A 240,803-nucleotide genomic window follows, 5' to 3' on the forward strand; every position below is an offset into this window, starting at 1 on the left:
TCTTCTGTGCTCCAGCCCGACTGGATGGATGGCTGCTGGGTGACAAGGGCTTTCCCTAGAAAAGGTGACTCATGAAGCCACCCAAGAACAGAAGCTGAGCAGCGGTACAATAGGAGCCACGCCTCCACAAGGGTGGTGGTAGAGAGAACCATCGGTCTTCTCAAGATGCACTTCCGATGCCTGGACCGTTCAGGGGATGCACTGCAATACCTCCCAGACCATGTGTCACTGATAGTGGTTGCCTGCTGCACTCTCCACAATCTGGCACTGGAGAGGAGGGGGGGCCTAGTGGAGGAAGAGGTTGTTGACACAACTGCACAGGCCACAGAGGATTAATCCAATACTGAGTCCGAAGATGAGCATGGTGAGGAGAAGGCTGAGGGCATGGAGCCAGACCTCGGTAACCTCCAGGGAGGCAGGGACACTGGGGATGCCTTGATCCCAATGCTTCTTCAGCTAGGCTACCAAATAAGAGCTACCATTTCATGCCAGGGCTTCCGCCTCCATCCTGGATCGCAGAAATGACCCATTCCTCGGCCCCCAAGATACACTCAGTGCCTGTGTAATAAATGTTCGAGCCACCCACGCCCAGCATTACACACCGGCACACCCTGCACCTGCAAAATAAATGGAGAATACTCAGACCAATAACACAAAAGCAAATTTAATTGTATGTTTGAACTCACATGGTCTTGAACAGAAAGAAACCAGTGTTGGTAGTCACACTATTGAAAAAGAAAAAAGATCACCCATGAGCAGCCTCTCTTGTGCTTAAGAGGCTTTAAATTTACGTTTGTGGGTGCTGGGTCTAGCTGCTCCCCCTTCACTGGCACTGGCATTGGAGGCAGCCTGCTGACCCTGCTGTCCTGTTGGCCTTGATGACCTTGGCGGTTGTCCTCTGGCCAGTGGAGCCTGTGCTGGCCCCACCTGGGAGCGAGCGGCCAGTTCCACGGCCGGCATCTCCCCAGTCACCGCAGCCTCATCATGTGACAGTCACTGGCAGAGGGGCAGAGGAGCTGCTGCCATCATCCGGAATGCCCTGTGAAGTGCCCGCAGAGATGGCAAGCAATTTGTGCGCCAACGTGAGGTCACTCTGGACCTTCCTGCTCACCATTGATAGATGGGCACCTAGCTGGGATACTGGGTGCCCCATCCGTCTCCCACATGGACACTGACCAGCTGAGGCCAGTGCCTGTGTGAGGGTTTGCAGGTCTGAGTGCAACCCCAGGAACCCCTGATTCTGTTCCTGGAGCAGCCTCTCCATGGCAATCGCCACTCTCTCCATGGAGGAGGCCGTGCGCTTGGCCATGAGGGTCAACACAGTGCTCACGCTCTGCAGGGACTCCTCCACAATGGAGAACACGGCACACATACCCTCTTGGATCTCTGCCAGATCCTCCCACACACCCTGCAGGAGGCCCAGCATCTGCTGGCTCATGGACAACTCCAGAGGCTCATCACCAGCCTTTGACTGAGCACCGTCTTGGTCCCCAGCAGTCCTCCGACTGCCGGCGCCCTGGGCACTCTCTGCCTCCGCTTGCACCTCAAGAGAGTGTGAAGTGCCCTCACCAAATTGCACGGAGATACTATCTGCTGAACTAATGCCCACTGAATCTGTATCTGCACTGGTGCCTGGTTCAGAGAGTGGGTGTGACGCTGGTGCTTGGGGAGCATGGTGGTTCTCCAGTGTCAGGGGTGGCCTTTCGGGGTCCAGAGAGCGAACGCCTGCTGGTGAACCTAAAAGGGAGAAGAAGGACATGCCATTGGTTAAAGTCAGCACACAGTCATTGTGCATGCCAGGCACCCTGGTGAGACAATGGAGATCTGCATCATGTCTTCGTCTTTCAATGATCAGTGGGGACTTCATCATATCAATGTAGAGAGTACAGTAGAGTAGTTGCACAAGCCGAAATTCTCGCCTCAGTGCCCTGCACTCTAACCTTTGTCTGACACCCCTGCCTCACCGTGGCTGCTTGACCTAGATGCATGGCACCTCCCTAACGCCAATGCCTCCTGCTCATAGTGGATGAGGATGAGGAGGTGAGGGGGTCCTCGGCCAGCCCACGACATCTCAATATTGTTATGGGATGTCTTCTCCTGAAAGGACAGAGGAGCATTGATTAGTCCACTCTGTGCCTGCAGCGCCTTTGCAGCCTGGCCAACCCCAGCTCAGGAGGGCACATCCAAGTCGTGACCCTCGATGCACAAGGCACTTAGTAAAAGCAGCCAGGGCTCACCCCCTTGGCCAGCTCCGGCGTGATTGACAGTTGGCACTCAGACTCTAACACCCCTGAGCTCCACAGGGGGACGGCCAGCCCAAAACACTTCAACACACTGATCCATGCCAACACGGTGCTCACCCTTCCTGAGCTCAGCAGGTCATTGAAGCACTTGCGGCACTGCGGCCAGGAGCGCCGCACCATGCCGTGGCTACTGACCAGCGCTACCACCTCCTCCCATGCTCTCTTGGTGAGGTGCGGTGGCCTCCTCCTCCCATCTCTGGGGACAAGGGCGTCCATCCTGGCAGCCACCTCCCCCAGGATGGCAGCGAGGCGCTCGTCGGAAAACACGGGGTGTCGAGTGCCCATCCGATCTGCCCTCCCACCTGGTGCTCGCTGGCGCACCGGGCTCCACGCTTTTGGCGGCAGACGGACTGACGTCCTTCCCTGGCAGCCTTTCTTGGGCAGCCTCGGCCGTTTTTAAACAGGCCTCCGGGTCGCCATTGGACCCGGCGGCCGACAGGGCCCCCCTCCCCCGCTCAACCCTTCCCGGCCAGTGACGAGCCGCATTTCCCGCTGGGCGGGCCTTAATTGGCCCCAGTCGTGGGCGGCGGTCAGCTTCCCAACCATCCCTGCGGAGCCCACCCCACGAGGGCAAAATTCTGCCCTATATTGTCATCATTGTAGATGCTATAACTTAGAGCAGGGACAACAGTGAAATCAAGAGTGTAGAGAGAGTAGGGGCAGCACGGAGAGTGGGTGAAGGTATGACAAGGTGTGTGAGAATTGAGAGTCATGCCAGCTCAGCCCTGTTTTCTATCTGACTCAATCTGCTAAATGCAAACTAAGCTAAAGTTAGTTCCACCCACCTGTTTGCTCTTCAAGATCGATGAGAAGATTTGAACCTAGGTTGGAATGAAAAGCAGCCAATTGTTTAATAAATAAAACCAGAAAATACTGGAAAAACTTAGCAGGTCTAACAACACCCGTGGAGAGAGGAACAGAGTTAACGTTTCGAGTTCTTATGACTCTAGATTGGCGTCCAGGAGAGGTTAAATGACAAGGAGTCGTTTAATAAAACTGGTCCTTCCTCTGAGTGTGAAGAGCTTAGGCTATCGCAGAGCCTATCCCATCTATTTAATCATTGCATTAAGAGGTAGTTACGCTGAACTCCTGAGTCTTTATGATGGCTCCAAAAAACCCTGGGTCAGTGGGAGCAAGTGTCATGGACTTCCCGCTCTTAGACCAAGCAGGTTGTCTGAGGGTCAAGGAAGGGTTAATGAGTTCCTGTAATGCCTTCGGGTTCCCATGCATCCAGGACATCAATTAGGAGAGGGCAGGGGTTGTAGTGCTGGCCTTCGATATGGGCACTCGCTTCTTCCAAAGGTTTGGCACTGCAGATCATCTACCTGTTTTGTCTTGACCATGAATCCTGCAGGAGATCCCAGTGGATCTCACTTCCATTGTTGCAACCACCAGGGCATCAGGGCTCTTTCCAGCTTCTGAATTGTGAGGCCGGTAGGAGGTGGGAGCCATTGGAATTCTGCTGGGAATGTCATCCCACCCGACCCATTTTCGCAGACGCTGTAGGCCCCTCCTGTTTCAGACAGGAATTCCGCCCATCCCAGTGCTCACCTGTACTGGGCAGTGACTTTCCTAAATATTGACCCCCCACCGCTACACCGGTAGGCCTGAGGATAATCATCTGTCCGACTCCCACATCTCCAACCCAGCTAAGCTAACTCTCAGCACGAGAACCAGTATGGCAGATCAGGACTTTGTGCAGTTGGGTAAATGAGTTGGCAACGCATTTCAGATCTCACCTAGTTTTTATTTCCGTTGACTTTCAGTGCCAAAAATCATATCCTGAGCTTGTGAAAGACACTATATAAATGAAAGCTCTTTCCTTACGTTCAGCTTTCCTACCAAAGATTAAATGGATGGGGTATAATTCACCCTATGCTAGGTCACAGTCTGTAACAAGAATTGGTTACCAGTCAACACAGTCCCATTCCTGACTTGATCTAATTGTAGATATTTGCCTGTTCAGGTGATGTCACACTGGCTCATTGTGTTTGCAAACGGAGGGGCTATTTTCCATACAATACAATAATCCATCTCATGACAACTAGGATGTAACTGGATCAATGTGCTTACGTCCATGCATATTTCATTTGTTCTATATCTAGTGCAAGGAAACTCGTGATATTCTGAAGCTGAGCAGCTACTACACTTTCATAATCTCATGATGTGCTGATAGGTCATTTTCACTGATTGTCACCCTGATGTCAGAATAAATCATTTCCTGCTGTTGGCAATCTGAGAGTTATTCCAGCTTTGGTTATATTGAAGTGCTTACTTTTTAAAAATACTTTCTAGCGATGTGGGCATCTAGGGAAGTGGGCATGGGGGGAAGTGTGCATCTAGAGATATGGATGGCCAGGGATGTGGGCATCTAGGGATGTGGCCATGCCAAGCAAGGCTGCCACTCATTGATCTCATCATTTTTCAGAAGGCAGTGAGCCTTCTTGAACCGCTGCAGTCCATGTGGTGTGGGTACACCCACAGTGCTGTTAGGGAGGGAGTTCCAGGATTTTGACCCAGCGACAGTGAAGGAACGGCGATATATTTCCAAGTCAGGATGGTGAGTGGCTTGGAGAGGAACTTGCAGATGGTGGTGTTCCCATGCACCTGCTACCCTTGTCCATCTAGGTGATAGAGGTTAAAAGTTTAGAAGGTGCTGTCAAAGAAGGCTTGGTGAGTTGCTGCAGTGAATCTTGTAGATGCTACACACTGCTGCCACTGTGCATCGGTGATGGAGTGAGTGGATGCTTAGGCTCATGGCATCATATGAGCTGGTCTTGTAGGCTTATACTAAAAGTGTCATATCACCATTGGGACCACAAAGTTGAGCTCTATAGTGCCACTAGCAATGGCGCCACCAGAGCCCAGATGGGCAGAAATTGCAGCTACTGGTCATTATAAGTGTGGACAGCATAAGACACCATGCTTGGAAGGGCGCTGGCATGGTTATGTCATGCTGGAAGGGCACTAGTGCAGGCTTTTACCGTGCATGGACCAGAAGCATGCAGAGTGGGCAGATCATGGTGTCACTCAGCATCCAACATTGGTTTGGTACCTGACCTGCCATATTAGCTCTCCATGTTAATGGCTTCTCATACACACTCTCAGCTGAGTTCAACTGCACAAGGGGTTCCACCCGACCCCCTCCCCCACCACCACAATATGGCTAGTTAAAGGCATCGGCACAAAACTTTCAGCTGAGGGCATGCTTTTGACTTTCTTTTGCTGCTGCAGCTTTATTAGAAGAACTGTGTACGACGTTGTTGGAGGAGCTTTCAAAAGTGGTTGGAGTCGGAAAGGGGTTGCTGCTGGACTTTTCCAAGGTGTTCAGTGGAGTTTGAAGGCCTTTCAGCAGAGAGCTGCGACCACTCACTGGGCCTATAGGTGCCATACCTCTTGGGTTGAAACTCAACAGGAAGATGGAGCAGAGGCAGCAGAGAGGGGAGGCAGCGCGCGGAGGGAGGAGGAGGGGGGCTCTCAGTAGAAGACTATATCCAGCCTGGCACCTTGTTGCGGGAAGGCATCGGTCTCCCCTCCCACCGCCTCCTGCCACCATTTTATCAGCCCTCCTGCTTCGCAGCCCATCTCCAGGGGGCAGGTAAAATTCAGACAATAGTCTTCCCTCTAACCACATATGGAAGAGAAGTGGGCCCATGGCTTTTCCAGTGGAGCAGGATTCCCAGTGGTGCAGTGAAGATGCCCCTTTGAGCACTGGTATGCACAGCTGCATGGCGCCAGTGTGGGCTGGTATGATAACAAGCATGGACCTCAAGACCTCAGCGTTCAGGTGCTGGGTGGCTTCTGCCTGTGCTGCAATGGAAGCTGAGACATCGACCACAAGACGTTGCATCAAGTCTCTACAAGTGTTTCCATGAAGTTGGCTGCCACTTCCACACTGGAAAGGATGGGCTCCAGGCTCTGCGCAAAACCCAGTTTGGAGCCAGAGTCCTTCATGCTTCTTGTCATTGACAACAGGCTCTCTGAGAGGCCTGTCAGTGGACCAAGCATTAGCCTTTTCCTGTTAAAACACCTGTCAATGTCCTCATCTGAGTCCTCTGCAGCAGAACAGGTCAGCAACATTGCCCTCTGGTGAGCTGGTACCCACAGTATCCTTTACCCCTGGCCTGGCTGCAGCCCACTCATATCCAGTGACTCATGTTGCACCTCTATGCTACCCTCCAAGGTGGCTGCAAGTGTTAAATCAAGGGATGATGCCTCTTCATCGAGCGTCTGCTGTTTGTTTTCATTCTTTCATGGGATGTTGCAGGCATCGCTGGCAAGGCCAGCAATTTTTGCCCATCCCTAATTGCCCTTGAGTTGCTTGCTGGGCCATTTCAGAGGGCAGTTAAGAGTCAACCACATTGTTGTGGGTTTGGAGTCACATGTAGGCCAGATCGGGTAAGGATGGCAGATTTCCTTCCCTAAAGGGCATTAAACCAGAAGAGTTTTTATAACAATCAATGATAGTTTCATGGTCACCATTATTGAGACTAACTTTATATTCCAGATTTTATTAATTGAATTGAAATTCCACCAGTTGCCATGGTGGGATTTGAACCCACGCCTGTAACACATTAGGCTGGACCTCTGGGTGACTAACCCAGTGACATTACCACTACGCCACCATCTCCCCCAGTTTTCAATATAAGGCCACACTGGCTAACCAGGCCGCAGGTCTTCCCAGGTAGTAGCATGAAGGTGAAATGGGATTTGAGAAGATGCATAAGGTAGGATCATAGCATCATCCTGGATGTTCTCAGTGACACCAGATGCAATGGCCTCAGCCACTGCTGGCCCAATAATTCAGAACACGGTGTCCTCTAAGGGGGTCTGGAGATGCAAGTGTGCCTGTCCCTTGTTGCTGCCTCCTGCTCTGTTCCACCTTATTCTTCAAGAGAGAGGGAAGTGCATCAGTGAGTGTGTTGCAACATGTTTGGGTGGTGCGCCTTTCACGGATGAATAGCTGCAAGTATGTGGAAGCTGTGAGATTTGGGTGTGAGGTTGGCAGCAGTGGTAAGTGTGTGAGGGTGAGCTGGGCTGTATGAATGTTCGGCATGAGTTCTGATTGCTAATGGGTGAGTGATGGGATGTGTACTTTGAGCAGTGTTTGAGGTCAGTGGTGTGGTGAGTATGAGATGGCATTTGAAGATGCATTCACTTACCTTGACTACTCTTGTGAGATCATTGAAATTTTTGTAGCACGTCAGACAGGGCCACAGGGCCAGACTCCTTAAATTGACCTCCGTGGCCAGTGACTCCCATTCTCTTTACTGTGTGTGCCTTCAGGGTCTCCTAGCCCCTTATGGAAACATGGCTGCTTTCCTTCTTTTCACCTCTTGGTGTAAGATCTCCAGAGCTGCCTTGGAGAACTTGGAACCCCCCCTCTCTGGCCTGCTGTTCCATTGGTACTCTAAAGCCTTCCGAGAAACGCTTTCAGAGACAGCTCCTGTTACGTCCTGAATGCACCTCGCCCTTAAGCAGTACAAGTTGCGTTTAGGAAGTAAAGGCTAACTGAGACTCCTGCTAACTACTCACGCTCTTGGACCCCCCTACTAAGCGTGCAGCCAGTCAACAGTGCATTTCACACTGGGCTGCGCACCACAATCATGGTAATGAGCAGGCAGTATGAGGTTAGCGCACTGCCTGTGTAACCATTCTATGATTCTATGACCTCAACTGGGCATGGGGTAATCATGCATTATGAGCCCCATGCACCTAAAAAGGCACTATCCCATCTTAGCCCCCTGTCTGCCTGCTCAAGTGCATGTAAAGGTCCCATGGCACTGTTTGAAGACGAGCAGGGTGTTCGCTTGGTGTTCTGGACAACTTTGGTCCTTCAAATAATACCATGAAAAATATATTACCATAAATTGATTCACTAGCTGTTGGGACCTTGTGTGATCAAATTAGCAGCCAAATTAGTTATGCCATGGTGACATAGAGGTATTGTCACCTGACTGGTAATCTAGAGACCCAGGGTAATGCTCTGGGGATTCAGGTTCAAATCCCCCCATGGCAAATAGTGGGATTTGAATTCCAAATCTGGAATCAAAAGATGGTGACTAGGAAACCATTGCCAATTGTTGTAAAAACCCATCTGGTTCACTAATGTCCCTTTAGGGTAGGAAATCTGCTGTACTTAGCTGGTCTGTAGGCTCCTGACTTGACCCTTAAACGAGGGCAATTAGGATGGGTAATAAATGCTGGCCTACATTTGCCCCCATCCCATGAGTTTAAAAAAAAATGTGCTCAATTGCTCATAAAGCACTTTGGAAATGCCAGGAGCCACAACGATGTAAATTGTTAAGAGTGAAGCACAACAATTAAACTTTGGTGCTCCCATTAAGCAGCAATTGGGATGGCAAGTTCTAACTCCCATAGGAGGAAGGGAAGATTTCCTCTGCTTAAAATTGCAGTGAACTTATAAATAGAGGCATTCTCAGGGGGCTGCTCCTCAAGTTATGGCTGCACTTCAGCCTCCTGATCTCCGGCCACCCGGTGCGGAGGGGCTACAGACAGATCAGATCAGAGGGTCTCCTTGTTGGCCATAAACAGGTCCAGGCAGCGGGCGGTTGAGGGGGTCGTTCGTCCTCTCATCAGGCTCGAGTGTCACAGGAGAGGGGGCATGCAGTGCCCAGCAGTGCACTTGAGCTCCTCTGTGACCAGTGGGCAACAGGGTGGGTGCAAGTGGGGTGCACCATCAGCCCCCCCCCCCCCACCCCCCTGCCCCGCCCCCAGAAATGACATTTTAATTTGATAAGTTTTCTTTGGTTTTATTTAAATTGTAATAATGTTAACAGGAGGGATGATCACTGGTTAATTCTTTAATTTATTTCCCATTAGTTTCAAAAGAGCATAAATGGGAGCAGAAAGAACATGGTTATGACTTTCTACCAACGGCAAACAAAGGGAATCTTACCGTGTGTCAAGGTTACCTCTGTCAACAGGGAAGGTGCACGTTAGGTGTTCCATCTATCAGTTATTAATAAATAACTAGTGTGACTCACTCCAGTCAGTTATGTCAATCTCAGGTCTCAATTATTCATGGGGCCCAATAATGGGATGCATGGCACCTGTAACACTGCTGCACATCAGGCATTCCTTCAGGCACTGAGTCATTCTGGGCACTATATAAATGCAAGTTGTTGTCATTGAACCTGGGGCAGCTGAAGTCCAGGCATGCCTATGTGATTTTTCCACATGCCACATGTTACGCTGAATTTTTTTCCAATCAGTCTCTTCCCTGAGCATCGGAAAATCCTGCCTTGTGAATTCAGCTGCAGCATTTGCCTGAGGATTTTGCAATGCAATGCAATTCTCTGAATTGCAGACATCCTGTCTCAAGCCCCATGTTGCACCATGTTAACCCATCTAACAATCTCAGCAATATGTTCAATTTCAGAGATTGTGGTATTTTGCAATCAAAAGTATAACGTGGCAGGGAAGGAGCAGGGGAACTGGAGTCTTGAGCAACAAGAGGCCTTCAGAAATTCTTTGCGAGTTCCTAGCCCATAATTTGCCCTGAACATGAAACGGGTGCTGGATGGGGTGGCATCCCCAACTCAACCAACCTCGGCCTCACGGAATAGGGCAACGCTGCGATTGGTACTACCAGCCCCAGTGTTTCCAGCTTCAATGGATTAAAATTAAGAAAATAATTACATTAAAATTAAATGCAATTTTAATTTTAAAGAACTAGCATTTATGTAGTGCCTTTCACAACCTCAGAAAACCTCAAAATGCTTTTCACCCAATTATGGACTATTTAAAGATAGTCCCTTTGTAATATAGGAAACCAAATTGCTCACAGCAAACTCCCACAAAAGGCAATGTCATATTGACCAGATAATCTGATTTTTTAAACTGATGTTGGCTAAGGGATAACTATCGGCCAGGGCATTGGGTGGGGAAGAACTCACCTGCTCTTCTTTAAAATAGATCCGTGAGATTTTTTACATCTACCTGAGAGAGCAGGCAGGGCATTGGTTTGATGAAAGACGGCACCAATGTGGCATGCAAAAGCTGGCATCTCTGACTGTGCAGCATTCCTTCGGCATTACACTGAGTGTCAGTCTAGATAAAGTCACAGTATGACTTGTCTCATGAAAACCATCCAGTGACTCCTGGTGGAAAGTGGACATGGGTAGAATCTCGGGTGTGGACGGAACTGGACTTGTCTGTTCCGACGATAGACCCCAACAGTCACCATCTAAACTCGGATGTAGGGAATAACCATTCAGCCAAGGTATACAATGACTGCTTGAATTCCCAGGCACTTTGCTGCAGAATGAGTCAGAATCTCCAGGGGAGGTACAGGATGAAAGTGGAGGTGGCGTAATAGGCGGGGGGGGAAAACCCATAAAAGTACCCAAATATCTACGGTGGGGAGATGTTTTGAAAAAAAATGTTTACTGAAACAATCTATCTTTAAGGTTGCAAATAAAGCTAATCCCAACCACAGCATAAATGTCAAACTCTACATGAGTCAGGGTGGAGAACTGAGATTGCATCATTAATCTAACTGATGAAATGTGTGTGACTCATTGAGAAACTTGTTGAATCAATGGGTAACACAAAAACACTACACAGTTTCTGTATTACTGCACACCCTGATTGGTCAGTGCCCTGACAGATGGCTGTGAATCAGGAATGAGTGTGCGGCAGGAATTATTTTTAAGGTTTTTCAATACCCGTTGATGGAAGGCATGAGGTGTTCATTCTAAATCCGTGTGCCTTGCACATGTGGTGAATCGTTAAAGAAAAAGCTGAATGAAGGAATGGAAGAAAGGGGGTGAGGTGAAAGGGAAGGTCAGGGAAGGTCAAAGTTCTACAATTCAGAAAGATGTTTTAAATCGCCGTTCACGCTGATGTGCTTTCCTTTTTATCACTTGTCGCTCCGAGAATCTGTGGCCAAATGTTTTTGCCTTGGCAGAAAAGATTCTGCTGCTTCACATAAGATCATAAGTGATAGGAGCAGTTGTAGGTCATTTGGGGGCCTTCTCCGCCTTTCCTGTCTGGCCCAACCCACCACCACCCCACCCCCACCCCCACCATAACCCCTGACCCCGCTGTCTATCAAAAATCTGTCTAATTTATGGAAAGTTATGCAGGCATTCAAAATAAGAGGGCAAACATGTTAATAAAATATCGCTCTTTTAAGTTTCACATAGCGCTTCTAATGTATTTGAATATATGGCGCATGTTGATGCAAATGTTAAGTGGGATGGTGGAATAGCGTTTATGTCACTGAGCTAGTAATCCAGAGGCCTCAATCTGGAGATGTTGGGCTGGATTCTCCTGGCCCTGTGGAGATGGGGTTGGAGACAGGGGAGTGTGCGGGAGAATAGTGGGGCGCTATGTCAAGACAGCTCCCCAACACACCCCCACCTACTGAACCTTCACCAGGGATAAGGTGGGAAGAAGATCTGCTGCCCGCTCTACAAAGACCAGTTGATCTCATTAAGACCCCACTTGGGGACCATTTTGCGCCGGTGCCAATATTTTCCCGGTGTCAGAGCTGCTACCACCCCCCCCCACCGTGTACGGAGGCCCTCCAGTTCGATCAAGGCAGCTTCCTGGTGGCAAGCCACGGGGTCAGGGGAGCCTGAGGCTCCATGTCCAAATGACAGGGCCACAGGAATGAAAGGTCACAGCCACGTCCTGCACTAGTCTCGTGGAGGGGTTTTCCCTCATTCCTGATGTTTCCATCGGCTTTGGGGCTCTTCATTTTATTAACTCCATGCTCCCTTGTTGAGATTCCCTCATGCTGTCCTGCCTCGGCAGCTCCCACCTCTCTGATATCTCTGCAGGCCTGCTGAATGGGCCTGTAGCCTTGCGAGGGCATCCACCACCCTTAATAAGACAGTGACCGCTGAGGCGACCGAACAGGAGGACGACTCCTAGACGGGTGGCACTGTCCACATGGGCGTGACCCCCAAATGGATCCAACGTTGGGGTCTCAATGCCCGCCAGAAAATCTAGCCCATGAATCCACATCCCGCCATGGCAGCTGGGTACTTAAATTCGGTTCATCAAATAAACCTGGAATGAAAGTCTGGTTATCAGTAACGGTGACCATGAAACCGCTGGGTTGTCATTAAAAACTCACCTAACTCATTAATGTCCTTCAGGGAAGGAAAGCTAACACCGTGGCCCAATGCGACTCCAGACCCACACCAACATTGCTGATTTTTTTTACTGTCTTCTGAAATGGGAGGGCAAGCCACTCCGATCCTGAGGGGTCTTGACAGGGCGGATGTGGAGAGGATGTTTCCTCTAGTGGGAGAATCTGGAACTAGGGGGGTCTCTGTTTAAAAATAAGGGGTCGCCCATTTAAAACGGAGGTGAGGAGAAATTTTTTTCTCTCAGAGTATCCGAGGTCTTTGGGACTCTCTCCCTGGGGAGGCGATGGAAGTGGAGTCTTTGAATATTTTTAAGGCAGAGGTAGGATAGGTTCTTGGCAAGCAAGGGGGTGATAGGTTATCAGGGATAGGCGGGATGCACATTTAAGGTTACTAACAGAACAGCCATGAACTTATTGAATAGCAGTGCAAGCTTGAGGGGCTGAATGGCCTACTCCTGCTCCTTGTTCGTACGCTCGTATGATTCACAACCACCTTCTCAGGGGCAATAAGGGAAGGGCATAAATGCTGGCTTTGCCATTGATGCCCACATCCTATGAATGAATTTTTTTTAAAAATGATAACCTGGTATTAAAAGGACTAGCTCCAGACAAATTAGTTAACAATTACATAGGGTTTTAAAAAAATGCACAATCTTCCTAAAGTCAGAAAGGCAAGTCTACAGAATGAGAGGTCTTAATTAAGAGGGAAATCATGCTGAGGTGTGTAAAACAGTGCAGATGTGGTAAACTGGACAACAGTAACAAATTAAGCCAGGAAGTAAGACCAGGGAACATGATCTAGACATTAGGGCACACCTATTTTTGGAGGGGGAGGTGGAGGTACAGAGGGAGATTGGGAGTTCAGCGGGACTGGCGGAATTGGGGTTTAAACTGGGGAGGCAGAGGGAGATTGAGGGCTGAAGGATTGGGATTTGACTGGGGTGGAGGCAGAGGGAGATTGAGTGTCGGGGAGATCGGGGCTTGAGTGGGAGATTGAGGAATGAGCTAGACTTGGAGATGATTATTTTCTGTGGAGCCGGGAGCAGTAACAAGTTGGTGGGTGGGAGTGCGAGCGAGGAGCTGCCAGTAATGGGGTGAGTGAAGGCTGAGGACCTCAGTGAGTAAATGAAATGGTGACCAAGGATTCCCACAGGAAGAACCAAAGGGGAAAAGAAGAGGGCGGTGATGAAGTGACCCCTGAGGCAAACCAGACCCTCATTTAAAAGGGAGTGAGATGAATGTTTAAAAAGGAGGAATATAAAAGGAATATAGAATGGATGAGGTCACAGGAGAGTGCCAACATAGGGACTAGGGGCAGAACGGCCTCCACCCACGCTGTAATTCTAAGGAAGCTCTCCCATGTCTGAACCCAGGGAGTGGGCTTGAGGAGCAGAGGGATTGGGGTTTGAGTAGGAGGAAAGAACCCTCAGAGAAGTGCCGAAACATCGAGCCCACTACCGTTTGTGCTATCTCCTGGTCCTGTGCAATGTCCAATTACAGATGCACTCTGACCTGGGGTCCCAGATCAGCATTGTCATCTTCACAGGGAAGCTGAGTCCAAACCAGAGGCCAAGGAGATAGGGGAAGAGCTGGGGACCTATTAAAAATGGCATCAACTGGAAACCTGACCACACCTTGGGGTGCAAAGGGATTCCGGCTGTAGATTCGGAATATCTTTGGATTATGGTATTATTATTACAGATGGGACATTGGGATGTTACTTGGGTGTAACACTACTGAACTAGTAATCCAAAGGCTCAGACTAACACTCCAGCATCTTAAGTTCAAATCCCACTTTGGCAGCAGGGATATTTGGATTTAATTAATTAATTAATCTGAAACTAACATGCAAAAACGGGAGCAGAAGGAGGCCATTCGGCCGCTCGAGCCTGCTCCACTATTCAATAAGATTATGGCTGAGCTACTTGTGTTTCAAATTCCACATTCCCCCCATCTAGCCCCGATAACCTTTGATTCCCTTGCCTAACAAGAATCTATCTACCTCTGCCTTAAAAATATTCAATGACCCCGCCTCCATCGTCTTCGGAGGCTAGTCTCATTAATGATCGTGAAACTACCTGTTTGTTGTAAAAACCCACCTGGCTCACTAATGCCCTTCAGGGAAGGAAATCTGCCATCCTTACCTGGTCTGGCCTACATGTGACCCCAGGCCCACAGCAATGTGGCTTAATTTCCTTCTCAAATGACCTAGCGAGGTACTGAGTTGTATAAACGCCCTACAGACAAAATCACTGTGGGTGCACCTACACCACATGGACAGCAACGGTTCAAGAAGGCAGCTCACCACCACCTTCTTAAGGGAAATTAGGGATGGGCAGTAAATGCTGGCCTAGCCAGCAAGGCTCACATCCCATGAATGAATAAAAAAGAAACTACCAGTTAAATACGAACCAATGTTATGCTACTGTATTAAGGCAATGTGAGTTTTATCGGTATTGCTGTTAGATAATTAGTGATGACGATCAAGAGGTCAGGAGTTAATGGTGAGCTTTTGGTAAAACTAGGATCACGTGTGGGTTGCCAGCCCTCCAGGATTGGCCTGGAGTCCCCTGGAATTGAAGGTCAATCTCCAGCTGGACACAGCTGTGTGCAACCCTAGAGAAAAATCATACAGGCATTAAAACATTTTTTTTTTTTACATTTTCTTTGAACATTCCTTTTTACCGGATATAGGAATATTGACAATGGGGAGAGAAAAAGGCTGTTTGGCTGACAGTCAAGCACCGTCCAATTGGGTAATGAATCCTTTAGCTTTCCAGTTGGCATGGGAAAGCAGTGCGTCACAAGGATGGATGTGTTGGCTGATGATGGCCGGAGCATGGGGGCAAGTCACGTGATGAAACCTCCAGGAATACACTTAATCACAGTTGGCAAACCTAATCACACATGGAATCACGTCTACTCACAGTTGGTGTGGGAGTGGAGTCGCATATAGGGTGAGGATAGCATGTTACCTGCTCTCAAAGTCATTCTTGAACCAGTTGGGTTTTTACAACACTCTGACAGCTTCATAGTCACTTTTACTGGTGCCTGCTTTCTGCTTACAGAGTTTTTAAGCTGAACTGGAGTTCTCAAATCGCCACATTGGGCTTTGGACTTGGGCTTTTGGTCCGGTAACATAACCACTACAACTCTGTATTCAAAGAGGGAATTGGGTCTGGGGGAAGGATGCAGAAGTAATATTGAATCATGGCAATCAACACAGAAGGAGGCCATTCAGCTCATTGTGCCTTTGCCAGCTCTCTGGTGGAGTTATCCAATTGATCCCACCCCCCTGCTCCTTCCCGTAACCTTAGGCTTTCTCAGAACCTCCCGCTGGTGGGATCTTACAGCCCCGCCGAAGTCAGCGGAGTTTTGAACGGCTCGCCACATTTTCTGGGCCTGGCCCCCACCAAAACAGGGCCGTAAAGTTCTGCTCATTGTATTTTTTTTCCTTCAAGTAATTCTCTTTCGAAAGGTCTGCTTCCACCATCTTTTCAGGCAGTGAATTTCTGATCACAGCAAATCATTGTGTAAAGAAACTGCAGCAAGTAACTTACCCCCTGACTCCCCAGAGCCTGTCCACCATCTACAAGGCACAAGCCAGGAGTGTGATGGAATACCCCCCACTTGCCTGGATGAGTGCAGCTCCAACAACATTTGAGAAGCTTGACACCGTCCAGGACAAAGCGGCCCACTTAATTGGCACCACATCCACCACCTTCAACATCCACTCTCTCCACCACTGGCACACAGTAGCAGCAGTGTGTACCATCCACATGATGCACTGCAGCAACTCACCAAGGCTCCTTCAACAGCACCTTCCAAACCTGCAACTTCTTGCACCAAGAAGGACAAGGGCAGCAGACACATGGGAACACTATCACTTGTAAGTTCCCCTCCAAGTCACACACCATCCTGACTTGGAAATATATCGCCGTTCCTTCACTGTCGCTGGATCAAAATCCTGGAACTCCCTCCCTAACAGCACTGTGGGTGTACCTACACCACATGGACTGCAGCGGTTCAAGAAGGCAGCTCACCCACCACCTTCTGAGGGGCATGTGAGATGGGCAATAAATACTCACCTCGCCAGAGAAGCCCACATCCCATGAAAGAATAATTTTTTTAAAAAGTGATGGAAGAGAATTTTCCCTGCCTAGCGCCCATTGCCTGTCGGGATAGGCTGCGACTTCCCGTGGCCCTGACTTGAATGAAACAGTTCTGGAAAAGTGAGTGAGAGAGTGAAGTGAGGGAAGTTTAAATTTGACCTGTCGGCAGATGGGTAAGCAAGGCTAGTTAAGAAACATTTAAGTTATGAAGAGAGGTTGGATAGACTTGGGTTGTTTTCGTTAGAGCAGAGAAGACGGGGGTGCGACCTGATCGAGGTGTACAAGATTATGAGGGGCATGGACAGGGTGGATAGGGAGCAGCTGTTCCCCTTAGTTGAAGGGTCAGTCACGAGGGGACATAGGTTCAAGGTGAGGGGCAGGAGGTTTAGGGAGGATGAGGAAAAATATTTTTACCCAGAGGGTGGTGACAGTCTGGAATGCACTGCCAGGGAGGGTGGTGGAGGGATGGTTGCCTCACATCCTTTAAAAAATACCTGGATGAGCGCTTGGCACGTCATGACATTCAAGGCTATGGGCCAAGTGTTGGTAAATGGGATTAGGTAGGTAGGTCAGGTGTTTCTCACGTGTCGGTGCAGACTCGATGGGCCGAAGGGCCTCTTCTGCACTGTGAGATTCTGTGATTCTGTGAAGTGAGGACATGGTTGATGGGTGAAATTTCTTCAGGGCCTCATGCAGGTGTCAAGAGTTTAGACAATTCGGAGTTGATTTGGAGTCGAGATCACAAAGTCCACAAGGAGACAACATGTGAAGGAGGTTCACTGGGTGAGGTTCAGGGAAGCTGCTGGTGCTGATGAAACCACACCCCAGGAGAACAGAATGCGCTGGGGAGAGCTTGCAAGGTAAGTGGAAATGATGAATGGGGAACCAAATTGTGATCAAACTTATCTTTAAGAAACACTCAACACAAAATGCTGTAGAAACAGCATAAATAAATACATATAAAGCACAAATGCTACACAAATATTCTTCTGCGATGTACCCAAAAATGATAACACACTCTTCAAAATTAAAGCTCACTGGCATAACCATGAAAATGTGTAGTGAGGGAGCCTAAGACGTCAGGGCTCCCCTCCAAGCATCTCCTCACCCCTAACCTCCAGAACAACTCACCTCCTCCTCCCCTTGGTAGGCAGTGACCATGGTAATCACATCAGAGTCTCATAAAGGCCCCCTTAGCTCTCGCTCTTCATGCCGAATTATAATTGGTTGCTTCCACAACGTCCTCTGTGACTGAGTTGCCCTCTTGAGAGGGCTTCCACTAAATTGGGCAATGCACACATGAAAGAATCAAAACGTTGAGAAGGAACTTACCATGGGTTTCAGGACTCCAATGTGAGGGCCAACTGGGAGCCCTGAGCCAGCACTTGCCAAGAGCCAGACCGACACAGTGATATTCAGACTCCCAATTGGCCACCTTCATGCTTGTTGTCCAACTAATGGCAGCTGGTGGGTTGGAAATGCTGCTGGCTCAATCATAGGGCTGGAAGCGCTGAAGCCTTAACAGCTCCACCAGGAGAGATGGGCGCTCCTGAGGCAGATTGGAGAACACAAGGGCACCTCGAGATTCAGATGTCCTCGGAAGGGGTCAGCACAATCTTAAAATACCGGATGGCCAAGGGTGGAAGGGCCCCCAGAATGGAGGGGAATGCCCTCCGGAGGGAGTGTTTAGGCCACAGGGTGGCCTCTCCTTCATGCAGCCTCTTCAATGGGCTGTGGAACTGATTTAAGGTGATTGGCGAAAGGACCAACAGTGACATTTTGATACTGCGAGTGGTTAGGGCATGGAACGTACTGCCTGTGAACCTGGTAGAGGTAGATACAGTCCAGGCTTTCAAAAGGGAATTGGATACTTAACTGAAGAGAAAGAATTTTCAGGGCTACAGGGAAAAGGCGGGAGTGTGGGACTAGATGCGATGCTCTTTCAGACAGTAGGCACAGGTGTGATGGGTTGAAAGACCTCCCGTGTTATAACCATTCTGTGATTCTATGAGTGACGGTCCAAATGATCCCAGCACTGACCCTCATCGATGAACATATTGAGTGTATACGTAGTGAAAATGAGACAACCTGCGATCACTCAATTTCACATTGCCTCACGGGTGAGCACATTCTGAAACCAGGCCTTTCAGGTTTCCAGTTCATCTTTTCAGAGATTTGGTAGAGACCATGCGAAAGAAAACTAGAATACATGGCTGTCCCAGACTAGCTCTATCAAAGAGCCAGCACAGGCATGATGGGTTGAATGGCCTCTTTCTGTGCTGCGTCATTCTTTGATTCTTGGAAGACCTAAATCTGAGATGGCTCCTAGGTTGGCATTTCCTTAGCGAGCCCACTTTGCTTGGCAATTCTGCCCTACAGCAGCCAGTAGCTGCTCAGTCTGCTGTCCCTATATATCCTGAGCCTCCCGCTGTCCATTCACATGTTTACTTTGGCTGGGAACCCCAGCCCATTACTTACATCTCGCCAGCTGTCCTAATATCTCCTCATGTCGCCCGATGTCAAAATGCTGTTTTGTAACGCTGCAGTGTAGCATCTTGGGTCATTTTTGCTACATCAACGGCACTATATAAATGCAAATTCTTGCTGTTGCTGAAACCAGGGGAGCAAATGCTCGGGTGTGCCTGAGCGCATTGTCCGCATATTGTACATTACATCGAATCTTTCAATCAGTTTCTTCCCGTAGCATCAGAAACATCCTTGTGAGTTCAGCAACAATCTTTGGCTGAAAAATTGACAGGGAAATATATTTTGCAATGCAATGTGACTCTTGGGAACGGCAAACAAGCAGGCATCGGGACCCATGTTGGAGCCATGTCAGCCTGTCTCACAACCTCTGCAATGTGTCTAATTTCAGAGATTTTGTTGTTTTGCAATCAGATGCGTTATAGGGACTGAATTTATCAATGCCTCATGGAATCACCAAGGATTACCCAATGATTTCGAAGGATGCAAACTGCTTTGGGGGCACCCTGAGGTCATGAAAGGCGCTATATAAATGCAAGGTCTTTATATTCTTTCTACGTGAAAGGCCAGTATTCAAAAGGAACAAAGATTTGTATTTATGTAGCATTAACTCCCCTGCTCTTCTTCGTATAGTGCCACGAGATCTTTCATGCCCAACTGTGAGGGAACTTGGCTTAATGTTTGACCTGAATATCAGCATAGATTTTTGTGCTTAGGTTGGATTTAAATGCACAGCCGTCTGACTCAGACTGCTACCCACTGAGCCACAACTAACTTTGTTTGCTCACTCTTAGTGCACGGGATTACTCAACGCATATTGGGGAATTGCAGGCACACTCCAAATTTTCCTTGGTCCCTTAATTGGCAACGTGCATTCATTAACCCAAGACTTTTTTTTTAAAACCTTTTAAACCATACTGCCAGGTTTTGCACTGCAGGAGGTGTAGAATTCCATTCCAAAACAAACTTGCTCAAGGGCAGGGTTTTGCATTCGGCATGCGGGCGCGCGCCCGACACGCTGGAACGTAATATGACGCGCGATATTTCGGTGGGCGCGCACCAGGGTCAGCTGCGCGCCCGCCGATAATTGAGAGGCCTATTAAGGCCATTAACAAACTAATTAACTTCAAACTTATGCTGCCCATCCAACCAAACGGTTGGCAGGCAGGCGAAAAGGCCAAGCGGCCTCTTATATTTTTTAGGAAACCTCATCCACCAGCGGGATGAGATTTCCTAAAGCTGTTACAAATTAAATAAAAACGTTATTTTCAAAGGAAAAACATGTTCCCATCTCGTGTGACACAGCCACACGAGGGGACGTGTTTCATTAAGTTTTTCATGTCTTTATTTATCTTGATAAAAAGCGCTTTTGCAGCTCCGCGCCTCAGGGAGATTGAAGCGCTCTTTCTCGCGCAGTGCAAACTGTGCGCTGGGCCCAGCTCTCCCCTCCTCCCCCTCCCCCACCCCCACCCCCCACCCCCCAAACCCCCGCCGCCCGCACAGGTGCGCTACCGTTTGCGATCCATGCAGGGTGTGCGCCTCAATCGGCCCGCCCACGGTGAAATCACGTTGCGGAGCTGACCGCCGGCGGTGGTCTGCTCCACAACCAACCCACGCCCGCTCCCGCCGACCCCACCCAACCAGTGTAAAATCCTGGCCCGAGTCTGGATGGGAGTTTGGAGGGGGAGGGGGTGGGAATGAGGATATGAATTGCCCCTCCAACCCTCCTGATACTACCACCCCACTCCCAGCACAATGATGCAACGGTTTTTGGAGCAACCTTCTCTGGCTGACCTGGGAGTTAAGAACTCCTCACTGAGGTGAATGGGGAGAAAATGGGAGAATATATCATCCGATTGCGTGCTGTCTCACTTTTCAAGTTATTGTTGCATCCTGGACATGTCCATTTTGTTTAATTTGGTATCGGTTTAAAAAAATAACTTGGAAAAAAGGCAAACTTTCTAAAGCATACCCACCCAGAGAAGCAATTTTTGCTATTCTCTCAAAAGTTCCCTTTGTTATTGCGTCTCCCTAACAGAAGCAGCTGAAGATTGCACAACATTGAAAGTCGGATGAATAATCCTGAGAAGGTTTAAAGAGAGTCACAACATGCAGACAGGGTGAATAATGTTTAGCTATAAGGAAGGGTAGCTATTGCAAAACATGTTAAATACTTGCATAGTGTGCATAGACATAAGGCAGTATTTCTGCCTGTATTACACATATTCATCCATCTGCAATTAGAATCCTGTGGAGGGTTTTTGTGGTGTCTGGAAACCTTTACAATAAGGCAATTGTTCTATAAAAAGAAGAGGAATCATTTATCGCTTAATTCCTGTTCTGCTACTTCAGAAGTCTGGAGCCAACAGCATAGAATTTCACTGGTGTAAATGCATGTCTACCTCCAGGCACCGAGGTGGATCAGTATCTCCAACTTTTCAGGAGGACCCGCCTGCCTTTCCCAATAGGAGGCCCGAGGCCTTCCCTAGGCCTCATGTGATGAGCACAGCAGAGAGCCGTGTGTGGAAAGCACCTGGGATGCTAACAGCCTCTACACCCACTGTGTGCAAAGTTCACCATTAAAAAAGAACCCTCCTCCACCAAATTATGGAAAGTAGGGGGCTTTCCCGAGAATTGTTAAGAGGATTTCCCCACGGATGCTTGAGGCCTCATGAAAGCCTGTTTCATTTCAATCTGGTCTGAAATCCTCCTTGCTTTAGAGCTGCATGACTTTAGCTGCTCAGCTTTGAGAACTTAAAGATTCCACAAAACTATCCTCAAGGCCAAAGGGATATCTTTTATATATCATTTATTCTGAGGTTGTTGGCAAAGCCAGCATTTATTGCCCATCTCTGTTGTTGCCTCACTCAGTGATTTTCGATGCCACTTCAGAGGGCAGTTAAGAGTCAACTATATTGGCTTGGGACTGGAGTCACTTGTAGGCCTCGACTGGGTAAGAATGGCACGTTTCCTTCCCTAATGAATTTAATAAATAGACAACTCATAATTTTTGATTACAAACTGAAAGCTTCATGGGACAGAGTTTTTCATCCCGTGGGTGGGCCATGCGTCCGAACCAAACGGGAGTGAAATAGTGCGCGATGACATCGGGCGAGCGTTTAATTAAATTGATTAATTAATTAATTAAATTTAATTTAATTTAATTAAATTGGATTTTTCGCTGCCTGTCCAACCAGGGGCGGGATGAGGTTTTGGACAGTAAATAAAAAACCAATAATAATAATTTAAAATTTTAAAAATGTTAACATGACAGGGCCACATGAGGGGACATGTTTCCTTCATTTTTAACTCTTCGTTTTTAACATTAAAAATCTTCAGCTCCCTGAGGCAGCTCTGTGCCTTCAGGGAGATTTCAGCGCTCGCGCCCACGCGCAGGCCCACACTTCGCTCCATTTTGAGTGAGCATCAATAATAAGGAGAAACACTGTTTCCATAAAAAGTGCCACATAGCCAGTGTACAATCACACCCATGGCCTTCCTGGCCACTCCCACGGGTGTAACAGAGCTGTTGGAGGTAACCTTTGCACTCGCTGACACTGCTTACAGATTCTCACTAAGCTCCCTATTTCTCCATCCACCCCATAGGTTGCTGCATGTTGTGGTCTTCATTCGAGAAATACCTGGATGTGCACTAACGTGATTCAGTTAACAATGGGTTTCATCCTTTTGGAGTAACAATCACTCGAGCCCCCCCACAATAAGATACCCTCCTGGCTGGTTATCTCATATCTTCTGTGAAAATACGGTTTCATTTCATCAGGTTCCTGTTCTTGTGACCAACCGTGAAGAGCTTGTTCTCGTACTTTGGATAAGACTGGGTCTCGACTTGTCCACTCTCTAATCTGTCTCGCACATGCTGGTGATGAATCTAAGAAGTTCAATAATAAAACGATTTCTTGAGGAACTGGAACATCCTCTTTGTTTTCTTTCAAAGGCAAATGACTAAGTGCATCAGCATTTACAACCTGATTTCCAGGCCTGTGGGTGAAATTATACTCATACGCTGCCAGAATCAACACCCATCTCTGTGTTCTTGCTGAGACTATGGGTGGTATAGCCTTATCCTCACTGAACAATCCCAGCAAAGGCTTGTGGTCTGGAACGATAGTAAAATGATGGCCGTGTACGTACTGGTGAAATTTCTTGACACCAAAGATGATTGACGAGCCATCATTTTCTACCTGTGAGTATCCCTTCTCTGCTGTGTTGAGCGTTCTTGATACATATCCAATAGATCATTCCGATCCATCATCTATTCGATGGGAGAGCACTGTTCCCACTCTATAGAGAGATGCATCACATGCCAAAAATAACACTTTTCTCTGGTCAAAATGCACTAATAGGGTGATTGAATGTAACAGCTGTTTCACCTTTGTGAAAGCTTCTTTCTGTGGTGTTTGCCAAGACCAACACTGGTTTTCCTTGAGTAGGTAATACGAGGGTTGCCAGTTCTACCGGCAAATTAGGCAAGAAGCGTCCATAGTAATTGATCATCCCCAAGATTGGTTTGAGCTCGGAGGTGTTCCTTGGCGCTGGTGCCTCTCTAATGGCTCTCACTTTTTCATCAACCGGGTGGAGTCCCTGTGAATCTACCCTGTGACCTAGATAAATTACCTCTTTCATTTGAAACGTGCACTTTTCTTTTTTTAAACACAATCCCACCTGTGAAAAGTGTTTCAAAACTTCTTCCAAGTTTTCCAAATGCTCCTTTTCAGTGAGTCCTGTCACCAGAACGTCATCTAAATAAACTACAACGTGAGGCAATCCCTGCGGTAAACTTTCCATTGTTCTCTGGAATATGGAGCATGCTGAGGATAAACCAAAAGGCAAACGGGTAAATTGGTACAACCCTTTGTGTGTATTAATCGTGACAAATTTCTGGGAGGCCTTCTCTAACTCCAATTGTTGATAAGCATGGCTCATATCAAACATCGTGTAGGCAGTTCCACCTGTCAGCTTAGCATACAGGTCTTCAATTTTTGGTATAGGGTGTCCAATTTAGTCACATTATTGACAGTCAATTTGTAGTCTCTGCAAATTCGAACACTTTGGTCGGGTTTCAGTACGGGGACTATTGGTGCCGCCCATTCTGAGACTTGCACAGGTTGTATAACTCCCAGCTTCTCTAATCTATCCAATTCAGCATCTACCTTTTCCTGCATTGCATATGGTACTGGTCTTGCCTTCATAAATTGGGGCTAGTGTCTGGATCAACGTGAATTTTAGCTTGTAGCCCTTGGATCTTCCTGAGTTCATCTTGGAAAACTGAGGCGTATTTTTGTAGTAGCTCAGGTAGCCACTGGCTCTCAGCTGGAAGATCTCAGTCCAATCCAATTTAATGTTGTCCAAGGAGATTTGGCCCCTCACCTGCTCCATCATCAAGGATAATTTCACTGATTGACTTCCGTACTGTACAGTAAACCTTTGATTTTGATGTCTTCTCCCCTGTAAGTTTCAATTTGGCATCTGTACATTCTCCATGATTCAGGTATTTGGAGGTCTGCTCACCTATCACCGTAGTGGATGCTCCTGCGTCCACCTCCATTCTGATAGGCCTGCCATTCACCCTTACCTTTACTTAGATAAGTCCTGTTCTTTCCACCTTAGATCATACAACGAATAAATATCAAAATCTGTTACTTCAGGCTCTTCTACGTTATGTATCTCAAGGGTTTTTTTCTTTTGATTGAAACTCTGCCTGATTCTATCCTTGCACTGTCTCATGAGGTGTCTGTTTCGATGACAATGAAAACATTCAATTTTTTTAAAACTTGGATTCGTTACAAGGGTGTCCGCTTCTGCCTCTGATCCATTGTTCCATGTTTTCGCTGCTAAGCCATTTCTTTTCATTTGCCTGTAAGCTGTGGCTGTTTCCTGCTTCTCATCAGAGCTGTGCATTTTCGTGTCCTCTTTGGCTGAAGCTCTCCGCCCCATGTGGAAGGTGGCGCCATTTTACGTTCAAATTCCCCGCTTGCCCGCATGGCTTTCAAATTCCCCGCTTGCTTTCCGTGGCCAGTGCTAATCCTAGTGCCTTCTGAAAATCCAAATTTGTTTCAGACAGTAACCTCTTCTGAATCGTATCTTCATTTCTACAGCACACCAAACGGTCTCTAAGCATATCATTTATGGATGTACCAAACTCGCAATATTCTGTTAACTGTTTCAGACTTGCCACCTAACAAGCAACTGTCTCCCCTGGGGCTCTACTTCTTGAATTAAATTTGAACCGTTGCATAGTTACCAAAGGCTTGGGCTGGTAATGACTCTTCCCAAGGTTCACTAAGTCATCAAAACTTTTCAAATCTGGGGCACCGGGTGCCGTCAAACTTTGAATCAATCCATAGGTCTTACTCCCACACGTGGGTAAGAGGATCGCTCGCCTCTACTCCTCCCCCGCAATGTCGTTAACTTGGAAAAAGAACGTGAGGCGTTCAGCATAATGAGACCAATCGTCCGCGGTTGGGTCAAAAGAATCAACTCTTCCAAACTGCAGCATGATTTGAGGGGACTGCTTCGATGCTTAGGACAGACGTTATACTTACAACTACCTTGCGAGGTATGGCCCGATTTCGGTTCACTTGATTTCCTTCTTTGCTCTTTCTTGCTTTTTCTCTCATTGTCAGTTTGTTGGATCCTGGTCCTTAGTTTAATCGGAGTAATGGATCCGGGTTGCAAGCTTGTTTCAGGATGACCATAGACAGAGCAGATCAGCAGACGGTTCTTATGGAGAACACATTCTATTTATTTACGAAGGAACTCAGCAGCTACACTTGTGTGCTTACAACTCAAACCCTGTCTCTACATTTCAGACTCTAACTCTAGACTTCTACTGACTACTGAGGTAGCCCACGCGACTCGGCTATTGGACAATAAGATCATGTGATCTTCCATTACACATGCTTCTTAAAGATATATCACACGTCAGGTTGCTACGGACAAGAGAGCTGCCTCCGGGAGCTGAAGATCTGAAAAGCATTAAATAAAATTAAAAAAACGTGCAATCATCACAATCAGTCACCTGAACATATACACGATAAAAATGCTGTCCATAGATTTTTATTTTTCTTTCATTTAATGACAGAAACCTCAGCCTGCCCTCGGATAAGGTTTCATGAAAAATGCAAAGTCCGCCCGGCTGATTCACTCGTCTGCCAGCCGTAAGGAAATTCGGAGACAATTGCACTTTTAATTATCTTAACTGGCCTCTTAATTGTCGGGGGGCACGCTTCCAACTTTTGTGTGCGCCCGCTGACCAAACTAGCATGCGAGCACGAGATGATATCAGGGTGCTTGCTGATCTTGCGTGACTTTGCGTCCAATCAGGTCGGGCGCGCGACCACATACCGAGCTCAAATTCCTGCCCAAGGTTTCTAGCTCAGGCCTCTCATCCAGCAATCTAATCACTAAGAGGCAGCAGGTTTCTAAAACGATGAGGTCTTAGGGTATCTTCACTGGCTGAAACTTTCTGCTCAGTTCAGTTCTGGTTTTAATTTCTTCACCGGCAATTTGAAGCCTTCAGAAAATAATCTGTCAGCGTTTGATCTTTCTTTCATGATAATCCCTACCCAAGCTCTGGGTATTGAACTCATTGTCTGAGAAACCACAAGTTTGCGGTTGACCGTGACACATCTTACATTTTGACAAGTGTTTCAATAAGCCTTTCCTCACTGTTCAATTGTCACATAATGCTTCCTGACAGTTTCCTATCCCTTTGCTTGGTTACCAATACACTTTGGCAAATGTTGCGACTTTGGGGGGGGAGGGGCCAGGTGGGGTTAATGCAGTTATGGGCTATGATGAAGACACATTGCATTGACTGATCTCGTGCTCCCTCGAGTACAAAGGATTAAGGGATCATCTAACCAAGGTGTTTAAGATGCTTAAAGTGATCGGATAGGGTAGGCAGAACAAAACTATTTCCTATGGTGGGTGGGGTTATTCTAGGGTAAGCGGGGTTATACTCTTATAATTAGAGTTAGGTTGCTCAGGGGTGATGTCAGGGAGCACTTCTCTCACACAAAATGTCGTGGAAATTATGAATGACTCCCACTGTTGAGGCTGGAGGTCAACTGAAAATTTCAAAACGGAGATAGATTTTTTTTTTTAAGCGAGAATATTAAGGGACAAGGAGCCAGAGTGGGTGAATGGAGTTAAGATATGGGTCAACCATGATCTAACAGCATGGTGGAACAGCCTTGAGGGGCTGAATGGCCTCCTCCTCTTTCCATGTGCCCATCCATGTGTTCCACAGAAGGTGAAGGGTCCAGCTCATCATGCTTGTGTTGGCTCTTTGGAAAACCAACACAGTTAGTCTCACTCTCTTGCTTTTTCCCCACACAGCCCTAATTCTCATTTTCAAGTATATATCCAATTCTTTTTCGAAAATTACTATTGAATCTGCTTCCACCGCCCTTTCAGGCAGCGAGGGGGAGGCGGGGTCATAGTGGTGTTGTCACTGGACTAGTACTCCAGAGATAAAAGCTAAATACTGCGGACGCTGGAAATCTGAAATAAAAATAGAAAATGCTGGAAAAACTCAGCAGGTCCGACAGCATCTGCGGAGCGAGAAACAGAGTTAATGTTTCGAGTCTGTATGGCCCTTCTTCTTCTGCTCTGAAGAAGGCTCATACGGACCGAAATGTTAACTTTGTTCCTCTTTCCACAGATGCTTTCAGACCTGCTGAGTTTTTCCAGCATCTTCTGTTTTTATTTTATATTAGTATTCCAGAGACCCAGGGTAATGCTCTGGGGATCGGTGTTCGAATCTCACCAGCGCAGAGGGTGAAATTTGAGTTCAATAAAAATCCGGAATTAAAAGTCTGATGATGACCGTGAAACCATTGTCGATTGTTGTAAAAACCCATCTGGTTCACTAATGTCCTTTAGGGAAGAAAATCTGCTGTCCTTACCTGGTCTGGCCTACATGTGACTCCAGATCCACAGCAATGTGGTGGACTCTTAAATGCCCTCTGAACAAGGGCAATTAGGGGTGGGGAAAGAAATGCTGGCCTAGGCAGCGATGCCCACATCCCATGAATGAATAAAACACTTTCCAGGTTGTAAGAACTCATTGAGTAAAATACATTCTTTGCGCTGGTCCCTGGATTTTTTTCCTAATTATCTTAAATTTGTGTCTTCTGGTTACTGTGAAGATGCCCTGAGACTTTATAGACCCTATTGCTTCTAGTGGTTAGATTAATGTTTGAGAGGCCTGGATGAGAGGCCTGAACTAGAAATCTAGAATCTAGAAAACATGAGTTCAAATCCCTCTGCGGCAATGGAAACAGTTTCTCCTTATCCACTCTCGTCAAAAGTGCACCAAACTTTTCATCAGGGCACTGCTGCACTGAAATATTAAGGGACGATGGGGGTGACTTTCCTCTTAGGGACCCCTATTGTTCTAATTATAACTTAGATTTGTTTATGCCAAAAAAACAACAACAACTTGTATTTATATAGTGCCTTGAAATGTCCCAAGGTACTTCACATGAGTGTTATCAAATAAGTGTTTGACACTGGCGACACATAAGGAGATACTAGGGGTGGGCTTTAAGGGGCATCTTAAAGAGGACGGAGAGGTAGAGAGGTTCAGGGAAGGAATTTCAGAGCTTAGGTCCCAGGTAGCTGAAGGCATGTCTGCCCAATGGTGGAGCGCTGAAAATCGAATGAGGCAAGAGGCCAGAATCGGAGGAGCACAGTGATCTCAAGCAGCGGTAGGGCTTGGGACAGGAAAGGATTCCAAAGCAACAGTAGGAATTTCAACAGCGCAACTTTGCTAGTTCAGGAGCCAATGTACTGCAGGAGTGATGCATGACTGGGACTTGTTGCAAGTGAGTGTATGGGCAGCAGAGTTGTGAAGTTTAGGGAGGTGGAAAATGAGTCAGAAATGTGGCTAACATCTACCAAAGCTATGGTAACCTGTTAAACTCCATTGGTACAGTCCATTGGAACTAGGGCAACAAACGTTGTCAACCTGGCACACAGAATGGGAAATTACACACAACTTACAGACAGCCAACAGGCAAGAATCCCAGCCAGTACTGCACACTCCTAAAATATAGCCTAATGTGGGTTGACGCCCTGATTCTCTGCTCATTAAGGTCTTGCCATGACATTGAGCGATGCCCAAATCCTAGCCCACAACGGGAGAGAGTGAGAATCTTCCCTGGCCAGATTTTGTGACAGTTTTGTTTGTCTTTTGTTTTGTTGGACTCTTCCCTCGCTTGCTATCGAGCCAGCCCATACCCTGGTCACTCGCCCTCTCCTGACTGAGCTAACCCGGTGCTGGCCCTCTTGATGCATCGTCCTGCTCACCACGAGGGATCCGTCTTCTTACCAGCTCTTTATTTGAGCACTGTGCTGGCACTGTGCCTTCAATGCTTTTTTGCGCAGTCACCATCTGCGATTTCAACACTCTCCAACACTGCGATTCTGTTCCAAAACATCGAGGGTCATGTAGCACAATCTAAGACTGTTCCCCATGTTCTCCCCGTGCTGACTCTTGCTGCCAGGCTGAGCACTATATCGTTTAGAAGGAACCACCCACTGCCACCATGTTGTGTGTGTCATGATGAGGCCACATCTGGAGTACTGTGTACAGTATTGGTCTCCTTATTTAAGGAGGGATGTAAATGCATTAGAAGCAGTTCAGAGAAGGTTTACTAGACTCATACCTGGAATGGGAGGGTTGTTTTATGAGGAAAGGTTGGACAGGCTAGGCTTGTATCTGCTGGAGTTTAGAAGAGTAACAGGCGACTTGACTGAGACATATGAGATCCTGAGGGGTCTTGACAGGGTGGATGTGGAAAGGGTGTTTCCTCTTGTGGAAAAATCTAGAATTCGGGGTCGCTCTTTCAAAATAAGGGGTCGCCCATATAGACCAGAGTTGAGGAAATTTTTTTTCCTCTCAGAGGGTTGTGAGACTTTGGGATTTTCTTCCTCAAAAGGTGGTTGAAGCAGAGTCTTTGAATATCTTTAAGGCAGAGGTAGATAGATTCTTGATAAGCAAGGGGGTGAAAGGTTATCAGGAGTAGGCAAGAATATGAGGCTAAAACCAAATCAGCCATGACCTTATCGAATGGCGGAGCAGGCTCGAGGGGCCAAGTGGCCTAATCCTGCTCCTAATTCATACGTTCGTCTGTTATAATGATATAAACAACACCAGTCACTCATACGGCATTGTGCAAACATGTTGTGGGTTCATTTATTAAGAACAGGCACATGTGAACAGGTATCCATGGGTAGAAAGCTTGAGGACATTAGAGCTGTGTATCTGTGTCCTACTCCAGTCTGAAGTGAAACTGAGGTTGGATCACACGACACACTTCCTTAAAGTGACGGCACGCTGTTATCCCCTAAAGGCATATTACAACATCTTTCAAATGCACCAACAGGACTCCAACGGCATCACTTTCTGGCCCCCCAAAAAAAATCTCCCATGGATATTGGCCATCATACTCAGGTGTCAACCTAAATTCTGGCTCTTCCACCAGTTTAACTGAAGGCAGTTCAAGAACGAGGGGAGCAGCCCTTTGTCCCACCACCACCCGCCCCCACCTCCACTCAGGCTAATTGAAAAGCCTCCATTCGAGCAAAGATGAGATGACCCAACACTGGCTGGGGAACTAGAAACTAGAGAGTCCCTTTGTTTAGTCCTGGCTTCACACCAAAATACAGCTGAGTGCGCAGCATCTTGCGAAAGCTCATTGCCTTGCACAAGAGCTTCCGTGACCCTGGTCCTGGGCTGTTGCATGATGTGTCATCTCCCTTGTAGCTTTCTCCAGAAACTGGTGAAATCCTTTGAGGTGGGAACGGGAGGATATTGAGAAATCAAATGCAAGTCTGTATTTAGTAACTCAGCCTTTTTTTTTCCGTGATTTGTGTAAAGTAGCCAATTGCCCATGCAATGCTAAATCAGACTGTGGTTTACTGTAAATTAACTTGACTTTCTTTCAAATGCTAATATGTCTATTACTGATCCTTTTATAGTTCTATGCATTTTTGTCCACTTGTCCGTTCTCCCTCAGCTAACATAGCAGCCATATCATTCCCTTTCGCAGCCACAATGCCAGCTCCCAGTCCCATGCCAACTGCAATAAGGTGTGAACTTGGCTCTTAAATCAGAAAATTTGTGGGTTTAATGTCCACTCCAGGGATTTGAGCACGTAATCTAGGCTGGCACACCAGTGCAGTACTGAGGGAGTGCTGCAGTGTCAGAGGTGCTGTCCTTCAGATGCAGTGTTAAGCCAACACCCAGCCTGCTGCATATAAAAGATCACACGGCTGTATTTCAAAGATGAGCAGGTGTCCTGACCAATATTTATGCTCTATTAAGCTTCACTAAAACAAATTATCTGGTCATATCACATTGCTGCTTGTGGGAGCTTGCTGTCAGCAAATTGGTTGTTGCATTCCTACATTTAATAGTGACTGCACTTCAAAATGTGCCTTACTGAAGGTCTATTGGCAACATTTATCCCTCAACCAACACCCCTCCCTCCTGATTACTCCACCCTTCACTCCTGATCACCCCAACCCTCCCCCCTGAGCACCCCACCCCTCACTCCTGACCACCCCACCCTCTCACTCCTGACCATCCCACCTCCTCACTCCTGACCACCCCACCCCTCCCTCTTAAGCATCCCAACCCTCCCTCCTGAGCACCCTAAAACCCCACTCCTGATCATCCACCCCTCACGCCTGAGCACCTAACTGTTACGAGCTCAAAGACTGTAGCCTTTATTGAACTGAATGTAAGATGGCTGTCTGCAGGGAGTCCATCATCGCAGAGGTCACGTGACTACAGCAAGCCAGATAGGACATGTGGTAATGATTGCATTTCAAAAGCCACACACTAACTGCCTTCAGATCATACCCTCCCTCCCTCTCAATTGCCTCTCGTTCCCAATTGTACCCTCCCTCCGTCTTGTTTGCCCCTCCTTCCCTCCATCCCAAATGTACCCTTCCTTTCTCTCAATTACCCCCCTCCTTTTTGTTAACTCACCCATCCCTTTCAATCATGCACTCCCTTTCAGATCACGTCATCACTCCCTCCTGAGTGCCCTCTCACCCCCTCCCAATCGGACGCTCCTTTCTTCTCAATCATTGCCTCATCGTCTCACAGGGCCTCATTGAACATCACTGTCAACTTCATCCTCATGGAATTTTTTTTTTCACGGAATTGGTGAGCTGCCTCTGAACGCCTCAACAGCGCCTGCAGCTGGCCGACAATATGCCAATGGGGCCCAATTCTGGGTGAGCCTCGAGCCTCCGGCCTTGAAAGATTACCATGGGATACATCCACTTAAACAGCCTGCTTCGGTTTACCTTTGCACCAGAAAGACAGTATCCACAACAACCCAGCATTCCCTCAGTACTGCAGTGAAATGTCAACCTACACTATATGTTCAAATCCAAACAGTAACAGCATGAACCCACATCCTTCCGACCCAGAGGCAATAGTGATGCACCATTGACCAAGCAGCGCAAAATTATACTGGGGATGGAAGGGTTAAACTCCTGATCATCCCAACCCTTAACTTTTGACCAACCCATCTTTCCTTCCTGACTACCCTAACCCTCCCTCCTGACCACCCCGACCCTCCCTCCTGACCACCCCGACCCTCCCTCCTGACCCCCCTAACCCTCCCTCCTGATTACCCTAACCCTCCCTCCTGACCACCCCAACCCTCCCTCCTGACCACCCCAACCCTCCCTCCTGACCACCCCAACCCTCCCTCCTGACCACCTCAACCCTCCCTCCTGACCATCCTAACCCTCCCTCCTGACCACCTCAACCCTCCCTCCTGACCACCCTAACCCTCCCTCCTGATCACCCACCCCTACTCCTGATCACCCCACCCATCCCTCCTGATCACCCCACCCCTCACTCCTGACCACCCCACCCCCACTCCTGATCACCCCACCCCTCACTCCTGTCCACCCCACCCATCCCTCCTGAGCACCCCAACCCTCAATCAAGCATAAGTATGCTTGTATTCCCTCACGTTTTGAAGGAGCGATTTAACTTAAGTGTTAAAGATTTGATTGGATAGATGGAAAGAAACGATTTCCTCTGGTGAGGGAGTTCAAAACAAGCGGACGTGCCCATGTTAAAGCCAGGCCATTCAGGGGGGTGGGGGGGTGGGGGGTGGGGGGGGGGTGTAAGGAAACACTTCTTCACACAAGGGGTACTGGAAATCTGGAACTCTCTCTTCCCAAAAGCTCTTGAGGCTGGGGGTCAACCAAAACTTTCAAAACTGAGATTGGTAGACTTTGGTGGGGCAAGGGTATTAAGGATTATGGAACCAAGGTGGGTAAGTGGAGTTAAGATAAGCTCAGTTATGATGTAAATGACTGGTCGAACGGGCTGAAGGGGTTGAATGGCCTCCTCCTAGCCCTATGTGACTCAGCACTGACATGTGAACAAAACGGCCAGTTCCTGGAAAACCAGTGATACCAGAGAACTGTAGCAGTTCAACGGAATTTCCTTTTCATTCCTGCAATTGTTCAAGTGGGTTTATTACACTTTTTCTAACATCACCTGCTCTCCTTAGTGAGTGCAAATGACTGGCTGGCTCAGTGTACACTTGCTTCATCCAGTTATTATCACCGCACAGGAATGTATGAACATGAGCGTAATGTTGCTCATGTGCTTTGTGCAATAGGAACTGCATCTGCAGGAGCATGTTTAATTAATGCCGGATGTGCCTGCTAAACAAAGTTTACAGAGCTGTAATCCTTTCCCATCGACAGCAGCCTCTGCCTTTAATCCCCTTTCCTTTTCTGTGCTCGTTTTGCTGATGGCCAATTAAGTATTCGGCTGCCGAGACTGGGGCTGTAACCTGTCGACATTTTGAGCCAAGGTGGGGGTCACAGGTGGGGGTCAGAGGGCTAGCGGGGTTTGGGAGGGGGTGGGGGTGGGGGGGGGGGGTGGAATGTGCAAATTTACGCAATCAAGGCCGCTCAGAGACACAAATTGAAATACATTTCGATTTGCACTGGTTTCCCTCCAGTCACAGAGATAGGAACGGGTGGAGGCCATTCAGCCCCTTGAGCCTGCTCCAATTAGATCATGACTGATCTGTATCTTAACTCCATTTACCCGCCATGTCCCACATCTCTTACTACACTTTCCTAGCAAAAATCATTCTGTCAATTAACCCATAGCCACAACAGTTTATTGGGTGAAGAGAGTTCCAGATTTCCACGACCCTTTGTGTGAAGACACGACCTCTGAACAGTCTAATATTAAAGCTATGCCCCCTTGTCTGGACACTCACTGGACGGAATAGTCTCTCTCTCCCTCTCTCCCTCTCTGCCCTTTCAACCTTTCATCATCTTTAACACCTCAATTAGATCAACCCATAAACTTTTGTACTCAAAGAAACAGAAAGCTAGATTGTTAATCGTTTGAACAGCAGAACGATGCATCAGCAGTTTGGGCTTAAACTCTGTTACTTGCAGGCTGCAGTTTGTAATTTCTGTGGCAAAGTTGGAAACATGAACAAAAGACGTGCAGAATGACATTGAAAAGACAGCACAGATACAGGCCATTTGGCCCAACTGGTCTGTGCTGGCCACCTATGAGGCAAATGCACATCCCATTTCGGCGAAATTTCAAAGGAAGCCTCAGAAATGAAAGGGAAATTCTGAAAGGCACTGCCCTGACTGTTGTAGGACAAAAGCCTTCATCACAAACCGGCTGTATGATCATCACCTATTGCTTTATTAAAGCACAGACCACAAAACAACTAAGGTAATAAAACAGTGTACCAGGCTCAGTTACACGTTCCCATGTCACTTTGACCTGAATCCATGTGAGACCTGTTGGAACTCAGTCTCAATCCTGGATCACTGAAGTCACAGGTCAGAATTTCACTGCAGGACTCGGGATCCTGACATTGGGACCAAATGGGGATCCCTTGGCGGGATCCAGACTAAGGGGAGTTATTTTCCTGAAGGCAACCTCTTAACTGGCTATCTCCGAGCTTACCATCCTCAGGAGCTCCCAATGCTGCTGGCCAAATCACAAAGCTGGGGGGGTCTAGAGCCTTGTCAGCTCCATCAGGAGAGGAGGGCACTGCTGAGGCAGGTACCCTCGGAAGAGTGATAGTAATTAAATTTGTTCGAGGGACCAGGCCACTCCAATTGAAAGGGATACCCCTCTGGCGCCAACATTAGGGCTTTAGGTGAGGCCTTTACTGCTGGTGGCCCCCTCTTTGGCCCTTGATGGCCCACGAGCCTGGCACAGGAAGGCCATCTCCTCTGAGGTAGCAGCTTCTCCACTTGTCACTGCCCTGCTACTGGCAAAATGCCGCGAGTTCCCATTCAGTGGGCCGATGATCCGATTGCCAGCCCATACCCAGGAATCTTCCCCAAGGAAAATCCTGCCAACAAGGTCAATATGATTACAATTATAAAGTCACAAAAACAGAAAAGGCCAGAGGTACAAAGTGGTTCAGGCAGCGTCCAAGGAGAAATTGGACGAGCTAATACTTCAAGCTGAGCTGATGTGAACTGTGCTTACTGGTATCACTGTTACCCCTGAGTCAGAAGATTGTGGGTTCAGAGTGTTAAGTGGCTAATTCAAGTCTGACACTCTGGTGCAGTTCTGAGGGAGTGCTCCACTGTCAGTGAAGCTGTCTTTCAATGAGAGATTAAACTGAGGGCACATCTGCCCCCTCAGTGGATGGTGCTATTTAGAAGAGCAGGAAAGTTTTTCCTGGTGACGTGACTGATATTTATTCCTCAGTCAACATCACTGAAAACAGATTACCTGGTCATTTTGTTTTTATTTGTTCGTCTGATGTGGGCATCGCTGGCAAGGCCAGCATTTATTGCTCATCCCTAACTTTCCTTGAGAAGGTGAATGGTGAGCCGCCTTCTTGAACTGCTGTAGTCCATGTGGTGTATAGAGAGTGATTTCCAGAGCTTAGAGCCTTTGGCAGCTGAAGACACAGCTGCTAATGCTAGAGAGATAAAATCTGGGGATGCACGAGAGACTAGGATTGGAGGATCAAGAGATCTTGGGAGTTTATAAAGATGGAGGTAGAGATAGGGAGGGATAAGATAATGGAGCAGCCTGAAAACAAGGATGAGAATCTTAAAGCTGAGATGTTGCTGGATCTGGAGCCAATGTAGGTTAGCAAGCAGAGGAGTGCTGGGTGACAGGAGGTAAGAAGACAAGGATGAAAATGCTGACTGTCCCATTCTAGGTGATCTATCTTGGAAAATCCTCATCATGGCATCCTCCTGGTCCTGGTCTTAAATGGTTTAGGGTTTTTGCTTCCATTTCCTTACCTCTCTTCCATAGGCTACCCTATTCCACATATCCACCAACTTCTGTGTAATGATTGATGAAGAGCATGTTTGCCTCATTTCCCTTCTCTAAGCTGAGCCCCTGCCTCCTTGTTGTAGTTTGCGAGCTGTGTCCAACAAACCCAATAGACTGGTGAACACAGTAGTAGCCTTGGAAAGGGAATTGAATAAATGCTTAAATATTGCAGGAGTATGGGGGAGGAACAAGGGAGTGGGACCAGCTAGTTTACTCTTCAACTGGGCCAGCACAGACTCAATGGGCCAAATGCCCTCCTTCTGTATTGCACTAGCCTTTGATTCTATACTATTCTACAGACTAAGTGGCAGACTAATCAGCTTAAATTCAGCCGATGAGAAGGCGATCGCTTGGCTGCGGGGATTTGCATTTGCTAAATAAATAAATTCTATACCATATCTCTTAGAATCTAATTAGCATAGTGTGATACCTTATGTCAAAGGTGCCCTATGAGGCTTGTTCATCGTGAGAATGAACCCTCTCAGCTCACTGTTTGAGGTTAAACGCATGGAGAATTGAACAGTGTTGTTCTGTAAAAGTAACGTTCAGGCGTTACTGGTTCACAAATAATTCCTGAATTAATCCCCGATCTTACAGTGAATCCAACTGGATCCTCTTTGCAGATGTTGAAATCGGACATGCTCAGCTGCATTGAATATCAAACTTGGTGGAATGTGTGGACCTTGAGATATCCATAACTCTTCAGTCAGCAACAGCAGGTTTGGAGGAAAGTGAGGGGGTTTTTTTTATACATTCACTGGATGTGGACGTCGCTGGCTGGGCCAGCAATTATTGCCCATCCCTAATTGCCCGTGAGAAGGTGGTGGTGAGCTGCCTTCTTGAACCGCTGCAGCCCATGTGGTGTAGGTACACCCACAGCGCTGGTAGGAAAGGAGCTCCAGGATTTTGACCCAGCGACAGTGAATGAACGGCGATATATTTCCAAGTCAGGATGGTGAGTGGCTTGGGAGGGGAACTTCCAGGTGGTGGCGTTCCCATGTGTCTGCTGCCCTTGTCCTTCTGGATGGTAGTGGTCGTGGGTTTGGAAGGTGCTGTCGAAGGAGCCTTGGTGAGTTCCTGCAGTGCATCTTGTGGATGGTACACACTGCTGCCACTGTGCGTCAGTGGCGGGGGGTGTGACTGTTCGTGGATGGGGTGACAATCAAGCGGCTGCTTTGTCCTCTTGATTGGCGGTGCAGTGATGCAAAGAGCTATTTCAGTGGGGGGAGGGAATGAAGGGCACTATCTCCCTGTATCCCAATAGTGGCTGATTCTTCCACCCACCATCACTCTGGCGCTGGGCCGGCCATGTTTCACCTGACATCGGGGGAGTGTCAGTGCCAGACATGATGGTCACAATTTGCAATTTTCAAGGAAGGTGCAACCAGACCTTTGCAATCAGAAGCCATCAGGAACACTCTTGCTTCTGTCTGAAGCACTTTAATTCGATACATACTTGACAAGACAGATCACTGCCTGAAGATTTCAGCCAACTTCACACATACGGAGCCCACAGACCAGACATTACATCATCCGAAAATACTCAGAATACAATCAAACACTCATTAACCATCAGGGGTCGGGTTGGGGGCAGGGGTGGGGGGTTGGGGGACGCTGGAGAAGGGTTCTTGTCTCATGGAATTTGGTGCATTAAACACTAAAGCCCTCTGCAATCTCTGCACTTCTCCAATTCTTGCACAATTCTGGTTTTCAGCAATCCACCTTCGGCAGCCATGCCCCGGGTGACCAGGCGTTCCAGTTTTTCCAGAACAGTCCCGGTTTTTCACCAAATGTCCCTACGTCCTGACAATTTTCTCCAATTGTTAACAAATGGCCCGGTTTTCAACCACCCCCCCCCCCCACCCCCCACCCCCCCCCCCGAGTCCCCTCCCCTTCAACACCAGCACTGCACCACCGCCCCCTTCCCCACCCGCATTCCATTGGCAAACCCAAAACAAAGCCTCTTGTGCAGCACCGCATCCTAAGAACCAGAATGTCGCCCACTCGCCAACCGTCAAGCGGTTGCCAGGACATTCCCGCCTGCGCGGAAACCCTCCTCACCGGCACCCATGACCGGGAGGGAATCAGCCTCTGTCTGACGACAGAAGATCGATAGTGGTGTCCGCCAACCGCAAGGCACACTTGAAGAGGTAGCCGAATCGGTAAACCACCAATCAGCACCGAGGAAGGTGGCCGGCAAGTTCGGTTGAGCCGTGGCACGTTCAACCCAAATTTCTCACTGAAAAGGTTGGGCGCTTTCCTGCTTGTGGCTCTGGGTGTAAACAGAATCTCCCACACTTGAGGAATGTTCGTTAATTTAAAATCTAGCATCTGGCTGAAAATGGCTATTGTTAGAAGCCAGTGTGCAAGTGAAAATAAACGAGGCGTTTAAATGGGGATTGGCCTTCCCATTGTGCATTGCAGCGTAAAGTTAGAGCAGAAAGGAGGATTCTGGGATCTTGTGACAAAAGAAGCCTTGGTTTAGTTTCTTTTTTAAGAAAATGAGGCGGAAGTGTCATTGAAACATAAGTCTGTGGTTCATAACTGCTGCCTTCAAATGATTTGGTGTCTTAATGAGGTTGCCAACCCTGGCTGGACATACTCCAGGAGATGCCATCACATGACCACCTACCTTCAACAGCCCATCCCCCAGACACCTGCCAATGGTCACTCAACATGTGCCTCACCATCACAGAGCCCTACCTTCCCAAGGCTTTTCAAGAAGTCGTGGTTTTGACCTTCGAAAATCTGGCCCCCCTAGTTATGCCTAGGCTCTGGAATTCCTTCCCTAAACCTCTCGGCCTCTCCCTCCCTCTCCAAGGCGCTCTTTGAAACCTCCCTCTTTGACCGAGCTTTTGGTCACTTGCCCTAATGTCTCCTTATGTTGCTCAATGTCAAATTTTGTTAAATATTACCCCTGAGAAACAGCTGGGGATGTTTTACGACGTTAAAGGTGCTGTATAATGCAAGTTGTTCTTGTTGTGAAAGCTATTCCTTTCCCACACCCATGCACTGTGATTCTCATTTTAAGTAACAAGATTGATTCAATAGAACTACTCGAAACAATTGTACTAGGATAACTGTCATCCAACATGCCGAAGACAGGAGACAAGTGGGGTGAAGGAAAGAAATACATCGATCATTTTATTGGTCATTGTTCATTTAATTTTACTTTCCTCTCCTCTTATCTCAGAGTCGATGACTCCTTTCTGGTGAACCCTCTGGTAACTTGCCCAAGTAGAGAAATGTAAGAGAGACTGCTTAAGTTCTAGGAGGTCTTTGTATTGCTATTGTATGTTTTTAAGAGCATCCTCTGCATTGTCAGTCCCCAGCCATGCCTCTATTGGTGAAGAGGTAAGTTGGGATTCTATGGGGGATTTTTTTCCTGTATCCACCAAACAGTCAGGCTTAGCTGTAACATCTCGTCCAAAAGGCAGCACCACTGACAGTGCAGCATTCCCTCAGGACTGCACTGGGAGTATCAGCCTGCATTGTGTGCTCAAGTCCCTAGATTAGGTGGGGCCTGAACCTATAACCTCCTGACTCAGGGCAAGAATGCTACCCACTGAGCCACAAAGGTCAATGACATCTAGCCAGCTGAGAATAGTCAACTCACCACAGACCAGGAATTAACATAGAACCGTCAGCTATTATCTTACTTAACTAGCAGAATCATCAGGGAATACCCCATTTGTTACTTTATTTAATGTAAGAAAAACTGTCAGGAACTTAAAATGAGGAACTAAGTTCCAGTAGGAAAAAAACATTCCTTTCAGTATCACTCACTCTCTCTTCTTGCTGTTCAATGAACCCCCAAAGTTTGCACTCACCCTCAGCAATGATACAGTTGAGTTTCTTTATAATTCTTCCATGAGATGTGGGTGTCACTGGCTGGGCCTGCAATTATTGCCCATCCCTAATTGCCCTTGAGAAGGTGGTGGTGAGCTGCCTTCTTGAACCGCTGCAGTCCATGTGGTGTAGGTACACCCACAGTGCTGTTAGGGAGGGAGTTCCAGGATTTTTGACCCAGCGACAGTGAAGGAACGGCGATATATTTCCAAGTCAGGATGGTGTGTGGCTTGGAAGGGAACTTCCAGGTGGTGGTGTTCCCATGCATCTGCTGCCCTTGTCCTTTTAGGTGGTAGAGGTCACGGGTTTGGTATGTACTACAGGAGGAGGCTTGCTGGAATGAATGCTTAAGGTGGTGGATAGGGTGCCAATCAAGCAGGCTGCTTTTTCCCAGATGGTGTCAAGCTTCTTGAGTGTTGTGGGAACTGCACTCATCCAGGCAAATGGAGAATATTCCATCACACTCCTGAATTGTGCCTTGAGATGGTAGACAGGTTGTGGGCTGTTAGGGAGGCTAATTACTCAGCTTCTGAATGGCTTGAGATTGAGGCTCAGGAGTATAGAGAGCTCCAGAGATTGACCCGGATCATTCTGCTGCCTCCGTGTTGAGTGTGGCCCTTTTTATATTGTGGGAATGTATTTTTTACACACTCTATAAGTCAGGAACATAAGGCCAATCAGTTTTGCCTTGGCTGTGGGTAAGATTCTTCAGCCCATAATAGGAGCCGAAATGAGTGAACAGTGAGACTGGCACGGGGATAGTCAGTATGGGGTGGTGAAGGGCAGGTCATGTTTGAACCATTTAGTTGAGCTCACAGCATGCATTGAGGGTGGCGATACAGCAGATCTTGTACATGGGGGTGTTTAGAAGGAATCTGATAAGATGCCATTTAAGCAATTCATCGGGGTGTAGAATATAAAAGCACAAATATAATATACATCGCCCTGCTTGTCTACAGTCCCAAGGGACATGGAAAATGGGTGTAAAAATAATGGAAATGGTCAGAAGAGAAGACAGGCATTTTCTTGAGGGAATGATGGTGAAGTTGAAATGTGGGAGGGGGGTCATCTGAAACTTGGTCAAACAGTGAGTCTTGAGGAGGTTTTTGAAGTTGGAGAGAAATAGGGAGGAGAAAATCTTTACTGAGGGAGTTTAAAAGCATCGGAAAGAAGTTAAACCGAGGCACTGTTTGCCCTTTCATGATGGATGTAAGAGATCCAGCTGCACTATTTTGAAGAGAAGCAGGGGAGTTATCCCTGGTTCCCTGGACATTATTTATCCAACATCACAAAAACAGATTCCTGTAAGGACTCCATCCCATTCTCTCAGTTCCTTCGCCTCCGTCGCATCTGTTCTGATGACGCTACCTTCAAAAACAGCTCCTCTGACATGTCCTCCTTCTTCCTTAACCGAGGTTTTCCACCCACGGTCGTTGACAGGGCCCTCAACCGTGTCCGGCCCATATCCCGCGCATCCACCCTCACGCCTTCTCCTCCTTCCCAGAAACATGATAGGGTCCCCCTTGTCCTCACTTATCACCCCACCAGCCTCCACATTCAAAGGATCATCCTCCGCCATTTCCGCCAACTCCAGCATGATGCCACCACCAAACACATCTTCCCTTCACTCCCCCGGCGGCATTCCGTAGGGATCGTTCCCTCCGGGACACCCTGGTCCACTCCTCCATCACCCCCTACTCCTCAACCCCCACCTATGGCACCTCCCCATGCCCACGGAGAAGATGCAACACCTGCCCCTTCACTTCCTCTCTCCTCACTGTCCAAGGGCCCAAACACTCCTTTCAAGTGAAGCAGCATTTCACTTGCATTTCCCCTAACTTAGTCTACTGCATTCGTTGCTCCCAATGCGGTCTCCTCTACATTGGAGAGACCAAACGCAAACTGGGCGACCGCTTTGCAGAACACCTGCGGTCTGTCCGCAAGAAAGACCCAAACCTCCCTGTCGCTTGCCATTTTAACACTCCACCCTGTTCTCTTGCCCACATGTCTGTCCTTGGCTTGCTGCATTGTTCCAGTGAAGCCCAACGCAAACTGGAGGAACAGCGCCTCATCTTCCGACTAGGCACTTTACAGCCTTCCGGGCTGAATATTGAATTCAACAACTTTAGATCTTAAACTCCCCCTCCCCCCATCCCCACCCCGTTTCTCCCCCCCTCCCTTTTCTTTCAATAATTTATATAGATTCTTCTTTTCCCACCTATTTCCATTATTTTTAAATCTAAAACTAAAACTTTGTTAGTCTTTCCACCCCACCCCCACTAGAGCTGTACCTTGAGTATCCTGCCTTCCATTCTTAATTAGCACTTTTCTTAGATAATATCACCACCTTCAACACCTCTTTGATCCTTTTGTCTGTGACATCTTTTGATTATCTGCTCCTATCACTGCTTGCTTGTCCCTACAACCACCCCACCCTCAACTTCTCTCTCCCCCCGCCCCCCCACCTTAAACCAGCTTATATTTCACCTTTCTCCTAACTATACTCAGTTCTGCCGAAGGGTCATGAGGACTCGAAACCTTAACTGATTTCTTCTCCACCGATGCTGCCAGACCTGCTGAGTTTTTCCAGGTAATTCTGTTTTTGTTTTACCTGATCATTATCCCATTGCTGTTTGTGAGAACTTGCTTTGCGCAAATTGGCTGCCGCATTTTCAACATTAAAACATCTCCAGATTACTACATTTCAAAAGCACTTCATTGGCTGTAAAGAGCTTTGGGATGTCTGGTGGTCTAGAAAGATGCAGTATGAAAGCAAATCTTTTTCTCCCCTTCTGTTATTTGAAACAGCTGCTCCCCATCTTCTGGCTGCAATTCAGTCCCAGACTCCCGACCACTCGGAGTGGAGGAGGGGCAGTGGCAGGTTAGAGGACTCTCCTTGTGGGTCTGCTCCCGGACCAGGGCAAAAGGGGCCATCCCTGCATCCAGGCAGCACCCGATTCATGACGTACGTCATCCCGACTGCCTCCCTTTCTCTCACAGCTCCATCCAGGCCTGGTTATCCCTGGGGACAAGGGCAGGTGCTATCCAGCAGCATGGTGCCAGGCGAGGTGGGCACTGTAGTGACTGGAGTGCACAATGGTCACAGCCCAACAGCATATTGATTTAATTTGTGAAGCTTTTCCTTTTGTTTTAAGTATAAATTTGGGTCTATTGTTTAAAAAGGGAGCACCTTATGTTAAATCAATGGTCAACAGAGAACATTAGTTGGAAGGAGAGTCGAGTCAGACACAAACCTAAAGAGAATAGACCAAAAAGTGACACAGCTGGTTTGAAACAGTTAAAGTTCAAACCACATGGTTGGGACAGAGAGAGAGAGAGAGAGAGAATTAGCTGGCGAGGTTGACTGAGACTGACAGATTAATGCATTATTTATATTGCACAAGTGTTTCCAGTGGTTCCACATTGTCAGTTACAAATCCCGATGTTGCTGGAACCGCCCTGTTTATATTGTGGGTTTTTTTATTCTACACATCAGGGACATGAGGCCAATTAGTTTTGCCTTGGCTGTGGGTAAGGTTCTTGAGCCCATAATAGGAGCTGAAATTAGCGACTGGCACGGGGATAGTCAGTATGGGGTGGTGAAGAGCAGGTCATGTTTGAACCATTTAGTTAAACTCACAGCATGCATAGAGGGTGGCGATACAGCAGATATTGCACATGGGGGTGTTCAGAAGGAATCTGATAAGGTGCCATGTAGGGGGTTCATCAGGGTATCGGCTATAAAAGAAAGCAAGTGATGGAGAATTTGTATAGGATCTTTGTTTCATCCACAGCTGGAGTATTGTGGCACTTACTGGACTTCCTTCATAGGATAAAAAGGAATGCTTGCATTTATATAGTGGCTTTCATAGCCTCAGGATGTCCCAAAGCCACTGAAGTCCTTTTGAAATGTAGTCACTGCTACAATGTAGGAAACATAGCAGCCAATTGGTGCTCCCACAAACAGCAATGTGATAATGAGCAGAATGTTTCTCAGTGATACTGGTTGAGGTATAAATACTGACTTAGGGACCAGGGAGAAGTCTACTACTCTTCTTCACAATACTGACTTGGGATCTTTTACGTCCACCTGAGAGAGTTTCAGTTCAATACTGAACACACCCAAAAGACAGCACCTGCAACTGTGCAGCACTCTCTCAGTATTGCACTGGAATGCCACTTTATGCTCAAGTCCTGGAGCAGCACTTGAGACCCAGTGGCAGTGAAGGAAAGGCAATATAATTCCAAGTCAGGATGGTGATTGGCTTGGAGGGGAACTTGCAGGTGGCGGTGTTCCCATGCATCTGCTGCCCTTGTCCTTCTCGGTGGTAGAGATTGCGGGCATGAATGCTATCAGCTGTGCCACAGCTGACGCCAAGCCAATGAGAACTATGGAAAGAGTAATTATAATTAATAATTAATTTCCCTTATTCAAAAATGGAAGGAGACAAAAAATAGGAAACTTATGGGCCAGTTAGCTTAACGTCTGTCATTGGGAAAATGTTAGGGTCTGTTATAAAGGATGTAATAGCAGAGCATTTAGAAATACATAATCTAATCAAGCACAGTCAGCATGGCTTCATGGAGGGGAAATCATGTTTAACAAATTTATTAGGATTCTTTGAGGAGGTAACAAGCAGGATAGATATAGAGAAACCAGTAGACGTAATATATGTTGATTTCCAAAAGGCGTTCGATAAGGTACCGCACATAAGGTTACCTAATAAGATAAAAGCCCATGGTGTTGGGGGTAGTATATTAGCAGGGATAGAGGATTGGCTAACTAATAGAAGACAAAGAGTTGGCATAAGGGGAGCATTTTTGGGATGGCAACCTGTAACTAGTGGAGTGTCACAGAGATCAGTGCTCGGGCCTCAATTATTTACAATATATATTAATGACTTGGATAAGGGAAGTGAAGTTTGCGGATGACACAAAAGTAGGTGGGAAGGCAAGTGGTGAGGATGACACAAGGAGTCTACTGAGGGATATAGACAGGTTAAGTGAGTGGGCAAAAACTTGGCAGATGGAACATAATGTGGGAAAGTGTGAGGTTATGCACTTTGGCAGGAAGAATAGAGGAGCTGAATATTATTTAAATGGAGAAAGGCTGCAGAAGGGGGATTTGGGAGTCTTTGTGCATGAATCCCAAAAAGCTAACATACAAGTTGAACAGGTAATAGGGAAGGAAAATGGAATGTTGGCCTTCATTTCAAAGGGAATGGAGTATAAAAATAGGGAAGTCTTGCTAAATCTATACAAGGCACTAGTTAGACCACGCCTAGAATACCATGAACAGTTTTGGTCCCCTTATCTAAGGAAAGATATTCTGGCATTGGAGGCAGTCCACTAGGTTGATCCCGGGTATGGAGGGATTTTCTTATGAGGAGAGGTTGAGTAGGTTGGGCCTGTACTCATTGGAGTTTAGAAGAATGAGAGGTGACCTTATTTAACATATAAGATTCTTAGGGGGCTTGACAGGGTAGATGCTGAGAGGTTGTTTCCCCTTGTGGGAGAATCTAGGACCAGAGGGCATAATCTCAGAGTAAGGGGGCACCCATTTAAAACAGAGAAGAGGAGGAATTTCTTCTCTCAGAGGGTAGCCAATCTGTAGAATTCTTTACCGCAGAGGGCTGTAGAGGCTGGGTCGTTAAGTATATTCAAGGCTGAGATAAACAGATTTTAAATCAGTAAGGGAATCAAGGGTTATGGGGAAAAAGCAGGAAAGTGGAGTTGAGGACTATCAGATCAGCCATGATCTCATTGAATGGCGGAGCAGACTCGATGGGCCGAATGACCTACTTCCGCTCCTACGTCTTATGATCTAATAATACCAACATTGAGTTATGAAAAGGTTTAAAAGCTGGGGCTTTCTACGCTGGTACCGAGAAGGTTAAAGAAGAGGGGAACTAATAGACATTTTCAAAATTATGAAAGGTTTTGAGAAATCAGACAGTGAAGGATTGCTGGCGAATCCGTAGTAATAGAATAAACACTGAGAATAAAGGGGGTTTTCTTTCACACAGTGGGTTATTGGAAGATGGAATGCTTTAACATGTGGTCACTGAAGTGAGTACTGCAACAACATTTACAAAGGTATCAGGAAAGGAAGAATATGAAAGGATGGACAGAGAAACGAGCAAGGAAGAGCTGGCACCAGCTCAAACACAACGGGCCGACTGGCTTCCTTTGGTCCTATAAATTCTATCGATTTATGCAGACACAAGATGAGCTTGTGCGATTGTTTTTTTGATTTTCTTTCCCTACCATGTTGCCACTACTGTCCCCAGTGATAGGGGATAATCAATCGAGGCCAGAAGGAGTGGGAAGAGAAGTGCGGTCATGAACTTTCTGCATCCCTTTCCTCATACTGAGGGCTCGAGAGGGTAGGTGTTGAGAGATTGTCTTCCCTGGCTGGAGAGCCTAGAACGAGGGATCGTGGTCTTAAGATAGGGAGTCAGCCACTTGGGACCGAGATGAGGAAAAATTTCTTCACTAAGAGGATTGTGAATCTTTGGCATTCTCTACCCCCAGCGGGCTGTGAGGCTGCTCAGTCATTGAGTATATTCAAGACTGAGATTAATAGATTTTTGAATGCTAGAAATCAAGGGACATGGGGGTGAAAGTGAAGTTGACATAGAATTTCAACCATGACCTTATGGGATGGCAGAACAGGCTTGAGGAGCCATATGGCCTACTCCTGCTCCTAATTCTAATGTTCTTAAGTTGTTATGTTCACCTAATGCCTTGTCTCCCTGTTGAAATGGACATTAAAGGTTACATAGAAAAAGGGCAGAGATCTCCCCCAGTATCACAGTGTCAGCATTTCTCCCCCAGCAGACAACACCAAGAGCTGGTTTACTGGTCATTCATCTCATTGATGTTGACGGGAGGTTGTTAGTGTAAAACTGTAGCAAGCGCTGCACTTCACTGTGTCAATCGCTTTGTGGTAATGTGATGACAAGGCAAGGAGCTATACAAATTTCCTTTTCCTTTCAGATATTGAGAAAGAAAGGTTTGCATTTCTATAGAACCTTTACTGATCTCAGGATATCCCAAAGCTTACAGTCAACGAAGTACTTTTGAAGTGTCATTAGTGAGTGTAGTATAGGAAGCTCGGCAGCCAACTGAGGCACAGCAAGCTCTCACAAACAACAACATGATAATGACCAAATTATCTGTATTAGTGATGCTGACTGAGAGATAAATGCTAATCATGCCCTTCTTCAAAATAGTGCAATGCTATCATCCATCATCCACTCCAGCCTGAGAGGGCAAACAGGGCCTTAACATCTCACCCAAAAGATTGACGGCACTGACAAAGGAGCGTTCCCTAAGTGTCCGTGTGGAGCTTGTGCTCAAGTCTTGGGCGTGGGACTTGAATCTACGAGATCGCATCACTCTTAGAGGCTGTTATCAGAGGTGTCTCTTCTTTCAATGGTGTGCTCTGGATCTGCCCTGTTTCCTTTGCTACTGCCCCACCAGCCCACCAGAAAAATAAATAGATTGCTGAGAGAAGTACAGCAGGGCAGGCTTCAGTTATATCACAGAACCCGTCAAGGGAAAGTCCCAAGCTAGCACCTTCGAAAACAGTGCAGTGGTACTTCTGCTTCTTTTCAGTGTTAGTGGAACATGTCTTCTGGAGGTCCCTGAGGACACATAAGACCACAACACTGACAAATTATGTCACGTTAAGGGGTCCTGGGGAATGTGACTAGACGAATTATTGCTAAACAAGATCCTGATTAATGGAGTTCAGCTGGAACTGTTTGATACCTTCCGCTATCTTGGGTCACTCATCACAGAAGATGCAGAGCCTACCAAAGAAATTTGGGCTAGACTTAACAAGGGTCATGACGTTGTGAACTCACTGAAAAGAGAATGGAGTCGCCACGGAGTCTCGGTTAGAGTGAAGATTCATCTTCTGAAAGCCCTTGTGTGACAATGTATGGCTGTGAAAGCCGAGCCATCAAGAAGAAGAGTGACGAGGCTCGAGTAAGAGCATTTGAGATGAAAGGACTCAGACAGACATTACGTGTGTCACAGATGGCCAAGCGGAAAAGCGAGTGGGTGCTCGAGAAAGCTGGTGTTAAGAGGAACTTGTTTGAGGCAGTGACATCAAGGAAGCCCACGTATTTTGGACACATGATGCGATCAGGACGGGAGTGTTTGAAAAAAAATATAATGTAAGGCTGCACACCTGGAAACCGTGCACAAGGAAGACTTGAGATGGAATGGATGGATAATATCAGAACATGGACTGGCCGCTCTATGGGACAGGCAGTAATGCTATAGAGACCCAATACAAGCACACAAAAATGGCCTTCGAGATAGAGAAAGTCAGACAGTTCAAAGAGGGATAAACTATAATTTATGTGATCAAACCACTTGTCACATTAATGGTTCCGCAGTTTACAAGGCCCTAGGGATCTGTCCATTTATATTCCACACTAGATTCCTGAGCACTGGTAATCATGTGAAACCATCTGCAGTGCAAGAGTGTAAATCGCATTTGCCACTATCAGTGCTTCCCCTTGGGGCGCATGTGGTGATGCCAGCTACAGTGGTGGCATCACCACACTACCAGGGGCAGCCTAGCTGCATCACTGGCACTGCGGCCAGACCAGGGGCTACCGTCGATGGGAGTTTTAAGCAAGAAAAGAAAGAACTTGCATTTATGTAGTTCCTCTCCTGGCCTTCTAGAGCACCTCCAAGCCCTTAACAGCCAATGAAGCACACTTTGAAGTGCAGTCACTGTTGTAGCATGGGGAAGCATGGGAGCCATTTGTGTGCACAGCAAGGTCCCACAAAAAAAAGAAATAACTTGCATTTATATAACACCTTTCACAACATCTGGACATCCCAAAGTACTTCACAGCCAATTAATGACTTTTCAAATGTTGTCATTGTTGCAATGTAGAAAATGCAGTTGCCAATTTGAGCACAGCAGGCTCCCACCTCCCCTAGCCTTACAGCTCCTCAAATTCTGACCATTGCGCACACTCCAATTTTCATAGCTCTACCATTGGCAGTCATGCCCTCAGTTGTCTCGGCACTAAGTTCTCGAACTTCCTAAACCTTCCTGGCTCTCAACCTCTCTCGCCTCCCTTTAGGGCACTCCTTTAAAACCTACCATTTTAGACAAACCTTTTGGTTGACTGTCTTAATAACTGGCCATGTGGTTCGGTGTCAAAATTTTATTTCATAGTGCTCCTGTGAAGTGGTTTGGGTTGCTTCACCACATAAAAGGTGGCGGGACCATTAAAGCAAGGCCACACGTCTGCCCTCTGAGATAGTCATTAAAAACATCCCGTGGCACTATTTCAACGAAGATCAGGGGAGTCCTCCTTGGTGATCTGGCCAGTAACCCTCAACCAAAATCACTGAAACCGATTATCTGGTCATTATTTTATTTAATTGTTTTTTATTTTTGTGGGACTTTGCTGTGCACTAATTCGTTGGATTACAACACTGACGAAACTACCAGGGTACTTCACTGGACGTAAAGCACTTTGAGATGTTCTGAGGTTGTGAACGGTGCTTTGGGAATGCAAGCCTTTATTTTTTTTGTGTGTGTGTGCGCGAATGTAAGTTTTTGCCGCTGTTTTCTAAATAAACGGCCTGATTATCTGAGAGGATTGCTGTATGAAGGCACTGGAATAAAGACACAGATGGAGATACAGAGACAGGCACAATGAAGGAGAGGCCACATGTGTGAGCATGTGTGTGTGTGTAGGGGGTCGGGGGGGAATAGCGAGTGCGCTGTGCAGTCTTCCTGTTGAGTCTATAGTTGATGTTACACAGGAAGGGAGTCCGGCACACACACACCTAACCAAACAATAGGCACTCAGCGATTCTCTGGAAAAACACACTCTGACAAACGATGGCTGGAGGCTTCAAAGAGAATGTTCCGGCTGAGCAGTAACCACAGAAACCCACAAGGGCAGACATAACACTCCTGCGTTAATCCAGTAAGGCTAAATGCCGCTGCATGTCAAGAGATGGAATCAATATGAGAAAACGGCCTTGAAATTCTGACCAAACAAAAACCAAAGTGGCCTGCTCTCCTCCATAATTAACAATGCCCCACGAAAAACCGCAGGAAACAATTGACTTTCAAACAATGCCAGAATGAGAGTTTGTTGGACATTAGTCAGAGAAGAGTACACACATCTTCTAATTAAAAAAGCTCTGCTTTAAAAGTTTTCCACTTTAGCAGCTTTGATGTCTATCTACAGGGCGATGGGATGCGCCCCTGACCCCTGGCCGGCCCTCTATGCCTTGGGTGATTTGCTACATTAAACACGCTATATAAATGTAAGTTGCTCTTGTTACATATTTTGCGGTGGGAACCCTGGCATTGACTGAGGAGTGCACTGTGAGTGGGGCTGGCGGTGGGGGGGGGTGGAAGTTGGGGAGGTGGGGAGAGGCCCCAGAGGCTTAGGGTGTTGCAGTATTGCTAGCAGCTTCTGAGTAAAAGTTGACATTCTTTCAAATGCTAAAACATTTGAATTCAGGGCCGCTGTCTGCATATTTGACCACTCCTAATCAGAAAAATTAAAAACAAACCAGCCCCTCCTCACCCTTCCCCTCCACAAACAATCCTCTCTGGCATCTAGTGTTTCTATATGACACAGGTGACGAGAAATGGTGGATGGTTACAGTGCAAGATGAGACCATATTCAGGCCAATTGATCTATGCCAGTGTTTACTCTCCACGCAAATCAAATGATGCGCGTTACTTGTACTCCCATTACTTGTATATGATGTTCTAATTTGCATATTGAAGCATACCAGCAGGATAATAAATGCATGGAAGAATTGGTGGGGCACAACAGTGAACATTTTCATCCAATTTCCTGCCCGCATCCATCTTATTTCAGTCTAGATGTCAGCGGGAAGAGGATGGAGGATCCCCAGCTGATGTTCAGTGCAGGGGGTATACAAAACACACACCCACATGTATACTGATGGCTGCCATCCTTTCTTTTCCACAGATTTATTTATTTTGCAAAAATATGTTATTCATAAGATATCTGAAAGAACTTTACAAAACATTTCAAAACGGCCATCACAAAAGGTGCAATCCTATTCAAGTTTTCCACATTGATCGTGTTGCACCCCGAGGTGCTTCAATACGATTAAGGAACGCTACAGACTTTTGATAATGGTCACTACAGGCAGTCAGAGAGTGCAATGGGATTTAAGTTGTTTACATAGATCACGTTGCACTCTGACGTGCCCCAATACAATTGTAATACCTGTAGTATTCACTGCATACAATTCAATGTGAGTCATACAGTCCGAGGGGTCTATACAATTCCCAGTACCTCGGTGCACTATGGCTGAAAGGTCTGATTCATTAATTACCAAGTCACCAATAAGAACTAAGGAAGGAACTTGCTTTTATAGGGTAAAAGCAAAATACTGCGGATGCTGGAAATCTGAAACAAAAACAAAAATAGCTGGAAAAACTCAGCAGGCCTGACGGCATCTGCCGGGAGGGACACAGTTAACGTTTCGAGTCCGTATGACTCTTCATCAGAACTAAGGAAAAATAGAAATGAGGTGAAATATGTGCCTTGCACAATCTAAGGATGTCCCAATGCACTTTACAGCCAATGATGTGCTTTTGATGTGCTGCCATTGCTGTAAAGTCGGGAACACAGCAGTCAATTTGCGCCTGGAAAGTCCCCACAAGCAGCAATGTGATGTTTGTCGGGTGATAAATGTTGGTTGGGACACCAGGGAGAACTCCACTGTCTTCTTCAGAATATTCCCATGGGATTGATTGTGTCCACCTGAGAGAGCAGGCAGGGTTTTGGTTTAATGCCTCATCCAAAAGACAGCGCAATGGGTAGCATCATGGTTGAACCCCATTGTTAGGGATACCAGGGGGGCCACACACAGTGCCTGGCGCCAGGAGTGATTGTTTGACCCTTTCCATTTTAATGGCCAACAGCTTTAGTTGATAAAAAAAAATCTGCCTGTGGGGCTCCTCAAGCACAGGAAGAAATTGCTGCACTTTAAATGAGGATGGGGGGAAACAAATTGGACAGGAAGGAAAAGCCAGAGAGAGCTGGCTGGCTGAATGCGAAGGAAGGTGAGGAGGTTTTTCTTGAAGCAAGGAGGAAGTTCAAAGGGCCCAGGGAGGGCAAGAGCTAACACCAGAATGGACAACTGTCACTGGTGGAGTGAAGATACTGCTGAATGAAGAGTCAAGGTACGTGTGGTCATCAGAGATTGCTAAAGAAAAGTGAGCAAGGCCATAGGGTTACAAATGCGAGGTGAGGAAAAACTTTTTCACACTGGAAGTGTGGTGGAGGCAGGTTCGATTGAGGCATTCAAGAGGGCATTGGGTGATTATCTAAGCTGAAACAACATGCAGGGTTACTGGGAAAAAACAGGAGATTGGCTCTAAGTTAAAGTGCTCAGAGAGATGGTGCAGATGCGATGGGCCGAATGGCCTCCTTCTACACCGTAAGAATTCTGTGATTCTGTGATCCTGGGTTCATTGAAAGTGAAATAGAAGTGCCTTAAATTCAGTCGACTGGACTGTGGAGACCAGCTGAGCAAGGACAGGATGAGATGCTAAGAGAGTGCGGATTAGCACTGGTGAGGAAACAGATAGCCTTAATCAAATTGAGTGAATACCACCTTGAAGAAGTCAAGTCTAATATGGGAAAGACATGGACTAGAAGCAGTGCCAGGATGAGGCAGAGATAATAACAATAACTAGCACTTATATAGTGCTGGTAAAGTGCACAAGGCAATTCACAGGAACATAATCAGACAAACATTGGGGGCAATTTTACTGCAGCTCCCCCCCAGCGGGATTTTCCAGTCCTGCCGAAGTCAGTGGGCTTTTGAATGGCTCGCCGCATTTTCCGGCCCTCCCCCCCACCACGACAGGGCCATAAAATTCCGCCCATTGACACTGAGTTAAAGAAGGAGGCATTGGGATATTTGACCAAAGCTTGTCCAAAGAAATAGTTTTTAAGGACCCTCTTAAAGGAGAAGAGGTGGAGAGGTTTAGGGGGAGATTTCCAGAACTCAGGTGCTAGACAACCGAAGGCATGGTCACCACGGGTGGGGCAAAGGAAGCCAGGGTTGCACAAGAAATAGTGACAGAGGTGGACAATGTGGCAGTGATAGGTGAGAGCAGTCCTGGTAACAGGCAGAGAGGGAAGATCAGCTCAAAGCTGCGCAATATGCAAAGGAACCACAGGGGCAAATGTAAAGAGCTGCGCAACTTTGCATAAAATGGTAGAAAGAAGACGCACGCACTCAGTGATTCAATGAAACCAAAAGAATTCTAGGGCCCTCAACCTTTCTCAGGCAATGTAGGAAAATCTCAAACACTCCTGTCACTGCGCAGGTGATGCAATGTTGGATATATCAGTAGATCAAGTCATAATATATCTTTGGCCATTGAACTTTTAGTGTATGTGCGAAATATGGTCTTATATTCAAAGCTGTTTATGGCTGGTCGGCCTTTTTCCCTACTTTCTCACTTCTGTCTGCCTTGTTAACTGCACAGCCTCAAATCCTCCCTCGGCTGTAGAAAATCTGGTAAAGACCCCTCCAAGGCTCCTACAACAATGTGATCCTCAATTAATTCATCTTTCAGGACTCCATAACTGCAATTCTCAGCTAGTCGACCTAAATCGGTAATGAAGAAATCTATGCTTTCCCTTGGTCTTTGGGTACTCCTATTGAACTTCACCATTTCTATGATTGTGTTCCTCCTAAAGCTGAAATATGTATTGAACCTTTTTATAAAATCTTTGTACGTCACCATTACTTGAGTTACGCCCCGACTGACCAAAAAGGTCATCTGCACTACCGCCTGTAGCATAGAGAAGGGTACTGACCTGGCCCTTGCTAGGCTTCTCTGTTAGTCCCGGTTCTGTACCCGGTAATCCTACAATGCCAGTTCAATCACTTCTTGGCTTAATCTCGGCCTTCCACGTATTCAAAGCACCCCAGTAAGGGTAAGATTTTCTCCATGGCTTTTCTTCGCTCTAGCATTTCTTCAAGGTCTGTTGGCATTTTTCCTGTGCTGTCCTTTCCTCACAATCATTTTGCTTGCTGCTTTTTCAGTCTCTGGGCTTTTCTCCCCCTCTGTCTTTAGTTTTAGGATTTTTACTTGGTGCTTTTTCCATTGTCTTTACAGCTGACACCATCTGTTATCATCGTTGTGGGTCTTAGCTTCGGTTGTCCTTGGTCAGAATCCATGGAGACTGCAGGAGGCAAGGCTGTTGGTAAACCTTACATTTTATTAAACATTCTTCTAACTACAAACAGGACCAGGCTTAGCATGAGGCTTCACACAGAACCATCCCTCAGCATGCTCTGTTGTCATGTTCCCTTACATCACTGATGATGTAAAGTGTCTATTTGCATATTTAACATTAACCCTTTACACTACATCCAGAGACTTGGTGCCAGTTAGGATACGGACAATTTTATGGTTTGGGATTCCCCCATGGGATTGTCCACAGAAAGTCAGCACAAAGTGAACTTCCCTTAAGGTGTTTCAGTGACGTGGATACCAGTTGGAGGATCTGCAGCTTCTGGGGCTCAAGAGGACCCATTAAGGGATGAGAGTTTTAAATTTGAGGCACTTGGGAGTCCAGAAGCCAATGTAGCTCAGTGAGCTCAGGGGTGATGGGTGAGTGGGACTTGTGCAAGTTGAGATATAAGCTGCTGAGTTTCGGATGAGCTGAAGTTTACGGACGCTGGCCAGGAAAGCGTTGGAATAGTCGAGTTTGGTGGTGGCAAAGAGACAGATGAGGCTTTCAGTGGCTGAGTGCTGAGGACTCTATGAGGCAGTGTTAGAGACCAAAGCGGGCAATCTTTGTGATGGAGAGGATATGGGGTCGAAAACATCAGCTAGAGGTCGAATAGCAAACTGTGATTGTGAGCCAATAAGATCTAGCCTGAGACAGTGTCCAGAGTCAAGTTGCTTGAAGATGCATTCATCAGTAATATTTATTGGGCGTCCAGAATCAATCACTATAATCAATGGTACACCATCAATAGGCAGCACAGTCCTGGCAATCTTTTATAGGTGTTCAGAGAAGCACAAATAATGTTCTGATGTGAAGGATATGGAGGAGCTGCAGTGTGTGTGCTAACTACAAAGGGAATCGTGTTTACTGCAGGCAGATTATAAAAGGAAAGTTGCAGAGGCGTACGTCTTTTGGGTACAACAAAAGCTTGCATTTTTATAATTCACTGACAAGGTAGAAAAACATCCCAAGCCACTTCATAGTCAAAAATAGATGCTGAGCACAGACGAAAAGGTAGGTTTCGGATGAGAGAGAGCCAGAGAGAGGCAGAGGGCTTTGGCGGGAATCCCAGACCTAAATGGCTGAAGGCACCTGCAGACTGGAAGGTAGCAAACGTAACCCCACTATTTAAGAAAGGAGGGGGAGAGAAAACAAGGAACTACAGACCTGTTATAAAAGCAAAATACTGCGAATGCTGGAAATCTGGAACAAAAACAAAAACAAAAACACCTGGAAAAACTCAACAGGTCTGACAGCATCTGCGGAGAGGGATACAGTTAACGTTTCGAGTCCATATGACTCCTCATCAGAACGACTCTGATGAAGAGTCATTCAGACTCGAAACGTTAACCATATCCCTCACTACAGACCTGTTACTCTGATATCAGTAAGAGGGAAAAAGCTAGAATCTATTCTAAAAGATGTGATAACTGGGCACTTAGAAAATAATGCTAAGGTTGGGCAGAGTCAACTTGGATTTATGAAAGGGAAATCATGTTTGACATGTTGGAGTTTTTTGAGAATGTCACCCCCAAGTAGATGAGAGAGAACCAGTGGATGTGGTGTATTTGGATTTTTAAAAGGTTTTCGATAAGGTTCCACACAAGAGGTTAGTAAACAAATTTAGAGCACATGGGATTGGGGGTAATTTACTGGCATGGATTGAGGATTGGTTAATGGACAGAAAACAGAGTAGGAATAAACGGATCATTCTCAGGATGGCAGGCTGTGACTAATGAGGTACCACAGGGATTAGTGTTTGGGCCCCAGCTATTCACAAACTGTAACAATGATTTGGATGTGGGGACCAAATGTAATATTTCCAAATTTGCTGATGACATAAAACTAGATGAGAATGTGAGCTGTGAGGGGGATGCAAAGAGGCTTCAAGGGGATTTAGACAGGCTAAGTGAGTGGGCAAGAATGTGGCAGAAGGAATATAATGTGGAAAAATGTGAAGTTATCCACTTTGGTAAGGAAAACAGGAATACTTATTTTTACATGGGGAGAGATTGGGAAGTGTTGATGTCCAAGGGACCTGGGCGTTCCTGTTCATAAGTCATTGGAAGCTAACAGGCAGGTGTATCAAGCAATTAGGAAGGCAAATGGTTTGTTAGCTTTTATTGCAAGGGGAATTGAGTAGAGGGGTAAGGCAGTTTCGCTGCAGTTGTATAGAGCATTGGTGTATGTGCAGTTTTGGTCTCCTTACCTAAGAAAAGATATACTAGCCATAGAGGGAGTGCAACGAAGGGTCATCAGACTAACCCCTGGGATAGCGGGATTGTCCTATGAGGAGAGATTGAGGAGACTGGGTCTGTATTCTCTAGAGTTTAGAAAAATGAGGGGTGATCACATTGAAGTGTACAAAATTCTTACAGGGCTCGACAGGCAGGAAGGCTGTTTCCCCTGGTTGGGGGTGTCTAGAACCTGGGGACGCAGCCTCAGAAGAAGAGGAAGGCCTTCACTCAGAATTCTCTACCCCAGAGGGCTGTGGAGGCTCAGTCATTGAGTATGTTCAAGACAGAGATCAATAGATTTCTAGATTCCAATGACATCGAGGGATATGGGGATAGTATGGGAAGATGGCGATGAGGTAGGAGTTCAGCCATGATCTTGTTAAATGGCGGAGCAGGCTCGAGGGGCCGAATGGCCTATCCTGCTCCTATGTTCCTATGGCACAATAAAATAAACAGGGAAGCAGGGCGTATGGAGGTTGTGGGGGTCTTTGGACATTGATCTCCCCTGCACCCCTCAGTAAATATAGTTACTTACAAATGGAAGCCCACAGACACAGGTATAGTTCCAGACACAGGCAAGTATAAGACACTTTTGCAGCTTACGTAAATGCATGTGTGAACACGACCGAGTGTCCCTCTGATAGCCACACGGCACACTGTGTCTCTCCGATAGCCACACGGCACACTGTAAACAAGTCCATTCTGATTGTCAGCCTGGTAAAGCTTCTAAAATGGGTTGCCCTCCGAGCGCTCATTGGGATCAAAGCTGGGAGCTGGTCCTGCCTCTGGGGCTCCTACTGCATCGGTAGAGACCACCTCCCAGACCTTGGGCAGGACTTAACCCAGGGTTTAGTTCAGGACCCTGACGTCGGGACAAGATGGGGGGTTCCTGAGCCCGCAGGGCACCAGCTCTGCAGTTTGTTCTGGAGGTGGCCCCCCGCAACCCCATTTGGCCACCTCCAAACTCACCGTCCACTGAAGGACAGCCAGCAGGATGTAGATGCTGCCAGGTCAGTCTGAGGGAGCCGTAGATCTTGAGCCTCAGACGCCCCATCAGGAGTGGGGGGCACTGCTGAGGCAGGTGGGAAAACCCCATGGACGGAGGACGGTACGTCAAAGCTGAGAGGCCAACCAGGCCGGCCCTCCTGGATGCTCCATTGGAGACACGTTGGTGGCCGCCCCTGCTCACGGACCCCCTCTTTGCACCATGGAGCCTCAGGCTCGGATGGCAGCCCCCCGCTGATGCCCCACCCACCCGGGCTGCAACAGGAAGGCAGCCTCCATGAAGCTGGCAGCCTCCCCACATGGGGGGTGGGGGTGAGGGCAGGGCAGAGGGGGCTGCTCTGCTGTCGGCAAGATACCGGCTGCTGCGAAGAGTTGGCCCTGGGTGGGCCCTCAGTCACTGAAATTTGCTGCCCCCCCCACCCTCCATTCCGTGGGCAGCCACTACACCCCCCACACCCCACCCCCCCAGTCCCGCTGCTGGGAAATCTCCCCACTGACAGGACTACGTCGGGGGGGTGGGAAGGCCTGTCTCGATGAGGCTCCCCCTTTATTTTCCAGAGCCCCCCTCCCTGACTCTGCCCGCCTCTGCCCGCCTGCCACCTGGGGATGGGGGCCATTCCTAACGACGCCACAATAACACTACGGCCACTGTGGGATGAGGGTCACTGTGGGATGAGCATGAATGTCAGCACAGGCCAGTCGGGCTGAATGGCCTGTTTCTGTGCTCGTCGGCGCAATGTGTGAATGCAAAAGCGAAAGCTTGGAGGATGGGCACTGTTGCACCAAAACAAGGCTCCGCTCATAGACGCCCTTGAAATGTTTACAGAGACGCAGAAAGCCAAGGAGAGAGGCACAGGGATGGATCACAGAGCTTCCTCAAACTGTTTAAGCATATCTAATTATCTTGATATTATTTAGCAAGGCCTCTTCCAGCAAATTGACTTCAGCTGCAAATATTATATTGGTTAAAGAACACATTCAGTCAGGGTTTTTGCATTTAAATGTTCCATCATTTTGGCCAGTGGTTTTTTTTTCCATTGGAAACCTGATGTTGAGAGCACTGAAGGAGATGTGTTATTTTCAGGCTTGAGTGTAGCAAGTATTCTTGGCTCTGTTTAGTTGTGTGGGCTGGCTCTGAATATATAGGTGTGATTAGACCTTTAGTCATGGGTGACTTGCCGCTATTTATAATCTTGATGCAAATTGCACAGCCTCTGAGCCAGCTGGTTCTGAGCTTATAAGGAGACCACTCTGAAAACAGTCCTGTTCTGCCACTGACCACCTCCCCCTCACTACTGACAAGCCCCACTCCAGAGATGTGAGCACGTGCCTTAGGCTGACGCTCCTGTCCAACACCGGGAGAGCGCTGCACTCTCGAAGGTTGGGTAAGAGGTCAAACCGAGGTCCTGTCTGCCCTCTCAGGTGGGCGTGGGAGATTCCGCTGACAGAACCCAAAGAAGAGTCGGAGAATTCTCTCTGGTCTATTTATACCTCAACGATAATCACTGAGGCGGATGATCTGGTGACTATCAACCTGCCGTTTGTGGGAAGGTTGCTACGTAAGAACATAAGGGGTAGAATTTTTCGCTCGGCGTGCGGACACGTGCCAGACACGCTCGAGCGCGGGATGATGTCGGGCGAGCGTCCCCACGCCATCACGCGCTCGGGAGATATTTCAGTCGGCAGGCGCAGGTGAGAGTCAGCAGTGTGCTCGCCAAAAAATTGAGGCCTATTAAGGCCATTAAAGTGGGAATTGATGGCGATTCTCCGTTGCCCGTCCAACATTACGGTGGGCGGGCGGGCGAATCGGCCGGGCGGCCTTTGCCTTTTTGAGGAAACCTCTTCCAAGGGCGGGATGAGGTTTCTGAGATTAATTTAAAAAAAAAACAGATTGAAATGTTTGGACAGAATTTTCAGCATCTGTATTTTGAAGTGACTCATCCTGATATCCTGATACGTCGACATTTTTTTCCAGATTTTAAATTCTGTTTTTGCTGATTTTAAATTTGTCAGCTCTCTGCCTTCAGGGTGCTTTCCTTCCACACTCCCCTGCACCCGCGCTGACTTCCTCCCACCACCCACCCTGGTAGCTGAGGCTGAGTCTTTGTTAATTGGCCAGCCAGCATGAAATGGCGGCCGGGGGCCAATCGCGGTTGGCGGTCCATTCCCCAACTGCTCCCAGGCCCACCAATCACAGCCGACCCGAAAATTTTACCCAAGAAATAGGAGCAGGAGTCGGCTTTATGGCCACTCAAGCCTGGTCCATATTCAAAATGATCATGGCTGATCTTCTGCCTCAGCTCCATGTATCTGCCCACTCCAGATATCCCCCTGATACCCTGAGAGACCAAAATTCTCTGTCAGCCCTTGAATATACTCAACGATGGAGCATCCACAATCCTCAGGGGTGGAGAATTCTAAAGATTCGAAACCCTTTGAGTGAAGTAATTTCTCCTCATCTCAGTCCTGACTAATCTCGAGACTGTGCCCCCATGTTTGTTCATGTCCCTGCAATATTCTCTCCTTCAAGTTCATCCGATTCCCTTTTGAGGGCCATAATTAAAACCAGTATCCACCACACTATCGGGCAATACTTTCCAAATCCTAAACCCTCATTGAGTACGGAAGCTTTTCCTCATGTCACCTTGGATTCTTTTACCAATCACCCTCAATCTGTTCCCTCAGTCTACGGATCCTTCATCCATTGGAAACAGTTTCTCTTTATTTACTCTATCCAATGCTTTCACGATTGTAAACGCCTCTATCAAATCTCTTCTTAGCCTACTGTGCTCTCAGGAAGACAACCCCAGCTTCTTCAGTCTGTATACATGAGTAATCCCTCATCCCTGGAACCATTCTTGTAAGTTGACCTCTTCACTACCCTCTCCAAAGCCCTCACAGCCTCACTAAAGTGTGGAGACGGCACTAGAGCTGGGACTAAAAGAGTGTTTTTTAAAAGGTTGGGTGTAACCTCCTGGCTTTAGGACACTATGCCTCTATTTATAAAGTCTTTTTGTTGCTTTGAGGTCACATCTGAATTTGGGCATGATTTTCTTTTCCAGTGTAGTGCTGCAGTGTAGACACTAGATGCTACCAGTCTCGGATGTGGTTAAGTATAGTAACAGATGTTGAGATAGTGTTGTTAAGGAATTTGAATCCAGTAGTTTGGAATTCAAATGCACTGCCCTGCTAAACCGACTTCCACTGGTTGGTGGGAAGGGCCTAACTGCCCTGCCAGCCATACAGGGCAGTCAAAGGTGTCCCAGGTTCAACGCCTCATCTGCGATGGATGGGCTGACCTCAGCTAGGGCGTGATTCCCTTTGGCCTTGGCACCTCTGGGTTGGATAGAGGATCAGTCAGCCATGACTCACAAGCCTGGTTACTCACCAGTGAGCTGCTGGCTTGCAGAGTACCAGTGCCTGGATGCTTGGCAACAAAGGGGCAGCACTGGGGGATAATAGGTGATCCATTCCAGAGTTGAATATCCTGCCTGAATGTTGCGGGGGGTGGGGGGCGGTGGCTACATAAGAAAAATGGGATGAGGTAGCGGAGACACTTCCAGCACTTGTAGAACGGCTACTTTTCAGGAAGAGGATCCCAAAATAAACTTGGGAGGGATATAAAAGCAAAGGCTATGCATTTTCACAGTGCTTTTCGCAACCTCAGGACATCCCAGGAGCACTTTGTAGCCGGTGAAGTGCTTTAGAAGTGCAGTCGCCGTCGGAATGTGTGCTGTGCGATTGACCCCCGCGCTAGAAGATTCATGTAGGCCTCTTGGCTCAGCTGCCCAAATCGAGGGTCCGTGAATGGGATTCGAGAACGGGGCCAAGCCCCAACTCTCCTGTTTATAATTGACGGCTGACGCAGCTTCTAAATAAAGATTTCAAACGCAGGCCCAAAGCCAGCTTTTGCCCTTTTTTTTTGAAAAATGCTAATAAATTAGTCACCGCATCATTCAAACATTGCCTTTTAAGTTCAGTCCCTTCATGTTCGCCATGGCAACAAGTGTTATTTATGATGAGAGCTTCCCAGGCTCCGCCTGTTTCACCCTGGACATGTAGAGTATGTGCAATCTTTGTGCAATGTTGCAATGTTATCACTCAGCAGCTTTCAGTAAAGTTAGAGATGGTGCAATCACCCATTGCCTTCGCAAAGCTAGCCTGAAAACATTAATTTCTTGTTGGTCGGGCCCTCCCTCCTCCCAACCCCAACACACTTTTTCTCTCCTGTGTTTTTTCCTTCTCTCTCTCTTATTTTTATTTTTTCGCAACTGTTTTAAAAGGAGAGACTTCTTCTTCAGTGTTTTCGGCACAAGACGTCGCTGGGACCGGAGCGCATCGGGGAAAATCGGTAGGCTGGGTAAAATTTTTTTTAAAAACCCAGAAAGTGTTGCATTTGTGTAACGCCTTTCGCATCCTCAAGACGTTTCAAAGCGCTTTGCAGCCAAGGAAGTGCTTTACGAAGTGTCGTCACTGTTGTAATGTAGGAAACACAGCAGCCAACTTGCACACAGCAAGATCCCACAAACTGCAATTTAATAATGACCAGATAATCCGTTTTGGTTGTGGGTTAAGGGATACTTAACTGAATAGAAAACATGTGGGACTGGCTGAGTTGCTCTCACAGAGAGCTTGCACAGACACAACGGGCCCAATGGCCTCCTTCTGTGCTGTAACCATTCTATGATTCTACGATTCTAAATATTGGCCCCAGGGTTAACTTGTTGTTCTTCAAAAAAAGTGCTTTTATGTCCACCTGAGACAGCAGATGGGTTCTCAGTTTAATGTCGCATCCAGAAGATGGCACCTCTGACAGCCCTGCACTCCCTCAGTACTGCACTGAAGCGTCAGCCTGGGTTTTGTGCTCAAGACTTGGGTAGTGGGGACCCAAAGTGGGTGAGGCTACCTACTGAACCACAGCCGACAATGGAAGGGCCCATGCCTGGAATGCATGTAGCCAAACCTGAGAAGGGGGCTGTTGGTGTGCATGTACAGTAATTGTTTTGCGTGTGTTCCCATGCGTATGAGCCAGTAACATGCACATACGCCCCCAGATCTTTCTACGTGCACTTCAAACATGGGATGCCGCCGCTTAAAGAGGGAAATCCACTCTGATGGTCCGCTAATACAGTGACCCTTTTGGGGAAGAGTTTGAGTATGGGGGTGCTAATTCCTCGGCCCCCTGGTCTGCTTTCCTGATGGTGCCAACCATCAAGCGGAACCCAGCCAATGTCAGCCAGGAAACACTAGGGGTGGTGCCGCAAAGGAAGCAACATGACACCCTACAAGGGTCTTAAATTGGCAGAAGTGCCCTGCAAATCAGCGTGAAGGCCTCCCACTCAGCCAAAGCCAAGGCCTTCAGTAGGCAAGTCTCTGGTCCAGTCTGGACTGGACTGAAATGCAAGGTGGCAACCACAAGGTAACAACTAGAGGAACTACCATCACTGTAGTGTTCAGTTGTTCTGTGTTTGATTATGTGAGTCTTGTAACTGATCTAAGCGCATGGTGCTTGATTGGTTAATCCTGGCTGTTGACTCAGAGCAAAGTAAACAGACACCAGAGAAGCTACTAGAAGCTGAGCTGTAAGCATGGTGCAGACACTTTGTGACTGCAGAAATACTTTAAAACTCTTTTAAATAAGCCAGTTGCACACTTAGAAACTAGTGTCATCTCTGCATTGCTCTGAGGAAAAATCAAATATATCAAATATACAACAGTCACCTCCACATGGAGGCCCCACCCCAGAACGTGGGGAGGGGACAGTGAAATTCATCACCCCAATTATCCATCATGAACAGTGAGATGGGTTTGCAGATGAGAAATCCCTCTTCCCAAATCCATCAGTTCTAGATGTCAATATTACTTGTTCAATTTTCATAGAATCACAGAACTGTTACAGTGCAGAAGGAGGCTATTCAGCCCATCATGTCTCCACTGGCTCTCCAAATGAGCAATCCACTTAGTGCGATTCTCTTTGCCTTCTCCTCGTAACCCTGCACATTCTTCCTTTTCAGATAACAGTCTAACTCCCTTTTGAATGCTTCAGTTGAACCTGCCCCCACCACACCCACAGGCAGCGCATTCCAGGTCCTAAACACTCGCTGTGTGAAAATGTTTTTCTCCTGTCGCTTTTGCTCCTTTTGCCGATTCCTTTAAATCTGTGCCCTCTCATCCTTGACCCTTTCACAAGTGGGGAACAGTTTCTCCCTATTTACTCTGTCCAGGCCCCTCGTGATTTTGAATATCTCTATCGGATCTCCTCTCAGCCTTTTCTCCTCCAAGGAAAATAGTCCTAACTTCTCCGATCTATCTTCATAACCGAAGTTCCTCGTCCCTGGAACCATTCTCATGAATCTTTTCTGCACCCTCTCCTAGGCCTTCCCATCCTTCCCAAAGGATTTCATTATTAATGAAAACCTGACAAGCAGATTAATGAGTGGTTAATGCCGCTGGTCATTGCCTTAACCGGAGAAGTTTTTATTTGTGTGGTAAAGGTATCAAGGGATATGGAGCAAGACGGGCAAAATGAAGTTGAAGTGCAGTTTGGCCATGATACAATAAAAGGGCAGTACAGGCTTCAGGGGCTGAATGGCCTGCTCCTGACTACTGGATGTCTACTGGTTTCAGGTTTGTGATTAAAGGCAGTTTTTAATTTGAAGGGCCGCACTACCAGAGGAGATGTGAATGAGTGCACAATATGTTCTTATGTGGCTTGGTGACAAATTTTGTTTGATAACCCTCCTGTTAAGCACCGTGAGACATTTTGCTACGTTTTTAAAATTCATTCACGGGATGTGGGCTTCACTGGCTGGGCCAGCGTTTATTGCCCATCTCTAGTTGCCCTTGAGAAGGTGGTGGTGAGCTGCCTTCTTGAACCGCTGCAGTCCATGTGGTGTAGGTACACCCACAGTGCTGTTATGGAGGGAGTTCCAGGATTTTGACCCAGCTACAGTGAAGGAACGGTGATATATTTCCAAGTCAGGATAGTGAGTGGTTTGGAGGGGAACTTCCAAGTGGTGATATTCCCATCCATCTGCTGCTCTTGTCCTTCAAGATGGTAGTGGTCGTGGGTTTGGAAGGCACTATTGAAGGAGCCTTGGTGAATTCCTGCAGTGCATCTTGTAGATGGTACACACTGCTGCTACTGTGAATGTTTGTGGATGGGGTGCCAATCAAGCAGGCTGCTTTGTCCTGGATAGTGTCAAGCTTCTTGAGTATTGTGGGAGCTGCACTCATCCAGGCAAGTGGGGAGTCAGGAGGTGAGTTACTCACTGCAGGAGTCCCAGCCTCAGACCTGCTCTTGTAGCCACAGTATCTATATGGTTAGTCCAGTTCAGTTTCTGGTCAATGGTAACCCCCAGGATGTCGAGGGGTGATAGTTGGAGATGGTCATTGCCTGGCACTTGTGTGGCGTGAATGTTACTTACCACTTGTCAGCCTAAGCCTGGATATTGTCCAGGTCTTGCTGCATTTGGACATGGATTGTTTTACTATGTTAAAGGGGCTGTATAAATTCAAGTTATTGTTGCATTGATTTCATCACCACAGAACTGGAGAATTTTGTGCAATCGAGCTGATTGCGCAATCGTCCTCTGAAAAGACGCAAATCACAGGCTCAAATTCCAAACTACTCCGTTCCTGTACCCGAGCTGTTCGTTTTTGTTTTTGAACTGCCCTCTCCCCATTTTTTCTTTTCTGTACTCATGCAGCTCCGTACCCCTCGATACTCCCAATTTCTTTGGGATATCCCATTGTTGAAGCATTTGGGATTCTTAAGCCACTGGTAAAATTACCTTGCTCACTGGATCTACAGTAAACGACACTCCTAACTCAAGTGTTGGTTCGAACTCCACCCTGTAGTCACGTTGCAGGTCACTGAGTATGATGGGGGATTCCTCACAATAACTAATCAGTGACAAATGGATGGGTGTTTTGAGCCAGAGTGAAAACTAACAAGTTAATAAGGGGGATTGAAGCCAAAAACTTCACTCATCAAACCTCTGCTGCTTGTATCCTAGCTCACACCAAATCCCACTCGCCCATCACATTTGTGGTCACTAACTGACATTGGCTCACAGTCTGGCAACCCTTCCACTTTAAAATATTCATCATTATGTTTACATTCCTCCATGACCTCATGCCCAATTCAAACTGGGGATTTTCTCTACAATTTTGACAATAACCCTTCGACCTTCCTTCTCCTATAGTACCTGGGATGAGTGTCACTGTAGCCGCTCTTGCGCACCATTGCGAAGTTCCGCTCGCTATAATCGCAACCTTCTCTGGCCCGATTTTTATGATGGTTTTATTGTTGTGTTTTTGTTCAGTTTGACTCTTCCTCGCTCACTATCAATCCTCCGCCCCCCAACACCCCAGTCGCTCGCCTTTCCCAGCTGAGCTAACCTTCTCGACGCACTGTCCTGCTCACTGAACTGACAGGCTATGTGCTGAAATCTCACCACGAGGGATCTGTCTGCTTACCAGGCTCTTCATTTGAGCACTATCTTGGCACTGTGTCTTCAAAGCTCTTCTGTGCAGTCACCACACTGCGATTTCAACACTCACCAATGCTGCAATTCCATTGCGGTCTAACCAGAACTTTGAGGGTAATCTCTTGTCATGTAGCATGATCTAAGGCTGCCCACCATGTACTTAACTTGCTACCGGGCCATTGGACCACCGCTTAATACCATGTCAATGATATAAAGGCACCAGTCACTTGTAAGCGATTGTGTAAACATGTTGTGGGTTCATTTATTGAGGCTAAGCACATAAGAACATACATACATGGATAGAAAGCTTGAAGACATCAGCAGCAGAGCTGTGTGTGCTGCTTTCTGCCACAGGCCAAAATGAAACTAAGATTGGATCAGATGACACACCTCCCTTCTAGTGATGGTATGCTGCCATCCCTTAAAGACTAACTACAACGCTCCCCATCTCTGAAAGTTTCTCCAGACCAACAATCCTTCAGGATACCTGCACACCTCCAATTCTGGCATCTTGCACATCCCCAATTTTAATTGCTCCACCATTGCTGGTCGTGCCTTCTGATGCCTAGGCCCAAAGGTCTGAAACCCCCTCCCTAAAGCACACTGCCTCTCTCTCCTCATTTAAGGCACTCTTTAAAACTATCTCCTTATGTGGTTGATCCAAAAGATGGCACCTCCGACAGTGCAACACTCCCTCAGCACAGTGCTGGATTGTCAGATTAGATGTGGTGTTCAAGCCTCTAGAACGGGAGCTCACGACAGGTCTTACAACCTTCTGACCTTTCTGACCTACAGCTGACACATTGCTACATCATGCTGGGTAACACTCCTGCGTTGTGTCTTGGGACTTATTTTATTTCTTTATCCTTTCATGTCATATGGGCATCACTGGCAAGGCCAGCATTTGTCGCCCATCCCTAATTGCCCTTGAACCGAGTGGCTTGCTAGGCCATTTCAGAGGGCAGTTTTGAGTCAACCACATTGTTGTGGGTCTGGAGTCACATGTAGACCAGACCAGGTAAGGATGGCAGATTTCCTTCATTAAAGGACATTAGTGAACCAGGTGGGTTTTTATAACAATCGGTGATAGTTTCATGGTCACTATTACTAAGGCTAGCTTTATATTCCAGATCTTATTAATTGAATTTAAATTCCACCAGCTGCTGTGGTGGGGTTTGAACCCACGCCCCCAGGGACTTTACCACTACACCACTATCTCCCCCATTAACTACATTAAATGGCTTCTCTTCCTGCTCCCAAACCGTTACCTCTGGTCTCCCCCAGGAATCAATCCTTGGGCCCCCTCCTATTTCTCATCTACTTGCTGCTCCGTGGTAACATCATCCAAAGGCACAACGTTAATTTTCACATGTACGCTGACAACACCCATCTCCCCCCCTCCCCCTCTCCCCTCCCCCACTCCCCCCTCCCCCACTCCCCCCTCCTCTGCTGCTCTCAACTCCTCCACCGCTGCTAAATCACCAGACTGCTTATCTAACATCCAGGACTTGACGAGCAGAAATTTCCTCCATCTAAATATTGGGAAGACTGAAGCCATTGTTTTCAGTCCCCACTGCAAACTCCGTTCCCATTCCTCTCTCTGGCAACAGTCTGAGGTTAAGCCAGTCTGTTTGTGCCACCTCCAAGACTGCCTACTTCCACCACCGTCACATTGCTCGACTCTGCCCCTGTATGAGCTCAGCTGTTGCTGAAAGCATCACTCACGCCCTCATTACCATTGGAATCGACTATTTAAACACAGTCCTGGTCACCCGCATTTTACTTACATACACTTGAGGTCATCCAAAACTCTGCTATCCATGTTTCAAATCGCAGAAAGTCCCATTCCCCTATCAACCCTGTGCTCGCTGACCTACGCTGGCTCCCGGTCAAGCAACGTTTTGATTTGAAAATTCTCATCCTTGTTTTCAAATCCCTCTATGGCCCCGTCCCTATCTCTGTAATCTTCTCCAGCCCCACGACCCTCCAAGATATCTGCGCTCCTCTAATTTTGGCCTGTTGTTCATTCCCGATCACAATGGCTACACCATTAGTGCCTCCCTACACCTCTCAGCCTCTTTACCTCACTTTCCTCCTTTAAAACCTCCCTCTTTGACCAAGCTTTTGGTCATCTGACCTAGTATCTCCCTATGTGGCTCAGTGTTTTTGTTTTGTAACGCTCTTGTGAAGCACCTTGGGATGTTTCATTGTGTTAAAGGCACTATTTAAATGTAATTTAAGGGGAGGCAATGGTGTAGTGTTATTGTTGCTCGATTAATAATCCAGAGACCCAGGTTAATGCTCTGGGGATGTGGGTTCGAATCCTGCCATAGCAAATGGTGGAATTTGAATTCAATAAAAATCTGGAATTAAAAGTCTAATAATAACTATGAAATGATTGTTGTAAAAACTCACCTGGTTCACTTATGTCCTTTAGGGAAGGAAATCTACTGTCCTTACCTGGTCTGGCCTACATGTGACTTCAGACCTAAGCAATGTGGTTGGCTCTTAAATGCCCTCTGTACCAGGGCAATTGGGGATGGACAATAAATGCTGGTGCTCACATCACATGAATGAACTTTTTAAAAGTTGCTGTTGTTCTTCTTCAGATACCTTCAAAGTCTTTATTTTACAACCGTCCAAAACAGCCGGAGAGGATAGACGGGTGCTCGGTTTAACGGTTGGTCTGAAAGATGGCACCTCCGACAGTGCAACACTCCCTCAGCACAGCGCTGGATTGTCAGATTAGACGTAGTGCTCAAGCCTCTAGAACGGGAGCTCAAGACGGGTCTCCCAGCCTTCTGACCTTTCCGAGCTACGGCTGACACGTTGCTATGTCACATCGGTGCCGCACCGTGATGTCAGCCTAGGCCTCGTGCTCAAGTCCTGAGGCTTGATCTCATGACTGAATCAGAGGTGAAAACTATGAACAGCCTTTAGCAATGGGGGCCGGATGTGGGCCAAGCTGGTCTTGATGTTGTTGGAGTTTGTGTAAGGCGGAGCTGGGGACATTGTTTAATAAATGACCAGTTGATATTCAGGCACACATTTCAATGACATTCACCTGCTAAAAGCATTTGATGTTATTTGTGCTGTATTACTGTAGGGTGCAATTCTTATAGTGAATCATTAATTTATCATGCAACCTGATTAGATTGCAAACTGTAATGATTTCTCAATAAATTGCAGATGTAATCATTAATCTATTGTACATGTAAATACATCAATAACATGGGGCACATGAGGCTGTCAGTATTTACACTGTTCTCTCTACCTAGGAATGTGAGACTCAAACAGAATAAATATTCCAATGATGCTGTGGTCTGACAAGCTGTGAGGTTCTGGGATACTGGATTTGAATCCAATCCTGAGTGATGGGAACTTCAAAACAAATGCAATATACTGTTGGGAATCTGAAATTAAATGAAACATACTGGAAACTCTTAGCAAGTCACGGCATTGCCTGCAGGGAGGTGGACACCGCTGGTATGCTTGCTGACCCTCACTGGATCCTGGTTAAGCAAAGCCATGAATTTGAATTTCTTATTCTTGTTTTAAACTACCCCCCAAACCCACCCCCCCCAACCCCATGGCCTCACCCACCCACCCCTCCCAATCTCTGCAATCTCCCCCAGAACTGCAACCCTATGTGAACTCCAGGACAAAGCAGCCCACTTGACTGACACCCCATCTACCACATTGAGCATTCACTCCCTTCACCACCAACGCACAGTGTGACCCATCTACAAGGTGCACTGGAGCAACTCACCAAGGCTCCTTCCCCAGCACCTTCCAAACCTGCGATCTCTACCACCTCGAAGGACTAGGGCAGCAGACAGATGGGAACACCACCACCACCTGGAAGATCCCCGCCAAGTCACTCACCATCCTGACTTGGAAATATATCGCCGTTCCTTCACTGTCGCTGGATCAAAATCCTGGAACTCCCTCCCTAACAGCACTGTGGGTGTACCTACACCACATGGACTACAGCAGTTCAAGAAGGCAGCTCACCACCACCTTCTCAAGGGCAATCAGGCAATAAACGCTGGCCTTGACAACAATCCCACAAATGAATAAAAAAAATGCACTCCTCTCATTCTGGCCTGTCGAGCACCTCCGATTTTAATCGCTCCTCCGTTGGCGGCCGTGCCTTCAGCTGCCTGGGCCCTAACCCCCGGAATTCCCTCCCTTTAACCCTCTGTGCCTCACTTCCCTGTCTTTGATGCTCCTTGAAACCTACCGCTTTGACAAAGCTTTTGGCCCATGATTTGACTGGGTGTCAGGTTTTGTTTTATAACAATCCTGTGAACTACCTTGGGGACATGTCATGTACACAGATGGCGTATTAAATAATTGCTGTTGTGTGGTGGGCACAGTCCATAATGTTACTTCTGAGTAGAAATTATTTTGAATGCTTTGCAAAAACTGCACGTGGGATATGACGAACCTTGTCTATGGAGTGGGGGCGGGGGGGGGAGTCCTGACAATATTTGGACTGCCCGTCCACTTCTTATAATCTGGTGGAAACTGTCTTTGAACCAGGGTGCTTTTCTTCCCTCCCTTTTCTGCTCTGTCGCCAATAGTTTCTGTGTGTTGCACAGAGAGAGGAGGGTGGATGTTGCAATAGGCAGCCCAGTCATCGTCAGCCAGTTCAGAGTGAGAGTGAAAGCGTAAAAAAAAAACCTGTGTAATAATTCAGCAAGATTACGGCAGCCTCGCATCATACTCTGTCTGCTCGCCGGACAGAGAGAGACAGACACACTCACTCCACTCACACTCACTCAATCACTTGGAGGGAGTTTAAAGCCAGGGAAAGCAGAGAAGAGAAACAATTTAATGCGCCTGGAAATCTCATGGAGAGAGCTGGAGAGAGGACCTTCTGAGAACACTCTTAGTTCCATTATTCTGGTTCCAAGGAATTTTGTGATAAAAGTAGTTATTCTTCGTGGAATTACCAAGAAGTTGTGTTCCCCCCCTCCCTCCCCCCTTGGAAAGAAGCTGGAACTTTTACACTGAAGATCAAAATGTTAACGGATGATGGAAGATAAGGCGCTTTGTTGCTAAAGTTGGTGGGTGCAGCGGAAGATTCGGGTCTCATGTCAAGTTCGGGGCTCCTGTGAATCCACACGTGGGAATTCTGAGCTGGCAACGTGGGGGGGGGTGGGAGAGAGAGAGAGAGAGGAGAAAGGGAGGAAACAGGTTATTAATAATAATAATAATCCTGCTATTCAGGAGCCCAGGCTGCGGATTTTAATCCCACAGACAGAGAAAAAGGAAAAAAACCCGCCTCGGGATTTCCTTTGTTACTGGGAATTCCTCATCGAAACTACTCGGGGCGAATCTCCCACTTTTGTAACGAAGCGAGACCTTTAGGTAAGTTTTTTTTGTTTAAAAACAAAATAAAATAACAGTGTATAAAACTTGTTTGGGTGTTAATGTTTAGGATTGAATCGCGTGTTTGTTTTCTAAAGGGTGTTTTTACTCTTTGTTCGACCTTCCCCCTCTCCACAGTCCCACTTGTTTTGGGGAGGGGGGGGGGATGTTGAGAAATGGTGAGGATTAAACATACACATGTTTATTTCACTCTTTTTGACCAGTTGGCGAGTATGTCACGGAGAAGTTGCCCCCTTTTTTAATTTTTTTGTTTGTTTGGAGTTTTTTAATGTTACAGAAGTTGATACAAACTTTTTCCTCCACTTACACACACTCTCCCCCCACCCCACACCCCAGCCCACACCCATCGGTAACGGTTTTCACTTGGGAGTTCTGGGTTGGTTTTTGTTTGAAGCCTCTCTTTGTGTGTGTGAACTTCGTATTTGGAATCACGCGTTGTCGAACCCCCCCCCACCCCCCTCTCTGTCATGTTAAAGGGTAGCCGGGGATGTTTGACTCTTGGTGGTGAATGTTGCTTCTGTCCCGGGACTGACGCTGTGTTACTGTGTAGCAGTGAACGACCATGCCTGGGATCTCTGTACTTTACGCTGCGCTGTTTTAAGAACAAGACCCCATCCCCCTGTCCTGTCCCCCACCCCCCCTGTCCTGTCCCCCACCCCCCCTGTCCTGTCCCCCCCACCCCCCATCTCCTGTCCCCCCCCCCCACCCCCCCATCTCCTGTCCCCCCCATCTCCTGTTTCCCCCCCCCATCTCCTGTCTCCCCCCCCCACCCCCCCATCTCCTGTCTCCCCCCCCCCACCCCCCCATCTCCTGTCTCCCCCCCCACCCCCCCATCTCCTGTTTCCCCCCCCCACCCCCCCATCTCCTGTTTCCACCCCCCCATCTCCTGTCCCCCCCCACCCCCCCATCTCTTGTCTCCCCCCCCACCCCCCCATCTCCTGTCTCCCCCCCCCACCCCCCCCATCTCCTGTCTCTCCCCCCCCGACCCCCCCATCTCCTGTCTCCCCCCCCCCTATCTCCTGCCCCCCCCCCCACCCCCCTCTCCTCTCCCCCAATGTGAACTCATTCCTCCCCTTCCTCTTCCCCTTCCCCTTCCCCGGGATGGCCGGACCTTGGCGTGTTGCAGTATCTGATTAGGTGCAGATTGGAATAACTAGTCCCTCTGTTTGTTGCGGGGAGAATCCAGAACAAAGGAGCATAATCTTCAAATTAGAGTTAGGCTGTTCAGGGCCCTTTATTAGAGAGCATTTTTTTATACACACACACACACACTCATGGAAATCTGGAACTCTTCCCACCACCAAGGGGTTCAGTTGAAACCTTGAAAACTGAGATTGCTAGATTTTAGAAGGAAAATGACTGTGGTTGTTTGGAAATCTGAAATAAAAACTGTAAGTGCTGGAAATACTCAGCAGGTCTGGCAGCATCTGTGCAGAGTTAATGTTTTGAGTCCAAAATGACGACTCTTTGGATAGATAAAGTTTTGGGTGAAGGTATTGAGGGTAACAAAACCAGGCAGGTAGATGGAGTCAAGATACAGTTCAGCCGTCCTGTGCCGAATGGGCTCAAGGGGCTGAATGACCTTCTCCTGTTGCATGTTCTAAGGAAAGGGTATTCTCTAGTATTTCTCCACCACCTCCCTTGGCTCTCTGCCATCCTGTGGTTGTTACCTGTTAATGGGGCCTCCTATCTGTGAAAACTTCTGGCCTTTAATTGGAATAAATGGCTTTTGAGTTTTCAACGTAGGTGTGGGGTGATCCTTTAAACCAAGCTGCTCCCCTGCTCCTCATACCCATGTGTGTGTGGAGTGTGTTCCATTTCCACTTTCCAGACCCTTCGAATCGGGCTACATGGCCTCTTTGTTTGATCCTTTCTAACCAAAGCCAATGCTTTGTGGTGGATTCTGCACCTACTCCATCCAGGGACAGATTTGTATCTAAACTGCCTCACTCTTAACAGCAGCCTGCATTTATATAGCATCATTCACGTTATAAAACGCCCCACAGCACTTCACAGGAGCATTATTAGGCAGAAAGTAGACACTAAGTCATGCAAGGAGACGTTGGGGCTGGTGACCAAGAGCTTGGTCAGTGGGGTTGACATTTTAAGGAGTGTCTTAAAGAAGGAGAGAGAGAGAGATTAGCACCCGGGACAGCTGAAGAAAGGGCTGCCAGTGGGGGAGCGATTGAAATCGGGGCTGCTCGAGAGGTCAGAATTGGAGGAGCACAGAGATCTCGGGGAGTTGTAGGCTGAAGCGGGTTACACAGACAGGGAGGGGTGAAGCCATCACTCCAAAAGAGCCTTTCCAGCTCAAGGTTCACTGTTCAGGAACAAACAAGAGTCACTGCCCCCCAGGTGTGTGAAACACACAGACTTTTTTTTCGCAATAATGAAAGGGTTTCTTTTTGCATGCCTGGAACCATTTGGAGCTTATTAAATATTAATGGAAATGTTATGTGTAAGCACAAATAGTGAGACAGTCACTGCCATTCATAGATGAGACATGTCCTTATGCTCTTAGCATTGGCAATGATTGACTGGCTGAGCAGTGATTTATTATCTGACTACTCAATTCATCCTGAATGTGATTCATCAGAAGCTGCCCATCTCACGAGGCTGCCGAGAGTCAGAGATCTGAGTCTGGTCTCTTGCATTCAGCAGGAGGGTTGATGAAGCAATAGACCTAGATGGATGGATATGTGTTTCTTTTGTGGGATTGGGGAGGAGCAGAGCTGGGGGGTGGTGGGGGGCACAGTGTGTGTGGGGTGGTGATGGTTGGGGGGGGTAGGGATTGGAGGAGTGTCTCAGTGCTTTCTATGGGGAGGGGGTGCAGAGGTGGTTACCGGATAAAGCTCTGGAGTTGTGTTGTCTCAATCAGTCGCACGCCACCACTGTATTCCAGCACCACCTGCTGTATCAATGTGGCATTTTCACTTGACAACTTGCACTCGAAGCAGTGCCGATTTCTGGTCGGTTTTGTGCCATGGACCTATACCTGCTGGAATTGAGATTTTAGGTTCATTTTACAATGGAACCTCTTGACTTCAGACTTCACCTTAAGCGGTGCAAAATTGGAATTTCCAAGCCACATGATTGTGAGACAAAACCTGGTGGAGGCTGAGGCTGTTTTCCTGTCTGTCTTTCACAACCCTTGTCAACCAAAAAGGTGATAGTTACATGGGAACTCCCTTAAGCATATGAAATATTAATTTAATAAGGTACAAAATACAAGTTCAAAGGTAGAAAATGCTGGAAAAACTCAGCAGGTCTGACAGCATCTGTGGAGAGAGATGATGCTCACAGGATTCTCACTCATCAATTATCTGGATAATTGTTACACAAACTAGGGCTTTACTCCCTGAATTTGGGAAGACTATGGGTGATTTAATTAAAGTTTTGCATGATGTTAATTCCTGATGGGTTAGATAAATAGAAGGCATTTCTGTTGGTTGGACGTTCTAGGATTACGGGATATAGTCTAAATATTAGACCCAGGCCTTTCAGGAGTGAAATTAGGAAACATTCCTACATGACCACAAGGGCAATGGAAGTTTGCAACTCTCCTCCACAAATGACAATTGTATATTAAGTCAATTGTGAACTTTTAATTTCTGTTAGATTCTTGTTAATCAAAGGTATTAAGGGATGTGGTTGCAAAGGCAGTTATGGTGGGGAAGGGGGAGCAGTCAGAAAGGGCAGTGACATCATCGACAACAACTGGCATTTATATAGCACCTTTTTATTATAGTAAACCATCCTAAGGCACTTGCCTCACAAAAGTGATTTTCAGACTGAATTTGACACCGAGCTACTTAGGGAGGTATTAGGACATATGACCAAAAGCTTGGTCAAAGAGGTAGATCTTAAAAGAGAAAAGAAAGGCGGAGGGGTTGAGGGAGGGAATTCCAGCACTTAGAACCTGGGCAGCTGAAAGCATGGTCACTAGTCACCGCTTTTTTTTTTTGCTATTGTGCAGTACCAGCACGAGCATTAGGCTGAAGGTTCAAGATGCCCCTGGCACAACTTGGGTTGCAACGTGAGTGGTCCACTGTTGGACAGCAGTCGGCCCTCTGACTTTGGTTGTATCAGGAGTTTGGTAACGTGTTTGGGCTAGTGAGGACTTGTAGTTGACCTGTCGCCTGTACGATAGGACACAGGTATCACTTCAGACAGCAGTGTTTTGAATATTGGGGGCGGGGCGGTAAATTTTAGATGAACAAAGGAGTTGGTAGGGTAAATGGAGAGAAACTATTTCCTTTGGGGAGTCCAAAACAAGGCAGCATAACGATGGGATGGGAGCCAGGCCAATCAGTACTTTCTCACACAAAAGGTAGTGGAAATCTGGAGCTCTCTCCCCTCAGCTGGTTGTGTAGGGGAGTGGAGGGCTGAATTGAAAATTCCTACCGTTGAGGCTGATTGATTAAATTTTTATTAGTTAAGGTTGTTGTGGGATATTGGAACCAAGGTGGGTAGATGAAGTTAAGGTACAAATCAGTCATGAACTAATTTAAATGGCGGAACAGGCTCGAGCGGCTGAACGGCCGCCTCCTCCTCCTGTTCCTCTGAAAGCAACTTTGGAGCCATTTTGTAAAAACTGTCCTTTTTTTTTCTTCCCCCAGATCCTTATGAGTGTGAACGCCCAGAGATCGCTGCCCTCACTCCCTCCCAGGCTGAAGAGGTTAGACTTTGATGATGCTGATGACCCCGACCTTCCCAAATGCAAGCGAGTCCGTTTGAGTCAGCTCTCCATACCTGCCTTGTCCCCGTGCCTTGGCTCACCATCCCCAACACCCTCCTCCTCCGATGACGACAACAGCGTCTCCCGGATCGGACCGTACCTCCTGCTCAATCCCACAGAGGCGAATAATTGTTACAGAGCCATCCACACCCACACAGAACAGGAATACATCTGCAAGGTATGGTTATTAATGTTAGCGGAAAGACTGGGGTGCTTGCTGGGTAAATGACCGGTATTTTGCGTACTGCCTGGAGGACCATGCGGGGACCCGGTCCTATTCCTGGCCTCAGTATCTTGGGCCACAGGAGGGAGGACACTTGGACTCAGGGACCCCAGGGCTTATGGAGGGAGAGTTTAAGTCCCTGAACTGTGTTCACTTCTCTCTCTCTCGAACCCAACCTTTCAGCACAGCCTGCAACCACTAACCACAGCACAATTACTGATGCGAGTATTTCTTATAAATGGTCACTTCCTGTGACCCTGTGGTGTAACAGATTAAACAAATCCTGTGTTGTCTCCTGTCTTTTTATATTCCTTTATAATTCTTCCCCTTTCAATAAATGCACCTGTCCCACACAAGAATACTTTCCCCCTGCTGCTTTCCCTCTCCAGTCTCCCTTTTTTCCAAACTCTCCCCATTCCGGGAGCACGGAGAGGTTATTTTTCCCTGCGCTCTGTGGTGTTCCTGGGTGAACCTCTGGGAAGTGTGTGCGAAACCAATCTTTTTGACCAAGCCTTTGGCTCACTTGTTCTGACATCTCCTTATGTGACTCACTGTTGACATTTTATCTGACTTACAGTCCTATGACCAGCTTTGGGAAGGTTGAATGGAAGTTGTTGCTGTTGTCTTCACCGGCTTCCCTCTCTCTCTGTGTTGCAGGTGTTTGCGATGAAACGCTACAGTGAGGTGATTGCACCCTACGCCCGCCTCCCACCTCATCCGAATGTGGGTCAGATGGCCGAGGTGATCGCTGGAGACCGCAAGGCCTACGTCCTTTTCCAGCGTGGCCACGGTGACATGCACTCGTATGTGCGGACATGTAAGAGGCTCCGCGAGGAAGAGGCTGCCACGCTGTTCAGGCAGATGGCACAGGCAGTGGCGCACTGTCACGAACATGGGATTGTGCTCCGGGACCTCAAGCTGAGGAAATTCGTATTCGCCAACAGACAGAGGTGAGTTTTGGGGTGGGGGTGGGGAGGAGGGGGGTGTTGTGGAGGCTCAGATCCATGCAACAAACATCTCTGTAAACAAAACTTTGTGTGTGTGGGACCTCTGCTTGAACTAAGGTGGACCTACATGACACTACTTTTGAGGAAGAGCAGAGGGGAATTCACCCTGGTATCCTGACCAATGTTCATCCCTTGACCAACATCACTTCGAAAAGGGTTATCTGTTCTTATCATGCTGTTGTATATGGGATCTTGCTATGCACAGTTTTGGCTGCCTTGTTTCCCTACATTGCAACAGTAATCACAATTAACCAATGGAATGTACTTCATTGGCTGTGTAGTGGCTTGGGATGTTCTGATGTCGTATAGGTGCTATATAAATACAAGTCCTTTCAAAGCAGAGTCGAGACCCCACTGGCTATTATTAACATCCTAGGTGAAATGATACCTGGGCAGCCTCAAGTGACGACCTTGTTGGGTCTTTTGCCTTGGCCAAGGGGAGAGGGAGACGGGGAGATTGAAAGAGTCTGGGAGGGAGAGTCAGCAGACAAGGGTCAAAATTAGCATAAATTGGGCAAAGAGGAAGATTGGAGTGATTAAAGACTGCTCCATAATCTTGTGCGTAATAGAATTAGCTGACAGGGCTCTGTGTTAAGGGGTGATTTTCTGACTCAACGCTCCCAGCAGAGAGAGTGCAGAAAATCCTGGGCCAGCCACCCCTGAAAGATGGCATCTCTGACAGTGCAGAGCTCCCTCAGTACTGTACTGGCAGTATCACTTGGATTATGTACTCGAGTCTCTGGGGTGGAGCTTGAACCCAAAAACTCCTGACTCAAACGTGAGTGCTACTACCCACCGGGCCACAGAAAATCATTAGTTTCAGACGGAGAGAAGTTAAAAGGGAAACAGACCATTCGGCCCAGCCAGTCCACGTTGATGTTTACCCTCCCGACCAGAAAATAGTCCCAAGCACATTTAGCCATCCTGTTTCCCCTATTCAATCTAATCTGAAATATTGACCTTGGCCTCAGTCAGTAACCCTGGAACTGAATTCTACAGCCTCAGTTAAAACGTTTCACTTGTTCTCTCAAATTTAACCTTGTATCTATGTACAAGGACTGGGGAGCAGCCTACACAACAGCGCTGGTCTTTCTGACATGTATTGTTCCTTTAAGAAACATTCTGGCAATTACTGCAACTCTTAAGATGCCCTTCTGTAAGTTTTAATACACATTAAACATGGTAGTTAGCTTGCAGCAAGAGAAAAGCAAGTATCGAGAAACCTATGCCCTGGTGAAACATGCTTCAGTTCGGTCTAGTTCGAATGGAGTCCTTTCACTCATTTTGAGCGGGTTTAAACTAATGTTTACAAACGCATATTCTAAATAGCGTTTTCTTTTCTTCCAGAAACAAACTGAGGCTTGAAAATTTGGATGATGCCTGTGTCCTGAAGGGAGAGGATGATTCCTTGATGGATAAGCACGGCTGCCCTGCGTACGTGGGGCCGGAGATCCTTAACACCAAACAGTCATACTCGGGGAAAGCTGCAGATGTCTGGAGCCTGGGAGTGGTCCTTTATACCATGCTCGTGGGCCGCTACCCTTTCCAGGACACGGAGCCAGCCGCCCTCTTCAGCAAGATTCGGCGAGGGTTCTACACCGTCCCGGACAACATTTCCCCCAAAGCCAAATGCCTCATCCGGTGCATCCTGCGGCGGAACCCGACTGAGAGATTGACAGCCGGCGAGATCTTGTATCACCCCTGGTTCAGCTCCAACTTCACCGTGACCTTCAACAGCAGCACAGGACCATTGACCGACCAGTTGGTCCCTGATAGTTACCGGGAGGACGCAGACACAGAATTGTAGAAATTCTTACCGTTTATAAAAAGAAAATGTATTTTGAAAAGGTAAAGGCCACATTGCGTGCCTTCTCTGTGAATTGGACAGTGACTTTAAACTTCTGCACCCTTCCTCGTTCAGGTGATTTGAGGCGAAAGCCTTTTGAGACTGGGGGTTGCTAGATTGTGCCCAGAAAACAGGCATAGAGGTTTCCTGACCGAAGTTAGTGTCTCAGGCTTCAAATGAGGTGTATGTGAAAGTGTACTCCTCTTGTCGTTCAGTGTTTGCGACAGGACGTGATGGTGTGTCTTTGGACAGTGGGCTGGTCAACCTAGTCTGTGGACCCCCCCCTCACCCCCCTGTTCACAATCAGCCTTCCAAACATCTCGGGAGGGAATGGAAAATAACTTCCAGTCAGCTTATTTGCAGCCGGAGGTTGTTGACAAAACCAGGATTACCTGTGATCTGAGAGACTAGAGATTGGCTATCTCAAGGGAGGGGGTGTGGAGAGCATTCATGGCTTGTTCAGTGATGCCGTAGACTTCTGGTCTATTTCTCCACTGTCAGCCTTGTGATGGGATGTAACATTAATGCTGTATTGATAGTTGGTTGATTTTTAGGGTCCCTTTCCCTTGACTTATCCTTCCTAAAAATTGGGGACCATAGGGCTTACCAATTGTCGGGGTGGTGGGGGAGGAGAATAATCTACTTGGCAAGAATCTTGTGGTGATTTGCTCCAAGTTGGGCAGAATACAGAGCCACTCACCCAATATTGCCTCAGTACAGTAAGACTCACTTTTGCATGGTGAATCTGAAGGAACACCAGAGTTTGGTGGATTGTGCCCACCAAAAGCCCGATTATTGTACAAAACTGAAGGATTTTTTTTCTCAATGGTGCTTTTGAGGAATGCATAAGGGTCAGCAACAGAGTCTGGACTGAACTGTTATCTTTCCTTATCATTTTCTTCCTCTTACCTGGAAGAATATTGATCTAGAACTGACTATTGCAATGTAAATTCAGGCTGTGCAGTGTGACAGCTCTCTCTCTCCTGACAAGAGATTGTTGTTCTAAGAACCTGATGTGCACCACTTGTTACTTGATTACATTTAATGCCTCTTCAGTGTTTACAGAGGGAACAAACAGATTTCATGGTTCCTGACTGACCTGTAGCATGGGATGGTATGGGATAGCCGGATACTTGGCACTGGAAGGATTAGATTTCAAATTCAGCACTGTCATCTGGTAAAATACAGTGTATATATTTCGTCAAAAAAAATCTCTTATTTTATCTGACGGCAGTGTTTGACTGCACCCTCTTGGTGTTTTAAAAACATGGTGGAGGAAGGGCGGCATGTCCACATGCCCCTTGTACTTGCGGACAACATGGTTTGGATGGCACATGTCTGTCTCATAGGTGAAAGCATTGAGACCACATAGTTGATGCCTGGTGTGGCCCCTCCATGCGCCCTACGCTCTGCTAAACACAAGACCAACCGTGCTATTAAGGGATCAGTGCGTTAATTCTAAGTTGCCAAATAAAGTGTGGACAATTCTTGCTGCAGTGTAGCTTTGCCAGGACCTCCAGCTGACCATTCCGTCAGTAACAACTGACTGCAGCTAACGTGACAATTCAATAACCATTTGTTGCTGTGCCTTCAGTGTCTGTTAGCGAACCCTGTTTTCCCACTAAAGCCTGTACTGTAACTCAGCTAAATCCACAAGAGTAAGGGGATTGGCCAAGCTGTTGGTCCCTTCTGTGGCAGGTGCTAGTTCTGTTGTGGTTTTGTACAGGACTGTATCTATGATACAAAATGACAAGTTGATGTAAATATGTTTGATAAACCTATGTAGCAGCACCAACACTACATTTGAGTTATTGTGTGTACGTACTGATTGTATATTTGTCAATTTCAATTAAAAGCAGTTGTATTTTTTGTTCAGTGTTAATTTTTGAGTCGCACATCTATTGCACATTATTGCAGGGTGCGTCGTGTAATAAGTGGATACTATATCATTTTTTTTTCATAATTTCCATCAATGAAGCACTTGAGCACTTTTATAACAATGTGATAATCGTTGATGCGTTAACCTCTCCTGCTCACACTGGGAAAGCTGACCGCACACAACAGTAAGAGGTCGATCTCTGAATTTGTGCGAAATTTAAAAGAGGAAGTGGAAAATTGCCCGGGTATGTCCTGTCCACTAAGAGCAGGGCAAATCCAGTCAATTACCATTCCAACAATCTACCCTCAATCATCAACAAAGTGATGTAAAGTTAGGCTTGTATCCACTGGAGTTTAGAAGAGTAAGAGGTGACTTGATCGAAACCTTTAAGATCCTGAGGGGTCTTGACAGGGTGGATGCGGAGAGGATGTTTCCTCTTGCGGGATAATCTAGAACAGTTTAAAAATAAGGGGTTGCTGATTTAAGACAGAAATGAGGAGAAATCTTTTTCTGACGGTCATGAGTCTTTGGAACACTTCCTCAAAAGGCAGTGGAAGCAGAGTCTTTGCATATTTTTAAGGCGGATAAGTTTCTCAACCCCATTCTCCCGCCTTCTCCCCATAACCTTTGATCCCCTTACCAATCAAGAACCTATCTATCTCGGTCTTAAATACACTCAATGACCTGGCCTCCACAGCCTTCTGTGGCAATGAATTCCATAGATTCACCACTCTCTGGCTAAAGAAGCTTCTCCTCATCTCTGTTCTAAAAGGTCTTCCCTTTACTCTAAGGCTGTGCCCTCGGGTCCTAGTCTCTCCTACTAATGGAAACATCTTCCCCACGTCCACTCTATCGAGGCCTTTCAGTATTCTGTAAGTTTCAATCAGATCCCCCCTCATCCTTCTAAACTCCATTGAGTATAGACCCAGAGTACTCAAACGTTCCTCATATGTTAAGCCTTTCATTCCTGGGATCATTCTCGTGAACCTCCTCTGGACCCTCTCCAGGGCCAGCACATCCTTCCTGAGATACAGGGCCCAAAATTGCTCACAATATTCTAAATGTGGTCTGACCAGAGCCTTATAAAGCCTCAGCAGCACATCCCTGCTTTTATATTCTAGTCCCCTCGAAATAAATGCCAACATTGCATTTGCCTTCCTAATTACCGACTCAACCTGCAAGTTAACCTTAAGAGAATCCTGGACTAAGACTCCCAAGTCCCTTTGCACTCCAGATTTCTGAATTCTCTCCCCATTTAGAAAATAGTCTATGTCTCTATTCTTCCTACCAAAGTGCATGACCTCACACTTCCCCATGTTGTATTCCATCTGCCACTGCTTTGCCCATTCTCCTAACCTGTCCAAATCCTTCTGCAGCCTCCCCGCCTCCTCAATACTACCTGTCCCTCCACCTATCTTTGTATCATCTGCAAACTTAGCCAGGATGCCCTCGGTTCCTTCATCTAGATCATCAATGTATAAAGTGAAAAGTTGTGGTCCCAACACTGACCCCTGTGGAACTCCACTAGTCACCGGCTGCCATCCTGAGAAGGACCCCCTTATCCCCACTCTCTGCCTCCTGCCAGACAGCCAATCTTCTATCCATGCTAGTACCTTGCCTCTAACACCATGGGCTCTTATCTTACTGAGCAGCCTCCTGTGTGGCACCTTGTCAAAGGCCTTCTGGAAGTCCAAGTAGATAACATCCATTGGCTCTCCTTTGTCTAACCTACTCGTTACCTCTTCAAAGACTTCTAACAGATTTGTCAGGCATGACCTCGCCTTGATGAAACCATGCTGACTTTGCCCGATTTTACCATGCACTTCCAAGTATTCTGAAATCTCATCCTTAATAATGGAGTCTAAAATCTTACCAACGACCGAGGTCAGGCTAATCAGCCAATGAACTACCAGCACCATACAGTCAGAAGCGGAGATGCTTGCTGATGATTGCACAGTGTTCAGTACCATTCCTGGGGGAGGCGGTGATATAGTGGCATTGTTGCTGGACTTGTATTCTGGAGACACAGTAATGCTCTGGAGATAAAAGCAAACTACTGTGGATGCTGGTAATCTGAAACAAAAACAAAAATAGCTGGAAAAACTCAGCAGGTCTGACAGCATCTGCGGAGAGGAACACAGTTGATGTTTCAAGTCCGTATGACTCTTCATCAGAACTAAGGAAATAGAGAAATGAGGTGAAATATAATCTGGTAGAGGGGGGTGGGACAGGTAGAGCTGGATAGAGGGCCAGTGATAGATGGAGGACCTGGGGTCAAATCCCACCATGGCAGATAGTGGAATTTGAATTTTAAAAAAATCTGGAATTAAAGGTCCAATGATGACCATGAAACCATTGTCAATTGTTGTAAAAACCCATCTGGTTCACTAATTTCCTTTTAGGGAAGGAAATCTGCTGTCTTTACCTGGTCTGACCTACATGTGACTCCAGACCCACAGCAATGTGTTTGACTCCTAAAATGTCCTCTAAACAAGAGTGATTTGGGGTGGGCAATAAATGCTGGCCTATCCAGCAATGCCCACATCCTATGAATGAATTTTTAAAAAAATTTTCCTTTGTACTAGGTATGACTCCAACCAGTGGGAAGTTTTCCACCCACCCCTCACCCCCCTCGATTTCCATTGAGTCCAGTTTTGCTAGGGCTCCTTGATGCCCTTGACTCAGTCAAAAGCTGCCTTGATGTCAAGGACAGTCGTTCCCGCCTCACCTCTAGAGTTAAGCTCCTTTGTCCGTGTTTGGACCAAGGTTGTAATGAGTTTAAGAGCTGAGAGGCAGCAATGTGGGTGGTCCTGCACCAGACGGACTGCAATGGTTCATGAAGGTGGCTCACCTCCACCTTCTCAGGAGCGATTAGGGATGGGCAATAAATGCTGGTCTTGCCAGTGATGCCAAATCCTGTGAACGAATAAAAAGTATTTTCCACACGACCCTGACCAAGAGGAAGTGGATCAGGGGACAATTTTAACCTAATTACTCTCCAGGCCCTCAGGTGATGCAGAGTCTTCCTACTTCCTTGTTCACCCACCTCTTGGACCACCCTTTTGGTCATCTGCTCGATTATCCCCTCATTGGCTCGGCATCAGATTTTGTTTGCTAAGCTCCTGTGAAACATCTTGGGACGTTTTACTACTGTAAGTTAAAGGTGCTATATAAATGCAAGTTGTTGGCTGCAGATTGATCCATGATTAAAAAGATTCAATTCGAGGCAAAAAGAAAAACTAATCTTGCAGATATTACAGCCTGGTATTGCTCCAGGTGGCCACTATTATATCAACAGTTGAGTCATCCAAACTCCTTAGAAAATCATTGCATTTTAAAGCACAGAAGAAGGCTGTTGGGCCCATCCAGCCTTTGTTGACTCTTTGTCTTCATGCAAATGGCATCCTGTCTTTAGCCTCCTCACTTTTTAGGAATTCACTGGATTTACACATTAATTTCCCATTAAATTCGGCACCGAAACTACAGTAACTAAGAGTTTAAGTACTTTTGTAACTACGTGATAATCGTTCATGCATCAACCTCTGCTCAGGGAACAATTTAAAGTTTTCAATCTCATATCTGCAAGCAGTCAATTGTCGATATTTTAAAAATTCAATGTTTTTTCCTACTTTTCCTGACTCATAATCTAACCTTTCCCTCTCTTTATTTCTTTTTCTGTTGCTGATTTGACTCTAATTCACCCTATTTCCTTCTCTGTCATTCCTTGATCCTTAAATCTCATGGGTTAAAGAGACAGACATTCACTAAGGCTCAGATGCCTCTATCATTCAGCTGGCAATTATAGCAAGAATCAGTGTTGGTGATGCATTGCAACATCACCACCTCATGGTTGTATGGTGTAGTGCAGAGGCAAAGTAATTTTTTTTATTCTTTCATTTGCCCTTAGCCTGAGGGGCACACTAGGCCATTTCAGAGGAAAGTTAAGAGTCAACCACATTGCTCCAGGATGGGGAAGTACTGGAGTCACATGTAGGCTAGGCCAGACCAGGTAAGGGTGGTAGGGTTTCTACAACAATCAATAAGAGTGCCATGGTCACCATTACTAGCTTTCAATTCCAGATTTTATTAATTGAATTTAACGGTGGGATTTGAACCCATAACTCCCCTGAGTATTAGGCTGGACCTCTGAATTATTAGTCCAGCAACATTACCACTACACCATTAGCTCCCCATAAAAATTGCTTTGCAAAGATGTAATGGGTGCTTAGTGAATTATAGGATTTTCAATTGAAAGCATGACTCATGTCAGTTTTAGACTGAATAAAACATCATCTGCATTTTCCTACCTCTGTTGGTGTTAATCCAGGTGTAGTCAGATTTAGGCAGAAATGCTAGAATCATTCTCAAAAGGACTTCAATCATAGGAGCAAAAAAGCAGGAGGCCCTTCAGCCCCTCAAGCCAGATCCATCATTCAGCTAAATCATGCCTGATCAGGGCCATCTACTTGCCTCAGCTCCATAAACTCTTAATACTCTTTCCTAACAAAAATCTATCAATCTCAGTTTTGACATTTTTAATTGACCCCCAGCCTCGAGAAGTTTTTGGGGGAGGGAGTTCCAGATTTCCATCACCCTTTCTCTGAAGAAGTGCCTCCTGACTTCACCTCTGAACAGTCTAGCTCTAATTTTAACGTTATTTCCCCTTGTTCTGGACTCCCTTTATAGAAGAAATAAGTTTCTCTCTCTCTGACCTTAAAAATCCTTTAATTACCTTAAATACAATTATATCACCCCCTTAATCTCCCGTGCTCAAGGGAAACCGAGCCCAGTCCGTACATCTATGATCAAGGTGATTGGCAAAAGAACCAGAGATTTTTTTTGCACTATAAGCTGTTTGATTTAGTGTTCTGTGGTTCAGCTGACAGCACCTTGCCTTGGAGTCAACAAAGTTCTGGGTTCAGGTCCCACTCCAGTACTTGAGCATGAAAATCTACACTGAATCTTCAGTGAGGTACTGAGGGAAGGCAGCATTGTCACAGGTGTCATCTTTTGGATGAGTTGTTAAAGGGGAGGTGGTGGCATACAGGTATTGTCACTGGACTGGTAATCCAGAGACCCAGGGTAACAATTAGGTTACCTTGGTTCAAATCCCACCATGGCAGATTTTGAAATTTGAATTTAATGAAAATCTGGAATTGAAAGTCTGATGATGACCATGAAACCATTGCTAATTGTTGTAAAAACTCATCTGGTCCTGGAAAGGAAATCTGCCACCCTTACCTGGTCTGGCCTGTATGTGACTCCAGACCCACAGCAATGTGGTTGACTCTTAACCACCCTCTGAACAAGGGCAATTAGGGATGGTCAGTAAATGCTGGCCTAGCCAGAAGTCCCATCTGCCTGCTTGGGAGTTGGTTAAAAATTTTCGAAGGAAGGCAGGGTACTTGTACCCAGTGTCCTGGCCAATATTTATCCCTCAATCAACACCACGCACAAAAAAGACAGATTATCTGGCCATTATTACTTTGTGGTTTCTAACAATTTACTGCACACAAGTTGGCTGCTGTGTTTCCTACATTACAATGGTGACTACACTTCAAAAAGTACTTCATTGACTAGAAAGCACTTTTAGATATCCTAGGGTATAAAGCGCTATATAAATGCAAGTCTTTTTTCTCCCTCTTCTGGCCACCATATTTTTGAAAGGAAATTTTGGCCTTGGAGGGCTAGGTTTAGGGGCCAGCTTAGATCTACCAGAATAACACTTAGACTACAAGGGTTCAATTTTGAGGAGCAATTACACAGAACTAGGCTGGGGTCCCTGGAATTTAGAAGGTTAAGTGGCGAACTGGTCAAAGTTTTAAAGACACAAAGGAAAATTGATAAGAGTAGACAGGGCAACTACTTGCAGTGTTTGGGGAGTCTGGGTGTGAGGGACACATGCTACATTAGAGTCAGACCTTTCAGAAGTGAAGTTCAGAAACGCTCCTACACACTAGGAGGGGTAGAAGTTTGGAACTCCCTTCCGCAAACAGCCCTTCATGCCAGATCAATTGTTAATTTTAAATCCAAGATTGCTGGATGTCTGTTAAACAAAAGAGTTAGGTTGCAGATCAGCCAAGATCTCACTGAGTAGCAGAACAGGCTGGAGGGACTAAACGAGGCCGACTTCTGTTCCTGTGGTTTGCAATGCCTGATGGGATGGTAGGCACAGCGTTCAAAAGGGAATTGAATAGGCTTGCTGGAGAAAAGATGCAGCGACATGGGGAAAGAGCAGGGAGTGGGGCTAACTGGATTGTTCTTCACTATGTGCTATCCTTCATTATAAGCTAATAGGCAGTTTTCATCAGGCACAATACTGCATTGATTAAAAACTCCATCTAACTATCAATAACTATCAGACTACTAACAGTTGAGAGAGTTTCAGAATCCCTGACCTGGCTATGATAAAACATACGCAGGATCCTGTACTCTGCAGCCAAAAGGAATGTGCCCAGGCACTGCAACTTTTTTGAATTAAACAAAAGCGTGGGGGACAATAGTTCCTCGGTGCATTCTCCATGGCAATGCCTCGACCAATCAGAGTCAGCTTGCCATCCAGTCAGCACCTTTTACTCATGCAGTATAAATTGTTGCTCCCTTTGAAATTTGGTATTCTTGCATCTGTCCTGAAGAGTGCAAGATGGAAAGGTTCAATAGAATGTCTCCTTTCTCAGCAATACTCAAATTCAGTACAACCAAGTAACTATTATAAAACAATCAGCTCCACACATCAAAAACCATTAACTTAACTGAGCTATTCAGATGTCGGAATATATGACATCGATATTAGCATCATACACAAATTAAAATTTAAAACACTTTCCTACACTGACTTTTTCACCTTTTGTCCTTTTAATTTTCTTCTGCCAATTTTTCCCTCCTTCCGAGGTGAAGATTTTGAAGCTTCAAGCCCAGGGCATCCCCTCCCCACTTGCCCTATGCATTCTGCATGTAGGCCAACAGTGAGCTATTCAACTGTGGTGGCATCAAAGGCAAGCCAAGCCCCGTCCTCAGGAGTGGGAACTTGAGATCATTTGCACATGGTCTCTGCTGCCCCAGCTTAGATCAGTTAACAGCATTGAACCTGTCACCATTCAAGACACTATTTTTAAGGAAAAATTGAATTAAGAAAGCGGGGCAAATCATCCGGTCAACTTCTTAGACAGCACAAATATGTCAGAGATACCCCACCATTTTTAAAATTCTTTCCTGGGATGTGCATATCACTGGCTATGCTAGCATTTATTGCCCATCCCTAATTGCCCTTGAGAAGGTGGTGGTGAGCTGCCTTCTTGAACCGCTGCTGTCCATGTGGTGTAGGTACACCCACAGAGCTGTTAGTGGGGGAGTTCACGGATTTTGACCCAGTGACAGTGAAGGAACGGCGATATAGTTCCAAGTCAGGATGGCATGTGGCTTGAGGGGAACCTGCAGGTGGTGGTGTTCCCAAGCATCAGCTTCCCTTGCCCTCCTAGAGGGTAGCGGTCACAGGTTTGGAAGGTGCTGTTGAAGAAACCTGGGTGAGCCTGGCATCCACTGTGTGTCTGTGGTAGAGGGAGTTAATGTTTGTGGATGTGCTGCCAATTAGGCGGGCTGCTTTGTCCTGGATGGTGTTGAGCTTCTTGAGTGTTGTGGGAACTGCACTCATCCAGGCAAGTGGAGAGTACTCCATCACACCCCTGACCTGTGCTTTGTAGATGGTGGACAGGCTTTGGGGAGTCAGGAGCTGAGTTACTTGCTGCAGAATTGCCAGCCTCTGATCTGCTCTTGTAGCCACAGTATTCATATGGCTAGTCCATTTCAGTTTCTGGTCAATGGTAACCCTCAGGATGTTGATAGTGGGGGATTCAGTGATGGTAATGCCATTGAATGTCAAGGGAAGATGGTTAGATTCTCTCTCTTGTTGGAGATGGTCATTGCCTGGCACTTGTGTGGCACAAATGTTACTTGCCACTTGTCGGTCCAAGTCTGAATGTTGTCCAGGTCTTGCTGCATTTGGACATGGACTGTTTCAGTATCTGAGGAGTCGTGAATGGTGCTGAACATTGTGCAATCATCAGCGGACATCCCCACTTCTGACCTTATGATGGAAGGAAGGTCATTGATGAAGCAGCTGAAGATGGTTGGGCCTAGGACACTACCCTGAGGAACTCCTGCAGTGATGCCCTAGAACTGAGATGACTGACCTCCAACAACCACAACAACCATCTTCCTTTGTGCTAAGTATGACCCCAACTAGCGGAGAGTTTCCCCCCGATTCGCATTGACTCCAGTTTTGCTAGGGCTCCTTGATGCCACACTCGGCCAAATGCTGCCTTGATATCAAGGGCAATCACTCTCATCTCACCTCTTGAGTTCAGCTCTTTTGTCCATGTTTGGACCGAGGCTGTAATGAGGTCAGGAGCTGAGTGGCCCTGGCGGAACCCAAACTGGGCATCAGTGAGCAGGTTATTGCTGAGTAATTACCGTCTCATTGCAATATCGACAACCCCTTCCATCACTTTACTGATGATCGAGAGTAGACCGGTGGGGCAGTAATTGGCCGAGTTGAATTTGTCCTGCTTTTTGTGTACAGGACATACCTGGACAATTTTCCACAAAGCTAGGTAGATGCCAGTGTTGTAGCTGTACTGGAACAGCTTGGCTAGGGGTGCAGCAAGTTCAGGAGCACAAGTCTTCAGCACTATTGTCGGAATATTTCAGGGCCCATGGCTTTTGCAGTATCCAGTGCCTTCAACTGTTTCTTGATATCACGTGGAGTGAATCAAATTGGCTGAAGACTGGCTTCTCTAATGCTGGGTACCTCAGGAGGAGGCCGGGATGGATCATCCACTCAGCACTTCTGGCTGAAGATTGTTGCAAATGCTTAACCTTATCTTTTGCAATGATGTGCTGGGCTCCCCCACCATTGAGGATGGGGATATTTGTGGATCCTCCTTCTTCTGTGAGTTGTTTAATTGTCCTCCACCATTCATGACTGGGTGTGGCAGGACTGCAAAGCTTAGATCTGATCAGTTGGTTGTAAGATCGCTTAGCTCTGTCTATCACTTGCTGCTTCCACTGTTTGGCACACAAGTAGTCCTGTGTTATAGCTTCACCAGGTTGACACCTCATTTTTAGGTATGCCTGGTGCTGCTCCTGGCATGCCCTCCTGCACTCTTCATTGAACCAGGGTTGATCCCCTGGCTTGGTGGTAATGGTAGAGTGGGGGATATGCTGGGCCATGGGCTACAGGTTCTGGTTGAGTACAATTTTGCTGCTGCTGATGGCCCACAGCGCCTCATGGATGCCCAGCCTTGAGTTACCAGATCTGTTCGAAATCTATCCCATTTAGCACGGTGGTAGTGCCACACAACACGATGGAGGTATCCTCAATGTGAAGACAGACTCCATTCCTGCTGATACTGTCATGGACAGATGCATCTGTGATAGATAGATTGGTGAGGATGAGGTCAAGCAAGTTTTTCCTTCTTATTGGTTTCCTCACCACCTGCTGCAGACCCAGTCTAGCAGCTATGTCCTTTAGGACTTGGCCAGCTTGGTCTGTAGTGGTGCTACCGAACCACTCTTGGTGATGGACAGTCCCCCACCCAGAGTTTATTCGGTGCCCCTGACACCGTCAGTGCTCCTTCCAAGTGATGTTCAACATGGAGGAGCACTGGTCCATCAGCTGAGGGAGGGTGGTACATGGTAATCAGCAGGAGGTTTCCTTTCCCAAGTTTGACCTGTCGCCATGAGATTTCATGAGGTCCAGAGTCAATGTTGAAGAGTCCCAGGGCGACCCCCTGCTGACTGTATACCACTGTGCTGTCACCTCTGCTGTCCTGCTGGTGGGGCAGGACATATCCAGGGATAGTGATGGTGGTGTCTGGGACATTATCTGTAAGGTATGATTCCCTGAGGATGACTATGTCAGGCTGATGCTCGACTAGTCTGTGGGACAGCTCTCCCAATTTTGGCCCTAGCCCCCAGGTGTCGGTTACAAGGACTTTGCAGGGTTGACAGGGCTGCATTTACCGTTGTCATTTCCAGTGCCGAGGTCAATGCCGGGTGGTCTGTGCAGTTTAATTCCTTTTAGACTTTCTAGCAGTTTGATACAACTGAGTGGCTTACTAGGCCATTTCAGAGGGAAGTTAGGATTGTTAATGTTGTTGTAGGTCTGGGATTACATGTAGGCCAAGTAAGGACAGCAGATTTCATTCCTTAAAGGGCATTAGGGGACCAGGTGGGTTTTTAACAACAATTGACAATGGTTTTGTGGTCACCATTACAGAGACTAGCTGTTAATTCCAGATTTATTAATTGAATTTAAATTCCACCAGCTGCTATGATGGGATTTGAATCCATGTCCCAAGAGCATTAGTCTGTGCCCCTGGAACACCTGGAATACATTACCATTATGCCACCACCTCCCCCCCAGTCATCTGTAGTGTACTTGCAGTTAAATCATGAACCGCAGAACTGTACACAGAGAATGGACAGCTGATTGTGATTTTGTGGAAATTCAGACAACAGCAAAACCCCTGTCAACTTATGGCCACATCTTATTGATGTTATCACCAGTCCTTCTGTACTGGCTTTTGAACAGATCAAATAACTTTACATCTTATGTCAGTGGAATCATGTTTTAGTCAGGTAACGTCCACAAAGGACCATAGGCATTTCTCTCCGTTAGAGAGAGACAATTGGGGCAGAATTTATGGCCCCCTCGTGTTAGGGGCGGGGCCATAAAATGCGGTGAGCCATTCAAAAGCCCATTGACTTCGGCAGGACCGTAAAATCCTGCTGGTGTAAAATTCCACCCCTGGTTAAATGTTGCTTGAGGGGCACCACTCCTCCACAAGCATGGGGCCAGACATGGGGCAGGCCTCCGGGAGCTACAACAGCTGTACAGGGATTGAATCGGTATCATTTCACATCACACTCTAGCCACCCAGCCAACTGAGCTGAGCTGATGTGGAACAATGCTAATGGCATGGGCTGAATCCTCGTACCAGCTGTGGTAGTACGTGGAAGGCTGCCTCCTGGCCTTGCCCCATGCTTGTGGAGCGGTGCCCTTCAAACTATACGTACCAATTGTCTCACTCTAATGGGAAGCGATGCCTATAGCCCTTTGTGAATAATAGCCTATCTTAGCTAACGTCGTGGAAGATGGCACTTCACCACATAAAATATGACACTGCACCACGTAAAGAAATATTAGGCCAGGTGACCAAAAGCTTGATCAAAAAAGGCAGGTTTTAATAAGCCTCTTCAAGGAGAGTGGTTGAGAGGTTGAGGGAGGGCGTTGCAAGAGTTTAGTGACAAGACAACGGAATGCGTGGCCGCCAATGGTGGATCGATTAAAATACGGGATGGAAAAGTGGCTAGAATTGGTGAAGCACAAAAATCTCAGAGGGTTGTGGAGCTTGAGGGGTTTACAGAGATTTTGGGAGGCGTGAGGCTATGGAGGATTTGCAAACAAGGATGGGAATCTTAAAGTTGAGTTCTTCATTTTATAACTTGGGCTCCTGTGCTAGTTGGATGCTTCATTAATCGGAATTATGTACCAGAGTTTTACCTTTTTTCACTTGGATTTGTGCGTCAGAGTTATAAACTTCATTAGCAAGGCCTTCCAAAAATGCTCATGTGTAAGTGATGTACTGGAAAGTGACGGCCATCAATTGTCTCCACTGTAGCGGCTTAAGTTCTTAGTGTTTCAATACGAGTGAGAACTGGAGCAGAGGAAGGTCACAGCCTTTCAGTGCATCATATACATCAAAAAGTCAGGTGAAGCAAGGATGTTTAAATAAGCTCATTATACCCCATTAAAGAAGGGGTCGGGGAGTTCCGTGAGCATCACAATACTCAACAATGGTGGAGCCCAGCAGGTAAATGTAAAAGACAAGCCCGCAACCGTCATCAGTCAGAAGTGTCGGGTGGATGGCCCACATCAGCCAGCCGCCCCTGAGGTCACCAGCATCACAGGTGCCAATTTTCACCCAATTGAGTTCATTCTACACGACATCAAAAGCGGTGGAATGTACTGGACACAGCAAAGGCTATGGGCCCTGACAACATCCTGGCTGTAGAGCTAACACTTACGTTCCGAAACTAGCCATGCCCCTAGCTACGTTCCAGGGCAGCCGCAACACTGCCACCGACTTAACAAGATGGTGTTCTACCCACAGGAAGTAAGACAAATCCAATCCAAATAATTACCATCCCATCAGCTAACTTCCAAATATCAGGGAAGTACCAGATGGAGTCAATAACACTGCAATCAATGGGCACTTTCTCATCATTACAACTTGGGCTCCGCCATAAATACTCAGCTCAGGACTATATCCAGCAGAGACACAAAAGCTGAATTTCAAGGGTGAGGTGAGATAAGAGTTCTCGATAGCAAGGCAGCATTTAACCGAGTGTTGCTGCAGGGAGCCCTAGTGAAACTGAAGTCATCGGCGGAAAAATACTCTCCAATGTCTGCAAGAAGCTCGACACCATTCTCAACTTCCCATTCTCTAACTTTAACATTCCCTCCCTCCAGCAATAGGGTACCGTGGCTGCAGTCTGCACTAACTACAGGAGGCACTGCAACTCACCAAGGCTGCTTTGCCGGTCCTTCCAAACCTGCCACCTCCACCATCTACGAGGACAAGATCAACAGACACAGGAGAATGCCGACACCTCCGAGGCACACACCACCTTCTGAAGGACAACCAGAGAATGATGGCCTTCCAAGCAACACTCGCATCCTGAAGGTTCAAAAAAGAAAACAAAACGCAGTCCTATAAAGCTAAGCAGAAGTTGGAAAATTTCATCTCAAGATGTAGAAAAACAAGAGACGATTTTCAGTCTTCAAATGCAAATAGCTTTGAACCCGCAATGAGAAATGGGTGTCCTTTACTTCAGATTGACCTCTCAATCATTATAAAAGGACATTAACTGGAGAAGGAAGATAAAATTAAGTGATTATTTGACATCATTACCAAACAGGGAACACCAAAAAAAAAATCAAGAGGCATTTTAAAGTACCTTCAAAATCAGTTTTTTATTGCCAAGTTAAAAACCCCATTTTTCTTTTTGTGGGTGTGCCGTGGTGGTGCGGAGGGGAAATATTTTTCAATGTTAACATCAAAATTAGAAGAGAACTGGAGGTGGGGGAAATAAATCCTCCCAAAATACTTGTTAATTTGGGAAGATCGGTTTTTACTTTCGACACCAATAAACTTGAAGAAAACAAGGTAGATACTGACAACTCACAATTATTTACATAGCTCACCCACTACTTCCATGAGCATGAATGGTAGTTCTGAGAACAATGCAATATAAGTTTCCATCATCACAAAATACCCCCAAGCGATTTTAGCAGCAAAATCACTGTTGCAATATTTATGAATGGACGATGGGCTGTTAAATATCAACCGCTAACATTACTGTTCAAAGTAGCCGATGTGTCAGTGTTACAAAGCACAAGTATATAAAGTGTGACAAATACAATTAGTAAATGTTAAATTTTAACTTTGCAGCATGTGCGGTGAATTATATAAACTATCTCTGTAGGCCGTTTATCTGTTTTGTTACTATCAATGTTCTTCAATGTTCATCCTGAACATCCATTACCCTCTGAACTGCAGAGCGTTGCAATCTTTCTCAGTTTAAATAATATACTGCTTTTCTATCCTTCCTGCCAAAATGGATGAGTGCACATTTTCCCGTGTTATACTCCATGCACCAATTTTTTTTTTCCCACTCACTTGAACTGTCTAAATCCCTTTGTAGGCCCCTTATGTCCTCTTCACAATTTACTTTCCAACCTATCTTTGTGTCATCAACAAATTTAGCAAACATACATTCAGTACCTTCATCCAAGTCATTGATATAGATTGTAAATAGTTGAGGCCCCAGCACTGACCCCTATGGCACTCTATTAGTTACCTTGCCAATCCAAAAATGACCCATTTATCCCTAATCTCTGCATCCTGTTAGATATCCAATCCTCTATCCATGATAATATGTTATCCCCTAGACCATAAGTTATTAATTTACATAGTAACCTTTGATGTGGCACCTTGTCAAATGCCTTTTGGAAATCTAAGTGCACCACATATACAGGTTCCCCTTTATCCACTTCATTTGTTATTTCCTCAAAGAACTGTAATAAATTGGTCAAACATGATTCCCCTTTCACAAAACAATACTGACTCTGCTTGATTGCATACAAATTCTCTAAATGTCCTGCTATGACCTCCTTAATAATAGATTCTAGCGTTTTCTCTATGATAGATGTCAGGCTAACTGGCCTGTAGTTACCTGTTTTCTGTCTCCCTCCTTTCTTGAATAGAGAAGTCCCATTTGCTATTTTCCAATCTGATGGGACCGTTCCAGAATTGAAGTAGTGTAAAGACTGATGTTAGTAGATTCTAAGTTTATTGATTAACCTTAGGTGAAATTCTTGCACACGTAGTAGAACAATTCACATACCAAACTCATTTTTTTCATCCTTATAAAGAAATAATTTGCATTTCTATAGTGCCTTGTGTGAACTCAGAATGCCCCGAAGCTCTTCGGAGCCAATGAAGTACTTTTGAGTGTAGGCGCTGTTATAATGTAGGAAATGCAGCATCAATTTGCACAGAGCAAGCTCCCAGAAACAGCACTGTGATAATGACCTGATAATCGGCTTAAATGCTGTTGTTTGAGGGATAAATATTTGCCGGGGCTTCAGGGTGAACTCCGAACAGTGCAGCAGAATCTTTTACTTCAACCTGAGGGGATAGATGGGGCCTCGGTTTAACATCTCATCCGGAAGACAAAACACTCTCCTAGATTCAAACAAGGCCTTTTTCTATCAGTAATTATCTATTTCATTCGTGATGACAATAGAAGGTGGCCATCCCTTATCCTCCCAGTCATAAATAGCTTATGCCTAGAAATTATTATCTCTAAAAGAAATTGAAACGCATTAGCATAATCCCCTCTCCTTGATAGTTTCCAGTCCAAAGTACCACCGCTTTAAAGTTGATTCAAAGGTGATGAAAAGGGAGCAGGCAAATTATCTCACCTCATTTCATCCAGATTCTCTTCTTCCTCTTCTAAATAATTCTCACCTTCCAGTGCCCAGTTCAGTGCCAAGCCCTAAATCACCAGGAACCATCAAAGCAGTAGGAAAACTATACGCAACATTAATACGGAGTGTTCAAATATGCCAGCTATTTGTTCAGTAAAAATCTTTAGAAGTCTTGAACTGTTGGAGATCATGTTCTGTCAGCCAGAACTATTCACAATAAGTTTCATATCACAGTAACCATTTTCTGGGTATATATTCAGTTATAAAGGGGCTGGTTAGCTCAGCTGGCTAGATTGTTATGCAGAATGACACCAACAGTGTGGATTCAATCCCTGTACTGGCTGTGGTAGTTCATGGAGGCCCTGCCTCCTCACCATGCCCCACGCTTGCGGAGTGGTGCCCTTCAAGCTACATGTAACCAAAATGTCTCTCTGTAATGGAGAGAGAGATGCCTATGGCCCTTTGGGCCCATGGCTTGATACTTAGTTATAATCATTACAAAGGCAGAACTCTTTTCTCTAGGAAAGAGGCAGGTGAGTGAACTAATAGAGCTCTTTAAAAATGATGAAGAGGTTAATAAGATGGGCAGAGAGATGATTCCATTTGTGACGGAGTCCAAAACTAGGGATCATAAATATAAGATAGTCACCAATAAATCCAGAAAGGAATTCAGGAGAAATTTCTTTAACCAGAGAGTAGTGAGAATGTGGAACTCACTGCCACAAGGAATAGTTGAGAATAGCATAGATGCATTTAAGGGTGACCTACATAAGTGCATGAGGAATAAAGGGTAGAAGGATAAGCAGATAGGGTTAGATGAAGCAAGGTGGAAAGAGAATTGTGTGGAGCATAAACACTGGCAGAGGCCAGATGGGCCAATGGCTTGTTTCTGTTGTCAGGAAGATATAATAATTCTCATAATGTTATTGGAATTTATTGTAAAAAAAAAGAGTAATTGTGGGATGTGTCTATGTGTGTGTGTGTGTTTGTGTGAGACTTAATTGGATTAAAGGCAGCTAGTCTGAAGGCTTTGATGTAAACATGGGCCAGGATATTGCCATCAGCGGGCCGGACACGCCAACTTGCAAAATGATGCGAGATGACGTCGAGCGTGCGTCCTGACTTCATCACATGCCATTCTACGCGTCTGCCGAACTGTCAAAGGCCTATTAAGGCCATTAAGAAAGTCATTAACATCATTAACACCACCCAAGCGGCCATCGCGTTTTCCAGGAAACCTCGTCCATGGGCGGGATGGGGTTTCCTGAAGGTTTCATAACATTAATAAATAAATTTGGTGAACTTGGCAAACATGTCCCAGCTCATGAGGGGACGTGTTTAAATATCTTTTTTACTTTATTTATAACAAAAATTTTTTACCAACTTAATCTCCCTGAGGCAACTCCATGCCTCAGGGAGATTGCTGAGCTCTTTCGCGTGCCTTAATTGGCCCGGCCGCATAAAATGGCGGCGTGCAGACCATCGTGGGCGGCGATCGGCGCCACATCCCCCCCCAGCCCGCTCCCACCCAACCCGTCCAGCATGGGTAAGATGCAGCCCATGGTAAACATGTGGGAAGTTTAGAATGTAAGGTAAAAGGACATTTGCATTTTTAAATAAAGCAGAATTGATTGTTTTCAAAGGAGGGGTGAAACGTGTCACCTAGCCAGGTGAGGTTTAGAAACCAGTGGGCAGAAATTTTCGTTCAGCAGGCGGGCGCGTGTGCCCGACCCACTTGAGCGTGAAACGACGCCTGTTGACGTCAGCCAAGCATGCCGACTTCAACGCTCAGTCACACCATAGCTCGGTCAGCGGGCGTACGCCAGAGTCGGCAACACGCCTGCCGACAATTAAAAGGCCTGTTAAGTTAATCAATTAAGTTAAATTTTAGGCTGCCTGTCCAACCTAACGGTTGGCGGGGCAGACGAAAAGGTCAAGTGGCCTTTGCATTTTTTTTGGAAACCTCATCCAAAAGCAAATAAAAATAAAATACAAGTTTTACAATTGAATTAATAGCATGTCCCTGCTCATGTGACAGAGTCACATGAGGGGACATGTTTTATTACATTGCTATTTTCTTTATTTTTCTTTATATCTCTTCATCTCCCTGAGGCAGCTCTGTGCCTCAGGGAGACTATGAAGCGCTCACTCGCACACATGCTTAAAGTTCGCGCTCGGCCTGCTCACCCTCCTCCCCCTCCCCCGCACAAGCAGCGCTGCATCTCGTGTTTCATGCTGGGCAGGCCTTAATTAGCCAGCGTGAAATCGCGGGGCGGTGCCGATCGCAGGCGGCGGTCGGCTTCCTGACCGCCCCCGCCCATCCCTGGCGAGCCTACCCACCAAGGGCAACATTCTGCCCAGTGTGTTTATTTTTCCCAAAGATTACTGGTAGAACTTAGTGCCAAGAGAGGTTTTTATTATCAGGAAGGTAAATTCCAAAGACATAGTGAAACAATGGGAATTTGCATTCATAGGGGAAAATATGTATAAAGGAGTGAAGGCTGTGTGTAAGGGTAGGCATTTTAAGATCTTACAAGTGTGAAAAGCCCTCGGCATCTAAGCCTTAAGCTGCTGTCTTCAAAGGACTGACGTTAAGAAAACTCACTTTGAATTCGACTTGCTCAGGGTATCATGTTTCTTTGTCTGGGTCTTTTAAAATCTATGTGTCTTACTGTTGCCTTAACGAAAGTGTAACTGGGAGTTAGATTGATTCAGGGATTTAGAAGTTATCTTAGTAGCAACTTATAGATTTATGTATGTATTTAAAAATCATTTCCCTTATTAATAAATGTTTAATCTAGTTCTGTAAAACCTATAAGTCTTGGTGGTCTTATTACTACTGAATTCACGACACGCATCTCGAAATTTATACAAACTGCAAAACAAGTTGTGGCAGTCGTTTCAAGTTTCTCTTTGGGATTTGAACAACTCAGCATTTACCATCGGCTGTGCCATAACACCGCGCCGCAAATTCTATACAGATCGAGTGTCCTTTATCCGTAAATCCAAAAACCGCACTTTTTTTTTTTAACCTCATCGACCTTTAGCATGGGAAACCCCTGACCTGAGCCGGCACAAACCTTGTCCACCACGCCCGAAAATCAGCGCGGGAAGTCTAGTTGTTTGTCCGCACTGTTTACCTAGCGACCCCTCTCCTACAAGCAGAATCACAGATGGCTCCACAGGTGGGAAATTATTATTTGTTATTCGGGGATACATCTTACTTTTCTAGACATTTTATTTCCTTTCGACTATAGCTAGGCTATTGCGATGTAAGGAGGCCTATAGTCCGATCTGCGGTGTCCGAAAACCAGAATTATCTGCAATTCAAAACGCGATTGGCCCCAAGGATTTCGGGTAACAGATCCTCGACCTGTATAACACAGAAACTGATTTAATGCCTATAGGAACACTTGAAGCATCTGTTTTCTCAACAAGAGAAGTGAATGTTGGAGTTAAAACATTTTCACCATTCAGTATAAACGAACAGGGTGAGAGTTTATGTTCCAGTAATTTTGGCGCTGTAAACCCAAAAGCACAAAGCACAATGCACGCACAGTTCCCCAAAAAGCTGAAAAGCGTCTCTAAATGACTATAATGGGTGGCGCAACTGGGATTCTAACAGGGTGTGTAAAATCAGGAAACATTTAGGTAGACTACGTAAAGTTAAACTATTTTCAATTGCTGAAGGATCAAAGGAACAGATTTAGGGCAACTGGCAAAAGAACCAGAGGCAGCTCGAGGGGAAATCTTTTACACGTCGAGCGGCTAGGATTTGAAACCCACTGCCTGATAGGACGGTGGATACAGATTCAGTAGCAGCGTTCAAAAGGGAATTGGCTAAATATTTGAAGGCAAAAAAAAAGAAAATGAAGAGTAGGAGGAAAGACTGGGGGAGTGGGACTAACTGGATTGTTCTTCAAAAGAGGCAGCGCGGACTGGATGGGCCGAACAGCCTACTTCTGCGCAGTTCTAATCTGCGGGCGGAATTTTTCGCTCGGCGTGCGGGCCCGACACACCCGAGCGTAAAGGAGCGCGCGACGACGTTGGGCGAGCGTCCCCGATGTCACTGCGCACTCGCGCGATATGTCAGTCGGCGGGAGGGCACGAGAGTCGGCAGGGCGCCCGCCGACAACGAAGAGGCCCATTGAGGCCGTTAACGTATTAATTAACCTGGATTCCCCGCTGTCCGTCCAACGTGGACAGGTGGGCGGGTGGGCAAATCTGCCGGGCGGCCTTTGGACTTCTGTGAAAACCTCATCCAAGGGTGGAATGAGGGGTTTGATGTTAATTTTTTTTTTTAATTAAAATGTTTGGGCAGAATTTTTATCATCTATACGTTTAGGTGAGCGAGTCCAACGTGTGAAAAACTTTTTTTCTGTATTTCAAAATCTTTATTTCATGGTTTAAATTTCTTCAGCTCCCTGAGGCAGCTCTCTGCCTTCAGGCAGCTTTCATTGCGCACTCCCCCCCACACCCGCGCTGACTTCAGCGCTCGCCCTCCTCCCGCCCCAAATCCTGGCTATTAATTGGCCAGCTAGCTTGAAACCGCGGTCGGGGGAGCCGATCACTGCCCGCAGGCCATTTCCCAGCCGCTCCCGGGCCCGTCCACCGCACATGCCTGACGGCCTCAAAATTCTACCCCAGGGGCAGGGTTTTCTGCCTGTCGGGCCGGCCGTGCGGGAACGGGCACGGGCAAGCGCTGACCTGATCGCCGCCCACGATCGAGGCCACGCCGCCATTTTACGCGGGCGGGCCAATTAAGGCCGGCCCAGCGTGAAACACGGCTCCCGAGGACAGCGGGAGTGGGCGGGCAGACAGCGGCGAGACTGCTATGATCGCCGGGTCCAACAGCGCGGCCTGTTTAAAATTTGCTCCTGCAGCCTTACAAAGGCTGCCAAACATGGCCAGTGGAAGGGCTTCCCAGAGCGCTGCTGGTGAGCAGGCCAGGCAGGAGGTTAGGGCAGTGGGGGGCAAACACTGAAAGCCCAGCAGGGTGTGCGGGAGCATCTGGGGGAGATACATGAGGCTATGCTTGGCTTGGTCTCCGTGGTGGAGGAGTCTACGTGGACCATCGCCACTGCAATTAGCCTCATGGCCGAGTGCCATGCGTCCTCCATGGCCATGGAGAGAGTGGCAAGTCTTATGGAGAGGCTCCTCCAGGAGACCAATCAGGGCTTCCTGGGGATGCGCTCTGACCAGCAAGCCCTCACATCAGCATTGACCTCAGCTGGTCAGTGCCAGTATGGGAGATGGTCTGGGCACCAAATTTCCCAGCTCGGTGCCCATCCATCCACGGTGAGCAGGGAGGTCTGAAGCGACCTCACATCAACACAGCAGCTGCCTGGTGTCTCTGCGGGCATCTTTCAGGGCACTCCAGATGAGGGCAGCAGCTCCTCCGCCCCTCTCCCAGTGACTGTTGCATCTGGTAAGGTTGCGACGACTGGGGAGATGCCAGCTGTGGAACTGGCAGCTGCCTCCCAGGCGGGGCCAGCACAGGCTCCACGGGGCAGAGGACGACCGCCAATGTCATCGAGACCAACAGGACAGCAGAGTCAGCCGGCTGTCTCAGATGCCAGGCCCAGCGATGAGTCAGCACCAAGACATAGCACCCGGAAACGAAAACATAAGACACCTTAGGTTTCTCACTGGTGCATTTGTATTGGCCCGAGATGAGGTCATTATTAGTTGGTGTGCTGTTTAACACCTTTGTCATTTTATTTCCTTAAGATCATTTTGTTATATCATTAAATTTAGACATGTGACCATGGCTGAGGGTGACTCTTTTCCTCTGCAGGTGGATGGTTACCCACGATGTGGGTTGTGTCACATTGAGCTTTATTGACTTAGTTAATGTTCCTATCCAGGCAGATTTAGCACTCAGGTATCGAGTATGGAGCCTGCAGCACAGGCTTTTGCTGGTGGTCCATCTGTGGTGTTCTAGCTGAAGGTTCGTTGGATTAAAGCCTCCCGGGTGTCCCTGCCTCCCTGGAGTATGCCTGGGTCAGCGTCTACCCCCTCAGCCTTTCCCTGTGCGTGCTCACCCTCGGACTCACTGCTGGACACATCGTGTGCAGCCGCAGCCACTGCGCCGACATCTTCATCGTCCACTGTGTCCCCCCCTTTCCAGCGCAAGATTATGGAGAGTGCAGTATGCAACCACTATCAGTAACACATGATCTGTGGGGTATTGGAGTGCACCCCCTGAACGGTCCAGGCATTGGAAGCGCATCTTGAGAAGACCGATGGTTCTCTCCACCACAGCCCTTGTGGAGATGTGGCTCCTATTGTACCGCTGCTCAGCTTCTGTTCTTGGATGGCAGAGAGGCGTCATGAGCCACCTTGTGAGGGGATAGCCCTTATCACCCAGCAGCCATCCATCAAGCCGGGCTGGAGCTCTGAAGAGCCCCGGCACCTGGGAGTGTCTGAGGATGTAGGCGTCATGGGAGCTGCCTGGGTACCTTGCACAGACTTGTAGAATCAGCATCCTGTGATCACACACTATCTGCACGTTCATGGAGTGGAAGCCCTTCCTGTTGACGAAGGCACCGGGCTCACCTGCTGGCGCCTTGATGGCCACACGTGTACAGTCTATTACAACCTGGACACGGGGGAAGCCAGCAATGGGCGCGAAGCCTCTGGCTCGCTGTGTCTGGCTTGCCTGGTCCCAACGGTAGTGGATGAAGGTCAATGCACGGCTGAACAGAGCGTCTGTAACCTGCTTGACACAAGTGTGGACAGCTGATTGGGAGACACCGCAAAGATCACCCACCGAGCCCTGGAAGGAGCCAGAGGCATAGAAGTTGAGGGCAGCTGTGACCTTTAGAGCCACTGGCATGGGGTGTCCACCCACACAGTTAACAGAGATCTCAGGGCCAATCATCTGACAGATAGAGTTGACTGTCTCCCTTGAGAGACGAAGTCTTCTTTGGCACTAAACCTCATACATACTGAGGTAGCTGCTTCGCCGCCTGTAAACCCTGGCAGCAGGATGGTGGCGTCTCTGTGGCCCCTTCCGCCTTGGTCTACCTCTGGCCCTGCATCCCTTGTGCCTGCGCCTGACCTCCCAAAGGTGGCTCCCCTGGAGGCTGAATGCACACTCCTGGCCTCCGCCCCCTTCTAGCCCTCCCTTCCTCCTCAGAGGAGCTGCCTCCAGCTCCCATTTCCAGGCTAAGGGAAGGCTTCCCGAAACCTGCAGGCCCCAAAAAGGATCTTCACTGAAGAGAGCTGACCTGAAGGCTGTGAGTCCTGTCCAAGCAGCTGGTATGAGTTTTGAAGTATTTCTACTCACACAGCCAAGTATCAGTAACTTTCAGAAATAAATATCTGACTGAGCACATTCGCGACCCCACTGAGCCCACTTATCCCGCCAGTGGATGAGGTTAATACAAAGCTGTCCTACCCGCTTGCCCATTGTGTCCGTGTGATGACCTGAAGATTGCACGGGGCCCCGAAAAATCCCGGTCAATTGGTGCCTCAAGGGCCTTAAGTGGCCCGTTAATTAATGGCAGGCGCACATCGGAGATCATCGCGTGCTCGCCCACCGAAATATCGCGATGGCGCGTGGTGACGTCGGGACATTACCGCGCATCATTTTACGCATCAGCGTGCCGGGCCCGCCCACGCACTCCAACAGGAAAATTCTGCCCTATGTTTTAGAAATTCAGAAATTGATGCGGCGGTCACAAGTCAAAAAAAAAGGAAAGAGGTTTACTCCAACTCAAGCCTGCCAAAAGCAGGGTATAATACAGGTCATCCGCAAACATGAAATGCAAGTCACCGTCATCAAAATATATTCACCTGACTGAATGATACGTGAAGACCACAATTCTCTTCAGTCTCTGGCTGTAAAGGAGGTAGTTAAATGACCACAAGTTGCCCTCCTTGCCATAACCGGTCTAAATCCAGGCCTCAGTTGTAGCTGTATGACAACACAAGTTTATGACCACAATTTATTTACACGCATTACGAATAATCACACTATAAATGATGTGCAGCCCTGTTTATAATCAGACAGTTGTGCCAAAAAGGTTGCTTATAAGCTGTCTTTCTGTAAGACTATACATTACTTTGAGACAGACAGGACATGGGTAGAGGGTGGAACAAAAACAGTGATCAACATACAAGTGAGGCCCACATTACACAGACATTTCTACTAAAATGGAGAACTCTACATTCCAACAGCCCAAAACTGTTCTCTACAAAACAGGTTCCAAAACAGGCAATTTCTTGGCTCATTATCTTCATCCTGAGCTGGTTTGCTGTTTTTGTCAGTGGTGATTTTGCATTTCACTCTGAGGGGCAAGACAAGGAGGCAGGACCCAAGACTACTCCAGCCAGGACAGGAATCAAACCCACACTAGCCATCTAGCCCACTGAGCTAACCAACCCCCATTCAAAACAAGTTAGCCATGAATGATTTGTTACCTTCTGTCTGCTAGCATGATGCAGTTTCCGCTCTACCCCTTACCTAGTCTGCTACACCTTATTGTAGAATAACAATATCTCTCCATACCTTAACCTTTAAAGCAAATACTACACACACCAAATCAATCAGTGCATGATCTAGTCTGGCCTGCAGAACTCTGCTCTGAGCTTTCCTGCTTGTTGGCCTGCTAGTAGGATTGTGGGAGAGAATGAGAGAGAGTGTGAGAGCGCGCGAGAGAGAGAGAGCAAGTGAGAGAGCCAGAGAGAGAGCAAGAAAGAGAGAGAGAGTGAGAGAGCCAGAGAAAGAGAGTGGGAGAGCAAGAGAGAGAGAGCAAGTGAGAGAACCAGAGAGAGTGTGAGAGCCCGAGAGCAAGAGAGAGAGAGCATGAGAGAGGGTGAGAGAGAGTGAGTGAAAGAGAGAGCGAGTGAGAGAGCCAGAGAGAGTGAGTGAGAGAGCCAGAGATAGAGAGAGAGAGAGTGAGAGAGCAAGAGAGAGTATCATGAAGAGATTAATGTCTATAATGTTATTGGAAATTATTTTTTTTAAATAGTTTAGTGGTATCTATGTCTATGTGTGTGTGTCTTAATTGGATTAAAGCCAGCTAGTCTGGGTGCTTTGATGTATAGTAGTTCTGAGGTGTTATTAAAAAAGTTAAAAGGTACATTTACATTTGTACCTGTACATTTGTATTTGTTGAATAAACCATTCAAAAGAATGGGTGAAATCTTGCACCTAGCTGGGAGACGCCAAGCAATGTGTTTATTTTTTTCAGCTTACTAACAAAATCGGTGGAATGAAAGGATATTATTGTTAGAAGATGTAACGCTTAAAGCCTAGGATACAATGGAAAATTTACATTCAAAGAAAAAGCTAGGTATAAACAGAAAGAATTTTGTGGTCTAAGACAGAGGCATTTAAGATCTAACCAGCCTGTACGCCTTCAAGGAGCCAATTTGCAAGAAACCTCATTTTGAATTTGGACGGTCAAATGCGCTTTGTCTTAAGTCTTTTAAAATCTATGAGTTTTACTGTTGCTTTAACGGGGGTGTAACTGAGAGTCAGATTAATTAGGGGATTTTTGTAGTTATTATAGTAGTAATTTTGCAGGCATATGTATGTGCTTACAATTTTCCTTGTATTAATAAATGTTTAATTTAGTTTTATAAAAAACCTCTTGAGGCTTGGTGGTCTTATTACTACTGAAGTCAAAGCCCGCATCTCGAAACTTACAAATTGCAAAAATGGGTTATGACAGTTGTTTCAAATTTCCCTCTGGGATTTGAGCAACTCGGCCTACACCATTGGCTGTGTCATAATAAGAGCCAGAGAGAGTGAGAGAGAGAGAGAGAGAGTGATAAAGAGAGCAATCTAATGATTTCTCAGCCGGAGCACTCTGAAAGGTCTAGCAGAACTCATTCCCAGCAGTGCTGTCTTTCTATTCCAGTTGGGATCTGCCTCAGCAACCTTTAATATGGAGGTTCCGGTTAAAGGAGGAGAGAGTTCCGCACATCAATCTGGTACAATCCTGCCAACACAACCGGTAAATAGAGTTGACCAACTGACTATTTTTTAATGCCTACTAAAATTCTCCATAAAAAGTTTCATGCCATAGTTTATGTTAGTTTGAGAAAGAGGTCTTACTGGCAAATACACCTTATAAAGCAATAGTGATAAAGCAACCAGTGGTGAAAAGATAGAAACATCGGAGATGAGTGTACCAACGGTGTTCACTTCAATTGATTTATTTGTGTTGTTGCACATGTGTGAAAGCAATAAGGAGAAAAACCCACTCTGGACCAATGACCCAGGCTACCAAAGGCTAAGGCTTACTATGCCAGAACAATATCCAGGCTTGGGTTGACAAGTGGCAAGTAACATTCGTGCCACACAAGTGCCAGGCAATGACCATCTCCAACAAAAGAGAATCTAACCATTTTCCCTTGACATTCAATGACATTATCATCACTGAATCCCCCACTATCAACATCCTGGAGGTTACCACTGACCAGAAACTAAACTGGGCTAGCCATATAAATACTGTGGCTACAAGAGCAGGTCAGAGGCTGGGAATCCTGTGGCAGGTCAGAGTCAGGAATCCTCCTGACTCCCCAAGCCTGTCCACCCTCTAAAAGGCACAAGTCAGGAGTGTGATGGAATACTCTCCACTTGCCTGGATGAGTGCAGCTCCCACAACATTCAAGAAGCTTGACACTGTCCAGGACAAAGCAGCCCGCTTGACTGGACCCCATCCACAAACATTCACTCCCTCCACCACCAACGCACAGTAGCAGCAGTGTGTACCATCTACAAGATGCACTGCAGAAACTCACCAAGGCTCCTTACACAGCACCTTCCAAACCCATGACTGCTACCATCTAGAAGGACAAGGGCAGCAGACACATGGGGATACCACCACCTGGAAGTTTCCCTCCAAGTCACTCGCCATCTTGACTTGGAAATATATCACCGTTTCTTCACTGTTCCTGGGTCAAAATCCTGGAACTCCCTCCCTAACAGCACTGTGGGTGTACCTACACTACATGGACTGCAGCGGTTCAAGAAGGCAGCTCACCACCACCTTCTCAAGGGCAATTAGGGACAGGCAATAAATGCTGGCCTAGCTAGCAATGCTCACATCCCATGAATGCATAAAAAATGTATGCCCAAATAGATGGTGTTGCCATGGGATCCCGTCTAGACCCAGCTCTTGCTAACATTTTCACTGGTTTCCATGAGAAACGTATTTTTGATGGAATGACACCTGACATCCTACTCCTTGCATGTTTCTGATGCGTAGATGATGATGTGTTTGCTGTATTTGATTCTGCAGCTGCATGAAAGAATTCTCTCACACACCTTAATGCATTCCAACCGACACTCAAATTCACCTTTGAAATGGAGTTGTCTAACAAGTTTCCTTTCCTCGATGTGCTATTTGAGCAATGCACCACTTGAGCAACAGGTAATGCTGGCTTTTTCCACTGACAGGATGTTGTTCACTGCATTTACAACCCAAGGCATCCAGACGGAAGACAAAAGCTCTGGTTAGGCCCCAACTAGAGTATTGTGTCCGCTTCTAGTCACCATACTTTAGGAAAGATGTGAGGGTCCTGGAAACAATGCAGATGAGATTTACCAGAATGGTTAGAGGAATGGGGTGTTTTAGTTACAAGGTTAGGCTGGGGTTGTTCTCCTTGGAGCAAAAGGATATGGGGGGGGGGGGTGGAGATTTGATAGAGGTTTACAAGATTATGACAGGCTTAGATAAGGTAGAAAAGGAAAAAAATCATCCCATTAGCAGATTGTACAACAACTACGGGATACATTTAAGATTTTGGGCAAGAGGTGTGGGAGAATGTGAGAAAGATCTTTTTTACACAGCGAGTGATGTTGACCTGGAACTCGCTGCCCACAAGGGTGGTGGATGCGGAAACAATCAATGATTTAAAAAGGAAATTGGATGGTACTTGACGGAAATAAACTTGCAGGGGTATGGGGGCTAAACAGGGGAGTGGGACTGACTGGATCACTCCACGGGGAGCCAGCATGAACTCATTGGGTCAAATATCCTCCTCCCATGTTGTGAATGACTCTATGAGAAGAATCAGGTTAGTAACCATTGGGATGGGGGCGGGGGTGTGGGGGTAGGGGCGGGGGCGGGGGTGGGGGCCGGGGATGGGGTGTTGGGGGCGGGGATTGGGTGTTGGGGGCAGGGGCGGGGATGGGATGTTGGGGGTGGGGTGTTGGGGGCGAGGGCAGGGCGGGGGTGTTGGGGCCGGGGGTATGGGTGGGGGCGGGGGGCTCTCAACGGGCCCATCTCTTGCCATTGCAACATCCTGTGACCAGGCATTCAATGCCTTTGAACAAGGAACCCCCTGCCCCACTGCAGCGCAACCCCCCCTCTCACCCCCCCGGGGAAAGCACAAAGCAGCCTGCACAGGCTCACTTGTCGCGTTCCCCTGTGGTGACAGGCCTGCCCGCCGCTGGGTTAGTTCTAGAGGGGGTGGGATGAGACCCATAAGTGCTCATTAATGTCCCACTTCGGGGCCTTGATCGGTGTCGGGGTCGGAGGCCTGACTGTGGGCCTTCCTGCCCCGGACTTGATTTTGACAGAGGAGGGAAGGCGATGGATTCCCCGAGCACCACCCTCCTCCCTGGTCAAATGCCTTCCTCACCTCCAAACTCACCACAAGAGAGGGCAGAAAATTCCACCAGGGATTTCCTCCCTTTATGTCTTCTCTCTGCCTCTGATACGCACTTTCTTTTGAAGGAGGCTGCATCGTTTTTTATTTGGGTCTCACCAGGTGCAGTAATCCTGGGTGAGCTTCTCCCAGGACTCAAGGTCAATATCAAAACTCATAAGTAAAGCCTTCAGAGTGTCCTTGTAGTGCTTCCTTTGTCCGCCATGAGAGCAGACCCCAGACTCCAGCTCTCCATCGAAGATTCGCTGTGGTAAGCGAGTGTCAGGCACTCTGGATACATAAGCAGCCCAACGCAGTTGTGACTGTCTCAAGGGGTCTGGATGGAGTGGGTTTCCATTAGCAGGGTGGATAATAATTGAAGGGCATAGATATAAAGTAATTGGTAGAAGGATTGGAGAGGAGTTGAGGAGCAATTCTTTCAGCCCGAGGGTTGGGGGAGATGGGATGGGAGTCTTGAACTCACTGCCTGAAAGAGTGGTAAAGGCAGAAAGACTGAAAATGTGGTGGGGGTGTGGAGGCCTAGATGGGGACATTGGTGGTTGGGGGTGCTGGAACGGGTATTACAGGGGTCTTGCAAGACGGCAGAGGGAATGGAGGGGGAGTGGGGAAGGGCCGTGTTGGTTGCCTGGCCCATGGTCGGGGGGATGAGGGGGGGTTATGTCCATGTGTGTGAAGGGTCTCACAGAGAGGGGTTAGTGGAGTCAACTGTTGACTCCTGGGGACCGAACTCAGGGTGGACATGGTACGAGAGAATGGTCAGGGTTACAGGGGGCAGAGGGAACCAGTAGGGTGGGAGGGTGAAGGTGCAATGGTGTTGCGTGAAGGGTCGGCGAGGGTCATTTGTAGGGACACGTGGATACACATGGAGCCGGGGGCTGGGCAGGAGGAAGACAGGCAGGTCAAGGTGTACGGGCTGGTATTCTCGGGGAGGAAGGGAACGTGCACGTTTACCTGGACATGACCAAAGGAAAAGGGTTCAGGTTGAAGGGTGACAGTGGGGAGGTCGAAGGTAATGTCAGGGAGGTCAATGGTAATGGGGGAAAGGGCGAGGGTGACTGGGGGAGGGGAGACAGTGCCAGAGCGCAGGAAGAATGTCACAGCGACCATGATGATCTGGTCGAAACTAAGCACAGCCTCGTGATGGAGGTCCCGAGGTGCTGCATGGGAGCTGAGTGAGTGAGTGGGTGGGGGGAGATGCAGGTCATCTCAGCTGGACAACTGACAACTGGACGCCAGCAGACAGTATTGACAATGCTAGGGAGCTGGGATACGAGACTTTGATGAATGAAGGCTTAGTGTGCACGAGGGAGTGCTTACACATGGCTCACAAAGGGCCTGCCACATAGCCTTCTCCCTGCAGATTCACCCGGGGAGTCAGGAGTCTGCAGGAGAGGTGCTGGAGGGGGGTGGGGGGATGGGTGGTCGAGGCAGCGTTCGCTAAGCCTTAAGGACCACACTGAGATATTATTGTAGTGAAAGTGGTTATATTTATAAGTTCCCTAATTGTGACAATCATTTGTTCACCAGTTCAACCAATTGTGCTCAATATTTCTTGATTTTCCTTAGTTTGATACTTCTCCTCGGTGCTCCCCCAACATTGGCAGTGGGGGCGGAAGCAGCCTGCTGACTAGTTGGCCCTGTTGCCTTTGATGACCTTGGCAGCTGTCCCCTGGAGAGCCGAGGCCTGGAGGGACCCCGCTTGCTTTGGCTGTCCTGCAGGCCAGCTGCTCCCCCTGCAGTGACAGAGGACGAGGTGAAGGGACAAGCAAACGGAATGCAGAAGGTCCGGACAACCTCTGAGGTGCCTGAGTGGATACCCCAGGGGTGTCCATCTGCTGCTCCTCCTCCCTTAGGGCGCCCCTAGGCTCCGGCCTGACTCCCTGAGGGAAGTGGCACCTGGAGGGAGATCGAGGTACCCCGTCCCTCTCTCTCTTGCCAAGTTCAAAAGCTCCCCCATGGCTACCACGGTGGACTATAGGTCTGCGCAAGTCTCTGGCAGGATCTGCTGGACTCGGTTCTCCATGGAGTTTGCCAACCTCCCCATGGAGACCTCGATGCACGCATTGGTCGGCTTCATCAGAGAGCAGGCGGACAGACTCCTCCAACTCGCTTGCCATCCTGTTGAGGCCTCCAACACCTCTGCCTGATGTTCCTCAACCTCTTGCTGGAAGGCCAATTCCAGAGGCCCGTCATCTCCCAGATGCCTCTCCCCCAGCGCTCCTCCAAAGTGCCATTGAGCTCGGCTGACCCTGCCTCCTCCTGTTGTGGACACGTATCCGTGCGGTGACCACCAGATTGTGAGACCTTTCTTCAGCTAGAACTAATACCCACCAAGGTGTGTCTCCCTGGGCTGGTGGAGGGTGCAGGTGTCTGTTGTGACACCTCTACAGGTGAACATCTCTCCTGTTGTCCTCTGTCCTGGCTCCTCTCTGGGCTAGGGCTTCTGCTGAGGCCTGACAAGACTTCATCATCCACGGGCCTTTGCCTCTTCCTGGTGGCGCCTGTAAGTGAGAGAGGAGAGCGAGAGATGGCATGAGCTGCCTCCAACATGGAGGCACACTTGGCCCTCAGGTTTCTGTATCATGGATGGATCCTCACTGGATCGACTGGCTCCCAGTTGCTAACTACCCGGTCCCATTCCACGCCTGCCAGCAGAGTTGTCCTTTCTTCGAAGTGCATGAGAGACCTCAGGTGTGAGGGACCCCCCTCCCGCCTTCTCCCATTCTCATCGGTTGTGCCTCATCTTCTCCTGCTCAAAGACAGGAGGAGAGGAATTGTACGTTGCATCCATTTGCACACAGCAACTTGATGATCAATTCTCATACTTCCGATCTTAAGACAGTCCTTTGTTGGGTGGCATGGCATTACTCTCTGCAAGTTGTCCAGGAGGGCTCTGCGCCAGCTCCCTCCAGGGTGCTGAGCTTGTCCACATGCAAGGAGGAGGCATCTGATTGGCGGAGGCTGCTGGTGCCTTCTGCGCCCAAGCCTCTTTCCCCCCCCCTCTCCCCCAACCATGCCCCCACCACCACCACCCCCCTGCCCCCTCCTTCCATACAGCGTTCTCTCAGTGGTCATTCCACCACCAGAGTGGATCTCCTGCAGCGGGGCTCTGAGGCATGACTATGCCGTTGCCACCGAGGCCCGCGTGCCCTGACATACTGTGGCCCCGATGTGGCTCATGCGAGCAGCTGAAGATTCACTTACCCTGGTGGTGCGAACGGGGTCGTTCATCCTTTTGCGGCATTCTCTCGCTGACCTGCTGTGGACGGACTGGGCACCTACGGCATCAGCCACCTGTGCCCGTGTGGGGATCGTTTCCCTGCTGGGCCTCCTCCCCCCCACCCCCCATCAGTCGGGTACAGTACAATCCCGTGGACAGGAGGACACGCAGGGAGGCGTCACTGAACTTTGGCCCACCTCCCCTTGCAGACACCTCTGGGGTTTGTATTGACAGTGAGGATGCCCGGGCACCTTTTTAACATGGTGCCCGGGGGTGGTGGGGGTGGGTGATGGCGGGGGGTGGGTGATGGCGGTTGGGGGGGGGGTGGGTGATGGCGGTTGGGGGGGGGGGGGGGGGGGGTGCGCGCGCCATTCAGCCTACCCCGACGCACAAGACATTGGGAAACCCAATGAATGATGCTGGGGCAGGCAAGACACCACAGGATTACCTGTCGGTCTCCGCCGCGCGTTACGCTCCCTGTCCCCGCCCCACCACGGGACTCAGTCCCGGTTGGGAGAATTCCACCCTACCTTTCGAACAGCCGCCACTAAAAATACACTCTGAACACCGTGCGGCAAGAAAACTATATACGGTTCCTTTTACAGCACAAGTTTGTTTATATCATAACCAGATTTTGAGATTGCTAGTGAGACTCAATTTATCAAATTGGACAGATGCCCAGCACATTCCTGGCACGATTAAAAAAAAACAAACTACAGAATTCAAGTACGTGACATAAATCATCTTTGGACGAAGCTAAAATTAGATCGGTATTTCTGCAATCCACTTCAGGCTCCGCCCACCCTGATCTGGGCTCCTCGCTGAGCTCATAGCTCTTTGTTCTGCTGCAGCCATGTTCCGGGCAGAAAGGGTCGGTTGAGTTGAGGCGGTTGCAGCGAAACAAGATGACGCCACTGTTGCTCTCGCGCCAGTGAGCCCTCGCTGTCATGGCCACTCTCGCTCCAACTTAGCCCGAAAGATGAGTCCGAGGATGGAAGGAATGCGTCAGTCCGTCCTTCGTAGACTTTTCTGGAAATTTCCCACAGCAAAGATTAAAAAGTTGGGTCTTTATTAAAAGCCAAGCCCTTCGAGTGTTGCTGCACTGCAAGCTGAAGAGAGTCCAGTGGTCGGCTAAAACAGTACATTAAACGATTGGCCGGGCATGTGCTCACCCACGCAGTGAGTTCCTAATGTAGACGCACTTGCAGGAGAAGCCCTGAGCAGACGCCATCATTCTCGCTGGGGGAAATCCAGAGCTCCAGGCAGGCTTTGGGCACCTTCCCCCAGGCCTACCTGCTGTGGCTGCAGGTCAGCCTGTCCGACGGGTTTTCCCCTCCGCCATGGCGGTCCCGTAGCTGCGGCCATTTTATATTTCCGACCTTTTAAAAACGCTGAGTACGCGCTTCCTTCCGTGATGGAGGGCCCCCCCCTCCTCCTCCTCCTCCTCCTCCTCTCTCACCCTTACCTCCGACGGCAGGCTACACAGATCCTCCTGTGCTGGAGGGCCACCAGCTTCCAGAACCCGCTTGCCATCCTTCACTGGATGGTGAGCTCGCCCTCTGGCCACTAATTGGCCAACCCGGGCGAAGTCAATGTCGGCGACTCGTTCCGACGTGGCGCAGGGGCTGGGACCGGCTGGTGCCAGGGCCCCTATTCAAAATGGAAAACCCTGCCCTATGGGGGGTCGAGCTGCCTAAAGTTGTGCAACCCATGATGGTTCGGTAACTGGAGGCAGTTTCTCCTCATTTAGTCTTATCAAAGCCTTAAAATGATACTGGACACCTCCATGAAATCTCCTCTCAACCTTGTTGCAACAGCAACACAAGCCGACATCAGTTTTAACACAGCCCCCAAACTCTTGTCTCCTTACAGACCGTCGCAAACTTAGTCAATGTGTGCGTAATTAAGCTATCTTGTTACCATGGCAACGGGGCCTATTGGCATTTTGAACAGAACTGCATGCTTCCTGACGCGAATACATTTGGGGGCAATTTTAACCTCGTCAGTGAGGCGTGAATCCCAGGGAGTTGGGTAGAACGCCCGTTTTGCACTGCCCAATATTGCACTCGGTTGCTTTCAACGAACGGTAAAATTAGTCGGGGTGAAACGACGGCGTTTGCAACAAATGCTGCTGATTTGTGATCTCCAGTGGCAATTAATGCTCAAAGCACGCAGCTCGCGGTTCATTATCAGCTTTAACTAAATAAAAAAAAAGTACGATCCATTAAAGCCGTGGCAATTCTAGGTTGAGGAAATGCTTCATTTCCTGAAACCCGATGAGTCGCTTCATTTGGTAATTCCAATTTTAATCAGGCAATTCTGTGGCCTGCCTTTTTTTTTTAAAAAAAAGCAACCTCCTACTTCCTGGAACCATGAGTTGTTTCACTTTTTCTTTCTGTGAATGATTATCCCCTGTCTGTTTTGACAGCACATCACTCCCTAATTCCTAGGATAAGGCTTTTAGTGGTTCTTCAGAGTCCCCGTAAAGCAAGCCGATGAGGTATGTGTTCAAGTCTTCTGCAAGGCATAAATTTTCTGTTTCTGAGCCCCTATTTCATTTGTTGTGGGTGGGGAGGGAGGGGAGAAATAGGACAAATGGTTTCCGGCTTCTGTTGTTTTGAAAGTTTTTAAAGGGTAACATGAATGTGTTTGACAACCAAATGTCATTATAATTTTATCCCTTTGATAAGTGGATAATTTGGTGCTGCTTCAGTGGCGATAACTATATATTTGTGTGGCTTGTTAGTAAAAGCTCAGTCTGCTTACAATCTAAATTCCTCACACCTCTTAAACAAACAGCATTAATTTTCCAGGCACTGGCTCCAACACTGTTATTTACCTTTTCAAATGACTTTATTATTTACGAACCGACAATTTATCTTTCTACTTCAGTCCAGAACCTTGCTTATAGGACTTTTACAACCATCCCTATTGGCAGAAGTTTTTTTATCATTAACTTTGGATCGTGACGTGAGGTCTCAGGAACAAATTTAACCTATGGAACGTTAATGGCTTTGGAAAGAATGATCCAGGCACTAGGAACATAGGAACATGAATAGATCAGTCAGGGTTTAAGGCTAGCATTCAGTTAGATCATGGCTGATCTGCACCTCAACTCCAGTTACCCACTCTTGCTCCGTAAAAATCTACTATCTCCGTCTTGAAAACTCCAGTTGACCCCTCCAGTATCCATAGCCTAATGGGAGAGGGATTTTCACTACCCTTTCTGTGGAAGATGTGCTTCCTGATTCCTCCCCCCACCCCCGACTGGCTTAGCTCAGACTTTAAGGTTACGCCTCCTTACTCTTGATTCTCGCACCAGAAAAAGTAGTTTCTCTTTCTATCTCTTTAATATTTCAGAGGAAGTCTTGTGCTGCAGTGGGTAGCGTCTCTGCCTCTGAGCCAGAAACTCTCGGGTCAAGTCCCACTCCAGGGCTTGATGGCCAATGGAGGTGTGTTCATAACGCAGCCAGACAGACTGAGTATCATCTTGTAAATCCCTCCGGTGTATGGCAGGTAGTAAGAGTGGGAGATATTCCGGGTCAGCCATGCAATGGAAAGAAATTTGAGCCTCTACCGTCACTATCCATAGCGCCACGCTACAACATTCATGTAAAAGTGGATGTTGGCACAGAAACCTGGAAGCTTTAGTGGGGGTGTCACTTGGCTGGATTACTGGTTTCGATCAGATTGCTGCCAATAGGTTTCATCCCCATCCTGAAGGTGCTGGGGATCTGGTTTGGAGGGACCGGGACATGCGTTAGAAACTGGAAGGAGCGAGTGTCTACGGTGCAAAGGAAACTGGGCATGTGGGAGCGATGCTCCCTCTCCATTGCGGGTAAGAACCTGGTCATCAGGCGTGAGGCACTCTCGCTGTTTCTGTATGTGGCACAGGTCTGGCCCATTCCAGACTCCTGCACGATGGCGATCACCCAAGCCATCTTTCGCTTTATCTGGAGGTCGACAATGGATCGTGTCTGTAGGGACGCGATGTACAAGCCTCTAGATAAAGGAGGAAAAAACGTGCCCAACATCGCCCTCATCCTGATGGCCTCCTTTGTGTGCGGCTGCATCAAGCTGTGCGTAGATCTTTGGTACGCAAACACCAAGTGTCACTACGTGCTGAGTTTCTACCTGTCCCCGGTGTTGCGAAGGATGGGTCTGGCCACGCTGCCATGGAACGCTCCAAGTAGTTGGACTGTGCCGTACCCCCTGTCCCTCGTGGGAAAATTTATGCAGAGAAACACCTTTGACCACAAGTCCATCAGGCAGTGGTCGGCACGTAACGTCTTAGAGGCCCTGCGGGAAAAGGAGAGGGTGGATCCTGTGGGATGGTTCCCCGAGCAGACTGTCAAAGCCATTTGGCAGAATGCCTCATCGCCAGAACTTTCCAACAAGCACCAAGATGTAGCTTGGCTGGTGGTGAGAAAGGCCCTCCCTGTCAGATCCTTCCAACACGCCAGGAGTCCCCTCTGCATGTTGCCCTTGAGGTGGCTGTGGTGGGGACGAGACTGTTGTTCATCTCCTTGTAGATTGTGCCTTTGCAAAGAAGGTCTGGAGAGAGATTCAGTGGTTTCTGTCGAGGTTCATCCCGAGCAGTTCTGTGACACAGGACTCTGTGCTCTACAGACTGTTCCAAGGGACACACACCGAGACAGACATCAACTGCAGCTGGAGGATCATCAACTCGGTGAGAGAGTCCCTTTGGTCTGCCCGAAACTTGTTGGTCTTCCAGCACAAAGAGTTGTCCCCGACCGAGTGTTGCAGACTGGCACATTCCAAGGACCAGGACTATGTGCTGAGAGATGCGCTAAAGCTTGGGGCAGCCACCGCAAAGGCGCAATGGGGAATGGTCGCTGTCGAAGACCTTTCTGCCATAGGGCCCCGAGGGGCTGGGAATTGTAAAGACCTCTTGGGCTGTACAGCTCACAATGAATGTTTGCATTGAATACTAATTGTATTATAATTGTATTGAAGCACCTCAGAGTGCAACATGATGTATGTTGATAACTCCAATACCATTGTCTGAATGCCTGTAATGACCATATTGAAATGACTGTAATTTTCACTGATGTATTGAAGCACCTTGTGATCCATGTGTAAAATTTGAAACTGACTGTACTCTTTGTGATGGAGATTAAGAAATGTTTCGTAATGTTCTTCCAGATATTTTGTGAATAAAGTATATTTTTCAAAAAAAATATATAGTTTTCATCCCCGTTCCAGCTGGGGTGGATTCGGGACCTGTTTTTTGTCCTGCCTGTGGTGGAGATCACAGAGCAGTGGGTCAGACCTGCCTTCAGGCAGGGAACTCGAGAAGAAGAAGAATATTTTAAACACCTCAATCGGTTCACTCCCACAACCTTCTCTACTTAAGAAAGTACAAGCCAGGTTTATGAAATCTGACCTCATATTTAACCCACTAAACCCTAGCAGCTTTCTGTCCCTACTGTTTTATGACTGTTATTAGTATATTTGGAAAGGGCTTTCAAGTTATGATGCAGATCAAGCAGATGCTTTGTCCTGGATGGTGTCAAGCTTCTTGAGTGTTGGAGCCGCATACACCCAGACAAGTGGAGAATATTCCATCACACTTCTGACTTATGCCTTGTAGATTGTGTTCAGTGTGATGGAACCCATGGTTTGCGGGTCTATAGGACAGGGTATGCGAGCGGCTGTCTGAACAGATGTCTTGCCGAACGTTCTTTTGGGTGCACTGGCTCTGGTTTCAAAGCTTGTATTATTTGAAACAGAGGCTAATTGAAAGGGAACTGAAATTTCAGGTTTCTGGGAAAACTGAAACTGGTTGAAACCAGACAAAGACACAGAGCTATCCAAGTTCATGTCAACCAGCAGTGACACGTAGGCAGGCTGAAGAAAATGAAGGCTGAATCCAGGAATTGGCAAGAGGGAAACACAAGGTTGCCGCAGCTGTTTCAGTTACTTAAAGTAATTGACTGACCAGATTTGGCCATGTACTGCCTAGGCTTGTCACTGAGGATTGAAATAAAGGCGATGCTTTAAGGTGGATCCATGCTATCAAGAGCATTGTAAGCAGAGCTGAGGTGGTTCCGGAGATGTACACCATTTTGTTGGAGCTTATGGAACTCAGGTTGATTGGGACCTTCTGTTGGATGAGAACTAGTGGGTACATCTTTGAAGAATAGACAGTGTGCTTGCACACGACCAGGAGAGTGAGCACATCCTGAGTGGGGCACAGCCAGAGTGGGTATTCGGAATTTGGTGCAAAGCAGGAATTCGGTGCACAGGGGGTGAGGTGCTCTTTACATTTTTTCCTTGCTATCCAACTTCTTAAATCTTCAGAGTGTGCTGCAGCAGTAGAGGCTACAAGGGAAAGGAATCACTGGTAAGTAGTGGGTAAGGTATTTACTACCTTAATCGCTTATAGTTTAAGATCTTTTTGTGGTTTACAGTTTGTATACTCTACAGTAACGAGGATCAAGAAAGAAGGGCCCTAGAGTAATTGACTTAAAAGGTTTAATTTAAAGGGATAAATCATGGCAGGAGCGCTCAAAGCCGTGGTGTGCTCCTCGTGCTCCATGTGGGAAGCTGGGAACATTTCCAGTGCCCGGGATCAGCATGTGTGCAGGAAGTGTGTCCAGCTGCAGCTCCTGGAAGCTCGGGTTTCAGAGCTGGAACAACGGCTGGGGACACTGTGGAGCATCCGCGAGTCTGAGAGCATCGTGGATAGCACATTTAGAGAGGTGGTCACACCGCAGCTGAAGGGACTTGAGGAAGGAAGGGAATGGGTGACCACCAGGCAGTCCAAGAGAAATAGGCAGATAGTTCAGGAGTCCCCTGGGGTCCCAGTCGCAAATCGGTATTCCATTTTGGAGGCTGATGAGGGCGCTGGTTCCTCCAGGGAGTGCGGACAGAACCAAGCTTCTGGCACCATAAGCAGCCTGTCTGTACAGGAGGGGAGGAAGGGAGAAAGAGCAATAGTAATAGGGGATTCTATAGTCAGGGGAACAGATCGGCGCTACTGTGGCCGTCAACGTGACTCCAGGATGGCATGTTGCCTCCCTGGTGCCAGGGTCTGGAATGTCACTGAACGGCTGCAGGGCATCCTGAAGGGGGACGGTGATAAGGCAGAGGTCATGGTACATGGTGGTACCAATGACATAGGTAGAAAGAGGGATGAGGTCTTGCATCAAGAATTCAGGGAGTTAGGCAGTAGACTAAAAAGCAAGACCTCTCAGGTTGTAATCTCTGTGTCATGTGCTAGCAAGCTCAGAAATAGGAGAATAGTGCAGGTGAATACATGGCTTAAGAGTTGGTGCAGGAGGGAGGGTTTTAGATTCCTGGATCACTGGGACCGTTTCTGGGGAAGGTGGGACCTGAACAAGCGGGATGGTCTACATCTGAACCAGAGCGGGACTAACATCCTTGCAGGTGGGTTTGCTAGTGCAGTTGGGAGGAGTTTAAACTAATTCGGCAGGGGGAGGGGACATAGAATGTTAGCAGAATAGGGACATTATACAGTAAAACAGTCAAGTCAGAGGGAGTACAGCTGCAATAAGCTTCAAGGGAGTAAGGCAACGCTGGATGGCCTCTACTTTAATGCCAGGAGTATTACTGGTAAAACGGATGAGTTAAGGGTGAGGATTGACACGTGGAATTGTGATATAGTGGCCATCACTGAGACGTGGTTGAGGGAAGGGCAGGATTGGCAGCTCAACATTCCGGGATATAGAATCTTCAGGCGAGTCAGGGGAGGGGGTAAAAGAGGAGGAGGCATTGCATTATTAGTTAAGGAGTCAGTTACTGCAGTAAGGAGAGATGATATCTTGGAGGGGGCATCGAATGAAGCTTTGTGGGTGGAGCTTAGGAATAAAAAAAGGGACAACCACATTATTAGGTGTTTATTATAGACCCCCAGATAGTCAGCAGGAAATTGAGGAACAAATATGTGCACGATTTGTGGAGATGTGTAAAAACAATAACAATAGGGTAATTATATTAGGTGATTTCAACTTTCCCAACATTAATTGGGATAGGCATAGTGTTAAGGGCTTGGATGGAGTGGATTTCTTGAAATGTGTACAGGAGAACTTTTTAGGTTAATATGTAGAGGGTCCAACAAGGGACCGTGCATTGCTGGACCTAATTCTGGGGAATGAAGCTGGACAGGTGGCTGAGGTGGTGGTGGGCGAGCATTTTAGTGATAGTGACCACAACATGGTACAGTTTAAGCTTGTTACGGACAAAGAAATCGACAAGTTGCAAAAAAATGTTTTGGATTGGGGGGAGTGGATTTTAGTAAAATAAGGCAGGATCTGGCCAAGGTAGGCTGGGAACAGCTACTAGTGGGGAAATCTACAGAAGAGCAGTGGGAGGTGTTCATAAAGGAAATGGGGAGGGTACAGGCTCAACATGTTCCCTCTAGGGTGATAGGAAGGAGTAACAAGCCCAGAGAACCATGGATGGCGAGATATATTCAGGTTACGACGAGAAGGAAAAGAGAGGCTTTTAGCAGGTATGAGGGAAGCAAATCAGCGGAGGCATTAGTGGAGTACAGAAAGTGCAGGGTGGAGCTTAAGAAAGCAATTAGGAGAGCAAAGAGGGGATATGAGAAAGCTCTGGTTGGTAAAAGTAGGGAAAATCCCAAGATATTCTATAAGTATATCAATAAGAGGATAACCAGGGAAAGAGTAAGGCCCATAAGGGACCAAGGGGGCAATCTATGGGTGGAGCCAGAGGACATCGCTAGAGTGTTGAATGAATACTTCACGCCCGTCTTCACCCAAGAGAATGAGGATGAAGGTATCGAACTCGGGGAGAGAGACTGCGAGGTTCTTGAGCAAATTGATATAGGGAGTGACAAGGTATTGGAGGTGTTGGCAGGCTTAAAAGTGGACAAATCTCCGGGTCCGGATGATTTGTGTCCCAGACTGCTGAGGGAGACAAGGGAGGAGATCACAGGTGCTCTGACCCAAATTTTTAATTCCTCTCTGGCCACGGGGGAGGTGCCAGAGGACTGGAGAACAGCTAATGTGGTTCCGCTATTTTAGAAGTGTTGTAGAGATAAGCTAGGGAACTACAGGCCAGTGAGCCTCACGTCAGTGGTAGGGAAACTATTGGAGAAATTTCTGAAGGAAAGAATCTATCGCCACTTGGAGAGGCAAGGTTTGATCAGGGATAGTCAGCATGGCTTTGTCAGAGGGAGGTCATGCCTAACAAATTTGATTGAATTTTTTGAGGAGGTGACCAGGTGTGTAGATGAGGGTAGTGCAGTTGATGTAGTTTATATGGATTTCAGCAAAGCCTTTGACAAGGTCCCACAAGGGAGATTATAAAGAAGGCAAAGGCACATGGGATATAGGGTAATTTGATAAGGTGGATTCAAAATTGGCTTAGCTGTAGGAGGCAGAGGGTGATGACAGAAGGATGCTTTAGTGACTGAAAGCCAGTGTCCAGTGGCGTACCGCAGGGATCTGTGCTCGGTCCCCTATTATTTGTCATTTATATAAACGACATAGATAACTATGTAGGGGGGGTAGGATTAATAAGTTTGCGGATGACACAAAGATTGGCTGGGTGGTTAACAGTGAGGTTGAATGTCTTGGGCTACAGGAAGATATCGACGGGATGGTCAATTGGGCAGATAAGTGGCAGATGGAATTTAACCCTGAAAAGTGTGAGTTGATACACTTTGGAAGGAGTAATTTGACAAGGAAGTATTCAATGAACGGCATGGCACTAGGAAGTTCTGAGGAACAAAGGGACCTTGGCATGTGTGTCCATAGACCTCTGAAGGCAGATGGGCATGTTAGTGGGGTGGTGAAAAAGGCATATGGGACACTTGCCTTTATCAATCGAGGCATAGATTGCAAAAGTAGGGAGGTGACATTGGAGTTGTATAGAACCTTGGTGAGGCCACAGCTGGAGTACTGTGTGCAGTTCTGGTCGCCACATTATAGGAAGGATGTGATTGCACTGGAGGGGGTGCAGAGGAGATTCACCAGGATGTTGCCTGGGATGAAACATTTAAGTTATGAAGAGAGGTTGGATAGAATTGGGTTGTTTTTATTGGAGCAGAGAAGACTGAGGGGTGACCTGATCGAGGTGTACAAGATTATGAGGGGCATGGACAGGGTGGATAGGGAGCAGCTGTTCCCCTTAGTCGAAGAGTCAGTCACAAGGGGGCATAAGTTCAAGGTGAGGGGCAGGAGGTTTAGGGGGGATGTGAGGAAAAACTCTTTTACCCAGAGGGTTGTGATGGTCTGGAATGCACTGCCTGGGAGGGTGGTGGAGGCGGGTTGCCTCACATCCTTTTAAACGTACCTGGATGAGCACTTGGCACGTCATAGCATTCAAGGCTATGGGCCAAGTGCTGGTAAATGGGATTAGGTAGGTAGGTCAGGTGTTTCTCACGTGTCGGTGCAGACTCGATGGGCCTCTTCTGCATTGTGAGATTCTGTGATACTGTGATTCTGTGAATAGAAGTAGGAATTCTACTCTTCTATCTTTGACTGAAATTGGTGCCCTATACACCAAGAGGACAGTCCAACAAATCTGTGAGAACAATTGTTGTATTTGCTACTCAATGTGTAAATTATAAGTTATATTAACTGTGACTTGCCTGTTAATTAATATTTAATTTATGTTGATTTTAGTTTGATTGTTAAAGTAAACGTTACAAAACAGTGAAATCTTGTCCAATGGTTTTCATTTGGATCGTTCAGTACATTTGGTTGTTTTGATTTGTTGATCTACATGCACATCATAACAGCGGGCTTTGGAGAGTCAGGAGGTGAGTTACTCGCCACAGAATTCCCAGCCTCTGACCTGCATTTGTAGCAGCCCTACTTATATGGCTGGCCCAGTTCAGTCTCTGGTCAATGGTAACCCCCAGGACATTGATAGTGGGGGATTCAGTGATGTAATGCCATTGAATGTCAAGTGGAGATGATTAGATTCTCTCTTGTTGGAGATGGTCATTGCCTGGCACTTGCTTGGCACAAATGTTACTTGCCACCTAGCAGCCCAAGCCCAAATGTTGTCCAGGTCTTGCTGCATTTGGACATGGACTGCTTCAGTATCTGAGGAGTCATGAATGGTGTTGAACATTGTGCAATCATCAGCGAACATCCCCACTTCTGACCTTATGATGGAGGGGAGGCCCTTTATGAAGCAGCTGAAGATGGTTGGGCCGAGGTCACTACCCTGAGGAACTCCTGCAGTGATGTCCTGGAGCTGAGATGACTGACCTCCAACAACCCCAACCATCTTCCTTTGTGCTAGGTATGACTCCAACCAGTGGTTCCTGATTCCCATTGACTTCCGTTTTGCTGGGAGTCTTTGATGCCACACTTGGCCTGATGTCAAGAGCAGTCACTCACCTGAAGATCCCACTAATAACAATGAGCCAAATGAACTGTTACTCTTTTGGTGTTTTGGTGAAGGAAACTATGCTAATGTCCACCTGAGCAGGCGGACCTGGTTTTATGTCCAATATGAAGCTCAGTCACTGAAGTGCTTGTGCAGTTTTCAAAGAAAAAAAATGTACACCTATTAATACAGGCCCCAATATCTCTATTTTTAATTAATTATGATGTATTTTTTTCCCATTTATCCCTAGAGACCTGTCTACACTACTGTCATGGTGGAAAGATGTTGACATCTAGCAAGATAACCACAAAAAATCCAAGTATGGACCCGATAGAGAAAGGTCAGTTTACCAAAATCCACGTCTCTCGTTGACAGTGATGAGCGACGTCACACCAGGAAAATGGCTGCATTAATAGCCGCTGACCTCGAATTACCTAGAATTTATAGCACATTCAGCCCAACTGACCTACGCCATCGTTTAAGTTCCACACAATCTCCTCCCCACCCCGCCCCTCTTCATCCAACCCTATCTGCATACCCTTTCTTTTGTTTAACCCTTTCCCTTCAAATGCATCCACACTATTCGCCTCAGCTACACCATGTGGTCGTGAGTTCCTCCATCTCACCACTTGTCGAGAGGAAGTTTCTCCTGAATTTTGTATTGAACAATGTGTGTTAAATACAGGGTCAAGAAGTCACACTTGCAACCTGCCATCTTCCTGTGGCAATCAAAGGTGAATTTTACAGCCCACCGCCGGTGTATTTGAAGGCAGGGAGCTCGTCAAATAAAATGGTTGGGGGTCGGGGGTGGTCTGCCCATCACCTTCCTACCCACCCCCAACTTGTCTTCCATGTTACCGTAGGTGGGTAAGGCATCAGGCCGCCTGCCCGCTCTTTGGGTCTATTGAGGCCCTTAAGTGGCCAATTAAGAACCACTTAAGGGCCCGGTTCTGCCTCCACCTGTGTGATACATACAGGGGAAGGTGGAAGCAAGGCAGACAGCCTGGCAGCTTTCACTGCACGGGCCGCTGGCAGGCAGGAATGGTGGTGGGGTTGGTTGTGGGGGGTGGTAATCCTCCTTTCGGAGGCACCCCAACATAAACGGCACTGTGATCATCTGTTTTTGTGATGTCGATATATATTGGCCTTTGAAATAATCACAGAATTGTTACAGTGCAGAAGGAGGCCATTTGGCCCATCGTGTCTGCACCAGCTCTCCGAATGAGCAACTCATCTAGTTCCTTTCTCCCAACCCTGAAGATTGTTTCTTTTCAAATAATCATCCAATTCCCCCTTGAATGCCTCGATTGAACCTGCCTCCACCACACTCCCAGACTGTGCATTCCAGACCCTAACCACTTGCCATTATCAACATTTACATCTACTTTCCTACAACAAAAGGAATATTTTTCCAGGCTTGAGCCTTTTTTGAATTACCCGGGAGATTGGGGAGCCTATAGTTCACTGTTACCTTCTCCATGGCAATGCCTCGGCCAATCAGAGTCGACTTGTCAACCAACCAGCACCTTTTTCTCCTGCGGTATAAATTGTTGTGATTGTTTGAAATTTGGCATTCTTGTGTTTGTCCTGAAGAGTGCAAGATGAAAAGCTTCGACAACATGTGTTTTTTTTTTCAGCAGTGGCCAAGTTCTGTACTGCCAACCAATGGAATAAATTTTCATTTTCGGCTAGGTTATTAATCTGGCAAAGCAGATCTGCCCATTAGAGAACCCACTGGACATTGACTTCATTGAAATCAATGGGATTAAAACCATGTCAGTGCTATAATGGGCAGGGCGTCCACTCTGTCCAGTCATTGGCCAGGTGGTGAAGACAGGAGTTTCTTTCAATGTCTTTTGGGCACCAAAATATTCCATCGAGTGAGCAGAATTATATTTACTCCAGAATATCAACCTCTGCTTCGGGTTAACAATGAAAGCCTCCACAATGACAGAAGGAAAATACTGTGAATGCTGGAAATCTGAGATACAACAACAAGTTGTATTTATATAGCACCTGCGACACAATAAAAACACCCCAAGGTGCTTTACAGGAACCTGAAAATAACCAGAAAATGCTGGAAAACACTCCTCAGTGAGTCAGGCAGCGTCTGCGGAGAGAGGAACAGCATTAACATTTCAGATCACTGACCATCCAACAGCACTGGGAGATGTTTGACATTTAACAGATTTTAAGCAAGTACAGAGGCAGGAAAGTGAGGTGGGGGTGGGGACAGAGGAAAGAACAACAGAGAAGGTCTGTGATAGGGTGGAGGACAGGAATGATTAAATGACGAAAGGGATGTTGGGGTAAGGGCGGGGAGGGGTGGTGCTAGGGCAAGTCATGATGGAACAACGAAAGCCTCCAGCTGCCTTTCTCTACCTTTCCTCCTATGTCTTAACAATCTGGGTGGCCTGTCCCATTTCTTATTCCTACAGTGGAGGCTGTTGCTCAGAAACTGAGCAGAGCGATTGAACTGGGAGACAAAGAAATGGCAGTTGAGTACGCTGAGATCCTGGCTGAGAATCACGCTCCTGTCACTGTCCAACTCAAGGAAGCTGCCTTTCCTCAACATGAAATCAAGTAAGTTAGTCTAACCAGGGTTCTCTGAGAAGATGGGGGGCTGGCAATTACTTCAGTAGACCCTTATTTTTCCTGAATAAAGTGAATAGCATGGGATAGAATCATAGAACCATACAATGCTGGCTCCTTAGTAGGGTTATTCAATTAATGCCACTCTTCTCCTCTTTCCTCATAGCCCTGTAAATTCTTTATCGTTCCAGCATTTATCCAATTTGCCCTTGCGAGTTACTATTGAATATTCTTCCACTGTCCTTTCAGTCAGTGCTTTCTGGATCATTACCGAGAGAAAACTGTTTCCTTATGTTGCCTTTGGTCCTTTTACTTTAAATCTGTGTCCTCTGGTCACAGTCTTCTGGATTTGATAGTGTGAATAAGTAAAATCTTTCATGATTTTGAGCTCCTTTATCAAATCCCTGGTGAGTGGACTGTTAATAAATAATGATGATAGAAGTTTTGTGCTCTGTTGCTGAATGGCTTGCGACTTTTCTCAGGCCTTTGCCAATTTATTTTGTAATTAAATACTAGGGCATGTGGGGCTGTGAGTGATTCACCATCCTTTCTAATCTTACCACACCTCCCGCTGATCCTGAGGCTAAGGGAGCAAGAACTAATGTTCCTTCTGTTCCTGCCCTCCTAGTTGGTTGCTCTGTTGCCTAATGGCCATTAGACAACAGGGCGGTCATACAAGCAGGGTGGTCTCTAAGGATGAAAGAAAGAAACTAGAACGGAACCATTATAGCCCTCTCTAATTCCTGTTGACAACCCACACTGACTGTTAATATCTTTCTGTATGTATCTTAGCGCCTGGCCCTAAACTTTACAACGCTCTTGTACTGTTGCCTTCGCTGCTGGTGTTTAAATATAGCACAAGTGTGACTTAGACAGAGCAGTCTATTTTCCTGAGATAACAAATTCCCACTGTTTACTTGTAGATTAAGAGTTGGGGTTGAAGATTCACAGTCACGCGGTATATCCATCACAATGAATGTGTTTCCACACATGACCATTGCAACGCTGAAGACAAAGGTAAAACGAGAAGCTAGTTACTATGAAGTATGATGCACGGTCAGGAAATTACATCCAGAATAGCCAATAAATTGTGGTGAGTTGTAGGGGGTTGGGGGTAAAGATTGCAAGTGCTGGGAAAACATAATCCACAACCCCGTGCATGTGATTAGTATCACAAGCGAGATTGTGCCCTTCTGACTGGGTCAGTAATGGTTAGTGATCTTTTTTATACTGCTTAAAATGATGCTTTGGTGCCAGCTGTGCCAGCCTCAGTGCATAACACTCTTCCTTCTGAGTCCGAAGGCTGTGGGTTTAAGCCATGCTCCAGAGATGTGAGGCTACACTGCACTATTGGAGGTGCTGACTCTCAGGTGAGACATTAAAGCAAGGCCCTGTCTGTCCCCTCAGGTGGACATTAAGGATCCCACAGCGCTATTTTGAAGAAGAGCAGAGCGAGTTCTCCCCAGTTAAAAGCAAAATGCTGCAGATGCTGGAAATCTGAAACAAAAACAAAAATACCTGGAAAAACTCAGCAGGTCTGACAGCATCTGCGGAGAGGAATACAGTTAACGTTTCGAGCCCGTATGACTCTTCATCAGAACTGAGGGAATATAGAAATGAGGTGAAATATAAGCTGGTAGAAGGGGGTGGGACAGGTAGAGCTGGATAGAGGGCCAGTGAGAGGTGGAGGCAAAGAAGAGATTGCCAAAGATGTCATAGACAAAAGGACAAAGGGGTGTTGACGGTGGTGATATTATCTAAGGAATGTGCTAATGGGGGACATAAAGGGTAGCAAGCAGGACAAGCTAGTGGCAGATGGCCCTAGTGGGTGTGGGGTGGGGGGAAGGGATCGGAATGGGCTAAAAGGTGGAGATAAAACAATAGATCGAAATAAATTTAAAAATAGGCGGGAAAAGAAAAATATATGTTTTTAAAAATTATAAATTATTGGAAAAGGGGGGATCGGAAAGGGGGTGGGGATGGAGGAGTTCTCCCTAGTGTCCTGGCCAGTAATTATCCCTCATATAACATCATCACAAACAGGTTATCTTGTCATTATCACGGTCTTGTTTTTGGGAGCTTGCAATTTTTCTTTATTCGTTCATTGGGTGTGAGTCAGAACAAAATTGTTTTTTTACTTCACTGGGATACCAAAATGAACACAAAAAAGATGGTCGTTTGGTAGTACAGAATTTGAGTATTGCTGAAAAAGACACACATTGCCAAAGCTTTTCATCTTGCACTCATCAGGACAATTTGCAAAAATACCAAATGTAAAGGGAACAACAATTTATACTTCATGAGAGGAGAGTGCTGATTGGTTGGCAAGTGGACTCTGATTGGTAGAGACATTGCCATGGAGAATACCCATCCCTAAATTGGCTACAAGTTTCCTAAGTTAAAGCAGTGACTATACTTCGAAATACCTCAATGACAGAAAGTGCTTTGAGGCATCTCAAGGATGTGAAAGGCACTATATAAATACACATACCTCCTCTTTTATAATCCACATTGGATAAATATCTGCATTCATGTGAAAAGAATGTAAAATAAAGAACATGCTGATGTTTTTGCTACAGTTACCTTAGAGATGAAATCTGTCATCACAGACTCACAATGAAATTGTTGTTTATTTAACTGGGATACCATAAAGATGGTCTTTTGGTAGTACAGAACTTGAGTATTGCTAAAAAAAGGCACATGTTGCCAAAGCTTTTCATCTTGTGCTCATCAGGACAATTTGCAAGAACACCAAATGTAAAGGGAACAACAATTTAAACTTCATGAGAGGAGAGTGCTGATTGGTCAGCAAGTGGACCCTGATTGGGAGAGGCATTGCCATGGAGAATGCACCAGTTAACTGCTGACTGGCAGTTAACTGCCTAGCTTTGCTTAAATTCAAACCAAGCAGGTTGACTTTGATTGGTCAAGGCACTACCCTGGGGAATGAATCAGAGAATGGCTGAGACCTATTTTGTTTAGTTGGAACAGGTGCAATGTGTGTACATGCCCTTTCTGTCTGTAAAGAACAGGGCCCTGTGTATTAACATATGTAGCTTCTAGCACACGTAAGTGAGCCACATTGCGAGCCTGACAGATAATCTTAAATTAGTTGTCAGTGTAATTCTTAGCACACTCAGGATCGTTTAGAAAACGCTGTCCACAGATTCCATTAGAATCACATCTAATGTTGGACACTGTGTTTTGGGTTTTGTAAGCACAGGCTGCTTTTTTTTATTCATTCATTCATGGGATGTGGGCATCACTGGCTAGGCCAGCATTTAATGCCTATCCTTAAGAGTCAACCACATTGCTATGGGTCTGGAGTCACATGTAGGCCAGACCAGGTAAGGACAGCAGATTTCCTTCCTTAAAGGACATTAGTGAACCAGATGGGTTTTTACAACAATCAACAATGGTTTTGTGATCTTCATCAGACTTTTTAATTCCACATTTTTATTCTGCCATGGTGGGATTCAACCCCAGGTCCCCAGAGCATTACCCTGGGTCTCTGGAATACTAGTCCAGTGACAATACCACTACGTCATCACCTCCCCTTCTTGATACGAAGCAATCCTGAGGGTGCTAAGAATTATGCAACAACTTGCTTCTGCTCATCCTCATCTAACATCTTAACGTAAAATGTCCCAAAGTGTTTCACCTTAGCATTACCAAACAAAATTTGACACTGAGCCACATTAGGAGATACTTAGATAGATGACCAAAAGGCTTGGTCAAATAGGTGGGTTGGAAAGTGCTTTATAAGCTCCTTTAGGGTATGGGGTTTTAACAAGGATTATGTCTGCATGTCTAAAATACAGGCCCATAATTCACATTTATAAATAAAGAGTACATGAGAGAAAAAAGAATGAAGTAAATAGAATGGGAGGATACATGGAGTATAAACATCAGCACAGATTAGTAGGGCTGAATGGTCTGTTTCTGCCCAATGTATTCTATCAAATTCTACAGAGTATCTTAATAGAGGAGAGAGGTCGATTTTTACAGCACAGGAACAGGTCGTTTGGTCGAAATGGTTTGAGTTGCCATTAAAGCTGCTATTTATGCTCCACACAACTCTCCTCCCACAGTACTTTATCCAATCCTATCAGCATAACCTTCTATTCCTTTTTTCCTCATGTACTTATCTAGCTCCCCCTTAAATGCATCCACGCTATTCTGTTGTAATTGTTCCCTATGGTAGCAAGTGGCCACATCCCATGAACGAATATGAAGAAAGTTCCCCTCTCTAACCATTCTCTGAATAAAGGTGTTTCTCCTGAATTCCCTATTGACTTTATTAGTGACTACCTTATAGTTATGGCCCCTAGTTTTGTACACCCCTACAAATGGGATCAAACCCTTCCAAAATTTAATGAGCTCTCCTATAGGTCACCTTTCAGCTTTCTGTTTACATCCTGCTCAGACGTTCTTGGTAATTATAACCTCGTAAATCTTTGTTTTGCATCCTCTCCAGTGCCTCTGGATGTGCTAGTCGGTGGAACATGGGGCTGAGTTTTATGTGCCCCCAGCGCGCGTGTTTCCCATGGGGGGGTGGGGAGACATGTAAAATACGGTGGGCCCCATCCCACCACATTTAGCATGCACGGTCAATCTGGTTTTACTGGAGTGGATTATAACATGTGGCTTGAGTGTCTGAATCATGCCTGTGACAGATTTTAGACCAGAGATAGAATTGTATAAACACAACCCACTGAGATGTTTGGCTCAGAACCAAATCATTCCACTTCCTGAAGTGAAGTTTGATGGTATGTCAAGATCTAAATCGAGCTGGGGGTAGCTCAAACTACACCCTTCCTGACATTACTGCATTGAAATTTTAATACGTTGTTGTTAAGAAAATCCTGTTTTGGGAAAAACCAGAGGAACAAATGGATTTAAGACAAAATAACACGATGGGTCATTTTTTTGTTGTTGTTGAAACCTGGATGTCCTTGTACATAAACCGCAAAAGGTTGCCTGCAGGTACTGCAGGTAATTAAGCATGTTGGCCTTTATTGCAAAGGGGTTGGGCCACAAAAGTAGGGAAGTTTTGCTGCGACTGTACAGGGCATTGGTGAGACCACAGCTACAGTACCATGTGCAATTTTGGTCACATTACTTACATACTTGCATTGGAGGCAGTTCAGAGAAGATTCACTAGGCTGATCCCTGGGATGAAGGGGTTTGTCAAATGAGGAAAGGTTGAGCAGGTTGGGCCTATACTCATTGGAGTTTAGAAGAATGAGGGGTGATCTTGTTGAAACACATAAGACACTGAGGAGACTTGACAGGGTAGATGCTGAGATGATGTTTCCCTTCGTGGGGGAATCTAGAACTAGGGGACACAGTTTCAAAATAAAAGGGTTTCCCATTTAAGATGGAGATGAGGAGGAATTTATTCTCTCAGAGGATTGTTAGTGTTTGGAATTCTCTCCCCCAGCGAGCAGTGGAGGCTGGATATCCTCGAGGCTGAGTGAGACAGATTTCTGATTGACAGTTAAAGAAGTGAAGGGTTATGGAGGTCTGGCTGGGAAGTGGAGTTAAGGTGACAATCAGATCAACTATGATCGTATCGAATGGCGGAGCAGGCTCAAGGGCCAAATGGCCTACTCCTAATTCTTATGTTCTTATGGAGGAGAATATAAAGGATGCCCTATTGGTGTCCTGGCCAATATTTATCCCTCAATTAACATCACAAAAAAACAGATAATCTGGTGATTATCACATTGCTGTTTGTGGGAGCTTGCTAACTGTAAATTGGCTACTGCATTTGTACATAACAACAGTGATTACACTTCTAAACCACTTCATTGGCTGTAAAGTGCTATGATATGGGTCTGGTGGTTGTGAAATGTGTGATATAAATGCTAGTCTTTTCTTTCTGTTTATGCAAAACACTCTTTCTGTTCTTCAGAAATGAAAAGCAGAAACCAAGAATTGTTTGGCAACTGGTTCCACTTTTATTCCATGGACACATGGGTTCTCCGTGATTTTAACTAGTACTTTGAGGACAGTCCCACCTATGTATCCTGTGAAAATCAGAAACTAGTGGAGGGCCCACCAACCTCCCACTGGCTCATTCGACTCAGTGAAACCTCTAGGGTTATAGTTGACAAAAACAGTGAATGAGTGTGGGATTCAGTGCACTCCAGTCTGTTCTTGGGTTGTAAGCTCCATACCACTATGGGCTAAAGACAAGTTTCTGTTTAAATATTGGGTAGATTGACTGCAGTAAAAAAAAATACAGCCAAAGCTGGCACGCATCACTGAAATTGATTATTAAATGTCTTTTGGAACTTGCGTGTTTGTTAGCTGCCGAAAATTATTTTGGCGTCACAATTATATCCTACAGTGCTCAGCTATAGCCACGAGTGTTGTTTATTTTAATGCGTAATTTTATGGACTTTTTTTATTCCTTCATGGAATATGTGATGCTGGCAAAGCCAGCGTTTATTGCCCACCCCTAATTGCCCTTGAGAAAGTGCTGACGAAGGAGGCTTGGTGAGTTGCTGCAGTGCCTCTTGTATATGGTGCACACTGCTGCCACTGTGCGTCGGTGGTGGAGGGCATGAATGCTTAAGATGGTGGATGTGGTGCCAATCAAATGGACTGCTTGTCCTGGATGGTGTCAAGCTTCTTGAGTGTTGTGGGAGCTGCACTCATCCAGGCAAGTGGGGAGTATTCCATCACACTCCTGACTTGTGCCTTGCAGATGGTGGACAGGCTTTGGGGAATCAGGAGGTGAGTTACTCGCCATATGTTTTCCATATCTGAGCAATCTTATACCCCAGTGTTCTCTCAACAGTCTGTTTGTAATCATTAATACCATTTCTCTGCAGGTCTGCTAATGTTACATCAGAGATTGCTCGCAATACCCCCTTCCTACCCACCACCTGTGGAAATACCATACCACGCCTTATCAATAAGCTGTTAGCCTCAGTTCACTGGTAGCTCTCTTATCTTTAAGTCAGAAGGTTGTGGGTTCAAGTCCTACCCCAGGGACTTGAGCTCGTAACCTGAACTGACATTTCAGTCCTGTTCTGAGGAAATGCTTGCACTGTCAAAAGTGTTATCTTTCAAATGAGACCTAATACCAAGGCCCCAGCAGCTGCCAAGCGGATGTAAAAGACTCCATGGCAGTTTTTGAAGAAGAGTAGGTGAGATCTCAATCTCCTGGTCAATATTTATTAACAACACCTCGAAAAAACGTTATCTGACCATTACCTCCATTGTCTGTGGGACCCTGTTGTGCATAAATTGGCTGCTGCGTTTCCTATCGCATCATATTGCATTTCAAAAGTACTTCCTTGGCTCTAAAAAGTCATTGGGACATCTTGCTGAGGTTACGAAAGGTGCAAGACAAAGGCATGTTATTTCTTTTAGCTAGATTTGAAAATTAAGTTGAACGCTGTTTTCTCTTTCTGTCACCCCTAAAGGTGTTTACCGATTACAGTTTTCACCCTAAACTGCAACAGTGGATCATTGCTCATCGGCTGGCAAAGGACAATGAAACTCTTTACTTCCATGGCATTAGAAAGGACGGGGACATGGCTTTCGTGTATCTCCTGTCAGGCAAGCAGGTCAACGTCACCCAGAGGCAATGTGAGCAGGATCGGATGCTGCTCCTGCAACAAGCGACAGAGACAGCCTGTGGTGAGTGCTGGTTTCAGGAAACCCTCTTCAAATAAAGGGTAGGGGAAATCGGGAACTCTCTCCCCACAACAAGTTGCTGAGGCTGGGAGTCCACTGAAAATTTGAAAACTGAGCTTGGTGGATTTTTGTTAGGTAAGGGTTTCGGGACTAATGTTTTCGGGACTAAGGCGGGCAAATGGAATTAAGATACAGTCAACCGTAATCTAATTAACGGGGGAGCAGGTTTGAAGGGCTGAATAGCCGCTTCCCGTGTCAACAGTTTTTATGGGAAAAAATAGATGGAACTGTGAAACGTGATTCCTGAAATAAGCTGATGCTTAACGGGCTGGGCTGGGTTCTTAAAACGCGAAAGAGTCTGAATTGGAGGTCGACAGCTGCACAATTTGGTGCTGCCGGCCTCTGTGCTGGTTCCCCGCCACGATCCTGACCCCGAGTCATTCTGAACGAGGGAAGTGGCATCTTGGGACTAACTATTGTTACTAAGGCCTCGTTGGGACTGGGATTTGCACTCCGCAATGCAGGTCTATGTGCAGGCCGATGTGGGGGGGTAGGGGAAGGGGAAGGGGACAAAAGATCAAACTCAAGGGGACACAGTGGCACAGTGGTAATGTCACAGGACTAGTGATCATGAAATTGGATGCTACCCAGACTTAGTCTGGTTCCCCAGGGTGGGGTTTGTGGGCTGGTGGGGGGGAGGTGGGGGGGCTAGTTAGTGGGAAACACAGCTCACCGCACTACCTACCCCCGGTGAATGGATATGTCCAAGCGTCACTACACAAACAAATTTCTCCCCTCAAATATTGATTGTAATAATTAAAGATAGATTTCTATAATAAAACCAGATAAATGTTGCTCCACCCTTGCACGACGGGAAGTTTTTGAGCAAGAAAAGTCATTTGTACCATTTGCAAATCAGAGGCCTGAAGATTACTGTGGCCAAAGTTAAGAGCAAAGGTTTAACGTATTTGTTTGACATTTCACTTAACTCAAATAAGACAGCAGAAAAATAAACGTCAACACCAACACCAACTAATATCACCAGGGGGAGGGTTTTCCCCTCGGGCAGGTGGGCCCGGGAGTGGTCCGTGCAATGGTCTGCCTCCCACAATCAGGCCCCGACTGCGATTTCACACTTTTAACGGGCAGCCAGCGTGAATCGAGCGCTGAAACGCTCAGCACTGCCTGGGTGGGGTGGGGGGCAGGAGGAGGGCGAGCGTGGAAATCAGCACATGTGCGCGGTGGTGGGGGGGTGCGTTCAGTGAAAGCCCCCTGAAGGTACAGAGCTGCCTCAGGGAGCTGAAGATTTTTCACATGAAAAATAAAGTTTTTTTTAAAAAGAGGAAAACATGTCCCCCCGCCCCACCCCCCCACCCCCATGTGACTCTGTCACATGAGCAGGGACACGTTAGAAACGAGATTGAAAAATTTTTATTTTATTTTTAATTAACATCGGAAATCTCATTCCGCCCGTGGATGAGGTTTCCTCAAAAAATCCAAAGGCCGCTTGGCCCTTTTTGCCCGCCCGCCCAGCCGAATTCAACTCATCGATTAAGGGCCTTGATAGGCCTATTCATTGTCGGCAGGCGCCCTGCTGCCTCTCACGCACGCCCGCCGACCGAAATATCGCGTGAATGTGCGATGATGTCGGGGACGCTCGCCCGACGTCATCGCACACTATTTCACTCCCGTTCGGGCGGGGCGCGTACCCAACGAGGGAAACATTCTGCCCCACGTGTGTACGTGCGTGCATGGACTTGTGAAGGATGGATTAGGTGCTCTGCTCCTCGACAAAACGAGATAAATTATTGCGTGATTTTTTTGTTTTAAAAAAGTATGTCAGGTCATATTCTATGCAAGGGACACTTGGAGACCAGGGAGGATCATTTATTTCCTGACAGAAAGGTACATACATACATTCTCATCGTAAATCAGACCCAAGCCCACATAACAGCATTAACGTAACCAAGTTATTGTTCAACCATTTTTCAGCTAACTCAGCCATGAATTTCTGATTGAAGATAATGTCCCAACTTGCACATGAGACATTAAACAGAAGCTGTATCTAGCACCTTCTCGGGGGCAATTAGGGATGGGCAACAAAAAGGCTGGCAATAGCCAGTGACGCATATATCCCATGAGAGAATAAAAAAAAAAGTTCAGCCATGGATGCAAACCATCTTTGGCACTATTCAAAGAAAGCCAAGGAAGTAGTCCTGGTGTTCTAGTATTGGTTGGACCACACTTGGAATGCCCTCCACAGTTCTGGGCCTGGACTTTTTTAGAAAGGTTCGGGGTCCGGGTTGGAGACGGGCACTCAATTTGGAGCTGCCAGGTTCCGTGCCAGTTCCCCGCGACCATCAAGACCCCGGGTCATTCTGAAAGAGGCCGACTCAGGGTCAGATCAGCTACCCCCTTGGAAGTGATGGATAGCCAATCCACATTAATTGAATGTCGTTAAGGGGCCTTTTAAGCCCCCGTTCCCGCACTGACACTTCCAGTTGGCAAATGCTAGCCCACATCCACAGGAACACAAGAAATGGGAGCAGGAGTGGACCATACAGCCTGTCGAGCCTGCTCCACCATTCAATACAATCATGTTTAATCCTGGGCTTCAACTCCACTTTCCTGCCTGCTCCCCATATCCCTTGATTCCCTGAGAAACCAAAAATCTGTCCATCCCAGAGTTAAATGTATTAAACATTGGAGCATCCACCAGCCTCTGGAGGGGAGAATTCCAAAGATTCACAACCCTTTGAGTGAAGAAATTTCTCCTCATCTCAGTCCTAAATGACCGGCTCCTTATCCTGAGTCTGTGCCCCCGTGTTTTAGATTCCCCGACCCCAGAGGAAACAATCTCTCAGCGCCGACACTTTCAAGCCCCCTCAGAATCTTGTGTGTTTCAATGAGATCGTCTCTCGTTCTTCTAAACTCCAGAGAATTTACTCAGCCTCTCATCATAGGACAACCTCCTCCATCTCAAGGACCAATCTAGTGATGAAAATATGTCCTTCCTTAAAGATGGAGAGCAAAACTGCACAATGTGATCCAGGGCAACGTGATGGGCTCAGGACGGGAAGGGGGAGGAGGGGACCTCCAAACCCACCTCAGATCCACAATGGCCGCTGGGTCATGGCTGCAGCTGCTGGCTGTCCCCTGGAAGTTTCGTCCCCCCAGGATCATGACCAGATAGCTGTGCCATTTTAAGAATTAATGTAAAGATACCTTTGCTTCCCCGCCCCTCCCCTCCCCCCCCCACCCCACACACACACACACGCAGCTGGTGAGGCTGCCGATCTGAGTGCTTGAGGGCCTCCAATTGGCTCCCCCAGCGTCAGGAGCCCGCCCACTTGGATCCCAACCCCGATTAAAAATTCAGGATCTGGCCTCTGTATGATAAAAAAGGGCATAAAAGCTTCGGAGAAGGTGCAAACAAGATTTTAAAGGATGCGACCAGAACTGAGAGGGTACAACTATCAGCCAAGACTGAGCAAGTTGGGTTGTTTCCTCTAGAAAAGAGAAAGATGTGGGACAAACTAACAGAGCTCTTCATGATTGTGAAGAGGTTTGATCGGGTAGATGCAGGGAAGATTTTTCAACCTGCTGGGGAGGCCAGAACTGGAGGTCAAAGATGCTGATAAATCCAGTAAGGGATTCATGAGAAACATCTTCACCCAGAGAATGGTAAGGCTGTGGTACCTGCTACCTGATGGAATGGTTGAGGCAAATAGCGTAGATGCATTTAAGAGAATGCTGGATGGGAAATATCTGGAGATAGGGTGGGATAAAATAAGTAAAGGTGGAGGTAAGGGGCTTGTGCAGGGCATAAACATCAGCATGGACCTGTTGGGCTGAATCGCCTGTTCCTGTGCTGCAGATACTATGTAATATGAGATAATAGTTGGGAATTTGATAATAAGTCTTTGTGAAGAACCCAACTCTACAGACATGTAGTACTGACCAGCTATTACTCAGTGAGGCCTGTAGGATGGGACAGTGATTGATGGGAAAGCAAACATGGCTGCTAATTTGCACAGCAAGATCCAATAAACAACAATGAGGTATGCTGTATTTTTTTTTGTGATTTAGACTAAGGGATAAAATTTGCCCAGATAACCAGGACTGCTTCCTTGGCTTCCATTGAATAGTGGTCTAACCAAGGTTCTGTAGAAGTTTATATGCGAGTCAGCTGACTTCCTGTGCTTTAGTCATGTGGCTATCCCTCAGGTGTGGGTCCATGCAATGTGTGGGTTACCAATTCCACCCTGGATCATCTTGAAGAAAGACATGCATTTAAATAGCTCCTTTCTGGAGCAGGGATTCTCACCTACCATTAGTCTGACATTTTCCTGCACCCTTCGGCTTGAAAAGAATTTGTGACCTAAATCAGCAAGCTCTGAAGAATCGCAACTCACAGTCGTCTTCTTCCCCTGGACCGGCTGGCCAGTTTGCACCTTAATAACGGGCACGTCACAAACGCGCCATTATTTTTCCAGCAAGATTTGGGTCAATGATTCAGGAAACAGACGAGTATTCCAAAGAGAGTGTGTAAATCTTCAATAATTATGGTGCTGCTGGCTTATATATTTTTTGCACAGTTAGTTATATTTATCAGAAGAGAGTCTCAATTTTTTTTTCTCTTAAAAAGACAAATTTCAAGATATGTTTGGCGCAGGGTTTTTTTTTTCTGCAGAGTAGAGGGATGATTTCAGAAAATTAAATCCATCCCTCTCTCTTCTAGGAACATTCAGTCCAAAGCCAAATAATGAGGATGCTCTTCCTAAATTGGAAGCGCGTGGAACCCAAGTCCAGTTAAACGAAGCAAACATTCGGCCAGAAGCACCAGCAAAGGTAGGTCCAGTTCTACCAACAACACCATGGTATATACTATTAAAAAAGCAGTGCAAGACGTGGTCTACAGGATAGTAAACTTACCTTCACATCGATGGACTACCTTAAAACATGTCAGCTTCACCCTTGTGGGTTATTCTTTTTCCTATTCGTTAACAATCAGTCAATTGAGAACAAAACAATCTCCTCAAAAATGATCCTAAAAGAAAGCCTTTTCTTATTCTTTCATGGGATGTGGTCCTCGCTGTTAGGCCAGCATTTATTGCCCATCCCTAATTGCCCTTGAGAAGGTGGTGGTGAGCTGCCTTCTTGAACCGCTGCAGTCCACGTGGTGTAGGTACACCCACAGTGCTGTTAGGGAGGGAGTTCCAGGATTTTGACCCAGTGACAGTGAAGGAACGGTGATATGGTTCCAAGTCAGGAGGGTAAGTGGCTTGGAGGGGAACTTCCAGTGGTTGGCGTTCCCATATATCTGCTGTCCTAGTCCTTCTAGGTGGTAGAGGTCACAAGTTTGGAAAGTGCTGTCACAAGAGCCTTGCTGCAGTGCATCTTGTAGATGGTACACACTGCTGCCACTGTGCATTGGTGGTGGAGGGAGTGAATGTTTAATGTAGTGGAAGGGGGAACCAATCAAGCGGGCTGCTTTGACCCGAATGGTGTAGAGTTTCTTGAGTGTTGTTGGAGCTGCACTCATCCACAGGCAAGTGGGGAGTATTCCATCACATCCCTGACTTGTGCCTTCTAAATGGTGGACAGGCCCTGGGAAGTCAGGAGGTGAGTTACTGCCTGCCTTTATATAGTGCTTTCCACAGCCTGAAGATGTCCCCAAAATCCTTTATAACCAATTAAATACTTTTAAAGTGTGGTCACCGTTGTAATGTAGGAAACATGGCAGCCAATTAGCGCACAGCAAGCTCCCACAAAGAGCACTGTGATAAATGACAAGATCATCCACATTAAGTGCTGACAGAGTAACAAATGTGGATCAGGACACTGGGAAAATTCCACTGGGATCTTTCACTTTACATGGGAGGCGTGGTGTTGGTTTAATGTCTCATTAGAAGGTGGCGCTTCTGACAGTGCAGCACTCCCACAGCACTACACTGGAGTGTCAGCCTGGATTTTGTCCTCAATCTCTGGAGTAATGTCTTAATACTTGGTGCATTAATGGAGTGGACAGTCTTCCCCTGTTAAGTACTTTGCCTTGTGCTATAAGCTATAAAATATCAAACTATCTGAAGAAACAAATAGGTTCCCTCTGTTTTGTCCCTATGTAGATTGGTTGGGAGTGCTCAGGTTGCACGTACATTAATAAACCAACTCGTCCAGGATGTGAGATGTGTAGCACAGGCAGACCAGAGAACTACCAGATACCAGACCTGTATCATCCCGATGAGGAGGAACTACAGAGGATGAAGAATGAAGAAGAAAGTTATAAACAATATGAACAGGTAACCCTTTCACCATGTTTTTTGGTACCTGTTTCTGCTTTTCATGTTACAGTTTGATCTCTGGTAGTCTTGTTCTCACAGTCCACTGTGAGGTTTTACTTTGCCTCTGTCTCACTGGCTTTAGGGTTGTATATATTTGAAACCTCCGCTACGCATATGTTGAATAAAAGTATCCTGTAATAAAATTCCTGTCTGCTTGTGTGAAGCTGCGTACATTCACTCAAGGCCAAGGCTGGAACTTTCCCAACCCTGTGGAGGCGGCTTTGGAGGCTGGCGGGGGAAGGGGGGGTGGTGGTGCTGGACAGCGAGTAGGCGGGGGCAGGAATTTTAGAATGCAGCGGGTCAGGTCGTCTCCGCGACATGTTCCTGCCTCTGGGTGAATTCCCAGGGGGTGGGGAATGAGTGGAATCGGGCGCCCACCTGCGGGAAGTGTAGAGACAATCAAGGCAGCTAAACCCACAATTGGTGGCCGTTTTCAGAGAGGGGGCAAGTTCTCTGGCGTGGCACTGACCCCGCTGTGTCAGGAGACTGGCAACACGCCGAAGGCGGTTTCATAATGGGAGGTCCAAGTAGTGTTGCCAACTGTGATTAAATGTATTCCTGGAGGTTTCATCACATGACTTTTCCCCTACGCTCCAGCCATTAGTCACCAACACATCCATCCCTGTGACGCACTTGCTTTCCTAAACCAACTGGAAAGCAAAAAGACTCATTACTCAATTGGATGATGCTTGACTGTCAGCCAAAACAGCCTCTTTTACCCATTTTCAAATGTTTTATGTCTGCTCAAGAGAAATGTTCGAAGAAAATGACAAAAACAAAAATCAATCTTTTTTAATGTCCCAAAGATTTGGGGCGCAGCAGTGTCCTGATGATTGATCTTCAGTTCCTGGAGACTCCAGGCCAACCCTGGAGGGTTAGCATCCCCAGGTCTGAGCTGTGTAACAATTCAGGCCTTTTGATCATTTGTCGGCAGCACTTCTCAATGCCCACCTGTCTCCTTGCCATTGCAGCCAGTATACCAAGGCTGATATCTCTGCTACTGCTGCACCTGATGCAATATGCCAGCCTCTACCTCCTCCACCCCACTGAGGGTCGAATCACCGCCACTCCTGCTGCTAGCTCCTGATTGGTGCTCACGTTGCCAGGGTATCTGGCAGCCCTATCCAAGGGGGCCACACTAAATGCACCTCCTGACGCTGGAACATGGCCAACGTCCCAAACTGGACAGAGCTCCCTGCAGCCCCGGCCTCCGGGATGATTGCATCGGACATCCGGTCACTGCCAGTTCTAAATTCCCCACCCAGAAGTGACCCCGCTGTCTGGATTGAGGCCCATCCCAAAAATTTCTGGCTCTAGGGGAAGCTGAGATGAGCCAATCAATTCACCTGGTCCGTCCTCTCGTTTAGATCCTCAGAAAAGATCCCATCCAGATGATTTGTTCACTTTGCAACAGTTGGAAATGATGCTTTATTCTATAAATTATTAATTCATAAAAGCTGGTGGATGGTCTTAGAATTGTTAGTGGTACGACTGGGATTTAGAAGTGTATTCCTGTTGTTTTAGTCCAGGGCCCAGTTAACAGACACTCAGCCTTTGCTGCCGCTGCGTCACTCACTGATTTCCCGCCATTCACAAGGAGGAACCAAAATTTCTTCCCCCCTCCCCCCGCCAGTCTCAAATGCTGCTTCACTGCCACTGTGTTACACACTGGCTGGTACTGCCATGGGCTGTGGTTTGTCTTTGGCTCTCCTACAGGGGTGAAGGGGTTCCAGAGCATTCCATTGCATAAGCGTGCATTCCAGCAGAGGTTAGGACTTTAAATAATGGGTAGCGCCAGTAACCTGAGGCAGGGTAACTCGAGGAATTTGGTGATGAGGGAATTTTAAGGGTTGATTTCTTTCTAAAATCTAGTCAGGTTTTGCATGTAGCATTTATGTAACTTAACTTGAACCTTAACTTGGTGTTTCTCTCACAGTGTTGGTGAGAAGCTGCTTGCTGGTGGCGTCTGCACAGTTGGTTACGTGGCCAAAGTGCTGGTTACCTAGTCCGCCTAATGGCAGCCTTTGAAATTATGAAAGGTTTTAAGTGGATACAGAGAGAATGTTTCCTCTTGTGGGGAAGAGCAAAAACGGAGGCCATCAATATAAGAGAGTCGCCAAGAAATCCAACAGGCAATTCAGGAGAAGCTTCTTTACCCGAAGAACAGTAAGAACGTGGAACTCACTACCACAGAGAGTGGTTGAAGTGAATTGTACCGATGCATTTAAGGTGAAGCTAAACGAGCATACGAAGGAGAAGGGAGTAGAGGGTTATGATGATAGATTTAGATGAGGAAATGTGGGAGGAGGGCTCAAGTGGAGCATAAACACCAGCATGGGCTGGTTGGGCTGGGTGGCCTGTTTCTGTGCCATGTAGCCTATGTAACCCTATGATTACTATTATCTTACAAACAGTCCAAGGTACTGCAACGGCAACAGAATTACCAACTTTTGTTGGAAACAGATGAACAAAACCTGATATCGACTGGGGAGGACTTTGAATGTCCGGTCTGTTTAAACATCTTGGAGAATGGTGAAGGCGTGACACTTCGAGAGTGTTTACATGCCTTCTGCAAGTAAGAAAATCTTTCTTTTTAAAAATTTATTCATGGGATGTGGGCTTTGCTGGTTGGGCCTGCATTTATTGCCCACCCCTAGTTGCCCTTGAGAAGGTGGTGGTGAGCTGCCTTCTTGAACCGCTGCAGTCCATGTGGTGTAGGGTACACCCACAGTGCTGTTAGGGAGGGAGCTCCGGGATTTTGACCCAGCGACAGTGAAGGAACGGCGATATATTTCCACGTCAGGATGGTGAGTGGCCTGTTGCATATTAGTAGGAGAGGGAAATCCTGGAGGTAGCTGCAATATAATTGAACAGTACTTCAATATGGAACAATGGCAAACTTCCTCAATTACACTCCCTCCTCAAATAGAAATTAGTGATGTCATAGAACCAGAGAAACTTGCGGTACAAATGGAGGCCCTTTGGCCCATCATGCTTGTTCTGGCTCTTTAAAAGAGCAGTCCCGCTTAGTAGGACATGTCCATTTTTTGTCCATAACCCTTTGTATTCCTCTTCAAATACTTGTCCAACTCCATTTTAAAATTGTTTATGGAATCAGCTTCCATTAACTTTCCAGGTAATTATTCCAGATCCTGACAACTCACTGAATGGAAACATTCCTCCTCATCTCCCTTCTTGATGATTATGGATTTTGTGACCTCTGGTTATTGACTCACTCGCCAGAGGGAAAAACCTTTCTTTATCCCTTCCAATCAACATCTCTCATCATCTCAAAAACCTCTGTTAGGTCACTTTTTAACCTTCTCTGTTACAAGGAGAACAGGCCCAACTTTTCCAAAGTCTACTTCATAACTGAAGTGCCTCACCCCTGGTAATATTCTGGTAAACCTCCTCTGTACCCTTTCTAAGATTTTAAATTTACATCTTTCCTGAGGTGTGGTCCCCAGAATTGTCCGCAATACTCCAGCTGAGGCCTAACCAGTGATTTATACCAACCTTAAACCAGCTTATATTTCACCCCTCTCCTAACTTTACTCAGTTCTGCCGAAGGGTCATGAGGACTCGAAATGTCAACTCTTTTCTTCTCCACCGATGCTGCCAGACCTGCTGAGTTTTTCCAGGTAATTCTGTTTTTGTTTTGGATTTCCAGCATCCGCAGTAGTTTTTTGTTTTTATCTCTGTGTTTAATTGACTGCCACTCCTCTTCAAGAAATGCCTACCTTGAAGAAGTATTGCTCTGTTCTCCAACAGGATTTCCGCCTGTCTCTTCTGCCTTGTTCACCTTCACTGCTTTCCATTTCTCTCCTGGTGTTTGACAAGGTGTTTACTAAAACCCGCTTTCACAGCCATATTTCCTTTCTCAGTGACTGTCTCCGTCTCCGACTCACCCCACGTGGATTTCAACTGAAATTCCATCCCTCTTGTTTCGAACCCACCCAGGATTACAGGTATCTCCGGGATGTAAAACGTTTCTCGGACTGCTGTTCCAGTCGCATTCTGAGATCCACACTCAGTGCCATGCGCCGCCATATGAACACACTCAACCTCTCCCTCCAGCAGCACCGCCGCACCCTTTTTCAAAGCTGCGCGTGCCCCCAGTTTCATTTTATTCTTCGTCTCATCTGACGCCTCAACAAGAAACTTTTTCTCTTTCTCTCAAGTCTAAGGAACGCAAGCTCCAACAACTCATCGACACCAACACCCATCTGGGACCCTCCACCCCTGCTTGTCCCTCCGTCCCCGCCGCATCTTCCAATCCCAGCCCCAGCCGCGTATTCACTATACCCCCTGACCTTCCCCTCTCCGATGCTGAACGTTCAGTGCTCAGCAAAGGACTTAGTTTCATACCCTTACGCCCTCATCTCAATGAATTTCGGGCTCGGCACGATGCTGAACTCTTCTTCCGCCGTCTTCGTCTCCGTGCTCACTTCTTTGGGCAGGAGTCCTCTTCCCGTTCAACGGATCCTTTTACCCACCTCCAATATTCTCCCTCCACCTGGACCCCTCCCTCTGGATTCTTACCTTCCCTTGATCTTTTCATTGAGAACTGTCGGCGTGACATTAGCCGTCTCAGTTTCTCTGCTCCTCTCACCCATTCTAATCTGTCTCTCTCTGAACTCACTGCACTCCGTTCTCTCAGGTCCAACCCCAACATTGTCATCAAACCCGCTGACAAGGGTGGTGCTGTTGTTGTCTGGCACACTGACCTCTACCTCGCGGAGGCTGAGCGTCAACTCGCAGACACTTCCTCCTACCTCTCCCTGGACCATGACCCCACCACTGAACATCAAGCCATTGTTTCCAGGACTGTCACTGACCTCATCTCCTCTGGAGATCTTCCTCCCACAGCTTCCAACCTGATAGTCGCCCAACCTCGGACGGCCCGCTTCTACCTCCTACCCAAAATCCACAAACAGAACTGTCCCGGCAGACCGATCGTATCAGCCTGTTCCTGCCCCACGGAACTCATTTCTCGTTATCTTGACTCCCTTCTCTCTCCCCTTGTCCAGTCCCTTCCCACCTACATCCGTGATTCCTCTGACACCTTACGTCACATCAACAATTTCCAGTTCCCTGGCCCCAACCGCTTCCTCTTCACCATGGACGTCCAATCCCTCTACACCTCCATCCCCCACCAGGATGGTCTGAGGGCCCTTAGCTTCTTCCTTGAACAGAGGCCCGAACAATCCCCATCCACCACTACTCTCCTCCGTCTGGCTGAACTTGTTCTCACACTGAACAATTTCTCCTTTAACTCCTCTCACTTCCTCCAAATAAAAGGTGTGGCTATGGGTACCCGCATGGGCCCCAGCTATGCCTGTCTCTTTATGGGGTATGTGGAACACTCCTTGTTCCAGTCCTACTCCGGCCCCCTCCCACAACTCTTTCTCCGGTACATCGATGATTACTTCGGTGCGGTTTCATGCTCTTGTCGGGACCTGGAAAAATTTATTAATTTTGCTTCCAATCTCCACCCCTCCATCATTTTCACATGGTCCATCTCTGACACTTCCCTTCCCTTCCTTGACCTCTCTGTCTCAATTTCTGATGATAGACTGTCCACCAATATCCATTACAAGCCTACCGACTCCCACAGCTACCTCGACTACAGCTCCTCACACCCCGCTTCCTGTAGGGACTCCATCCCATTCTCTCAGTTCCTTCGCCTCCGTCGCATCTGTTCTGATGATGCTACCTTCAAAAACAGTTCCTCTGACATGTCCTCCTTCTTCCTTAACGAGGTTTTCCACCCACGGTCGTTGACAGGGCCCTCAACCGTGTCCGGCCCACCTCCCGCGCATCCGCCCTCACGCCTTCTCCTCCCTCCCAGAAACATGATAGGGTCCCCCTTGTCCTCACTTATCACCCCACCAGCCTCCGCATTCAAAGGATCATCCTCCGCCATTTCCGCCAACTCCAGCATGATGCCACCACCAAACACATCTTCCCTTCACCCCCCCTGGCGGCATTCCATAGGGATCGTTCTCTCCAGGACACCCTGGTCCACTCCTCCATCACCCCTTACTTCTCAACCCCCACCTATGGCACCTCCCCATGCCCACGCAGAAGATGCAACACCTGCCCCTTCACTTCCTCTCTCCTCACCGTCCAAGGGCCCAAACACTCCTTTCAAGTGAAGCAGCATTTCACTTGCATTTCCCCTAACTTAGTCTACTGCATTCGTTGCTCCCAATGTGGTCTCCTCTACATTGGAGAGACCAAACGCAAACTGGGCGACCGCTTTGCAGAACACCTGCGGTCTGTCCGCAAGAAAGACCCAAACCTCCCTGTCGCTTGCCATTTTAACATGCCACCCTGCTCTCTTGCCCACATGTCTGTCCTTGGTTTGCTGCATTGTTCCAGTGAAGCCCAACGCAAACTGGAGGAACAGCACCTCATCTTCCGACTAGGCACTTTACAGCCTTCCGGGCTGAATATTGAATTCAACAACTTTAGATCTTAAACTCCCTCCCCCATCCCCACCCCCTTCCCGTTTCTTCCCCCTCCCTTTTGTTTTTTCCAATAATTTATATAGATTTTTCTTTTCCCACCTATTTCCATTATTTTTAAATCTATAACTGTAATAACCTGTTGTCAGTCTTTCCACCCCACCCCCACTAGAGCTGTACCTTGAGTGTCCTGCCATCCATTCTTAATTAGCACATTTTCTTAGATAATATCACCACCTTTAACACCCCTTTGTTCCTTTTGTCTGTGACATCTTTTGATTATCTGCTCCTATCACTGCTTGCTTGTCCCTACAACCACCCACCCCCCCACCCCACCCCCAACTTCTCTCCCCCCACCCACCTTAAACCAGCTTATATTTCACCCTTCTCCTAACTTTACTCGGTTCTGCCGAAGGGTCATGAGGACTCGAAACGTCAACTCTTTTCTTCTCCGCCGATGCTGCCAGACCTGCTGAGTTTTTCCAGGTAATTCTGTTTTTGTGTCAGTGATTTATGAAGTTCTCCCATAATCCCTTTATTCTTTCATGGGATGTCGGCATCGCTGGCAAGGCCAGCATTTGTTGCCCATCCCTAATTGCCCTTGAACCGAGTGGCTGGCTAGGCCATTTCGGAGGGCAGGTAAGAGTCAACCACGTTGCTGTGGGTGTGGAGTCACATGTAGGCCAGACCAGGTAAGGACAGCAGATTTCCTTCCCTAAAGGACATTAGTGAACCAGATGAGTTTTTACAACAATAGATGCTAATTGTCATGGTCATCACCGAGTAGCTTAATTATAATCCCAGATTTATTAATTGAATTTAAATTCTGCCAGCTGCCATGGTGGCATGACAGAGTATTAGCCTGTGCCCAACTAGTCCAATGACATTACCACTACACTCACCACCGCCTCTGCTTGCTTTTCTATTCCATTCCTCTATTTATCCACTCAAGTAACCCATATGCTTTCGTTTAACCTCCTTATCAACTTGTCCGGTTAAGGATGGGTATGTTCACACAGTGGTTACATTGCTGGACTAGTCTGAACTAGTAATCCAGAAGCCTGGGTTAATGATATGGAGAAAGGGAGGGGATGAAGCTTCACGTGGAACCAACAGGAAATTGAGGCAATTAACTTTTCAGATTTTGAAATAAATATTAAATGTTCACAGAGAATGTTTGAAGAATACGATCCTAAACAGCAATGAAGCCGATGTGACATGTCCATTCATGAACGAGCACTATTCGTGTGAAAGCAAACTTCTTGAACGTGAGATAAAATACGTGAGTTTTCTTCATCATCCAGTTCCTCATGTTTTACTCCAGAACTGAGAAGGATCAAAAACATCACAAATTTACTAGGGGGGGGGGATTGTTAACGGTGCCGGGGGTTGAGGGGAGGTGGGGGGAGGGGGGGTGGGTGTCAGTAGGATAATGGGGACGGTATCGCCGCCCAGCATCCTCATTTATGATGAGATATCGGCCATAGGAAGGCCGCATACATCAAGGGAGCCAGGTGGCTGAATTTAAAATGCTGAAGGGGCATCTCTGTGACGTCTTAGGGACGGACACACGCACCATTTCAACTCTTGCCATCAAGAAGCCCCTGTGTCGTTTTGCTGACGACTATCAGCACCGAGCCAGAAAAGGATTTTTAACATTTATTTAAGGATCCTTGTGATCCAGGAGGGATTCACAAAAGCAACAAAGAATCCTGGGTCCTCCTCTTGACCCCACCCCACCACCCCACCCCACCCCAGGCTTTCCCTGCCTCTTCTCTGGCTGTGATTAGCCCAGACCCCCTCCTCTCACCCAGGAATGTTCGCTTTGCATCCTCGGCGTTGTTGGTTTTCCGCCCAGATTCCCGGTCCCGCCCGCCTGTCGCTGATACCATTACTGCCAGCTCCGTGTGGGTGAAGATGTAAACGAGCCCCAGGAACTAAAATGGCCACAGCCTCATGCTGGGGAGTCTTTATGGCAGGGGGAGGGGGGGTGTTCATTCCCAATTCTCCCCCCCACCTCCCCACCCCGAATGCACCCAGTGGAGTGAAGAATCAAAGGGAGAATCGTCACTGGGCTGTTTTGACACATTTGTCAGGCTCTTAAGAAGAGTTAAGTTCCTAGAAAATGCTGATGGCTCCGGAGGTGGAGTGAGTTATCATCAGATCAGCCTCGTTCTTTCCTCCCACGTCAAGTTAGGAGGGTGAACAACCTACAGCTGGGATTTTCCGGCTCCCTCATGGTGGGACCTGCCCTGGGAGATTCGGTGGCCCAGCCAAAAGTCCATTGACTTTCATCGGGACCGGATAATCCCGGCGGTGGGAGGGGCCGGAATATCCCGCCCTACATCTAGGTATCTGCCAACCCTGCTAAATAATCCTTCACTGGGAGACATTTTAAAACGGCCACCGTATATATTTTTTTTTAACCACACATTTATTTATTTTCCCGTTCCTCCACTCACTGCCTGACAAGAGGTTAGCATTGTGGTATTCCAAGCTGAGGCAAAGTTTTCTCACTTTAACAGAGATTCTTATTATTCTTTTCCCTTACTCAACAACAACTTACATTTATATAGCGTCTTTGAGGCAGAAAAACGCCCCAAGGTGCTTGAAGCATTCTCAAACCCTGCAGTTCATGTTCAAAGAGGTTTGATAGGTCATTGATTTTGTTCAGTCAGTTTAACAGCCCAACATTAATAATACTTATTTCCACTGTTGTTGTATAAGCTGTTGTGTACAAGATGTTTCCAAAACTAAGGATCATAAATATATAATAGTCACCAATAAATCCAATGGAGAAACATCTTTACCGAGATAGTGGTGAGAGTATGGAGAGTATGGGGAGTAGTTAAGGCGTTCAGAATCGGTGCCTTTAAGGGGAAGTTAGATAAGCATATGAGGGAGAAAGGAATAGAAGGGTATGTTGATTGGGTGAGATGAAGATGGAAGGGAGGAGGGCCGTGTGGAGAATAAATACTAACATAGATCAGCGCTGTAAATGCTATGGAATTATTTTAAAAATCTCTCAATTTCTCCATTGACTTCAATATTGTTGGCCGCCCAATTATTATCCTGTTACTCTTGTGTTGCCTCACAGCTCCTGACAGAGAATGAGTATCGCTTGTTCTTGGACAGAAGTTTAGCGATTGCTGAGAATCGCAGTGAGAACAGCTATCACTGTCAGACCCCGGACTGCAAGGGCTGGTGCATCTACGAAGATGATGTCAATGAGTTTCACTGTCCGCTCTGTAAAAAGAAGAATTGTCTGCTGTGCAAAGTAAGTCAGACTTGGACAGGTGGACCTTCAAAAATGAGCTGGATAAATATCTGGGTGGGAATAGGTTGTAGATTGACTCTCTCTCCGCTAAAGCCGTTGCAAGTTGGGTCAACTGAAATTTTTAAGGCTGAAATCTTTATTCAGATAAGATGAGACCACACTTGGAGTATTGTGCGCAGTTTTGGTCACCTTACCTAAGAAAGGATATATTTGCCATAGAGGGAGTGCAGCGAAGGTTCACCAGACTGATTCCTGGGATGGCAGGACTGTCGTATGAGGAGAGATTGGGTCGACTAGGCCTGCATTCACTGGAGCTTAGAAGAATTAGGGGGGATCTCATTGGAACATATAAAATTCTGACAGGGCTGGACAGACTGGATGTAGGGATGATGTTTCCTCTGGCTGGGGATCTAGAATAAGGAGTCCCAGTCTCAGGATACGGGGTAGGCCATTTAGGACTGAGATGAGGAGAAACTTGCTCACTCAGAGGGTGGTGAAGCTGTGGAATTCTCTACCACAGGAGGCTGTGGAGGCCAAGTCACTGAATATATTTAAGAAGGAAATAGTTAGATTTCTAGACTCTAAAGGCAGCAAGGGGTATGGGGGAGAGAGCAGGAGTATGGCTTTGAGGTAGACTATTGGTCATGATCGTGTTAAGGCAGGCGCGAGAGGCCGAATGGCCTCTCCTGCTCCTATTTTTTTTCTATAAGGATATCAAGGAGACTTGGTACAAAGGCAGGAAATGGAGCTGAGGTTCAGATTAACCACGGTCCAATAGACTGTTCCTGTAGAGATAAACAAGAGGATATCTATAGCTATGGTAAGGGGGAAGTGACTAGCTGACCTTTATGAACCAGGAAAGACCCTAATCTCTTTTTATTATTCTTTCACGGGATGTGGGCGGCACTGGCTAGGCCAGCATTTATTGCCCATCCCTAATTGCCCTTGAGAAGGTGATGGTGAGCTACCTTCTTGAACCGCTGCAGTCCATGTGGTGTAGGTACACCCACAGCGCTCTTAGGAAGGGAGTTCCAGGATTTTGACCCAGTGACAGTGAAGGAACGGCGATATATTCCCAAGTCAGGATGGTGAGTGGCTTGGAGGGGAACTTCCAGGTGGTGGTGTTCCTGGGGGCAGAATTTTCAGGTCAGCGGGCACGTGATCGGCGAGTCCGGGCGTGGCCAGGGAACAGACCACCCACTGCGATCGGCCCCCGACCGCAATTCCACACTGGCTGGCCGATTAACTGCACGCCAACCTGAAAATTCTGCCCCGTGTGTCTGCTGCCCTTGCCCTTCTAGATGGTAGTGGTCGTGGGTTTGGAAGGCGCTGTCGAAGGAGCCTTGGTGAGTTAGCTGATCTAAGGTAACTAAGGACATATATTTAAGATATTTGAACCAGAGTAGAGATGAAATTTACTTTTTTAACCTGACAAGTTGTTATGATTTGGAATGTGCTGTTACACTGATGGAGGAAACAGATTTAAAAATAGCTTTCAAGGGAAAATGTTTGGATGGAGGAAGGAGCAGGAGAGTGGGACTAATTGGACAGCTCTTTCAAAAAGCCAACACGGGCCTGCTGGGCAGGATGGACCAGCTTCTGTGCTGTATCATCCTGAATCTATCTCACCCAGAACAGCAGGCGGATCAATACAATTGTCTTAGCATCCTGGGTTAGTAGGAGGTCCTGTGGCTCAATGGGTAGTGTCCCTGCCTCTCAGCCAGGAGCTCCAGGACCGTGTGTGTCCCACTCCGGGACCGTGTGTGTCCCACTCCGGGACCGTGTGTGTCCCACTCCGGGACCGTGTGTGTCCCACTCCGGGACCGTGTGTGTCCCACTCCGGGACCGTGTGTGTCCCACTCCGGGACCGTGTGTGTCCCACTCCGGGACCGTGTGTGTCCCACTCCGGGACCGTGTCCCACTCCAGGACATAAGTGGGAAAGAGCATTCACAACATGGTCAGACAGGTTGAGTATCAACTTGTAAACCATTCCAACACACGCCAATGGCAGGCGGTAAGAGCGGGAGAGATTCCTGGTCAGCCACGTGATGGAAGGAAAGTTAGAGCCTCTACCATCACCATCCATAGCTCCAGACTACATCATGCATGGAAAAGTACACGTTGCCACAGCAACACTGACTCTGGGTGAACTGTAACACTCCAGCACCTGAGTTAGTGAAGGAAAAGTGAGTGATTCACAAACCTTATTATCTTGTGACTCCTTGCTGCAAGTCCGTGTGTGCAGACATCAGCTGAGGACAGGACTGGGCTCAGCTATATTTCCCCTTACGATGGACAATGAGGTACCAGAGGGTAACTGGTATCCAGGGAACCATATCTCTGCAAGTAGTCTTCAGGAGAAGAGGGGAGGTGTGGAAAAAGTTTGCTCAAACAGAGAAAGAATGGCGTAGTAGTGGTAGCACACTCACTGCCGTGCTGGGTCAGTAGTGGTAGCACACTCACTGCCGTGCCGGGTCAGTAGTGGTAGCACACTCGCTGCCGTGCCGGGTCAGTAGTGGTAGCACACTCGCTGCCGTGCCGGGTCAGTAGTGGTAGCACACTCACTGCCGTGCCGGGTCAGTAGTGGTAGCACACTCACTGCCGTGCCGGGTCAGTAGTGGGAGCACACTCACTGCCGTGCCGGGTCAGTAGTGGTAGCACACTCACTGCCGTGCCGGGTCAGTAGTGGGAGCACACTCACTGCCGTGCCGGGTCAGTAGTGGTAGCACACTCACTGCCGTGCCGGGTCAGTAGTGGGAGCACACTCACTGCCGTGCCGGGTCAGTAGTGGGAGCACACTCACTGCCGTGCCGAGTCAGTAGTGGGAGCACACTCACTGCCGTGCTGGGTCAGTAGTGGTAGTACACTCACTGCCGTGCTGGGTCAGTAGTGGGAGCACACTCACTGCCGTGCTGGGTCAGTAGTGGGAGCACACTCACTGCCGTGCTGGGTCAGTAGTGGTAGTACACTCACTGCCGTGCTGGGTCAGTAGTGGGAGCACACTCACTGCCGTGCTGGGTCAGTAGTGGGAGCACACTCACTGCCGTGCTGGGTCAGTAGTGGGAGCACACTCACTGCCGTGCTGGGTCAGTAGTGGTAGCGCACTCACTGCCGTGCTGGGTCAGTAGTGGTAGCACACTCACTGCCGTGCTGGGTCAGTAGTGGTAGCGCACTCACTGCCGTGCTGGGTCAGTAGTGGTAGCACACTCACTGCCGTGCTGGGTCAGTAGTGGTAGCACACTCACTGCCGTGCTGGGTCAGTAGTGGGAGCGCACTCACTGCCGTGCTGGGTCAGTAGTGGTAGCACACTCACTGCCGTGCTGGGTCAGTAGTGGGAGCGCACTCACTGCCGTGCTGGGTCAGTAGTGGTAGCACACTCACTGCCGTGCTGGGTCAGTAGTGGGAGCGCACTCACTGCCGTGCTGGGTCAGTAATGGTCTACACACTCACTGCCGTGCTGGGTCAGTAGTGGGAGCACACTCACTGCCGTGCTGGGTCAGTAGTGGTCTACACACTCACTGCCGTGCTGGGTCAGTAGTGGCGGCACACTCACTGCTGTGCTGGGTCAGTAGGTTGTGGATTTAAGACCCACTCAAGAGACTTAAGCATACAATCCAGGCTGACACATCAGCAAAGAACAGAGGGGATGCTCCACTGACAGGGGTCCTATCGTCATTGAATCACTGAATTGTTATAATACAGGAGGCCATTTGACCTGCTGTGTCTGCATCCATTCTCTGAATGAACAATGCACCTAGTCCCTTCACCCAGTAACCATGCACATTCTTCATTTTCAGATAATAACCACTCCCTCTTGAATGTCTCAATTGAACTTGCCTCCACCACATACTCAGACAGCACATTCCAAATCTTAACCACTTGCTGTGTGAAAAAAATTTCTCCTCATGGCGCCATTGCTTCCTTTGCCAAATACTTTCAATCCGTGCCCTCTTGTTCTCGATCCTTCTACCAGTGGGAACAGATTTTCCCCATCAACTCAATCCAGGCTGCTTGTGATTTTGAATACCTCTGTCAAATCCCCTCTCAAACTTCGCTAAGGAAAACAGTCCCAACTTCCCCAATCTATCTACATAACTGAAGTTCCTTATCCCTGGAACCATTCTCGTGAATCTTTTCCGCACCCTTGCTAATGCCTTCACATCCTTCCTAAAGTGCAGCATCCAGAACTAGACACAACACTTTTGAATGCAACATTAAACTGAAGCCTTGTCTGTCCTCGTCAGAGGATGTTAATGTGCCCGTAGCTCTTAAAGTAGTCACTCAAATCCCCTCCACATAGATCATGACATGTCTACTCCATCATTTCGAGAAAGTGCTCTTATTTCACTATCTCAAAACATCCAAGTGCATGTTAAAAGCAATGAAATACTTTGGAAGTGCAGTCACTATTGCACTGAAACTTGCACACAAGTTCCCACGACCAGCAGTTCAATCAATGACCAGGCCATTTTTTTTTGAGATGTTGGTTGAGTGATAAGTGTTGGTCAGGACACCAAGAAATAGAAAATCACCAACACAGTCCTTGTAACAAATGTGATTTGTTGGTACATGATGTGGTGTGATGCTGGGGTCCATGCTAAGTTAAAACAAAACAGAATTACCTGGAAAAACTCAGCAGGGCTGGCTTTTTGTTATAATCCATGCTAGGTTAGAGCATTTGAATGCATGAGTGATTAGGGAATGATGAGTCTGACCAGGCAGCTGCATGATACTCTTCCCCAATTGCCTCCACTGTTCCGAGGGCCCTAGTTACAGCCATTAGGGCAGGTGGCATAATTCCCAACACGACAACTCTGCCTCCTGAAACATCCCTAAAACTATGAGGACCGGTTAGCCGATACTTTAATCAGACAAGGCGTTTTCTTAAATGAGCTATCGGATTTAGAAGATTGCCTTGACAAATGCAAGGCATGTCAGACGTCAATATGGGTTAATCTGAGTGTAAGGTTGAGCTTTCCGAATGAGAAACAGATGCCCGGCAAAGTCAGTGTTCAGCTACTTGACGGTGCTGGATGCAGCAATGCCACACTCAACACAACTAAACGCTGGATATGCCTCAGAAGCTGGAAATCTGAAATTAAAACAGAAAATGCTGGAAAAAGTCAGCAGGTCATGGCAGCATCTGTGGAGAGAGAAACAGAGTTAACGTTTCCAGTCCGTATAACTCTTCTTCAGAGCCCTGGATATTCTTGCTTTGATAAACTTCCTGAAGGTGGAAACTTTTGTGTGTGTTTTAGTGGCTGTCTTTCTCACTGGGAAGGCCTGCTGAGTGAACGTGTCGCCCACACACCTTGCTGCCAACTTTTGAGGAGTGTACCCATCGGATCCAAATGCGACGATTCACCTTTGCTGCACCTCCTGCATCATCCTCTAGCTGCCCCCATCAGTAAAGGAAGCAGCCCTGCCTTGGAGCAGGCTGCTTGCAGCTCCTTCAGCCATGTCTAAGGTTGGCAGCTCAATTGTTATGCCTGTTGGACGTTGGTCTGTTTCCCCTCTAGGGCCCAGCGGCAGGCTTTTAAATCTGCTCCTGTGCCAGATGAGTCAGTCCAGTGGCAACTATTCTACCTGCACAGTGCCCTATCCACAGGGGATTTGCGAGTAATAGTTAAATGAACAGATCATAAGGCGACACCTCAGAGTGCAGCACCCCCTCAGTCCTGGAGTAACAGCTTAAATTTTGTGCTTAAACCTCTGAACACGATAATTCAGCACAAAAACCCTTGGGTAAAGGGGAACATAGGAATATAGGAGCAGGTGGAGGCCATTCAGCCCCTCGAGCCTGCTCCACCAGTCAACTAGATCATGGCGATTCATCTACCTCTCAATGCCATTTTCTTGCACTATCCCCATTACCTTGATGTCATTAGTATGTAGAAATCTATCAATCCCTGCCTTGAACATACTCAATGGCTGAGCTTCCACAACCCTCTGGGGTAGAGAATTCCAAAGATTCACTAGCCTCTCAGTGGAGAAATTCCTCCTCATCTCAGTGCTACAAAGCTTTCCCCTTATTGAGACTGCTTCCCCTGGTTCTAGTCCCCACCCCCTCCCAGCCAGCAGGAACATCTTTCCTGCATCGACCTCATCACGCTCCTTAAGAATTTTGTAAGTGTCAATGAGATCACCTCTCATTTTTCTGAACTCTGGAGAATACAGGCCCAGTCTCCTCAATCTCACCTCACTGGACAGTCCTGCCATCCCGGGGATCAGTCTGGTGCACTCCCTCTATGACAAGTATACCCTTCCTTAGGTAAAGGTCCAATACTGTACACAATACTCGGGGTCTAACCAAGGTCCTATACAGTTGAAACATCTTTACTACTGTTCTCAAATCCTCTTGCGATAAAGGCTAACATACTATTTGCCTTCCTAATTGCTTGCTGTACCTGCCTATTAGCTTTCAGTGACTTATGAACAAAGACACCCAGGTCTCTTTGGACATCAACCCTTCCCAGTCTCTCAGCATTTAAGAAATACTCTACATTTCCATTCCTCCTACCAAAGTGGATAACCTCACTCTTTTCGACAATAAATTCTATCTGCCATGTTTTTGCCCATTCACTTAGCCTGTCCAAATCCCCTTGAAGCCTCTTTGCAGCCTCCTCATTATACACATTCCCACCTAGTTTTGTGTCATCTGCAAACTTGGAAATAGTACATTTGGTTCCCATATCAAAATTAGTTATATAGATTGTGAGCAGCTGGGGCCCAAGTACTGTTACTTGCAATACCCCACTAGTCACAGCCTGCCAACCAGAGAATAACCTGTTTATTCCTACTCTTTTTTTTGTCCATTAACCAATTCTCAATCCATGCCAGTAAATTACCCCCAATCCCATAGGCTCTAATTTTGTTTACTAACCCATGTGGGACCTTATCAAAAGCCTCCTGAAAATCCAAATGCAGCACATCCACTGGTTCCCCTTATCCATTCTGCTAGTAATATCCTCAAAAACCTCCAACAGGTTTGTCAAACACTATTTCCCTTTCATAATTCCATGTTGCCACCACTCAATTTTACCATTATTTTCTAATTGTTCAGTTATCACATCCTTTATAATAGATTCCAATAGATTCCTTACTACTGACGTCAGGCTAACAAGTCTGTATTTTCCCCATTTTCTCACTCCCTCCTTTCTTACATTTCAAGTTAGAATTCAGTAGTTTATTATGTAGGAAAACACGGGGTTTGAGCGGTTCATTATTTGGAACTATAATGCAGAGTTCATAAATATACAGTAAAAAGACAATGATGAAAAACCGAGATCAAAATCTTAAAAAGAAAAAAATGGAAACAGTTGCATTTATATAGTGCTTTCGCGACCACCAGATGTTATAAAGCATTTTACAGCCAATGAAATACTTTAGAAATGTAGTCACTGTTGTAATGTAGGGAACCCAGCAGCCAACTTCCACAAACAGCAGTGATAATGACCATATAATCTACTCTTGTGATGTTGATTGAGGAATAAATATTGGTCATAACATTGAGGATAATTCCCCTGATCTTCAAAATAATGCCATGAGATCTTTTACATTCACCCAAACAGACAGATTTAACAGATTGAACAGGTTGGTTTATCAGTTCATCTGAAAAATGGTACCTCCAACAGTGCAGCACTCCCTCAGTGCTGCACTGAAGCGTCAGCCTTGATTTTTTTTTGTGCTCAAGCCCTGCAGTGAGACATGAATCTAAAATCTTGCGACGCAGAGGTAAGAGTGCTACTAACCGAGCCACAGCTGACTCACTGAAAAAATAAATAATCTCTTCTGCTCCTCAACACAGGCTATCCACGAAGGAATGGACTGCAAGCAGTATCAGGACGATCTCAAAATTCAAGCTGAAAATAACAAAGCCGCCAAACAGACTGCTGACATGCTCACGGTGAAGGACTTTTGTATTTATTTTTGATGACGAATTCTTAAAGTAATGGGGAGAATTTTCTCCCTGTCGGCGGGCGATTCGGGCGCGTAGCTGATTGCCGCCCGCGATCGGCTGCGCGCCGCCATTTTGCGTGGGTGGGCCAATTAAGGCTCACCCAGCATGACGCTCACCCTGTGCGGGCGGGGGAGTAGGCTGAGTTGGGGCCTGCGCTCTTTCGCGCAGTGTCACATGAGCTGGGACATGTCAATGAATTTTACTAAAAATTTTTATTACAGTTATAAACCCTTCATGAAACCTCATCCTGCCTGTGGATGAGGTTCCATGAAAAAGGTTGGACGGGCAGCTCAGTTAATTATTTCAATTGGTCTTTAAATGGCCTTATTAGGCCTTTGACAGTTCAGCGGGCGCACAGCTGACTCCGGTGCACGCCCACCGAACTGAAGATCAGAATGACGCGCGGTGATGTCAGGACGCACGCCCGACATCACCACACATCATTTTACATGTTGGTGAGCGGGGCCCGCCCCTGCATGCCGACCAGAAGATTCAGCCCAATGTTTTTTGGGTTCCCAAGATCATGGTGGGTGGGAGCAGAACTGAAGAGAAAAGTTATCAGCTAACTCATGAGGCGAAAAGATGCATTTATATAGAACCTTTAACATAGTAAAACGTTCCAAAGTGCTTAAAAAGACCATTAAATATAACTATGATTAAACCTAGAAATTCTCAGTCTCTCATGGGCGAGGACCATGCCATTTGACACATCAGACATTATCTCTTTACTTGTTGGCAATTTCTGGCACCCTAAAAATGTTTACAGATCTGCTTTCACCTCTGAATGTTCACTCAGAAATGACCACAGACTTAGAGAAAATTGCAGTGACAAATTGTGGCACCTGGGTTTGAATCTGGCGCATACAGTGGGATTCACATCTCCTCTCATCAATCCATCTGGACCTACGGAATATAGTCTGCCCATATATGGCAAGCTTGTTTTGAAAGATCACAATAGATAGTAAAGGGGGTCGAAATGCCATATTGGTGTGGTGGAAAATTCCCTTCAGAATCTGAGTAAAACATCCCAGATAACCGTGCTCCTCCTATTCTGGGTTCTTATATATTCCCAATTTTAATTGTACCACAATTGGTGGCTGTGTCTTCAGCTGTCTGGATCCTAAACTCTGGAATTCCCTCCCTACATCTCTCTCTCTTCTCCTTCAAGACACTACTTAAAACTTCTCTCTTTGATCTCGGTTAGCTGTCCTAATATCCTCCTTGTATGGCTCAGTGTCAATTTTTTTTGATGAAGTGCCTTGAGGCATTTTACAATGTACAAGTTGCTATTGTTGTGCTGGGAGTGCTTGATGATCAACATGGGAACGTGTTCCATTTCCAAGAGCCAATATGAAAACTTATCCAAAAATAAAAACTCCTCTGTATATAGTCAGCTCAGTTATGATTCAGCTACTCTCTTGAACCGATTATTTTAGAATTTGAAAAGAAAAAGCATACAAAGGGTACAATTCTGAAGCGGATGCAGAAACAGACCTGTTGAAAGTGGCAGGGCAGGTTGAGAAAGTGGTTAATAAGGCATAAGGGATGCTGAAATTTATAAATACAGACGGTACAAAAGCAAGGAATTATGGTCAACCTTTATAAAATACTGGTTTAGCTGCAACTGGAAGTATTGCGTCCAGTTCTGGGCACTGCACTGTAGGAAGGATGTGAAGACATTAAAGAGGCCACAGAAAAGATTTACTAGAATGGTTTTAGGAATGAGTTACCTGGCCAGATTGGAGAAGTTGGAGATGTTCTCCTTAGAGAAGGTTGAGAGGAGATTTGTTAGAGGTGTTCAAAATCATGAGGGGTCTGGGCAGAGTTGATAGGGAGAAACTGTTCCCATTGTTGGAAGAATTGAGAACCAGAGGGCACCGATTTAAAGTAATTGGCAAAAGAACCAATGGCGACATGAGGAAAACCTTTTAATTAAACACAGCGAGTAGTTAGGTTCTGGAATCAGCTAGCTGTATGTGGTGGAGGCAAATTCAAGTGAGGCTTTCAAAAGGATTATTACCTGAAAAGACTTTGCGGGTGGAGAGTGGGACTAGGTGAGTTGCTCTTGCAGGGAGCTGTCATGAACATGACAGGCCAAATGGCCTCCATCTCATTCTATGATTCTTTTCAGCTCGGCACGATTCAGTTCGCACTTAATCAAAAGCACCTTCTTGTCAAAATCCCATGGTCCTGGGGTTGAATCAGTTGAACAAAGGCAATTTGATCTCTTGTGGTTCTACCCTAATTATGTGATTCTTATCCTTACAGGCACTGCTGCATAAGGGAGAGGCCATGAATTGTCCTCAATGCAAGATTGTGGTACAGAAAAAGAGTGGCTGCGATTGGCTACGTTGCACTATGTGTAAAACTGAGATATGCTGGGTGACAAAGGGGGCTCGCTGGGGACCTAGGGTATGTGTCTACATCGTTACATACAATTGCATTGAAGTTACAGCACAGAGACAGGCCATTCAACATAACTGCTCTATGCCAGTGATAATGCACTACATGAGGAGCCTATAGTTCCATGTTGCTTTTTCCATAGCAACATCTCAACCAATCAGAGTCAACTTGCCCACCAATCAGCACCCTTTTCTCCTGTGGTATAAATTGTTATGATTGTCTGAGATTTGGCATTCTTGGAATTGTCCTGATGAGAGCAAGATGGAAAGCTTCAGCAACATGTCTCTCTTTTCCGCAATATTCAAATTGTAGCATTGCTACTGCACCCTGTCTCAGATCCAGTTAGTCTTGGCCAGGGATCGAACCCACTTTCCTGCTTTGTACGGTTCAGAATCACAAAGTATTCACAAAGAATCACACATCTAGCCAGGGAGACGATAGAGAGAGTGCATGAGCCACCTAGTCTGGGAGGAGAGTAGGGAAAAGGCTGACAACAGTGCTGTAATAACCGGGATCCGGTTTGATTCTCTCCTGCAATGTCTTCATTCGGCCCGAGTTACTAAAATAGCTGAACGTGTTATCAACATCAGACTTGCCGAGTGACATTGCCACGGCGCTCGTGTCTGCCCCATTAGGGTGATTATTTGTTTTGTCAATGTGTATATTTCACTGACTTTCCGATTTACCTTTTCAGGGTACAGGCGACACAAGTGGAGGGTGCCGCTGCCGTGTCAATGGTAAACCATGCCATCCCAACTGTCAGAATTGCCACTGAACATATTTGCATCCAGTCAGAATTGGGCACAAACAGTGAAGACCACAGCAATGTCATTGTGACATTTCCTGATGTGCACATCTCTGCTGTCTGGGAAACTAAACCAGTAGTGATGTCCTCTTAAGAAGCTGGAATTCAAGCAAATGTATGTCTGATTCAAAAGCATTGAATTCCAATACTTTGGGTAAAACCACTTTCTATTGTATACAGACAAATGCGTTGCCCCTGTGTCAGCGTAGTGGACCATGCACTCAGAGCTGGTCCCACACATTTATATGTGTAAATGGGATTTCTGTCGCAATCCCAACAAAAATCACAGATGAAATTCCTGGCCCTGTGGACGCAGAGCTAGTCACTGTCCTCTGACAGTAGAGTTTGAATCATGCTTCAATACATGGTTACAGCATAGAAGGAGGCCATTCAGATGGTTGAACCACGTCAGCTCTCTGCAAGGACAGCTCAACTAGTCCCACCCACTGCAACTTATTTTCATTTCATATAATTACCCAATTACCTGAAAGACATGATTGAATCTGCCTCCACCAGAATCACAGGTAGTGCATTTGATATCCTAACCACTCGCTGCTTAAAGAAGTTTTTCTTCATGTCACCTTTGTATTTGTTTGCCAATCACCTTCAGTTGGTGCCCTCTGGTTTGAGCGCCTTCCGGCAATGGGAAGTTTCTCCCTGTCTGTCCAGATGCCTCGTGATTTTGAGCACCTCTATCAATTCCCCTCTCAACCTTCCCTTCTCTAAAGAGAACAGCTCCAGCTTCTCCAATTTATCTGTGTAATTGAAGTCCCTCATCCCTGGAACCATTCGTGTAAATATTTTCTGCACCCTTCCTAAGGCCTTCACATCCTTCCTAAAGTGTGGTGCCCAGAGTTGGACACAATACTCCAGTTGTGGATGGCCAGTGTTTTGTACTCTATGCTTCTATTTATAAAATCCAGGATACAGGATGTCTTATTAGCCACTTTCAAAAATTTGTACACATACACCTCCAGGTCCCCCTGCTCCTGGACTACCTTTAGAATTGTATCCTTTGTTTTATATTGACCCTCCTCACTTTTTCGACCACAATGTATCACTTCACACTTTCCTGCATTAAATGTGTCTGCCAGTCTGTCTCTTTTCTCTTGAAATCCACCACTATCCTCCTCGCAGTTCGTAATACTTCCAAGTTTTCTGTCAGTTGCAAATTTTGAGATTGTGCCCTGCACACACAAGTCTAGATTATTAATATGAATCAAGAAAAGCAGTCTTAATACCCCCTGGGGAACCCCACTGTTTATCTCCCTCCAATCTGAAAAACCACTACCCTGTTTCCTGTCACTCAGCCAACTTTGTATCCGTGCTGCCACTGTCCCTTTTATTCCATGGACTTTAACTTTGCTGACAAGCCTGTTATGTGGCACTTTATCAAATGCCTTTTGGAAGTCCACATCAACCACATTATTCTCATCCAAAAACTCAAGCGAGTTAGTTAAACAAATCCATGCTGGCATTTGCCAGGGTTCCAAGTGGAATGAGTGGGAGGTATGCTGCAGCAGGTATGAATTCACAACACATGTCCTTAACTTCTTACTCCACTTAGATGACAAGGATGGGTTAATAAATGAAAGTTACACACTGGTGCAGAACATAAAAAGTTTATAGTGAGAAAAGACAAGTTTTAACTCATTCAGCATGAGAAAATAAGCAAAATATTTTGTGAACAGAATTAAGGTATGCTTTAGGAATGTCCAGTTTTCCCTGCACTAAGCCATGCAATCCCTGACAGGGGAAAGGGGCTTGATGCTGATATTTAGTACATAACTGAACAACATTTTCATTAAAAAATACATTCTCATTATATACGATCCTGATCTTTGTAGCAGTGAAACTCTGCCATGGACAAAAATGATCAACTCCCACCCATCCCACTGCAAGTCTGACAGAAGAGCCATGGAAACCACAGAAAAGCTGCACTCATGATGTTTCTCATGGGTTTCAGCCACTCTTCTGGTCAAGTTACGATGGACAAATGGGCGAGTCCTAGTGAGAGTTTGCCCTGTAATTCTTAGACATGTCCTTCTGCTCAAAGCACAATTTGTTTTCAAGATTGTCGCTAACCACGTGGAACATTGCTCAGGCGTTTTATATATATGGTGAATATCTTTCTGGGAAGGGCCTTATTTAGAATTAAAGATCCTTTTCTGTATGGTTAAAGTGACATTCAGATGAAAATCCAAGATCAGGTACTGCTGAGATAGACAAAGAATGGGCAATGTCAATGTGTGTATATATTATAAATAAAAGTTCACATTTGAAAAAGGACCTAATTTTTCATGAAATGATTTACACTTGCTGTTCACTGGCTTACAGTGTAAGATATATGGAAGGGTCTGGGTATGTTCACCTGCATATCTATTGGTACAAGCATTGGTGTAAAACCCCTAAAGCAGCTAAATCAGAAAGACTTCTGCGCAGCCTTTCCAATGGACTGTTCAGCAGAACACTGGGAAACAAGAAGGTAAAGCAGGAATACCGCTCGGCTCTGACTTTTCTCTGGAGTCACTTCACCGTATGCCCTTACCAATAATTTTTTAGTAACATTGGTGAAGAACAGACAGGCGTTACACCATGGCAGAGGAGAAGACAGCAAAACTTCATTCTTCGACATCCAATATCTCCAAGGGTGCAATTCAACGAACAGACTCCTCAGGGTGTGGATACCACCAAGTCACCTGGAGGAAGCTGGCATAGACTTATAGACATTTACAGCACAGAAGGAAGCCAGTCTGCACATTGTGTCCACACCAGTCAACAAAGATCTGACTACAATAATCTCATTTTCCAGCGCTTGGCCCATAGCCCTGGAGGCTATGGCAACGCAAGTGAATATCTAAATACTTCTTAAATGTTATGAGAGTTTCTTACTCAACCACCCTTTCAGGCAGTGAGTTCCAGACTCCCACCACCCTCTGGGTGAAAAATATTCCCCTCAACTCCCCCTTCTTAGCTTTCTACCTCTTACCTTAAATCTCTGCTCCCTGGTTATTGGCCCCCTACTGATGGAAAAAGTGCTTTGTCAAATCTTTCACTCACAGGACTTAAAAGTTCCACATCCTCAGTAGGATAAGCAAGATAACAAACACACTGTACTTCCCTCCCATTTTTCCCTTGCTCACGCTGGACAACAAAGCACACTGTTCACTCTCTTAAATCAACATCTCCACAATTAACCCTTCACAACGATCCAATTTCCTATGTTGCACTGTGGCTACACAGCCTTCCATATTCCTGAGATGTCTAAATCTAATGATAGAGCAGTACTGTGTAGGGCTTTGGGTTTCTTTACCTAAGGAAGGATATACTTGCCATAAGTGTAACGAAGATTCACTAGGCTGATTCACAGATAGGGGAATTGTCTCATGTGGAGGATCAAGTAGGACTATATTCCCTAGAATTTAGAAGATAGATATGATTTCATTGAAACATAAAAAATTAACGGGCTTTAAAGGGTAGATGCTGCAAGGATGTTTCCACTGGTTCTCAAGCTACTAAACAGCACCCCCAAGTGGTTTCAAAGAATACTATTAAAACACCAACAAAAGTTCTGTTTGAAAGCATCTGCGGAGAAAAGATGGTCTGAGCAGGTACACTGAGCAGAACATGCCTGCCAGGTATTAACACCTGAGACTTTACATATAAACTGAAAGAAATGGATTACCGAGAAGCCCTCCCAGTTGGACGTTCATGCTGATAACTCAATCATGCAACAGCGAATGATCGCATTCAGAAGCAATTGCGTGTATTGTTCAGTAAAAAGTGGGATCAAGTCAGAGGCATCTGAGTGCCTCCAAACTTATCTTGACTTTTGAGATGAGCTGTACAAAGAGATTTGATATGCAAGGGACAATAACTCACGACATCAGCTACATTGCTTATGTCAGTAGCTTGTTAACCTCTTATTTGGTCCAGGATCTCATTAGAGCTTAGACAATACAAAGTGTGATATGTCATGAAGAGATATTAATGTCTATAATATCCCTTCATGACAGATAACTGCTTGGCTCATCAGAGTTCTCCAAATAAGGAACCATTACTACAGTATGGGATTGTGGGTAGGCCTTGGTCAGGGGTTTAAAACTCTGAAAATTAGTATATTCTTTCTTTGAGGGAAAAACATGATGAGAGATATCATGTTGGTGATGTGTGGCGTGAGTCATAAAATTCATCATGTGACTCATCAATATAAATAAAATGTTGATATTCTTTGTAACAACTCACGGTTATGCCTATTTAAAGAGCTATTGACACATTAAATGGCTAAAAATAAGTGGGTTACTTAGATTTGTAGTGATTGAGGAACAAAATATAAAAACAAAAGATTATGCTCGAACTTTATAGATCACTGGTTAAGCCTCAGGTTGAGTACGGTGGATAATTCTATGCATCACACTTCAGTGAAGATGTAAAGGTTGCAGAAAGGGTACTGGGCTGGATCTTTGAAATATCAGTCCTATTTAGTTCCACATCTCTACTTTTTTGTCTGTAACCCTCTAAGTTTCTGATTTTCAAATACCTGTCTAACTACCTTTCAAAATTATTTATGGAAACAGCTTTTCAGTTAGAGCGTTCCAGATCCTGACAACACTCCGATTTCTGTGCTCGAATTCCCTGTACGTTCTTCCTGTCACACAAGCCTCTGAAAGATCATTGCTTTCTAAATTTTTACCCGACAATACATCGGGGCAGGATTTTCCAGTTGGCGTGCAGTGGTAGTCCCGACACGCTGGCACGTAAAATGACGCGCAATGACGTTGGGCACGCATCCCGACGTCATCGTGCTGTCTCGCAATGTTTCGTGTGGCGGGCGTGCGCCGGAGTCGGCTGCGTGCCCGCCAATATGTAAACAGCCTGTTAAGGAATTAATTAACATAATTGTTAACGGTGGCCTGCAATCTTAAGGTTGGCGGGCAGGTGAAAAGGCCAAGCGGCCTTCATGTTTTTTAGGGAACCTCATCCACGTGCGGGATGAGGTTTCCTAAAGCTTTTATTAAATAAAAAATTTTTCCTAAATATAAAAACATGTCCCATCTCATGTGACACAGTCACATGAGGGGACATGCTTAAATAAATTTTTAAACCATTTATTTAATAATTTCAATATCAATTCAATCTCCGAGGCACTGTGCAAAGGAGTGCTGGCCCCGACTTTCCCTCCTCCCTCCGCCCGTACAGGTAGTACTGAGCGCTACGGCTCACGTCTATGCTGGGCAGGCCTTAATTGGCCCACCCGCCTAAAATGGCGGCGGGGAACCAACTGTGGGTGGCAATCAGCTCCGCGACCACCCCCACCCGCCACCTGCAAAATTCAGGCCCAGGTTTTAGTTATGGTTTGTACATACTTATGCTCACAGCTGTAGTACTGCACTCTGCAGTTTGATGAACACAGTGCAATGTCAATCTACTGAAGAGGATCGATAACAACACATGCTTCAGTATACTTGTGGTGCTATCAATCTAGTTTTACAAATTCAGGGACTTTTCTGACAGAGCTTTTTATTGCAGTTATGGACATTTATTTATCCAATCTGATGTTTAATTGTGTCTTTGCTACCATTCACTATTACAGCAGTAAAGCGCTAAATAAGCATTTTTCTAACCCAACTGATCTGCCTGTATCTTTGCATCATCCATTAAGTGCCATGCACCTCTGCGGTTAAACATTTGAGGGAGGCTAATGCAAGTGCCACAAACATTAGGCCAGCTTTATATATCCTGCCCTGAATTTCCACGGGAATTCTCTTGCCATAATTTGGACAGGGAAACCATTTCCAAGGGGCACAGTGATTTACTGGTACTTCTTGCTATTCAGTATTGTCTATTCACTGACCACAGTGAGGTTTTCTCTACATTGAGGAGATTAAATCCCAATTAAATCCCAATTGGAAACCATTAGGGGAAACAATGTCAAGTCGTTTTTAGTTATTTGTGGATGAACCTTCAGAGAAATGGCAAACATCATCCCTGCCTACACCACCCCCCACAAAACCAGGAAAATTCCAAGATTTCTTGGTATCACTAGTCCCCATGCTCAGTTTACTTTTACTGCTTGCTATCTAGACCAACACTTGCCAAACTATTTTCCTTTATTACCCCATTTTAACACTTGAAAATTAGCATGACCCCAGACACCAACAAAAATAAAAACAGCAATTAAGCAGCATAGTAACATTCAGTATATAATTATTAAAGTTCACCTATTATAGATCACCATATAATCATCACTATATAAATATGAAATAAAAGCAGAAAATGCTGGAAAAACTCAGCAGGTCTGGCAGCATCTATGAAGAAATAGGCTTAACGTTTCGAGTCTGTTTGACTTCTTCAGAGCTGAAGAGGTAGAGATATGATGGGTTTTATACTGTTGAATAGAGGGGGTGGAGCAAAATAGGGCATCAGGGTCAAAGTAGAAAGTCACATATAAATATGAAAGTCTGTGATGAAAATCCCAGGCTCTCAATGACTGGGCTGCTGCAGTTGCTACATCCACATCCACCTCCATTGTCGCTGCTCCGGGAAACCTCTGATGCATAGTTACATCATACACACCTGATCAAAGCCCCACAGCCAAGTATCCCATCGGTTACTTCCCACTACTGAGGAGGAGGTTAATGTGATTTTGTTTCACATGACCCCATTTGCTGTTCCTGCCACCCCAATTGGAGTCATGATCCACAGTTTGGGAATCACTGATTTAGATAAATAATAGTATAACTTAGTGGGGTCTGACAATGAGACACCCTTACCTTGTCAGATGAACTGGATATCATAAACTTCACGTGTGTTCTTGTGAGAGTTTGGTCCATCTGCCCAAAGGCAGACTGATTCATACTCGAATTAGACTAGGCTGGGTGCCAATCCACTAGTTTTATTTTGCAATCTTTAAGGAAACATTTGAAGCAATTGCCATCTTTGTATCCCTTGACTTTGTATCCCTTCTCATTAATAAATTGTGCCACACTTGTCCTATTTCTGAAACCTGGCCAGCTATCTCAACCTAGGCTAGCTTCCCTTTATAAAAAGACTTGTCACCACCCTGGGTTAATTGATAGTCTTTGAACTGATTTAGGACATGCATCGCTCTGCACCTTCATTGAAGCTTTCCAGGTCAAGAAGATTAATCATCTTGTTTCTGACTCTTTCCTTGACTGAGGTTAGTCAGTAGAGACATCAGTTAGGCACATTATCGCTTCCCCCACCCCTTCCAAAGGTAGACTCATTGAAATAAACTCCTGTTTATTATCTGGATTGATCCTAACATAACAATATTAGGTGACAGAGACTGCTCAATCACCTCTCTCCATTTGTTCTAGGTAATTAAGGATCCGTTTCAAATGCTGCTCATTACCTTTCAGGTGATCTCATTAACATTCTAATCCCCTCCATCCGAGTGGCTCCAACACACGTCTTAGGGTGGATTCAAAACATTTGTGAACTCAATTTATCATAAAAGCAATACTTCAAAGTAACTCATGTCCTCGACCCAACCATCTTCAGCTGCTTCATCAATGAAGTTCGCTGGTGATTGCGCAATGTTCAGCACCATTCACAACTCAGATACTGAAGCAGTACAAATGCAGAAAGACCTGAACAATATCAAGACTTGGGCTGACAAGTGACAAGTAACATTTGAGCCACACAAGGGCCAGACAAGAGAAAATCTAACCATTGCCCCGTGACAAATACTGTGGCTACAAGAGGTCAGGGGCTAGGAATCCTGTGGTGAGTAACTCACCTCCTCACTCCCCAAAGCCTGCCCACCATCAACTAGGCACAAGTCAGGAGTGTGATGGAATACTTCCCACTTGCCTGGATGAACGTAGCTCCAACAACACTCAAGAAGCCCAACACCATCCTGGACAAACGGGTCCAGGCCCATATAAACATGAAAGTCTGTGACGAAGATCCTGGGCTCCAGGTGATTGGGCTGCTGCAGTTGCTAAATCCGCATCCGCCTCCATTGTCACCTTTGGGAAGTTTAATGAGCCCACTTGATTGGCATCCCTCCACAAACTTTCACGCCCTCCACCACCAACGCACAGTAGCAGCAGTGTGTACCATTTACAAGACGCACTGCAGGAATTCACCAAGGCTCCTTAGACAGAGCTTCCAAACCCAAGACCACTACCATCTAGAAGGACAGGGGCAGCAGATAGATGGGAACACTACCACCTGGAAGTTCCTCTCCAAGCCACTCACCATCCTGACTTGGAAATACATCACTGGTCCTTCACTGTCGTTAGGTCAAAATCCTGGAATTCCCATGAATGAAAAAAAATCCAAATCCCTTCTGGTTAAAGTGGTTAAAAATCCCAACATGCACCAGTAAGCAATTAATGCAATGCCAGGCTTGAATCAGTGAGTTTTGAACAGCATTGCACTATACCCTGTTAAATGCAAATATTTATTAAAAATGTACATTACTACATTTAAATGAAGTGCCAGGAGTAAAAATAATTTGCAGTGTTTTGCACTATTATAGTTCTATAAAGCCTCACAATCTGCTACCAAATCCTCTCATAACTACTGTCCTTTCTGGCTTACTTCTGAGAATGTTGGTGGGCCTCAATTAGGTTCAACTGAGAGCACTCAAATTCTGGTTCCAAGGCTCTGGGTTGAGTTCCATAGCAAGCTTTTAACTAACAATTAGGATTAACACTCCAAAGTGGGACTGCTGCTTTGTTGATGATGAGATAATGAACCAAGGATTTATCTGGCCATTCCACTGGAGCATATGGACATTAAGCTCCCACTGTAATTCATTCATCACTGTTGCTTCCAACATCAGTAAGAAACACAATTCTGGTGGATGTCACCTGTGCAGAATGTCTGTCCCGATCCCCCAAGGTAAGCACTGGACTTCAATAACAGTGAGCTGCAGTCTTTTGGATGTGATAAATGAAAATATAAAATATTTCATGACCAAATACACCATTCTTTCAACTAAATACACAGTACATTGTAGAAATGCATTGCTATGAATTCAGTTAACTCTTTTGAGCATCCTCTTGTAGCTTAGAATGTGAAGATATTCTAAAAGTAACGTATGTACAATTATTCTATCTCATAACTATTCCAGTGGCTGCTTTGGCTGTTTTAAGATATAGAACGAGCAACCTGATGGATTTCCTTCCATCCTTCCTTCAGAATAATGTTCTCCTCTGCCCTTGTAGGCACTGACTCCTTGCTGGGGCACAATTTCACCAGCACCCTTCCCAACTCCCCACCTGCAACTGTTGTTCATTTATTTTTTTTGACAGTGAAAGTTTACAAAGCATTTAGCTGTAGGGGCATCACAATCAAGCCTTATGCAATATTCAGCAAAATCCCACACGTACACTTTCAGCAAAGGTTATTGGATGGCAAGGAGGAGGGAACAGTTTCCACTGGCCTGGCAGAAATCAGCTAATTTAGCACATACTGGAACTGAAACTATATACCCCAAAACTTAAAATAGTTAACAGAGGGGAAGGAATTTACAATCTTAATTTTAATACTTGAATCTGACCCAAAGAAAATCAAGTAATAAAATCTATATTTCACAGTGAAAGTTGCTGTAGAATAAGTCACTGCAGAAGGAAAGAGCTGGGAGAAATGACAACAGATTTAAAAAATACCAGGAGATTTAGAGATGAGCATGGTGTCACCAGAAGACACTTACCCATTAGAGAATGCAACACAAAGAAAGTTCATTATACTTCAGCTTACGACACTACAGTTAATTAAACACTCTCAATATGATAGCTTCATTAGATCTGGCCCAATATTAAACATCCCAGGGTATTATGTATCTATTTTGGTGGAAAGTGGTCCCAAATCTGAGAGACAGAAACGGATTCAAACATCAGGGTGAAGGGGTCGACTCAATAAAACTAACTGATGTTTGTAAGAGAGACACATCTATTCAACTAATGGCCTTTTCTACTTTTGTAAAATTTGCAATGTAAAGATAACTAAAAAATTCTGCAGTAGTGGTAATCCTTTCTTAAACTGGGGTAAATTAACCCAAAACAATAATCAATTACAACATTAACCCAATCCAGATTTTATCTGGAATCCAAGTTACTACTGACCTGACAAAACATTGTGCTACTGCAGCTAAACCGTTAACTGTGAACTTCACTCTCCATTGACAAATCAAGAGACCAAGAGTGGGGTGCCAGAACGTATGGATAATATTGGTTATCTTGGGTCACTAGTATCTCATTTACTATAGAGATTGTGTCCATGGTGTAACAGCATGCAGGCTCTTCCCATCCAGAGCTCCCCATCTCGGCTAAGGCACTCGGAGATGACCAGCATGAGGGGAAAAAGCAACTCATATCAGTCACTCACTTCTATGCAAGAAGTTCATGATCCAAGTACCTCTGAGGCCCCCACCAAAAGGTGACTCATGTGCCGCAACATTAAGAGTGGAAAGTAAAGGTGAAAGAAAAATTAAAACAAATAACCGTACAAATGCAGCTCCTTTCGTCACTGTCAATTCTACAAGTCGCTATTGGGTACCTTTACATAGCTATGAATAAATCTTGTAACTGAGAAAACCAGACGTCAGGGTTAAATTTTTGTGTATTGCATATCAAGGCTAACAGTACATTATCAAGACATAATTTCTTCATATCAGAGTCTCTAGCAACATAGCCTTATAAGGGCTAACTATACAAATTAAGAAGCCTTGTACTGAGGTTAGTGTGGCTGACTCACCATATATTAAGGCTGCAATATATTACAATTAAAAAAAGTTTCTGATGGGCTGCTTGTAACAGTGACGTATTAATGAAACACTTGGATATTAAGCCTGTATGCATATGTCACTTTTGTTGAACAGATCCTGCTAATCATTTGCATGCAATGACTCCATATTTACAAAAATATAATTGGTCTTGAAGTGATCCAACCAGTTGTACTTTTCACCTATATTTCAAGACGTTTTTCTGGTTTTTAATATAAACATGTTCAGGGTAGCTGAACGAAGAGAAAAGCTATTGTATCCTGCAGGTGATAGTTGAAAAACCTAGTCACCTAGGTGCATTTAAGCACTGCTAAAAGCAGGACAATTTGGAGTAGTAAAGGGAGAACAAAAAAAAAGACAAAGTATAACTATCCTGAGGGAATGCTACTCAAGAAGTTCATCAATTGACTGGCATACCAAACTCATCCTGTCTACACATGGGCTGATCATCTATCTGAAACCCAAAACCCTGCACCGCTCCCCCTGCTAGACTCAAATACTTTTATTATCCACACTTCTGGGTGGTGGAGCTAAGTGTCAGAATTGAGAGCTTTTGTCCTGTGACTTAATTCCACTAATGGATACTATTTTCTGCCCTTTTCAAGGTGTTGACGCCTACTGTGGTGCAGCATCAAGGCAATAACCAAAGTGACCATTCTTTATTAATGTTGAATGTTGGTATTCCAACATAATGATGAATGTTGGTATTCCACTCAAGTAAGAGAAGGCAGCTCAGCTAAGTTTCATTCCATCCAACTTGAACACTACATTTTCCAGCAGAGATCACTGCATTGCATAATGGAGCAGGAACCACAGTCAGGCTCTTACGCAGCCAACAGTACCACTCCATTGGTGCCAATCTGAGAGGCCAGCTAATTCCATGGAAATCATTTTCAAACCAGTCACATTCACTACTACATGATACTTTGTCAATTATGCAGGGAGAATGTGAACCAGATGGTTTTCATCAATCTCCAGAGATGGAACTTCATCTGCTCTCTTTTAGCTAGGGTCAAAACCAGACCTTTCAGAAAGGAGTGTTCAAAAAGTTATATTACAATACACCAATCCCAAAATTAGGTTAAGTAACAAGTGGAACAAAGTTGTTAACTACTGCAAATGTAATGGACCATTTTCCTGGCTTGACATGGATTTTCCACTTCAGCCAGACATTCTAATGGAGAGGGCAGATAAATTAATTCGGTCAAGCCACTGCCTAAAATAGCTCTCCAGCCTCCTAGGAAATGGAGAGAAGTTGGCCAGGATACCTCTTCAATGTTGCTCATCAACGATAATGTGACTGAGATTGGCAATGATAATGTGACTGAGATTGGCAATGATAATGTGACTGAGATTGGCAACACACCATGTGAGAACTCATCGGTACAAATTCATACTGTATCACTTAGTGGCAGTAGGTTTTAAAATGGGTCAATATCTCAAGATTTTATTTTTTTTAAAAAGGTGACAGCAAAATGGATATTCTGCAATATATTGCAGCTTTATGTTGGTGCTAATCATTCACCAAATAGCAAACAAAAGGTTAGTGTTCAACCCAATCTAACCCTTAACTCAGAATGTATTTTATCCTGCTTGCAGTCTTTAATGACACATTTTAAACTAAAAATAAAAGGCGATGACAAAGAAAAGTAGTGTGTCCCACCCTCAATATGTAGTTGGGGATTTGTAAAGTGGCTAAAAATGTTCTTCCTTCTCAAGGAAAAAGTTGCAGTTCAAACTTTGGTGCCCATTCCAGTGCAGTATTGACCACTGCATAGGCTGCTGCCCCCAGTGCCACAGTCAGCCCCATCACTGCCAGTTTTATCAACCTCCTGGTCCCTGTTATTGTCACAATCGCACTTGTTCTGGGCTCTTGCTGGAGCTGTTCTCTGAATCGCCTCCGGAGCACTGCATCAGGGCGCTGCTGAGCCGACACCAGTTCAAAATCCTTGAAGGTTGAGACTGCGGTGCTGTGGGGATGGACAGACAAAATGCCTCCATTAGGCAATTCAAATGCAGTGCAAAAGAAAGTATCAAACCAATACTAACCTATCCAGCAAAATGACAAAAATGAACAAGTATAACATTTTTCTTTAAATTATGATTTACAATTTTCTCCTTGTTAAATAAGTGTCACTGATCCCTCATTGGCTCAGTGGGTTTATCCAGACTGCAGAGCTACAACAGATCAGGAAGGTCAGAGGCTGGATTCTTGGTTTGTGGTGCATTAGTTGATCACAGCTGCATCAGATTAGGGGGGCGGTGAAGAAGAAAAAAAAAACAGCAAAGGTTCCTGGCCCTGACATTATCCAGTAACTTGTGCTGAAAATGCATGCATGTGGTTAAGATGAGGCTAAGCAAATAACTCAACAACATTCACAGGCAAAGTTCATTAATAAACAAAAGCCATGGTTGAGGTTCTAGATGATAAACAACACTTGTGAAAACATGCCTTAGCAAGAAAACACTTTCAGGAGAGAAGAGAAAATTATCGAGGAAAAAAATCAAATTCTCAATCTGCATATTTTTTGTAAAATAGTTATGTTACTTCTTTAATTGTGCATATGCTGCTGGGCTAGATAATGCCACAAACAGTACATAATGGAGTAAGGCCATAATTCAAAAAGTGACTTCAATGGAGTTCCATTAAGAATATATAGCAATTTCCTGAATTTAAAGAAATACAACATTTTAAATCTTTGAACATGATACATTTTTAATTGGGGATCCATTATTTTTCAGAATTTACGATGAACATATGAATTAGGAGCAGGAGTAGGCCACTTGGCCCCTTGAACCTTCTTCACCATTCAATAAGATCATGGCTGATCTGATTTTAACCTGAACTTCACATTCCTGCCAGCCCTGATAACCTTTCACCCCCTTGCTTATTAAGAATCCATCTGCTTCTGCTTTAAAGATATTCAAGGACTCTCCCTCAACCACTTTTTGAGGAAGAGAATTCCAAAGATACTCAACGCTGAGAAAAAAATTTCCTCATCTGTGTCCTAAATGGGCAACCCCTTATTTTAAAACAGTGACCCCAGGTTCTAGATTCTCCCATAAGAAGAAACATCCTCTCTACATCCATCCTGTCAAGTCCCCTCAGGATCTTATCTATTTCAATCAAGTCACTCTTACTCTACTAAGTCCAGCAGATACAAGCCTAGCCTGTCCAACCCTTCCTCAAGACAACACGCTGATTCCAGGCATTAACTTAGTAAACCTTCTCTGAACTGCTTATAATGCATTTACATCTTTCTTTAAATAAGAAGACCAATACCATACACAGTATTCCAGATGTGATCTCACCAATGCCCTGTATAGCTGAAGCATAACCTCCCAACTCTTGTATTCAATTCCCCTCATAATAAACGATAACATTCTAGTCGCTTTGCTGATTACTTGCTGCAGCTGCATATTCATCTTTTGTGATTCATGCACTAGGACACCCAGATCCCTCTGAACCTCAGAGCTCTGGATTCTCTCACCATTTAGATAATATTTATCACATCTTTCTTTTATTCGTTCATGGGATGTGGGCCTCGCTGGCCAGGCCAGCATTTATTACCCATCCTTAGTTGCCCTAGTTCAGAGGGCATTTAAGAGTCAACCACGTTGCTGTGGGTCTGGAGTCACATGTAGGCCAGACCAGGTAAGGACAGCAGATTTCCTTCCCTAAAAGGACATTAGTGAACCAGATGGGTTTTTACAACAACCGACAATGGTCATCATTAGATTTTTTTAATTGCCGATTTTTATTGAATTCAAATTCCACCATCTGCCATTCAAACCTGGGTCCCCAGAGCATTACCTTGGGTTTCTGGATTACTATCGTTTAGTAGTATAGTCAGTAATTCAAGTTATGGATTTAATTTAACTCTGAAGCCTACAGTCACATTTCTGTATCATTCTAAAGAACAACCCTTGGATTTATATAGCAATATCAAATTGCAGAAAGTGTTACTTTCTGGAGTACAGTGGCCATTCTATAAGCAAATGCAGATGCCATGCTGCGCCATTTAAATAGACCAGTAGATCTGATCAAGAGGCAGAGGGCACAGATTTAAAGTGATTGGCAAAAGAAGCAGCATGTATTTAGTATATGGAATGCTCTGCCTGAGTGTGTGAAGCAGGTACTTTTAATCAAGACCTTTGAAGAGAATTGGATAATTAACTGAAGCGAAAAAAAATTGCAGGGCTATGGGGAAAAGGCAGGGAGTGGGACAAGGTCAGCTGCTTTTCCAGGGAACCACACATTCACGATGGGCCACAAGGTTTCATCCTGCGCTGTAACCGTTCTATAATTCTATGAAATGGCAAGGTCTGTGCACATGCATTTTATTCAACACCCCAATACAACCGTATGGTTTGGGGACATGAATCAATATTTTATCACTGTTCTCTAACTTTTGGACTTTCATGACCTACATCAGAGGGCGATCTGTTCCAGTACTGCTAGGATACATCTCAAAATAACCCAGGAATGGCTGTTTCCCAAGATTTTAATGCCCTCCCTCCGCCTCCTCTCCACAGGATTTGCTTAATTGCACTTGGATGCACAGGCTCCACTTGTACTATGGGAATAGGAGTGTATCACACTATTAACCAAAGCACTGTGCCACATTTGATACTTACCTCACCACAGTATGCCCTGCTCCAAGAGGGACAGACCTGTGCCACGAGAGCAGCCTTACATTACATCAACAAAATTGCTCAGAGTGGTGATTTAATTTTGGCTGTGGCACTCTGAAATAGAACCACTTATATACAAACATGAAATATTCAAAACAATGATCAATAGAGTCCAGGAGAAATATATTCTGCTGGGAGGCACCTAGAAGAGCTATCCAATCCAGTCTGTGGCGCAAAAGCAGAGTGGTCAGGTCCTGAGAACAGATAAATGGTGAATATTTTGCTCATTTATCTTCAAATCCTGTGCATTAGAAATTGTAATGTTTTACTATTTGTAAAGTTTACTACCAGTAGTAAGGATAATTTGGAGCAGCAGTGTTTATTAATTATAAATTAATTAACGTAATAAAGATGGTAGGGCAGGTGATGTGTTGGAGCTGGAGCTGGTGTATTCTAGGGCAAACAGATCTGCAGTAAGTGTCTGCGGCTTGAGGAGCTTCGGCTCAGAGTTATTGAGCTGGACAACGAGGTGCAGACACTGATGCATCACGGAGGAAGAAAGTTTACCTGGACACTTTGTACTAGGAGGCAGCCTTAGGATAGGCTCTTCTAATTTGGTCAGTGGTCAGAGGAGGGTGTGACTGCGAGTGAAGCAGGTCTGGGGACCCAGAAGGTAGAAGTGGAGGTGCCTTAGCCTTTCTAATTGTCCAACAGGTTCAAGGGTCTTGCAATCTGTATGGATGAAAGTGGTGGCTGCAGGGTGGATAAGTAAACTAACCAAGGCACCATGGTACAGGAAGCCATTCAAGCAGGGCCAGTTAATGTGAATATATTGGTAGCAGGGGACAGTATAGCTAGGGGGTATAGACACAGTTCTCTACAGCCAAGAGCGAGAGTCCAGATGGCTGTCTTGCTTGCCCAGTGCCAGGGTTTGGGGCATTTATTCTGGGTTGGAGAGGAACTTGTAGGTGGAGGGGTAGGATCCAGTGGTTGTGGTCCACTTAGGTACCAACAACATAGGTAGAACTAGGAAAGAGGTTCTGAGGGAGCATGAGCAGCTAGGGGCCGAATTAAAAAGCAGAACCTCAAAAGGTAATAATCTCTAGATTACTACCAAAACCATGAGCAAATTGGCGTAGGGTAATAGGATTAAAGAGTTAAATGCATGGCTCAAAGATTAGCATGGGAGGAATGTGTTTCCATCCAAGGGGCACTGGCACAGTATTGGGGAAAGTGGGAGCTCTACTGTTGGGACAGTCTCCAACTGAACAGCGCTGGGATGAATGTTCTGGCAAGTCGTCTAACTAGAGCGGTAGAGGGGGCTTTAAACTAAATAGTGGGGGAGAGGAATCAAGTTTGGGAAGATGCAATAAATTAAATAGAAAAGAGCAAGAGAGGCAGAAAAGGCAAGAGAGCAAGGTAGGAATAAGGGAAAAGATAATCAGTGTGGCAGGGAGGAACAGAGTTTACAAATCTATGAGTGCACCAACAAATAAAGCTAGAGGTTACAAAGATAGTAAAAGGACAGAACTAAAAACTCTGTGCCTGAATGTATGTAGCATTAATAACAAAACAGATGAATTGAGCGCAAATAGAAATAAATATGTATGATTTGATGGCCATTACACAGATATGGCTGCAGGATGACAAAGACTGGGACCTGAATATTCAAGGGTACATGACATTTAGAAAGGTGAGGAAGTTAGGATAAGGTGGAGGGCTAGCTCTGTTAATTAAGGATGACTCTGATACAATATAGAAAGAGATTACCTTAGTTCTGGAAATCAAGATGTAGAATCAGTTTGGGGAGAGACGAGAAATAGTCATAGGTAAGAAGTCATTTACGGGAGTGGTTTATAGGTCCATAACAGTAACCACACTGTAGGATGGGGTATAAGGGAAGAAATAATAAGGGCTTGTGAGAAAGATACAGTGATAATCATGGGTGATTTTAATCTACATATAGAATGGGAGAATCAGGCTGTAAAGATAGCCTGGATGACGAGTTCATAAGAGTGTTTTTGGGACAATTTCTTGGAGCAGCACATTCTAGCACCACCAGAGAGCAGGCTATACTAGATCTGGTAATGTGTAATGAGACAGGATTAATTAATGACCTCATAATGAAGGCAGCTATTCCCAACTGAACCCAAAATTGCTGTTTGTTTAGTGTTTGTGTGGGTGGGGCCTGTCTCTCTGGACCCCTGTTGCTAGGCAACAGCACAACTTTTCTACTCTTGTGCTTGCTTAACTTCTCACGAGTTGTGAAATTCATTAGAAGTGCAGGCACCTTTTAAAGTGAAACTAAAACTCAACTTGACCTTTTCTTAACACACAAATACAGAAATACAAATAAAGCTTAAACTTTAAAGCTAGAACTGATTCCTAACACCCACACATACAAATATAAAACTTACTTAAACTGTCTCTATTTCCTAACAAAAGGGATAGGTCAGCAGAGTTGAAGTGGCAAACATTTATGATGATATTTCCGAATACTCAGAAAAAATACATTCCAGTAAGAAAAAGAAACTCTAAGGGAAGAATGCACCATCTGTGGCTAACTAAGAAGTTAAAGGTAATATTAAATTGAAAGAAAAAACATATAATTCCACAAAGATGAATGGCAGGTCAGAAGGTTGGGCAGAATATAAAGAACAGCAAAGAATGGCTACAAGATTAGTAAGGAGGGAGAAATTAAAATACGAGAGAAAGCTAGCCAGAAATATAAAAACAGATAGTAAGAGTTTCTACAGGTATTTAAAAGGAAAAGAGTAACTAAAGTGAGCATTGGTTTTCTGGAGAGTGAAAATAAGGAATTAATAATGGAAAATAAGGAAATGGTGGATGAACTGAACAGATATTTTACGTCTGTCTTTACTGTAGAGGATACAAATAACATTCTAGAAATATTTGTGCATCGGGAGGTGAAAGGGAGGGTGGAACTTAAAACAACTACAATGACCAGGGAAAGCATAAGAAGAAAATTATTAGAACTAAAAGCTGACAAGGGCCCAGGCCCTGATAGACTTCATCCTACAGTCTTAAAAGAAGTGGCTGCTGATATAGTTGATGCATTAGTTTTAATTTTCCAAAATTCCCCAGATCTGGAAAGGATCGATCAGATTGGAAAATAGCAAACGTGTCTCCTCCATTCAAGAAATTAAGGAGACAGAAATCAGGAAACTACTGGCCAGTTATCTTAATATCAATGCATCATTTTCAGGTTGCAAGATATGACGAGTGCCACAGTACTGGGGCCTCAACCATTTACAATTTATATCAGTGACTTGGACGAAGGGACTGAATGCTGATGACACAAAAATAGGAGAGAAGTAAGCTGTGAAGAGGACATAAGGAGTCTGCAAAAGGATATAAATAGGTTAAGCGAGTGGGCAAAATTTTGGCAGATGGAGTCTCGTGTGTGAAAAAGTGAACTTGTCCACTTTGTCAGGAAGAATAGAAAAATAACCTATTATTCAAATAGAGAGAGATTGCAGAACTCGGAGGTACAGATGGATCTGAGTGTCCTGGTACACGAATCAAAAGTTAGTATGGAGGTACTGCAAGTGAGTAGGAAGGCAAATGGAATGTTGTAATTTATTACAAGGGGAATGGAATATAAAAGTAGGAATATTTTGCTACAGTTGTACAGGGTGTTGATGAGACCACATCTGGAGTGTTGTGTACAGTTTGGTTTCCTTATTTAAAAAAAGATATAAATGTGTTAGAAGCAGTTCAGAGAAGGTTCACTCAACTGATACCTGGGACTATCTTATGAGGAAAGGTTGGACAGGCTGGGCGTGTATCTATTAGGGTGTAAAGAAAAATGAGAGATGATCTTAATGAAACATAAAAGATCCAGAGGGGACTTGGCAGGGTCGATGTTGAAAGGATGTTTCCTCTTGTGAGAGAGACTAGAACTAAGGGGCACAGTTGAAAAATTAGAAATCTCCCATTTAAGACAGTTGAGAAGAACTTTCTTCCTCCCAGAGGGTCACTGGTCTTTGGAACTCTCTTCCCTGGAGAGAGGCAGGGTCATTGAATGTTTTTAAGGCAGAGCTAGATTGACTCCCTTGTTAGTCAAGAATCTAAGATTATCGGGGTATGTGGAATGTGGAGATGAGGCTACAATCAGATCAGCCAGATCTTACTGAATGGCAGAGCAGGCTTGAGGGGCCAAATGACCTACTCCTGCTCCTAATTTGCATGTTCATATAATATGCTATAACGATGCTGGAAACCTTCTCTAGAATGGCCCAAAGCACCTAAGTACTGTTTCAGTTTCCTGATGGCATTCTTTATAGAAACTAAAAGACATATCTGCAGAATGGTGCTGCGGCAGGTGGTGAGGGAACCAACTAGAGAGAAAAAAAAATAAACGAGACCTTGTCCTCACCAATCTACCTGTCACAGATGCATCAGTCCTGGATAATACAGGTAGGAGTGAGCACCACACAGTTCTCGTGAAGACAAAGGCCCTTTTACACTTGAGCATACCCTCCGTCATGTTGTATAGCACTAAATGGGATAGATCCTGAATTGATCTAGCAGCTCAAAAATGGGCATCCACAAGGCACTGTGGGTCATCAGCAGCAGAATTGTATTCAACCACAACCTATAACTACATGGCCCTGCATAACCCGAACTCTACCATTACCATTCAGCTGAGGGATCAATCCTGGTTTAAAGGAGTGTGCAGGAGGGCATGCCAAAAGCATCAACAGGCATACCTAAAAATGAAGTGTCAACCTGGTGAAGTTACAACACAGGATTACTTGCATGTCAAACAGTGGAACCAGCATATGATATACAGAACAATGTGGTTCCACAATCAGATCAGATCAACGCTCTGTAGTCCTGCCACATCCAGTCACAAATAGTGGTGGACAATTAAACAAATAACAGGAGGGGGTTCCACTAACATCCCCATCCTCAATGAAGGGGGGGTCCAGCACATCAGTGCAAAACACTAGACTGAAGAATTTGCAACCATATTCAGCCAGAGGTGTTGAGTGGATGATTCATCTCAGCTTCCTCCCGAGGTCCCCAGCATCACGGATACCAATATTCAGCCAACTCGATTCACTCCACATGATATCAAGGAATGGCTGAAACGCTGGATACTGCCAAGATAATATAACTGAAGGCTTGTGCTCCAGAACTAGCTGCACCCCTAGCCAAATTGCAGCTACAACACCAGCATCTACCCGACGTGGAAAATTGCCCAGATATGTCCTGTCCACAAAAAGGAAGATTAATCCAACCCAGCCAATTACCACCATCAGCCTCCTCTCAATCATCAGAAATGTGATGGAAGGTGTCATTGACAGTGCTATCAAGCGTCATTTACACAGCAATAACCTGCTCACTGATGCTCAGCTTGGGTTCCGCCAGGGCTACTCGGCTCCTGACCTCATCACGTCGTTGGTCTAAACATAGACAAAAGAGCTGAATTGCAGAGATGAGGTGAGAGTGACTGCCCTTGACATCAAGGCAGCATGTGTCTGTGCGGCATCAAGGAACCATGACAAAATTGAAGTCAATGGGAATCGAGGGGAGAACTCCCCACTGGGTGCAGCCATACCTAGCACAAAGGAAGATGGTTATGGTTGCTGACAGTCAATCATCTCAGTCCCAGGACATCACTGCAGGAGTTCCTCAGGGTAAGGTCCTAGGTCCAACCATCTTCAGCAATTTCATCAATGGCCTTCCCTCCATCATAAGGTCAGGAGTAGGGATATTCACTGATGATCGCACAATGTTCAGTACCATTTGCGACTCCTCAGATACTGAAGCATTCCATGTCCTAATGCAGCAAGACCTGGACAATATTCAGGCCTGGGCTGACAAGTGGTAAGTGACATTCGTGCTACATGTGCTAGGCAATGACCATCTCCAACAAGAGAAATCTAACCATCCCCCTTGATATTACCATCCCTGAATCCCCACTATCAACATCCTGGGAATTAGTATTGACCAGAAACTGTACTGGACCAGCGATATAATTACTCCGGCTATAAGAGCAGGTCAGAGGCTGGGAATTCTGAGGCAAGTAACTCACCTCCTGACTCCTCAAAGCCTGTCCACCATCTACAAGGCACAAGTCAAGAGTGTGATCGAATACCCTCCACATGCCTGGATGAGTGAGGCTCCAACACCACTCAAGCTGTTCGACATCACACAGGACAAAGCAGCCCAAAAGATACATGACCAAGACTGCAAATAATAATCATCTAGGCCCTAAATTATATTGTAGTCTTTAATAAGGCCAACAAATGCAGTATATTAGTTAAATACTGTGGAATTTGAGAGCATATTATTCAGTTTCAGCTTTCATTTTACCTTTGCTACATTAATTTACAACTATCAAGGAAATAATAACCAGTATACAGAGTATAGTCTATGCACACAAATAAAACATCTAAGCAAGCTTCACAGATTATTTTTCCATTCTGAGCTACTCCATTATTAATTATATTATCTAAATCATAAGTTAGGATAAAAAGACTTCCATTTTGATTGCATCCTTCCAAAATACAAATCCTATTATCTTCCCATAATGGTATCTGGACATTTTTTGAATAAGTCCAATGTCCTGGTCTTAAACATCCTTCCTGGCAACCCATTCCAGTTGTTCACTTCTGTGGAGAAAAGTTTCCTAATGTCTGGCCTGAATTTGTCCTGGAATCCATGCCTTCATATCTGACAGCAGCTTTGAATTTCTTCCTCCATCTTGCAACAATTACCTCTTTAAATGGGCCTGCGAGATTCTCTTTGATGTTGAGAGAGCCTCGACTTGGTCAGCTGTTCTTGCAGCTTTGCCCTTTATTTGGTCAAGTATATTAAACCAGTTCTGAAGAAGAGTCATACGGGCTCAACGTTAACTCTAACTTTCTCTGCACAGATGCTGTCAGACCTGAGTTTTTCCAGCAATTTTGGTTTTTGTTTCAGATTTCCAGCATCCACAGTATTTTGCTTTTATTTATATTAAACCAGTAATTTCCCCACATATTGCTAATTATAGAAAAGAGCAGCGACCGAGCTACTAGCAATCGAAATAATAAAATATTGGAACTAAAAGAGTATTGTTGTTTGGGGCAGTCTATGAGCATACAACTTAGATGGAAAGCCTCATGCGGAGGCATCATAGTTACAGAGTATGATCCAAAATAGCAGTGGGAGGATACATTCATTCTCTTTTTTAGGCTGGATTGGACTAGTTCTTCCCTCGGAGGAAATCAAATGTTGAACATACTACTACATGGTTCCAAGCCAGGCTGCACAACTGCTGTCAAATTTACTTAAACGTGTTGTTTATTTTCAAGCACATCGGGGGGTTCATAGAATCACAATACAGAATGAGGCCATTCAGCCCATCTTGCCTTTGCTAACTCTTTGAAAGAGCTATCTAATTAGCTCACTCCCCTGTTTTTACCCCATTGCCCTGCAACGTTTTTCCTTTTTAAGTACTTACCAATTCTCTTTTGGGAGTTACTATTGAATCTGTTCCACCACCCTTTCATGTATCAACTCACCAAGTAAAATAAATTCTCATCTCCCTCTGGTTCTTTTGCCAATTGCCTTTAGTGTGTTCCTTCTGGCTACTGATCCCCCTGCTAGTGGAAAGTTTCCCCATATATTCTATCAAATCCCCTCAAAATTTTGAACACTTCTATTAAATCCCCTCTTAACTTGCTCTGTGCTAAAGATAACATAGGAACTGTAGTAGGCCATTTCATCCCTTGAGCTTGTGCTGCCATTCATTGAGATTAAAGCTGAATTGTGATTCGACTCCACATACCTGCCTTTACTACATATCCCTTAATGCCTTTGGTTAACAAAAATCTATCAATCTCAGCTTTAAAATTAACAATTGATCTAGCATCAATTCCAAACTTCCACCACCCTTTGCACTTCCTCATTACACTCCTGAAAGGTCTGGCTCTAGCTTTTAAACAATGCCCCCTAGTCCTAACTCCTCAACCAAGGGAAATAATTTCTCCCAGTCTACCCTATCTGTTCCTTTTAATATCTAGGAAACTTTCATCAAATCACCTTACAACATTCTAAATTCCAGGGAATAAAATAATGTGCAATCTTGCTTTGTGATTTAATCTTGGAGTCCAGATATAATTGTGCTCCAGGTATGGTCTAATCGAGGCTTTGAATATCTATTGTTTGTTTGATGTCTTCATGCACGGTTTTTCCCTTTGGGGAATAGTGCGAAAGCATTGGAAGGATTAGCAGGCTGATTATCAATCTGTTGAACATCATCATGAACCCTCCCTCTGTGGCTAAGTCCTGGAGTGGGATTTGAATTTGGAGCTTCTAGCTCAGAGGCAGGGATGCTACCTACTGAGCCACAAGACTCCTATTATATAGCTGAAGTATGGCTTCTACCCATCCCCCATCCCTCTTGGATCCTCTAGATTCAAAGGTCAGCATTCCATTAGCTTATTTGATTAAAATGTGATGAATTGGTACAGAAAATAACGATCCATGTACCCGAAGCCCAAAGGTCTCATTGGACCTTTACCGTTTCTAGATTTTCACCATTTAGAAACTACTCTGTTCTATACTTTTTAGGTTCAAATGGACAATCTCACATTTGCCTACACTGAATTCCATTTGCTTTGTCCATTCACTTAATCTATTAATGACCCCTCTGCAATTTTATGCTTTCATCTACACTGCTTATAATGCTGGCCTTTGTGTCATCGGCAAACTTTGATATCGTCAGCCAAGTTGTTGATAATTACGGTGACTAACTGAGACCCAAAACAGGTCCTTGCAAAGCACAACAAGTCACATCTGGTCAGAGTCTTTGACCATTATCCCAACTCTGTCTACTGCCACTAATTCAATTTTCTAACAAGACAATAATTTGCCTTCAATCTCGTCCTCTCTAACCTCCCCACAAAGCTGAAGTCCCTCATATCTGGTACCATTTTCGTAAATCTCCTATGCACCCTCTAGTAGAGAAGGCCTTTCCCTGCCCAACTTGCTTTTTCTCCCCCAGTAGGTGGTTGCTTAGCAGTAGCTAAACTTAAAAGTGAGAATAAAAGAGCAGGAGGTGGTGGCAGTAAGAAGAACAGTAGTAGTAGTTTATTTCTAGATTTAAAGTGATCAGGTTATGCTTTAATCTGTTTTGGCTCCCGCTCCACTGTTTCGTAATGTAAATTCAAATAGTAACTGACTGAAAAAGTTCATTAATTAAAAATAAACACTTACCTTTAGTTTTCCCTTTCTCAGTTTGCTGTTACAAAGTAAACACAGTTGTCTTTTCTGCCTGCCACTTAATTCGGTCACATAAAGCAGCAGGTAAATGGAAAAGCACTTCCTGTTCAGATTATAGCCCACAGCTCCTCACTCTATCTTTGCTGGAGGTGGGATCTAGGCAGCAAAGCTAGAGTTCAGAATCTAAATTGTGTCATCTAAATATGACAGAATGGTGAATGCATGGAGCTAAGGAGTCCAATTGCCCTGTTGTATTCCAACCCGCTAGCAGCCCTATTACAGTACAATGCTAAGATACAACCCTCCCATCAGATACATTATTTTCCAAAAGGAAAATCTCTGCTAGCTTAACTGATAACTGATAAGTGCAATAATATTTATTGGGGAATTTAGGATCATGCTACACTGGGGTGCTTTTTGCCTGTGAACAGAGCCTGTAAGGAAAAGAAGACATCAATAAAGCTCTTAGAGTTTAATCATAATGTCATTGCTGAAAAAAGACACATGTTGTTGAAGCTTTTCATCTTTCACTCACTGAGTGCAAGGCGGAAAGCTTCAGCAACATGTTTTTTCAGCAATACTCAAGGTGTCATTACTCTATGTTAAAATAATAATTGGCTTTATATTCATACAAATGTTGCAGATACCATTTAATAAGCTATTTCATCAGACACTCAGTGGAATTTATTGGTTATACTGTCTCTCCTGTCCGCAACGTAAATTACATTATCATTGAATAATCAGAGTTTATTTACATTAAATTAAGCTAGCAACATCATTTTACACCTTTATGTTCTTTAAATTAGGGTTATGGGCAGTTACAGCTAGCTTTTTGGATAGATGTAGACACCACATTGGCAGACAAAACTACTGTCATTTTGAATAAGCAGGAAAACAACACCAGAGGAACTGCAGTAAAAGCAGCATTAGAAAATGTTAGAATGCTGCTGCTAGCATGTAGAGTCTATAAACGGTGGAATTTCCACTGATGCATAATAAGTGATTGGCTCTCACAATTCGCCAACATGGTTCAGTTCCCGGTCTCAGATGGAGCTGGGGATGTGGAGAAAAGGTGTATGTTTATCAGTAGCAAACAAAATAAGATTAATGAAACTGGTAGCTTTACAACAGTATAAGGGGAGTCTATAGACAATAAAAATCTCCCTTCAATGGCTAGATGGGTTACCTTAAACAATGGAAGGAGATGTGCAGAAGAAATGATTCAAATCAGAAAAAGGCAAGTACTGAATTGCAATGTGTTGTAGTATCCAGTTTCTCCCTCTATAAAGCAACATGTGGAAACTGAAGATTGCAACCTTTCTTAATCAGTGGAGTCACACAAAGTTTGAAGTCCATACATGTGATAACTTTAAGGAGGGGAAAGGGGAACCTAACACAAGAGTTAGTATTGTGAATACTGCATGGTCCTGAACCACAAAATCATAGATTCCTTTTCTCTTTGCTGATCTGAAATAGGTTTCACCAAGGTTGAATGATCACGCATTGTAATAATTTAATAATAATATTGCATTTTATTGAGTTTACCTTAGCAAAGTTTCCTCCTGCACTTGGTAAATGGCAAAATACAGAAAACAAGTGTGGTAGTGGGTATGCTGCATATACTGATGTAGATAACCATCAATGCTAATTTTAAATTTGAGAAAGGACAGTCAATCCTTTTCATTCCACATTATAGTGCCTTTTGACAAATACACAATTGGTCACATTTAGCTTTCAGATCGGTGCCACAATTTTATTTAAAACAAAAGTGTTGTGAGTCTAATATTCTAAGTGCTGTAACTTTATAAAAGATGATGTGTTTTAATAAATTATTTGAATCTGTGACCAGAGGGGGCGGCTGGATTGGATGCCACAAGAGAGCCACTGGGTGTCACACATCAGGAGGGGACTGTAGCACAGAAAAAGCTCCCAATGTAGCAGTTCCTTATTACACTAGAAGCTTATAAATTTCTTGCTAGTATCAGGGTAACTGCTTGCATGTAACCTGTTTAACTCTATACATATCTCACAACAAAAGGTTTGAGACAGGACGACTGATTTAAAAATATTCCAGCTAAATGGATCCTCTAGAGGTCAGGACATATCAAATTTTATCTAAACCGCCTCTAGTGCAGAGGACAATAAAGAATTGCACTAGCAGCACCAATCTTTATTAAAACCACTTTGAATCATTTTGTAATCTATAAGTGAAAGAGAAGGTAACAAGACACAGTGATTTTTAAATCTTCTGTACTTCCCAGAATGCTCTCAATCTAGTCAGATGGAGCTGGCTGTGCTGCACAGATGAACTGGGGCAGTATTCAGTTTAACCCAACGGTTTTTGCGACTTTTAATTAATTTTTTTTCTATGCCTGCTATAGAATTTTACTATTTTAGATTGATCTGCAATTTTGATTGTTCTCAATTTTTTTTGATACTAAATGAAATTTAAGAATAATAGAACAAGTCTGCTGTTTGTGCAGTACTCATTAAGCATTTGTCTCTTGAGCATTAAATAAAATTACACCAATGTTCCCCCTCCCCACATAACTCTGGATAAATTCACAAAGTGTAGGGATCCAAAAGAAAAATAAACCAATATCTTTATACATAAACAACACCACATCAAGACCACAAAGAGAAATCCTTAGTTTTTTTATGGTGGATCTGGTTTAAAATTTAAGTGTACAATGATACGGATGACTATGGAGAGTCCTTTATATAGTGCTAGGAATCTACTCAAACTGCCCTGATTTTGAAATAAGCTGACAACAACCAAAACACATTCACATGTAATAAACTCTAGATCAAGAGGCAGGGTAAGAGAAGGGTTGGGCTGGGGGGGGGGGGGGGGGGGTTTGCGGGGGGGGGAGATAGAAACTAAACTTTAATGTCATAAGAGCCTATTCAGGCCCCCAAGCCTGTTCCAGGGCTGATTAAGATCATGGTTGATCTTCGAGCTGACTCCAAATACCCACCTTTGCCCATTCCTTAATAACTTTGGATAACAAAAATCTATCAATCACAGTTTTATATTTAACAGTAGTGGCATAGCGGTATTGTCGCTGGACTAGTCTTCCAGAGACCCATGGTAATGCTCTGGGGACCTGGGTTCGTATCCCACCATGGCAGATAGTGAAATCTGAATTCAATAAAAATCTGGAATTAAAAGTCTGATGACCATGAAACCATCATGGATTGTTGTAAAAACCATCTGGTTCACTAAGGTCCTTAAGGGAAGGGAACCTGCTGTCCTTACCTGGTCTGGCCTACATGTGACTCCAGGCCCACAGCAATTTGGATGACTCTTAAATGCCCTCTGAACAACGGCAATTGGGGATGGGCAGTAAATGCTGGCCTAGCCAGCGACGCCCACATCTCATGACCGAATAAACAAAAACTGATCCAGCATCAACTACTATTTGTGGAAGAGGGTTCCAAACTTCTACCACCCTGTGTCTAATTTTTAGACTATGCCTCATAGTCCTTGAATACTAATTAGCAGGAATAGTTTCTTCCAAGCTGCCCTATCTGTTCCCTTTAATATCTCAAATGCTTCAATCAAAACTTCCAGGGAATACAGACTCTAGTTTGTTTCATCTTTCCTTAAATCTTAACGCTTGGAGTTCAGGTATCATACTGGTAAATCCACGCTGCACTCCTTCCAAGGCCAATATATCTTTCCTAAGGCATGCTACCCAGAACTACTCACAGAACTCCAGGTGTGGCCTAACCTGGGCTTTTATGACTGAAACATAACTTCTGCTGAAACAATTCCTTAGATTAGTTTACTCACCCAACTCTTCTTTGGATTTAGGCATCATTTTCACTGTTTTCACTTTTTAAAATAATTTAAAACGTGTATGTTGATTTCAAAAAGGTCCAAGAACCCATTAACTACCCCCTTGCAAAAACGTTCCCCACACCCCCCCAACCCCCATTCTTATGAAAACATCAGCAATAGCTACAATTTTCTCTGGGAATGAGTTTGACCAGGCCACACAACTCCTTTGGTAAAGGTGCTGAGTCACTAAGAGCCCTAAATGGCACAATTCTCTCAGCCATCCAGATTTCCATTACAACTTCATTTAGCTCAATAAACAAAGCTCAGGAATAGTATTATAGAAATAACAGTGAACAAAACCTTATGGTACCATAGGAAATACTATTATTCCAGTTGTGTAGTACACAAAGTCACAGTAGTGTCTCTTAAGTAGAGCAGTAAAACATCATACAGACCACTATACAAGTAGTACGTTAGCAGCTTATTAAAAATACACTTTCAAATGAGACTTATACATGGAACCACAGCGCAGTGCAGAAAGGAAAGTGGTAAATTAAAGAAATTATAATCACCTTAGGGTTTAGCACCCCTTTGCATGGTCTTGGGGGTAGTATATTAGCATGGACAGAGGATTGACTAACTAATAGAAGACAGTGAGTTGGGATAAGGGGGGCATTTTCAGGATGGCAACCTGTAATTAGTGGAGTGCCACAGGGATCAGTGCTGGGGCTTCAATTATTTACAATATATATTAATGATTTAGATGGCAGAAATGAATTTATCACCAAATTTGCAGATGATACAAAAATAGGTGGGAAGGCAAGTGGTGAGGATGACACAAGGGAGTCTACAGAGGGATATAGACAGGTTAAGTGAGTGGGCAAAAAATGGCAGATGGAACATAACGTGGGAAAATGTGAGGTTATGCACTTTGGAAGAATAGAGGAGCTGAATTTTATTTAAATGGAGAAAGACTGCAGAAGGTTGCAGCACAGAGGGATTTGGGAGTCCTAGTGCATGAATCCCAAAAAACTAACATACAAGTTCAGCAGGTAATAGGAAAGGCAAATGGAATGTTGGCCTTTATTTCAAAGAGAATGGAGTATAAAAATAGGAAAGTCTTGCTAAAACTATGCAAGGCATTAGCTACAGCACACCTAAAATACTGTGAACAGTTTAAGTCGCCTTATCCAAGGAAAGATAAACTGGCATTGGAGGCAGTCCAGAGAAAGATCACTAGGTTGATTCCGGGTATGGAGGGATTTTCTTATGAGGAGAGGTTAAATAGGTTGGGCCTGTACTCACTGGAGTTTAGAAGAATGAGAGGCGATCTTATTGAAACATAAGACTCTCAGGGGGCTTGACAGAGTAGATGCTGAGAGGTTGTTTCTCCTTGTGGGAGAGTCTAGGACCGGAGAGCATAATCTCAGGGTAAGGGGTCGCCCATTTAAAACAGAGGTGAAGAGGAATTTCTTCTCCCAGAGGGTAGTTATTCTGTGGAATGCTTTACCACAGAGGGCTGTAGAAGTTGGGTCGTTAAGTATATTCAAGGCTGAGATAGACAGATTTTTAATCAGCAAGGGCATCAAGGGTTATGGGGAAAAGGCAGGAAAGTGGAGTTAAGGATCATCAGATCAGCCATGATCGCATCAAATGGCGGAGCAGACTTGATGGGCCGAATGGCCTACTTCTGTTCCTACATCTTATGGAGCCTGTTAGAAGCATGATCTTCAAACTTGATTGGCACTTACCTCTCTTTCTGGGCAACCTCCCTGGAAAGTTCAGACGGAGGAAACTGAACAAAGAGGTCACCAGCACGGCTGATCAGGGTCTCGTATGGCAGGTCCTGTGGGATCTGGGAAAGCAGATGGTGGACAGCAGCCATGTCACATTCACTCTCCAGGACCTCATGTCCCCGGTACAACACAATCTACAAAAATAAGGAAACAAACCCTAATGAGGATGGTAGTATAATATATCTTAATATAACAATTTGGTGATGAAAAACATGATGCTTTCTTTGCCATTGGGTGAATTGAATGGAAGGCAGAAGCGTGGTCGAGGGCGGACACTTTAAAAATGTAAACACACAAAATAAATAATATACCTACCACTGCAGCAAAATAGATGGGCATTAGCGGATGGCACGCGAGGAAGAAGTCGTATAACCGAACCACATGCCGGAAATCTGAAAGCACGTGGCCAAACCAAGTTATGAGCCAGCTCAAAGCGAAGATAGTACCAACGTCAGCTCTATAAATATAGAAGAGCAGGAGAGAAAAACAATGTTAATGCAAGTAAGCAAATTCATTAATGGATGCTCATTGTCAAGTTACGACCGTTAGTGGCTAACTGGCCACTTCAGGCATGTTGCATCTCATTAACACTGGTATCATCCTGCTGTGGGCAGAATTGGCTGCCACATATCCCCACACCAGTCACTGTACTGCAAAGTAAAATCATTATATTTGAAACATTTGAGTTGCAAAAAAGCACTAATATGTCTTCCTTAAATATGGAAGCCCAACTTAGAATGTCTACAAGAAAAATAAAAATCCCTGGAAAGACTCAGCAGGTCTGGCAACATCTGCGGAGAGGAACACAGTTAACGTTTCGAGTCCGTATGACTCTTCAACAGAACTAAGTAAAAATAGAAGAGAGGTGAAATATAAGCTGGTTTAAGGGAGGGTGGGACAAGTAGAGCTGGATAGAGGGCCAGTGATAGGTGGAGATAGCCAAAAGATGTCATAGACAAAAGGACAAAGAGGCGTTGAAGGTGGTGATATTATCTAAGGAATGTGCTAGTTAAGGGTAGAAAGCAGGACAAGCAAGGTACAGATAGCTCTGGTTGGGGGTGGGGTGGGGGAAAAGGGATCGAAATAGGCTAAAAGATAGAGATAAAACAATGGATGGAAATACATTTAAAAATAATGGAAATAGGTGGGAAAAGAAAAATCTATATAAATTATTGGAAATACTGTAAATTCATGTTTTTGTTATGAAAGATTGCTGGTATTTCAGAGTAGCTTATTAAAGAGATTTTTTCAAAAGAGCAGAAGGTATAGCATCGACAAAAGATAACAAGGCACAAAGTGAAAAGCATCCAAATTATAGACGGGTTCTCTAGCATCATCGAGAAAACGAAACCACCAGTTCATTAAATAATGCTTCTGTTTTCTTTCTTTTTTTTTAAAACAATTGTTCATTAGTTGGCTCTGAAGATGAGTCATACGGACTCGAAACATTAACTCTGTTTCTCTCCACAGTTGCTGTTAGACCTGCTGAGTTTTTCCAACATTTTCTGTTTTTGTTCATTAGTTCCAGTTGGGTGGTCCAGTAAACTAGATGCTTGATACTGGATCTACTGGTAAGGGGGTTTCCAAACAGTGGATTCTCAGTTCAAAACTTCCCACAACCAAATGCCTTTAATTTCTTGAACAACTGGCCTCTTTACACATGGGCTGCAGGCTAAATGGGTGCCCAAGCCACTAGGAAGCTTTGTTCAATTGAATGGCTATGGTCACATATTCCTGGCTTAGGAATTATTAAGACATCAGCATTTCCCCTCCCTCAAAACTGGATCTTCAAATGAGGGCCAAAGAAAAAGGTTTCAAACTGCAGGTGCATGCAATTTCAGTAATTATTGGCTTGCCAACACCTGTATGTCGGAAACAAAGTCCAGGAGTCCAAGGGAGCATGCTGATATTTGAAAAGGCTCCCCTAATCATAAAAAGTTTTAAAACCACTGCTGCAAAGAATTAAAACAAATTTGCATCCTCACCTTTGCATGAAGTCATGTACTTCTGGGTTAACTCTCTCTATTATTGGCATAAGGTAATTTAAAATGTGTTTTGTGTTGTCCATGGTTGGGTCCATAAAATCCCTGCAAGAAGTTTGAAATAAAAACAATATTTAATGCACAACATGGGTAACCAATGAAATAGCCAGAACATTTGAATCCATCTGTTAGCATAAAAGGCAAAAGCATTCAGTTGAACTATTTGCTTGAATATAAAATTCCTATGCTAGATTTCAAGGAAGACACAGATGAAGGTAAGAGTAATGCATTTTTGGGAATGATAAATGGCCATGCAATCCAAACTCAATAGATTGAGGTTATTTATACATATGGCAGCACATAAACTGGAGAGCTCTGAAAGGCTATAAACACATTAGTGACAAAACAAAAACTCACCCTGAACGCTCTCCAACCCATCTCACCCACAGAGGCAATGTCCTTGAAAAACACTTCTCCCTAAAATTTATTTTATAGGTATGCATATCGTTCAAGCCGTTATGGCCAGTTCATTTCATTTTCAGAAGGGTTCCTTTGATGGGTAGTCAATTTGGCAGGTCCCAAAGCATGAACAGCAGATTCCTGCAGTCTGAGCTGAAACACTACTGTACTTCAGGATATCTTTACTTCATTGTATAACACATTCTGCATGCGTTACGTATACAGTACACTGGAAATGTGATTACCTGTACTCAAATTATCTTCCTGCTAAACCTGCAAGTCTATGTCTGTATTTAAATGTTGGTGAATATAAAACCAGGCATTTTCTTTATTCCCATTATTAAGAATTATAGCTGTGCCATATATGCAGGACCAGAATGTACAGGGTCTAAATTACCAGCTACTTTCTACTATGTATCAAGTTGTAATGGTTAGCTGATAGAGAGTATTCTGAGGGTTCAGATTACACCCATTAAAAAGCTTAAACATGTTTATACGAGTTATCAGAATCCTGAAATTGGATGACAGATGGTGAAAATTATTAGACTGTGATGTAGATTTGAAAATAACCTGCATATAATTAATAGAGTTTTTAAAATCTGCTGTTACATCAGCAGGCTGTGCTGGCTAGTCAATTATCAATGATGCCTGGAGCACTGCAGACATGCGTGGCCTAGATATCAAACTGCAGTCTACTACAGAGGGATAACATGGTTCCAAATTTTCAGAGAAACCCTATTTACCATCTTCCCACTCCATCTCCCCTTCAAGAAGGGCAAACACTAAATGGTCATCAGATAACTGAGGAAACACAGATAAGAGATAGCAAGAGCTCCTCATGAACAGTGTGGTGAGCAGAACAATTGACCATAAACTATTTGATGGCAACCAAAGCACAGATACACACCATACCTGATCAAACAGTATCATCAATTCTCTCTCTGCAATGCAGTCATGGTTGGCACTGAATCCTGCTTACATCAGCATGTGTTCTCATACCAAACCTCCAGGCAACATTTTCCAAGAACTGTTGAAGCAAGTCTAAATGTTTCCTCAGCTGAATGTTGGACATCTGCCTTCAGTGTAATGAAAGGAACTATGTAAGGAGGCTAGCTATGTGTCAGCCACCTTGATGTTCCAGGTATCCAAGTTCAGTGTTTATTCATCAAGTGCTTACTCCAGGTTCCCATGTTAAAGACATTGCATGAGGCCAACTTCTCTCCATGATACTAAGTGGCAGACTCTGCACAGAGCCTCTCCCGCCCCTCAACCCTTCATCCGTTTCCCATTTTTGCCACATGTGCATCTCACAGTTTGGTCCTGGATCTTGCACGTGGGTTGCAGGAAGGCAGCCCTTCCAGTTGTGAACTAAGAAGAACTACTTGGACGCAAGCCACTCTCCTGGTTGAAGGGCTGTCATTTAAGTATATTATAGAGAGATGCTAACAACACTTGCAGTAAGGGATGGAATTTTAATTAGCGGTTCAATAGTCAGTATTGAGGTTACGGTTTAAATTTACGATAGAATAATTCACAGAGCATTAGGTGTAAAATCCATTTGAAGGAAATGGTCCTTCGCATTTTGGACTTTATGTTCTACTTCCATTCAGGAATGCAGTTCAAATTTATATAGATCTGGTGGAAGACTGTTGATGCTCAGAGCGTGAAGCTTAAGTCCAAATAAAGCCAGTAGTAGAGAATCAAATTTTCATTCAGACCACTCGAGTTTCAAATTCAAAAACAGAGGGGCAAGAAGAAGGGAAATTCACAAGATAATATATGCATAGTTGCCAAAGCAAGAATAGAACAGCACAAATTGCCCAATTTCCATGACTTCCCAAATGGAGGTGGAACTACTAAATTAACGCATGAAGACAAAGGAAGCCTTTCTCATCCTTTCAAGATAAACACAAGATTTCAGAATTAAAAGCATGGAAATTGCGTTTCTTCCGGTGGGGGTGGAGCAAGAAATAACCATGAACACTGGCTATGTGACAAGGTACCGAATCACAGAATTCTACCCCTGCATGAGTCAGCATCTTAAGATCAGGAGAGGAAAAAAATTGAGAGAGCAAGGAAGGAAAAAGAAAGGAAATGTACTAAAAATGGAAGGCTGGGAGCGAGAAGAAGATGGGGCAAGTATATTCCGGACAATCGAGCACTGTCTTCTCAGTTGAGTAGGGTAATATGTAAACAAGATTAACTTATTATAACTTAAAGCATTTGTGTACCGAATACCTGAGATGATGTGTGGAAAGTTTTTCCACTAGGGCTGTTGCCATTCTCTCACCGACAACCAGAAGGAAGGTGACCACTATGTCATGGTAACCTTGGTAATAGTGAAGCTGGGGGTTTTTCTTCAGTACCTCCAGGATGCTGTCAATCAGTTCTTCTTGCAGTACTTCTCGTTCCGCATCCGGCATTCCTGTAGACATCATCAATCCATAACAAAGAAATATTTGCCAAAGAGCATACAAATCTAGAGAGTTTCAAAATTCATCCCTTGCACATTGACAGAGATAGATCAGCTTAATGAGAAACTATGGCAACTACCACTAAAGTCAGTTACATAATAGGAAAAAATAATTTCAAAATTCAGTAACATTCAGGATATTCTTTTCCTTCCCATCGCCCTTTAAAAGCAAGCTAGCCTATCCACACGGCCCCTCCTCATCAATGGACTTAATGAATGAATGGTTGTAGAACTGAATAACCTCTTGAGCCTTACATTATCTATTTCAATTGCCTTCCCTAGTAACTGGAGAATACTGCAGAGTTTTGGTCTCCATATTATTAGGATATTATTTGCCTATGGGAGAAGTGGTGTGCAATGGAGATTCAATGAATAGATTCCTGGGATGAGAGGATTGTCCAATGACAGATTGAGTAGAATGGGCCTATATTCTCTGAAGTTTAGAAGAATGAGAGGTGACCTCTTTGAAAACATAAAAGATTGAGATGACTTGACAGGGTATATGTTAATAGGCTGTTTCCCTGGCTAGAGTGTCTAGGATTAGGGGCATAGTCTCAGAATAAGGGGCTGGCCATTTAAGATCGAGATGAGGATAAATCTGTTCACCCAGAGGATTGTGAATCTTTGAAATTCTCTATTACAGAAGGCTTTGAATGTTAAATCATTGAGTATATTCAAAGCTGAAATCGATAGATTTTTGGACACTAAGGGAATCAAGGGATATGGAGATCAGATGGGACAAAGTGGAGTTGAGATCAAGGATGGGTCATGATCTTACTAAATAGTGTAGCAGATTCAAGGGTATGGCCTATTCCTATTTCTTATGTTCTTATGCCATCTACTCTGTAACAATTAGCCTTTGGGTGAAGAACATCCATCCAACTTTTGTTCCTAGCTGTTGAAGCTTTTGCCATGAAGAACATTATAGCAGACAAAGAAACCTCTGTATTGTCTATTGTTTGGAATCACAGTCCTGAAACACTGGCACAATACTTAAACATATTTATGATTTAACAGGGGCTGCATTGTTGAATTGCCATCCCAGGTGTTTTAATTGCAGATGCATTGATACTGAGGCACACAAATGCGATTACAATTTTTTTTAGCAGACCAATTTTGTTGGATGCTGCAATGTTTTGAATGTCATATAATGCACCTTGCATTATTCTTCCGATAAGGTGGACCATAAGCCCTAAAAAGTCTAACTTAGCTAAACAGGATTGTGAGAAACAATATCACCAGGACATTAAGTTAATGACCTGGCCTGACTTGTCAAGCACTAGAAGTAATCCACAGCATGCTTTTTTCTAAGTGCTATGGGCCAAGCTCAACAATTCTGTTACCACTTAATTCTGCAAATTACTATGAAATAGAGCATTTGGTAGGTTAGCTTAACATGGAAGTCTCTGTCAGTTTAATGTAACAGGAGCATGTAGTGGGAATGCTATATGTAATCCAGAAACAATAAATAGGTATTACTGTTAGCCCAGAGTAAGCATTTATGCACATTAAAAGGCAATTTTCATGACCAAAACAAAATCAAATTGAAGGTTTAGTCTTCTGTGATAGGTATGCAAAGTATGGTTTTTGACCATAAAGAATAATTTTAGATCCACAGGACCATGGTCACTCTCTCCAAAACATGTGATGAAAAGAGCAATAGAGGATGCCAAGCAAAGCACAAGTACTGTTGGTTATTTAACGTGACCATGAGCTCTCAGGCTCCCTGATTAGGCAGTCCCGAAACATGCAGCAGTTTTTGTTCGCTCAGTTCTTAACATCTGAAGCCACAACTGACTTCTGGCAGAGTGGGGGGGTTGGGGAGATAAAAAAAAGAAACAAGAAGGATCCTCCCATCTTGTGCTAGAGCCAAGCTGATCACAATTGTTACGCAAATAATCTCTCCTAAAATGCAATATTTCTTTTCTTTTAAAAACATTATTTTTCAGTCCTTTGAGTTCTTCGTCTATGTTGTTTATCATCTACATTGATGGGAGAGGTCTGGAGGGTTATGGACTAGGTGCAGGTCAATGGGACTAGCGGAATAATATTTTGGCACGGACTAGAAGGGCCAAATGGCCTGTTTTCTGTGCTGTAGTGTTCTATGGTAGTGTTCTATTCATGAGTGCAGGCATGTTCCATGCCCCCAGGCCTCCATAAATGTTGTTCAAATGTCACAGGGAAATCACCAGAGCAGCAGTGCTTATTTATCTTCTCTCTGTTCCTCCAGGGAAATACTTGATCCCCATCCTCAGCACATCATAATAGCAACAACTCTAACTCAATCTGCAACGACAAGGATTTACAGGCACAAAACACTACTTCTGGCATACCAGATTAGTGCTTGAATCTACTACATCTCTAAAATCACACTCGTTAACACTCTTAAGGAGTCAGAGGAAATCATGATGTACTTGTAAGCGGTTGTGAAAAACAAAATTAAACGGAATAATTTCCTCTACTTTGTTGAGGTGCCAATATAACCATTGCTGCTTTCACTGTAAAAAAGATTTACTTAGTATACAACTTACCACAATCATTCAGAATCCCATCAAAGCAATTCAAATACAATGAATTACTCTGAAATGCAATAGCCATTATGTAGGCAACACAGCGATTTTTTTGCACATAAGTCCATGTCAGTGAGATTAATGACCAGCTGATCTGTTTAAACATCTTTCTCCCCTCCACAAGGCATGGTCCCTATTTCCCTGGATACATTATTAAAAACTGCTGACATTATTGTATTAATGGAAATAAGACTCCAGTTCCAAACAAGTGCATTTTGCATCAGCAGATTTTTGCACTAGGCTGACTTACCAGGTGGAAAGCGTCGCAACGACCGCTGGACATCTAGTAACACTTGTTGATAGTCTTTATTGTTCTGTCGGAGTTCTGGTCCTGTTGCAAAAGTTAATGTTTAATTTACATGTTGCACAATTAAAAAAGCAGCCAGCTGGGAGCTCTATGGATACACAACAGTAATTAAATTACATTGTAAGACACAATCCAAAAGTCACTGAACAAATGCATTATGTGCTTTCCAACATCTTGAATTAAAATCACTGATATTTCTCATGTTCATCGCTCAGGTATTTAGCTAAAATTCCAGCAATTAGCTTAAGATGTACAAGAAAACTCTCGCATTAACTCAGATGATAAATGCAATGTCCAGTATGGATTTTACATATTAAAAAAAACCTTCATTCATCATTGTTCTAGGTAATTTGCTAAAATAAGCCAGGGACTCATTACTGATCACTGCGCAATGCCAGTTTAGGTGCAATGGCAGTACTCTCATCTCAAAGTCATGAGTACAAGCACACAGCCTAAGCCGACAGCAATGCAGTACTGGGATTGCTGTATTGTTGCAAACAATGCCGTTCGGGTGAGATGTGAAACTGAGACCCCCAACCTCCAAAGCAGATGGATCGAAAGGATCGCATGGCATTATTCAAAGGGTAGTTAGGGAGCTTTGCGAGTGATCTGGCCAATATTTGTCCTTCAAATCACTGCCATAAAAATCAGATCAATTGATAATTTATCTCATTGCTGTTGATGGAAATTTGCTATGTGAAAATTCACTACACATTTGTTTACAAGGCAAGTGCCTACACTTCAAAAGTAATTCATTGGTGGTAAAGCATTTAGGGACACCCCAAGGACATGAAAGGCACCATATATCAACGTAATTCTTTCTTAACTGTATGATCCCAGCTGATGTTACTCCTGGATAAGTCAGATCCCTGATTGGAACCTGGTTTGATCGATCCTAACTTTTATTTTTTGTTTAGAAACGTGGAGGGTGGTTACTGAACAGAGCCACAGAATCTGCTGATGTACTTTTAACAAAGGATAAAACATTTATTTGATAAGAAAAAGATGAACGATATTACACTTCTCCTTCACCCACAACCATACCTTTACAGATATATACAGATTCATAAGTATAACATAAGTTACAAAATCTATCTTATACTCTAATTTTCACAGTAAGTATACAGTCCATGTAAACCAATAGGTGACCTGTGGTTGGACACACCATGCTCCAAGATCAAGTGACAGAGCCACCCAAAACAGATGCTATGGATCTCTCAAGAACTTGCCCCAGACGCTTGTCACACCATGAGCCAACCGGTCTCACGGAACTCCATCTTTCTCCTGAGGGTTTCCAATCTCAATGCTCGAAAAACTCGCTTTGGAATCTTCTCCCAAACAATGCTTTCACTTGGTCATCTTCTACAAGGATCCACCTCCAGGGTTTCAACTTCTCCTTCTGAAGTTCCTTCCCCCTGGATCTCCACGTGCATTCAAGCTTCATCTTCCATGCACTCTTGGAGATATTCAGCCAAGCCAACAGAACACCACTGCTTCACAGGCCTGTAGTAAGGAGCCACCAACTTTTGGCTGTCTCCTTGGATCTTTCGGCTTCTCACAAGCCCACTTTGCCTCGAGTCTGCTTCCTGCAGCTTTCTCTCTAATTCCGAGCCTTTCCTTCTGTTCCTTGCTTTCACTTCCACTGAACAGGACCTCTTCCCAATTCCTGTTCTTGCTCCTCGACTTAACTGTATTCCTGGGACTTTCTTTTGTCCCCACTCCCTAGTTTGTGGGACTTTCTTCTGTTCTTTTGGGAAATCTGCTCTCTGCAATTCCCTCTCCTGTCCAGTTTCCTCACCCTGCGATATTCACAGACCAACTGAACACAAACTGCTTTTCTGTTTCTCTCTGTAGGTCTCCTGTAGCTAGGCAACAGCACAGTTTTTCCTACTTTATTTTAACTTCCCTAAAACACTTCAAGCATTGTAAAACCTCATTAAAATGCAGATATACAAACAAACCCACAGACTTGCTGACTCCACCCTAAACCAAAAATCCAGGCTTCACTTTTCTAAGACACAAATAAAAAATTAAACTTAAACCTATAGCTAAAACTTAAAGCTATAGCTAATTCCTAAAACACACAAATACACATATAACTTACTTAAAACTATCTCTAGTTCCGAACACAACTCATGCTAGAAAGTGTAAATGTTGGTTGACAATAGGATACAGCCACCTTAACTTTGCAAAAAAATAGTCCCTGTGAACAGCTCTTCAAGGGAGGATGGTCTGGTATCAAAGGCTCAAGAAAGGTCAAGAAGGGGGAAGAGGGATAGTTTCTCAGTCATGGCGACTGCCATTTCTGTTTCTCTATTGCAGTAGGATTGGAGCTGTGGAAATGTGGGAATGGATTTGGGAGACAGAGATACATTCCAAAGATTTTGGGGAGGAAAATGAGGTTGGGGATGGAGCACAGTGGTTTGCAAGGACAAAGTGCCCTCTGTAAATGTTTAATAAAGATGCATATTTAATTTAAACCAATTCACAATAAGTATTGCTACCCTAAGCTTGTGACCATGGCAACTAATTGGCCTGTAGCCTTAATTTCAAGTCCATGTCAGCTCTAATCTTTAGAGATCTTACTGTTGCAACAATAGCTCAAGATAACAAAGTATCTCAATACTAGATTCTGATCAAATACACAGGACGCAAGTAGTACCTGGTTTGGGAGCTAGATCATGTATGTTTATGTTAAGCAGCTTTGGCCACACTTTGCAACGAATTTCATCTGTCAGAAGACCACCTTCACTGATTGCCATTCTCCTCAATGCAGCCACATCCACTGGAGAGCTGTTTAAGGCCTGGACGATTTCTGCTACCTTTCGTTTTCTTTTTGATTCATTATCTGATGGGAAATACAAAGTACAATGTCACTTCATAATTAATTTGAATTTATTTTGTCTCTTCTCCATTCTGTGTATTTTCTCCAAATTCTGATTTCCTATCCAATTCCCCCTGTAGAGAAATAATTGTATCTGCCCTAGCATTTGAGAGGTCATAATTTCACCATGTTCTACAATGCTGAAATTTAGCAATGCATTCCGACCACCTCCAGATCAATTGTTTCAATATTTTTCTTGTACATACCTACATTGGTTTTGAGACCTGTCCAAAAGTCCAACCAATGAAATGAATAGATCTACTCAAGGATGTGAAGGACCACTCCCCACAACTAACATCAGTGGAACAGCAGAGAAAATACCACCAAAACGGCAGCTTTCATTGAGGTTACAAAATTACGTTTTCTTGTTTGTAAACAGTAAGTTAAATTCCCTTCCGCCTACCCCACAATAAAGAAGAGCACTTTGAATAAAAAGCAACCTCTCTAGACTTTCCTTACTCTTTACGGTAAAAAAAAATCCTATCTAATAGATTAAAACAACCCCTGCTAGACGCTGTCTCTTTCCAGGTATGAGCTATTTCAGGATTGGAAAATGTAACTAGCAGAGTGCCAGCTGGAAAAATTCACAAATCAGTGTCAGGTTACCTTTGCCAGGTAAGATACCACAGCACAAAATTTAGGATAAAACTGCTTCTACAGTGTGTCCTAATTTCTAATTTAAGGGCAACGTATTTTGACATTGCCATTTCCCCAATTGTGTCTAAAGACATTTCATCTTTGGCCCAATAAGAATACTGCACAACTTTCTCAGTGCAACTGACAGACCACTTAATACCATTTCATGTTTTGAGAAACAAACTGCAGATTTGCACACATTACAAGATTTGCACACATTACAAGATTTGCACACATTACAAGATTTGCACACATTACAAGATTTGCACACATTACAAGATTTGCACACATTACAAGATTTGCACACATTACAAGATTTGCACACATTACAAATTGAGCTGAGATCATTACTATAAACTTTACTTTAAATCTTTAGTGTTGATAAAAATACAAGTTTTCATTAGATTTAATCTAAGGCCAGGTTAAAATCAGAGGAGTTATTTTACAAATTTGCTTCCTTGACCTAGCCAGCACATCTCTTGCAATGGCTTCGCTTCACATGGTCTAACTATGGCCTCCTACTATTCATCTACATGATGCCCCTCCACAACATCAACAATAGAGACGGATTAAATGTATGCATGCTCCTGCTGCTCACCCTCAATTCCACAAACACATTAAGAGGTGACAGTGTGACTGACATGAAACCGTTGAAGAGAGAGCTTGCTAGAAGACCAAAACATGATGTTTGGCTCCTGACAAGACTGAATATTTCACCTCTCAATATCACCTGATCCATCATTACACCACCCTTATCCACAATTTCCAAACCTTCATGATTAGCTTCGCCAAAGCTTTTCTTGCCAAACCCCCGAGTTCCAACATCAATCTCTGCTGCCTTCAGCCTATCCCACAGCACGATCTGCTCCCATGTCCCTGACAAACTTAATTGTTCCTCCAATCCCTCATGCACCAAATTCAAAATTCTTGCCTATAAATCTCTCCACGATCGAGCCCCTACCTTTCTCTGCAATTTGCTTCAGCCCTACATACCAACTACTCTTCCAACCTCCTCAGCAGAACCCTCCATTTCTGCTCTGCCCTCTGTAATAGAATCTTCAATCAACTTCGCTGCACAGTCAGGAACTGTCTCCGTAAACCTCTCGTTGGTCATGCTTTCAAACACTTCCCCAATCTGTTCTACAGCTCAGCATCTAGTTTTGCCTATGAAACTTGTGGGACATTTGATTACATTAAAGATAATACACTACATCACTCTGGTCCATGGTGATTTAAATTTAAAAAGCATTCTGGTAGTGTACTGAGTAATCACAAGGAAACATTCACACCTAAAAGAAAATGTGCTGACAGACACAAATATTAGGATGTTATCAGGGATGAGGGGTTAGTTATAAAAATACACAGAATTAGGGTGTTTTTTCACTGACAGAGAAAGATTTTGAGAAGTTACAATGAGGTAAGTACACTAAACAGCCACATTTAGGGGAGATAGTGGTGTAGTGGTAATGTCACCGGACTAGTAATCAAGAGGTCAGGCTAATGCTCTGGTGACGCGAGTTCAAATCCCACCACGGCAGCTGGTGGAATTCAAATTCAATCAATAAATATGGAATTGAAAGTTAATCTCAGTAATGGTGACCATGAAACTATCATCAATTGTTGTAAAAATACATCTGGTTCCCGAATATCCTTCAGGGAAGAAAATCTGCCATCCTAACCTGGTCTGGCCTGCATATGACTCCAGGCCCAGAGAAATGCGGTTAGCTCTTAACTGCCCTCTGAAATAGCCTAGTAAGCCGGGTCAAGGGCAATTAGGGATGGGCAACAAATGCTGGTGACATCCAATTCCCATGAAAGAATAAAGAAAAAACTAAAATTTAAGGCAACCACAAAATGACTGTTATTACCTATTCAAGGCAATTGACAAAAGAAGCAACGGAGAGATGAAAAACTATTTTACGCAACGAGTCGTTAGGATCCTGCATGTTTGAGGGTGGGATTTTCCGCACCCGCCCACTGCCGGGGTCGTCCGGTCCTGCCGCAAATCAGTGGGCTTCTAGCTGGGGCACCGCCTCACCCACGGCGGGGTCAGGAAATCCTGGCCCAAGAGCGTGGTAGAGGTAGATTCAATATTGGCCTTCAAAAGGAATTAGATACTTATCTGAAGAGAAAATTCATGCAGGGATACAGGAAAAAGGCAGGGGAGTGGTACAGAAAGCTGGCATGGACACGACTGGCTGAATGGCCTCCTTCTGTGCAGTAAACATTCAATAATTATGTACGAAGCGGAGTCCAAAAATTAATTTTAAAAGGTATTAGATAGCTATTTGAAAAAGGAATATTAACGCATACAGGAAATGTGCAGTACAATGGGATTGGGCAGGATGGCTCAATAGAAAAACACCTGCACAGATGTTCTGGGCCAAAAAGGTCCACTTCCATGTTTTAACATCCTATGATTCTAAGTAAATGACATGCCAAGATAAAATCAAGTAAAACACAATCAGTTGATTATTTGTTGCACCAACATGTCAGAAATGCAAAATCTTTCTAGTTTAGCCGTTTCTTTATAGATTTTCAAACACAAGGGCCTTGAGGTTCTGAGAGGTGTGCTGAAATTCACCCAAAATTGGTCAAACCAGCACACAAGATCATGGAATTTCAGGCGCAACTTAAGTCTAGCACAATTTGTGTTTCCACTATCTTTCTCATTGGTTCAAAACACTGGAAACCAGCCCAATCTGCACAATAGGCAAGCCCTCAGAGAGAATTAGTCACAGAGTCATAGGTCGTTACAGCATAGGTGGTCATTCAGCCCATCAAGTCCATGCTGCCTCCAATCAGTCCTATTCCCCACTCCTCAGTAGCCCTGCAAGTTATTTCCCTCATTCAATTCAATTTCCTTCTGAAATCATTGAGCGTCTCCACCTCCACTACTCCCATTGGCAGCAAGTTCCAGGTCATTACCACTCACTGTGTAAAAAAAGTTCTCCTCACATCCCCTCTGTATCTCTTGCCCAAAACCATAAATCTATGTCCCTTGGTCCATGTACTATCAACTGATGGGATCATTTTTACTTCATATAACGCAAAGGCATAATCTTGTATATCTCTATCATGTCTCCCTTCAACCTCCTTTGCTCTAAGGAGTAACCCCAACTCCGCCAGCCTAACATTGTAGCCAAATTCACTCATCCCTGGAACAATTCTGGTAAATCTCCTCTGCACCCTCTCAAGAACCCTCACATTTTTCCCCAAAGTGTGGTAACCAAAACTGGATGCAATACTTTAGTTGTGATCTAACCAAAGCTTCATAAAATGTTTAGCATCTTCCCTGCTTCTGTGCTCAATGTCTCTATTTATGAAGCCTAAGATCCCAGATGCTTTGATAACTACTCTCTTAATATGTCATGCCCCCTTCATAGATCTATGCACATGAAGACCCTGGTCGCTCTATCCCTGCTCACTCTTTAGAACTGTGCCAAGAAGTATGTATTACCTCTCCTTATCCATTTTGCCAAAATGCATCACCCCTCAATTCTCTATTCAATTCCATCTGTCACTTTAATAAAAGCAAAATACTGGATGCTGGAAATCTGAAATAAAAAGAAAGTGCTGGAAATACTCAGCAAGTATGGCAGCATCTTTGAAGAGAGAAACAGAGTTAATGTCATGGGTCGAATATGACACTTCTTCAATTCTGAGGGTCCAGTCAGTGAGGGAAGGACTTTGGAAGTTCAAACAGTGAGGGAAAGGCTGCGAAGTTCCGGACAGTGAGGGAGGGACTTCAGGGGTTCAAACAGTGAGGGAGAGACTGCGAAGGTCAGGTCAGTGAGGGAGGGACTTCGGTCATCCGTGAGCGTGGCTGCCATCCGTGAGCAAGGCTGCCATCCGTGAGCAAGGCTGCCATCCGTGAGCAAGGCTGCCATCCGTGAGCAAGGCTGCCATCCGTGAGCAAGGCTGCCATCCGTGAGCAAGGCTGCCATCCGTGAGCAAGGCTGCCATCCGTGAGCAAGTCAGGTGGCTGGCAGCTGACATCCAGACAACAGAGCTCACACTGTGTAGAGGTACAACAGTGCAGCTTTTATTTCCCCTGTTGATGGTACATACTTTAACATCACCATGTATTAAATTTTTCTTAAGTCATATATTTAACAATAACATACCATAACTTAATAAAGTTTCTTCTGCTTTTTAATTGTATTTAACAAAATTTTATTTGAAAGATTCAGCCTCTCCCAAAGCTTGTTCATTTCAGTTAGGATTAACAAGTTAATTCAAAAACTTAAAGCAATGCTCAAATAAAAACCTCAATGGCCCTGCATTTCTCTGAGCAAATTCTGCAGATGAAGAGACTCCCAAGTACAACTTATGGGCTCAACTCAACTATATGATGACAGCTGGGGGTCAGCACCCCCAAGCTCGAATGGGCAGAGTTCCCAGTCTTGATCATTATCCACTGTCAACTTTTAGATCGAGCTTGCCCTGGACAAACAGTTTTTTCTCTCCCCATTAACCCCAGGTTCCCTGAAGGCAATGACTGGCAAGAACTCCTTTCAGGCTGTTGTGCACCCTTGGCCTGAAGGCCTCTCTCAGACCCATTTGTGTGAGTTTAAGGGTGGTGCGAGGGGACAGTTTTGCTGAACTTGTGTGCCAAACTAACTTTCTTGGTTGTAAAGCATTGGATAGTAAAGCCTTTCCCCTTCTTGTGCCCTAACCTCTGAATTCTGTAAAGCTGCTTAGCTTTATTGACCAGGAAGGAAAGTTGAAAATGGCTGCATTACTGAAAATTAGCATCAACAATTGCACTGACAGAAGACAGTGTTCAATTTGTAATTTTGTTTCAGCAAACCGTGCATAATGAAACAAAAATACAAATTTTAGAAAAACTTAAATTAAATTGGAGATTGTGGCTGCCAACATGTTTGTAGAAATCAGTTACAGTGATTCAAATTTCTCATGTACGTAACAGCAATTTGTATTTATAAAAGGGCTTTAATGTAATAAAATGTCCTAAGTTGCTTCCTGTCCTGCTTGGAGCGACTCATACCAGGAGATATGCTGTCATAAGGGGAGGTGATGGCATAGTGGTATTGTCGCTGGACTAGTAATCCAGACACCCAGGGTAAAGCTCTAGGAACCAGGGTTCAAATCAGCCACGGCTGATGGTGGAATTTGAATTCAATAAAAATCTGAAATTAAAAGGTCTAATGATGTCAATTGTTGTGAAAACCCATCTGGTTTTCTGGTTTCCTTTAGGGAAGGAAATCTTACCTGGTCTGCGGTTGACTCTTAATTAGGGATGGGCAATAAATGCTGGCATAGCCAGTGAAGCCCACATCCCATGAATGAATAAAAAAATGTGGAGGCATTGCTTAACCAGAAGCCAATGTAGGTCAGTGAGCATGGAGATGATAGATAGTAGTAACTGAAAGTCACACTCACTGATCAGTGTTTTGGCGAGTCGTATAACTAGGGCAGCAAACTAAAAAGTTAGTGGTGGGGACGGTGGGCAGGTGGAGATTTGGGTGTTGGCAACCAGATTGCAGCAGGAAGGGACAGGGAGTACAAACTTAAGAGTACACCAGCAGATAAGGCAGGAGATTGTAAAAAGGAAGAGATAAAGGCCCTGTATCTGAATGCATGCAGCATTTGTGACAAAATGGATGAATTGTTAGCACAGATAGAAATAAATATGTATGACCTGATAGCCATTACAGTGATATGGCTGCATGGCAACCAAGGTTGGGACCTAAATATTCAAGAGTGCATGACATTACAGAAGGATAGGAAGTTAGGAAAAGCTGGCTTTGCTAATTAAGGATGACATTAATACAATAGAGAGGGATGACTTGAGCTTGAAACAGCAAGATATAGAATCAGTTTGGGTAGAGATAAGAAATAGGATAGGTGAAAGGTCACATGTGGGAGTAGTTTATACGCTCCTAACAGTAGTTACACTGTAGAACAGAGTATATAGGAAGAAATAATTAGGATATACAAGAAAGGTACTTGCAATAATCATGGGTGACTTCATCTACGTGCAGATTGGATGAATCAGATTGGCAAAGTTAGCCTGGAAAGTGAGTTCATTGATTGTATTCAGGACAATTTCTTAGAGCAGTGCATTCTGGAGCCAACCAGGGAGCAGGCTGTTCTAGGTCTGGTGTTGTGCAATGAGACAGGATTAATTAACAACCTCATGGAAAAAAGGAGCTTCTAGGCAACAGTGATCATAGCATGATAGAATTTCACATTCAGTTTGAAGGGGAGAAGTGTGGGTCTAAGGCTAGTGTTTTAAAGCAAAATAAAGGTAACTATAAGGGTATGGTGACAGAGCTGGCTAAAGTGAACGGGAAAACTAGTTTAAAAGGTAGGATCATTGAGATGCAGTGGCAGACTTTTAAGGAGCTATTTATTAATTCTCAATGAGGAAGAAAGTTCTTTGAAAGGATGCAACATCTGTGGCTAAATAAGGAAGTTAAGGATAGTATCAAATTGAAAGAAAAACTACAAATCTACAAAGGTTAGGAATAGATCAGAAGATTGGACTGATTCTAAGAACAAGCAAAGAATGGCTAAAAAAAAAAGATAAAGTAGAGGGAAAGCTAGCTAGTAATATAAAAAGATAGTAGGAGTTTCTACAGGTATTTAAATAGGATAAGAGTAACTAAAACTACTGTTGTCCTCGAGAGAGAGGGTGTCTGGGGAATTGATGATAGAAAACAAGGAAATGGCAGAGGCATTTTGTGTCTGTCTTCACAGTAGAAGACTTAGAAAACTTCCCAAAGATACTTGAAAATCAAGCGGTGAAGGAGAAGGAGAAACTTAAAACAATCACCATCACCAGAGAAAAGCTGCTGGGAAAACTATTAGACCTAAAGACTGACAAGTCCTCGGGGCCAGATGACCTGCATCCTAGGATCTTAAAAGAAGTGGCTGCAGGGACAGTAGCAGCTCCAATATAATCTTCCAAAATTCCTTAGATTCTGGAAGGGTGCCAGCAAATTGCAAAGTAGCAAATATATTAGCTTTATTCAAGAAAGGAGGGAGACAGAAAGCAGGAAACTATAGGCCAGCTAGGGAAATTGCTAGAATCCATTATTAAGAAGGTTATAGCAGAATATTTAGAAAGTCATAATGTGATCAGGCAGAGTCAGCATGGTTTTGTGAAATTGTGTTTAACTAATTTATTAGAATTTTTTGAGGAAGCAACAAGCAAGGTGGATAAAGGGAACCTGTAGATGTGGTGTACTTGGATTTCCAAAAGGCATTAAGGTGCCACAAAGGTTACCATACAAGAGCACATGGTGTCAGGGGTAGTGTATTGGCATGGAAAAGGATTGGTTAGCTAACAGGTAGCAGAGAGTAGGGATAAATGGTGGGTCTTCTTCAGGTTGGTAAGCTGCAACTAGTGGAGTGCCACAGGGATCAGTGCTGGGGCCTTAGCTATTTACAATCTATATCAATGACTTGGATGAAGGGACCAAATGTATGATAAAATAATTTGCCAATGACACGAAGATAGGTAGAAAAATAAGTTGTCAAGAGGAGTTGAAGAGTCTGCAAAGGGATAGAGGTATGTTAAGTGAATGGGCAAAAATTTGGCATGTAATGTGGGAAAATGTAAACTTGTTCACTTTAGCAGAAAGAATAGAAAAGCAGTATACTGTTTAAATGGAGAGAGCGTGCAGAACTTGGTGGTACAGAGGGATCTGGGTGTCTTGGTACATGAATCACAAAAAGTTAGTATGCAAGTACAGCAAGTGGATTAGGAAGGCAAATGGAATGTCGGTGTTTATTGCAAGGGGAATGAGATTTAAAAATAGGGAGGTTTTACTGCAGCTGTATAGGACCTTGGTGAGGCCATATCTGGAGTACTGTGTAGTTTTGGTCTCCTTATTTGAAAAAGGATACAATTGCATTAGAAGCAGTTCAGGAGGAGGTTCACTCGACTCATCTCAGGGAAGAAGGGCTTATCCTATGAAGAAAGGTTGAACAGGTTGGGCAAATACCCACTGGAGTTTAAAAGAATGAGAGGAGATCTTGTTGAAACATATAAGATCCTGAGGGGACTTGATAGGGTAGATACTGGGAAGATGTTTCCTTTTGTGGGGAAGACTAGAACTAGGGAACACAGTTTAGGAATAAAAGCAAAACACTGCGGATGCTGGAAATCCAAAACAAAAACAAAAATACCTGGAAAAACTCAGCAGGTCTGGCGGCATCTGTGGAGAGGAACACAGTTAACGTTTCAAGTCCGAATGACCCTTCAACAGAACTAAGTAAAAATAGAAGGGAGGTGAAATATAAGCTGGTTTAAGGGAGGGGTAGGACAAGTAGAGCTGGACAGAGGGCCAGTGATAGGTGAAGCTAACCAAAAGATGTCACAGACAAAAGGTCAAAGAGGTGTTGAAGGTGGTGATATTATCTAAGGAATGTGCTAATTAAGGGTAGAAAGCAGGACAAGCAAGGTGCAGATAGTCCTAGTGGGGGTGGGGTGGGGTGAAGGAATCAAAAAAGGCTAAAAGGTAGAGATAAAACAATGGATGGAAATACATTTAAAAATAATGGAAATAGGTGGGAAAAGAAAAATCTATACAAATTATTGGAAAAAAAGTGGGGGGGAAATCGGAAAGGGGGTGGGGATGGAGGAGAGAGTTCATGATCTAAAATTGTTGAACTCAATATTCAGTCCGGAAGGCTGTAAAGTGCCTAGTCGGAAGATGAGGTGCTGTTCCTCCAGTTTGCGTTAAGCTTCACTGGAACAATGCAGCAAGCCAAGGACGGACATGTGGGCACGAGAGCAGGGTAGAGTGTTGAAATGGCAAGCGACAGGGAGGTCTGGGTAATGCTTGCGGACAGACCGCAGGTGTTCTGCAAAGCGGTCACCCAGTCTGCGTTTGGTCTCTCCAATGTAGAGGAAGCCACATTGGGAGCGACAAATGCAGTAGACTAAATTGAGGGAAGTGCAAGTGAAATGCTGCTTCACTTGAAAGGAGTGTTTGGGCCCTTGGACGGTGAGAGGGGAAGTAAAGGGGCAGGTGTTGCACCTTCTGTGGTTGCATGGGAAGGTGCCGTGGGAGGGGGTTGAGGTGTAGGGGGTGATGGAGGAGTGGACCAGAGTGTCCCGGAGGGAACGATCCCTGCGGAATGCCGCCGGGGGGGGTGAAGGGAAGATGTGTTTGGTGGTGGCATCATGCTGGAGTTGGCGGAAATGGCGCAGGATGATCCTTCGAATGCGGAGGCTGGTGGGGTGATAAGTGAGGACAAGGGGGACCCTATCATGTTTCTGGGAGGGAGAGGAAGGAGTGAGGGCGGATGCGCGGAAGATGGGCCAGACACGGTTTAGGGCCCTGTCAACCACCGTGGGTGGAAAACTTCAGTTAAGGAAGAAGGAAGACATGTCAGAGGAACTGTTTTTGCAAGTGGTATCATCAGAACAGATGCGACAGAGGCGAAGGAACTGAGAGAATGGGGTGGAGTCATTACAGGAAGTGGGGTGTGAGGAGTTGTAGTCGAGGTAGCTGTGGGAGTTAGTAGGCTTGTAATGGATATTGGTGGACAGTCTATCACCAGAAATTGAGACAGAGAGGTCAAGGAAGGGAAAGGAAGTGTCAGAAATGGACCATGTGAAAATGATGGAGGGGTGGAAATTGGAAGCAAAATTAATAAATTTTTCCAGGTCCAGACGAGAGCATGAAGCAGCACCGAAGTAATCATCGATGTACCGGACAAAGAGTTGTGGGAGGGGGCCGGAGTAGGACTGGAACAAGGAATGTTCCACATACCCCATAAAGGGACAGGAATAGCTGGGGCCCATACGGGTACCCATAGCCACACCTTTTATTTGGAGGAAGTGAGAAGAGTTTAAGGAGAAATTGTTCAGTGTGAGAACAAGTTCAGCCAGACGGAGGAGAGTAGTGGTGGATGGGGATTGTTCGAGGAAGAAGCGGAGAGCCATCAGACCATTCCGGTGGGGGATGGAGGTGTAGAGGGATTGGACGTCCATGGTGAAGAGGAGGCGGTTGGGGCCAGGGAACTGGAAATTGTTGATATGATGTAGGGTGTTAGAGGAATCCTTGGCTTGCTGCATTGTTCCAGTGAAGCTCAACGCAAACTGGAGGAACAGCACCTCATCTTCCGACTAGGCACTTTACAGCCTTCTAGACTGAATATTGAGTTCAACAATTTTAGATCATGAACTCTCTCCTCCAACCCCACCCCTTTCCGATTTCCCGCCCTTTTTTTCCAATAATTTATATAGATTTTTCTTTTCCCATCTATTTCCATTATTTTTAAATGTATTTCCATCCATTGTTTTATCTCTACCTTTTAGCCTTTTTTGATTCCTTCACCCCACCCCACCCCCACTCGGGCTATCTGCACCTTGCTTGTCCTGCTTTCTACCCTTAATTAGCACATTCCTTAGATAATATCACCACCTTCAACACCTCTTTGACCTTTTGTCTGTGACATCTTTTGGTTAGCTCCACCTATCACTGGCCCTCTGTCCAGCTCTACTTGTCCCACCCCTCCCTTAAACCAGCTTATATTTCACCTCTCTTCTATTTTTACTTAGTTCTGTTGAAGGGTCATTCGGACTCGAAACGTTAACTGTGTTCCTCTCCACAGATGCTGCCAGACCTGCTGAGTTTTTCCAGGTATTACAGTTTAAGAATAAGTGGTCTCCCTTTTAAGACGGAGATTAGTTTTTTTCTCTCAGAGGGTCGTTAGTCTGTGGAATTCTCTTGCCCAGAGAGCAGTATTCAAGGCAGAGTTAGACAGATTTTTGACTGACAAGAGGCTCAAGGGTTATTTGTGGGGGTGGGGTGGGGGTGCAGACAGAAAAGTGGAGTTGAGACCACGACCAGATCAGCCATGATCTTATTGATGACAGAGCAGGCTCAAAGGGCCGAATAACCTACACCTGTTCCTAAGTCCAATGCGCCTATAGAGGATACAATGTGGGAGGCCAGCTAGGAGTGTATTAGAATAGTCAAATCTAGAAGTAACAAGGGCATAGATGAAGGGTGCAGCAGCAAATGAGCTGAGGCAAGGGTGGAGATGGGAAATGTTACAGAGATGGGGACAGGAAAGCTTAGTGATGGTAGATATGTGGTTGGAAGCTCATCTTGGGGTCAGCCTCAGGAATTAAATCGGTGGCTAGGGAATGGAGTTTGTCATGGGGACTGAAGACAATGGCTTCAGCCCTCCCAATATTTAACTAGAGGAAATTTCTGATCATCTAGTACTGGGTGTCAAATAAGCGGAGACAGTGGAGGGAATGAGGCGATGGTAAGGTAGAGCTGGGTGTTTTCAGTGTAAATGTGGAAACTGGCATGTTTATTATACATTACAATTGACGTAAAACCTCATTTAAGTTTGTGATTTACAACATCTGCCTTTGTCACTGCAATTTGTTCAACTGTCTAAGCTGAGCTACAAAATAAATTAAATTCAGCATGGAAGATCATGGCCTGCAGTTTCCTCCAAATGGACACAATTGGGAAGTTAGACCCAAAAATGCCCCCATTGCTAACACCCATTTTGTCAATGTCAAGTTACTCCCAAGTATTTTACCAATCTGATTAGGCTTGATCAAAATTTAAAATAAACATAAATCAGGTAAAAGAACCAGAGCCTAAGGAAAGCACCAAGTCTACACCATAAATTTTCATAATTAAAGAAGAAATACAAGTTTCAACTCCTTTAACCATCATTCATTCAGCTATTAACAATCTATATTAATGACTTAGGTGAAGAGACAGAGAATAATGTATCCACGTTTGCTGAAGGTACCAAGTTAGTTGGAAAGGTAAGCTGTGGGGAGGACACAGAGAGGCAACAAAGAGATATAGACAGGTTAGGTGAGTGGGCACCAAGATGGTAACATAAGGAAATTTGAAGTTATTTGCTTGGGTCGTAAGAATAACAAAGCAGAATATTTTTTTAAAGGTGAGAAACTTGTAAGTGTCGATATTCAAAGGAACTTGGGTGTGCTGGTACAAGGAACGCAAAAAGTTAGCATGCAGGTGCAGCAAGCAATTAGAAAGACAAGGTTGGCCTTTACTGCAAGGGGATTGGAGTACAATAATAAAAGTCTTCCTACTATTGCACAGATTTTGATGAGACCGTATCTGGAGTGCTGCGTGCAGTTTTGGTCTCCATATTTAAGAAAGGATATTCTTGCATCGGAGGCGGTGCAGCAAAGGTTCACTAGATTAGTCCCTGGGATGAGGGGGTTGTCCTGTGCTGAGAGGCTGAGTAAATTGGGCCTATTTTCTCAGAAGTTTAAAAGAATGAGAGGCGATCTCACTGAAACCTACAAAATTCTGAAGGAGCTTGCTAGGGTGGATACTGAGAGATTGTTTCCATTGGTATGAGGATCTAAAACATGGGGTAGGGGAGCACAATCACAGAAAAGGGGGCTGATTATTTGAGACTGAGATGAGGAGAAATTACTTCACTCAAAGGGTTGCGAATCTTTGGAATTCTCCCTCCAGAGGGTTGTGGATGCTCCATTATTGAATAAATTTAAGGCTAGGATAGAGATTTTTGGAGATTAAAGGATATGGGGAGCGGGCAGGAAAATGGAGTTGAAGCCCAAGATCAGCCATAATCGTATTGAATGGCGCAGCAGGCTTGATGCGCTGTGTGGTCTACTCCTGCTCCTATTTCTTATGCTCTTAAGATGGACAGATAAAAATAGGTCATGTTCTGGTGTAAGTATTTACCTCATCCTGTTATACTAACTGCATTAAACGCTGAAATGTTGAAATGCTGAGGTCACTTTAGTGATTTGATACAAATGCATTGGTCCACAGTCTTGATGGTAATAGAAGGTAAACAAAGGAAAAACTAATGTTTCTACACACTTGAGGTCTAATAATTCCACCCATTTGAAGTAGCCTAGAACCATTTGCATTCACTACAGATAATAAAAAATGCTATAATTACATGATTCCTTGTCACTAAAAAAATTTCCGTACTTTTTATCTTCAGCCATGCTCACCCCTGGGTGACCCCAAGTTTACATAGGGTAGAATGTGGGAGCCCAGTCAGGAGTGCATTGGAGTAGTTCAGTCTAGAGGTAACAAAGGCATGAATGAGGGTTTCAGCAGCAGATGAGCAGAGACGGGGCGAAGTCGAGTGATGTTATGGAGGTGGAAATGGGTGGTCTTGAGGGCACAGTTGAGGTTGGAAAGCTTATCTCAGGATGAAATGTGACACCAAAGTTGTGAACAGACTGCAGATGCTGGAAATCCAAACAGCGGATGCTGGAAATCCAAAACAAAAACAGAAACAGAAACAACTGGAAAAACTCAGCAGATCTGGCAGCATCGGCGGAGAAGAGTACAGCTGACGTTTCGAGTCCTCATGACCCTTCAACAGAACTAAGTAAAAATAGGAAAGGGGTGCGAAAATCTTGACGGAGAGTAGAACAAAACTTCTTCAAGGTAGGCATTTCTTGAAGAGAAGTGGCAGTCAATTAAACACAGAGATAAAAACAAAAAACTGCGGATGCTGGAAATCCAAAACAAAAACAGAAACAGAAATACCTGGAAAAACTCAGCAGGTCCAAGAAATGCCTACCTTGAAGAAGTTTTGTTCTACTCTCCATCAGGATTTTCGCACCCCTCTCCTATTTTTACTTAGTTCTGTTGAAGGGTCATGAGGACTTGAAATGTCAACTGTGCTCTTCTCCACCGATGCTGCCAGACCTGCTGAGTTTTTCCAGGTATTTCTGTTTCTGTTGTGAACAAACTAGCTTAATCTGACACTGTTGCAAGGGAGGAGGATGGAGTCGGTAGCTAAAGAATGGAGTTTGGAGCAGGGACTGAAGACAGTGGCTTCAGTTTTCCCAATATTTAATTGGAGGAAATTTCTGGTCATCCAGTACTGGATCTAAAAGCTCTTAAAATTAAGCTTTTTTAAAAAAAAGGCACAAGGTACGAAGTGGCATCTTTTACATATTTTTCTAAATTCGTAAGAAATTGACTACTGTACATTAGAAATAATGTGCAGAGCCATTTACTAAAGTCATTTTTTAAAAATCTGTGGACTAAACAGTATAATTAAAATGATTTTTTTGTGATAAACCCATTACAGTTGTACAAAGAAAATGGCACCAGGCTACCACTCAAATGAAATAAGGATTTTTTTTGCAATGCAAAACTTCTTTTAAAATTACGTTCTAAAAAGCTGCTCAATTGTGCAGCTCTTCAAAGACACCAAGTTCCCAATTCTAGTCACAATGCACTATGAAGAGACACATCACATGGGAAGCGATTGCTGTTCTCTTAGCAGTTTAAGGAGAAGGGAAGAAAACTGACACCCACCTACCAATCATCTTGGCCAGGGTACACCACAGTAACTGCAGAACCAAACAGGAACTTCAAACAACAAAAGGCTAAGGGCAACCAGAAAAATGAAATTTCATACTCCAGAATGAAATGTTCATTTGATTATAATGTAATGACCGAGAACCAGATCTAAATTTTCTATTTCTAAGTATGCAAATAAATTAATACGCCGAAGAGATGCTAAATTTTCTGCGATGTCCCTTGAGGCATTGTACTGCACTGTATCTAACAAATGCAGACAGTATATGCCAAAGAAATTTAGAAGTTATCTGCAATTTAGAATGTAATCCTTTGCGGAACATCATGTCACAGTACAGCATAGAACTGAACAATGACTTATGTTGTTCAGAGAGAATGACTTTTCACATCCAAGCTCTCAGTTACTAAGGTCGTGCATAGAACTTGCAACTGTGGATCGCTATTTCACTCCGCTTTTGTCTACTAATCCTGCAATGGTGCTTTAACCACTACATAAGAGAACTGAATTCTAAAGCAAAATACTGTGGATGCTGGGAATTCTGAAGAAAAAACAGTTGTTGGTAATACTTAGGTCAGGCAGCATCTGTGGAGAGAAAGTTAACATCGCAGGCTGATGGCCTTTCTTCAAAACAGGTTAGAACAGAAAGGTCATCAACTGGAATGTTAATTCTTGAGTCTCTCCACAAATGCAGCATAGCCTGACCTGCTGAGCATTTTCAGCGTTTTCTGAATTCCAGCGTTATTTTGGGGCACAATGATTCCAGCCCAAATCCAAACGGAAGCAAGTGAAATACACCCATGTAATACGATCCTGAATCAAGTAAACCACCAACTTCTATAAATATCTTCCGACTAGGCACTTTACAGCCTTCCGGACTGAATATTGAGTTCAACAACTTTAGATCTTGAACCCCACCCTTTCCATTTCTTCCCCCTCCCTTTTGTTTTTTCCAATAATTTATATAGATTTTTCTTTTCCCACCTATTTCCATTATTTTTAAATGTATTCCACCCACCGCTTATTTCACCCCACCCCCACTAGAGCTACCCTGCTCTCCACTCTTAATTAGCACATTCTTTTAGATAATATCACCACCTTCAACACCTCTTTGTTCTTTTGTCTGTGACATCTTTTGGTTATCTCCTCCTATCACTGCTTGCCTGTCCCAACAACTACCCCCCCTTCTTCCCCTCCCCCCCCCCTTAAACCAGCTTATATTTCACCCCTTTCCTATTTCTACTTAGTTCTGTTGAAGGGTCATGAGGACTTGAAACGTCAACTTTGCTCTTCTCCGCGGATGCTGCCAGACCTGCCGAGTTTTTCCAGGTATTTTTGTTTTTGTTTTGGATTTCCAGCATCCGCAGTTTTTTAGTTTTTACATCTATAAATATATTAGTGAATCTCAAAGCTCTTCCCCCTGATTCACGATATAACCCCACACTGAAAAGTGCACGGTATGGCAGGTCAGTTCAGTAATGAACCACCCTGTAAGGCTGGCATATTGCAAGTGTCTTACTTTAGAGAAATGCTGGAGGATCTGCCTCAGCTGGATGCCAGGGGCAGTGACACAAATGGGGGGTGGGGGAGGGGTAATTCCAGTGGGGTGGGGCAGTTATCTGTGGGGTTATTTTTCTTTGCCATTCCACTCAGCTAAACCAAACTTGTGAACAGGCAGCTGCAAATTTGGGGCACATGCTTCCCCCCTCCCCCCCAAAAAAAAGTTGTTACAAACGTTTTTAAAAAATTCAGCGAGGTGCCTGCCATCAGCTGATCGCCCTCACCCAGATGTAAATAGGCTGGACTCGACCTAACCCGATAGCTCTCAAGCCCCGCCCACCTCGCAGGGCGACTGGCTGCTCGGGCGCCCGCCTTCCTGAACGGGGCTTCCTGATTGGCGGACAGCCCCATCCATCACGCCAAACGGAATCAAGCTTGCTTGACGCGGCCGCAGGGACGGCCTCTCCCCCTCCACCTCAGCCAACAAGCCCCCCAAAAAAAATGCGGACTGAAAACAAACAGGAGTTCTCTAGAAAAAAAAATGTGTATATATATATATATATATATATACACACGTACACGTAGCTACAAATTGAAGACGTGTATTTATATTCATCTGGAGTGCTTTACCAGGTGTTAAATCCTCCTAAAAAGAGGGAATTTTGTTTTAATTTACCTTGCTTTCCGATCCCGTTTATCGAACTGCTTCGACTTTTCTTCAAATACATTAGCGCAGGGGACTGCTGAGCAGGAGGCGCATTTTAAACCCGGGCTTCGCTGTGTGGGACTCCTTGTAACGGTAGAGTCAGCCTCATGCTGGGCCGGGCGAGCCGAGCCAAGCCAAGCCAGGCCGGGCCGCCGCCACCGCAGTTGTCGTCGTCGCCGCCGTCGCTCTGAGGTTGAGAGCGAGAGAAGAAAAAAATTCCGGGGGTTGGTTTTTTCAGTTGGAAATTTTTTTCTTTCAAATCACAGTGGGGGGGGGCGCACGCGCAGCTGTGTGCGTATGACGTCACCCAGGCCGCCTCCATGGCAACCCTCACGTCCGCTCGTTGTGACGTCGCGCCGTTCAAGACAGCCACGCGCGCGGCGCGCTGGGCTGGCCGGCAGGCGCGGGTGCGCATGCGCATGCGTCACCTGTGCCTCCACTTGTTGGGCAAGTCACTCTGGCATGTTTGTTGAGCCAGAAGGTTCATGTCCCACCTGGTTTTATGTGTTACACAATATAACTTTTAGTTGTTTTTTTTTAAAAAAAGAAAATTAAAAGTTTCAGCCGTACCCAATGGGGGAACTGCAATGAAAACATTAATTAGCATCCATTTCTGGGTGCTGCGCTTTAGAAGGAGGTGAAGGCATTCGAGAGGGTGCAGAAAAGATTCACGAGACTGGGTCCCAGGGATGAGGAACTTCAGTTATGAAGATAGATTGGAGAAGTTAGAACTGTTTTCCTTGAAGAAGATAAGGCCGAGAGGAGACTTGAGAGGGGTATTCGACATCACAAGGTGCCTGGATAGAGTAGATAGGGAGAAACCGCTCCCACTCAAGAGAGGATCGAGAAACCGAGGGCACAGATTTAAAGTAATCGGTAAAAAAAACAAAAGCAATACGAGAATAAACTTTTTCACACAGCGATTAGTTAAGGTCTGGAATGCACTGCCTGAGGGTGGCACAGGCAGGTTCAACTGAGGCATTCAAAAGGGAGTTAGACTGTTATTTGAAGAGGAACAACGTGCAGGGTTACGGGGAGAAGGCAGGAAATTGACATTAAATGTATTGCTCATTCGGAGAGCTGGTGCAGGCATGATGGGCCAAATGGCCGCCATTTGCATTGTAACAATTCTGTGAATCTGAAAGCAAGCTTGAGTTTATTACACTTATAATGTTGGGGCCATGGTGACTTAAGAGGTTAACAGCTAGAAAGGTAAGATAAAACAGCAGGTGGAGAAATTTAAACAATGCTTGACTATATGTGGGCCTTTGGCGGATACATGATGAACATATAAATTAGGAGCAGGAGTAGACCACTTGGCCCCTTGAACCTTCTTCACCATTCAATAAGATCATGGCTGATCTGATTTTAACCTGAACTTCACATTCCTGCCAGCCCTGATAACCTTTCACCCCCTTGCTTATTAAGAATCCATCTGCTCCTGATTTAAAGATATTCAAGGACTCTCCCTCAACCACTTTTTGAGGAAGAGAATTCCAAAGACTCTCAACGCTCTGAGAAAAAAAATTCCTCGTCTCTGTCCTAAATGGGCGACCCCTTATTTTAAAACAGTGATCCCAGGTTCTAGATTCTCCCATAAGAAGAAACATCCTCTCTACATCCATCCTGTCAAGTCCCCTCAGGATCTTATATATTTCAATCAAGTCACCTCTTACTCTTCTAAAGTCCAGCAGATACAAGCCTAGCCTGTCCAGCCTTTTCTCGTAAGACAACCAGCCCATTCCAGGCATTAACCTAGTAAACCTTCTCTGAACTGCTTATAACGCATTTACATCTTTCCTTAAATAAGGAGACCAATACTGTACACAGTATTCCAGATGTGATCTCACCAATGCCCTGTATAACTGAAGCATAACCTCCCTACTCTTGTATTCAATTCCCCTCACAATAAACAATAATATTCTAGTAGCTTTGCTGATTACTTGCTGCAGCTGCATATTCATCTTTTGTGATTCATGCACTAGGACACCCAGATCCCTCTGAACCTCAGAGCTCTGCAATCTCTTACTGTTTAGATAATACGCCTCTTTTTTTTATTCTTCCTGCCAAAACGTTCAACCTTACGTTTTCCCACATTATACTCCATTTGCTAGATCTTTGCCCACTCACTTGACCTATCTATATCCTTTTGTAACGCCCTTGCATCCTCTTCATAACTTACTTTCCTATCTATCTTTGTATCAGCAAATTTAGCAACCATATCATCGGTCCCTTCATCCAAATCATTTATATAAATTGTAAAGAGTTGAAGCACCGGCACTGATCCCCACTCATCACCAATGCCAACCAGGAAATGAGCCATTTATGTCTACTCTGTTACCTGTTAGCTAGCCAATCTTCTATCTATGCCAATATGTTACCCCTTATACCATGAGCTTTTATTTCCCACAATAACCTTTGATGAAGCACCTTATCAAATGTTTTTTGAAAATCTAAGTACAGTACACCCACCAGTTCCCCTTTATCCACAGCACTTGTTACTTCTTCAAAGAACTCCAATAAATTGGTTAAATATGATTTCCTTTTCACAAAACCATGTTGACTCTGCCTGATTACCTTGAATTTATCTAAGTGTCCTGTTATAACGTCTTTAATAATGGCTTCTAACATCTTCCCTATGACAGATGTTAAGATAACTGTCCTATAGTTTCCTGCTTTCTGTTTCCCTCCTTTTTTGAATAAAGGTGTTACATTAGCTATTTTCCAATTTAATGGAACCTTCCTCGAATCTAGTGAATTTTGGAAAATTAAAACCAACGCATCTACTATCTCACTAACCACTTCTTTTAAGACCTAGGATGAGTCTGTTGTTGCATACTCGATGGGCCGAAGGGCCTCTTCTGCACTGTGTGTTTCTGTGAAATCCATCAGGACCCAGGGACTTGTCAACCCACAGTTCCATCAATTTGCTAAGTACCACTTCCCTGGTGATTGTAATTTTCTTGAGTTCCTCCCTCCCTTCCAATCCTTGATTTACAGCTATTCCTGGGATGTTACATGTATCCTCAATTGTGAAGACCAATACAAAATATCTATTCAATTCATCTGCCATCTCTTTATTTTCCATTATTAACCGCCCAGATTGACTTTCTATTGGACCAACACTCACTTTGTTAACTCTTTTCTTTTTAAAATACCTATAGAAACTCTTACTGTCTGTCTTTATATTTCTAGCTACCTTTCTCCCTTACTCCAATTTTTCCGCCCTTATTAATCTTTTAGTCATTCTTTGTTGTTTTTATATTCCGTCCAATCTTCTGACTTGCCACCCATCTTTGCGGAATTATATGCTTTTTCTTTAAGTTTGATACTAGCTTTAACTTTTTTAGTTAACAACGGATGATGGACTCTCCCCTTGGAATTTTTCTTTCTCGTTGGAATGTGTGATGCCTGCAATCATTTCAGCAAGGGCGGTTCAGAGAGATTTTTAAGAGCTAAATTAGTTTAAAAGCATTCAGTAAACCCTGAAAGGTTGTAAAACCCATTTACTTTGTCATTTTAGAGAAGAACCTGTAAATGAGGGATAATTAACCCAAAAGTCTGTTTGAGGGCATCCTAGGGCATGTCATGTCTTCATGTCTGTTTGCTGATAGTTTTATTTGCTTGTTTTGTTTAAGTCTTTTATATACAATAAAGTTTGTTTTTGTTTAAAAACGTGAAATCTTGTGGTATAGCTCTATTGGTTAAAAAGAGGTGTACAGACTTCTCATTAAATGTTAACAGTCCCCAACAGCACCATAACACCCTCATGGTTTTGAACACCTCTAACAAATCTCCTCTTAATTTTCTCTTCTCTAAGGAGAGCAACCCATTTCACTGATCAATTCCCATAATAGAAATTCCTCATCCCTGGAACTATTCTTGTGAATCTTTTCTGCACTCTCCAATAGGTTTCCACATCCTTCCTGAAATGCTGTGCCCAGAATTGGATATGCTACCCAGTTGAGACCAAACCCATATTTTATTGAGCTTCATCATAACTTCCCTGTTTTTGTACTCTGTGCCTCTGTGAAGCCCTTTGGAGAGTTAGAACATTTTAGGACCTTCCTCAAGTGGGGTTGAGGTTACACTCAGATCAGCCATGATTTTATTGAATGGCAGAGCAGGCTCGAGGGCCAGAGTGGCCAACTCCTGCTCCTAATTTGTATGTTTGTATGTAAGGTATGACTAAAGATTGGTCTAATAAGTTTGCTTCACCTATTGTTGCGATGGTTAATGTGCAGCTAAATTGGGAAGCATGTCCCTTTAAAAGAAAGGTTTGCATTTATATAGCACCTTCACAACCATTGAACATCCTGAAATTCTTTACTGCCAATAAAGTACTCTTTGAAGTGAAGCCACTTTGTACACTAGAAAGCTCCCACAATGACAATGTGTTTTTTGATGTTGGTTGAGGGGTAAATATTGGCCAGGGCACTGGGGAGAACTCCCCTGCTCTTCTTCAAAATAGTGTAATGGCAGCTTCTCCATTCCCAAGGGGACAGACAGGATTTCCCTCTATTTGAACATATGGCAGAACTCCCTCAGTATTACATGAAATTTACAACACGGGGTTCTGTGCCAGTGTTTATCCTCTACGTGAGCCTCCTTCCACCTTACTTCATCTCACCCTATCAGCATATCCTTCTATTCCTTTCTCGCTCATGTACTTATTTAGCTTCTCGTTAAATGCATCAATGCGATCCACGTAGTAGCAAGTTTCACATTCTTAACACTCTGTTGGTAAAGAAAATTCTCCTGAATTCAAGATTGGTCTTGTTAAGGTCTTTGATATATTTATGGCCTCTGGTTTTGATCTGCCCCACAAGCAGAAGCATCTTCTGCTGGTCTATTCTATAAGGTTGTCAGCATCTTTCCATCTGCCTAAGATGATGGGCACGTAGCAAATCGGATCCGTTGGGATGGGGTAACTTCATGCGGTGTACTTTTGCTGATGTTTGTAGAGACCAATTTGAGCGAGGCAGGTTCTGCCACAAATGCCGCATGTGAAGTGATTATCAGGTGTCATTGTGGGTTGTTGCTTTTGGTGTGGATGCTTGTTGCCAAGCCTCTGTAGCCACTGATCATCATGGTGACGCATACCATGTCCTAGGTGGTGTTGACATTTTCCTTTGTTGTCAGCTGGTCTCCCCCAGCTACAAAAATCAATGTTTAGGGCTTTCATGTCATGCTTGTGTGAATCCTTGAAGCAGAGCCTTGAGCATTCTACTGCTCTTCTGGCTCCAGCTACCTTGCCTTACAGAAAATCCTTGTGTATACGTCAGTCATGCATCCTGCAAAAGGTCTGAGTCAGGATGAATTAGGAGGAATAGGCCACTCGGCCTCTTGAGCCTGCTCCACCATTCAATAAGACCATGGCTGATCTGCTTGTAACCTCAACTCCACATTCCCACCTACCCCAGAATGCACTGCGTACAGTGAAGATGAAAGTTGTTGAGCTTCCTTTCTTGCACATTGTCCATGTTTCACAGCCATACAACAAGTTAGAGAACACAGGCCTCATAAACGAGCATCTTGGTCCCAAAAGTTAGCTTGATGCTATTCCATGCACGTTTCATGAGTCAGCCAAAGGAGGTAGCTATTTTCCCTCTGTGTGCATCAAGAGACAGATTGTCTGTAACCGTGGACCCATACATACAATAAAACTCTTTCCTAATTTTATAAACCTCTATCAGGTCACCCCAGCTTCTCTTTTCCAGAAAGAAATCGCAACCCGTTCACTCTTTCCTGATAGTTATAATGTCTCAGTTCTGGTCTCATATTTCTTAAGGTTTCTCAAAAGCAACAGCAAGGAACAGGTCCATGTCTAAAGGTTTCTACTGAGTGTGTGAACAGGGATTAAATTATTTGTCCTATGTCACTAATAGTAACACTAGGCAATTTGTTGTGTTTTGGTACTATACATCAGTGTGAATATCTGACAGTTGGCTCATGCTTGGCATTGTTTATGGATAAAAGCTGATAGTTCACTCATTTCATACAACAACAGCTTGCATTTATATAACACTGTCAACATGGAAAAACATCCCAAGGCACCCCATAGGTATGTGTGTTGACCTATATTTTATGCCTAAGACTCTGGTATGGGGCATTTAACTGAGGCAGGAGTGCTGCTAACTTAGCCACAGCTGTCACTTCCTTAAAGCAGTCCTTAATTTATCTTTCACCAGTTTCAACATGCACCACCATAGTTCTATTGCAGTAGTCTCCTTGATTAATTCTGTTAGTGTTTTTCTATGCTCTTATTAAACTTACACACCAAAAAGATTTCCCTCTCAAAGGTCTCATCTCTTAGCTGAAAAGACCAAATCCCTTTATTCTTTCCTCACAGCTCAAATGTTCCCAACACGAAGAATACGTCTTTGTAGATCTTCTCAGCCTCGAACCCTTATTTCTTAATGACCAAAATGGAACACAGCATAAAAACTTGACTAGGACCAGCAACCACCAAACTAGCCCATCCCTTTTATGATCATGATAACTCAACATATTTATTACCTTACTATAGCTACAAATCTCTATTCTCACTTTAGGAATGCCTCATTTCTACACATCCTTTTCTTGCTTGCTTGAACTCGCTGAACAGCTCATCAAATTTTCATCCAGGCCCATTTTGAAATAACATTTTAAATGGTTCACTTTTTTCAGGTAATGCACCACTCTCTTTCAAAACCACTATCTTAAACCTCCCTCTTCAAAAAGACTTAACCTTGAGTGCTTTGTCCTTGAAAATAGTTGCTCCATCTGCAAACTCCCATTCCTCTCCAAAGTTCTGAAGACATTTTTTTCCCCCACATCCATGCGCATATTTCCTACAACTCCATATCTGAGTTTCTAGATTTCTTCCTCTGCCATACTATCAATATAACCCTAACCAATGTTACAAATTACATCCTCTGTGACATTGATCACAATGCATTATCCTTCCTTGTCCTCTCCTCTCTGCAGCCTTTAGCCACAGTCAACCCAAACATTCTCCAATGCCTCTCCTTTGGTGTCCAGTTTAGTGGGATTGCCTCACTTGGTTCCTTTCTTCCCTTTCGTGATTTCGGGCCATTGTCAGAACATTTCCAGCAATGGCTTCTCTTACTACCCCTCCACAGCTACCTCTGAAGCACCATTAGAATCTATCCTTTCCACACTACCCCACCCCCACTCCTTTGGTGCTCCTTGGTGACATAGGGTCAGCCAACTCCACCTCTCCATCACCCATCTCAACCTTTCCCATTACCCATGTCTTGGAGAGACAATTTCCTCCAGTGAAACACTGGGGACAACAGATATCATCTGCAAACTCTAGCCTTGCCATTGATTCCATTATTCTCCCTGGCCATTATCTCAAACCAAACCAGATGGTTTGCAAACAGCATCTTTATTTGACCCAATATCATCCATCACGAAGATCAGCTCGGTACACTGACTACCTCTGTTCCCATCTCAGCCCGTCCGCCGAATTCCTTTGGCACATTCAAGAGTCAACTATTCCAGTGCTTTTACACATTTCTGTCCTTACTGACCTACATTTGCTCTCAGCCCCCAATACTGCCAATTTCAAATTCTCAACCCAGAGTTTGATCGCTTCATAGCCTCATCGCCCCTTCTTTACAACCCAACTTCCATCAAACTCTTGTTCCTCTAATTATGCATTCCCCCTTCCTTTGGCCTACCAATTGCTATTGTGCCTTCAGCTGCCTAGACCCCACACTCTGGAATACCTTTGCTGAACACATCTGCCTCTTAACTTCCTACTCCTTTGAGAGGATCTTTAAAACCCACCTCCTTCATCAAGCTTTGACACCCCTCCTACTATGTTTTACTCAACATCGATGTTTTTTTTTATGATTATGAATCTAAAATGTAGGCTGTTGGCATTCACAACTCTTAAGGTTAACTTATTTGCAACGTGTTATTTATTCACAAGGATTAAACCTACATTGTTTGATTCTGCACTTGCTGATGATCCTCGTTGCCACAGAACTCTAAAAGTTGGTTGGATTCAAAATGATCTTAAATAAAAACTATAGAATTTTTTACATTATTCCTCGCTGCGCAACCGTTGAAAAACACCGTTGGCAATGAGTTATCTCTGCAATAATTTCTTTGGCAATACTTTTGCCACAGCATTGGTATCGTGTTGGCAATATTACTGATGACAGCGGAGCTGCCCAAATAAGCATTTCCTTGGGACATTGCTACCTGCCAATGATTGTGCTTTCTTAGGGCCAGGTGCAAAATTAAGTAGGGTATATATATTTACTTCTTTCCCCAATGTTGTTTTTAAAGTGCAGCTCATTGTATGATGGGTTGAAATCAAATGTATCTTGATTAGACCATTCCCCCCAAGGTTTAAAAATCTGCCCAGCCATTTAGGTTTGGTTTTTTAAAATTCATTCATGAGATGTGGGCATCCCTAGTTAGGCTAGGACAGTGAAGGAACAACAATCTAGTTTCAAGTCAGGATGGTGAGTGGCTTGGAGGGGAACTTCCAGGTGGTGGTGTTCCCTTGTCCTTCTAGATGGTAGTCGTAGGTTTGGAAGGTGCTGTCCAAGGAGCCTGGGTGAATTCCAAGTCAGTTAGCCAGGTGTCCATCATGCACAGAAACCTCACTGTTGAGCTTAAATGTCTCCATGATGGCGTAGTGGTATTGTCGCTGGATTAGTATTCCAGAGACCCAGGTTAATGCTCTGGGGACCCGGGTTCGAATCCCACCATGGCAGATGGTGGAATTTGAATTCAATAAAAATCTGGAATTAAAAGTCTAATGATGACCATGAAACCATTGTCGATTATTGTAAAAACCCATCTGGTTCACCAATGCCCCTTTAGGGAAGGAAATCTGTCATCCTTACCTGGTCTGGCCTACATGTGACTCCAGGCCCACAGCAATGTTGACTCTTAAAATGCCCTCTGAAATGCAAGCCACTCAGTTTTATCAAACCGCTACAAAGTCACAAAAAAGGAATGAAACCAGACGGACCACCCGGCATTGACCTAGGCACCGGGAACGACAACGGCAAAGTCCACCTTACTAACATCCGCGGACTAGTGCCAAAATTGGGAGAGCTGTCTCGCAGGCTAGTCAAGCAACAGCCTGACATAGTCATCCTCATGGAATCATACCTTACAGATAATGTCCCAGACATCACCATCCCTGGGTATGTCCTGTCCCATCGGCAGGGCAGGCCCTGCAGAGGTGGCGGCACAGTGGTATACAGCCAAGAGGGAGTCCTCAACATCAACTCTGGACCCCATGAAGTCTCATAGCATCAGGTCAAACATGGGCAAGGAAACCTCCTGCTGATTACCACATACTGCCCTCCCTTAGCTGATGAATCAGTGCTCCTCCATGTTGAACACTCCTGGAGGAAGCACTGAGGGTGGCAAGGGCACAGAATGCACTCTGGGTGGGGGGCTTCAATGTCCACCACCAAGTGTGGCTCGGTAGCACTACTACTGACCAAGCTGGCTGAGTCCTAAATGACTTGGCTGCTAGACTGGGTCTGTGCAGGTAGTGAGGGAACCAACAAGAGGGAAAAACATACTTGACCTCATCCTCACCAACCTGCCTGCCACCGATACATCTGTCCATGACAGTATTGGCAGGAGTGAGCACCACGCAGTCACTGTGGAGACCAAGTCTTGCCTTCACATAGAGGATACCCTCCATCGTGTTGTGTGGCACTACCACCGTGCTAAATGGGATAGATTTTGAACAGGTCTAGCAACTCAAGACTGGGCATCCATGAGGCGCTGTGGGACATCAGCAGCAGAATTTTATACAACCATAATCTGTAACCTCATGACCCGGCATATCCCCCACTCTACCATTACCATCAAGCCAGGGGATCAACCCTGGTTCAATGAAGAGTGCAGGAAGGCATGCCAGGAGCAGCACCAGACATACCTAAAAATGAGGCGTCAACCTTGTGAAGCTATAACACAGGACTACTTGCACGCCAAACAGCATAACCAGCAAGTGATAGACAGAGCTAAGTGATCCCACAACCAATGGATCAGATCTAAGCTCTGCAGTCCTGCCACATCCAGTCATGAATGGCAGTGGACAATTAAATGACTCACTGGAGGAGACGGCACCACAAATATCCCCATCCTCAATGAAGGAGCAACTCAGAACATCAGTGTAAAAGATAAGGCGGAAGCATTTGCTACAACCTTCAGCCAGAAGTGCCAAGTGAATGATCTATCTCGGCCTCCTCCAGAGGTCCCCAACATCAGATGCCAGTCATCAGCCAATTCGATTCACTCCACATGATATCAAGAAACGGCTGAAGGCATTGGATACTGCAAAGGCTCTGGGCCCTGACAATATTCCTGCAATAGTCCTGAAGACTTGTGCTCCAGAACTTGCCGCGCCTCTAGCCAAGCTGTTCCAGTACAGCTCCAACTCTGGCATCTACCCAGCTATGTGTAAAATTGCCCAGATATGTCCTGTACACAAAAAGCAGGACAAATCCAACCCGGCCAATTACTGCCCCATCAGTCTACTCTCCATCATCAGTAAAGTAATGGATGGGGTCATCAACAGTGCTATCAAGTGACACTTGCTTAGTAATAACCTGCTCACTGATGCCCAGCTTGGGTTCTGCCAGGGCCACTCAGCTTCTGATCTCATTACAGCCCTGGTTCAAACATGGACAAAAGAGCTAAACACCTGAGGTGAGGTGCGAGTGACTGCCCTTGACATCAAGGCCACATTTGACAGTGTGGGGCATCAAGGAGCCCTAGCAAAACTGGAGTCAATGGGAGTCAGGCAGAAAACTCTCCGCTGGTTGAAGTCATACCACGCACAAAGGAAGATGATTGTGGTTGGTCGAGGTCAGTCATCTCAGCTCCAGGACATTACCGCAGGAGTTCCTCAGGGTAGTGTCCTCAGCCCAACCATCTTCAGCTGCTTCATCAATGACCTTCCTTCCATCATAAGGTCAGAAGTTGGGATGTTTGTTGATGATTGTACGATGTTCAGCACCATTCGTGATTCCTCAGATACTGAAGCAGTCCATGTCCAAAAACAGCAAGACCTGGACAATATCCAGGGTCAGGCTGATAAGTGGCAAGTAACATTTGCGCCACAGAAGTGTCAGGCAATGACCATCTCCAACAAGAGAGAATCCAACCATCACCCCTTGTGGTTCAATGGCATTACCATCACTGAATCCCCCACTATCAACATCCTGGGGGCTACCATTGACCAGAAACTGAACTGGACTAGCCATATAAATACTGTGACTACAAGAGCAGGTCAGAGGCGAGGAATTGTGCAATGAGTAACCCACCTCCTGCCTCCCAAAACCTGTCCACCATCTACAAGGCACAAGTCAGGAGTGTGATGGAATACTCCCCACTTGCCTGGATGAGTGCAGCTCCCACAACACTTGTAGAAGCTGGAAACAGTCCAGGACAAAGCAGGCCACTTGATTGGCACATCCACAAACATTCATTCCCTCCACCACTGGCACACAGTAACAGCAGTGAGTGTACCATCTACAAGATGCATTGCAGGAATTCACGAAGGTTCTTTTGAGAGCACCTTCCAAACCCACGACCACTGCCATCTAGAAGGACAAGGGCAGCAGATAGATGGGAACACCACCACCTGGAAGTTCCCCTCCAAGTCACTCACCTTCCTGACTTGGAAATATATGGCTGTTCCTTCGCTGTCGCTGGGTCAAAATCCTGGAACTCCCTTGCTAACAGCACTGTGGGTGACCTACACCACAGGGAATGCAGCAGTTCAAGAAGGCAGCTCACCACCACCTTCTCAAAGGCAACTAGGGATGGGCAATAAATGCTGGCCCAGCCAGTGACACCCACATCCCATGAATGAATTAAAAAAAATACATGGAGTTTTCTGTAATTTGCCTTGAAGTATTTGTTGGCCTAATATTCTATCTTTAGAGATACCTCCTAAGTGAGAGAAGTTAGGTGCAGGTTGCCAACCATCAAGTCTTAGGAACCATCAAGTTTGCATAGGGAAGCTGCCAAAATTTAACTGGTTAAAACCAAATAGGATACAGTGTAAGTTTCAGCAGCTAGAACCATTCCATAAATTAGGTCATATGGTTAAAGCCAGCTCCTGATGTGGTATGCTCCCTCTAGCAGCATGAATGTTGCACTGTCTCAGGTGCAGTCTTTCACATTCAACATGAAACAAAGGCCTTAGCTGCCCTCAAGAGGATGTAAAAGAACCCATGCGCTATTCAGAAGCAGTGATGGAGTTAGCCCCACTGTTGTGGCCCGTATTTACGACTCATCCAATACCTAAAAACAGATTATTTGGTCATTATCATGTTGTTTGAGAGCGCCATAATATGGCTGCCGTGGTTCCCACATTACAAGGGCGACTGCACTTCATTGGGTGTAAAGCACTTTGGGATATCCTAAAGTTGTAAAAGTCACTATACAAATGAAAATCTTTGTTTTCCTTTTTTGATCAGCTGCACACAAATGCAAGAATGACAAAAAAAGATGTATGTAAGATGTGCTATCCAGAGCACCACCCACCCCCTTCCTTTTTTGTGGCCATTTTACTCTTTCCACATCTTGTTACAGAGCAAATAGGCAAAACACCAAATTCCTGCTTTTAAGTTGGCATTTCGAGAATTTCAAGAATGGCTCAGCAAAGCAAGCACTAAGAGTAAGACCAATTATTAGGATGGATCCTGGGCTTTGCTCCAGCTTTTCACAAACCTGCCTCCCAAATTTCTTGGGACTGGGGCGTGCTGGGGGAGATGCCAGTTGGAAAAGTGTTGGAACAATCTCCTGGTCTGCAATTTCTATAATCCCCTTGGGGTACAGTATTTTCCCTTTGGCCCATTGCATGTGTTTCAACTCTGCAACTGGAGCCACCTACTCTAATTTCCTTTTCTAATACTCCATTATCGTCTCCAATGGTCACTTGTGATAAAATACTCCACATTCTAATAATTGAAAAATAACTCTTCCCTGTACCCTTTCCATGGCTCCAATATCCATCATGAATTCCCGTACCCAGAACCACACACAGTACTCCCAATAATTGGCTAGGTGTGTTATACAAATTCAACATCACTTCTTTGCTTTTGAATTTGATAGTTTTCATATAAAGCCCCAAATCTAATTTGCCTTTTCTTCCTGAACTGTCACCTTTAAAAGTCCGTGCATCTGAACTCCTAGTTCTATTCAACTTATATTATAACTTGAATATTGCTGAAAAGAGAGATGTGTTGCTGAAGATTTTCATCATGCACTCATCAGGACAAATGCAAGAGTGCCAAATTTCAAACAATCACAACAATTTGTACTACAGGAGTAAAAGGTGCTGATTGGTTATTGAATATAACTCGCTCTGTTACTTCATCTCAAAATATACGACTACAAAATTTCTCTGCCATCTATGCAGGACTATGGACAGGGCAGGAAAGTAGAACTATTTGGATAGTTCTTTCAAAGGCATATACAGATGAAACTTATGGCCTCCTTCAGAGTGTCATATGATTTATCATCTATCTGTCCACTCAGCAGACTCGTTTTTCCTGTTTTCTGAAGTTTTCTGTGGCCATTAATATCAGCAAACATCAATTCCATATTTATTGAAACATGAAAATATTTATATATTTAAAAGGACCTCACAAAGATAGTGAATCCCTATCACCAATTAATCTCTAATTTGTTACCTGTGCCATCTTTCCCTATGTAGCTGCATTCCTTTTACTAGTATGTGTCTTGAGTCTCAAAACCAGTCTCCCATGTGGCTCCTTACCAAATACTTTGAAAATGTATCCATACTACCCAATTTCCAACACATTTCCTTTATTTATAAACATATTTCCTTTGAGTGTCACACCCTTTTGAAAGGGCAGATAATTTCTGTACCTATCAGAGGGTTGGAATCTTAAGACCGCTTCCAGGTTTCTCTGGCAAACAAAGGAAAAATAAAAACATGACAAGATTTATAGGGAGAGACAGAGAAGACAAAGGAGGAAAGTATGTGAAAGGCATATAGAACAAGAGAATTGGAAAATGTATGAAAAACATATTGGATAAAGTACAGGGAAAGGGAGCTAGAGTGGAAAATTAGCAGAAAAGGGAAAGAATTAAAGAGTGTGAAATAAGCAGAGATAGTCAAAAATTAAATTTTATTTTGGCCATGAGCAATACCAAAGATCATCAACTGGTTAAAAAAGATGAGACTTGTCTTTTGTTGGGGTGGGGGGGGGGACTTTAAAAATGCATTGAAGTACAACCTTTAAAAAAATTCCTGGCTGGCAGTTTGCTTCTGTCCAGGTGCTCTTAAATTATTAGGCATCCAAAAACATCACACATGATAAGCTCTCTCCCTCCAATACTTCAGCACGTTAACGTTGCTGCATTATACAAAACTGAACCAAACAGTTTGGGGGAAGCATCAGGCTCCATTCCTGGTTTTTGTCAAGCTAAGCAATCTTCACTAGTGCAGCAGTTCGGGTGCTGAAAATGACCTCCATTTTCCCAGGCTAAGACAAGGAACAGAAGCAATTCAGCCACAGTTCCTGATTGCTATTTACTAATGCCTGGTGGAAGTGTAGTTACCAAGTGAAAACTGGATCAGGCAAAAACCTAATGCCCCCACCCTCCTCCCAAATAGTCAAAAGACCCTGATGACTCACTATCCAGCTGACGTAGGAAGAACAATTTATTGGGCACTTTGACCGAACTTTGCTGCCTCCTGTTGGAATGACTCCCAGCCCAAGTTACTGAATTCAAATAACAAAGGAAATAATAAATACTTGCATTTACGTAACATCTCATGTAGTTGAAGTATCAATGACATATATGTGTAAACCATGCGTAAATGAAACATCAAAGCTTCTCACCTACAAACCTTAATTCTAAAACAATGTGACCCAAATCAATAACTACATTCGTATTTTAGAAGTCAGAAACTGGAAATCTTCAATTACAGCGGTAGAGGTGTTTAGGAGGATGTACAATACTTCATGTTCACAGAGGTGGATATAAAAATCAAATTAGCACAAAAAAAATGATTTTGAGAGTTAGTTGAACTGTTTCCCTCAGAAATACAAAAATATGATCAACTAGTAAATTACCCAAGACATTGCTCAAGGTCAGTTAATTAATAGCTTCTTTTTATGTATGCAAGTTGGGACAGACTTCAGAAACTTGTTCCACAGGTCAACCTAGTGGCTGGAGCCTTCAACTACATTGTGACAGATAACAACTTAATGGAAATGTTGACATAGCAATATCTAATTATAAATGTTGATACAAAAAGCATGACCAAAAATCGTGACAACTGTAAGATTTATGGACATGAAGTGTCGACCCCATACAAGATCTTCAATATATCATGTCTTCCTAATTTAACATACAAGGGCTCTGGCATATGATAACAATTTCTACTTACAAGAGTACCACAGTGTACTTAGCATCTAAGGCACTTGATTAGAAGTGCGCAATTTTATTTTTAATTTTAGTGCTCATCCATTGAAGGACATCAGCCCAGGGTAGGAATTGGAAAGCCAAATTCCAAAATGTTGGCACCCAGTAAGAATATCTCAAACACTTCAGTGAGAACCCTTACAAGCAGGCAAATACCTGAAATTTCCATACATTTTGGTAACAGCTGGAAACAAACACTGCTAACCTATTGCACCACCCAGTAAGCTTCATCCATCCATAAATATTTATCTGCTCTCACTGCCTGGCACAATACATCCTCTCCACATAATTCAAACTGTAACCTGAATCCATACCCATACAAACATTTATGAAGGAAAATCTGCATAAAAGGAGCTGTCCTGCCAAGATCACATAGTAAAATTAAGACAATTACATTACTGTATTATCTATCAACACTTTGCAAACATCAAATTGGGAGCTGCTTGTTCCTTTATCAGACTGAGCAACCAACTGAGTAACGGGAAACACAGCTGCACAGTCCCTCTTCTGCTCCAAATTTTGCACTGGAAGAGGGCAGGAAATGACTGCAGCAGCATTCAAGGGCAAACCACCATAACAAAAATGATTAGGGTAACTAATTTTTTTTTTTAAAGTACCCGTATCTAGGAAAGCCAGCTCCTTTTTAAATTAAATAAATTATTGATTAGACACTGTTGAAAAATGGTACTGTGACGTGGTAGAATATTTATTGGTGTTTGGGTACAGTAGCACCAGTACTTCTGTATACTCTTTAATGGCATACCATATTTTGTCACAAAAAGGGGAATAAAACGAAAAATAGGAATAGGGGTGACTGACACAAAGTCAGGCCCCTCATTAAAAATAAGCACTGCAATACTGGATGACCCTCTTAATCATATCTTACAAACACACAATCCAAGTTCATTTAAAAATGAAATGTCAATGCGGCTTTCCATAGGCGCACATTCTGCACTGAATCTCCTAGATTGTGTCAAAAAGGAAATTCTCTGCTACAAAATGCACCATAATTTTCAAAAGTGTACGGTTGCCAGTTGTTTACATAAAATTGATCTACATATCATTCAAGTGCTTCCCCCACCCATCCCTCCATTCAACTTCAGATAATGCCACACAAAGGAAGACAGGTTTCAGTGGATAGAGAAATATCTGTTCCAGGCACTGATAGGGCAGGCTAGCTGTCACGATTCTTGCATTTCATTTAACTGAACATTTGCAACTAAAGTATTAGGACAAAAAAAAAAAAATCCTCACCACATTGGCACAATTTTCATGTTTTCCCTCTAGCACAGATTTATCAAGTTCAGTTTAACAAGAATAAAACTACAACCTGCAGTTTTTTTTTAAAACTCCCAACATTAAAAACAGGTAATTTCAGACTCGTGATTTTTCTTGTGTGCATTTTTAAACAGATTAAAAGTTGTATTCAGCAGCACTGTAAAATATTGGCTTTTAACCGCTAAAATTGAAAGTGATGCAAAAGTGCTGAAGCACAATTGTTTTCAAATACATGAGGTAATTTACAGATGCAGTTAATATTGCAATTCTGCAACGAATGGCAGAAGTCCCAACTTAAGATCCACTGTCATTGCAAATTTGTCTTCTGTCTGCTCAGTTGCTTGTTTTTTTTTCCCGCAGGAAAGCGCAAGTCAATGAGAAAGTATGTCTTCAAGCTGATTTCTTTTGCTATCTACACAGTACTTAAACGATATATGTGTAAAAACAAATCTACAAATAAATTTAAACCTTACATCCAGTAAGCGGGATGCTGCAATATTTTGTAATGCTAATATAGAGGGTTTTACCACCAGATGAGAATTCTCATTATAACGTAGCAAAGGTCTATGACATGATCTCTGCTTAACACTTCGGTGGGTTTTACACAGGCAAGGGTGTGTTGACTTGCCCTCAACATGCCATCAAGCAAATCTACACACTGCATCCTAAGTAAATCTGCAGGTGACTCACAACCCAGGTCCTTGCAGAACACTAGAGGTGCTCTGGTGCACACATAGCCCATCCACCTGATCATAAAAGAACCATAAATTCCGAAGACCCAAACCAAGCTCTATTTTTATCCAGTTAATTTTACTTGGAATTAATGGTTACCAATCTTGACCCAGCAATTTAATAGCAATCTTCCTTCTCCACCCCCTTCCGTTTTTGGAACAGTGTGCGCAAAGCTGAGCTGAGTGACACAGAGAGCCACAGCAGTGCACTGGTATCCCATAATCCCAATGGAATGATTCACTGCTGCATTGCTAAGGTTTTATATGACAGAGCCACCATGGAATGCTTCCTGTTCGCCTTGGCTTGAGGTAACTGCCATCTATTTCAGAAAGCTATCTTTGGGCAAAGGGATTGAGGAGAGTGCAGTATGGGAAAAAGGGACCATTGGAATAGATGGCTGTAATACAGCACCACAGTATCTTTACAGCGCAGGAGGCGGCTATTTTGCCCATTGAGTCTGCACTGGCGCTCTGAAAGAGCATTCTACCTAGTCCCAATCTCCTGCCTTATCCCAGTAATCTCTCTCTTTTCAGGTAGCAATCAAATTCTCTTTTGAATACCTCAATTGAACCTGCCTCCACCACCCTTTCAGGAAGTTTGTTCCAGACTCCAACCACCCTTTGGATGAAAAAAATTTTCCTCATCACCTTCACTTCTTTTGCCAATTATTTTGAATCTGTGCCCTCTAGTTCTTAATGTTTTCTTGAGTGGAAAGTTTCTCACTATTTACCCTGTCCATACCCCTCAGGATCTTGAATACCTCTTATCAAATCTCCTCTCAGCCTTCTTTTCTCCAATCTATCCTCATGACTAGTTCTTCATCCCAGGAATCATTCTTGTGAATCCCCTCTGTACCCTCTCCATTGCCTTCACATCCTTCCTCAAGTATGGTGCCCAGAACTGGTTGCAGTTCTCCAGATGAGGCCTAATTAGGGTCTTATACAAGTTCAACATGATCTCCTGACTCTTGTACTCAATGCCCCTATTAAGAAATTCTAAGATACTATATGCTTTATTAACTGCTCTCTCACCATGCTCTGCCATCTTCAATGACCTACGTACATATACACTGAGGGCCCTCTGTTCCTGCACCTCCTTTCGAGGCTCTCCCTTTATTTTGTACTGTCTCACCATTTTTTCCTGCCAAAACGAATCACCTCACACCTCTCTGCATTGAACTTCATCTGCCACTTGTCTGTCCAATCCACCAACATGTCTATGTCCTTTTGAAGTTCAAGACTATCCCATCACAGTTGACATCATTTCCAATCTTGGTATCATCTGCAAATTTTGAAATCATGCCCTACGCACCACAGTCTAGGTAATTAATATATATCAGGAAGAGCAAGGGTCCCAAAACTAACCCCTGGGGAACTCCACTACAAACCTTCCTCCAATCTGAAAAGCAACCATATATCACTACTCTGTTTCCTATCACTCAGCCAATTTCTTATCCAAGTGCCTACTTTTCTTTTTAATCCATGACTTGGAATTTTGCTCATAAGTCTGTTGTGTGGCACTGTATCAACTGCCGTTTGAAAATCTATGTACACCACATCAACAGCATTTCCTTTATCAACCTTCTCTGTTACCTCCTCAAAAAACTCCAGCAAATTAGTTAAACATGATTTTCCCTTGATGAACCCATGCTGGTTTTCCTTAATTATCCTGCACTTGTCTAAGTGATTATTGATTTTATCCCATACTATAGTTTCTAGAAGTTTCCCTACCACTGAGATCAAACTGACTGGCCTGTAGTTGCCAGCTTTATCCTTGCACCCCTTTTTGAACAAGGGTGTAACATTTGCAGTTCTCCAGTCCTCTGGCAGCTCCCCTGTGTCTAAGGAAGACTGGAAGATTATCACTAGTACCTCTGCAATTTCCACTCAGTACCCTTGGATGCATCTCATCCGGTCCTGGTACCTTACCAATTACAAGACTCTTACAAGAGTAACATCAGTTAAGGGAAGGTTTAAATAATTACGAGATAATAATCACAATCATGAAATCTTGGGTCAAGATCAGCACCATCCACTCCCTCTATCTGTGACGCAATGAAAAACTCCCTGGAACATAATGAACGAATCATCTGGCATTCAATTGGAAAGGAAAAATTCTGGAACAATTTGAGGATATGGTGGACAACGGGGAGGAAAGAAAGAGGGGACAAGAACAGGTATCTCCAATCTGCTTGAGCATATCATGCTGTGCTTAAAAATCCAGAAGAAAAGCACATAATCTATAAACTCAACAATGGACTTCAACATTACAATTCAGCTTTTCTTGAAAGAAAATAACCAATGTTTCTCATAACTCAATTAAGAAAGCAATGTTTTCAAAGGCTTCATAGGGTACAAATCAAAACAAAAGGCTAGAGTCAAAATGATACAGAGCCCAAGAAATGTGATATCTGTGTCCTAATAACTCCTTATAGGGTAACAGTCACGTTTCTGTAAAGCACCGGGCTTACCAAGTGATTACATAGTTCAAGTTTAACCATAACAGAACTATAGGTGTTTTGACATGATGGTTCGAAAGAAATTTACTGTAAAACTGACTTCAAATACTTCTCCCATTAACTTTAAAACAAAGCAGAGACTTGTAATTTTAGCAATTTATTTTCTGACAGATCACCCGTTAAATCTAAATGCATTTCACAACTAAATTAGTTATTCCTAAGACTGCAGGATAACAATCAGCTCCATCTAATTGTGTAAATAGGTGTACATGGCCATAGTTTTTTTTATAAAAGGAGGCAATGTCTGATGTGTTGAAGCTTAGAAACTTAAAACACATTGTGGTTTCGGTAGGAAATTCAAAACAATAGATACATTCTATACGCTGTTTAATGATGACTATTTTAATCATCACTTCTCCAGGGACTGAGATTGTTGGATCAATATATACATACATCTAGGTGGACCCAAGAGTTTCAAAAGTTATGTGCTGCTGATTCTCTACAACTAGATGGTGCTAGTAAGCACAGCAATATTGAACAGTGGAACCAGCGTACTGCAGTGCTACAATATGAACTAGATACCCAAGTGCTGTAAATAAGGCTGTAATTCAATCCAACTGTTTTAAGAACACTATAAGCTTTTAAGATTGGACAACGATCAGTATTGTAAAGTTAAACAAAACCCTCCCTTCACACAGGCTGAATTCCAACCCTCAACCCAATTCTTTGTATCTTGGTATTTCATGGTGAATGGGTTAGCAAATGTTGACATCCACTTCCTTACAGTTGCACAGTAGCATGACAATAGATACAAGGTTTGTCAATGTGAACCGAGACACAGCCATAAAACTATACAAGTCATATGATGTGCACTGTATCACAAAGAATTTTTCTTTGGGCATTTTACTGTGCTTTTTTTTTGAGTATTCTCAATCTTTGTACAGGTCTTGAATTCAGACAAATGATTTCTGGTTGTGGTTCAAATTTAAAAAAGCAGATCTTGGGCTCACTGCTGCTGGAGCTTTAAATTCTCCTGCCCAGAAATATTAGAAAATTAAAAAGGGGAAGAGGGCTTAAAGCATTTACTGTGAAACAGCAACATATATGACACATCGCTGCATCATTGTGCTAATGGACCACCTGCACCAAATGGAATGTGAATTCAGAGAGAAAACAGGTGCAAAAGTGTGCATTATCTATTGAAACCAGTCTTGACACTAACTCAAATTGGGGATCTCATTAGAGGTTGAGACCTGCTTCAGAATAAAATGAATGAAAAATACAAATAAAACATGATTCAGCATCTGGCCTAAGTATCCAAAATGGCTGTTAATTTACTGCACTAAAATATTTTAACAGCCATTTCAGAATACACATCACCACAAACACTGAGCCATAATACCGTTCTCTAATAGGTCACATTTTTTTGGCAAAACAATGATTAAATTAGGAAAAAATGCTCTACAATAAATCAGCTAGATATCACAGTGCTTTCTATGGCTTTCATTTTGCTTTTCTTTGAAATTTAAGTCTTATAAGACAGCTCAATGATGATCTCCTTATTTGGAACGGGAAGGGAGTGGGGCAAAGTCAGACAAAGATCAGAATCACAGGGTTTGGCATAATAAGATTGTGTCACTTTCTGTTCACCTACCCACACTGAAGTTGTTTACCCACAAATGCATTGTACACAACGACCCCTAAGTAAGGGTTACAAGAGAGTCACAGAAAAAA

At 45.1% G+C, this 240,803-nt stretch overlaps 3 protein-coding genes across 5 annotated transcripts; 2 read left to right on the top strand and 1 right to left on the bottom strand.

Annotated features, from left to right (window-relative positions):
- Positions 1-70,939: 70,939 nt before the first annotated feature.
- trib3 (tribbles pseudokinase 3) lies at positions 70,940-81,335 on the top strand. The gene is made up of 4 exons (XM_078554872.1): positions 70,940-71,631; positions 76,272-76,568; positions 77,271-77,563; positions 78,968-81,335. Exons 2-4 carry the CDS (start codon positions 76,278-76,280, stop codon positions 79,425-79,427), a joined length of 1,044 nt encoding a protein of 347 aa, XP_078410998.1. The 5' UTR covers positions 70,940-71,631; positions 76,272-76,277; the 3' UTR covers positions 79,428-81,335.
- A 31,522-nt stretch (positions 81,336-112,857) lies between these two features.
- Positions 112,858-163,396, top strand: LOC144688393 (ranBP-type and C3HC4-type zinc finger-containing protein 1-like). Its single transcript, XM_078554876.1, has 13 exons — positions 112,858-114,750; positions 123,855-123,942; positions 126,041-126,185; positions 127,118-127,211; positions 133,634-133,850; positions 138,589-138,698; positions 139,976-140,149; positions 142,606-142,766; positions 147,832-147,943; positions 149,759-149,938; positions 157,747-157,845; positions 160,168-160,311; positions 160,997-163,396. Exons 2-13 carry the CDS (start codon positions 123,885-123,887, stop codon positions 161,075-161,077), a joined length of 1,575 nt encoding a protein of 524 aa, XP_078411002.1. The 5' UTR covers positions 112,858-114,750; positions 123,855-123,884; the 3' UTR covers positions 161,078-163,396.
- Positions 163,397-171,685: 8,289 nt separating this feature from the next.
- On the bottom strand, positions 171,686-219,409 carry tbc1d20 (TBC1 domain family, member 20). Of its 3 annotated transcripts, none has more exons than XM_078554885.1 (8): positions 219,113-219,409; positions 201,775-201,960; positions 199,056-199,136; positions 196,001-196,187; positions 193,307-193,408; positions 191,637-191,778; positions 191,277-191,455; positions 171,686-173,836 (listed from the first exon to the last, which is right to left on the bottom strand). In XM_078554885.1, exons 1-8 carry the CDS (start codon positions 219,162-219,164, stop codon positions 173,581-173,583), a joined length of 1,185 nt encoding a protein of 394 aa, XP_078411011.1. In that variant the 5' UTR covers positions 219,165-219,409; the 3' UTR covers positions 171,686-173,580. The 3 variants fall into 3 exon arrangements, with proteins under 3 accessions (XP_078411011.1, XP_078411012.1, XP_078411013.1); XM_078554887.1 differs by lacking the exon at positions 171,686-173,836 and adding an exon at positions 185,742-186,175 and having other exon boundaries at positions 219,113-219,399; XM_078554886.1 differs by lacking the exon at positions 201,775-201,960.
- Positions 219,410-240,803: the final 21,394 nt, after the last annotated feature.

This window comes from Cetorhinus maximus, chromosome 13 (assembly GCF_964194155.1).
Source record: "Cetorhinus maximus chromosome 13, sCetMax3.hap1.1, whole genome shotgun sequence".
Classification (NCBI taxonomy): Eukaryota; Metazoa; Chordata; class Chondrichthyes; order Lamniformes; family Cetorhinidae; genus Cetorhinus; species Cetorhinus maximus.

Excerpts from the sequence above, each read along its gene's own strand:
- LOC144688393 (XM_078554876.1), top strand. The coding sequence starts at position 123,885 with ATGTTGACATCTAGCAAGATAACCACAAAAAATCCAAGTATGGACCCG. Across the intron at positions 138,699-139,975 it reads GGCCAGAAGCACCAGCAAAG|ATTGGTTGGGAGTGCTCAGG; the intron begins GTAGGTCCAGTT and ends GTCCCTATGTAG. Across the intron at positions 142,767-147,831 it reads TGTTTACATGCCTTCTGCAA|AGAATGTTTGAAGAATACGA; the intron begins GTAAGAAAATCT and ends AAATGTTCACAG.
- trib3 (XM_078554872.1), top strand. The coding sequence starts at position 76,278 with ATGAGTGTGAACGCCCAGAGATCGCTGCCCTCACTCCCTCCCAGGCTG. Across the intron at positions 76,569-77,270 it reads AACAGGAATACATCTGCAAG|GTGTTTGCGATGAAACGCTA; the intron begins GTATGGTTATTA and ends TCTGTGTTGCAG. Across the intron at positions 77,564-78,967 it reads GTATTCGCCAACAGACAGAG|AAACAAACTGAGGCTTGAAA; the intron begins GTGAGTTTTGGG and ends CTTTTCTTCCAG.
- tbc1d20 (XM_078554885.1), bottom strand. The coding sequence starts at position 219,164 with ATGTATTTGAAGAAAAGTCGAAGCAGTTCGATAAACGGGATCGGAAAG. Across the intron at positions 199,137-201,774 it reads TGATCTAGCTCCCAAACCAG|GACCAGAACTCCGACAGAAC; the intron begins GTACTACTTGCG and ends CTTTTGCAACAG. Across the intron at positions 193,409-196,000 it reads CTTTCCACACATCATCTCAG|GGATTTTATGGACCCAACCA; the intron begins GTATTCGGTACA and ends AACTTCTTGCAG.